A 204,891-nucleotide genomic window follows, 5' to 3' on the forward strand; every position below is an offset into this window, starting at 1 on the left:
CCTTGATGACAGCTTTGTACACTCTTGGCATTCTCTCAACCATCTTCATGAGGTCGTCACCTGGAATGCATTTAAATGAACAGGTATGCCTTATTAAAAGTTCATTTGTGGAATTTCTTTCCTTCTTAATGCGTTTAAGCCAATCAGTTGTGTTGTGACAAGGTAGGGTTGGTATACAGAAGATAGCCCTATTTGGTAAAAGACCAAGTCCATATTATGGCAAGAACAGCTCAAATAAGCAAAGAGAAACGACAGTACATCATTACTTTAACATGAAGGTCAGTCAATCTGGAAAATTTCAAGAACTTTTAAAGTTTCTTCAAGTGCAGTCGCAAAAACCATCAAGCATTATGATGAAAGGACACCAATAATAAGAAGAGACTTGCTTGGGTCAAGAAAGAAACACAAGCAATGGACATTAGACCAGAGTCCAAATTTTATATTTTTGGTTCCAACCGCCGTGTCTTTGTGAGATGCAGAGTAGGTGAACAGATGATGCATGTGTGGTTCCCACCATGAAACACAGACGAGGAGGTCGCAGGGTAGCCTAGTGGTTAGAGTGTTGGACTAGTAACTGAAAGGTTGCAAGTTCAAATCCCTGAGCTGACAAGGTACAAATCTGTTGTTCTGCCCCTGAACAGGCAGTTAACCCACTGTTCCTAGGCCATTATTGAAAATAAGAATTTGTTCTTTGCCTAGTTAAATAAAAGTTTGCTGGTGACACTGTCAGTGAATTCAAGGCACACGTAACCAGCATTCTGCATATCCCATCTGATTTGTGCTTAACAATTTGTTTTTCAACAGGACATGGCCCAAAACACACTTCCAGGCTGTGTAAGGGCTATTTGACCAAGGAGAGTAATGGAGTGTTGCATCAGATGATCTGGCCTCCACAATCACCCAACCTCAAACCAATTGAAATGGTTTGGGATGAGTTGGACCTCAGAGTGAAGGAAAAGCAGCCAACAAATGCTCAGCATATGTGGGAACTCCTTCAAAGCTGTTGGAAAAGCATTCCACGTGACTACCTCATAAAGCTGGTTGAGAGAATGCCAAGAGCTGTCATCAAGGCAAAGGGTGGTTACTTTGAAGAATCTCAAATATAAAATATATTTTGATTTGTTTAAAACTATTTTGGTTACTACATGATTCCATGTGTTATTTCATAGTGTTGATGTCTTCACTATTATTCTACAATGTAGAAAATAGTACAAATAAAGGAAAACCATTGAATGAGTAGGTGTGTCCAAACTTTTGACTGGTTCTGCATGTAGTAGATCAAATGTGTTTTGAACTGCAACTGGCACCTACCCCCCTAGGCACTTCACCTCTGTAGATTGTTATTTTTCTGCTGCTCTTTAATTATTTGTTACTTTTAGGTATTTTTCTTAAAACTGCATTGTTCGTTAAGGGCTTGTAAGTAAGCATTTCACTGTAAGGTCTACCTACACCTGTTGTATTTGGCGCATGTGACAAATAAAATGTGATTTGATTTGATTCACTATTGACATGTCTCCACCTGTTCTTTTAAATGCCCACTGATACACTGCACTTCTATTCTTCCACCACTAGATTGCAACATAACACAGTCACCTGCAGAGGGATTCCTCCAGCTGATACAGTATGTTGTTCTACTGAGGTCTCTTTGTGTTGTCATCACCACAGATCATACAGAGTTTCCTATGTCCCAGGCATGTCAAATGAGTCAAATTTGACCCTTTAAAACCTGTTTTCTGTTTATTTAATTGAATGTCCCACCCATCCAGACACTGTAGGACAGGTTAAATATAGAGAATGGATCAGGGACCAGAGTGGAGACAGACATGCCTTAGTTGCATAACAGGTTATCTGTCAGTAGCATTTTATCTGTCCCTTGTTTTGGAATCACACATGCATGCGCACACACACATGCACAACCATGAATATTGTTTCAATTATGAACATCAAGAGCAAGCGGCTTATAGGTCAACAAGTTTGAGTGCAGTAATGAAATACATTACATGACCAAAAGTATGTGGACATCTCCTTCCAATATTATGCGTATTAATATGGAGTTGGTCCCCCCTTTTCTGCTAAAACAGCCTCCACTCTTCTGGGAAGGCTTTCCACTAGCAGTTGGAACATTGCTGCAGGGACTTGCTTCCATTCAGCCTCAAGACCATTAGTGTGGTCGGGCACTGTTGTTGGGCGATTAGGCCTTGCTCGCAGTCGACATTCCAACTCATCCCAAAGGTGTTGGATGGGGTTGAGGTCAGTGCTCTGTGCAGGCCAGTCAAGTTGTTCCACATCGATCTCGACAAACCATTTATGTATGGACCTCACTTTGCGCACGGGGCATTGTCATGCTGAAACCTGAAAGGGCCTTCCCAAACTGTTGCCACAAAGTTGGAAACACAGAATCATCAAGAATGCCATTGTATGCTGTAGCGTCAAGATTTCCCTTCACTGGAACTAAGGGGCCTAGCCCAAACCATGAAAAACAGCCCCAGACCATTATTCCTCCTCCACCAAACTTTACAGTTGGCACTATGCATTGGGGCAGGTAGCATTCTCCTGGCATCCGCCAAATCCAGATTAGTCCGTCGGACTGCCAGATGCTCCAGTCCAATGGTGGTGAGCGTTACACCACTCCAGCCAACGCTTGGCATTGCACATGGTGACTTTAGGCTTGTATGCGGCTGCTCGGCCATGCAAACCCATTTTGTGAAGGTCCCGATGAACAGTTATTGTGCTGACGTTGCTTCCAGAGGCAGTTTGGAACTCGGTAGTGAGTGTTGCTTCAGCACTCGGCAGTCCTGTTCTGTGAGCTTGTGTGGCCTACCACTTCACGGCTGAGCCGTTGTTGCTCCTAGACGGTTCCATTTCACAATAACAGCACTTACAGTTGACCGGGGCAGCTCTAGCAGGGAATGAATTTGATGACCTGACTTGTTGGAAATGTGGCATCCTATGAAGGTGCCACGTTGAAAGTCACCAAGCTCTTCAGTAAATCCGTGTTTGTCTATGGAGATTGCATAGGTGTGTGCTTGATTGTATACATGTGGCTGAAATAGCCAAATCCACTTGAATGGGTGTCCACATACTTTTGTATATAAAGTGTAGCAAGGAAGCCACCCTTTGTCATTTTGCAATGGTAGGATTTATTGTCTTTCTGAATGTATTGTTGCTCTGAGTGGATCTATGACCATTTTTCCTCTGTGAGCAATACATGGTTAACAATATTACTCAAAATTATCAATAGTGAGCACTGAGTAACGAATACAACATCTCTAATCTCATTATAGGCCTTGTGAGAGCTGGTGGCCTGGATTCGTGTTGTCGTTATTGACCGATTCACTGTATTCACTTTCAAAGACTATGCACAGTTCAAACAAAAAATCTCAAATTTGAATTGTCAAAGTGCTACGATATTATCACTCTTTTAATCTGACTATGCTGCGTTCTCGTGCTATTAGAGTTCCCAGGCGACCCTCCAAATCAGAGTATAAATGGGAAACTCGGAGAAAATTTTCTCCTGAGTTTACGACGTTGTGACGTTTCACCACTGACCTTTTGCATTGCCAACTAAAAGATGACAACTCCAATATTGGTACAAATGTAGCTACTTTGACCATATTGTCAATGTTCAACAATTTAAACAAGCCAACTACCTTTATTATAAACAGCGTTAGCTAGTTTATCGGGCCAGCTAAAATGTGCTAATCATATTGGTTGAAGAACTGTTCAGACCAAAAAGCACATGAATAAAACGAAGTCGTATTTCACAACTACGAAATATAAAACCCAGAGGAGCACATCAACGCAGCACTAATCTGTATATGAACATGTCAGGCACCGAGAACAAAATGTTCACATACAAAATACACGTGCCACGTGCAGACGTGAACGCGCAGCCAATCCACCAATCAAATCAGAGCAGTGGTCGTCCCGCTACAATGTATCAATCCTGGCCTGGGCTGAGGTACACTACATAGAGTTATAATGTTAATTTCAACCATGTTTAGTGCATGATATTTGTTGTCATCTTGACACATTGTCAAACTGTAACCAAAAAGTTTCTAGATCACGGTTGCTATCGCAGCAGGTTCACAGGAAAGACCGTACAGGAAAGACTGGTACAGGAAAGTGGTCTGGCTGTTGTTGGGACACGTGACTGAGAAAAGACTGCGCTGATCTGTTTTGACCCGGGGACATTGTTAGAGAGAGGGAAAGAGAGCACACCAACGAGTTTATTGCTAAGAAAAAGCACACAATATAATTTTGTTGCGAACGGTATGCGCCTGTACTGTGTAATTGAGTTGGACGAAGTTCGCTAGTCAGAGAACCGTTGTTTTGGAAGAAGGAAAAAAGCTCGCTAGCCACTGCGACAAGTTGGAAAATAAATGGTCAGCTTGTTTTCTGACAAACTTTTGATTTGAGAGAAAGCTAGTCAACAATAACTAGGTAATTGACACGGGTCGTGTCTACTTTACCTCACTATGTTTCAAGACGACAAGTGGAACTGATGCTTCTGGACAACACGGCGTTTAGCTAACGTTGGCTGTTTTTCAGAATGATCGGTTGAACGAGGTCTGTCCTTTCCCGGAGCCCATTGTTATCGGAGGTGATCACTCTACCTGCGGGTGGGGTGTTTTGTTTGAGAAGGTCGGCATCAGATCATATGCCTGTGTGTTGTTTGTTTGGTCAGCTAGCTAAAGCCACGGTAGCTAAGCCAAATAGGTGAGGTTACAGTAGCACAGCAAGCTGAGAGAGATGCTTCGTGAAGGGACTACTGTCGTGGTGGTGGAATTTGAGACGTTTATTTTTGGGGGGTGGACAGTCAGATTGTCAGCTCAATGCCTTGTTGGCTAGCTAGGTGGTTGATGAAGCAATAACTCGGAGCTAATCTAATGTTTGACGGTCAGATTTAGCTAGCTAGCTCAACTGTTCGTTGGCCAGTTAACAGTGGATCTGACTCGATGGACCTGTACAGTAGCAGTTTGGTAACAAAGCGTTGCTTTGTCGGATAAATCAGGGGGCGATTGGCAGCATACAGGCTACCCAGCTGGTATTGTTGCTTAATGCAATAAGTCAGCAATCCTTTGGAAGATTTGGATCCACACAGTCAGACACAGCAGTATATTGCTGTCAGGGCTGTGTGGACGGGAGTCTTCAGACCGAAGACAGACAGGCTGCCAGATTCCCAGAGGGATCGAGATGACACTGGCTAACATGAAACCAGAGCGAGGTAAGCTGATCTACATGGATTTATTCCATGCCAACAGAAGCTATACTGTTCATGGTATTCGTCTGTGTGAGCCTTCACTACGGTGCCCATCATTGCAGTACTAAAAGGGTCATGAGGATCATATTGACATGATCCATCGTTGGCCTGTGTGTGTTGTTGGATCAGCAGAATGTAGCCAGCCAGGCAGTCCCCCGGAAGAGGGAGAGGTATCGGGCAGAGAGGGAGAATGATGTAACAGCTGGTTAACTTGCTTGCCTGCCTGTGTTGATAACAAAGTGAACCTGACCCAGGCAGGCCAGTGAGGCCACGGGAATTAGGACATTCTGACTGCCAAATTACACAATGGATAGGTGAACAAGATGGCTACAGATATCTGAGCAATGGTTCAATTATAACAACACAATGTCATCTTGTAATTTCTGTCAAAAAGCTGTTTTTGGGGGACAAAACGCAGCAGATCACACTGACGGGATGGAACAACTCACTGCATGATAAAACAGCTCCTTCTTTTGTGTGCCTGAGAGCTCTGCGTTATTCTGTCAGTCTCTGGTATGGGTATGCTGCAATGCTCAAAGCCCTTTGTTCGAACTGAACATCTTCACTGTGCCTCTGAATCATCACTATGAACAGAGACTTCGATCTGCTCTCTGCCTTCTGTACTGTTTGTGTGTTTACATGATGTATGATTAACATGAAGTCTGCAGGGCAGCCAGCTTTGTCTGTTTTCATATCAGGTTTATTCAACCGCAGCAGAAGTGGTCTGTAATGCCAGCTCTATTAGTAATACATGGACTGTATTGTATGCCTCCTGCCTGCCAGCCTAGTCTGCCTGCTTGGACATAGTCTAGTAATGTAGTGATTGCTTCAACATGCTTGTCATTAATCCAAGGTTGGTTATGATTCTTGTAGGGGCAACAACATAACAGCAGCTAGTTGGAGCTCAGAGCAGCTAGCTGATACTCTTTGGCCTTAACACATTCCTTCAATCAGAAGACATTTAGCTTCTGTTTGTATTAGTTACCACCAAACATAGAGACAGGCCTATTGATTGACTCCATCTACTGTTCTGAGGTCTGTATTAAGACAATATGGCTGTCTGTATCTACTGTTCTGAGTTCTGTAGTAAGAAAATAGGCCTGTCTTGTCTGTACTAGCTTGGTCTGTCTACTGTCTACTGTACTGGGACCTGTTGTCACTAGTCAGACAATAGGCAGGACCTGCAACTACTGCACAGAAGTTTGATGTGGTCACACAGCAACCACTGTCAGACAAAGGAAGCCCAACCAGAGATTGCTTTTCCTACTACACAACAAATCCCACACCATCAGTGTCCTACACACCCATCCTACTGACACTGTACTGTAACATGACTCTCTACCCAATGTCAGGGTGTAAACATGTCGTCCAACACCAAAAGGCTGAGATTTCACCCCTGCACACTGACTCTGGCTTTACCTTTAAAAACAACCCAGGGTTCATGGCTCTGACATATGGATGTGGTAAACACACACACTGTACATATAGTAATTAAATCACACACTTACTGTTCTACACACTGCAATTTTTATTTTTTTGCTTGGTCAATTGTAAACAACACACACTTTTACTGAGCTACAGAGACAGATCTGACTTTTCCTGCTGGATCTCAAGTTACTGTAGTTGGACTACATTTACATTTGAGTCATTTAGCAGACGCTCTTATCCAGAGCGACATACAGTAGTGAGCGCAGACATTTTCATATTTTTTTCTACTGGTCCCCCGTGGGAATCGAACACACAATGCCAGGGTTGTGTGTTCAAGTGCCATGCTTTACCAGCTGAGCCTTTCTTTCCCTTCCCCCTCATATAGATTCTGTGTTCTGCTGTGCTGTTGGCTCCCTGTGGGTCTGTCACGGTGGTTCTATTAATAATGTCTAATTGCAATAGAAGCTGCTCTGGAGCAGTTCCCATATGACAGGCCAGCCGATGCTCCCACTGTTCTATTGTTATTATGGGACATACTGTTCCTCTGGTTGAAAATGCAGACAGACAGACGGCCCTCCCTGTACTCCTCTGACACTCTCTCCTCCGTTTGTTCTGATCCCATTCTTCTCTCCTTTCTTGTCTTATCCTCTCCTCCTCCACCCATACCCACTCTCCTCCTCATCTCCCTGGCGAGGAAGGTGTTTACGGAGCATTCTAGCCTCTACGCTGAACTAGTGACAGGAGTTAGTTTCTCTAGGCTTTACCCCAGTGAGCTTACTCTGTCTTGGTTCACACACCCACAACGTAACAGAGAGAATGTTTAGAGAATGCGTTCTTGTTTTTTAATGCTTTTACTTGTTATACAAATTCTGATTCACAAGCACTTTTTCTTCAACTTTAGATTGCAACCATGTGTGTTTATTTTATTTATTTCACCTTTATTTAACCAGGTAGGCTAGTTGAGAACAAGTTCTCATTTGCAACTGCGACCTGGCCAAGATAAAGCATAGCAGTGTGAACAGACAACACAGAGTTACACATGGAGTAAACAATTAACAAGTCAATAACACAGTAGAAAAAAAAGAGTCTATATACATTGTGTGCAAAAGGCATGAGGAGGTAGGCGAATAATTACAATTTTGCAGATTAACACTGCAGTGATAAATTATCAGATGGTCATGTACAGTTAGATATTGGTGTGCAAAAGAGCAGAAAAGTAAATAAATATAAACAGTATGGGGATGAGGTAGGTAAAATTGGGTGGGCTATTTACCGATAGACTATGTACAGCTGCAGCGATCGGTTAGCTCCTCAGATAGCAGATGTTTGAAGTTGGTGAGGGAGATAAAAGTCTCCAACTTCAGCGATTTTTGCAATTCGTGTGTGAGAGGGAAAGGGAGCCATCACAATGCAGTGTTTAGCTCAGTGCTAAGTGAAGTCATCTGACTGACTTGTTGTTCAACATATAGGCTAGTGCTGTGGCTGTGGCCCCTGTGCTGGCTGAGAGAGACAAACCCAATCGGATGATTATTTGAATCAGCTGTGTAGTGTAAGGGCAAAAACCAAAACGTGCACCCCTTGGGGTCCCGAGGACCGAGTTTGGGAAACCCTGCCCTAATTCTAATCCTAATTGTAACCCTAAACCTAACCCCTAAACTTAAAATAGCCTTTGTCCTCCCACGAGGGACTGTTCCCCCCCTTGTTTTACTATCCTTGTGGGGACAACGATAGGAGAACCAACACACATATTGCACAGACACAGCTTTAACAGATCTCATAAAGAGCCATTGCAGAACAGTCACAGAAGAGCAAGGAAATGGTCGGATGTCACACACACACACTAAGTACATAGGCTACAACACACACATGATCTCACAATGAGTCATGGTCCTGGAGAGGAACGAATAAGGGAGGAGAGACAGGGGGGGACAAGAAGAATAGATGGGAAGGGGAAGAGAAGTACAGAAACTTCCTGGTCACTGAAGGCATATCGAAGCTTTCTTTACATAAGTGTCTAGTGGAACGTGCCTTTGAATCAGTGTTTTTTTGTTTGTTTGGAGGTGTTTCCTGTTGGAGGTCTATCAAGGCGTCTCGGGGGATGTCCACACCCCTCAGACAGATTACCCCCCCCCCCTTATAAACTGGGTGGTTCGAGCCCTGAATGCTGATTGGCTGAAAGCCGTGGTATACCATGCGTATGACAAAACATTTATTTTTACTGCTCTAATTATCAAATCAACTTTTATTTGTCACATGCGCCGAATACAACAGTCAACACCTTACAGTGAAATGCTTGCTTACAAGCCCTTAACCAACAATGCTTTAAGAAGTTAAGAAAAAATAAGTGTTAAGTAAAAAATACAAAATAAAAATAACAAATAATTAAACAGCAGCAGTAAAATAACAATACCTAGGCTGTATATATATTTTTTAGTTATTTAACCTTTTATTTAACGGAGCAAGTCAATCAAAAACTAATTCTTATATACAATGACGGCCTACCGGGGAACAGCAGGTTAACTGCCTTGTTCAGATTTTTACCTTGTCAGCTCAGGGATTCGATCTAGCAACCTTTTGGTTACTGGCTCAACGCTCTAACCACTAGACTACCTGCCCTCCCATATACAGGGAGTACCGGTACAGAGTCAATGTGCGGGGGCACTGGTTAGTCGAGGTAATTGAGGTAATATGAACATGTAGGTAGAGTTAAAGTGCCTGTGCATAGATTATAAACCGAGAGTAGCAGCAGCGTAAAATAAGGGTCTGGGTAGCCCTTTGATTAGCTGTTCAGGAGTCTTATGTCTGTTAATACCAATTACGTTGGTAACCAGTTTATAATAGCAATAAGGCACCTCGGGGGTTTGTGATATCTGGCCAATATACCATGGCTATGGACCATGTCCTAACACTCCGCTTTGCGGCGCGCATAAGAGCAGCCCTATTGTCCATATACCACACCCCCTCTGGCCTTATTGCTTAATTAGCCCCTCCCCCAAGGCCCGAACAGCCAGTAGAGCACAGAGTTGAGGGAACTCTCACCGACAGCCAAGCCCGACAGAACAATCAGACAGTCAATCTGACTATTATGCCAACCTTCTTGCAGTGATTCACCTACAACAGGTGTTTTGTTATTCACCATACACACAGGCGGGTACAAAAGGACAGGCGTAATGTTACTTCACTCACCAGACAGAATGACAGGCAGGTACAAAAGGACAGGCGTAATGTTACTTCACTCACCAGACAGAATGACAGGCAGGTACAAAAGGACAGGCGTAATGTTACTTCACTAACCAGACAGAATGACAGGCAGGTACAAAAGGACAGGCGTAATGTTACTTCACTAACCAGACAGAATGACAGGCAGGTACAAAAGGACAGGCGTAATGTTACTTCACTAACCAGACAGAATGACAGGCAGGTACAAAAGGACAGGCGTAATGTTACTTCACTAACCAGACAGAATGACAGGCAGGTACAAAAGGACAGGCGTAATGTTACTTCACAAACCAGACAGAATGACAGGCAGGTACAAAAGGACAGGCGTAATGTTACTTCACTAACCAGACAGAATGACAGGCAGGTACAGCGACAGGTGTTTTTGTTCTCACAGAAAGGGTCAGTCACGTCCGTTCACTGGGATGTAGGACTCTGTTGTGTTTTTACGTGCTGGATGTGTCACGCTGACTGTCTTTGTAGATCCCTGGGCTCCAAAACATGCCTATTGTTATTATTTTGTCAACAATAATAAACCTGTTATTATTAAAGGTGCGGTATGTAACCAACATAGAAGTGCTCTGACAGGTTCCTGTGTTGGCCGGTTTTGTAGTTCAGTTCCAGTTCAGCGTGTGATTCGGCTCCAACCAGTCCTCCCAGTAATGCTCTTATGTAAGTGTGGTGGTCTTATCTGCTGGCCTGACACACACACACACACGTGTGTACACACATACAGGCTCACGCTCACACACACAAGCTTAGTGGTCGCTCGGGCTCATGCCTGACACACACACACTCAGGCTCAGTGGTTGCTCTTGCTCAGAACCAGCATGGGACGTAAGTCTGTTGACCCGACCGGTTCTGTGTTAGTGACATCATCAGCTTCTCCCTCATGGTTGCGCTCAGCCAACCGGCAGCCAGCTCAGCAGGAACAGTAGGAACCATCTGGCCCGCTCAGTTTCCTCCTGGCAGGGGGAAGGATTAGCAGAGCGCACCACTCTCTATGCCTTCCCTGGCCCATATATGATGCTCTGTGATATGGGCTGCATGTCAACATTCTATATTAGCTTCCTCTCCTCTCCTGTGATATGGGCTGCATGTCAATAGTTTACATTGGCTTCCTCTCATCTTCTCTCTCCTTCCTCACTGAATGAAAAAGACCTGTGTTCAGAATCAGATCAGTGCAGATCAAGAAGAGGGGACAAGATGAGGAAACCACTTTAGAGGAGACGACTAGAGGAAAGTAACAGTAACAGACAATTGACAATTTCACACACACCCCATAGTTGGAGCTGAGTAGAGTCCCCTTGCTGGGTCAGATTCCTCTTGGCCAACAACAACACACCTCCCTCCAAAAGTCAGCCAACATCTTTACTGTTCTAAACATGGCCGCCCACCACCACGCATGGTTGCCTTCTCTCACTCACATGCTGTTGCTATATCTGAGATGAACTCCCACATGGTTAGTCAGCTTGCTGCTTGTTCTGTTGCTTTATTTTAGTAACAAGGTCAACTCCTAACCAGATGATTGGTCTGCCTGTGCTGTGCCCCTGTTTAAAGGCATCTGGAAAGAGAGCTGTCTATTGACACAATATGTAGGTTTGAATACATTGTGGAGTATAGATGACTATCAGTGGCCTGTATCTAACGCTGGCCTCTACACGATAACCAGCAACAGAGGAATTGGTTAAAGCACAACTAGTTTGGCAAGTGGCCGCCAGTCTAGATAGATATCAATCAAAAGTTTTTATAGAGCCCTTTTTACAACAGCAGTTGTCACAAAGTGCTTATACAGAAACCGAGCCGAATGCCCCAGAGTACAAGCAATGCGGATGTAGAGGCACGGTGGCTAGGAAAAACTATCTAGAAAGGCAGAAACCAGGCTCTGACGGGTGTCCAGTCCTCTTCTGGCTGTGCCGGGTGGAGATTCTAGGAGTGCATGGCCATTAAGGCGAGATCGTTCTTCAAGATGTTTCCAACGTTCATAGAAGACCAGCAAGGTCAAATAATAATGACAATGGTTATAGAGGGTGCAAGAGGTCAACACCTCGGGAGTTAATGTCAGTTGGCTTTTCATAGCCAGATAGATAGAGGGTTCGACATGTCAGTCGTCTGACCTCTATCTATTGCAGAGAAGAACCACTAGGTCAGTCAGTCCTACAGAGATATATTAGGCCATGGCTGGCCAGCTCCAGCTCAGTTCAGCACTTTAAAAAGTCTGACTGCCACACTTCCCATGGCTTTTGGAGCGTTGTTGACGTTGCTCAATTTGTCCTCTGTGTCAGAAATGTAATCTCCTGAGCGCTGTAGGTCAGAGGGGTGTGTTTGTGGGTTCGCATATGCATGCGCACGTTCAACCAAGGCCAGATAGACCCGGCTCAGCCAGCAGGAGAGACCAGCTGAGTGTGCAAAACACACACACACACAATCTGAATTCTCTAACATGTGGCTGTTTGCGGGGGCTGTAAACTCCTCAAAGCCGAGGTTAAAGGGCAGAGCACAGACTATCAGTCTAAAGACTATAGAGTAAAGTGTAGTTGTGCTCAGAGTCCGCTGTTGAGGCCATAGTGGGTACACAGCGGCGAGTACTACCCTGCTGTCCTACCCTGTGCTGTGCTAGTTACGCAATCAGGATTAGTGGGACAAAGAGTGGGCTTCTGCAGAGAGAGAGCACTGGCTCTGGATGCCTTTACACCCAGGCTAGTGAGGGCATGATCAGGGCTAGTCTGGTCAGGGTCACCTGTAATGGTAAACATCTAGGCCTTCAGAGCTGACCCCAGTCCACACAGGACCATGATTAAAAGCTTTAGCTAGGCTGAATGCTCTCGTTAGACTCGTCACTAGTGGTAGTGTTTTAAATTAGCAGTTGGGCTCAAGTAAAAGCTTAATCTGGTGTGTGTGTGAAAGCCCTTCTGTTGCAGCAGCTAGTAATGAGGGTTTGAGATGTGTGTGTCTGTTGGGCCTGGTGTGTATGAGAGGTCCAGACAATAGCAGCCGGAGGAGCTGAGTTCACAGCAGCAGAAAGAGAGAACTGTACCCAACCCTCTAAGCCAATCAGAAGGCATCTGTGTGTTGCTATGTGTGCTGTGAATCTGCCCCTTTGTGTAAAGAAGGGGGGGGGGGGGGGTAGATAAAGGGAACAAAGACAGAGAGCTCTCAGGAAACTGTAAATTGAACATGGCTAAACTTCAAACTCTATTCTCTTTATTGTTCCTACATGTTGGCCTGCCCTGAAATCACATCACATGGAACAGGCAACTGCATCTTTGTAACACTTTTCTGTTTGCTTGCTGCTACAGTGTAGGCTAGTTAGTGTTTTTGTAACTTAAATCAGAGCTCCTGTAGAGTGGGCTGGACTGCTGTCTGTTTCAGTCACTGAGGCACAGATTCGGCCTCATGGAGAACAAAGAGTCTGTAAGAACACACAGACACACACACAGTGACAGGCAGTCATGTCATAGATGAGTCACACACATGTGACTCACGTGCCACTGGAAACACACACACGCTCACACACAGACCCAACTCATTCCAGCACACAATGAATCCCTGTGACAGGACATTAACATGATCTGTGTGTTGCCATGGCAACCCTTTGTCCCCATGCAAAATAGATGTGCACTATGACCAGAGGAGGAGAGGAACCTCAGGGCTGTATGTGTTCGCTGGTGTGTGTTAAGGTGTGTTAGCTGGTGGTGTGTGTGTGTTTTCATTGCGTGCCGCCACTGCTAATCATTGCCGACCACTCCCAAAAAATATGATTACTTATTATTATGAAGTTATATATTTTTTATCTTTGAGAACTATCACCAAAATAAAAATGATTTATGTCATGGCATGGGGCTCCCTAATTTGAGTCACTCAGATGGCATAAGCCATGGCAAAATTTGTAGAATTGCAGAAAATGACATTTAAAACAGAAGAAGTTGGTCTCTTATGCCAAGAGGAGGCCTTTAAAGATGTTGGTAGGAGGCTGCACAATTGGCAACGCCCACTACGACGCCCCCATCCCCCGCTAACAAAACAATCCTAGGGGAAACCTGTAGGTAGTGGTATTTGTGTTACGGTGTTCGCATGCTTCCCAGACGAACAGTTCAGAAAAGTTTGTGCATATAATATGACAACATTTTGTGATGTTTTTGTTCGTTTTGAACTTTTTTCCGGTTGTTCGGACAAACATTTTTTTCTAGAGGCAAGCTGAAGTTCGGCGCCGAAGTCTACTCCACTTCGTCAGGGATTGGTCAACAGTAGGGATTCTTCAATAAATCTTTGTTGATTTTTCAATGAGACTCGTTTTCATTGAGAATACTGCACCAAACATTTTAGTTAGATGTAAAATCATCACAATGAATGACACATTTCTAGAGTTATTTTAGATTCATTCTAACTATTTTGAGGATTTGGGGGTATGGTTAATGCTGGTTGGTGTTAATGCTGGTTGGTGTTAGTGGGGGGTATGGTTAGGGTTGGTTGGTGTTAGTGGGGGGTATGGTTAATGCTGGTTGGTGTTAATGCTGGTTGGTGTTAGTGGGGGGTATGGTTAGGGTTGGTTGGTGTTAGTGGGGGGTATGGTTAATGCTGGTTGGTGTTAGTGGGGGGTATGGTTAATGCTGGTTGGTGTTAGTGGGGGGTATGGTTAATGCTGGTTGGTGTTAGTGGGGGGTATGGTTAATGCTGGTTGGTGTTAGTGGGGGGTATGGTTAATGCTGGTTGGTGTTAGTGGGGGGTATGGTTAATGCTGGTTGGTGTTAGTGGGGGGTATGGTTAATGCTGGTTGGTGTTAATGCTGGTTGGTGTTAGTGGGGGGTATGGTTAATGCTGGTTGGTGTTAGTGGGGGGTATGGTTAATGCTGGTTGGTGTTAGTAGGGGGTATGGTTAATGCTGGTTGGTGTTAGTGGGGGTATGGTTAATGCTGGTTGGTGTTAGTGGGGGGTATGGTTAATGCTGGTTGGTGTTAGTGGGGGGTATGGTTAATGCTGGTTGGTGTTAGTAGGGGGTATGGTTAATGCTGGTTGGTGTTAGTGGGGGTATGGTTAATGCTGGTTGGTGTTAGTGGGGGGTATGGTTAATGCTGGTTGGTGTTAGTGGGGGGTATGGTTAATGCTGGTTGGTGTTAGTGGGGGTATGGTTAATGCTGGTTGGTGTTGAGTAGTTGTAGTGTAGTTATATTTATCCCAGAGGGGCCTGCCCTGCTGTAACGGTAATCAGAATTACCATGGAGAAGCTGTCTAATCTCACACTACTGCCTACCACAACTAATATATCCACTCACTGTGTGTTTAATGTTTCATGAATTAAGTGTGTGTGTGTGTGTGTGTGTGTGTGTGTGTGTGTACTAGGCCAGCTGATCAGTGGGCTCCGTTCCAGCTCCTCTCCAGGACAGCAGCAGTAGTTCTATTAATAAGACCTGCGTGCTGCTCTGCAGTCAGTCCGCTCTTTATAAACCTCTCCTCTTACATAATACACACTCGCTGTACACATTCACACACGATACACACACTAAAAACAGAAAGCTGACACCAGAGCAGCCATGTCCCATATTTCTCTGGCCTATCCCACTGGAACGGAGGATCTCTCTCTCTTTCCCTTCTTATTCTCCCTCCTTTGTTTCCCTCTCTCTTTCCCTCCTGCCAGAGCTTTACATTTAGCCTACTCCACTTGGAGGGAGCAGAGGGTTAGCAGAGCAGATCACTGTATAGGAAGTCCTTCAGGCTGCTCCTCTCCCTTCTCACTCTCACCTGTCCTATAGCCATTAACCAGTCAAAGCTGGGTTTCTCTCCCCGACCCCCTCTCCAACTCCCTACAGCTGACTGCAGCCCCCTCCCCTGATCCATGTTCTCTGTGCTGTTTCTGTCTCGCTCCCACTCTGTGTCTGTGTTGACTGTTCTCTCTCCGTGTGCAGAGAGCAGCTCTGAGCACGTGGGAGGAGTTCCCTGGAAGAATGTGTGTGACTGCCTGACACACACACAAACAAACACAATCCCACAAATACACACACACACACACACACACACACACACACACACACACACACACACACACACACACACACACACAGAGACAAACTAGACACACAGCGACCCCCAGAGCCAGCTGAGAGGCTCTTTGTTAGAGCTGGGTTGTAGGGAGGACAGGGCTCTGTTTGAACATAACCTCTCTGACTGTCAAGCTTGTGTTTCTGTTGCTCCACCCTAACCCAACCCTGACCGGACAGACACTACAGCAGAACACACTGTTCTTTTTCTGTCTGAGTGTTGTTCTGTGCTCAGCTGACGTGGAGATTCTAAAATGATCCCCAGAACAGGAATAGTGTTGTCCTTCCTCCCTTTCTGTCTGTGTTTAGTGGTTAGTCTGGGCCAGGGTGTTGTAGCATGTTGTCTCCTACTCTACAAGAGAACAGGAGCCTGCTGCCATTTGATTTGTCTGAGTTCCATGCCTTATCCCATTCTACACTGTCTATGATCTCTGAATGCGTGTTCTTGCTTGAATTGTGTAACTTGAAATGTATCCCCGTCAGAATGTATCTGACCAGTGTTTGTCTTTTCCCCTTCTTCCAGACGTGGTGGTGGAGGAGTTCTTTGAGTACGATGCTGAGGACTTCCTGGTGTTCCTGACCCTGTTGATCACTGAGGGACGGACCCCAGAATGTTCTGTGAAGGGTCGCACAGAGGGGCTGCACTGCCCCCCTGCAAAGTCCGCCCTGCCGCCCCTACACAGGCACGAGTGCAGTGACAAACTGCCACAGGTAATGTCCACAAACATACACACACAGATAACACACACTTCCCCAGGTAACACACACACACACTTACCCTCCCCTGTCTGTGTGTGTTCAAGTGTGTGCAGGCGCGGCGTGTGCGCTCGGAGGTGTGTGTGTTGTGGAGGAACAGTATTCCCATCATGGTGGAGGTGATGCTGCTGCCAGACTGTTGCTATGGAGATGAGAGTCCCCCCAGTGACCCCATCAGTGACCCAGCGATCAAACAAGATGCTCTGCTACTGGAGCGATGGACTCTGCAGCCTGTACCACGACAGTATGTACACACACACACACACACACACACACACACACCCTGCAGCCTGTACCACGACAGTATGTACACGCACACACACACACACACCCTGCAGCCTGTACCACGACAGTATGTACACGCACACACACACACACCCTGCAGCCTGTACCACGACAGTATGTACACGCACACACACACCCTGCAGCCTGTACCACGACAGTATGTACACACACACACACACACACACACACACACACACACACACACACACCCTGCAGCCTGTACCATGACAGTATGTACACACACACACACCCTGCAGCCTGTACCACGACAGTACGTACACACACACACACACACACACACTGCAGCCTGTACCACGACAATACACACACACACACACACGCCCTGCAGCCTGTACCACAACAGTATGTGTACACACACACACACACACACACACACACCCTGCAGCCTGTACCACAACAGTATGCAAACACACCCCCTGCAGCCTGTACCACGACAGTACGTACACACACACACACACACACACACACACCCTGCAGCCTGTATCACGACAGTATGCACACACACACCCTGCAGCCTGTACCACGACAGTATGCACACACACCCCCTGCAGCCTGTACCACGACAGTATGCACACACACCCCCTGCAGCCTGTACCACGACAGTATGCACACACACCCCCTGCAGCCTGTACCACAACAGTATGCACACACACACACACACACACACACACACACACACACCCCTGCAGCCTGTACCACGACAGTATGTACACACACACACACCCTGCAGCCTGTACCACAACAGTATGTACACACACACCCCCCCACCTACAGCCTGTACCACGACAGTACGTACACACACACGCACGCACACACACACACACACACACACACACACTGCAGCCTGTACCACGACAGTATGTACACACACCCCCTGCAGCCTGTACCACGACAGTACGTACACACACACACACACACTGCAGCCTGTACCACGACAATACACACACACACACACACACACACACCCTGCAGCCTGTACCACGATAGTATGCAAACACACCCCCTGCAGCCTGTACCACGACAGTACGTACACACACACACACACCCTGCAGCCTGTACCACGACAGTATGCACACACACCCCCTGCAGCCTGTACCACGACAGTATGCACACACACCCCCTGCAGCCTGTACCACGACAGTATGCACACACACACCCTGCAGCCTGTACCACGACAGTATGCACACACACCCCCTGCAGCCTGTACCACGACAGTATGCACACACACCCCCTGCAGCCTGTACCACGACAGTGTGCACACACACCCCCTGCAGCCTGTACCACGACAGTATGCACACACACCCCCTGCAGCCTGTACCACGACAGTATGCACACACACACCCTGCAGCCTGTACCACGACAGTATGCACACACACCCCCTGCAGCCTGTACCACGACAGTATGCACACACACCCCCTGCAGCCTGTACCACGACAGTGTGCACACACACCCCCTGCAGCCTGTACCACGACAGTATGCACACACACCCCCTGCAGCCTGTACCACGACAGTATGCACACACACCCTGCAGCCTGTACCACGACAGTATGTATTAGAGGTCGACCGATTAATTGGAATGGCCGATTAATTAGGGCCGATTTCATAACAATTGGAAATCGGTATATATTTTTTTACACCTTTATTTAACTAGGAAAGTCAGTTAAGAACACATTCTTATTTTCAATGACTAGGAACGGTGGGTTAACTGCCTTGTTCAGGGGCAGAACGACAGATTTTTACATTGTCAGTTCGGGGATTCGTTTTTGCAACCTTCCGGTTACTAGTCCAACGCTCTAACCAACCTACCTTACATTGCACTCCACGAGGAGCCTGCGTGGCAGGCTGACTACCTGTTACGCGAGGGCAGCAAGAAGCCAAGGTAGCTAGCTAGCATTAAACGTATCTTATAAAAAACAATCAATCTTAACATAATCACTAGTTAACTACACATGGTTGATGATATTACTAATTTATCTAGCTTGTCCTGGGTTGCATATAATCGATGCGGTGCATGTTAATTTCTCTTTGAATCACAGCCAACTTCAACAAACGAGTGATGATTTAACAAGTGCAGGACACTGTCGTTGCACCAATGTACCTAACCATAAACATCAATGTCTTTCTTTAAAATCAATACACAAGTGTATATTTTTAAACCTGCATATTTAGTTAATATTGCCTGCTAACATGAATTTCTTATAACTAGGGAAATTGTCACTTCTCTTGCGTTCCGTGCAAGCAGTCAGGGTATATGCAGCAGTTTGGGCCGCCAGGCTCATTGCGAACTGTGTGAAGTCCATTTACTCCTAACAAAGGCCGTAATTAATTTGCCAGAATTTGACATAATTATGACACAACATTGAAGGTTGTACAATGTAACAGCAATATTTAGACTTATGGATGCCACCCGTTAGATAAAATACGGAACGGTTCCGTATTTCACTTAAAGAATAAACGTTTTATTTTCGAAATAATAGTTCCCGCCGGATTTGACCATATTAATGACCAAAGGCTCGTATTTCTGTGTGTTATTATGCTATAATTATATTTGATATTTGATAGAGCAGTCTGACTGAGCAGCAGCAGGCTCGTAAACATTAATTCAAACAGCACTTTCGTGCATTTGCCAGCAGCTCGTCGCAATGTTTCAAGCATTGCGCTGTTTATGACTTCAAGCTTATCAACTCCCAAGATTAGGCTGGTGTAACCGATGTGAAATGGCTATCTAGTTAGCGGGGTGCGCGCTAATAGCATTTCAAACGCCACTCTCTCTGAGACTTGGAGTAGTTGTTCCCCTTGCTCTGCAAGGGCCTAGGCTTTTGTGGAGCGATGGGTAACAATGCTTCGAGGGTGGCTGTTGTCGATGTGTTCCTGGTTCGAGCCTAGGTAGGGGCAGGGAGAGGGACAGAAGCTATACTGTTACACTGCAATACGAAAGTGCCTATAAGAACATCCAATAGTCAAAGGTATATGAAATACAAATGGTATAGAGAGAAATAGTCCTATAATTCCTATAATAACCTCAACCTAAAACTTCTTACCTGGTAATATTGAAGACTCATGTTAAAAGGAACCACCAACTTTCATATGTTCTCATGTTCTGAGCAAGGAACTGAAACGTTAGCTTTTTTACATGGCACATATTGCACTTTTACTTTCTTCTCCAACACTTTGTTTTTGCATTATTTAAACCAAATTGAACTTGTTTCATTATTTATTTGAGGCTAAATTGATTTGATTGATGTAATATATTTAAATAAAAGTGTTCATTCAGTATTGTTATAATTGTCATTATTACAAATAAATAAATACATAAAAAAAATAAAAAAATCGGCCGATTAATCGGTATCGGCTTTTTAGGTCCTACAATAATTGGTATCGGCATTGAAAAATCATAATCGGTCGACCTCTAGTACACACACACTGCAGCTTGTACCACGACAGTATGTACACACACACACACTACAGCCTGTACCACGACAGTATGTACACACAATGCAGCCTGTACCACGACAGTATGTACACACACACCCTGCAGCCTGTACCACGACAGTATGCACACACACACACACACACACACACACACACACACACAAACACACTACAGCCTGTACCACGACAGTATGTACACACACAATGCAGCCTGTACCACAACAGTATGTACACACACACACTGCAGCCTGTACCACGACAGTATGTACACACACACCCTGCAGCCTGTACCACGACAGTATGTACACACACTGCAGCATGTACCACGACAGTATGCACACACGACACATACTTTTTGTCAGGACTAGGTTGAGCTAGTGGCACATGCAAAAACTGGAATATTCCACTTTGCCGCCGTATCAAATAGAAAACATGTATATACACTACCGTTCAAAAGTTTGGGGTCACTTAGAAATGTCCTTGTTTTTGAAAGAAAAACACATTTTTTGTCCATTTAAAATAACTTCAAGTTGATCAGAAATACAGTGTAGACATTGTTAATGTTGTAAATGACTATTGGAAATGACAGATTTTTAAAAATGGAATATCTACATAGGTGTACAGAGGCCCATTATCAGCAACCATCACTCCTGTGTTCCAATGGCACGTTGTGTTACCTAATCCAAGTTTATCATTTTAAAATGCTAATTGATCATTAGAAAATAACTTTGCAATTATATTAGCACAGCTGACAACTGTTCTGATTAAAGAAGCAATAAAACTGTACTTCTTAAGACTAGATGAGTATCTCGAGCATCAGCATTTGTGGTTTCGATTACAGGCTCAAAATGGCCAGAAATAAGAACTTTCTTCTGAAACTCGTCAGTCTATTCTTGTTCTGAGAAATCAAGGCTATTTGATGCAAGAAATTGCCAAGAAACTGAAGATCTGGTACAACGCTGTGTGGTACAATGCTGTGTACTACTCCCTTCACACTACTCCCTTCGCAAACTGGCTCTAACCAGAATAGAATGAGGAGTTGGAGGACCCGGTGCACAACTGAGCAAGAGGACAAGTACATTAGAGTGTCTAGTTTGAGAAACAGACACCTCACAAGTCCTCAACTGGCAGCTTCATTAAATAGTAGCCGCAAAACACCAGTCTCAACATAAACAGTGAAGAGGCGACTACGGGATGCTGCCTTCTAGGCAGAGTTCCTCTGCCCAGTGTCTGTGTTTTTGCCCATCTTAATCTTTTCTTTTTATTGGCCAGTCTGAGATATATATTTTTCTTTGCAACTCTGCCTAGAAGGCCAGCATCTCGGAGTTGCCTCTTCACTGTTGACGTTGAGACTGGTGTTGTGCACCAGGGCCTCCCACTCTTTCTATATTGTATATTTTTAAGACTGACCATGAAAACAATTGGCATTGGCATCGTTGCTAATGCTAATTTCCTTAGCCATTGCTAGCTAAAGCAAAGGCCTGATTCTCTCTCCTCCCCCCTGTCTCTCTCTAGGAGCGGTGATAGGTTTATAGAGGAGAAGACTCTGCTGTTGGCTGTTCGTTCCTACGTCTTCTTCTCCCAGCTCAGTGCCTGGCTCAGTGCTTCTCACGGCATTGTACCCCGAAACATCTTGTATAGGTAATACACACACACACCTTCCTCTACAGGTAACACACACAAGAATACACAAAGAACCTCTTAACGACTTCCCCATTATTTTTCTATATTGTTACTGAATGTTGATCATAAAATACTTTCCAAAGTGAACTAAATAATTTGATGTGATCACAAGTTATAAGCCTGCGTGTTTCTGTCCCACAGGATCAGTGCAGCAGATGAGGAGTGTGTCTGTCAGTTCTCCCAGCCCCCAGCGGAGCACCTGTTCCCTGTCCCTAACGTGTCTCAGAGTGTTGCCCTGAGGCTCAGGGTCCAGTCACTCCCTCGTCAGCCCACCTACCCCACCCTGGCCTGTAGCATACACACCGGCCTGACCCTGGCCCCACTCTACAGCAAGACCCCCAGCCTTAAGCCCAACCTCAGCCCTAACCTCTACAGCAGGACACCTAGCCTTAACCCAGGCCTGAACCCTAACCCGCCTCTGTACGAGAGGAGCCACAACTCTAAAGAGAGCCACAACAGAGCGGCTCTGCCTTTCTCTGGCCTCCCCTTCCCCAGTCCTCCCAGTCTCCCCCTGCCCAGTAAGAGAGGCCCGGACCCCACAGACATCCATGGTCATTCTAGCCAGAATGGATCAGACCTCCCCCGGGTCAATAAGGGGCAGACATCATCCCCCTACCACCTCCCCATCTCCCCACGGCCCTCCCCCCGCCCCCACAGGAAGCTGTCCTCCACTCTGCCCCTCCCCCCCGGGGGAAAGACTGTCAGGTGGCTCTATTCCCTCACCTCAGACCCCTCCGATGACATCACACACACCACCGAGGATTATGGGAAGGCTGTCAACGGGGCCGAGAGCTCCAAGGGGCGTGGCTCCGAAGCCCCCCGGGCCTTTAAGACTTATTCTTTGGCAGAGCCCCCGCGGTGCCCCTCCCCCAGACCCTCCTCTGAGACCAATCCTCTGATTGGCTCGCTGCTCCAGGAGAGACAGGAAGTCATTGCCCGCATCGCTCAGCGCCTCAACTTCTGCGACCCGACCGCCCCCCATCTCCCCCCTGCCCTCTTCACCCCCGACACCCCCACCAAGACCCCTGTCCGGAGCAGTTACCTTGGCAACACCACGCTCAGCAAGACCAAAGAGCCAGAGGGAGCTCCACCCACTGAGGACACCCCGCCCTCCCCTTTCGACACGCCCATTGGCGACGCAGCGGCTATTATCAGGGAGACGCTGTCCCCGAAACCTGTTGCCTGCCGCAGACTGAGACTCCCAGAGGACAGAGATGGAGAGAGACTCAGAGACAGAGTCAGGGAGACACTGAGAGACCTGGAGACACAGAGAGACAGAGAGGCATTGAGAGACCGACAGCGAGAGCGAGACAGTAGTCTCTTGTCTCATGCTGTTCAGGACATTACCAGACTGATTCAGGACAGACTGTCTGTCCCCTCTCTGTCCCCAACACACAGCCGCAGCAGCAGCCCGTTACACAAACCACATACACACAGCACACACACGCTGTGCACTGACACACACACCACACACAGAGGCAACAGTCATAGCATTGGCCACTGCAACGGCTACACACCCAGCCATGACACACACACTCCCTCACACACACCTGCTAGCACAGACAGAGCTGGTGCTCCTCCAGAGACAGACGGTCCAATCAGAGCCCAGAACGGCTGTTCAACACTTGAAGATCCTCAAGTCAGCCCCCGACTCCAAATCCTGCTCCAGTCTTCTTCTCTAGTCATCCCACGGCCTCTACCCCAGCCACAGTCGTCTCCTCTAGTCATCCCACGGCCTCTACCCCAGCCACAGTCTCAGGCCTCTCCACTACTCAGCCCCAAGAGTCCCAGGGCCAAGACCCCAAAGAGTTTACACCCCAACCGCCCCCAAGAGGAGCCCAGACCCTCCTCTCCTAAAGATAACATCCTGAGGACCATCCAGACCCTAACAGTGACCCAGACCACCACCCTGACCCAGACCACTGCACAGACCTTGACCACCAAGCTCACCCACACCCAGACCACTGCTCTCATCCAGAACCACATGAAACCTCTGACTCAGTCTCACAACCAGACCCAGACAGTCTCTCAAACTCCACCCTCACGGACTCAGGGCAGCCCTCGAACCCAGTCCTCTAGTCTCCAGGATGAGAACCAGCCCCCCCCAGGTTCCAAGTCCTCCAGCCCCCCCGGTCCTGCTACCACACCCCCTGGCACAGAGCCCAACACTGTCCTGGTGAGTGTCCCTATAGACAAGCACACCTGATTAGAAAATCACCTCACACTGCAGTACATGTTGAATATCATCCGTGTGGCTTATTTTGTCCAACACAAAGAAACTTCAATTTAAAAACCTGCCTATGTGAAAGAGGATATTACCACTTTTGGAAAATGTTGATTAACAGTACAAAGAGATTTTGAGAAAGGATCTTTGACATAGTGTATTTGGCATTTGTCTAAAATGGTTGTTGAGAATTGCTGTATTAAAGCCAGTGTGTGTTTTTTTTCTTCCACGTAGCGTTCTCCCTCGCCCCTGAGACCTTGTAACAGTCGGAGGAAACACAACCGTCACTCTCTGGACTCCACCCTCACCAAGGCCTTCCACCCCTGTACCGGCCTGCCCCTGCTCTCCAGCCCTGTAAGACACACACACACACACACACTCACTGTCAGTCAGGGTGTGGAGCCATATGACTCATCTTCTCCTCAATAGTATGAATACTCTGACTAAACTCCTGTTGATGCTGACTAGGTTGTTCATAACAATGGAATCATTTTAAAGTTGTGTGTGTGTTTCATGTGGTGCTTGTTTTTGTTATTATTATTATTATTAAATACTTGTGTGTGCTGTCATGCTGAAGTGTTTAAATTGGGTTTTTTGATGTATATGTTGCCAATAAAGTTTTGTGTACAGTTGTGTGTGTTGTATTATTAAATGTGTGTGTTGTTTCTCTCAGGTTCCTCAGAGGAGAACTCAGACTGGTTACTTTGACCTGGACTCTTCTCTGACCAGCTGTAAAGGACTGCCCTGGACCGCAGGGAAGAGGTACTGATCTCTAACTCACACACACATCATACACACATTTAGACTGGGATATATGTTCCGGGTACCCCCAAACAACAACATTGACGTACGTATACGCTGACTCGGTGAGCGAGTTTATTAGCAAGTGCATCGGTGATGTTGTACCCACTGTGAGTATTAAAACCTTCCCTAACCAGAAACCGTGGATTGAAACTAAAAACTAAAAGCGCGAACCACCGCTTTTAATCATGGCAAGACGACTGGAAACATGACCTAATACAAACAGTGTAGTTATTCCCTCTGCAAGGCAATCAAACAAACAAGCAAAGCGTCAGTATAGAGACAGTAGAGTCGCAATTCAACGGCTCAGACACAAGACGTATGTGGCAGGGTCTATAGTCAATCATGGATTACAAAAAGAAAACCAGCCCGTCGCGGACAACGATGTCTTGTGCCCAGACAAATTAAACAACTTCTTTTCTCGCTTTGAGGACAATACAGTGAGTAAAACATTTAAACGTGTTAACCCTCGCAAGGCTGCAGGCCCAGACGGCATCCCTAGCCACATCCACCGAGCATGCGCAGACCAGCTGGCTGGTGTGTTTACAGACATATTCAATCAATCCCTATCCCAGTCTGCTGTTCCCACATGCTTCAAGAGGGCCACCGGTGTTTCTGTTCCCAAGAAAGCGAAGGTAACTGAGCTAAACGACTACGGCCCCATAGCACTCACTTCTGTCATCATGAAGTGCTTTGAGAGACTAGTCAAGGACCATATCACGTCCACTCTAACTGATACCCTAGATCCACTCCAATTTGCTTACCTCCCCAATAGGTCCACTGACGACGCAATCCCCATCACACTGCACACTGCCCTATCCTATCTGGACAAGAGGAATACATATGTAAGAATGCTGTTCATTGACTACAGCTCAGCATTCAACACCATAGTGCCCTCCGAACTCGTAATTAAGCTCGAGACCTTAGGTCTCGACCCCGCCCTGTACACCTGGGTCCTGGACTTTCTGACGGGCCGCCCCCAGGTGGTGAGGGTAGGAAACAACATCTCCACCCCGCTGATCCTCAACACTGGGGCTCCACGAGGGTGCGTTCTCAGCCCTCTCCTGTTCACCCATGACTGCGTGGCCATGCACGCCTCCAACTCAATCATCAAGTTTGCAGACGACACTACAGTGGTAGGCTTTATTACCAACAACGACGAGGCGGCCTACAGGGAGGAGGTGAGGGCCCTCAGAGTGTGGTGTCAGGAAAATAACCTCTCACTCAACGTCAACAAAACAAAGGAGATGATCGTGGACTTCAGGAAACAGCAATGTTTACATATCCTACATTACTCATCTTATGTATACACTGTACTCTATACCATCTACTGCATCTTGCCTATGCCGCACGGCCATCGCTCATCCAAATGTACATATTCTTATTCCATCCCTTTACATTTGTGTGTATAAGGTCGGCACTGTCGGAACTAGAAGCACAAGCATTTCGCTACACTCACGTTAACATCTGCTAACCATGTGTATGTGACCAATAAAGTCTGATTTGATTTAGACTCATCATGTACACACCATAGATCCATGGTCAGATTTAGGTTCTTAATAACCTTGTCCTCAAACTCAATTGCTACCACTTAGAGGTTCAATAGAGAGCAAGCCGACTGGTAGGTGAGATTATGTTCTTACTAGACATCAGTGTTCAGTCAGTCCAGGCCTGTACTGTACTGTAGCCCTGTCCTGTCCTCTCACACTGCCACCTGCTGTTCTGGCGGCTGTATTGCTAGTACTGTTGCTACTGGCCTGACACTGAGGCTCAACTCAAAATGGCAGCTGTACACAGCTCTACAGTCAGAGGCCCTGCTCTGCTCTGATCTGGCCGCTGGGTTACTGTGTGGATTAGGGATTAGAGGTCCGTTTGACCGGGGATGATGCTTCTACATACATAGCTGATTAAGGTTTGATAGTGTTTGAATATACAGTATTAGTCATGTAGAATCATAAATTCAGATTTAGACTGCATGACAGCAATTCATGCTTGGGTTTAGCTTCCTTGGCACTGTTTCCAAATAGTAATATTTTAGCATTTGTGGCACAAATCCCATTCAAGTCATGGGACTGATATTAGCATATTTCGTGCATGTCCAAATCATCCGAGGGTTGCAGGGTCTGCAAGCCATCTCTAATTCTCATTATTTAACTAATGAATAAATCGGCCAATGTGTGTGTGAACCCGTTTTTAACCCTCTGTGTGTTCTGTTGTGAAGAGTGTGTGTGAAGAGAGTGGAGGAGTCAGAAGAACCTCAGCCGCTGTTCAGTGCCAGTGCTCCACCTGCCAGCCTCAGTCTACTGGGCAACTTTGAGGTACCTCACACTCACTCACTCACTCACGTCACATAAGTGTACATGTATTGTACCTAAAGCATGTGTGTGTTACAGGAGTGTGTGTTGAACTACCGCCTGGAGCCGTTGGGGTCGGTGGAGGGTTTCACGGCCGAGGTGGGTGCTTCCGGAACCTTCTGCCCCAGTCACATGACCTTCCCCGTTGACGTTTCCTTCTACAGCATCTCTGACGACAACGCACCCTCGCCATACATGGTGAGACACACCTACAGTACATACACAGACATATTATATATATCCCCCACACACTTTATATGCACTGAACAAAAATATAAATGCAACAATTTCAAAGATTTTACTGTGCTACAGTTCATATAAGGTAATCAGTCAATTGAAATAAATGAATTAGGCCCTACACTATGGTTTTCACATGACTGAAAAAGCAGTCAGTATCTGGTGTGACCACCATTTGCCTCATGCAGCGCGGCACATCTTCACATAGAGTTGATCAGGCTGTTGATTGTGGCCTGTGGAATGTTGTCCCACTCCTCTACAATGGTTGTGCAAAGTTGCTGGATATTGGCGGGAACTGGAACACGCTTTTGTACACGTTGATCCAGAGCATCCCAAACATGCTCGATGGGTGACATGTCTGGTGAGTATGCAGGCCATGGAAGAACTGGGACATTTTCAGCTTCCAGGAGTTGTGTACAGATCCTTGCAACATGGGGCCGTGCATTATCATGCTGAAACATGAGATGATGTTATGTGTGTGTGTGTATATATATTATTTTATATTTATATATATTATATTTATATTATATTTATATATATTATATTAATATATATTATATTTATATATATATTATATGTATATATATATATATATATATATATTATATTTATATATATATTATATTTATATATATATATATTATATTTATATATATATATATATATATAATATTTATATATATTATATATATATATATATATTTATATAATATATATACATATTATATGATATATATATATATAATATTTATATATATATAATATATATATATATATATATATATAATATTTATATATATATAATATTTATATATATTATATATATATATATATATTTATATAATATATATACATATTATATGATATATATATATATTATTTATATATATTATTTATATATATTATATTTATATATATATTATTTATATATATTATATTTATATATATATTATATTTATATATATATATATTATATTTATATATTTATATATATAAATATTATATTTATATATATATTATGTATGTATTTATGTATGTATATGCACACACACACTTACTGCTCACAGTGCAGATCAATATTAATAGTGTGTGTGTTGTTTTTGCTACAGGGAGTTATCAACCTGGAGACTCTGGGTAAACGGGGCTACCGTGTCCCTCCATCAGGAACCATTCAAGTGGTGAGGACAGATTTTCACTCTGTTGATTATACACATTGAAGACTTTTGTTTAAATGTGTGTGCATGCGTGTCACTGTTGCTGACATAATAACTCCAGACAGAGAGAACAAAGGAAAGATAGGCCAGCTCCCGTTCCAGCAGAGAGTTAGGAGAGGGAGACCTTAAGTGGGGACAGAGAGAAATACACTACTGTAGTGTGTTAACCCCTTCTCTTTTCCTCTCCCGCCCACTCTTTCTCTCTCTCTCTCTCTTGCTCTCTCCCTCCCACTTTCTCTCTCTCTCTCTCTCTCTCTTTTGCTCTCTCCCGCCCACTTTCTCTTTCTCTCTCTCTCTTGCTCTCTCCCTCCCACTTTCTCTCTCTCTCTCTCCTGCCCTCTCTCCCTCTCTCTCCTGCCCTCTCTCCCTCTCTCCTGCCCTCTCTCTCTCCTGCCCTCTCTCTCTCTCCTGCCCTCTCTCTCTCGCACTCTCTCTCGCCCCCCCCTCCCCTTCTCTCCCAGACCTTATTTAACCCCAATAAGACGGTGGTGAAGATGTTTGTGGTGGTGTATGACCTGAGAGCCATGCCTGCCGGCCACCAGACCTTCCTCCGTCAGAGGACCTTTTCTGTCCCCGTTCGACGGGACAGCACACACTCACACAAACACGGCAGCCCAGACAACACACACACACCCGTCAGCAGCAGGAAAGCCCTCTCCCTCAGCCAGGAACGCATCCTGCGCTACCTCATTCACCTGAGGTAAGAAAGACGCCTGGCTCAGCTGACCTGTCAATCACATCTCACCTGTCAGTCAAATAGATGACCTGTTAGTCAAGACTGGACAGAAGACCAAACTGAACAGGAAAACATTGTACTGGCACTAATCTAGCTCTTTCTTCACCCCCCCAATCCAGGTTCCAGACCTCCAGGTCAGGTAAAATGTACCTCCACAGGGATATCAGACTGCTGTTCAGTAGGAAGTCTATGGAGGTAGACAGTGGAGCGGCCTACGAACTCAAGTCCTACACAGAGTCCCCAGCTGACCCAGCCTTCTCCCCGCGCTGCTGACACACACATACACACACCTATCTGCACTGACACACACACACACACACACACACTCCTCTATCTGCACTGACGCACACACTCCTCTAACTACACTGACGCATACACGCACACCCACAGAGCTGTCAGAGAGCTGGGCTCAGAGCGTTCTCATGTGGAACAGTCCAGACAGGCTCCGTCCGTCCCAGATACCTAAGGCCTGGAGATTTTGCTGACCATCTGACCATGAACAACTCCTGGCCCTACAGAACCCTGCTGTTTTCTGTGACGCTCAAACACGTATTTATACATGTAGAAAATGTATTAAAGACATGCTAAAACACACATCAAAAACACGTTAGCGACCATGGACCACTGACTGACCAGAACAAGCAATCAAGAGACTGAGAAAATTACAAGATGACATTGAAAAAGCGCACTGTGTATTTCCACGACTGGAAATCAAAAGGAGTAATATTCTGTTTTTTTTGTACTGTTACAAAAACAAATCTTTAAAGTGTTGCAATAGAGAGTAACATGTAGCTTTAGTGTTTACATCATTTTCTTTGTTTACCGTCAGTTATTTAATATTTAAATTAATATTTCAGTTACTGCTTATGTGACATCTATCATCCTCAGCATTATGATCAAGTGCAAAACTCTGTAAATCATAATGTGTATTTTTGACATGAACTCAGATCTGAAAATATATCTATATCTTAAAGCAATCTTGAAAGCTGCATTGTGTCTGTGTGTCTTTTATTTTGAGTGTTTTGGACAACTGAGGTCCATGTCATGTCGACTGATGTAAAACATATCATGTCCTTATACATCAAATCAAATGTATTTATATAGCCCTTCGTACATCAGCTGATATCTCAAAGTGCTGTACAGAAGAGAGACTAGTCAAGGACCATATCACCTCCACCCTACCTGATACCCTAGACCCACTCCAATTTGCTTACCGCCCAAATAGGTCCACAGAAGATGCAATCTCAACCACACTGCACACTGCCCTAACCCATCTGGACAAGAGGAATACCTATGTGAGAATGCTGTTCATCGACTACAGCTCGGCATTCAACACCATAGTACCCTCCAAGCTCGTCATCAAGCTCGAGACCCTGGGTCTCGACCCCGCCCTGTGCAACTGGATACTGGACTTCCTGACGGGCCGCCCCCAGGTGGTGAGGGTAGGCAACAACATCTCCTCCCCGCTGATCCTCAACACTGGGGCCCCACAAGGGTGCGTTCTGAGCCCTCTCCTGTACTCCCTGTTCACCCACGACTGCGTGGCCACGCACGCCTCCAACTCAATCATCAAGTTTGCGGACGACACAACAGTGGTAGGCTTGATTACCAACAACGACGAGACGGCCTACAGGGAGGAGGTGAGGGCCCTCAGAGTGTGGTGTCAGGAAAATAACCTCACACTCAACGTCAACAAAACTAAGGAGATGATTGTGGACTTCAGGAAACAGCAGAGGGAACACCCCCCTATCCACATCGATGGAACAGTAGTGGAGAGGGTAGCAAGTTTTAAGTTCCTCGGCATACACATCACAGACAAACTGAATTGATCCACTCACACAGACAGCATCGTGAAGAAGGCGCAGCAGCGCCTCTTCAACCTCAGGAGGCTGAAGAAATTCGGCTTGTCACCAAAAGCACTCACTAACTTCTACAGATGCACAATCGAGAGCATCCTGGCGGGCTGTATCACCGCCTGATATGGCAACTGCACCGCCCTCAACCGTAAGGCTCTCCAGAGGGTAGTGAGGTCTGCACAACGCATCACCGGGGGCAAACTACCTGCCCTCCAGGACACCTACACCACCCGATGTCACAGGAAGGCCATAAAGATCATCAAGGACATCAACCACCCGAGCCACTGCCTGTTCACCCCGCTATCATCCAGAAGGCGAGGTCAGTACAGGTGCATCAAAGCTGGGACCGAGAGACTGAAAAACAGCTTCTATCTCAAGGCCATCAGACTGTTAAACAGCCACCACTAACACTGAGTGGCTGCTGCCAACACACTGACACTGACTCAACTCCAGCCACTTTAATAATGGGAATTGATGGGAAATTATGTAAATATATCACTAGCCACTTTAAACAATGCTACCTTATATAATGTTACTTACCCTACATTATTCATCTCATATGCATACGTATATACTGTACTCTATATCATCGACTGTATCCTTATGTAATACATGTATCACTAGCCACTTTAAACTATGCCACTGTTTACATACTCATCTCATTTGTACATACTGTACTCGATACCATCTACTGTATCTTGCCTATGCTGCTCTGTACCATCACTCATTCATATATCCTTATGTACATATTCTTTATCCCCTTACACTGTGTACAAGACAGTAGTTTTGGAATTGTTAGATAGATTACTTGTTATTACTGCATTGTCGGAACTAGAAGCACAAGCATTTCGCTACACTCGCATTAATATCTGCTAACCATGTGTATGTGACAAATAAAATTTGATTTGATTTGATTTAGAAACCCAGCCTAAAACCCCAAACAGCAAGCAATGCAGGTGTAGAAGCACGGTGGCTAGGAAAAACTCCCTAGAAAGGCCACATATGATAAAGATGATATGAAAATGAGTCAATATTTCTACAGGGGTATAAAATGACTGTTTAAGTCCTCTGGTCATAGCAGGTTGGTCCTGGGGTCAGATGTACATGATCACGTGGCCTGTGGAGAAAACAAAGAATACACACTGAGGAACCACATTCAAATCCTTGTCAATTAAATAACACTTTTGTTCTGTCTGCAAATCACTAATATATGTATCCTGACCCTTCTTTCTTAGTGTAGGCCTACTGCTGCAGGCTTCAACTGCCAAGAGGTCATGGCACAGGTGGTGGCCATGCTCCATAACCACAGAGTCACTGGTTCAGCTCTGGCAGTTCCCCCACAATCACTGGCCTTCAATATAACCTATGGATCATGGTCCATCAAAGGAAGAATGTGTATAATTTAGCTTATTTCATGACATTGGACTTGATGACCAAAGCCTTCTGATGCAGTCCATTATCATTACAGCAAAAAAACGACATTTACCATCATGCAATATACTGGGAAACACCACTTCAAATTTGATGTCAAAAACTTTTGTAGTGGGAATGTCGGTTGCATGAATTAAGTCGAGTAAAGTTGATGCTCAACAAAAGGCTCTACATTTGTCTTGCTCAAATATCAAGCGACAGTTTTTAGAGGAAGATGGGTGAGCGCGCCTCTGCTAAAGAATGACGTCAGATCGGGCAGACATATTTGTGCGGGCTGATAGTTAACGGTCGGACGGATTCGTATGGGGAGAGGAAGCCAGGGCAAGGATTTAGTTCAGATTGTGTTTACTTTTCGACTTTGCCAGGGATCGAGGTTACACTGAAATGTCGGAGGAAATTGAGGGGACAAAGACGACGGAGGAGACGGTGGTGAATGACCAGAATGTACGTTTATTTGCCTTAAACACAACCACTTGCTAACCAACGACAGTCAAGCTGCACTGCAATGCACACTATCATATGATATGGCAGGTTTTTAGCTAACGTTAGCTACTGTAACGTCGTTAGCGTTAATCTTTTCTAACTAGCAATCGTGATTATCAACAACAATATCAGTTTGCTTAATAAATGCCAGTTGGTATCTAATCAAGCTGTTTTCCATAACTATTTGCAGTCGTAGCTAGCAGGGCTTTTCGATATTAAGCTAAGGTCGGATTTCATCTAGCTAACGCGGTAGCTAGCTTCGACAGTTAACGTTAGCATTGTGGGCAGCTAACGTTAACTAATCAAGTCATGGTTATTTGTTAAGTACAAGCAGAACAAATACCCCAATTATTGTGTTTCCTAAAGTAATAACCAACGTTAGTTAATTGACTTGCTTGTTGGATATTGACCTAACGAGTTAACGTTAAATATGTCGGTTTGTGTCTATTTTAGCAGCTTGCTAACAAACATCATTGGCACATTAGCCAGCTAGTTTTGACCACATTAACCAACACGTTATATAACTTACTACCTACCACCATCAAAGCCATCTAACGTTAGGGAAGTTATGTTGCTTTCAGTGGCTTGACTACTAAAGAAGGCAGCCTGGCTGTGTGTCAACAGTGACTCGCCCCTCGCTGTACTGAAGGCCAGTGTTTGTTTTGTCCTGTCCTTAGCTAGGTAGCTAGCTAGCTAAACTCAGCAAAAAAAAGAAATGTCCTCTCACTGTCAACTGCGTTTATTTTCAGCAAACTTAACATGTGTAAATATTTGTATGAGCATAACAAGATTCAACAACTGATACATAAACTGAACAAGTTCCACAGGCATGTGACTAACAGAAGTGGAATAATGTGTCCCTGAACAAAGGGGGGGTCAAAAGTAACAGTCAGTATCTGGTGTAGCTGCATTAAGTAATGCAGTGCATCTCCTCCTCATGGACTGCACCAGATTTGCCAGTTCTTGCTGTGAGATGTTACCCCACTCTTCCACCAAGGCACCTGCAAGTTCCTGGACATTTCTGGGGGGGAATGGCCCTCACCCTCTGATCCAACAGGTCCCAGACTTGCCCAATGGGATTGAGATCCGGGCTCTTCGCTGGCCATGGCAGAACACTGATATTCATGTCTTGAAGGAAACCACGCACAGAACGAGCAGTATGGCTGGTGGCATTGTCATGCTGGAGGGTCATGTCAGGATGAGCCTGCAGGAAGGGTCCCACATGAGGGAGGAGGATGTCTTCCCTGTAACGCACAGCGTTGAGATTGCCTGCAATGACAACAAGCTCAGTCCGATGATGCTGTGACACACCGCCCCAGACCATAACGGACCCTCCACCTCGATCCCTCGCCAGAGTACAGGCCTTAGTGTAATGCTCAGTCCTTCGATGATAAACCCAAATCTGACCATCGCCCCTGATGAGACGAAACCGCGACTCGTCAGTGATGAGCACTTTTTGCCAGTCCTGTCTGGTCCAGCGACAGTGGGTTTGTGCCGATAGGCGACGTTGTTGCCGGTGAAGACCTGCCATACTACAGGCCTACAAGTCCAGCATCTCTCAGTGTATTGCGGACAGTCTGAGCACTGATGGAGGGGTTGTGCATTCCTGGTGTAACTCAGGCAGTTGTTGTTGCCATCCTGTACCTGTCCCGCAGGTGTTGTTACACGTGGTCTGCCACTGTGAGGACGATCAGCTGTCCGTCCTGTCTCCCTGTAGCGCTGTCTTAGGCGTCTCCGAGTATGGACATGGCAATTTATTGCCCTGGCCACATCTGCAATCCTCATGCCTCCTTGCAGCTTGCCTAAGGTACATTCACGCAGATGAGCAGGGACCCTGGGCATCTTTCTTTTGGTGTTTTTCAGAGTCCGTAGAAAGGCCTCTTTAGTGTCCTAAGTTTTCATAACTGTGACCTTGATTGTCTACCGTCTGTAAGCTGTCAGTGTCTTAAAGACCATTCCACAGCTCCATGTTCATTAATTATTTATGGTTTATTGAACAAGCATGGGAAACAGTGTTTAAACCCTTTACAATGACGATCTGTGAAGTTATTTGGATTTTTATGAATTACCTTTGAAACACAGGGTCCTGAAAAAGGGACGTTTCTTTTTTTTGCAGAGTTTGTCGATTAGATGACAACCTGACGTCTCTGTGACTATCTGTGAGAACATTAGGAACACCTTACAAAAATTGAGTCGCACCCCCTTTTGCCCTCAGAACAGGCTCAATTTGCCCGGGGTATGGACTACAAGGTGTGGAAAGCGTTCCACAGGGATGCTGGCCCATGTTGACTCCAATGCTTCCCACAGTTGTCAAGTTGGCTGGATGTCCTTTGTGTGGTGGACCATTCTTAATTCACATGGGCAAACAGTTGAGTGTGAAAACCCAGCAGCGTTGCAGTTTTTAGCACAATTTAACCAGGCGCTCTAGACTAGAGCATCCATAGGATCTGTGCAGCAGGCTGAAAGCTTGACTTCCCTACCAGTAGTAACAGCCCTGCTCCCTCCACATGTGTTGTCCATGTGGGTGGCGTATGTGTTGTGCAGGTGTTTTCAGGAGCTGATGTGACAGACCACAGTGTGTTTGCTTAGCATAGCTTTGGGTACGCTGTCCGTACAACGGCTCGAACCCTAGGCACAATGCCTCGCAAACACGTGACCGCCCGCTTGACAATGCCTTTAGCCAGCTGCGCCACAGAAAAGCTTTCAATTGTTGTTTGTGTTTCAGGAGATGGACGACAAGGTGACCAGTCCAGAGAAGGTTGAGGAGGCCAAGTTGAAGGCTCGCTACCCAAACCTGGGGCACAAACCTGGAGGCTCCGACCTGCTACGCAAACGCCTGACCAAGGGGGTGAGTCCACAGCCCTACCTACTGCCCTACCTTCTCTCCTAACTTATCCCCACAAGCCCACAGTTGTTTCTCTCTCAGCATCAATTAGACTATGTATTTAAAAAAAGTTACAGCTTGTTTTAAGTTGAACATTCTCTCTCTGCAGCAAAAGTATTTTGACTCTGGGGACTACAACATGGCCAAGGCCAAGGTGAAGAACAAGCAGCTTCCTGCAGCTGCGTCAGAGAAGAGCGGAGGAGGAGAGATCACAGGAGACCATATCCCCACACCTCAGGACCTGCCTCAGAGGAAACCTTCCCTGGTGGCCAGCAAACTGGCCGGCTGATACACACTGTCCTGTCTCTAACCCTGTCAATACTCCTAACAATCACCCTGCTACACCTGTTCCTGTCTCACTACCTCCCCCCATCTACTTCTGCCCCAGCCCCAGAGAGACCCTTCCCTGGTGGTCAGCAAACTGGCCGGCTGATACACACTGTCCTGTCTCTAACCCTGTCAATACTCCTAACAATCACCCTGCTACACCTGTTCCTGTCTCACTACCTCCCCCCATCTACTTCTGCCCCAGCCCCAGAGAGACCCTTCCCTGGTGGCCAGCAAACTGTCCGGCTGATACACACTGTCCTGTCTCTAACCCTGTCAATACTCCTAACAATCACCCTGCTACACCTGTTCCTGTCTCACTACCTCCCCCCCATCTACTTCTGCCCCAGCCCCAGAGAGACCCTTCCCTGGTGGCCAGCAAACTGGCACACACCTCTAACCGCCTGTCTCTGGTTCTGTCCCTCATCCTCTTCACCCAGTCCTCTGCTTCCCCTCACCTTCCACTCTGTTATGGCTCCCTCTTCTTCCTGCTCTTCCTCCCCTCTGTTCTTGTTTATTTTCTATTCTCATGTAAAAATACACTGAAAGCAAGGATGAGGATGTGTAGAAGGGAGAGAGAGGGAGGACTGGGATGACTCCACTACAGGAGGAGACTTTAAAGATGACCACAACTCTGTGTCCCAGATGACACCCTATCCCCTATATAGCCCTGTGGGCCCTGGTCAAAAGTACAGTGTACAAAACATTAGGAACACCATTCCTAATATTGAGTTGCACCCCCTTTTGCCCTCAGAACAGCCTCAATTCGTTGGGGCATGGACTCTACAAGGTGTCGAAAGCATTCCACAGGGATGCTGGCTCATGTTGACTCCAATGCTTCTCACAGTTGTCAAGTTGGCTGGATATCTTTTGGGTGGTGAACCATTATTGAGACGCACAGGAAACTGTTGAACGTGACAAATCCAGCAGTGTTGCAGTTCTTGACGCACTCAAACTGGCACCTACTACCATATCCCAATCAAAGGCACCTAAATCTGTCACCCTCTGAATGGCACACATACACAATCTGTCTCAAGGCTCTACAATCCTTCTTTAACCGGACTCTAATCATTCATCAATACTGATTTGAATTGGATTTAACAAGTGACATCAATAAGGAATCATAGCATTCACCTGGTCAGTCTATGTCATGGAAAGAGCAGGTGTTCATAATGTTTTGTACACTTGTGTATTTAGGGAATAGGGTGCCATTTTGGATACACACCTGGAGAGTCTGTAACATAGGAGGGAGGAGGGCCCAGACTGGAGCCACAGAGAGTCTGAAATGGCACACTATTCCCTATGCAGTACACTACTATCAACCAGTGCCCTATGTGGCTGCCCTTTGAGCATCTGGCCCAAAACGGTTACATTACATAGGGCATAGTGATCCGTTTTGGACAGGCAGACGGTCTCTGGTCTAGAGGATTGAATGTCGTCTCAAGTCCTGTTAGCTGATTGTGTAAATATTTCTAGTTGTGTTGGAGAGGAGTGAGGCTGAAGTCAGCCTTTTAGAATGTTTTAACGTAGAATATTATGATTTACCAAACACGTTGGTGTTATGTTGTCATCTAAATTATGCTCTAATGTGCTTGAGTGATTGAATATAACCTTGATAATGACTGACCAGAACCTCTCACTGCTGCTGTTCTGTTTTAAAGGCTACATATTTGTCACAAATGGCAACCTATTCATTACATAGTGCACCACTTTTAAACAGGGTCCAATGGGCTCTGGTGGTGAGAAGTAGTGCATTTTATAGGGAATCTCCAATCATACCCTTCTTTCTGTGTAGTGCACTACATTACACCCACTGCCACATAGGACTCTAGTCAAGAGTAGTGCACTATTGGCGAGTTTCCAATGAGGATTTACCCCAGTGTTTTACCAAAATACTCAAGAGTTTTCTGTTTCCGTCTACCCGGGTCGGCACCCGTGTCCCACTGTGCCATGGCTCCAGTGGACCTGTTCTGACTTGGAGCCGAGCCCAGGCCATGGCTAACTATGAACTTTAACACCTTCTCACAAAGCTACTGTCAAGGATGATGTGGAGGTTGTTAATTCTGCCTGCCCCAAGTCTTTAGCATCAACCTCCTGATAACACTAGAGCTTCCATTAAAACACTGATGACCCACTAGTGTGAGTAAGTCTCAATGGAAAAGCACCAACATGTATGGCCCCATAAAACCTCCTGACCAGGAAAAACTCTTGACCCTATTTGTAACCTCTGGTTTCAGACCGGAGGGAGGGGTGAATGTCACAGGTTTTTGGTGGCCCCTTTAATTGGGGAGGATGTGCTCGTGGTAATGGCTGGAGTGGAATGGTATCAAACACATGGTTTTCATGTGTTTGATGCCGTTCCCTTTACTCTGTTCCATCCATTATGAGCCGTCCTCCCCTCAGCAGCCTCCAGTGGTGAATGTAGATGTAACAGCTGGATGATGTGACTGGGGTGCTAAAGACATCTTCATTTAGCTCCAAATGTTTTGGCCTCACACACACTCATTCATCTCTCACACACAGATACACTCCTCTACACCCCAACTCTCTCACATACACACACTCACTCCCACTCTCCTTATTTCTCTCACACACATACTCTCCCTCATACACACCTACCCCTTTGGCCAACATATCTTTACAGATCTCAGTCACACCCTATTCCCTATATAGTGCTCTACTGTATATATGCACAGGCCAATCCACTAGTGGGGGTGTGGTCATCAAGGGTCTGAAGCTGAAGGACTGAATAGTTAAGGTGTGTGTATATGACTGCCCCCATCCACAACCCCCCCTGTCACTTTGTGCCATTTTGTTTTGTAAATAAAATAGTTTTGCACAAATGGCTGTTGGGTGTTTGATGACTGACTCCATGTATTGACAGATCATACAATCATCTATGAAGGATTGTATACAAAATAATTCTGTATGAAAATGTAGAGGACAGTTAGTTTTAGATGAGGGATAACACCATCTGAGCTGAAGCACCAAGATAAATCTTGATCAAAATGTATATAAATAATCTGGATTTGTCTCCCTTTTAAAACACACAAGCTCTGGCTGAAGACCGACAGACCCTAGTGTAAGAAGATTGTTGCAGCTTTATGTCGCATCTGGGACAAAGAGGGCTAAATTATCAGGCCTATGTCACATGGCAACCAGGGCTGTATTCATTAGTCGGATTCTGTTGCAAAACGTTTAGTCTGTTGCAATCCAAACGGAAAACGTTTGGCATCGAACATGAGTTTCTGCTGAACAAATTCAGGTAGGTTCCTCCCCGTTTCGTTATGTTTGCTTCCGTTTGCTCATATAGTAAACAGACTAAACGTTTTGCAACGGAATCTGACTAATATCTGACAAGCAGGCTTCTAACCAGCAGAACTAAAGCGATGTCGCCTCTTGGCCACAGCGGAGCGCTGTTTAGCTATGTTTCCGAGCCCATGGCAACAACCGCGTTTTACTGAATCATTTTATCCATCATCAATTCCCACAATGCTCCGAGAGATGCCAAAATATTGAGGTTTTCTAGGTATGATGGCGCTAGGTGTACACTAAAAAGAGAGTAACCTAAAACCTGGAGGGACTTTTATTAACTGCGAGGAAAACACGTAGCGGCGAACTACTGATGTTCAAATCTAGCTGCTGAGATTCATGGAAAAAGGACACGACAGCTCCACCAGTATGGCAGCGTCAGAGCTGTACACAAAGGTAATAGAACCAACGTAATCGGTGTTTGCTTTGCCTTGTGCGTTTATAGCGTTTCTGCAGCGCTTTCTTTAATGAGAACAAAGCAAAGAGCTTGTTTGTAATCATTCATTCGTTGGTGGCGGGAATGAATGAGAGAGAAGTCTTTATACCAAACATCGAGATTGACAGGTCACAAAGCCTCGAACAACGCACAGGAGGTGATTATCAAACCAGTGCGTGGTTTTTGGAACGTATGAAAAGTGTTTGAAGCAGGGTCCTACAGCCTGGGGCAATACACTGTACATATAGGTTGACATGCAGTAGCCTATGACTGAGTGAAGGCGCCTTCTATATTTAGCTCTCTGCTGGGTTAAAATGGGTGCAGCAGAGGCAGCTCAGCTGACAAAGCGCCGAGGCTATGGGTTCTGCGATTCGGCCTCTCTCTGCCCTTCATAGCCCCCCGCTCAGAATGACCGTCAATTTAAATGTTTTATTATTCGGCTTAATGTCAGATCGGGGTTGATGCACTTTTAAAAATACCATTTTTATTTTAGTATACATTTAGCATCGCACTGGCAACGATGGATAATGGTGTTTTTTGACCTACATAAATCATGTTATTTTGTCAAACTGCAGTCAAACTACAGTGATGTTTGTTATTGTGTTTTATAAAGGCCGTTTATTTGATCTCGAGTCTGGGATTCGGTTTGGGTACCGAGGAGAGAGGAATGATGCTGAGACCAGTGGTGACGTCACGGGCCCCGTTTACGTCACTGCGATTTGTTTTGAGATTTTTGTCCCCCTTTTTGCATCCATGACCATGTTCAGAATGCAAACGTAGATAGAAATATCACATATAGAGCTGACGTTATTTCGTATTCTACAAGTCAGCCATGCATGTTTGTTTTACATCATATATTTCTAGCTGAAAGTTCCAAACTTTGCATCCAGCTGAAGAAGGTTACTTATGTAACCACGGTTATGTGAACTATATGGATCACTCCAATATATTGGTATCACTCTGCGGCGTAGGGATACATCCGAGGTGAGGATTTACAGATTTACTCCTGTGTACACCTGTGTCATGGCTGGGGTCCGCCCCTATATATAGTCCCCATGGCTGCTACACACGTTCTCTCCATCATTTTTGAGGCGCCTCTAGCACCATAGAGGATTTGAGTGATCCATGTAGCTCACATAACCGTGGTTACATACGTAACCTTCGTTATGTTTCACTATATTGGATCACTACAATATATTGGTATACCCGTACCAGATTAGTCGGTGCTAGAGGGACCTGGCCAGCCAGCGGCAAAGTCCCAGCGCGAGACCGAAACACAGGGGCCGTCAATGTGGAGGGGGGTCCCGGCACAGTCCCCGAACGGGGAGGCGATGCCCAGGACCGCTGAACCAACTGTAGAGGGAGGTGCCACATTTACCCGATAGTACCTAGCAAAGGTGCAAGAGGAAGCCCAGCTGGGCGCAGCACAGATATCAGCGAGGGGCACTCCTCTCAGTAGAGCCCAGGACGCAGCCACACCTCGTGTTGAATGTGCCACCACAGATCCCAGCACTGGCCTGCCAGCCAGGCGATATGTTGTCGTAATCGTGTCCACGATCCAGTGACACAAAGAGCTGGTCTGTTGTTCTCACAGGGCACAGCATGCCGGAGGGAGGTCCAGACTCCCCCGCCACTGCCGGGAGCGTCGTAAGGAGACAGGATAAAAAGGGATGTTCACATGCCTGTCTGACAGAACCTTCGGGAGGAATGAAGGGCTGGGGTGGAGAGGGTCCATCCGGTAGCACTCAGAACTTACAGAAAGAGCATGGAGCTCACCCACCCTCTTCATGGAAGTAATCGGTACCAAGAGAACCCCCTTCATAGAGAGGTGTTTCAGGGAGGCAGACTCCAACTGTTCGAAAGGTGGCTTTGCTAAAGCTGCCAAGACCACATCTAGATCCCAGCTTGCTGTTGAGCAGGTCCTAGCTGGACTCAGGCAACAACCCCCTTCATAAACCTGGAGACCAAGGGATGGCGCCCCACTGGCTTGTCCATCCACCCCGCATGACAAGCAGATATACACCCTCTCAGTGTAGAGGCCGCCAAGCCCTCATCCAAGCGAGACTGCATGTATTGGAAGACATACTGCACCCCGCATGACTCGGGCACAACCTCAATACCAGTGTACCGAGAGCAGAACAACCGCCAGCGCAACTGGTATGCCGTGGTTATAACCAGCGCCCTTGCCCTCTGCATGGTGTTCATTACACCCTCCTGTAGTCCTAACATAGACCATTGGAGCCGTTCAGTGGCCAAGCCCACAGACTGAGGAGGTGTGGCCTCATGTCACAGAGTCCCCCCAACCTGAGACGGCAGGTCCGATCTCAGGGGAAGTTGCCAAGGTGTCCCAGACAACAGGGACAGGAGAAGGCTGAACCAGGGTCGTCTGGGCCAGTATGGGGCCACCAGAAGCAGACGATGCTCTGCCATCCTGGTCCTGTCCAGCACAGCCTGGATCAGGGGAAAAGGGGGGAATGCATAAGCTCCAGCCCTGGCCAATCGTGAGCCAGAGCATTCAAGCCCAGAGGCCCTGGTGGCTCCGACACGGAGTACCACAGTACCTCAGTGTGCATTGTCCAGAGAGGCAAACAAGTCCACCTGCACCCTCCCAAACTTGTCAGTATGTGCCTGCTGCTCCAAGGGGTAGCCAACAGCCGCTGGCCGACCTGCCCTTGGTCACACACCCCCAGCCAATCTGGGAGGCGTCTGTGCTGACCAGCTCCCGGCGGCATATCCTCAGCATCTCCACCCCATCTGAGAGAAAGGAGTGACATCGCCACCTCAACAGTACCCTGAGGCACTGTGCGGTCACCCGCAGCTGGCGGTGACGGTGACACTTTGGGCGCAGCTGGTGGGAGTGGAACCACTGTTGAAGAGGCCGGAGATGGAGCAAGCCCAGGGGAATCAACAACAAGACCGCCGTCAGCAAGCCCAACAGGCGTTGGCAGGTTAGGGCGGATACCACCCGCCCCTGCAGAAAGTAATCGAGGCAAGTTAAGATCGCCTGAACCCCTCTGGTGGGCAGGCGTGCTCTCATGAGGACTGAGTCCAGTTCCATGCCAATGAAGGCCATCCTCTGGCTGGGTGTCAGACGACTCGTTGTTTACAGTAATGCCCAGCCCACCGATTATGATTTTTCCATACCGATACCGATTATTGGAGGACCAAAAAAGCCGATAACGATTAATCGGACGATTGAGATTTTATTTTTATTTGTAATAATGACAATTACAACAATACTGAATGAACACTTATTTAACTTAATACATCAATAAAATAAATTTAGCTTCAAGTAAATAATGAAACATGTTCAATTTGGTTGAAATAATGCAAAACCAAAGTGTTTGTAGTTATTATAGGACTATTTCCCTCTAAACCATTTGTATTTCATTAACCTTTGACTATTGGATGTTCATATAGCCACTTTAGTATTGCCAGTGTAACAGTATAGCTTCCGTCCCTCTCCTCGCTCCTCCCTGGGCTCGAACCAGCAACACAACGACAACAGCCGCCATCGAATCAGCATTACCCATGCAGAGCAAGGGGAACAACTACTAGAAGGCTCAAAGCGAGTGACGTTTGAAACGCTATTAGCGCGCGCTAACTAGCTAGCCATTTCACTTCGGTTACACCAGCCTCATCTCGGGAGTTGATATGCTTGAAGTCATAAACAGTGCAATGCTTGACGCACAAGGAGGAGCTGTTGGCAAATCGCACGAAAGTGCTGTTTGAATGAATGTTTACTCGCATGCTTCTGCCTACCACCGCTCAGTCAGATACTTAGATACTTGTATGCTTGTATGCTCAGTCAGATTATATGCAACGCAGGACACGCTAGATAATATCTAGTAATATCATCAACCATGTGTAGTTAACTAGTGATTTTGATTGATTGTTTTTTATAAGATAAGTTTAATGCTAGCTAGCAACTTACCTTGGCTTACTGCTTTCGCGAAACAGGCAGTCTCCTTGTGGAGTGCAACGAGAGAGAGGCAGGTCGTTATTGCGTTGGACTAGTTAACTGTAAGGTTGCAAGATTGGATCCCCCGAGCTGACAAGGTGAAAATCTGTCGTTCTGCCCCTGAACAAGGCAGTTAACCCACTGTTCCTAGGCTGTCATTGAAAATAAGAATGTGTTCTTAATTGACTTGTCTAGTTAAAGAAATGTATAAAAAAAAAAATAATTGGCGCCCAAAAATACAGATTTCCGATTGTCATGAAAACTTGAAATCGGCCATTCCGATTAATCGGTCGACCTCTAGTCAGGAGCAAGTCTCTGTCTGACAGGACCTGGGTCCTGGTCGGGGCACAATCAGCCAATCGTCCAGGTAATTGAGGATCAACAATTTTCGGTACATGAGAAGTTGTGAAAGTGTGGGGTGCCAAGGAGAGGCCAAAGGGGAGAACCATGAATTCGTAAGCCCTCCCTTCGAAAGCGAATCGGAGGTACTGCCAATGAGCTGGGATAAACAGGAACATGGAAGTACGCATCCATCAGGTCCAGCGTCACAAACCACTGGTCCCTGGACACTGCCTGCAACACGCGGGCTGAGGACCTCATGTGGAATCTCAGTACCTTCAAATACCCATTGAGGTTGCAGAGGTCCAGAATCGGTCAACACCCTCCATCTCTTTTTGGGACCACAAAATAAGTGGTGTAGAATAGAGGTCGGAATCGGAATGGCCGATTAATTAGGGCCGATTTCAAGTTTTCATAGCAATTGGAAATCGGGATTTTTGGACACTGATTTGGCCGATTTTTGTCTAATTACATTTATAAAAAATTTTTTTTACACCTTTTATTTAATCTTTATTTAACTTGGCAAGTAAAGAACACATTCTTATTTTCAATGACTAGGAACGGTGGGTTAACTGCCTTGTTCAGGGGCAGAACGACAGATTTTTACCTTGTCAGCTCTGGGATTCAATCTTGCAACCTTGCAGTTAACTAGTCCAACGCTCTAACCACCTGCCTCTCATTGCACTCCACGATGAGCCTGCCTGTTACGTGAATGCAGTAAGCCAAGGTAAGTTGCTAACTAGCATTAAACTTATCTTATAAAAAACCAATCAATCATAATCACTAGTTAACTACACATGGTTGATGATATTACTAGTTTATCTAGCGTGTCCTGCGTTGCATATAATCGATGCGGTGCATATCGTTGCTCCAATGTGTACCTAACCATAAACATCAATGCCTTTCTTAAAATGAATACACAGAAGTATATATTTTAAAACCTGCATATTTAGCTAAAAGAAATCCAGATTCGCAGGCAATATTAACCAGGTGAAATTGTGTCACTTCTCTTGCGTTCATTGCACGCAGAGTCAGTGTATATGCAACAGTTTGGGCCGCCTAATTTGCCAGAATTTTACGTAATTATGACATAACATTGAAGGTTGTGCAATGTAACAGCAATATTTAGACTTATGGATGCCACCCGTTAGATAAAATATGGAACGGTTCTGTATTTCACTGAAAGAATAAACGTCTTGTTTTCGAGATGATAGTTTCTGGATTCGACCATATTAATGACCTAAAGCTCGTATTTCTGTGTTTTATTATGTTATAACTAAGTCTATGATTTGATAGAGCAGTCTGACTGAGCGATGGTAGGCACCAGCAGGCTCGTAAGCATTCATTCAAACAGCACTTTCGTGCGTTTGCCAGCAGCTGTTTATGACTTCAAGCCTATCGACTCCCGAGATTAGGCTGGTGTAACCGATGTGAAATGGCTAGCTAGTTAGCGGGGTGCACGCTAATAGCGTTTCAAACGTCACTCGCTCTGAGACTTGGAGTGGTTGTTTCCCTTGCTCTGCATGGGTAACGCTGCCTCGAGGGTGGCTGTTGCCGATGTGTTCCTGTTTCGAGCCCAGGTAGGAGCGAGGAGAGGGATGGAAGCTATACTGTTACACTGGCAATACTAATGTGACTATAAGAACATCCAATAGTCAAAGGTTAATGAAATACAAATGGTATAGAGAGAAATAGTCCTATAATTCCTATAATAACTACAACCTAAAATGTCTTACCTGGGAATATTGAAGACTCATGTTAAAAGGAACCACCAGCTTTCATATGTTCTCATGTTCTGAGAAAGGAACTTAAAGTTTAGCTTTCTTACATGGCACATATTGCACTTTTACTTTCTTCTCCAACACTTTGTTTTTGCATTACTTTAACCAAATTGAACATATTTCATTATTTATTTGAGACTAAATTGATTTTATTGATGTATTATATTAAGTTAAAATAGGTGTTCATTCAGTATTGTTGTAATTGTCATTATTACAAATACATTTTATTTTATATCGGCCGATTTAATCGGTAGCGGCTTTTTTTTGGTCCTACAATAATCGGTATCAGTGTTGAAAAATCAAAATCGGTCGACCTCTAGTGTAGAACCCGCCTAGCCGTTCTGATGTCTCAGTCCTGCGGGCAACACCCTTGTCCAGGAGTGAGGAAATCTCCAGCCGCAGGGTTTGCTTTAGAGGGTCAACATCCGCGGTGACACGAAGGCCCCTGAAGAATGGAGGCCGGCACCGGAATTGGAGTCAGTACCCCTCGAGCATTGAGGACAACACCCATCGGGACTCCAAACACTCCTCCCACTTTGCCCTTTGAGACCGGGAGAAGCAGCCGGGTAAGGGTGTGTCAGGGGACCTGCCGGGCCTCTCCTCTTTTTTTAAATTTATTTTAATTTTATTTCACCTTTTATTTAACCAGGTAGTCCAGTTGAGAACAAGTTCTCATTTACAACTGCGACCTGACCAAGATAAAGCAAAGCAGTGCGACATAAACACCACAGTTACACATGGAATAAACAAACGTACAGTCAGTAACACAATAGAAAAGTCTATATACAGTGTGTGCAAATTAGTAAAGGCAGTAAATAGGCCGTAGTGGCGAAATAATTGCAATTTAGCAGTTTAACACTGGATTGAGATGTGCAGATGATGAATGTGCAAGTAGAGATACTGGGGTGCAAAGGAGCAAAGATACTAATATTATGGGGATGAGGTAGTTGGGTGGGCTATTTACAGATTAGTTATGTACAGGTGCAATGGTCTGTAAGCTGCTCTGACAGCTGATGCTTAAAGTTAGTGAGGGAGATATGAGTGTCATGCTTTAGTGGTTTGTGCAATTTGTTCCAGTCATTGGCAGCAGAGAACTGTAAGGAAAGGTGGCCAAAGGAGGAATTGGCTTTGGGGGTGACCAGTGAAATATACCTGCTGGAGCGTGTGCTACGGGTGGGTGCTGCTATGGTGACCAGTGAGCTGAAATAAGGCGGGGCTTTACCTAGCAAAGACTTATAGATGACCTGGAGCCAGTGGGTTTGACGACGAATATGAAGCGAGAGCATACAGGTCACAGTGGTGGGTGGTATATGGGACTTTGGTGACAAAATGGATGGCACTGTGATAGACTGCATCCAGTTTGCTGAGTAGAGTGTTGGAGGCTATTTTGTAAATGACATCGCCGAAGTCCAGGATCGGCAGGATAGTCAGTTTTACGAGGGTCTGTTTGGCAGCATGAGTGAAGGAGGATTTGTTGCGTAATAGGTTTTTAGATTTTATTTTGGAGATGCTTAATGTGAGTCTGGAAGGAGAGTTTACAGTCTAACTACACACCTAGGCATTTGTAGTTGTCCACATATTCTAAGTCAGAACCGTCCAGAGTAGTCATGCTAGATGGGCGGGCAGGTGCGGGCAGCGATCGGTTGAAGAGCATGCATTATGTTTTACTTCCGTTTAAGAGCAGTTGGAGGCCACAGAAGGAGAGTTGTATGGCATTGAAGCTCGTCTGGAGGTTAGTTAACACAGTGTCCAATGAAGGGCCCCGAGCGCATAGGTCCCCCAGGCACGTCCCTATGGTGGTGACGGTTGACACCATCACACCTGTCACAAAGGGAAGCCATAAGCTCAGCCAAGCCAACAAGGCCACGGAGCAGGGGTCCGACGCCCTGGGAGAGCCATGTCATGACCAGCTTGGAGGAATAGGAACCCGGTGAGGGATAAATGACCCAGTACCTCTGCAAACACATGGGAAGACCCCTGTGGGAGAAACAGGAAGACAAAAAAAACAGCAACCAGGTAATGGATTTGAATTATGTGTTTTTTTGGTTTTGTTTTACGCCAACTGCGATTAAAAAAAAAAAAAATGTAATATCCAAGCAGAAAACAAAACATTATGGGCTAACTCCGTTAAGGAACTCCCAAGTTAATGTCTCAACGTAGTGGCAGCCCACCACCATACTCTTACATTCTGCAGAAGAAAGAACAAGAAAACCCTGTAAGGTAATTGGCAGAGAACCCGTGTAGGGTAATTAGCAGAGAACCTGCGCCTATAGCGCGGGGACAGCATTTTAAAGCAATTCACAACACACAGAACAAGCCAGTCGGCAAGTTGTGTAAGTTTGTGGCAGCAAGAGCCACCAAGATATTAATGGATGCACACAGACTCGTAGTGTAAAGCTAACAAAACAAGCACGACAAACCACTCCAGGCTGCAAACAGCCAGTGAGTATACTTCCACGCAAGATATTACACTTACCAAGCGAACTTTAGAAAGTTTCTACCTCAAACCATACGGACATCCCCTGAGAAAATGAAAGAGAATGTGTGTCGCGGCCATGGGCTCTATATATAGGGGTGGACCCCAGCCGTGACACAGGTGTAAACGGGGAGTAAATCTGTAAATCCTCACCTCGGATGTATCCCTCCGCCGCGGAGTAATACCAATGTATTGGAGTGATCCAATACAGTGAAACATAACACGGCCCAAGCGCAAGACAGCTGGGCCAGGGGAATGCTGAGAGATAAAGACGTATCACTGCCTGATCAAGACAGATAGGCCAGGGGAATGCTGAGAGATAAAGACGTATCACTGCCTGATCAAGACAGATAGGCCAGGGGAATGCTGAGAGATAAAGACGTATCACTGCCTGATCAAGACAGCTAGGCCAGGGGAATGCTGAGAGATAAAGACGTATCACTGCCTGATCAAGACAGCTAGGCCAGGGGAATGCTGAGAGATAAAGACGTATCACTGCCTGATCAAGACAGATAGGCCAGGGGAATGCTGAGATATAAAGACGTATCACTGCCTGATCAAGACAGCTAGGCCAGGGGAATGCTGAGAGATAAAGACGTATCACTGCCTGATCAAGACAGCTAGGCCAGGGGAATGCTGAGAGTTAAAGACGTATCACTGCCTGATCAAGACAGCTAGGCCAGGGGAATGCTGAGAGATAAAGACGTATCACTGCCTGATCAAGACAGCTAGGCCAGGGGAATGCTGAGAGATAAAGACGTATCACTGCCTGATCAAGACAGCTAGGCCAGGGGAATGCTGAGAGTTAAAGACGTATCACTGCCTGATCAAGACAGATAGGCCAGGGGAATGCTGAGAGATAAAGACGTATCACTGCCTGATCAAGACAGCTAGGCCAGGGGAATGCTGAGAGATAAAGACGTATCACTGCCTGATCAAGACAGCTAGGCCAGGGGAATGCTGAGAGATAAAGACGTATCACTGCCTGATCAAGACAGATAGGCCAGGGGAATGCTGAGATATAAAGACGTATCACTGCCTGATCAAGACAGCTAGGCCAGGGGAATGCTGAGAGATAAAGACGTATCACTGCCTGATCAAGACAGCTAGGCCAGGGGAATGCTGAGAGTTAAAGACGTATCACTGCCTGATCAAGACAGCTAGGCCAGGGGAATGCTGAGAGATAAAGACGTATCACTGCCTGATCAAGACAGCTAGGCCAGGGGAATGCTGAGAGATAAAGACGTATCACTGCCTGATCAAGACAGCTAGGCCAGGGGAATGCTGAGAGTTAAAGACGTATCACTGCCTGATCAAGACAGATAGGCCAGGGGAATGCTGAGAGATAAAGACGTATCACTGCCTGATCAAGACAGCTAGGCCAGGGGAATGCTGAGAGATAAAGACGTATCACTGCCTGATCAAGACAGCTAGGCCAGGGGAATGCTGAGAGTTAAAGACGTATCACTGCCTGATCAAGACAGATAGGCCAGGGGAATGCTGAGAGATAAAGACGTATCACTGCCTGATCAAGACAGCTAGGCCAGGGGAATGCTGAGAGATAAAGACGTATCACTGCCTGATCAAGACAGCTAGGCCAGGGGAATGCTGAGAGATAAAGACGTATCACTGCCTGATCAAGACAGATAGGCCAGGGGAATGCTGAGAGATAAAGACGTATCACTGCCTGATCAAGACAGCTAGGCCAGGGGAATGCTGAGAGTTAAAGACGTATCACTGCCTGATCAAGACAGCTAGGCCAGGGGAATGCTGAGAGTTAAAGACGTACCACTGCCTGATCAAGACAGATAGGCCAGGGGAATGCTGAGAGATAAAGACGTATCACTGCCTGATCAAGACAGCCCAAATAGAGGGATGCAATTTGAGTTTAGTATAATTAGAATAAAGAAATGAATGACAACAGCCTAGAATAACAAGACCCAACAAAGAAAAGAATACTTCTTTGTTGTTGTTATTGTTTTTGACCAACGTGAGGAGGATAATTCAGATGAGGGCAGAGAGTCTGGGTGTGTGAGAAAGAGAGATGAGTTGCCCATCCCCCCCCACAAGGCCAGCTGCTGTATTCAGAATGAACAGAGAGTGGTGTGAATGACTGATACCCTGAAGTGTCCGAGTCCTCAGGGTTACTACTATCACATCCATCCACACACCAGAAGGAGTGTGTGGATATATTAGAAACATATAGAAAGATTGTGTTAGACAGACCGACAGTGTGTTTCCGTCTGTCTGCAGACATGACTGTCCAGACTTAGGATGCATTCACCGCTGCACAAATTAAGTCTTTCCATGAAAACTGAAATTTCTGTGCATTGCTAATGCCTTTTAGTCTAAGGGTGTGTCAAATCAGAGGTTTTCCCTGAGGGTGTGTGTGCTTTTTATTTGTGTGTACAGAGGTCTAGGGAACACTCTTCTTTTTGTGTCTCTAACCAATAAACGGTTAGTTCAGAAGGTCCTCCGCTGCATACGCAACACACACACACACACACACACACACACACACACACACCAGTGTTTCCCACAAGTACATAGATTAGCCAGCCAAATAGAAAAGGTAGCCAGCCAGGCGCCCCTGGTTCGGGGGTGCTTGCCCCCAAGGGTTCAATTTATTATTATTTTTTGCCTAAGGAGCTCTATTCTGGTGGCCTCTCGTACCTTCCAATACCATGATTCCATCCGAAATGCACAGCGAAATTATGAAATACTTTATCGAGTTTACCTTCCAGATTGGAAACATTTGTTGTGATATTGTGTAGAGAGAAATGTAGATTTTTGGGTGTAGTTACCCTTTAATTTAAGTGCACACCTAGGAAGAGGCTGTTGTTTAGCGGTACATGTAATGGGAGTTTGCAGAACAAATACCCACTGGATTGATACAAACAATCATGTTATCATTCTGCCAGGTAGGCAGAGGCTACTTTGTAGTTAACATTTAATTGATAAGGTTTTTGGGAAAGCCTTTCCATCTACCAGAAGACTGTTCTCATTAACAGCATATAGAAAGTGGAAGATGCACGCACCTCACACTCAGACAGGAGCATTCTCTTTGCCTCTACAGAAAGTTGCAGGAAATAGGAATCACTGATACCTTCTGTTCATGTCTTAAGATAAACTTGGGCAAATTATGAATTTAATATTTATTTAGTTGATTCCCTACTAAGGTCAATACATTTTTTAATATGGTTGAATTCTGTTTTAATGCCTGGATTCCATGAGGGCCCTAATTATCATATGTGGATCAGAATGAGGCTCTCCACTACCTATTGTTCCTGCAGTGATTCACCATCTTCGTTGAATGTTTTCATAATTTATCTGAAGATAATCAAACAGCTTAGGCCTACAGTAGCCTATACAGTCAGTGTCTTCAGAAAGTATTCATATTCCTAGACTTATTCCACAATAGTTTGTGTTACAGCCTGAATTCAAAATGGATTAAACAGATTTGTTTCTCTCACCCATCTGCACATAATATCCCATAATGACAAAGTGAAAACCGATTATTTATTTTTTGACATTTTTGCTCATTTATTGAAAATGAAATATAGAAATATCTCATTTACATAAGTATTCACACCCCTGCGTCAATACTTTGTTGAAGCACCTTTGGCAGCGATTGCATCTGAGTCTTTCTGGGTAAATCTCTAAGAGCTTTCCACACCTGGATTGTGAAACATTTGCACATTATTCTTTCCAAAATTCTTCAAGCTCTGTGAAATTGGTTGTTGATCATTGCCAGACAACCATTTTCAGGTCTTGCCATAGATTTTCAAGCAGATTTATGTCAAAACTGTAACTCGACCACTCAGGAACATTCACTGTCTTCTTAGGAACTCCAGTGTATATTTGGCCTTGTGTTTTAAGTTCTTGTCCTGCTGAAGGGTGAATTCATCTCCCAGTGTCTGGTGGAAAGCAGACTGAATCAGGTTTTCCTTTAGGATTTTTCCTGTGCTTAGCTCCATTTATTTGTATTCTCAAAAAGTTCCCAGTCCTTAACAATTACATGTATACCCATAACATGATGTAGCCAAGACTGTGCAAGAAAATATGGAGAATGGTACTCGGTAATGTGTTGTATTGGATTTGCCCCAAACATAACACTTTGTATTCAGGACAAAAAGTGAACTGCTTTATTTTCAGTATTACTTTAGTGCCTTGTTACAAACAGGATGCATGTTTTGGAATATGTTTTATTCTGTACAGGCTTCCTTTTTTCACTCTGTCAATTAGGTTAGTATTGTGGAGTAACTACAATGTTGTTGATCCATCCTCATTGTTCTGCTATCACAGCCATTAAACTCTGTACTGCTTTAAAGTCACCATTGGCCTCCTGGTGAAATCCCTGAGCGGTTTTCTTCCTCTCCGGCAACTGAGTTAGGAAGGACGTCTGTATCTTTGTAGTAACTGGGTGTATTGATACACCATCCAAAGTGTAATTATTAACTTTACCATGCTCAAAGGGATATTCAATGTCTGCTTTTAAAAAAAAACTTTTACCCATCTAGAGTTGAAGTCTGAAGTTTACATACACTTAGGTTGGAGTCATTAAAACTCGTTTTTCAACCACTCCACAAATTTCTTGTTAACAAACTATAGTTTTGGCAAGTTGGTTAGGACATCTACTTTGTGCATGACACAAGTAATTGTTCCAACAATTGTTTACAGACAGATTATTTCACTTATAATTGACTGTATCACAATTCCAGTGGGTCAGAAGTTTACATACACTAAATTGACTGTGCCTTTAAACAGCTTGGAAAATGTCATGGCTTTAGAAGCTTCTGATAGACGAATTGACATAATTTCAGTCAATTGGAGGTATACCTGTAGATGTATTTCAAGGCCTACCTTTAAACTCAGTGCCTCTTTGCTTGACATCATGGGAAAATCAAAAGAAATCAGCCAAGACCTCAGAAAAGCAATTGTAGACCTCCACAAGTCTGGTTCATCGGGAGCAATTTCCAAACGCCTGAATGTCACAGTGTAGCTCCCGTCCCTCTCCTCGCCCTTACCTGGGCTCGAACCAGGGACCCTCTGCACACACAGACAACAGCCACCCTCGAAGCATCGTTACCCATCACTCCACAAAAGCCGCAGCCCTTGCAGAGCAAGGGGAACAACTACTTCAAGGTCTCAGAGCGAGTGACGTCACCGATTTCAAACGCTATTACAAACAATAATACGCAAGTATAAACATGCAGCCGTCATTCCGCTCAGGAAGGAGACGCGTTCTGTCTCCTAGAGATGAACGTACTTTGGTGCGATAAGTGCAATTCAATCCCAGAACAACAGCAAAGGACTTTGTGAAGATGCTGGAGGAAATATATTACTAAGGATCTATATCCATAGTAAAACAAGTCCTCTATCGACATAACCTGAAAGGCCGCTCAGCAAGAAAGAAGCCACTGCTCCAAAACCACCATTAAAAAAGCCAGACTACGGTTTGCAACTGCACATGGGGACAAAGATCGTACTTTTTTGAGAAATGTCCTCTGGTCTGATGAAACAAAAATAGAACTGTTTGTCCATAATGACCATCATTATGTTTGTAGGAAAAAGGGGGTGGCTTGCAAGCCAAAGAACACCATCCCAACTGTGAAGCACGGGGATGGCAGCATCATGTTGTGGGGTTGCTTTGCTGCAGGAGGGACTGGTGCACTTCACAAAATAGATGGTATCATGTGGAAGGAAAATTATGTGGATATATTGAAGCAACATCTCAAGACATTAGTCAGGAAGTTAAGGCTTGGTAGCAAATGGGTCTTCCAAATGGACAATGACCCCAAAGCATACTTCCAAAGTTGTGGCAAAATGGCTTCAGGACAACAAAGTCAAGGTATTGGAGTGGCCATCACAAAGCCCTGACCTCAATCGTATAGACAATTTGTGGGCAGAACTGAAAAAGTGTTTGCGAGCAATGAGGCCTACAAACCAGACTCAGTTACACCAGCTCTGTCAGGAGGAATGGGCCAAAATTCACCCAACTTATTGTGGGAAGCTTGTGGAAGGCTACCCGAAACATTTGACCCAAGATAAACTATTTAAAGGCAATGCTACCAAATACTAATTGAGTGTACGTATGTAAACTTCTGACCCACTGGGAATGTGATGAAAGAAATAAAAGCTGAAAGAAATAATTATCTCTACTATTATTCTGACATTTCACATTCTTAAAATAAAGTGGTGATCCTAATTGACCTAAAACAGGGAATTTTTTACTTGGATTAAATGTCAGGAATTGTGAAACTGAGATTAAATGTATTTGGCTGTATGTATTTTAAATGTATTTGGCCCTTCTTTGTGAGGCATTGGAAAACCTCCCTGGTCTTTGGTTGAATCTGTGTTTTGAAATTCACTGCTCAACTGAGGGACCTTACAGATAATTGTATATGTGGGATACAGATATGAGGTAGTCATTCAAAAATCATGTTAAACACTTATTGCACAGAATGAGTCCATGCAACTTATTATGTGACAAGTTTAGCACTTTTTTTTTGTCCTGAACTTTTATATAGGCTAGCCATAACAAAGTGGTTGAATACCTATTGACAGCTGTTTAATTTTTAATTAATTAGTAAAAATGTCCCCCAAAAATACTCCACTTTGACATTATGGGGCATTGTGTGTAGGCCAGTGCAAAACATCCTAAACTTAATCCATTTTAAATTGAGGCTGTAACACAACATTTCTGGGGGAAAGTCGAGGGGTGTGAATACTTTCCGAGGGCACTGTACAAGTTAGGGAGCCAAATGAACGGCTCTCTCACCGATGCGATTTGGTATGCTACACTGACTGACGAGAGTCACTCTCTTTAGTGTCACTGTCTGGTATCGTTACCATGTATATTACATGGGACGTACGAATTCACTTGCTTTCTCTCTCCTACATGTAAAGAAATCTGACTGCAACCAACCACAGCATGCATACATTGTACCGGCAGGCCGTGGGACAGACAGCAGACTGCGTTTCCTTGTCATCATTCGCTTTGTGACTGACAGGCACATCACGCTAGCAAATGGAAACTTTTAAATGAAAAGTAGCCTAGTTAATATGAAGTGCAAAATGTAGCCAGCTGAAAATGAGTTTGTAATCGGCTGATTAGCCGACTGCTGGCGCGAATGGAAAATACTGTGCGCACACACAGGGTGGTATTGTAAACTAGGTTTGTCTCCTGTCTGCTTCGGCCGTGGGAGAGTCAGAGGACCCAATATTCTAGTGGGAAGCGAAAGGAGGGAGAGAGGAGAAAGGCAGGTGAAGGTACAATGAAGAAATGCATAGCTCAGTAATTGGGACATGTTGGGATCAAACCCACAACCCAGCTGTTGCCAGTACCAATAACTATAATTCTGCTGTTGCCAGTACCAATAACTATAATTCTGCTGTTGCCAGTACCAATAACTATGATTCTGCTGTTGCCAGTACCAATAACTATAATTCTGCTGTTGCCAGTACCAATAACGATCATTCTGCTGTTGCCAGTACCAATAACTATAATTCTGCTGTTGCCAGTACCAATAACGATAATTCTGCTGTTGCCAGTACCAATAACTATAATTCTGCTGTTGTCAGTACCAATAACTATAATTCTGCTTTTGCCAGTACCAATAACTATAATTCTGCTGTTGCCAGTACCAATAACTATAATTCTGCTGTTGCCAGTACCAATAACGATAATTCTGCTGTTGCCAGTACCAATAACTATAATTCTGCTGTTGTCAGTACCAATAACTATAATTCTGCTTTTGCCAGTACCAATAACTATGATTCTGCTGTTGCCAGTACCAATAACTATAATTCTGCTGTTGCCAGTACCAATAACTATAATTCTGCTGTTGCCAGTACCAATAACTATAATTCTGCTGTTGCCAGTACCAATAACTATAATTCTGCTGTTTCCAGTACCAATAACTATAATTCTGCTGTTGCCAGTACCAATAACGATAATTCTGCTGTTGCCAGTACCAATAACTATAATTCTGCTGTTGCCAGTACCAATAACTATAATTCTGCTGTTGCCAGTACCAATAACTATAATTCTGCTGTTTCCAGTACCAATAACTATAATTCTGCTGTTGCCAGTACCAATAACTATAATTCTGCTGTTACCAGTACCAATAACTATAATTCTGCTGTTGCCAGTACCAATAACTATAATTCTGCTGTTGCCAGTACCAATAACTATAATTCTGCTGTTTCCAGTACCAATAACTATAATTCTGCTGTTGCCAGTACCAATAAGGATAATTCTGCTGTTGCCAGTACCAATAACTATAATTCTGCTGTTGCCAGTACCAATAACTATAATTCTGCTGTTGCCAGTACCAATAACTATAATTCTGCTGTTTCCAGTACCAATAACGATAATTCTGCTGTTTCCAGTACCAATAACGATAATTCTGCTGTTGCCAGTACCAATAACTATAATTCTGCTGTTGCCAGTACCAATAACTATAATTCTGCTGTTGCCAGTACCAATAACTATAATTCTGCTGTTTCCAGTACCAATTACTATAATTCTGCTGTTGCCAGTACCAATAACTATAATTCTGCTGTTGCCAGTACCAATAACTATAATTATGCTGTTTCCAGTACCAATAACTATAATTCTGCTGTTGCCAGTACCAATAACTATAATTCTGCTGTTGCCAGTACCAATAACTATAATTCTGCTGTTGCCAGTACCAATAACTATAATTCTGCTGTTTCCAGTACCAATAACTATAATTCTGCTGTTTCCAGTACCAATAACGATAATTCTGCTGTTTCCAGCACCAATAACTATAATTCTGCTGTTTCCAGTACCAATAACGATAATTCTGCTGTTTCCAGCACCAATAACTATAATTCTGCTGTTTCCAGTACCAATAACTATAATTCTGCTGTTGCCAGTACCAATAACTATAATTCTGCTGTTGCCAGTACCAATAACTATAATTCTGCTGTTTCCAGTACCAATAACTATAATTCTGCTGTTTCCAGTACCAATAACGATAATTCTGCTGTTTCCAGCACCAATAACTATAATTCTGCTGTTTCCAGTACCAATAACGATAATTCTGCTGTTTCCAGCACCAATAACTATAATTCTGCTGTTTCCAGCACCAAACCCACAACTCAAAGGGTTAAGTTTAGGTCTAGCTTACAGCGTGACGTTATTCTGTTGGAATGAATGGCAGCTCCTTCCTTTTCACTATAGAAAAATGTCTTGTAATTTTAATGCTGTCAAAATGACATCTCTGCTGTCACGGGTTGGTGAACAGAGTGTATCTAGTCATCAGGCTGCAGTAGGCTCCAGTAGTCAGTCAGGTCTAGCCTAAAGGGCATTAGGGAGAGCACAGTCATTTAGTAGCTCAGAGAAGAATACAGCATCTCTCAGCTCAAAGCGTGTCCACAGTGCGATCTACATGACATCCTGCTGCTCCACTCTCAAATACAGTCAGTCAGTCAGTCAGTCAGTCAGTCAGTCAGTCAGTCATATGGACCAAAATTCATATCACAATAAATTGACTGAATTATCACCAGAACGACAAGTTTATAACATTATGTGCACCACAGTTATTTTTAAAAATATTTCCCTTAACTACTATTAGCAAACGTATTTAATTTCAAACTTCACACTTCTCTAATAGGTTATTTATCATAATGAACAATATAAGCCAAATGTCCACATAAGTGGTTGGTGTGGATAATTTTTGGTTCTTCGTCCCAGCTCGTGTGTGTGTGTGTGTTTGAGCGAGGTTTTGTCTGCCTCCATTCTCATGTGACGGAGGGGTGGTAGTCTGGGCTGGGAGGGCGGGAGCTGGGCTGTTTGACTGAAATCTGGGTTGTCCAATGACAGGGTTGGACCAGAGCAAAGTAGAAGGCAGAGGGAGAGAGACAGAGTCCTGATCGCTGTCAGACACAATGGGAATATTTCATCTGTCCGCAACGCTATAACCATCACTCTAATCGATTCACCTGCCTCTGCTGGCCAGGTGTGTGGCAGGGAGTGTGTTGCAAGGTGTGTGTGTGTGTGTGGGGCCGGGAGGTGAAGAGGAGGGGGGCAAAGTTTAAGATAAGGCTCTGGGATCTGCTGAGGCGTGAAGATGAACGAGAATCAGGAGTTGGATTATATGTTTGTCAAAGTAAGTTCACTTCCTTTCATTTGGCTTGGTTTGGTTATTTCTCTATTGTGTTGTAGTAGAACGTTTCAGGCCTGTGTGTGAGAGCGTGGACTGTCCAGTAGCTCTGTGAGTTGGAGACAACATGGAGGTCAGACACACCCTGGTCTGCACTGATCTGGTGTCCTAACTAGTGTCCTAACTCCCCTGTCTCTCCTGTACCAGGAAGGGTTGTTTGTCTGTTGAAGTCTGCATCCTAAATGGAACCCTGTATGGCACCCAAAGGGCTCTGATCAAAAGTAGTGTACTTTATAAGGAATAGGGTGCCATTTGGGATGCTACCACCATGAGTGTTCCAGTAGGCCTTGGTACTTCAGCCAACACAAGAACAACAGAGGGCTGCCCAACAAGACTGTTTGAGACAGTTAGGAGCACTATCTAGATTATCATACCTACATACCTTCCTTCTGTCATACCCCTTTATACGCTCTTATACAATGGGAACTCTCTACTGTACTGTCATAGTCAGGGCTACTGTGCTGTCGTAGTCAGGGCTACTGTGCTGTCATAGTCAGGGCTACTGTGCTGTCATAGTCAGGGCTACTGTGCTGTCGTAGTCAGGGCTACTGTGCTGTCGTAGTCAGGGCTACTGTGCTGTCATAATCAGGGCTACTGTGCTGTCGTAGTCAGGGCCGCTGTGCTGTCGTAGTCAGGGCCGCTGTGCTGTCGTAGTCAGGGCCGCTGTGCTGTCGTAGTCAGGGCCGCTGTGCTGTCGGAGTCAGGGCCGCTGTGCTGTCGGAGTCAGGGCCGCTGTGCTGTCGGAGTCAGGGCCGCTGTGCTGTCGGAGTCAGGGCCGCTGTGCTTTCATACTGTAGTTACTGTAAGACAGACACTCTGTGGGTTGACACTGTCGGTTTTGAGAGCAGAGATGAAGGGGGGATGGAGAGAGGAAGGGGGGGATGGAGAGATGAAGGGGGGATGGAGAGAGGAAGGGGGGGATGGAGAGAGGAAGGGGGGGATGGAGAGAGGAAGGGGGGATGGAGAGAGGAAGGGGGGGATGGAGAGAGGAAGGGGGGGATGGAGACAGGAAGGGGGGGATGGAGACAGGAAGGGGGGGATGGAGACAGGAAGGGGGGATGGAGACAGGAAGGGGGGGGTGGAGAGAGGAAAGTGGGATGGAGAGAGCGAGGGATCTGGGTAATGAGATGGGGAGGGAAAGAGGGCGAACGAGCGCTCAAGGTAGTGTTTCCCAGGAAATCAGGGATTTTCATCAACATCGGTTTTCCCCAAGATTCCTACATCTGCCCCTCTCCTCCCCCCTCCTCTCCTCCTCTTCCTCCTGTGTCTCTGCTGAGGTGTGTACTGGGGAGCATTAAACCAAAGATGTTTTAGAAACTCTGTGGTTAAACAGAAAAGCAGCAGTTTCTCACATGAGGCTCTGTCATGTGATGAACCGGGTCATGTGATGAGGGGGCCGCAGTTTCCGCGAGATTAGTTCTACTGCTCACAGTGTTGACTAGACTAATTACACACACACACACACACACACACACACACACACACACACACAAAGACATTGAAGAACATTATGAACTGGGTGGTTCGAGCCCTGAATTCTGATTGGCTTACAACTGTGGTATATCAGACCCTATACCATGGGTATGACAAAACCTTTTTTACTGCACTAATTACGTTGGTAACCAGTTTATAATAACAATACGGCACCTCGGGGGTTTGTGGTATATGGCCAATATAAAGGGCCAATATACAGTGGGGGGAAAAGTATTTAGTCAGCCACCAATTGTGCAAGTTCTCACACTTAAAAATATGAGAGAGGCCTGTAATTTTCATCATAGGTACACTTCAACAATGACAGACAAAATTAGAAAAAAAATCCAGAAAATCACATTGTAGGATTTTTTATGAATTTATTTGCAAATTATGGTGGAAAATAAATATTTGGTCACCTACAAACAAGCAAGATTTCTGACTCTCACAGACCTGTAACTTCTTCTTTAAGAGGCTCCTCTGTCCTCCACTCTTTACCTGTATTAATGGCACCTGTTTGAACTTGTTATCAGTATAAAAGACACCTGTCCACAGCCTCAAACAGTCACACTCCAAACTCTACTATGGCCAAGACCAAAGAGCTGTCAAAGGACACCAGAAATAAAATTGTAGACCTGCACCAGGCTGGGAAGACTGAACCTGCAATAGGTAAGCAGCTTGGTTTGAAGAAATCAACTGTGGGAGCAATTATTAGGAAATGGAAGACATACAAGACCACTGATAATCTCCCTCGATCTGGGACTCCACGCAAGATCTTACCCCGTGGGGTCAAAATTATCACAAGAACGGTGAGCAAAATTCCCAGAACCACACGGGGGGACCTAGTGAATGACCTGCAGAAAGCTGGGACCAAAGTAACAAAGCCTACCATCAGTAACACACTACGCCGCCAGGGACTCAAATCCTGCAGTGCCAGACGTGTCCCCCTGCTTAAGCCAGTACATGTCCAGGCCCATCTGAAGTTTGCTAGAGAGCATTTGGATGATCCAGAAGAAGATTGGGAGAATGTCATATGGTCAGATGAAACCAAAATATAACTTTTTGGTAAAAACTAAACTCGTCGTGTTTGGGGGACAACGAATGCTGAGTTGCATCCAAAGACCACCATACCTACTGTGAAGCATGGGGGTGGAAACATCATGCTTTGGGGCTGTTGTTCTGCAAAGGGACCAGGACGACTGATCCGTGTAAAGGAAAGAATGAATGGGGCCATGTATCGTGAGATTTTGAGTGAAAACCTCCTTCCGTCAGCAAGGGCATTGAAGATGAAACATGGCTGGGTCTTTCAGCATGACAATGATCCCAAACACACCGCCCGGGCAACGAAGGAGTGGCTTCGTAAGAAGCATTTCAAGGTCCTGGAGTGGCCTGGCCAGTCTCCAGATCTCAACCCCATAGAAAATCTTTGGAGGGAGTTGAAAGTCCGTGTTGCCCAGCAACAGCCCCAAAACATCACTGCTCTAGAGGAGATCTGCATGGAGGAATGGGCCAAAATACCAGCAACAGTGTGTGAAAACCTTGTGAAGACTTACAGAAAACGTTTGACCTCTGTCATTGCCAACAAAGGGTATATAACAAAGTATTGAGATAAACTTTTGTTATTGACCAAATACTTATTTTCCACCATATTTTGCAAATAAATTCATTAAAAATCCTACAATGTGATTTTCAGGATTTTTTTTCTCATTTTGTCCGTCATAGTTGAAGTGTACCTATGATGAAAATTACAGGCCTCTCCCATCTTTTTAAGTGGGAGAACTTGCACAATTGGTGGCTGACTAAATACTTTTTTGCCCCACTGTACCCTTGCTAAGGGCTGTGTCCTGGCACTCTACGTTGCGTCGTGCTCCTGAGTCGTGGTATATTGGCCATATACCAGAACTCCTCGGGCCTTATGGTTTAATTATAATTGGGTTGGCTCATAGGGCCATTGATGCTCTCCATTTGAGCAGAGAGAGGCCTGGCCAGGGGTGGAGGTTGTATTTACTGCTGCTCTACAGCCCTTCAGTGTTTCATCCTCCCCCTCAGCAGTAGTGAAGACACCATGCCTGCAGGGTGAGGGCCGGCTGCAGTTCAACTCTCCTCATCCTCCCCCTCAGCAGAAGTGAAGACACCATGCCTGCAGGGTGAGGGCCGGCTGCAGTTCAACTCTCCTCATCCTCCCCCTCAGCAGAAGTGAAGACACCAGGCCTGCAGGGTGAGGGCCGGCTGCAGTTCAACTCTCCTCATCCTCCCCCTCAGCAGTAGTGAAGACACCAGGCCTGCAGGGTGAGGGCCGGCTGCAGTTCAACTCTCCTCATCCTCCCCCTCAGCAGTAGTGAAGACACCAGGCCTGCAGGGTGAGGGCCGGCTGCAGTTCAACTCTCCTCATCCTCCCCCTCAGCAGTAGTGAAGACACCAGGCCTGCAGGGTGAGGGCCGGCTGCAGTTCAACTCTCCTCATCCTCCCCCTCAGCAGTAGTGAAGACACCAGGCCTGCAGGGTGAGGGCCGGCTGCAGTTCAACTCTCCTCATCCTCCCCCTCAGCAGAAGTCAAGACACCAGGCCTGCAGGGTGAGGGCCGGCTGCAGTTCAACTCTCCTCATCCTCCTCCTCTCCTCCATCTGCAGTCACAGTCAGTGATCTGTAATGCTGAGTTGTGAAAGCTACATGGTGGATGTCTGGCCTGTCCTGCTTTGTCAGATCAGGATAAATAAAGGAATGAAGGACAGAGGAAGAGAGAACAAGAGGGGAGAAGGAGAGGTGAAAGAGAGGGAGAGATCTGACTGATGAAGTGAAAGCTCAGTCTTAGAGGGTTAATCTGCTTCTAATAATCCTGTTGGCTGTGAACAAATGTATTAACACTTCTGCTGTTACTTTCTCCCCTCCTGTCCTCTCTTCTCCCTCTCCTGTCCTCTCTTCCCCCCTCCAAGTCCTCTCTTTTCCTCCTCCTGTCCTCTCTTTTCCCCCTCCTGTCCTCTCTTTCCCCCCTCCTGTCCTCTCTTTCCCCCCTCCTGTCCTCTCTTTCCCCCCTCCTGTCCTCTCTTCCCCCCCCCTGTCCTCTCTTCCCCCCCCTGTCCTCTCTCCCCCCTCCTGTCTTCTCTCCCCCCCCCCTCCTGTCCTCTCTTCTCCCCCCCCTGTCCTCTCTTCTTCTCCCCCCTCCTGTCCTCTCTTCTTCTCCCCCCTCCTGTCCTCTCTTCTCCTCCCCCCTCCTGTCCTCTCTTCTCCCCCCCCCCTCCTGTCCTCTCTTCTCCCCCCCTCCTGTCCTCTCTTCCCCCCCCCCCTCCTGTCCTCTCTTCTCCCCCCCCCCCTCCTGTCCTCTCTTCTCCCCCCCCCCCTCCTGTCCTCCCTTCTCCCCCCTCCTGTCCTCTCTTCCCCCCCCTCCTGTCCTCTCTTCCCCCCCCCCCCTCCTGTCCTCTCTTCTCCCCCTCCTGTCCTCTTTCCCCCCCTCCCCCTATCCTCTCTCCTCTCTTCTGGGTCTGCCTCACTAGCTCCTAGCCCCTAGTACACTGTACCAGTAGCATCTCTCAGAGCCTTTCAGTATTCACTGCTGTGAAAGGACTGGTATAACCTGTGTGTGTGTGTGTGTGTGTGTGTGTGTGTGTGTGTGTGTGTGTGTGTGTGTGTGTGTGTGTGTGTGTGTGTGTGTGTGTGTGTGTGTGTGTGTGTGTGTGTGTGTGTGTGTGTGTGTGTGTGTGTGTGTGTGTGTGTGTGTGAGAGAGTGGAGGTGTAGTTCTCTGTGTAAGGATTAGATTAGAGGTAAATCCAGAGTTAATACAGTGTTGATCTTTAGTCTCTTAGTCAGTCCTGGATTAAAGGGTCGGCCTGAGTCACTCCTGTCTTTCCCTGCTACCAAACACGTATACACTACTCTAATACAACTAACCACTGGGGTGGGAGTTCGCCTATAGGTTAGACCTATAGGTTCAAATCCCAGGTCAGAAGGTTGCTGGTGTTCTTACTGGTTGCTCTGGGCCCCTGAGGAAGGCACTGAAGCACTAAACATCTCCAGGAGTAGACCTGCAGTGTGTAACAGTTTGTCAGGTTCATATTGAACGCTTGCCTCAAGCATATGTTAGCTCTACAGTAGCCCACTGAGCTAAAGCCTCAAGCAAGGTTACATCACACTCTGCTGCTTGCTGCAGACCCCTCTGTCCTCTCCCCCTCGTACACACATCTCTGTAGCTCTTCCTCTCACCCTCTTACACACATCTCTAGCTCTTCCTCTCCCCCCCTTACACACATCTCTGTAGCTCTTCCTCTCCCCCCCTTACACACATCTCTGTAGCTCTTCCTCTCCCCCTCTTACACACATCCCTGTAGCTCTTACTCTCCCCCTCTTACACACATCCCTGTAGCTCTTCCTCTCCCCCTCTTACACACATCCCTGTAGCTCCTCCTCTCCCCCTCTTACACACATCCCTGTAGCGCTTCCTCTCCCCCTCTTACACACATCTCTAGCTCTTCCTCTCCCCCTCTTACACACATCCCTGTAGCTCTTCCTCTCCCCCTCTTACACACATCTCTAGCTCTTCCTCTCCCCCTCTTACACACATCCCTGTAGCTCTTCCTCTCCCCCTCTTACACACATCCCTGTAGCTCTTCCTCTCCCCCTCTTACACACATCCCTGTAGCTCTTCCTCTCCCCCTCTTACACACATCCCTGTAGCTCTTCCTCTCCCCCTCTGATCAGCTGTTCCAGGTCATGACCAGGCAAGCAGAGGGTGTGTGACAAGAAACGCCTTCACTCTGAGTCATGAGGGCTGATGTCACAAGGGAGATAATATCTCCTTCTCTTCCTGCATCCTCCTCCTTATCCCTCTCCTCCTCCCCTGTATAGTTGACCAGTCTAGCTGACCCCCACTAGCACCATGTAGCAGACAGTGTACCTATGACTCCTCTCTGTCCGTGTCTGTGTTTGTGTGTGCTTGGGGTAGAGTTGTACCCTTCATCTGTCCTCTACTGTAACCCTGGGGATCTGTCTATAAATACGACTCAACCCCCCCCCCCCCCCCCCCCTCCTCACAATGTGGATAGGAAATGGTTTACACGCTTCATTGCTGCAGAAAGTGTGTGTGTGATTAGGAGGATCAGGAAGTGTGCTCAGCGGTGTATGGTGATGCTACTCAGTGAGGTGTGTGTGTGAGGCTATTTTTACCTCCACCCTCCCGTCTCTTTCTCACTCTCTCCATCTCTCTCACACATTCTCTCACTCTTTCTCTCACTCCCTCACTCCTCCTTTCCATTGCTAGGAGCTGGGCTGTGAACCGCTCTCCTCCAGGAAGGAACATGAGAGAGCGACAGAATAGCCTCATTAACCCTGCTATAGGATGACTGATACTGTGTTCTGTCGAGTCAGCACTTTTCTCTGCTGACCTCTGTATATACACACACACACACACACACACACTGCTCTGACCTTTCAGTGTTAAACACTGGTGTGAAAGATTAATTTCAATTCATTGTGGAGCATCACAAGAATACCTTATCCACTACATAGTGATAAACCATGATGACATGACGATGACGTAGGTCTGAATATGTAAGCAACCTACTACAATGGTGATTATTGTCTGTCTGTCTGTCTGTGTGAGTAAATGGCTATGAGCTAGATCATTAGACTTTTCCACAGAATGTTCCTGGAAGGTTGGCTGAGGGTTGCTGGAAGGTTAGGGTGAGTCATGAGGATATGAGAGCATCCGATCCGAGTGCCAACAGTCTTAGTGCCAACACACACACTCACACACACATACACACTGAAGCTTGGTTTCAGTCTTCATGTAAATCCTTCCTACCAATGAGATTCTGACACGTTTTACAGACTGTTCTAAGAGCGTTAGTTGGCGTATCAAAGACAGGAACCAGTTGTGTATAGGATACAGTAGTATTCAGGTCAAGCAGGCCCATTTTCCCAAACAAGCAGTATCATGGGGCGGCAGGTAGCCTAGTGGTTAGAGCATTGGGCCAGTAACCAAAAGGTTGCTAGATTGAATCCATGAGCTGACAAGGTAAAAATCTGTCATTCTGACCCTGAACAAGGCAGTTAACCCACTAGGCCGCCATTGTAAATAAGAATTTGTTCTTAACTAAACATTGTTGCACTATGGAATGAGACCCAGACCGGCCTGCTGTGTGTGTGCCTCTGAAAGGTCTGTGTATACAGGTCTGCTGGTGGTAATAATGGGCCAGGATAAACCAGGATAAACCAGGATAAGCTTTGTGTAGCGCTGATCATCATTGAGCTGCTTAGTGAGATGTAAAGATTACTGATTGGCCATCTGATTGACCTTTCTAATGGCAGCTGTTAAAGCTCTCCTCCGTGTGTGTTACGGATGTGGTTCTGTGAACTGCACTCTTGTGAGCCTGAGGCCTGAAGACTTCTGTTAGCTGCCCGTGCTATAACCTGACGACTTAACTTCCTGAGCTAATGCCGTGGCTTTAGCTCAGCGGACCAGCACAGTCTAGTGGAAGGCTGAAGACCCGGGATCAAACCCAGTCAGTTTTACAGTGTTTTTGTTTCTGTGTTTTTCACGTCTTTGATCAGCTGACAGATGGTTAGATGGTGAAATGATATCCAACCAACCATGGAGATACAACAGCCTCAGTCAGCACTGTACCAATCTGATACAGCAGCAGGTTCTCTCTGCAGTAGACATTGAGTCTGGGGACAGTACTGGACTGATATAGGCCTTATGTAGCTTTCTGACTTGGAGAACACACTCTGTAGTATGTTTTTATGTCATGTAGAACCTTTCTCTCCCTTCTCACTCTCCTTATTTCTCCTCTCCTCTCTCTCAGTTTGCTCGGGTGTGGATCCCTGATGCAGATGAGGTGTGGAAGTCAGCAGAGCTCACTAAGAACTACAAACATGGAGATTCCACCCTACACCTCACACTGGAGGATGGAATGGTGAGTACTGGAGGAGAGGAGGAGGAGATGGTGGTGTAGGGTTGGGTGGTTGCATAACATCCTCTCATTTGTAATGAGATGCGCAGTACACACACACACACACACACACACACAGCGAATCTATCTCATTATTGGGTATTGGAGTAGTTGCAAAGGGCTGTTGTCTTCACACTGCAATATATCACCATACATATCATAAAAACATGTCCATGTGTCGATGTCAACCAAGTCCAATAAACCGTTCAGAAGGAAATGGGGGCAGAAACCTGACCCATTTGGTGGCATATTTTGATACATGTGTGAGGCTTATGTTCACCAACTGTCTGTTTTTTATGTCACTGAGTTACATAAAACCAGGTCCCTACTCAGCACACACACCACAGGAGGCTGGTGAGGGGGGGATGAATTACAATAATGGCTGGAATGGACTAAATGGAATGGTATAAAGCACAATGAAACAATGTTTGAAACCGTTCCATTTATTCTGTTCCAGCCATTACTATGAGCCCGTACTCCCCAATTAAGCTGCCACCAGCCGCCTGTGATACACACATATATTGTGTGTGATAACGTCTCTGTTTAATCTGTGCTGTCCAGGACATTGAGCACAAGCTGGATGATAAGACAAAGAACCTTCCTCACCTCCGGAACCCTGACATCCTGGTGGGGGAGAATGACCTCACAGCTCTTAGCTACCTCCACGAGCCGGCCGTCCTGCACAACCTTAAAGTCCGCTTCACCGACTCCAAACTCATCTACACATACTGTGGTATGCCCACACAGACACACAAGGGTCTCTCACACACACACACACACACACACACACACACACACCAACTCCTCCTCTCTTCCTGTAGGTATTGTGCTGGTGGCCATTAATCCCTATGAGAACCTTCCCATCTACGGTAGTGACATCATCAATGCGTACAGTGGCCAGAACATGGGAGATATGGACCCTCACATCTTCGCTGTGGCTGAGGAGGCTTACAAACAGATGGCCAGGTGGGTGTGTGTGGTGTGCGTGCGTGCGAGTGTTACCTGCTCAAAGGTAGTATACACAGATTTCCCATGTTTCAAACAATGTCAGACGGACATTCCAATGGAAGCATAGTACAGTGTGTGTATTTACGGTCTTGTTATTTATTTCACTTAGGCAAGTCAGTTAAGAACAAATTCTTATTTACAATGACGGCCTACCAAAAGGCAAAAGGCCTCCTGCGGGGACGGGGTCTGGGATTAAAAATACAATATATATATATATATAGAAATATAGGACAAAACCAACATCATGACAAGAGAGACAACACTACATAAAGAGAGACCTAAGACAACAACATAGCAAGGCAGCAACACATAACACAGCATGGTAGCAACATAACATGGTAGCAGCACAAAACATGGTACAAACATTATTGGGCACAGACAACAGCACAAAGGGCAAGAAGGTAGAGACAACAATACATCACGTAAAGCAGCCACAACTGTCAGTAAGAGTGTCCATGATGGAGTCTGTGAATTAATAGATTGAGATAAAACTGTCCAGTTTGAGTGTTTGTTGCAGCTCGTTCCAGTCGCTAGCTGCAGTGAACTGAAAGGACGAGCGTCCCAGGGATGTGTGTGCTTTGGGGACCTTTAACAGAATGTGACTGGCAGAATGGGTGTTGTATGTGGAGGATGAGGGATGCAGTAGATATCTCAGATAGGGGGGAGTGAGGCCTAAGAGGGTTTTATAAATAAGCATCAACCAGTGGGTCTTGCGACGGGTAAACAGATCAAATCAAAGTTTATTTGTCACGTGCGCCGAATACAACAGGTGTAGACCTTAATTAATTAAAGGGAAATGCTTACTTACAGGCTCTAACCAATAGTGCAAAAAAAGGTATTAGGTGAACAATAAGTAAGTAAAGAAATTAAACAACAGTAAAAAGACAGGCTAAATACAGTAGCGAGGCTATAAAAGTAGCGAGGCTACATACAGACACCGGTTAGTCAGGCTGATTGAGGTAGTATGTACATGAATGTATAGTTAAAGTGACTATGCATATACGATAAACAGAGAGTAGCAACAGCGTAAAAAGAGGGGTTAGGGGGGGGGGACACAATGCAAATAGTCCGGGTAACCATTTGATTACCTGTTGAGGAGTCTTATGGCTTGCGGTTAAAAACTGTTGAGAAGCCTTTTTGTCCTAGACTTGGCACTCCGGTCCTGCTTGCCATGCGGTAGTAGAGAGAACAGTCTATGACTGGGGTGGCTGGGGACTTTGACAATTTTTAGGGCCTTCCTCTGACACCGCCTGGTGTAGAAGTCCTGGATGGCAGGCAGCTTAGCCCCAGTGACTGGGTACTGGGCCATACGCACTACCCTCTGTAGTGCCTTGCGGTCGGAGGCCGAGCAATTGCCGTACCAGGCATTGATGCAACCAGTCACGACGCTCTCAATGTTGCAGTTGTAGAACCTTTTGAGGATCTCAGGACCCATGCCAATCTTTTTAGTTTCCTGAGGGGGAATAGGCTTTGTCGTGCCCTCTTCACGACCGTCTTGGTGTGTTTGAACCATTCTTGTTTGTTGGTGAACTTGAAGGAACTTGAAGCTCTCAACCTACTACAGCCCCTGCTCCACTACAGCCACCCCCCCCCCCCCCCCCCCCCCCCCCCGTCTTACCGGAGTGTGCTGTTCTATCTTGCTGGTGCAGTGTATATCCCGCTAGCTGAATATCCATGTCGTCATTCAGCCACGATTCCATGAAACATAACATGTTGCAGTTTTTGATGCCCCGTTGGTAGGATATTCGCGATTGTACCTTGTCTAGTTTATTGTCCAATGATTGCACGTTGGCTAGTAATATTGACGGTAATGGCAGCTTTCCCACTCACCTCCTGAGGGTCCTCACGATGCTTCCCGCTCTGTGTCTTCTATACCTGCATCTCCTCCTCTTGCAAATAACTGAGATGTTGCCCCTGTCGGGTGTTTGGAGAATGTCGTGTGCTTCCTGCTTGTTGAAGGAAAAAATCTTTGTCTAATCCGAGGTGAGTGATCGATGTCCTGATATCCAGAAGCTCTTTTTTTTGCCATAGGTTACGGTTGCAGAAACATTATGTACAAAATAAGTTAAGTTGGTTGGGCGCCCGTAAAACTGCTGCCATTTCTTCCTGCACCATTTTACTTAGTTTACAGATGACCAGTTTACAGAGGAGTATAGAGTGCAGTGATGTGTCCTATAAGGAGCATTGGTGGCAAATCTGATGGCCGAATGGTAAAGAACATCTAGCCGCTCGAGAGCACCCTTACCTTACCTGCAATTGTTCCCGAATGAGTGAGCGTTCATGTGCAAAGGATTAGCATTTCAATTGTTATAATTATTAACTCTGTAGTGACTTCTTAGTCGACCCCCACTTCCCTTTTGTCTAACACGCCGCCATGCCGGTTTAGCCCACTAGGGCACATTCACCTATCATTTCTTGTAACCATATTTACTTTGTTTGTTTGTATGTGCACTTCTGTGATTGTTTAGTTAGTTAATAAATAAATTATTTAAGACAATTGATGTATGGATGACTCATAGTGAAGACTGGGTTCGTGCAGATAACCAACAATTTACGATGTTTGGAATGAGACTAACATGAGGTAAAGTAAATCATTCATTAATCAGAAGACTATTGATCAGATATGAAAATATCGGCATTGATCTTTTCGTTTGACGGAATGAGCACACAGAGCACTCACTCACACACACACACACTCTGCAGCATAGTGACCTATGGTCCCAGTTGGCATCTATACAGCATGTTGTCTGCTACAGTGACCTCACACCGTTTTCAGAACCATAATGGAACTAAGTAATGACTTTCTGTTTTTATCTTCTATGATTTTTGTTATGTGTGTATTGTTGTATTGGCATGACTGAGCCAAATAAGCTGCCACATGGCAGACTCTTGCTTCCCTCACCGTCTCAGTCTTTCCTTCTCTCCTGTATTAGAGATGAGAGGAACCAGTCTATAATCGTAAGCGGTGAGTCGGGAGCAGGGAAGACTGTCTCAGCTAAATACGCCATGCGCTACTTTGCTACGGTCAGTGGAGCAGCCACAGAGGCCAACGTAGAGGAGAAGGTCCTCGCATCCAACCCCATCATGGAGGTATGACTCCTCTCCCTTCCCCTCGCCTCTCTTCTCCCTCTCCTCGCTCCAGTCCTCTGCAAAGCCTGCTTCATGGTGTGTTCATGTGGAGTCTGGGAGGGTTAGTTCTCTCCCCTGTGTCCATATGGCCTCTCCCCATCTCCTCTATTTCTCTCCTCCCTTCCCTCTCCCCATCTCCTCTATTTCTCTCCTCTCCTCCCTTTCTTCTCCCCCATCTCCTCTATTTCTCTCCTCTCCTCCCTTTCTTCTCCCCCATCTCCTCTATTTCTCTCCTCTCCTCCCTTTCTTCTCCCCCATCTCCTCTATTTCTCTCCTCTCCTCCCTTCCCTCTCCCCATCTCCTCTATTTCTCTCCTCTACTCCCTTCCCTCTCCCCATCTCCTCTATTTCTCTCCTCCCTTCCCTCTCCCCCATCTCCTCTATTTCTCTCCTCCCTTCCCTCTACCCCATCTCCTCTATTTCTCTCCTCTCCTCCCTTTCTTCTCCCCCATCTCCTCTATTTCTCTCCTCCCCTCTCCCCATCTCCTCTATTTCTCTCCTCTCCTCTCCCCATCTCCTCTATTTCTCTCCTCTACTCCCTTCCCTCTCCCCATCTCCTCTATTTCTCTCCTCCCTTCCCTCTCCCCCATCTCCTCTATTTCTCTCCTCTCCTCCCTTCTCCCCCATCTCCTCTATTTCTCTCCTCCCCTCTCCCCATCTCCTCTATTTCTCTCCTCCCTTCCCTCTCCCCATCTCTATTTATTTCCTCTCCTCCCTTCCCTCTCCCCTTGGTGTAAGGATGAAATCACTCCTCTCACAGACCTGTCAGCCAATCAGTGGCCAAGCCTTCTTCATGCTGTGTGTGTGTGTGTGTTGATGTAAGGACACATTACCATACTAGCCTGTGCAGCTGAAAGCCTCCTTGTCTTTAGGGAACAGTAGCCGTGTGTTTTCTCTTAGCTCCGCTAGAGGAGACTTTTCTCCTTACACACACTTTAACCCCTATATAGTCTCTGTCTCTCTGTCTGTCTCTCTCTGCCTGTCTGTCTCTCTCTCTGTCTCTCTGTCTGTCTCTCTCTGCCTGTCTGTGTCTCTCTGTCTTTCTGTCTCTGTGTGTGTGTGTCTGTCTGTCTGTCTCTGTCTGTGTGTCTCTGTCTGTGTCTGTCTGTCTCTGATTGTGTGTGTGTCTCTGTCTGTCTCTCTCTGTCTGTGTGTCTCTGTCTCTGTCTGTCTCTCTGTCTCTCTCTGTCTGTGTGTCTCTGTCTGTGTCTGTCTGTGGCAGACCTGATTTCCACTGCAGTCAGTCAGACGGTGATATTGGCTTTAAGCATGTTAAGTCCCTGTGCTGGCGTTGTGTGATCTGATTATCTGGGCAGCGCGACTGCAATAAAGACATCCTGGAACACCACCACTGACAACTGTGCTTTGACTGCAGGACTCTATTCCACATGATGCACAGCAGCAGCAGCACAGTATCTGTCTCCCCCTGTCCCTCCCCTCCCTGCTGGACAGTTTTAGTTCTACACCATCACCTGGCCCAGCTGGCCTGAAATACACACTGAATACTAATGTCAAACCACTGCCTTGTTGTAAAGGGGAGTGATATGCTGATGTTGCTGACCTAATCTATATTTATCGCTCTCTCTCTCCCTCCCTCATGTGTGTGTGTGTGTGTCTGTCTGTCTGTATGTGTGTCTGTGTCCGTGTGTGTGTGTGTGTCCGTCCGTGTGTGTCTCCAGGCGATAGGAAACGCTAAGACGACTCGTAACGACAACAGCAGTCGTTTTGGGAAGTACATTGAGATCGGCTTCGACAAACGCTACCGTATCATTGGAGCTAACATGAGGACATATCTACTGGAGAAGTCTAGAGTGGTGTTTCAGGTGATGTACCACCAACACACAGTAGGACCAGAAAGTCTGGCGCTGTAGTCTAGGTCAGGGGTAATGGGTAGGACCTGCAGTTGTTTTGGTCAGGTCATGTGGTTAGGAAAAGTCAATGACCTATCTACAGGTTATACTGGGAGCCTCAACACACTGCCTCTCTTTCCACAGCACTGTGTGTAGTGTGGGATGCAATCCATACAGTGCTGTGTGTGTGTGTGTGTGTGTGTGTGTGTGTGTGTGTGTGTGTGTGTGTGTGTGTGTGTAACCAGTGTAGGCAGTGAGTGTCTCTCTCAAGAAGTTCAATATTTAGCAGTGACTTCCTCCTCCACCCAGTTCAGGAAAACACAGCCAGACCACACACACCAGTCATCTGTTCACATTCCTTTCTCTTTACCTCTGCTGAGTCCACCTGTCTCCTCCTTTCTCTCTCTGTCCCTCACTCACTCACACATATTCATATATATATATATATATGTCCTTCTGTCTGTGTCTTTCCTCCTCTTCTACCCAGGTCAGGAAACACAGGAGACCAAACACATTCCTTTACTCCTGTTCTGTCCTTCCTTCCGTGTTCTGTTCTGTCCTTCCTTCCGTGTTCTGTTCTGTCCTTCCTTCCGTGTTCTGTTCTGTCCTTCCTTCCGTGTTCTGTTCTGTCCTTCCTTCCGTGTTCTGTTCTGTCCTTCCTTCCGTGTCCTGTTCTGTCCTTCCTTCCGTGTTCTGTTCTGTCCTTCCTTCCGTGTTCTGTTCTGTCCTTCCTTCCGTGTTCTGTTCTGTCCTTCCTTCCGTGTCCAGCTCATTGCTGATAAGAGCCTATTGAATAGTCGTCCTTCCTTTTTCCATCTCCCTCTAGCTCTCGTTCTCTCTCGTTCTTTCCCTCTTTCTCTTTTTTCTCTGTGTGGATCTGATCCAGGTCACACTGCTGAGACGAATCAGGAATGTGCACAACTTAGAAAGTGTGCACACACACACACACACACACACACACACACACACAGAGAGATACACAAAAACACACAGGCGTATTGAGATGAGGATAGTGGAGTACAGCATGTCTTCCCAGACTTGAGGAAGCTGCTGTGAGTCCTGTACTGCAACACACATTCCCCACATACCTTTCTGCAACAGCACCTGGGTGTGTGTGTCTTAGTCTGTGGTGGAAATGTTGCAACATTAAAACTACACCAGATTCAAAACAGTATGACAGTGTTCTCTTGTATGTACACAACACTGGAATCTCCTGGCTGTATAGAACATACACTACCTGAAACTGCCTGACTGTGTGTGTGTCTGTCTCTGTCTGTGCAGGCGGACGAGGAGAGGAACTATCATATCTTCTACCAGCTGTGTGCGTCATCCCATCTACCAGAGTTCAAGAATCTGAAGCTAGGTAAGACACAAACACTCTCCATTGGATGGTTGGACGGTTCCTAAGCTATTTGTTCATTGATTAGCCTGACAACCCATCCACATGCATGGCTCCGCCCACTAGCGTTTCTTCTCCACCACGAGTCTGGATTTGCTTTCCTTCCTCAATACGTAGAATGTGAACACATTCTAACCGTTCTGATTGGTCCCGGAAACCAATGGGTTTAGCCCAGCGTTCATGAATCAGGTCATTGGCTTTGATACGATCCAATCGGTGATGAATTTGTTTTGTACAATGCCCTTCATTTTGAAGTCAGCACAAGCGACTTCTGGGATGGCAGTTTGACTGAATGGCATTGAGGAGTATACCACCTCAGTCATCGGCTTCATCAATAAGTGCATCGACGACGTCGTCCCCACAGTGACCGTACGTACATATCCCAACCAGAAGCCTTGGATTACAGGCAACATCCACATCGAGCTAAAGGCTAGAGCTGCCGCTTTCAAGGAGCGAGACACTAACTGGGCGCCTATAAGAAATCCCGCTATGCCCTCAGACGAACCATCAAACAAGCAAAGCATCAATACAGGACTAAGATTGAATCGTACTACACCGGCTCTGACGCTCGTCGGATGTGGCAGGGCTCGAAAACTATTACGGACTACAAAGGGAAACCCAGACGAGAGCCTACCAGACGAGCTAAATGCCTTTTTATGATTGCTTCGAGGCAAGCAACACTGAAACATGCACAAGAGCACCAGATGTCCTGGTTGACTGTGTGATAATGCTCTCGATGCCGATGTGAGCAAGACCTTTAAACAGGTCAACATTTACAAAGCTGCGGGGCCAGATTGATTACTAGGATTTGAACTCAAAGCATACACGGACCAACTGGCAAGTGTCTTCATTGACATGTTCAACCTCTCCCTGACCGAGTCTGTAATACCTACATGTTTAAAACAGACCACCATAATCCCTGTGCCCAAGGAAGCGAAGGTAACCTGCCTAAATGATTACCGCCCCGTAGCACTCATGTCGGTAGCCATGAAGTGCTTTGAAAAGCTGGTCACGGCTCACATCAACAGCATTCTCCCGGATACCCTAAACCCACTCCAATTTCCATACCGCCCCAACAGATCCACAGATGACGCAATCTCTATCGCACTCCACACTGCCCTTTCCCACCTGGACAAAAGGAACACCTACAGTGGGGCAAAAAAGTATTTAGTCAGCCACCAATTGTGCAAGTTCTCCCACTTAAAAAGATGAGAGAGGCCTGTAATTTCCATCATAGGTACACTTCAACTATGACAGACAAAATGAGAAAAAAAATCCAGAAAATCACATTTGTAGGATTTTTCATGAATTTATTTGCAAATTATGGTGGAAAATAAGTATTTGGTCAATAACAAAAGTTTATCTCAATACTTTGTTATATACCCTTTGTTGGCAATGACAGAGGTCAAACGTTTTCTGTAAGTCTTCACAAGGTTTTTACATACTGTTGCTGGTATTTTGGCCCATTCCTCCATGCAGATCTCCTCTAGAGCAGTGATGTTTTGGGGCTGTTGCTGGGCGACACGGACTTTCAACTCCCTCCAAAGATTTTCTATGGGGTTCAGATCTGGAGACTGGCTAGGCCACTCCAGGACCTTGAAATGCTTCTTACGAAGCCACTCCTTCGTAGACCGGGCGGTGTGTTAGGGATCATTGTCATGCTGAAATACCCAGCCACGTTTCATCTTCAGTGCCCTTGCTGATGGAAGGAGGTTTTCACTCAAAATCTCACGATACATGGCCCCATTCATTCTTTCCTTTACACGGATCAGTTGTCCTGGTCCCTTTGCAGAAAAACAGCCCCAAGGCATGATGTTTCCACCCCCATGCTTCACAGTAGGTATGGTGTTCTTTGGATGCAACTCAGCATTCTTTGTCCTCCAAACACGACGAGTTGAGTTTTTACCAAAAAGTTATATTTTGGTTTCATCTGACCATATGACATTCTCCCAATCTTCTTCTGGATCATCCAAATGCTCTCTAGCAAACTTCAGACGGGCCTGGACATGTACTGGCTTAAGCAGGGGGACACGTCTGGCACTGCAGGATTTGAGTCCCTGGCGGCGTAGTGTGTTACTGATGGTAGGCTTTGTTACTTTGCGCCCAGCTCTCTGCAGGTCATTCACTAGGTCCCCCCGTGTGGTTCTGTGATTTTTGCTCACCGTTCTTGTGATAATTTTGACCCCACGGGGTAAGATCTTGTGTGGAGTCCCAGATCGAGGGAGATTATCAGTGGTCTTGTATGTCTTCCATTTCCTAATAATTGCTCCCACAGTTGATTTCTTCAAACCAAGCTGCTTACCAATTGCAGGTTCAGTCTTCCCAGCCTGGTGCAGGTCTACAATTTTGTTTCTGGTGTCCTTTGACAGCTCTTTGGTCTTGGCCATAGTGGAGTTTGGAGTGTGACTGTTTGAGGTTGTGGACAGGTGTCTTTTATACTGATAACAAGTTCAAACAGGTGCCATTAATACAGGTAAAGAGTGGAGGACAGAGGAGCCTCTTAAAGAAGTTGTTACAGGTCTGTGAGAGTCAGAAATATTGCTTGTTTGTAGGTGACCAAATACTTATTTTCCACCATAATTTGCAAATAAATTCATTAAAAATCCTACAATGTGATTTTCTGGATTTTTTTTCCTAATTTTGTCTGTCATAGTTGAAGTGAACCTATGATGAAAATTACAGGCCTCATCTTTTTGCAAGTGTGAGAACTTGCACAATTGGTGGCTGACTAAATACTTTTTTGCCCCACTGTATGTGAGAATGCTGTTCATTGACTATAGCTCAGTGTTCAACACAATAGTGCCCACGAAGCTCATCACTAAGCTAAGTACCCTGGGACTAAACACCTCCCTCTGCAACTGGATCCTGGACTTCCTGACGGACCGCCCCCAGGTGGTGAGGGTAGGAAACAACATGTCTGCCGCACTGATCCTCAACACTGGGCCCCCTCAGGAGTGTATACGTAGTCCCCTCCTGTACTCCCCGTTCACCCACAACTGCGTGGCCAAACACGACTCCAACACCATCGTTAAGTTTGCTGACGACACAACAGTGGTAGGCCTGATCACCGACAACGATGAGACGGCCTATAGGGAGGAGGTCAGACCTGGCAGTCTGGTGCCAGGACAACAACCTCTCCCTCAATGTGAGCAAGACACAGGAGATGATCGTGGACTACAAGAAAAGGTGGGCCGAACAGGCCCCATTAACGGGGCTGTAGTAGAGTCGGTAGAAAGTTTCAAGTTTCCATCCCCAACAAACTATCTTGGTCCAAACACACCAAGGCAGTCGTGAAACGGGTATGACAAAACCTTTCCCCCGCCAGGAGACTGAAAAGAGTTTGCATGGGTCCCCAGATCCTCACAAGGTTCTACAGCTGCACCATCAAGAGCATCCTGTATGGTTGCATCACCGTATGGCAACTGCTCGGCATCTGATCTCGAGGCGCTACAGAGGGTAGTGCGTATGGCCCAGTACATCACTGGGGCCAAGTTTCCTGCAATCCAGGACCGATATCAAATCAAACCCAATTGTATTAGTCACATGCCCCAAATACAACAGGTGTAGACAGTGAAATGCTCACTTACGAGCCAATAACCAAAAATGCAGTTAAAAAAATACAGATAATAATAAGAGATAAAAGTAACAAGTAACTAAAGAGGAACAGTAAAGAATGACAATATATACAGGGGGGTGCCGGTACAGAGTCAATATATACAGGGGGGTGCCGGTACAGAGTTGATGTGGAGACTATATACAGGGGGGTGCCGGTACAGAGTCGATGTGGAGACTATATACAGGGGGGAGCCGGTACAGAGTCAATGTGGAGACTATATACAGGGGGGTGCCGGTACAGAGTCAATGTGGAGACTATATACAGGGGGGTGCCGGTACAGAGTCAATGTGGAGACTATATACAGGGGGGTGCCGGTACAGAGTCGATGTGGAGACTATATACAGGGGGGAGCCGGTACAGAGTCAATGTGGAGACTATATACAGTGGGGTGCCGGTACAGAGTCAATGTGGAGACTATATACAGGGGGGTGCCGGTACAGAGTCAGTGTGCGGGGGCACCGGTTAGTTGAGGTAGTATGTACATGTAGGTAGAGTTAATTAAGGTGACTCTACCTACATAGGCGGTGTCAGGTGAAAGCCCATAACATTGTTAAAGACTCCAGTCACCAAAGTCATAGACTTTCTCTCCTACCGCACGGCAAACAGTACCGGATCACCAAGTCTATGACCAAAAGGCTCCTTAACAGCTTCTACCCCCGAGCCATAAGACTGCTGAACAGTTAATCAAATGGCCACCGGTCTATTACATTGACCCCCCCCCATTTGTTTTGTACTTATACTCACTGTTTATTATCTATGCATAGTCACTTCCCCCCTACCTACATGTACAAGTTACCTCTAACCTGTACCTCCGCACACTGACTCGGTACAGGTACCCCTGTATAGAGCCTCGTTATTCTTGTGTTCATTTTTAATAATTTTTTACTTTAGTTTATTTGGTAAATATTTTCTAAACTCTTCTTGAACTGCATTGTTGGTTAAGGGTTTGTCAGTAAGCATTTCACGGTAAGGTCTACACTTGTTGTATTCAGCATTTCACGGTAAGGTCCACACTTGTTGTATTCAGCATTTCACGGTAAGGTCTACACTTGTTGTATTCAGCATTTCACTACGGTCTACACTTGTTGTATTCAGCATTTCACGGTAAGGTCTACACTTGTTGTATTCAGCATTTCACTACGGTCTACACTTGTTGTATTCAGCATTTCACGGTAAGGTCTACACTTGTTGTATTCAGCATTTCACGGTAAGGTCTACACTTGTTGTATTCAGCATTTCACGGTAAGGTCTACACTTGTTGTATTCAGCATTTCACGGTAAGGTCTACAGTTGTTGTATTCGGCGCATGTGACAAAAAAGGTTTGATTTGAAGCAATTGGCAGGGCAGTGGAATTAAATTCAGGATCAGTCGTCAGGCAATTTATTGAATTCAATAAATGACACATGGATCATTCAAAATGGCGCCCAGTCATTCTCCGTGATCATAGACAACCATATTAGATCATATAGGTGAGATGTGTAACAGGGGTAGAGGAAGTAGTACAGTGTATTTGTAAACAGAAATGTGAGGACAGACCTATTGAGTCATATTAACTGTGGGGTCATACTAACTACAGTAGAGCTCCTGTTAGATCAGAGGTCATGTTGTGGGTGTGAGGTGCCCAGCTGCCCGCAGAGATAGACTGAGGTAGAGATCATGTTAGCTCTCTCCCTGGGTGTGAGGCAGAAAGAGACTGTGTGTGTCATCTAACAAGGCTGTGTGTTGCTCCTCAAAATATTCCTTAATTCCACCTGTGAACACACACACACACACACACACTCACACTTCATCTGCTGTTAGACACACTTCATCTCTGCCACACACACAAACACACATTGCCCTAGTCTCGCTCAGCTGGCCTCTTGGCAGAGACACACCCCCAAAATGGAGGTGTTGTCAGGGTGATATCAGCCCTGAGTTGCCAGGTAACAGGCTATGGCTGCTTTAGTATAGAGAAGGCTTTGTCTTGTGCATGTGTGCACAGTTTATGTGTGCACGTATTAGTAAGAGTATTCAATGTGTCACACCCACATCAGGTCAGGATGTGGCCCTGTGTGATCCCAGTGACCCTAATGTAGCAGTACTCTCCTGGGAAGCTGCTCTAAACAGTTGAATAGAATACTTTCTATAGGCTACTAATTAACTGTGTGTGTGTGTGTCCGTCCATGCAGGTAGTGCTGATGTCTTCCACTGCACCAATCAGGGCCGGAACCCGGTCATCGATGGAGTCGACGATGCTAAAGAGATGTGCACAACACAACATGCCTTCTCACTGCTAGGTAATATATACACACACACCTGACATTCCTTCTCACTGCTAGGTAATATATACACACACACCTGACATTCCTTCTCACTGCTAGGTAATATATACACACACACCTGACATTCCTTCTCACTGCTAGGTAATATATACACACACACACACCTGACATTCCTTCTCACTGCTAGGTAATATATACACACACAACTAGGTTTAATTGTCACATACACTGGATAGGTGCAGTGAAACGTGCTGTTTTACAGGGTCAGCCATAGTAGTGTTGCGCCCCTGGAGCAAATGAGGGTTTAGTGCCTTGCTTAAGTGAACATAGACAGATTTTCACCTTGTCGACTTTCCCCTGTGTATTCAAACCAGCTACCTTTCGGGTACTGGCCCAATGCTCTAAGCGCTAAGCTACCCTACTGTCCTAGGTCACACACAAACACCACATTTACTCTCAGTCCCATTTGGTTTTTAGTGTAGGGTTGATTTTGATAGTATTGTTTTGTGTGTATTTGTGTTCAGGCATCAACGAGTTGAACCAGAAGGGGCTGTTCCAGGTCCTGGCTGCCATCTTACATCTGGGCAACGTGGAGATCAAGGACCGAGACTCTGACAGCAGCATCATACCTGTAAGGAGACACCTCAAACCTCTCTGACCTCTAACCTCTATTATTAAACCTCTGACCTCTCCTAATGATTGACTCTTTCTCAAATCGTCTTGACTCACTTCCTTGCATCCTCTATCCTCACCTCCTTCTCAAAACCCATTGGAGAAGAAGGTCTGAGGGGAGACCTTGGACCTTCTCCAAGATGGTTAAGAAGGTTCAAGTAGATGGAAAGAATAGCAGAAAGACGAGTTGAGCAATTGATTGACATGACCATGAATCCCTCTCTCTCAGCCCAATAACCGCCACCTGACGGTGTTCTGTGAGCTGATGGGCGTGACCTACCAGGACATGTCTCATTGGCTGTGCCACAAGAAGCTGAAGACAGCCCAGGAGACCTACATCAAGCCCATCCCTCGGCTGCAAGCCTCCAATGCCCGCGACGCGCTCGCCAAACACATCTACGCCAAAGTCTTCAACTGGATCGTGGACCATGTCAACAAATCTCTACGCGCCACCGTCAAACAGCACTCCTTCATAGGAGTCCTGGATATCTATGGGTGGGTTGTGTGGGGTGTGTGTGTGTGTGTGTGTGTGTGGGGTGTGTGTGTGTGTGTGTGTGCGTGCGTGAGACAGTCACTCTGACCTCTCCTCTGCTCTCCAGGTTTGAGACGTTTGAGATCAACAGTTTTGAACAGTTCTGTATCAACTATGCTAACGAGAAACTGCAACAGCAGTTTAACATGGTGAGAAAACTGTGTGTCCTGTCTGAAACTGAACTCCTGTGTTGCCGTTGTCTAAATAACCCTGTTGGTGTGTAAAAGTATTCCAAAATAACAATATAAATTTCTTTGATATCGTTTGGTTATTGATGCAGAGTAACAATGTGATCCTCTCTGTACATGCTGACCTTCCCTCTCCTCTCCTTTCCTCTGTCCTCTCCTTTCCTCTGTCCTCTCCTTTCCTCTGTCCTCTCCTTTCCTCTGTCCTCTCCTTTCCTCTGCCCTCTCCTCTCCTCTGCCCTCTCCTTTCCTCTGTCCTCTCCTTTCCTCTGCCCTCTCCTTTCCTCTGCCCTCTCCTTTCCTCTGCCCTTTCCTCTCCTCTGCCCTCTCCTTTCCTCTGTCCTCTCCTTTCCTCTGCCCTCTCCTTTCCTCTGCCCTTTCCTCTCCTCTCCCCTCCCCTCCCTTTTCCTCTCTCCTTTCCTCTGCCCTCTCCTTTCCTCTGCCCTCTCCTTTCCGCTGCCCTCTCCTTTCCTCTCCCCTCCTCTCCCCTTTCCTCTTTCCTCCCTTTTCCTCTCCTCTTTCCTTTCCTCTGCCCTCTCCTTTCCTCTGCCCTCTCCTTTCCTCTGCCCTCTCCTTTCCTCTGCCCTCTCCTTTCCTCTGCTCTCTCCTTTCCTCTGCTCTCTCCTTTCCTCTGCCCTCTCCTTTCCTCTGCCCTCTCCTTTCCTCTGCCCTCTCCTTTCCTCTGCCCTCTCCCCTCCCTTTTCCTCTCCCCTTTCCTGCCCTCTCCCCTCTCCTTTCCTCTGCCCTCCCCTCTCCTTTCCTCTGCCCTCTCCTTTCCTCTCCCCTCCTCTCCCCTTTCCTCTCTCCTCCCTTTTCCTCTCCTCTTTCCTTTCCTCTGCCCTCTCCTTTCCTCTGCCCTCTCCTTTCCTCTGCCCTCTCCTTTCCTCTGCCCTCTCCTCTCCTCTGCCCTTTCCTCTCCTCTGCCCTCTCCTTTCCTCTGTCCTCTCCTTTCCTCTGCCCTCTCCTTTCCTCTGCCCTTTCCTCTCCTCTCCCCTCCCCTCCCTTTTCCTCTCTCCTTTCCTCTGCCCTCTCCTTTCCTCTGCCCTCTCCTTTCCTCTGCCCTCTCCTTTCCTCTCCCCTCCTCTCCCCTTTCCTCTCTCCTCCCTTTTCCTCTCCTCTTTCCTTTCCTCTGCCCTCTCCTTTCCTCTGCCCTCTCCTTTCCTCTGCCCTCTCCTTTCCTCTGCCCTCTCCTTTCCTCTGCCCTCTCCTTTCCTTTGCCCTCTCCTTTCCTCTGCCCTCTCCTTTCCTCTGCCCTCTCCTTTCCTCTGCTCTCTCCATTCCTCTGCTCTCTCCTTTCCTCTGCCCTCTCCTTTCCTCTGCCCTCTCCTTTCCTCTGCCCTCTCCCCTCCCTTTTCCTCTCCCCTTTCCTGCCCTCTCCCCTCTCCTTTCCTCTGCCCTTTCCTCTCCTCTCCTCTCCCCTCCCTTTTCCTCTCCCCTTTCCTTTCCTCTGCCCTTTCCTTTCCTCTCCCCTTTCCCCTCCCCTCCCTTTTCCTCTCCTCTTTCCTTTCCTCTCCTCTTTCCTTTCCTCTGCCCTCCTTTCCTCTGCCCTCTCCTTTCCTCTGCCCTTTCCTCTCCCCTCCCTTTTCCTCTCCCCTTTCCTTTCCTCTGCCCTTTCCTCTCCTCTCCCCTTTCCTCTCCCCTCCCTTTTCCTCTTTCCTTTCCTCTGCCCTCCTTTCCTCTGCCCTCTCCTTTCCTCTGCCCTTTCCTCTCCCCTCCCTTTTCCTCTACCCTTTCCTCTCCCCTCCCCCTTCTCCTTTCTTCTCCCTCCCCCTTCTCCCATCCTCTCCCTTCCCCTCTCATTTCCTCTGCCCTCTCCTTTCCTCTGCCCTTTCCTCTCCCCTCCCTTTTCCTCTCCCCTTTATTTTCCTCTCCCCTCCCCCTTCTCCTTTCCTCTCCCCTCCCCTCCCCTTTCCTCTCCCCTCTCCCTCCCCCTTCTCCCATCCTCTCCCCTCCCCTTTCCTCTCCCCTCTCCCTTCCCCTCTCATTTTCTCTGCCCTCTCCTCTGCCCTCTTCCCTTTCCTTTCCCCTCTCTTCTCCCCTCCTTTCCACTCCCCTCTCTTCTCTCCTCCCCTCCTTTCCTCTCCTATCTACAGCATGTGTTCAAGCTGGAGCAGGAAGAGTATTTGAAGGAGCAGATTCCCTGGACTCTGATAGACTTCTATGATAACCAGCCATGTATCAACCTCATAGAGGCCAAGATGGGGGTACTCGACCTGCTGGATGAAGAGTGCAAGGTAGGCACACACACACACACACACATAATGCAGAGGCACACATACATGCATACATACACAAATACGTAATGCAGGGGCGTACACAGACACCCATAACACAGACACACACACATCCAGAGTAACTAGTGTGAACCAGTGTTCTGTGTGTCCAGATGCCTAAAGGTTCAGATGACTCGTGGGCCCAGAAGCTGTATAACACCCATCTGAAGACCTGCTCTCTGTTTGAGAAACCTCGCATGTCCAACAAAGCCTTCATCATACAGCACTTCGCTGACAAGGTACTGATCACTGTGTGTTGATGTCTTGGCTGACCCAGTACTGCTGAGTTCTGTTTTAGTCTCAGTGTCGGGTTACAGAGAGCGGGAAGTGAGCGGGTCACTCTATGAATAAAATGAATGCTGTTCTGATTGATAATCTGAGTCAAATTATTAATCAAAGTTGACAGTTCTGATTGATAATCTGAGTCAAAATTGACATTTTCTGATTGATAATCTGAGTCAAAATTGACATTTTCTGATTGATAATCTGAGTCAAAGTTGACAGTTCTGATTGATAATCTGAGTCAAAGTTGACAGTTCTGATTGATAATCTGAGTCAAAGTTGACAGTTCTGATTGATAATCTGAGTCAAAGTTGAAATTTTCTGAAAATCACTTTGGATTAAAGTGTCAGCAAAATGACTTTATTTTCTAACTGTTGTGTCCAGGTGCAGTACCAGTGTGATGGCTTTCTGGAGAAGAACAAGGACACAGTGAATGAAGAGCAGATCAATGTCCTGAAGGCCAGCAAGGTGTGTGTCCCTGCCAAACACACACACACACACTGCACATTCAATGTGTAACACACACACACTGCACGTTCAATGGGTAACACACACACACTGCACGTTCAATGGGTAACACACATATATTTGACGACTTTCTCATTAGTGCGTATGTTTGACAGTCTGTGTTGTCTCACTGAATGACCTCTGACAGGGAACCCAGTGAAGGTCAGGAGAAACAGCACCCTCTGCTGTCTATGTGTTGTAATGATGTGCACACAGTTGGAGACATTTTCTGTCCACCAAATAGGCCTTGCAGTGTGTGTGTGTGTGTGTGTGTGTGTGTGTGTGTGTGTGTGTATAAAGACTCACTCTGCCCGTTGTTCTGTTGTAGAGGCCAGCAGCAGCAGAGAGGGGTAAGGGTTAAAACACTCCTTTAACCCCTAACACCTTAAACACACACAGGTTTAACTACACTGGAACAATCATCCATGGCAATACTGTGTGCGTGTGTGTATGTTGCCATGGAAACCAGCTTGACTAACAAGTAATGGTGTAGAAGTGATAATGACTCTTTAATGAGAATGAAGCTATAGAAATCTAGCATTTCAACCCATCATCATGGTTCTGTGTGTGTTTGTGTCGATAATAAACACACATTCTTTCTGTGCCTACCATCAGCAAAGAGACGGCTCAGTCATGTGTTCTGCTGTCTGAGCCGTCAGACATTGTGCCGTGTCTGATCCCGTGTTATCATTACAAACAGCCTTGGTCAGCAGACACCATGACACCTACCCTGCCTGTTCTGATGGCCATTTGATTTGGATTTCTACTTTTATATCAATTATACTTTTAATATGTTTTAGATGTGTGTCATTATTTTCAATTCCTAGGTTTCTTTCATTTTTGTTGAATGTTTATTTTGTCGTTGTGTTTGTTTTCCATGTGTTTCCCATGTGTCTGTCCCATCATGACAACAACCGTTTAACAGCTAAAGGTAAACATGCTGCCCTCCTCATTTCTTTCTGTCTCAACCTTCTAACCCACACCATTCATTCTTCCTCACCGTGGTCTCACAATAGTTCAAATGGCACTGAAGTATGTGGGGAGGTGGTGAGGGTGGGGGGGGGTGGGGCTGAACGGACGCTGCAGAACTGGAGATGACCCAGGGTGGGGGGGGGGGGGGTGAGGCTGAACGGACGCTGCAGAACTGGAGATGACCCAGGGTGGGGGGGGGGGGGTGAGGCTGAACGGACGCTGCAGAACTGGAGGCTGCGCCGTGGCCCATCTTAACCAACCACAATACAGAGAACACAATAACCAATCGCTTTCTCCTTGAACCGTACCATGTACAATGTTCTTTGTTGTCACTTTAGATAGACAGGATGGTATGAATAAGCCAGATACCCATGTTAACAATGCAAACTATTAGCTTAGCAAGTTTGTGACGTAACTGTCTGTTGGCTGCTGTTACCTTTTTATTTATACAAGTCATGTACAGTGGGGCAAAAAAGTATTTAGGCAGCCACCAATTGTGCAAGTTCTCCCACTTAAAAAGATGAGAGAGGCCTGTAATTTTCATCATAGGTATCAACTTCAACTATGACAGACAAAATGAGAAAAAAAAATCCAGAAAATCACATTGTAGGATTTTTTATGAATTTATTTGCAAATTATGGTGGAAAATAAGTATTTGGTCACCTACAAACAAGCAAGATTTCTGGCTCTCACAGACCTGTAATTTCTTCTTTAAGAGGCTCCTCTGTCCTCCACTCGTTACCTGTATTAATGGCACCTGTTTGAACTTGTTATCAGTATAAAAGACACCTGTCCACAACCTCAAACAGTCACACTCCAAACTCCACTATGGCCAAGACCAAAGAGCTGTCAAAGGACACCAGAAACAAAATTGTAGACCTGCACCAGGCTGGGAAGACTGAATCTGCAATAGGTAAGCAGCTTGGTTTGAAGAAATCAACTGTGGGAGCAATTATTAGGAAATGGAAGACATACAAGACCACTGATAATCTCCCTCGATCTGGGGCTCCACGCAAGATCTCACCCCGTGGGGTCAAAATGATCACAAGAACGGTGAGCATAAATCCCAGAACCACCTGGGGGGACCTAGTGAATGACCTGTAGAGAGCTGGGAGCAAAGTAACAAAGCCTAACATCAGTAACACACTACGCCGCCAGGGACTCAAATCTTGCAGTGCCAGACGTGTCCCTCTGCTTAAGCCAGTACATGTCCAGGCCCGTCTGAAGTTTGCTAGAGAGCATTTGGATGATCCAGAAGAAGATTGGGAGAATGTCATATGGTCAGATGAAACCAAAATATAACTTTTTGGTAAAAACTCAACTCGTCGTGTTTGGAGGACAAAGAATGCTGAGTTGCATCCAAAGACCACCATACCTACTGTGAAGCATGGGGGTGGAAACATCATGCCTTGGGGCTGTTTTTCTGCAAATGGACCAGGACAACTGATCCGTGTAAAGGAAAGAATGAATGGGGCCATGTATCGTGAGATTTTGAGTGAAAACCTCCTTCCATCAGCAAGGGCATTGAATATGAAACGTGGCTGGGTCTTTCAGCATGACAATGATCCCAAACACACCGCCCAGGCAACGAAAGAGTGGCTTCGTAAGAAGCATTTCAAGGTCCTGGAGTGGCCTAGCCAGTCTCCAGATCTCAACCCCATAGAACATCTTTGGAGGGAGTTGAAAGTACATGTTGCCCAGCAACAGCCCCAAAACATCACTGCTCTAGAGGAGATCTGCATGGAGGAATGGGCCAAAATATCAGCAACAGTGTGTGAAAACCTTGTGAAGACTTAGAGAAAACGTTTGACCTCTGTCATTGCCAACAAAGGGTATATAACAAAGTATTGAGATAAATTTTGTTATTAACCAAATACTTATTTTCCACCATAATTTGCAAATAAATTCATAAAAAATCCTACAATGTGATTTTCTGGATTTTTTTTTCTTCTCATTTTGTCTGTCATAGTTGAAGTGTACCTATGATGATAAATTATAGGCCTCTCTCATCTTTTTAAGTGGGAGAACTTGCACAATTGGTGGCTGACTAAATACTTTTTTGCCCCACTGTATATATATGTGTGTCAATTAAGAACAGTGTTTTATTTGCAATAATGTGTGTGTGTAGTTGGACCTGCTAGTGGAGCTATTTCAGGATGAGGAGAAAGTGACCAGTCCAACAGGGACCGCTCCAGGAGGTCGAACACGACTCAGCGTCAAACCAAAAGAGGTCAGATCTGGAGCAAGCAGCAAGGAGCACAAGAAGACTGTTGGCTGCCAGGTAGACTGATCATAGACACACACACACATACGGACACTCAGAACAGGGTTGGGACTTGCCAACCAGAGTCAGAACAGCTGAGATGTAAAAGTGAAGGACTTGAATAATCTCCTCTCTTTACTCTTTCTCCTCTGTCTCTGTCCTCTCTTCTCCCACTCTCCTCTGTCTCTGTCCTCTCTCCTCTGTCTCTGTCCTCTCTTCTCCCTCTCTCCTCTGTCTCTGTCCTCTCTCCTCTGTCTCTGTCCTCTCTTCTCCCTCTCTCCTCTGTCTCTGTCCTCTCTCCTCTCTCTGTCCTCTCTTCTCCCTCTCTCCTCTGGCTCTGTCCTCTCTCCTCTGTCTCTGTCCTCTCTCCTCTGTCTCTGTCCTCTCTTCTCCCTCTCTCCTCTGTCTCTGTCCTCTCTCCTCTGTCTCTGTCCTCTCTCCTCTGTCTCTGTCCTCTCTCCTCTGTCTCTGTCCTCTCTCCTCTGTCTCTGTCCTCTCTCCTCTGTCTCTGTCCTCTCTCCTCCCTCTCTCTTCTCCCTCTCTCCTCTCTTCTCTCTCCTCTGTCTCTGTCCTCTCTTCTCCCTCTCTCCTCCTGTAGTTCCGGAACTCTCTGGCTATGTTGATGGAGACTCTGAATGCAACCACTCCTCACTATGTTCGCTGCATCAAGCCCAACGACCTCAAGTTCCCCTTCACGTAAGTATCTGCATGCTTCTCTATGGTTAAGTTGCCATAGTACCATCTGACTTGGCAAGATGATGTTAGGTGAATGGAATTGTGATGTCATGAGGCTGAATGGTTCTCTCCAGGTTTGGCTGGTATGGTTGGATTAACTATGTGAATGTTGTCTTTAGGTTTGACTCTAACATTAGTGGAATGTTGTCTTTTAAGTTTGACCCTAATGTTAGGTGTACGTTGTCTTTAGGTTGAGCTGAATGTTGTGCTTGGGTCTGACCCTAACGTTAGGTTAATGTTGTCTTTTAGGTTTGACCCTAAGCGAGCGGTGCAGCAGCTCAGAGCCTGTGGTGTTCTGGAGACCATCCGCATCTCAGCCGCAGGCTTCCCATCCAGATGGACCTACCAGGAGTTCTTCAGTCGTTACCGGGTTCTGATGAAGCAGAAGGACGTCCTGTCGGACAGGAGGCTGACCTGTAGGAACGTCCTGGAGAAACTGGTGCAGGTATGAGTGGTCAGGGGTTAGAGGTCAGGCCTGTTTGAGATCAACTACATTGCAATCACACATCACTTTCCGTCCCAACTATTTATGTCAGAGATGGTCAACTCCAGTCCTCGGGGGCCGGAGGGGGCGGAGGGGCCGGAGGGGTGAGAGACATTCTCCCCATCCCTAGCACACCCAACTGATTCAACTAATTGCATGATGAGACAGGTTTGGTAGCTGGGGAAAAAGTGTGACACCAATCAGGACCCCGACTGGAGTTGCCCATCCCTGATTTATGTGGTCAAAATGAGCAGTTCTGGACCTCACCTTGCTCAAACTGATCCCCTACAACATGATGTTTCTCTCTGTCTCTCTCCAGGACCAGGACAAGTACCAGTTTGGTAAGACTAAGATCTTCTTCAGGGCTGGTCAGGTTGCCTACCTGGAGAAGCTGAGGGCTGATAAGCTGAGGAAGGCGTGCGTCCGTATCCAGAAGACCATCCGCTGCTGGCTGGTACGCAAGAAGTACCTCCGAAAGAAGCATGCTGCCATCACCATCCAGAGATACACCCGCGGACACCAGGCCCGCTGGTCAGTGGAGCATACACCTGTCACTCAGCACCCTCTGGACAATCACCATGCAGATAAAAGTAGTTTAGACTGTATGGCTTCCTGAAAAGGAGCCAATCAGAATTGTCAGAATTGTTTAGAAATATCTATTTGTGATTTGATTGATTTGTTAATCGGATCAGTTGGAGGTTATTGGTGGGTAAATTATAGTAATTCAACAGCATTTTTCACCAATTACCCTGACTACACTCTCTCTCTCTCTCCCCTACCTCCTCTGTCTCCTCTGTTCCACTTCTCTCTCGCTCTCCTGCCTCCCCTCTCTATCTCTCCTGCCTCCTCTGTCCCCCTCTCTCACTCTCTCCTGCCTCCCCCTCTCTCTCCCCTGCCTCTCTCCTGCCTCCCCTCTCTCTCTCTCCTGCCTCCTCTGTCCCCCTCTCTCACTCTCTCCTGCCTCCCCTCCCTCTCTCCCCTGCCTCTCTCCCTCCCCTCTCTCTCTCCTGCCTCCTCTGTCCCCCTCTCTCACTCTCTCCCCTGCCTCTCTCCCTCCCCTCTCTATCTCTCCTGCCTCCTCTGTCCCACTTCTCTCACTCTCTCCTGCCTCCCCCTCTCTCTCCCCTGCCTCTCTCCTGCCTCCCCTCTCTCTCTCTCCTGCCTCCTCTGTCCCCCTCTCTCACTCTCTCCTGCCTCCCCTCTCTCTCTCCCCTGCCTTTCTCCCTCCCCTCTCTATCTCTCCTGCCTCCTCTGTCCCCCTCTCACTCTCTCCCCTGCCTCCCCTTTCTCTCTCCCCCTGCCTCTCTCCCTCCCCTCTCTCTCTCCTGCCTCCTCTGTCCCCCTCTCTCACTCTCTCCCCTGCCTCTCTCCCTCCCCTCTCTATCTCTCCTGCCTCCTCTGTCCCACTTCTCTCACTCTCTCCTGCCTCCCCTCTCGCTCTCCCCTGCCTCTCTCCTTCCTCTCTCTATCTCTCCTGCCTCCTCTGTCCCCCTCTCTCACTCTCTCCCCTGCCTCTCTCCCTCCCCTCTCTATCTCTCCTGCCTCCTCTGTCCCACTTCTCTCACTCTCTCCTGCCTCCCCTCTCGCTCTCCCCTGCCTCTCTCCCTCCTCTCTCTATCTCTCCTGCCTCCTCTGTCCCCCTCTCTCACTCTCTCCCCTGCCTCTCTCCCTCCCCTCTCTATCTCTCCTGCCTCCTCTGACCCACTTCTCTCGCTCTCCCCTGCCTCTCTCCCTCCCCTCTATCTCTCCTGCCTCCTCTGTCCCCCTCTCACTCTCTCCCCTGCCTCCCCTCTCTCTCTCCCCTGCCTCTCTCCCTCCCCCTGCCTCTCTCCCTCCCCTCTCTCTCCCCCCTGCCTCTCTCTCTCCACTGCCTCTCTCCACTGCCTCTCTCCCTCCCCCTGCCTCTCTCCCTCCCCCAGTCTGGTTAAGTACATGCGTCAGACCCTGGCAGCCATCACTATCCAGAAGTTCCAGAGGATGTGTGTCCAGAGGAAAGTGTACCTACAGAAGCAGGCTGCTGCTCTGGTCATGCAGACTATCCTCAGAGCGTACATGGCCCGACAGAAATACCAAGGGGTGAGAGATGCATACAGTATATACACACACACTACATGTTTCTTGTTTTACTCTCTTTGTGGGGGGACATTTGTGGAGATTAGGATAGAAGAACCAACACACACACCTAGCACTGCCAGCTAATAGCACAGCTGCCCTGCATGTCTGTCAGCAGTGTGGTTTATAAATAACCCCAGTTCAACGTTGGATGGACTTGGGTCACCCTCATACCTGGACCACTCCCAGTGAATTAGGGAGAAAACTAGGCTGGTGTCTCTCTGGTTACTGGGAGTTAGGTAGAGAACTAGGCTGGTGTCTCTGGTTACTGGGAGTTAGGGAGAGAACTAGACTGGTGTCTCTGGTTGCTTGGAGTTAGGGAGAGAACTAGACTGGTGTCTCTGGTTACTGGGAGTTAGGGAGAGAACTAGGCTGGTGTCTCTCTGGTTACTGGGAGTTAGGTAGAGAACTAGACTGGTGTCTCTGGTTACTTGGAGTTAGGGAGAGAACTAGACTGGTGTCTCTGGTTACTGGGAGTTAGGGAGAGAACTAGGCTGGTGTCTCTCTGGTTACTGGGAGTTAGGGAGAGAACTAGGCTGGTGTCTCTCTGGTTACTGAGAGTTAGGGAGAGAACTAGGCTGGTGTCTCTCTGGTTACTGGGAGTTAGGGAGAGAACTAGGCTGGTGTCTCTGGTTACTGGGTGTTAGGGAGAGAACTAGGTTGGTGTCTCTCTGGTTACTGGGAGTTAAGGAGATAACTAGGCTGGTGTCTCTGGTTACTGGGAGTTAGGGAGAGAACTATGCTGGTGTCTCTCTGGTTACTGGGAGTTCGAGAGAGAACTAGGCTGGTGTCTCTGGTTACTGGGTGTTAGGGAGAGAACTAGGCTGGTGTCTCTGGTTACTGGGAGTTAGGGAGAGAACTAGGCTGGTGTCTCTTTGGTCACTGGGGCCATGTTAGGGTCAGGTGACATGGCAGTAGTTAGGGACTGTCCCACTGACTGACACACACAGCTGACCTCTTTAACATGACCCTGCCAGGATATCTGTTTGTCTGTGCATCTGTTTGCCTCTCTCTCTCTCTCTCTCTCTCTCTCTCTCTCTCTCTCTCTCTCTCTCTCTCTCTCTCTCTCTCTCTCTCTCTCTCTCTCTCTCTCTCTCTCTCTCTCTCTCTCTCTCTCTCTCTCTCTCTCTCTCTCTCTCTCTCTCTGTGTCTCTCTCTCTCTCTCTCTCTCTCTCTCTGTGTCTCTCTCTCTCTCTCTCTGTGTCTCTGTCATCACTTGTCTGTTATATTAGGTAGAAGAGTAGACACTAGAGAGATCTCCTGTTGTTGTGGATTAACAGCAAGATGAAGCCCATGAGACCAATAAGAGCTCAGGAACACCAGAATTCTCACATTACATTCACAGGAACTAACTCTTTCTTTCTCCCTCTCTCTCCACAGTTGCTGCGTAACCACAAAGCTGTGTTCATCCAGAAACACGTGCGTGGCTGGCTGGCCAGACAGCGGTACAAGCGCTCCCTGCGAGCCATCGTCTATCTGCAGTGCTGCATCAGGAGGATGAAGGCCAAGAAAGAGCTGAAGAAGCTGAAAATCGAGGCCCGCTCCGTTGAACATTTCAAGAAACTTAACGTTGGCATGGAGAATAAGATCATGCAGCTGCAGAGGAAGTTAGACGAACAGGTGGGGCTCTGTACAAACCAGGCGGCCATTTTGGATCTTTGTGCTGCTGGATAACAAACTCTCTCCTCCAAGAGTGGCTGCTCGAATAGAACATGCATCTTCACACATTACATTAACATGATCTCTCTCTCTCCCAGGCTAAAGACAACCGTGTGACTAGCGAGCGGCTGAACTGTCTGGAGACGTCCCACGCGGTGGAGAGTGAGAAGCTGAAGGTAGAGGTGTCTAAGCTGAAGGGGATAGAAGAGGAAGCCAAGAACAACGCCAACCGTGTCACTTCCCTTCTGGAGCAGCTGGAGAGGCTGAGGAGGGAGCTGACCACCACCCAGAAAGAGAAGAAGACCATTGAGGACTGGGCTACCAAGTACAGGGATGAGATGGAAAAGGTGAGGGATGAGGAGGGTGGTGGGATAGAAAAGGGTTCACTCTAGTCATCTCTTCATCTTGTCTCCTCCAATCACTTCTCAGATATATTTCAGATAAATGGCTCCCTTTCATACATCGTTCCCATAGTGGCCCTATAGAAGTGTGACAAGTTTGTATAAGAATGTGTAATGTGTGTCGTGGTTCAATGGTTTAGGACCCAGGGGAATCTACTGCAGACTGGGCACATGGCGGGCTTGGAGGCCATTGCCTTGGTGCAGGTGAGACCGGTAGACTAGTGTAGTGTAGGTGAGACAGGTAGGCTAGTGTAGTGTGGGTGTGTAGGTGAGACAGGTAGACTAGTGTAGTGTAGGTGAGACAGGTAGGCTAGTGTAGTGTAGGTGAGACAGGTAGGCTAGTGTAGGTGAGACAGGTAGGCTAGTGTAGTGTAGGCTAGTGTAGTGTGGGTGTGTAGGTGAGACAGGTAGACTAGTGTAGTGTGCGTGTGTAGGTGAGACAGGTAGGCTAGTGTAGTATGGGTGTGTAGGTGAGACAGGTAGACTAGTGTAGGTGAGACAGGTAGGCTAGTGTGGGTTCTGTAGATGAACCAGGTAGGCTAGTGTGGTGTAGGTGAGACAGGTAGGCTATTGTAGTGGGTGTGTAGGTGAGACAGGCCTCAAACAATCGGAAAGGGAAAATGACTTTACCCCAGTCCTCAGCAGTTCAATCCCTGTACCTTTTGCAGAATATCAGTCTGCCCCTGATGTTTTTCCTGGAGAGAAGTGGCTTCTTTGCTGCCCTTCTTGACACCAGGCCATCCTCTAAAAGTCTTTGCCTCACTGTGCGTGCAGATGCACTCACACCTGCCTGCTGACATTCCTGAGCAAGCTCTGCACTGGTGGTGCCCCGATCCCGCAGCTGAATCAACTTTAGGAGATGGTCCTGTCGCTTGCTGGACTTTCTTGGGCGCCCTGAAGCCTTCTGCACAACAATTGAACCGCTCTCAAAGTTCTTGATGAGACAATGAGATAAATGGTTGATTTAGGTGCAATCTTACTGGCAGCAATATCCTTGCCTGTGAAGCCCTTTTTGTGCAAAGCAATGATGACGGCGCGTGTTTCCTTGCAAGTAACCATGGTTGACAGAGGAAGAACAATGATTACAAGCACCACCCTCCTTTTGAAGCTTCCAGTCTGTTATTCGAACTCAATCAGCATGACAGAGTGATCTCCAGCCTTGTCCTCGTCAACACTCACACCTGTGTTAACGAGAGAATCACTGACATGATGTCAGCTGGTCCTTTTGTGGCAGGGCTGAAATCTAGTGGAAATGTTTTTTGGGGGATTCAGTTCATTTGCATGGCAAAGAGGGACTTTGCAATTCATCTGATCACTATTCATAACATTCTGGAGAATATGCAAATTGCATCATACAAACTGAGGCAGCAGACTTTGTGAAAATTAATATTTGTGTCATTCTCAAAACTTTTGGCCACGACTGTGGTATGGGTGTGTAGGTGAGACAGGTAGGCTAATGTACCGTAGGTGAGACAGGTAGGCTAGTTTAGTGTGGGTGTGTAGGTGAGACAGGAAGGCTAGTGTACTGTGGGTGTGTAGGTCAGACAGGTAGACTCATGTGGTTGTGTAGTTAATAGCAGGTAGACTAGTGCTAGCTGTGCAGTACAGTAGAGCAGTCCTCCAGAAGCCCAGTGATATCAACTAAACCCCAATGTCCTTGCAGTCCAGACCTGAGTCAGATACAGAACATCTGTCAAATACTGAAGATGCACTTGATTTGTTTCACCCTGTACACTGGGACCAATGGAAATGTTCTGAAACGCCCCCAACTCTGCACACTGGTCCAGCAAATCAAGTGCACCTTTAAGTATTTGAAACTATTTGACCCAGATCTGCTAGTGTTCTCAAATCACATGATTGATGGATTACTGGACCAATAGGCTGTGGTAGACTTGATTGAAGTATTTTCTCCTGTGTGTGAAGATGGTAGCAGAGCTGAAGCAGCAGAATGGTCTGCTGAAGACCGAGAAAGACGACCTGAACCGAATGATCAAGGAACAGAGCCAGCAGATGACAGGTACCAACCATTCACTAGCTTTAGACCAATCATGTTCACTGTTACTATATTTAGACCAATCACATTCCGTGTAAATAGTTTTAGACCAATCACACTCATTGTTGAAGTTCCATACAGAGAATTGATGATACGCTCCCCACACGTGCTGAACTTCTTTCTCCTCTCTCTCTCCTTTCCCTTCTTCTCTCTGTGCTATCTCCTCCCACTTTCCCTTCTTCTCTCTGTGCTCTCTCCTCCCCACCTCCTCCCCCTTTCCCTTCTTCTCTCTGTGCTCTCTCCTCCCCACCTCCTCCCCCTTTCCCTTCTTCTCTCTGTGCTCTCTCCTCCCCACCTCCTCCCCCTCCCCCTTTCCCTTCTTCTCTCTGTGCTATGTCCTCCCCTTTCCCTTCTTCTCTCTGTGCTCTCTCCTCCCCATCTCCTCTACCTCCCCCTTTCCCTTCTTCTCTCTGTGCTCTCTCCTCCCCATCTCCTCCACCTCCCCCTTTCCCTTCTTCTCTCTGTGCTCTCTCCTCCCCATCTCCTCCACCTCCCCCTTTCCCTTCTTCTCTCTGTGCTCTCTCCTCCCCATCTCCTCCACCTCCCCCTTTCCCTTCTTCTCTCTGTGCTCTCTCCTCCCCACCTCCTCCCCCTTTCCCTTCTTCTCTCTGCGCTCTCTCCTCCCCACCTCCTCCCCACCTCCTCCCCCTTTCCCTTCTTCTCTCTGTGCTCTCTCCTCCCCACCTCCTCCCCCTTTCCCTTCTTCTCTCTGTGCTCTCTCCTCCCCACCTTCTCCCCCTTCTTCTCTCTGTGCTCTCTCCTCCCCACCTCCTCCCCACCTCCTCCCCCTTTCCTTTCTTCTCTCTGTGCTCTCTCCTCCCCCTTTCCCTTCTTCTCTCTGTGCTCTCTCCTCCCCACCTCCTCCCCCTCCCCCTTTCCCTTCTTCTCTCTGTGCTCTCTCCTCCCCCTTTCCCTTCTTCTCTCTGTGCTATCTCCTCCCCCTTTCCCTTCTTCTCTCTGTGCTATCTCCTCCCCCTTTCCCTTCTTCTCTCTGTGCTATCTCCTCCCCATCTCCTCCTCCTCCCCCTTTCCCTTCTTCTCTCTGCTCTCTCCTCCTCATCTCCTCCACCTCCCCCTTTCCCTTCTTCTCTCTGTGCTATCTCCTCCCCCTTTCCCTTCTTCTCTCTGCTCTCTCCTCCCCACCTCCTCCCCCTTTCCCTTCTTCTCTCTGTGCTCTCTCCTCCCCATCTCCTCTACCTCCCCCTTTCCCTTCTTCTCTCTCCTCCCCATCTCCTCTACCTCCCCCTTTCCCTTCTTCTCTCTGTGCTCTCTCCTCCCCACCTCCTCCCCCTTTCCCTTCTTCTCTCTGTGCTCTCTCCTCCCCACCTCCTCCCCCTTTCCCTTCTTCTCTCTGTGCTCTCTCCTCCCCACCTCCTCCCCCTTTCCCTTTTTCTCTCTGTGCTCTCTCCTCCCCACCTCCTCCCCCTTTCCCTTCTTCTCTCTGTGCTCTCTCCTCCCCACCTCCTCCACCTCCCCTTTCCCTTCCTCTCTCTGTGCTCTCTCCTCCCCATCTCCTCCACCTCCCCATTTCCCTTCTTCTCTCTGTGCTCTCTCCTCCCCATCTCCTCCACCTCCTCCCCCTTTCAGAGAAAATGACTCGTGCATTAGCGGAGGAGACTCAGCAGTTGGAGAGCGATCTGAACGAGGAGAGGTCTCGCTACCAGAACCTCCTAACAGAACACCTGAGACTGGAGGAACGCTACGACGACCTCAAGGAAGAAATCACTCTCTCTGTGGTAGGAGGCTAACGCATAGCATGTCAACAATTTCACACTCACAAACACTGGACCGAACCAGACCACTCACACTCACAAACACTGGACCGAACCAGACCACACACACTCACAAACACTGGACCGAACCAGACCACACACACTCACAAACACTGGACCGAACCAGACCACACACACTCACAAACACTGGTCCGAACCAGACCACACACACTCACAAACACTGGACCGAACCAGACCACACACACTCACAAACACTGGACCGAACCAGACCACACACACTCACAAACACTGGGCCGAACCAGACCACACACACTCACAAACACTGGACCGAACCAGACCACACACACACTCACAAACACTGGACCGAACCAGACCACACACACTTACACACACGCCACACTGCCCCACCATACTAAACGCACACACACCAAACAAACACACTGCACCACACCACACCACAAACACACACTAAAGTCCCCTTGCCCCTCCTTTCTCCAGAGCGTGCCCAAGCCCGGCCACAGGAGAACAGACTCCACCCACAGCAGCAACGGATCAGAGTGCACCTACAACTCAGAGTTCGCCGAATCAGAAGAAAGTTCCCGACATGGAGAAGTGAGTGGGACGGGACTTAGACAGAAACTTCCTCTCACCATTAGAAAATGTTACAAAAAACGTGTTAATGTTGCTTCAACCTGTTCTGTAGTTATTTGAACAGTTATTACAACTACAACCCTGCAGAATTGGTCGTCATTCAGTAAAACACTTTCTGTAATGTTTTAGTATTGTGAGCGGACCAAGTAATTGGGCGTCACTCTAAAGCGGGAAGGTGGAATAAACGAGTCAGGAGTAAGTTTTCTTGATTGAACACAGTTCTCTATTGAGGGCATTGGGTCAACACAAACACTCCAACATAATCAATGAAAATCTTCCAAGGAAAAAAACATACATCTTCTTCTCCAGATGAAACAAGAACATAATAGGAGTATCTTTAAACTACAACAAAAAGTCACGGGATTGTCACCGTCTTAGTGGTTCTTCCTGGATAGCTCCTCTCTCTCGGTGGCCATCTTCCAGAGATAGTTTCCCCCTCTCTGCTGGTTCCATTCTCTCTCTTATAGGGGAAGGAGAGTATGTCATTAGTACCGTCAGCTGTGCTTAATTGCCTCTGGTTACCTTGTCTCCCATGCCTTGTTGGGCTACTATCCATGAGCCCAGCCTGCCCTCTGGTGGTCCTTCCACAGTATTGACAGCTAATGTCTTTAATGCCCATGACGATGCCCCAAAGCTCCGCCTGTCAGTGTCATTTCTGTCTCTGACCTCACTTCCTGTTGTGACAGGATGTGACCCGGGGCATGGACACGTCTCTGACTCTGAAGCTGCAGAAGCGCGTAACCGAGCTGGAGCAGGAGAAATCCTCTCTCCGCAACGAGCTAGAAAACAAGGAGGAGCAGTTCCAGCGGGCTAGAGTCAGGGTACAGCCACAGTACTACACAATATTACTACAATACTATGCTATATTACTGTATTACAACCACAGTCTGTCTTATTTTACTGTCGGACCTCTCCGTCTGTCAGGATGATGAGGAGCATAAGAAATCACGTGGAGCAGAACTGGAGTACGAGTCTCTCAAGGTATTGTATAGATATCCAATCTACTCATATCTACGGTAGTGGGTAGGGGATAGGACTTAGGTGGGCAACAGCTCGTGACTCAAGGGCCCCGGGGGCCGCCAGTTGCTCATCACGGGGCTAGGGGTTGATTTGGGACTGGATTTGTCTGGGTGAGTGTGTTGTATACATAGATGGTTAGAGATCTCTAGATGGATATAACCCATTTTAGCATTGACATTACCGTCTCTATGGGTGTGTATTAACTCTGACTGCCGTCGGCGGCATCCATCTTTAATCCACAGCGCCAGGAGCTGGATTCCGAGAACAAGAAGTTGAAGCATGACCTGACCGCCATGAGGCAGAGCCTGCTGGGTAATGCAGGCGCTGGGGCGGGGGCACCAGGAAGTCCACCCTACAAAGTTCTCATGGACCAACTGAACTCCTCGTGCGAGGAGCTGGAGGTGCGGAAAGAGGAGGTGTTGATTCTACGATCTCAACTGGTCTCACAGAAGGAGGCCATGCAGCACAAGGTAGGAGACATGGAGGGACACACACACACACACACACACACACACATGCACACTGACCCATGCAGACACGCATATATGCACACAGTCTCACAGATATAGATATATACACATATATACACACACACGTGAAACCTTTTCATGTCTGTCCACTGCACTATCAATGCTTCTAACACTCCAGTCTCTTCTCTCCTTCTCTCCCTCTCTCTCTTCTCTCTCCTGCCATGCCTTCCTAAAGGATGAGAAGGTACTAGAACTCTGCTGACTGCATGTTCTGGGAATGACTAGCTTAAACACATACACACGTGCCACTGATTTATTTGCATGTAACACCACCATATGTATGGTCTTTAGATTCACAATACTGGATGGGTCAAGATTCACGTGGAATAATAGTGTCTTCTCTCTGTTTTCTGCCTGATGCTCTGTTGTGTCTTCTCTCTGTTCTCTGCCTGATGCTCTGTTGTGTCTTCTCTCTGTTCTCTGCCTGATGCTCTGTTGTGTCTTCTCTCTGTTCTCTGCCTGATGCTCTGTTGTGTCTTCTCTCTGTTCTCTGCCTGATGCTCTGTTGTGTCTTCTCTCTGTTCTCTGCCTGATGCTCTGTTGTGTCTTCTCTCTGTTCTCTGCCTGATGCTCTGTTGTGTCTTCTCTCTGTTCTCTGCCTGATGCTCTGTTGTGTCTTCTCTCTGTTCTCTGCCTGATGCTCTGTTGTGTCTTCTCTCTGTTCTCTGCCTGATGCTCTGTTGTGTCTTCTCTCTGTTCTCTGCCTGATGCTCTGTTGTGTCTTCTCTCTGTTCTCTGCCTGATGCTCTGTTGTGTCTTCTCTCTCTTCTCTGCCTGATGCTCTGTTGTGTCTTCTCTCTGTTCTCTGCCTGATGCTCTGTTGTGTCTTCTCTACATGTGAATGTGGTTATTTTCCTCTTTCTCTCTCATCCCCCTCCATGTCATCCCTCTCTCCAGGAGACGATGACAGAGCCAGTGCACTATGCAGAGGATGTCCATAAGATGAAGGACTCTGGTGCAATCACTCAGGCTTATCTAGGACTCAAAGAGACCAACAGGTACAACTCTCTTTCTCTCTCTCTTTTTCACTTTCCCTCCCCATCCCTCTATCTCCTTCTCTCTGTATCTCCTCAATCTCTCTCGCTTTCTCTCTCTCCCCTTCTCTTCGCTTTCCCTCTCCTTCTCGCTTTCTCTCTCCCTTTCTCTCTTTCGCTTTCTCTTTTGCTTTCTCTCCCCCCTATCTCCTTCTGTCTGTCACTCCCTTCTCTCTTTACCTTTCTCTCCCCTCTATCTCCTTCTGTCTGTCACCCCCTTCCCTCTTTACCTTTCCCTTCCTCCCCCCAGAGTTCCACAGAGGACTCATTACAGTACAAGCTCCCCACCAGTATGTCTGATGTACTCCATGAGTACACTCAGTGTGTGTGAGATCTGTATGTGTTTGAGAACTGTGTGTGTGAACTCCTCTCTCTGTTGTGCGCAGATCTCCCAGGTTCTTGCGTAAACCACTAGAAGCCAATGAGCTCCTAAATCGGCTCAGGTAACCAATCAGATGTGTCCTTTGCATCGTGAGGCGGAGCATGCGTGGTCATGCTGACCAATGGGGATTGAGCAAGACTGAGCGGAGGCTTTTTATTGGATAGGATAATATAGTTGATGATGGCTGGCTGATATTGAATCTATATTAATGATATATTATGTAGGTGATAAAACTAGATTTGCTTCAGTAGCAATGGGTCTGCTTGTTTTGCACGCCGGGCGATGCCTAACCTGTACTGTACTGTAAGTGGTGAAGGCGGCGTAAGCCGCCTGCTAATTGGTATGATGATGACGCTAAGCTAGGTTAGCCTGCGTAATATTGGTCATCGAACTAGCATGGTAATTAAGCTAAACTAGGTTAGCCTACATAGCATTGGTAATCTAACTAGCATGTTGAAGCTAAACTAGGTTAGCCTCCGTATGGGTTGAAGGTTAGGCATGAATGATGCACAGACTCTTAATTACTAATCAGCTCCTATGAAATGTCTTCTGCATGGAACCAAACCTGCATCTTTACCAACCGTGTGTTTCCCTGTGTTGTGTTTTGTTAGTTCCATCATGTTGCTACCACCCTGTGTGTTACGTTGCGTTAAGAATCCTTGTCATTTCAGATTTTGATCATTTTGCTTGTTCTCTACCAGGGGTTGGAACCAAAATTATTTTCCAATTGTTTTGTTCTGACTAGAACCATACATTTTTTTTCCCGACCAGCAAAAAAAAGTTCTGAACCGGTTCGAACCCCAAAAAAAGTTCTGAACCGGTTCGAAGCCAAAAAAAAGCAAAGATTAATATAATTCCTTTCTGTTCCTTTATAAACCTCTGAAATTGACTTTTTTTAAAACATTTAGCTCGACATTTAGTTACTTCACCAATCAGTGAGGATATAGCAGCTTGCTATGGAGCGGGCAAGCTGTTTACATGCATTGGACAGACGAATGTAGGGCGTTGGATGAGACTGACATTTTCCGTGTGGGGAGAGAGCGAGAGAGGGTGGAGGAGGGTTGGCTTGAAACGGTGGGCGTCTTGTTGTTATGACATGCATCATCTGAATTAGGCCCACAGAATTATACCTTCGGAAGAGCGGCTTTTATGAAGGAACTTTGAATGTCTTTGAACTTCAGAAAGGTGTCTTAACGCTGGGCCAGCTAGCTGGTATGTCCAGAGCGGCACCAGAATTCAAATAAAAACACCTTTTACCTTTTTGTACTTAGTAAATCCAATGTGAAATGTGATAACTATAGTATCCTTAATTAGCATTGAAAAGGGTAATCCATTCTTCTCTGATTGTAAATCTCTCTCCCTAATTTCTGAATCAGACTTGTAACGTCAGTAGGCTACTAGACTATGCTTCAGAGGGGAAGGGGCAGGTAGCCTACACACGCGCACACTGAAACACTTTTCTGTCAGGCGCACACTGGAACACTTTTCTGTCAGGCGCACACTGGAACACTTTTCTGTCAGGCGGACACTGGAACACTTTTCTGTCAGGCGGACACTGGAACACTTTTCTGTCAGGCGGACACTGGAACACTTTTCTGTCAGGCGGACACTGGAACACTTTTCTGTCAGGCGGACACTGGAACACTTTTCTGACAGGCGGACACTGGAACACTTTTCTGACAGGCGGACACTGGAACACTTTTCTGACAGGCGGACACTGGAACACTTTTCTGTCAGGCGGATACTGGAACACTTTTCTTAGTGACAGAGTGTGAGGCTTTGAATATGCACTTTGTTACGTTTTTTTGTGCGACTGACAAACAATGCATGGAAAATAAAATAACGTTATTAACCGGTTCCATGCTTTTAAAATAATGGTTCTGTTCCGGAACAGTATAGATCACTTTTGTTCTGATTCTGTTCCTTGAAATATGTATATTTTCCAGTTGTCGGTTCTGTTCCCTGAACTGGTTCCAACCCCTGTTCTAAACACACATAGATTCAGAATACTAAGCACAACAAGCTGACACACACATAGCATGAGACTGCATCACCCCACCTCCTCTAGTCCACCATCATCCCTCATCCTCTAGTCCACCACCACCCCAGCCCACAATCATCACCCCACCTCCTCTAGTCCACCTCCCCTAGTCCACCACCACCCCACCTCCTCTAGTCCACCACCACCCAGCTCCCCTAGTCCACCACCGCCCCAGCCCACAATCATCACCCCACCTCCTCTAGTCCACCTCCTCTAGTCCACCACCACCCCAGCTCCCCTAGTCCACCACCACCCCAGCCCACAATCATCACCTCATCTCCTCTAGTCCACCACCACCCCAGCCCACAATCATCACCCCACCTCCTCTAGTCCACCTCCTCTAGTCCACCACCACCCCACCTCCTCTAGTCCACCACCACCCCACCTCCTCTAGTCCACCACCACCCCAGCTCCCCTAGTCCACCACCACCAAAGCTCCCCTAGTCCACCACCACCCCAGCCCACAATCATCACCTCACCTCCTCTAGTCCACGACCACCCCATCTCCTCTAGTCCACCAACACCCCACCTCCTCTAGTCCACCTCCTCTAGTCCACCTCCTCTAGTCCACCACCACCCCACCTCCTCTAGTCCACCACCACCCCAGCTCCCCTAGTCCACCACCACCCCAGTCCACAATCATCACCCCACCTCCTCTAGTCCACAACCACTCCACCTCCCCTAGTCCACCACCTCCCCTATTCCCCCACCTCCTCTAGTCCACCACCACCCCACCTCCTCTAGTCCACCATCATCCCACCTCCTCTAGTCCACCACCACCCCACCTCCTCTAGTCCACCACCACCCCATCTCCTCTAGTCCACCACCATCCCTCCTCCTCTAGACCACCTCCTCTAGTCCACCACCACCCCACCTCCCCAAGACCACCAGCACCCCACCTCCTCTAGTCCACCACCACTCCACCTCCCCTAGTCCACCACCTCCCCTATTCCCCCACCTCCTCTAGTCCACCACCACCCCACCTCCTCTAGTCCACCACCACCCCATCTCCTCTAGTCCACCACCACCCCACCTCCTCTAGTCCACCACCACCCCACCTCCTCTAGTCCACCATCACCCCACCTCCTCTAGTCCACCACCACCCCACCTCCTCTAGTCCACCATCATCCCTCCTCCTCTTGTCCACCACCACCCCACCTCCTCTAGTCCACCACCGCCCCACCTCCTCTAGTCCACCATCATCCCAGCCCACAATCATCACCTCACCTCCTCTAGTCCACCACCACCCCAGCCCACAATCATCACCCCACCTCCTCTAGTCCACCACCACCCCACCTCCTCTAGTCCACCACCACCCCACCTCCTCTAGTCCACCACCACCCCAGCTCCCCTAGTCCACCACCACCCCAGCTCCCCTAGTCCACCACCACCCCAGCCCACAATCATCACCTCACCTCCTCTAGTCCACGACCACCCCATCTCCTCTAGTCCACCAACACCCCACCTCCTCTAGTCCACCACCACCCCAGCTCCCCTAGTCCACCACCACCAAAGCTCCCCTAGTCCACCACCACCCCAGCCCACAATCATCACCTCACCTCCTCTAGTCCACGACAACCCCATCTCCTCTAGTCCACCAACACCCCACCTCCTCTAGTCCACCTCCTCTAGTCCACCTCCTCTAGTCCACCACCACCCCACCTCCTCTAGTCCACCACCACCCCAGCTCCCCTAGTCCACCACCACCCCAGTCCACAATCATCACCCCACCTCCTCTAGTCCACAACCACTCCACCTCCCCTAGTCCACCACCTCCCCTATTCCCCCACCTCCTCTAGTCCACCACCACCCCACCTCCTCTAGTCCACCATCACCCCACCTCCTCTAGTCCACCACCACCCTACCTCCTCTAGTCCTCCATCATCCCACCTCCTCTAGTCCACCACCACCCCACCTCCTCTAGTCCACCACCACCCCATTTCCTCTAGTCCACCACCATCCCTCCTCCTCTAGACCACCTCCTCTAGTCCACCACCACCCCACCTCCCCAAGACCACCAGCACCCCACCTCCTCTAGTCCACCACCACTCCACCTCCCCTAGTCCACCACCTCCCCTATTCCCCCACCTCCTCTAGTCCACCACCACCCCACCTCCTCTAGTCCACCACCACCCCATCTCCTCTAGTCCACCACCACCCACCTCCTCTAGTCCACCATCACCCCACCTCCTCTAGTCCACCATCACCCCACCTCCTCTAGTCCACCACCACCCCACCTCCTCTAGTCCACCATCATCCCTCCTCCTCTTGTCCACCACCACCCCACCTCCTCTAGTCCACCACCGCCCCACCTCCTCTAGTCCACCATCATCCCAGCCCACAATCATCACCTCACCTCCTCTAGTCCACCACCACCCCAGCCCACAATCATCACCCCACCTCCTCTAGTCCACCACCACCCCACCTCCTCTAGTCCACCACCACCCCACCTCCTCTAGTCCACCACCACCCCATCTCCTCTAGTCCACCACCACCCCACCTCCTCTAGTCCACCATCACCCCACCTCCTCTAGTCCACCATCACCCCACCTCCTCTAGTCCACCACCACCCCACCTCCTCTAGTCCACCATCATCCCTCCTCCTCTTGTCCACCACCACCCCACCTCCTCTAGTCCACCACCGCCCCACCTCCTCTAGTCCACCATCATCCCAGCCCACAATCATCACCTCACCTCCTCTAGTCCACCACCACCCCAGCCCACAATCATCACCCCACCTCCTCTAGTCCACCACCACCCCACCTCCTCTAGTCCACCACCACCCCACCTCCTCTAGTCCACCACCACCCCAGCTCCCCTAGTCCACCACCACCCCAGCTCCCCTAGTCCACCACCACCCCAGCCCACAATCATCACCTCACCTCCTCTAGTCCACGACCACCCCATCTCCTCTAGTCCACCAACACCCCACCTCCTCTAGTCCACCACCACCCCAGCTCCCCTAGTCCACCACCACCAAAGCTCCCCTAGTCCACCACCACCCCAGCCCACAATCATCACCTCACCTCCTCTAGTCCACGACCACCCCATCTCCTCTAGTCCACCAACACCCCACCTCCTCTAGTCCACCTCCTCTAGTCCACCTCCTCTAGTCCACCACCACCCCACCTCCTCTAGTCCACCACCACCCCAGCTCCCCTAGTCCACCACCACCCCAGTCCACAATCATCACCCCACCTCCTCTAGTCCACAACCACTCCACCTCCCCTAGTCCACCACCTCCCCTATTCCCCCACCTCCTCTAGTCCACCACCACCCCACCTCCTCTAGTCCACCATCACCCCACCTCCTCTAGTCCACCACCACCCTACCTCCTCTAGTCCTCCATCATCCCACCTCCTCTAGTCCACCACCACCCCACCTCCTCTAGTCCACCACCACCCCATTTCCTCTAGTCCACCACCATCCCTCCTCCTCTAGACCACCTCCTCTAGTCCACCACCACCCCACCTCCCCAAGACCACCAGCACCCCACCTCCTCTAATCCACCACCACTCCACCTCCCCTAGTCCACCACCTCCCCTATTCCCCCACCTCCTCTAGTCCACCACCACCCCACCTCCTCTAGTCCACCACCACCCCATCTCCTCTAGTCCACCACCACCCCACCTCCTCTAGTCCACCATCACCCCACCTCCTCTAGTCCACCATCACCCCACCTCCTCTAGTCCACCACCACCCCACCTCCTCTAGTCCACCATCATCCCTCCTCCTCTTGTCCACCACCACCCCACCTCCTCTAGTCCACCACCGCCCCACCTCCTCTAGTCCACCATCATCCCAGCCCACAATCATCACCTCACCTCCTCTAGTCCACCACCACCCCAGCCCACAATCATCACCCCACCTCCTCTAGTCCACCACCACCCCACCTCCTCTAGTCCACCACCACCCCACCTCCTCTAGTCCACCACCACCCCAGCTCCCCTAGTCCACCACCACCCCAGCTCCCCTAGTCCACCACCACCCCAGCCCACAATCATCACCTCACCTCCTCTAGTCCACGACCACCCCATCTCCTCTAGTCCACCAACACCCCACCTCCTCTAGTCCACCTCATCTAGTCCACCTCCTCTAGTCCACCACCACCCCACCTCCTCTAGTCCACCACCACCCCAGCTCCACTAGTCCACCACCACCCCAGTCCACAATCATCACCCCACCTCCTCTAGTCCACAACCACTCCACCTCCCCTAGTCCACCACCTCCCCTATTCCCCCACCTCCTCTAGTCCACCACCACCCCACCTCCTCTAGTCCACCATCACCCCACCTCCTCTAGTCCACCACCACCCCACCTCCTCTAGTCCTCCATCATCCCACCTCCTCTAGTCCACCACCACCCCACCTCCTTTAGTCCACCACCACCCCATCTCCTCTAGTCCACCACCATCCCTCCTCCTCTAGACCACCTCCTCTAGTCCACCACCACCCCACCTCCCCAAGACCACCAGCACCCCACCTCCTCTAGTCCACCACCACTCCACCTCCCCTAGTCCACCACCTCCCCTATTCCCCCACCTCCTCTAGTCCACCACCACCCCACCTCCTCTAGTCCACCACCACCCCATCTCCTCTAGTCCACCACCACCCCACCTCCTCTAGTCCACCATCACCCCACCTCCTCTAGTCCACCATCACCCCACCTCCTCTAGTCCACCACCGCTCCACCTCCTCTAGTCCACCATCATCCCTCCTCCTCTAGTCCACCAAACCCACCTCCTCTAGTCAACCATCATCCCACCTCCTCTAGTCCACCATCATCCCTCCTCCTCTAGTCCACCACCACCCTGCCTCCTCTAGTCCACCACCACCCCTCCTCCTCTAGTCCACCACCACCCCTCCTCCTCTAGTCCACCACCACCCCACCTCCTCTAGTCCACCATCATCCCTCCTCCTCTAGTCCACCAAACCCACCTCCTCTAGTCCACCATCATCCCACCTCCTCTAGTCCACCATCATCCCTCCTCCTCTAGTCCACCACCACCCCACCTCCTCTAGTCCACCACCACCCCTCCTCCTCTAGTCCACCACCACCCCACCTCCTCTAGTCCACCACCACCCCTCCTCCTCTAGCTCACCATCATCCCTCCTCCTCTAGTCCACCATCACCCCACCTCCTCTAGTCCACCACCACCCCACCTCCTCTAGTCCACCATCACCCCACCTCCTCTAGTCCACCACCACCCCACCTCCTCTAGTCCACCATCATCCCACCTCCTCTAGTCCACCACCACCCCACCTCTAGTCCACCACCACCCCATCTCCTCTAGTCCACCACCATCCCTCCTCCTCTAGACCACCGCTCTAGTCCACCATCATCCCTCCTCCTCTTGTCCACCACCACCCCACCTCCTCTAGTCCACCACCCCACCTCTAGTCCACCACCACCCCATCTCCTCTAGTCCACCACCATCCCTCCTCCTCTAGTCCACCATCACCCCTCCTCCTCTTGTCCACCACCATCACACCTCCTCTAGTCCACCATTACCCCATCTCCTCTAGTCCACCACCATCCCATCTCCTCTAGTCCACCACCATCCCTCCTCCTCTAGTCCACCATCACCCCTCCTCCTCTTGTCCACCATCATCCCTCCTCCTCTAGTCCACCACCCCACCTCTAGTCCACCACCACCCCATCTCCGCTAGTCCACCATCATCCCTCCTCCTCTTGTCCACCACCATCCCTCCTCCTCTAGTCCACCGCTCTAGTCCACCACCATCCCTCCTCCTCTAGACCACCGCTCTAGTCCACCACCATCCCTCCTCCTCTAGACCACCGCTCTAGTCCACCACCCTCCCTCCTCCTCTAGACCACCGCTCTAGTCCACCATCACCCCTCCTCCTCTTGTCCACCACCGCCCCACCTCCTCTAGTCCACCACTGCCCCACCTCCTCTAGTCCACCATCATCCCTCCTCCTCTAGTCCACCATCATCCCACCTCCTCTAGTCCACCACCGCCCCACCTCCTCTAGTCCGCCATCATCCCTCCTCCTCTAGTCCACCATCATCCCACCTCCTCTAGTCCACCACCACCCCACCTCCTTTAGTCCACCACCACCCCTCCTCCTCTAGTCCACCACCACCCCTCCTCCTCTAGTCCACCACCACCTCACCTCCTCTAGTCCACCATCATCCCTCCTCCTCTAGTCCACCATCATCCCTCCTCCTCTAGTCCACCACCACCCCACCTCCTCTAGTCCACCACCACGCCACCTCCTCTAGTCCACCACCACCCCACCTCCTCTAGTCCACCACCACCCCACCTCCTCTAGTCCACCACCACCCCTCCTCCTCTAGTCCACCACCACCTCACCTTCTCTAGTCCACCACCACCCCTCCTCCTCTAGTCCACCATCATCCCTCCTCCTCTAGTCCACCACCACCCCACCTCCTCTAGTCCACCATCATCCCACCTCCTCTAGTCCACCACCACCCCACCACCTCTAGTCCACCACCACCCCACCACCTCTAGTCCACCACCACCCCACCTCCTCTAGTCCACCACCACCCCACCTCCTCTAGTCCACCACCACCCCACCTCCTCTAGTCCACCACCACCCCACCGACTCTAGTCCACCACCACGCCACCTCCTCTAGTCCACCACCACCCACCTCCTCTAGTCCACCACCACCCCACCACCTCTAGTCCACCACCACCCCACCTCCTCTAGTTCACCACCACTCCACCTCCTCTAGTCCACCACCACCCCTCCTCTTCTAGTCCACCACCACCCCTCCTCTTCTAGTCCACTATCACCCCACCTCCTTTAGTCCACCACCACCCCACCTCCTCTAGTCCACCATCACCCCACCTCCTCTAGTCCACCATCATCCCTCCTCCTCTAGTCCACCATCATCCCTCCTCCTCTAGACCACCATCATCCCTCCTCCTCTAGACCACCATCATCCCTCCTCCTCTAGACCACCATCATCCCTCCTCCTCTAGTCCACCATCATCCCTCCTCCTCTAGTCCACCATCATCCCTCCTCCTCTAGTCCACCATCATCCCTCCTCCTCTAGTCCACCATCATCCCTCCTCCTCTAGTCCACCACCACCCCACCTCCTCTAGTCCACCACCACCCCTCCTCCTCTAGTCCACCATCATCCCTCCTCCTCTAGTCCACCATCACCCCACCTCCTCTAGTCCACCACCACCCCACCTCCTCTAGTCCACCACCACCCCACCTCCTCTAGTTCACCACCACTCCACCTCCTCTAGTCCACCACCACCCCTCCTCTTCTAGTCCACCACCACCCCTCCTCTTCTAGTCCACCATCACCCCACCTCCTTTAGTCCACCACCACCCCACCTCCTCTAGTCCACCATCACCCCACCTCCTCTAGTCCACCATCATCCCTCCTCCTCTAGTCCACCATCATCCCTCCTCCTCTAGTCCACCATCATCCCTCCTCCTCTAGTCCACCATCATCCCTCCTCCTCTAGTCCACCATCATCCCTCCTCCTCTAGACCACCATCATCCCTCCTCCTCTAGACCACCATCATCCCTCCTCCTCTAGTCCACCATCATCCCTCCTCCTCTAGTCCACCATCATCCCTCCTCCTCTAGTCCACCATCATCCCTCCTCCTCTAGTCCACCACCACCCCATCTCCTCTAGTCCACCACCATCCCTCCTCCTCTAGACCACCGCTCTAGTCCACCATCATCCCTCCTCCTCTTGTCCACCACCACCCCACCTCCTCTAGTCCACCACCCCACCTCTAGTCCACCACCACCCCATCTCCTCTAGTCCACCACCATCCCTCCTCCTCTAGTCCACCATCACCCCTCCTCCTCTTGTCCACCACCATCCCACCTCCTCTAGTCCACCACCCCACCTCTAGTCCACCATCACCCCATCTCCTCTAGTCCACCACCATCCCTCCTCCTCTAGTCCACCATCATCCCTCCTCCTCTTGTCCACCATCATCCCTCCTCCTCTAGTCCACCACCCCACCTCTAGTCCACCACCACCCCATCGCCGCTAGTCCACCATCATCCCTCCTCCTCTAGTCCACCACCATCCCTCCTCCTCTAGTCCACCGCTCTAGTCCACCAAAATCCCTCCTCCTCTAGACCACCGCTCTAGTCCACCACCATCCCTCCTCCTCTAGACCACCGCTCTAGTCCACCATCATCTCTCCTCCTCTTGTCCACCACCACCCCACCTCCTCTAGTCCACCACCCCACCTCTAGTCCACCACCACCCCATCTCCTCTAGTCCACCACCATCCCTCCTCCTCTAGTCCACCATCACCCCTCCTCCTCTTGTCCACCACCATCCCACCTCCTCTAGTCCACCACCCCACCTCTAGTCCACCATCACCCCATCTCCTCTAGTCCACCACCATCCCTCCTCCTCTAGTCCACCATCATCCCTCCTCCTCTTGTCCACCATCATCCCTCCTCCTCTAGTCCACCACCCCACCTCTAGTCCACCACCACCCCATCTCCGCTAGTCCACCATCATCTCTCCTCCTCTAGTCCACCACCATCCCTCCTCCTCTAGTCCACCGCTCTAGTCCACCAAAATCCCTCCTCCTCTAGACCACCGCTCTAGTCCACCACCATCCCTCCTCCTCTAGACCACCGCTCTAGTCCACCACCCTCCCTCCTCCTCTAGACCACCGCTCTAGTCCACCATCACCCCTCCTCCTCTTGTCCACCACCGCCCCACCTCCTCTAGTCCACCACTGCCCCACCTCCTCTAGTCCACCATCATCCCTCCTCCTCTAGTCCACCATCATCCCACCTCCTCTAGTCCACCACCGCCCCACCTCCTCTAGTCCACCATCATCCCTCCTCCTCTAGTCCACCATCATCCCACCTCCTCTAGTCCACCACCACCCCACCTCCTTTAGTCCACCACCACCCCTCCTCCTCTAGTCCACCACCACCCCTCCTCCTCTAGTCCACCACCACCTCACCTCCTCTAGTCCACCATCATCCCTCCTCCTCTAGTCCACCATCATCCCTCCTCCTCTAGTCCACCACCACCCCACCTCCTCTAGTCCACCACCACGCCACCTCCTCTAGTCCACCACCACCCCACCTCCTCTAGTCCACCACCACCCCTCCTCCTCTAGTCCACCACCACCTCACCTTCTCTAGTCCACCACCACCCCTCCTCCTCTAGTCCACCAACATCCCTCCTCCTCTAGTCCACCATCATCCCTCCTCCTCTAGTCCACCACCACCCCACCTTCTCTAGTCCACCACCACCCCACCTCCTCTAGTCCACCATCATCCCACCTCCTTTAGTCCACCACCACCCCACCTCCTCTAGTCCACCACCACCCCACCTCCTCTAGTCCACCATCATCCCACCTCCTCTAGTCCACCACCACCCCACCACCTCTAGTCCACCACCACCCCACCTTCTCTAGTCCACCACCACCCCACCTCCTCTAGTCCACCATCATCCCACCTCCTCTAGTCCACCACCACCCCACCACCTCTAGTCCACCACCACCCCACCTCCTCTAATCCACCACCACCCCACCTCCTCTAGTCCACCACCACCCCACCACCTCTAGTCCACCACCACTCCACCTCCTCTTGTCCACCACCACCCCTCCTCTTCTAGTCCACCACCACCCCTCCTCTTCTAGTCCACCATCACCCCACCTCCTCTAGTCCACCACTGCCCCACCTCCTCTAGTCCACCATCATCCCTCCTCCTTCTAGTCCACCATCATCCCACCTCCTCTAGTCCACCACCACGCCACCTCCTCTAGTCCACCACCACGCCACCCCCTCTAGTCCACCACCACCCCTCCTCCTCTAGTCCACCACCACCTCACCTTCTCTAGTCCACCACCACCCCTCCTCCTCTAGTCCACCAACATCCCTCCTCCTCTAGTCCACCATCATCCCTCCTCCTCTAGTCCACCACCACCCCACCTTCTCTAGTCCACCACCACCCCACCTCCTCTAGTCCACCATCATCCCACCTCCTCTAGTCCACCACCACCCCACCACCTCTAGTCCACCACCACCCCACCTCCTCTAGTCCACCACCACCCCACCACCTCTAGTCCACCACCACTCCACCTCCTCTAGTCCACCACCACCCCTCCTCTTCTAGTCCACCACCACCCCTCCTCTTCTAGTCCACCATCACCCCACCTCCTTTAGTCCACCACCACCCCACCTCCTCTAGTCCACCATCATCCCACCTCCTCTAGTCCACCGTCATCCCTCCTCCTCTAGTCCACCATCACCCCATCTCCTCTAGTCCACCACCATCCCTCCTCCTCTAGTCCACCATCACCCCTCCTCCTCTTGTCCACCATCATCCCTCCTCCTCTAGTCCACCACCCCACCTCTAGTCCACCACCTCCCCATCTCCGCTAGTCCACCATCATCCCTCCTCCTCTTGTCCACCACCATCCCTCCTCCTCTAGACCACCGCTCTAGTCCACCACCATCCCTCCTCCTCTAGTCCACCGCTCTAGTCCACCAACATCCCTCCTCCTCTAGACCACCGCTCTAGTCCAACACCATCCCTCCTCCTCTAGTCCACCATCACCCCTCCTCCTCTTGTCCACCACCATCCCACCTCCTCTAGTCCACCACCCCACCTCTAGTCCACCATTACCCCATCTCCTCTAGTCCACCACCATCCCACCTCCTCTAGTCCACCACCGCCCCACCTCCTCTAGTCCACCATCATCCCTCCTCCTCTAGTCCACCATCATCCCACCTCCTCTAGTCCACCACCACCCCACCTCCTTTAGTCCACCACCACCCCTCCTCCTCTAGTCCACCACCACCCCTCCTCCTCTAGTCCACCACCACCTCACCTCCTCTAGTCCACCATCATCCCTCCTCCTCTAGTCCACCATCATCCCTCCTCCTCTAGTCCACCACCACCCCACCTCCTCTAGTCCACCACCACGCCACCTCCTCTAGTCCACCACCACGCCACCTCCTCTAGTCCACCACCACCCCACCTCCTCTAGTCCACCACCACCCCACCTCCTCTAGTCCACCACCACCCCTCCTCCTCTAGTCCACCACCACCTCACCTTCTCTAGTCCACCACCACCCCTCCTCCTCTAGTCCACCAACATCCCTCCTCCTCTAGTCCACCATCATCCCTCCTCCTCTAGTCCACCACCACCCCACCTTCTCTAGTCCACCACCACCCCACCTCCTCTAGTCCACCATCATCCCACCTCCTCTAGTCCACCACCACCCCACCACCTCTAGTCCACCACCACCCCACCTCCTCTAGTCCACCACCACCCCACCACCTCTAGTCCACCACCACTCCACCTCCTCTTGTCCACCACCACCCCTCCTCTTCTAGTCCACCACCACCCCTCCTCTTCTAGTCCACCATCACCCCACCTCCTCTAGTCCACCACTGCCCCACCTCCTCTAGTCCACCATCATCCCTCCTCCTCTAGTCCACCATCATCCCACCTCCTCTAGTCCACCACCACGCCACCTCCTCTAGTCCACCACCACGCCACCCCCTCTAGTCCACCACCACCCCACCTCCTCTAGTCCACCACCACCCCTCCTCCTCTAGTCCACCACCACCTCACCTTCTCTAGTCCACCACCACCCCTCCTCCTCTAGTCAACCAACATCCCTCCTCCTCTAGTCCACCATCATCCCTCCTCCTCTAGTCCACCACCACCCCACCTACTCTAGTCCACCACCACCCCACCTCCTCTAGTCCACCATCATCCCACCTCCTCTAGTCCACCACCACCCCACCACCTCTAGTCCACCACCACCCCACCTCCTCTAGTCCACCACCACCCCACCACCTCTAGTCCACCACCACTCCACCTCCTCTAGTCCACCACCACCCCTCCTCTTCTAGTCCACCACCACCCCTCCTCTTCTAGTCCACCATCACCCCACCTCCTTTAGTCCACCACCACCCCACCTCCTCTAGTCCACCATCATCCCACCTCCTCTAGTCCACCGTCATCCCTCCTCCTCTAGTCCACCATCACCCCATCTCCTCTAGTCCACCACCATCCCTCCTCCTCTAGTCCACCATCACCCCTCCTCCTCTTGTCCACCATCATCCCTCCTCCTCTAGTCCACCACCCCACCTCTAGTCCACCACCTCCCCATCTCCGCTAGTCCACCATCATCCCTCCTCCTCTTGTCCACCACCATCCCTCCTCCTCTAGACCACCGCTCTAGTCCACCACCATCCCTCCTCCTCTAGTCCACCGCTCTAGTCCACCAACATCCCTCCTCCTCTAGACCACCGCTCTAGTCCAGCACCATCCCTCCTCCTCTAGTCCACCATCACCCCTCCTCCTCTTGTCCACCACCATCCCACCTCCTCTAGTCCACCACCCCACCTCTAGTCCACCATTACCCCATCTCCTCTAGTCCACCACCATCCCTCCTCCTCTAGTCCACCATCACCCCTCCTCCTCTTGTCCACCATCATCCCTCCTCCTCTAGTCCACCACCCCACCTCTAGTCCACCACCACCCCATCTCCGCTAGTCCACCATCATCCCTCCTCCTCTTGTCCACCACCATCCCTCCTCCTCTAGTCCACCGCTCTAGTCCACCACCATCCCTCCTCCTCTAGACCACCGCTCTAGTCCACCACCCTCCCTCCTCCTCTAGACCACCGCTCTAGTCCACCATCACCCCTCCTCCTCTTGTCCACCACCGCCCCACCTCCTCTAGTCCACCACTGCCCCACCTCCTCTAGTCCACCATCATCCCTCCTCCTCTAGTCCACCATCATCCCACCTCCTCTAGTCCACCACCGCCCCACCTCCTCTAGTCCACCATCATCCCTCCTCCTCTAGTCCACCATCATCCCACCTCCTCTAGTCCACCACCACCCCACCTCCTTTACTCCACCACCACCCCGCCTCCTCTAGTCCACCACCACCCCTCCTCCTCTAGTCCACCACCACCTCACCTCCTCTAGTCCACCATCATCCCTCCTCCTCTAGTCCACCATCATCCCTCCTCCTCTAGTCCACCATCATCCCTCCTCCTCTAGTCCACCACCACCCCACCTCCTCTAGTCCACCACCACCGCACCTCCTCTAGTCCACCACCACCCCACCTCCTCTAGTCCACCACCACCCCTCCTCCTCTAGTCCACCACCACCTCACCTTCTCTAGTCCACCACCACCCCTCCTCCTCTAGTCCACCATCATCCCTCCTCCTCTAGTCCACCACCACCCCACCTCCTCTAGTCCACCATCATCCCACCTCCTCTAGTCCACCACCACCCCACCACCTCTAGTCCACCACCACCCCACCACCTCTAGTCCACCACCACCCCACCTCCTCTAGTCCACCACCACCCCACCTCCTCTAGTCCACCACCACCCCACCTCCTCTAGTCCACCACCACCCCACCTCCTCTAGTCCACCACCACGCCACCTCCTCTAGTCCACCACCACCCACCTCCTCTAGTCCACCACCACCCCACCACCTCTAGTCCACCACCCCCCCACCTCCTCTAGTCCACCACCACCCCACCTCCTCTAGTCCACCACCACCCCTCCTCTTCTAGTCCACCACCACCCCTCCTCTTCTAGTCCACTATCACCCCACCTCCTTTAGTCCACCACCACCCCACCTCCTCTAGTCCACCATCACCCCACCTCCTCTAGTCCACCATCATCCCTCCTCCTCTAGTCCACCATCATCCCTCCTCCTCTAGTCCACCATCATCCCTCCTCCTCTAGTCCACCATCATCCCTCCTCCTCTAGTCCACCATCATCCCTCCTCCTCTAGTCCACCATCATCCCTCCTCCTCTAGACCACCATCATCCCTCCTCCTCTAGACCACCATCATCCCTCCTCCTCTAGTCCACCATCATCCCTCCTCCTCTAGTCCACCATCATCCCTCCTCCTCTAGTCCACCATCATCCCTCCTCCTCTAGTCCACCATCATCCCTCCTCCTCTAGTCCACCATCATCCCTCCTCCTCTAGTCCACCACCACCCCACCTCCTCTAGTCCACCACCACCCCTCCTCCTCTAGTCCACCATCATCCCTCCTCCTCTAGTCCACCATCACCCCACCTCCTCTAGTCCACCACCACCCCACCTCCTCTAGTCCACCACCACCCCACCTCCTCTAGTCCACCACCACCCCACCTCCTCTAGTCCACCATCATCCCTCCTCCTCTAGTCCACCATCATCCCACCTCCTCTAGTCCACCACCACCCCACCTCCTTTAGTCCACCACCACCCCTCCTCCTCTAGTCCACCACCACCCCTCCTCCTCTAGTCCACCACCACCTCACCTCCTCTAGTCCACCATCATCCCTCCTCCTCTAGTCCACCATCATCCCTCCTCCTCTAGTCCACCACCACCCCACCTCCTCTAGTCCACCACCACGCCACCTCCTCTAGTCCACCACCACGCCACCTCCTCTAGTCCACCACCACCCCACCTCCTCTAGTCCACCACCACCCCTCCTCCTCTAGTCCACCACCACCTCACCTTCTCTAGTCCACCACCACCCCTCCTCCTCTAGTCCACCAACATCCCTCCTCCTCTAGTCCACCATCATCCCTCCTCCTCTAGTCCACCACCACCCCACCTTCTCTAGTCCACCACCACCCCACCTCCTCTAGTCCACCATCATCCCACCTCCTCTAGTCCACCACCACCCCACCACCTCTAGTCCACCACCACCCCACCTCCTCTAGTCCACCACCACCCCACCACCTCTAGTCCACCACCACTCCACCTCCTCTTGTCCACCACCACCCCTCCTCTTCTAGTCCACCACCACCCCTCCTCTTCTAGTCCACCATCACCCCACCTCCTCTAGTCCACCACTGCCCCACCTCCTCTAGTCCACCATCATCCCTCCTCCTCTAGTCCACCATCATCCCACCTCCTCTAGTCCACCACCACGCCACCTCCTCTAGTCCACCACCACGCCACCCCCTCTAGTCCACCACCACCCCACCTCCTCTAGTCCACCACCACCCCTCCTCCTCTAGTCCACCACCACCTCACCTTCTCTAGTCCACCACCACCCCTCCTCCTCTAGTCCACCAACATCCCTCCTCCTCTAGTCCACCATCATCCCTCCTCCTCTAGTCCACCACCACCCCACCTTCTCTAGTCCACCACCACCCCACCTCCTCTAGTCCACCATCATCCCACCTCCTCTAGTCCACCACCACCCCACCACCTCTAGTCCACCACCACCCCACCTCCTCTAGTCCACCACCACCCCACCTCCTCTAGTCCACCACCACTCCACCTCCTCTAGTCCACCACCACCCCTCCTCTTCTAGTCCACCACCACCCCTCCTCTTCTAGTCCACCACCACCCCTCCTCTTCTAGTCCACCATCACCCCACCTCCTCTAGTCCACCGTCATCCCTCCTCCTCTAGTCCACCATCACCCCATCTCCTCTAGTCCACCACCATCCCTCCTCCTCTAGTCCACCATCACCCCTCCTCCTCTTGTCCACCATCATCCCTCCTCCTCTAGTCCACCACCCCACTTCTAGTCCACCACCTCCCCATCTCCGCTAGTCCACCATCATCCCTCCTCCTCTTGTCCACCACCATCCCTCCTCCTCTAGTCCACCATCACCCCACCTCCTCTAGTCCACCACCACCCCACCTCCTCTAGTCCACCACCACCCCACCTCCTCTAGTTCACCACCACTCCACCTCCTCTAGTCCACCACCACCCCTCCTCTTCTAGTCCACCACCACCCCTCCTCTTCTAGTCCACCATCACCCCACCTCCTTTAGTCCACCACCACCCCACCTCCTCTAGTCCACCATCACCCCACCTCCTCTAGTCCACCATCATCCCTCCTCCTCTAGTCCACCATCACCCCTCCTCCTCTTGTCCACCATCATCCCTCCTCCTCTAGTCCACCACCACCCCACCTCCTCTAGTCCACCACCACCCCTCCTCCTCTAGTCCACCATCATCCCTCCTCCTCTAGTCCACCATCACCCCACCGCTCTAGTCCACCACCACCCCACCTCCTCTAGTCCACCGCTCTAGTCCACCAACATCCCTCCTCCTCTAGACCACCGCTCTAGTCCACCACCATCCCTCCTCCTCTAGTCCACCATCACCCCTCCTCCTCTTGTCCACCACCATCCCACCTCCTCTAGTCCACCACCCCACCTCTAGTCCACCATTACCCCATCTCCTCTAGTCCACCACCATCCCTCCTCCTCTAGTCCACCATCACCCCTCCTCCTCTTGTCCACCATCATCCCTCCTCCTCTAGTCCACCACCCCACCTCTAGTCCACCACCACCCCATCTCCGCTAGTCCACCATCATCCCTCCTCCTCTTGTCCACCACCATCCCTCCTCCTCTAGTCCACCGCTCTAGTCCACCACCATCCCTCCTCCTCTAGACCACCGCTCTAGTCCACCACCATCCCTCCTCCTCTAGACCACCGCTCTAGTCCACCACCCTCCCTCCTCCTCTAGACCACCGCTCTAGTCCACCATCACCCCTCCTCCTCTTGTCCACCACCGCCCCACCTCCTCTAGTCCACCACTGCCCCACCTCCTCTAGTCCACCATCATCCCTCCTCCTCTAGTCCACCATCATCCCACCTCCTCTAGTCCACCACCGCCCCACCTCCTCTAGTCCACCATCATCCCTCCTCCTCTAGTCCACCATCATCCCACCTCCTCTAGTCCACCACCACCCCACCTCCTTTAGTCCACCACCACCCCTCCTCCTCTAGTCCACCACCACCCCTCCTCCTCTAGTCCACCACCACCTCACCTCCTCTAGTCCACCATCATCCCTCCTCCTCTAGTCCACCATCATCCCTCCTCCTCTAGTCCACCACCACCCCACCTCCTCTAGTCCACCACCACGCCACCTCCTCTAGTCCACCACCACCCCACCTCCTCTAGTCCACCACCACCCCACCTCCTCTAGTCCACTTCCACCCCTCCTCCTCTAGTCCACCACCACCTCACCTTCTCTAGTCCACCACCACCCCTCCTCCTCTAGTCCACCATCATCCCTCCTCCTCTAGTCCACCACCACCCCACCTCCTCTAGTCCACCATCATCCCACCTCCTCTAGTCCACCACCACCCCACCACCTCTAGTCCACCACCACCCCACCACCTCTAGTCCACCACCACCCCACCTCCTCTAGTCCAACACCACCCACCTCCTCTAGTCCACCACCACCCCACCTCCTCTAGTCCACCACCACCCCACCTCCTCTAGTCCACCACCACGCCACCTCCTCTAGTCCACCACCACCCACCTCCTCTAGTCCACCACCACCCCACCACCTCTAGTTCACCACCACTCCACCTCCTCTAGTCCACCACCACCCCTCCTCTTCTAGTCCACCACCACCCCTCCTCTTCTAGTCCACTATCACCCCACCTCCTTTAGTCCACCACCACCCCACCTCCTCTAGTCCACCATCACCCCACCTCCTCTAGTCCACCATCATCCCTCCTCCTCTAGTCCACCATCATCCCTCCTCCTCTAGTCCACCATCATCCCTCCTCCTCTAGTCCACCATCATCCCTCCTCCTCTAGTCCACCATCATCCCTCCTCCTCTAGTCCACCATCATCCCTCCTCCTCTAGACCACCATCATCCCTCCTCCTCTAGACCACCATCATCCCTCCTCCTCTAGTCCACCATCATCCCTCCTCCTCTAGTCCACCATCATCCCTCCTCCTCTAGTCCACCATCATCCCTCCTCCTCTAGTCCACCATCATCCCTCCTCCTCTAGTCCACCACCACCCCACCTCCTCTAGTCCACCACCACCCCTCCTCCTCTAGTCCACCATCATCCCTCCTCCTCTAGTCCACCATCACCCCACCTCCTCTAGTCCACCACCACCCCACCTCCTCTAGTCCACCACCACCCCACCTCCTCTAGTTCACCACCACTCCACCTCCTCTAGTCCACCACCACCCCTCCTCTTCTAGTCCACCACCACCCCTCCTCTTCTAGTCCACCATCACCCCACCTCCTTTAGTCCACTTCCACCCCACCTCCTCTAGTCCACCATCACCCCACCTCCTCTAGTCCACCATCATCCCTCCTCCTCTAGTCCACCATCATCCCTCCTCCTCTAGTCCACCATCATCCCTCCTCCTCTAGTCCACCATCATCCCTCCTCCTCTAGTCCACCATCATCCCTCCTCCTCTAGTCCACCATCATCCCTCCTCCTCTAGACCACCATCATCCCTCCTCCTCTAGACCACCATCATCCCTCCTCCTCTAGTCCACCATCATCCCTCCTCCTCTAGTCCACCATCATCCCTCCTCCTCTAGTCCACCATCATCCCTCCTCCTCTAGTCCACCACCACCCCACCTCCTCTAGTCCACCACCACCCCTCCTCCTCTAGTCCACCATCATCCCTCCTCCTCTAATCCACCATCACCCCACCTCCTCTAGTCCACCACCACCCCACCTCCTCTAGTCCACCACCACCCCACCTCCTCTAGTCCACCATCACCCCACCTCCTCTAGTCCACCACCACCCCACCTCCTCTAGTCCACCATCATCCCACCTCCTCTAGTCCACCACCACCCCATCTCCTCTAGTCCACCACCATCCCTCCTCCTCTAGACCACCGCTCTAGTCCACCATCATCCCTCCTCCTCTTGTCCACCACCACCCCACCTCCTCTAGTCCACCACCCCACCTCTAGTCCACCACCACCCCATCTCCTCTAGTCCACCACCATCCCTCCTCCTCTAGTCCACCATCACCCCTCCTCCTCTTGTCCACCACCATCCCACCTCCTCTAGTCCACCACCCCACCTCTAGTCCACCATCACCCCATCTCCTCTAGTCCACCACCATCCCTCCTCCTCTAGTCCACCGCTCTAGTCCACCAACATCCCTCCTCCTCTAGACCACCGCTCTAGTCCAACACCATCCCTCCTCCTCTAGTCCACCATCACCCCTCCTCCTCTTGTCCACCACCATCCCACCTCCTCTAGTCCACCACCCCACCTCTAGTCCACCATTACCCCATCTCCTCTAGTCCACCACCATCCCTCCTCCTCTAGTCCACCATCACCCCTCCTCCTCTTGTCCACCATCATCCCTCCTCCTCTAGTCCACCACCCCACCTCTAGTCCACCACCACCCCATCTCCGCTAGTCCACCATCATCCCTCCTCCTCTTGTCCACCACCATCCCTCCTCCTCTAGTCCACCGCTCTAGTCCACCACCATCCCTCCTCCTCTAGACCACCGCTCTAGTCCACCACCCTCCCTCCTCCTCTAGACCACCGCTCTAGTCCACCATCACCCCTCCTCCTCTTGTCCACCACCGCCCCACCTCCTCTAGTCCACCACTGCCCCACCTCCTCTAGTCCACCATCATCCCTCCTCCTCTAGTCCACCATCATCCCACCTCCTCTAGTCCACCACCGCCCCACCTCCTCTAGTCCACCATCATCCCTCCTCCTCTAGTCCACCATCATCCCACCTCCTCTAGTCCACCACCACCCCACCTCCTTTACTCCACCACCACCCCTCCTCCTCTAGTCCACCACCACCCCTCCTCCTCTAGTCCACCACCACCTCACCTCCTCTAGTCCACCATCATCCCTCCTCCTCTAGTCCACCATCATCCCTCCTCCTCTAGTCCACCATCATCCCTCCTCCTCTAGTCCACCACCACCCCACCTCCTCTAGTCCACCACCACCCCACCTCCTCTAGTCCACCACCACCCCACCTCCTCTAGTCCACCACCACCCCTCCTCCTCTAGTCCACCACCACCTCACCTTCTCTAGTCCACCACCACCCCTCCTCCTCTAGTCCACCATCATCCCTCCTCCTCTAGTCCACCACCACCCCACCTCCTCTAGTCCACCATCATCCCACCTCCTCTAGTCCACCACCACCCCACCACCTCTAGTCCACCACCACCCCACCACCTCTAGTCCACCACCACCCCACCTCCTCTAGTCCACCACCACCCCACCTCCTCTAGTCCACCACCACCCCACCTCCTCTAGTCCACCACCACCCCACCTCCTCTAGTCCACCACCACGCCACCTCCTCTAGTCCACCACCACCCACCTCCTCTAGTCCACCACCACCCCACCACCTCTAGTCCACCACCACCCCACCTCCTCTAGTTCACCACCACTCCACCTCCTCTAGTCCACCACCACCCCTCCTCTTCTAGTCCACCACCACCCCTCCTCTTCTAGTCCACTATCACCCCACCTCCTTTAGTCCACCACCACCCCACCTCCTCTAGTCCACCATCACCCCACCTCCTCTAGTCCACCATCATCCCTCCTCCTCTAGTCCACCATCATCCCTCCTCCTCTAGTCCACCATCATCCCTCCTCCTCTAGTCCACCATCATCCCTCCTCCTCTAGTCCACCATCATCCCTCCTCCTCTAGTCCACCATCATCCCTCCTCCTCTAGACCACCATCATCCCTCCTCCTCTAGACCACCATCATCCCTCCTCCTCTAGTCCACCATCATCCCTCCTCCTCTAGTCCACCATCATCCCTCCTCCTCTAGTCCACCATCATCCCTCCTCCTCTAGTCCACCATCATCCCTCCTCCTCTAGTCCACCATCATCCCTCCTCCTCTAGTCCACCACCACCCCACCTCCTCTAGTCCACCACCACCCCTCCTCCTCTAGTCCACCATCATCCCTCCTCCTCTAGTCCACCATCACCCCACCTCCTCTAGTCCACCACCACCCCACCTCCTCTAGTCCACCACCACCCCACCTCCTCTAGTCCACCACCACCCCACCTCCTCTAGTCCACCATCATCCCTCCTCCTCTAGTCCACCATCATCCCACCTCCTCTAGTCCACCACCACCCCACCTCCTTTAGTCCACCACCACCCCTCCTCCTCTAGTCCACCACCACCCCTCCTCCTCTAGTCCACCACCACCTCACCTCCTCTAGTCCACCATCATCCCTCCTCCTCTAGTCCACCATCATCCCTCCTCCTCTAGTCCACCACCACCCCACCTCCTCTAGTCCACCACCACGCCACCTCCTCTAGTCCACCACCACGCCACCTCCTCTAGTCCACCACCACCCCACCTCCTCTAGTCCACCACCACCCCTCCTCCTCTAGTCCACCACCACCTCACCTTCTCTAGTCCACCACCACCCCTCCTCCTCTAGTCCACCAACATCCCTCCTCCTCTAGTCCACCATCATCCCTCCTCCTCTAGTCCACCACCACCCCACCTTCTCTAGTCCACCACCACCCCACCTCCTCTAGTCCACCATCATCCCACCTCCTCTAGTCCACCACCACCCCACCACCTCTAGTCCACCACCACCCCACCTCCTCTAGTCCACCACCACCCCACCACCTCTAGTCCACCACCACTCCACCTCCTCTTGTCCACCACCACCCCTCCTCTTCTAGTCCACCACCACCCCTCCTCTTCTAGTCCACCATCACCCCACCTCCTCTAGTCCACCACTGCCCCACCTCCTCTAGTCCACCATCATCCCTCCTCCTCTAGTCCACCATCATCCCACCTCCTCTAGTCCACCACCACGCCACCTCCTCTAGTCCACCACCACGCCACCCCCTCTAGTCCACCACCACCCCACCTCCTCTAGTCCACCACCACCCCTCCTCCTCTAGTCCACCACCACCTCACCTTCTCTAGTCCACCACCACCCCTCCTCCTCTAGTCCACCAACATCCCTCCTCCTCTAGTCCACCATCATCCCTCCTCCTCTAGTCCACCACCACCCCACCTTCTCTAGTCCACCACCACCCCACCTCCTCTAGTCCACCATCATCCCACCTCCTCTAGTCCACCACCACCCCACCACCTCTAGTCCACCACCACCCCACCTCCTCTAGTCCACCACCACCCCACCACCTCTAGTCCACCACCACTCCACCTCCTCTAGTCCACCACCACCCCTCCTCTTCTAGTCCACCACCACCCCTCCTCTTCTAGTCCACCATCACCCCACCTCCTTTAGTCCACCACCACCCCACCTCCTCTAGTCCACCATCATCCCACCTCCTCTAGTCCACCGTCATCCCTCCTCCTCTAGTCCACCATCACCCCATCTCCTCTAGTCCACCACCATCCCTCCTCCTCTAGTCCACCATCACCCCTCCTCCTCTTGTCCACCATCATCCCTCCTCCTCTAGTCCACCACCCCACTTCTAGTCCACCACCTCCCCATCTCCGCTAGTCCACCATCATCCCTCCTCCTCTTGTCCACCACCATCCCTCCTCCTCTAGTCCACCATCACCCCACCTCCTCTAGTCCACCACCACCCCACCTCCTCTAGTCCACCACCACCCCACCTCCTCTAGTTCACCACCACTCCACCTCCTCTAGTCCACCACCACCCCTCCTCTTCTAGTCCACCACCACCCCTCCTCTTCTAGTCCACCATCACCCCACCTCCTTTAGTCCACCACCACCCCACCTCCTCTAGTCCACCATCACCCCACCTCCTCTAGTCCACCATCATCCCTCCTCCTCTAGTCCACCATCACCCCTCCTCCTCTTGTCCACCATCATCCCTCCTCCTCTAGTCCACCATCATCCCACCTCCTCTAGTCCACCACCGCCCCACCTCCTCTAGTCCACCATCATCCCTCCTCCTCTAGTCCACCATCATCCCACCTCCTCTAGTCCACCACCACCCCACCTCCTTTAGTCCACCACCACCCCTCCTCCTCTAGTCCACCACCACCCCTCCTCCTCTAGTCCACCACCACCTCACCTCCTCTAGTCCACCATCATCCCTCCTCCTCTAGTCCACCATCATCCCTCCTCCTCTAGTCCACCACCACCCCACCTCCTCTAGTCCACCACCACGCCACCTCCTCTAGTCCACCACCACCCCACCTCCTCTAGTCCACCACCACCCCACCTCCTCTAGTCCACTTCCACCCCTCCTCCTCTAGTCCACCACCACCTCACCTTCTCTAGTCCACCACCACCCCTCCTCCTCTAGTCCACCATCATCCCTCCTCCTCTAGTCCACCACCACCCCACCTCCTCTAGTCCACCATCATCCCACCTCCTCTAGTCCACCACCACCCCACCACCTCTAGTCCACCACCACCCCACCACCTCTAGTCCACCACCACCCCACCTCCTCTAGTCCAACACCACCCACCTCCTCTAGTCCACCACCACCCCACCTCCTCTAGTCCACCACCACCCCACCTCCTCTAGTCCACCACCACGCCACCTCCTCTAGTCCACCACCACCCACCTCCTCTAGTCCACCACCACCCCACCACCTCTAGTTCACCACCACTCCACCTCCTCTAGTCCACCACCACCCCTCCTCTTCTAGTCCACCACCACCCCTCCTCTTCTAGTCCACTATCACCCCACCTCCTTTAGTCCACCACCACCCCACCTCCTCTAGTCCACCATCACCCCACCTCCTCTAGTCCACCATCATCCCTCCTCCTCTAGTCCACCATCATCCCTCCTCCTCTAGTCCACCATCATCCCTCCTCCTCTAGTCCACCATCATCCCTCCTCCTCTAGTCCACCATCATCCCTCCTCCTCTAGTCCACCATCATCCCTCCTCCTCTAGACCACCATCATCCCTCCTCCTCTAGACCACCATCATCCCTCCTCCTCTAGTCCACCATCATCCCTCCTCCTCTAGTCCACCATCATCCCTCCTCCTCTAGTCCACCATCATCCCTCCTCCTCTAGTCCACCATCATCCCTCCTCCTCTAGTCCACCACCACCCCACCTCCTCTAGTCCACCACCACCCCTCCTCCTCTAGTCCACCATCATCCCTCCTCCTCTAGTCCACCATCACCCCACCTCCTCTAGTCCACCACCACCCCACCTCCTCTAGTCCACCACCACCCCACCTCCTCTAGTTCACCACCACTCCACCTCCTCTAGTCCACCACCACCCCTCCTCTTCTAGTCCACCACCACCCCTCCTCTTCTAGTCCACCATCACCCCACCTCCTTTAGTCCACTTCCACCCCACCTCCTCTAGTCCACCATCACCCCACCTCCTCTAGTCCACCATCATCCCTCCTCCTCTAGTCCACCATCATCCCTCCTCCTCTAGTCCACCATCATCCCTCCTCCTCTAGTCCACCATCATCCCTCCTCCTCTAGTCCACCATCATCCCTCCTCCTCTAGTCCACCATCATCCCTCCTCCTCTAGACCACCATCATCCCTCCTCCTCTAGACCACCATCATCCCTCCTCCTCTAGTCCACCATCATCCCTCCTCCTCTAGTCCACCATCATCCCTCCTCCTCTAGTCCACCATCATCCCTCCTCCTCTAGTCCACCACCACCCCACCTCCTCTAGTCCACCACCACCCCTCCTCCTCTAGTCCACCATCATCCCTCCTCCTCTAATCCACCATCACCCCACCTCCTCTAGTCCACCACCACCCCACCTCCTCTAGTCCACCACCACCCCACCTCCTCTAGTCCACCATCACCCCACCTCCTCTAGTCCACCACCACCCCACCTCCTCTAGTCCACCATCATCCCACCTCCTCTAGTCCACCACCACCCCATCTCCTCTAGTCCACCACCATCCCTCCTCCTCTAGACCACCGCTCTAGTCCACCATCATCCCTCCTCCTCTTGTCCACCACCACCCCACCTCCTCTAGTCCACCACCCCACCTCTAGTCCACCACCACCCCATCTCCTCTAGTCCACCACCATCCCTCCTCCTCTAGTCCACCATCACCCCTCCTCCTCTTGTCCACCACCATCCCACCTCCTCTAGTCCACCACCCCACCTCTAGTCCACCATCACCCCATCTCCTCTAGTCCACCACCATCCCTCCTCCTCTAGTCCACCGCTCTAGTCCACCAACATCCCTCCTCCTCTAGACCACCGCTCTAGTCCAACACCATCCCTCCTCCTCTAGTCCACCATCACCCCTCCTCCTCTTGTCCACCACCATCCCACCTCCTCTAGTCCACCACCCCACCTCTAGTCCACCATTACCCCATCTCCTCTAGTCCACCACCATCCCTCCTCCTCTAGTCCACCATCACCCCTCCTCCTCTTGTCCACCATCATCCCTCCTCCTCTAGTCCACCACCCCACCTCTAGTCCACCACCACCCCATCTCCGCTAGTCCACCATCATCCCTCCTCCTCTTGTCCACCACCATCCCTCCTCCTCTAGTCCACCGCTCTAGTCCACCACCATCCCTCCTCCTCTAGACCACCGCTCTAGTCCACCACCCTCCCTCCTCCTCTAGACCACCGCTCTAGTCCACCATCACCCCTCCTCCTCTTGTCCACCACCGCCCCACCTCCTCTAGTCCACCACTGCCCCACCTCCTCTAGTCCACCATCATCCCTCCTCCTCTAGTCCACCATCATCCCACCTCCTCTAGTCCACCACCGCCCCACCTCCTCTAGTCCACCATCATCCCTCCTCCTCTAGTCCACCATCATCCCACCTCCTCTAGTCCACCACCACCCCACCTCCTTTACTCCACCACCACCCCTCCTCCTCTAGTCCACCACCACCCCTCCTCCTCTAGTCCACCACCACCTCACCTCCTCTAGTCCACCATCATCCCTCCTCCTCTAGTCCACCATCATCCCTCCTCCTCTAGTCCACCATCATCCCTCCTCCTCTAGTCCACCACCACCCCACCTCCTCTAGTCCACCACCACCCCACCTCCTCTAGTCCACCACCACCCCACCTCCTCTAGTCCACCACCACCCCTCCTCCTCTAGTCCACCACCACCTCACCTTCTCTAGTCCACCACCACCCCTCCTCCTCTAGTCCACCATCATCCCTCCTCCTCTAGTCCACCACCACCCCACCTCCTCTAGTCCACCATCATCCCACCTCCTCTAGTCCACCACCACCCCACCACCTCTAGTCCACCACCACCCCACCACCTCTAGTCCACCACCACCCCACCTCCTCTAGTCCACCACCACCCCACCTCCTCTAGTCCACCACCACCCCACCTCCTCTAGTCCACCACCACCCCACCTCCTCTAGTCCACCACCACGCCACCTCCTCTAGTCCACCACCACCCACCTCCTCTAGTCCACCACCACCCCACCACCTCTAGTCCACCACCACCCCACCTCCTCTAGTTCACCACCACTCCACCTCCTCTAGTCCACCACCACCCCTCCTCTTCTAGTCCACCACCACCCCTCCTCTTCTAGTCCACTATCACCCCACCTCCTTTAGTCCACCACCACCCCACCTCCTCTAGTCCACCATCACCCCACCTCCTCTAGTCCACCATCATCCCTCCTCCTCTAGTCCACCATCATCCCTCCTCCTCTAGTCCACCATCATCCCTCCTCCTCTAGTCCACCATCATCCCTCCTCCTCTAGTCCACCATCATCCCTCCTCCTCTAGTCCACCATCATCCCTCCTCCTCTAGACCACCATCATCCCTCCTCCTCTAGACCACCATCATCCCTCCTCCTCTAGTCCACCATCATCCCTCCTCCTCTAGTCCACCATCATCCCTCCTCCTCTAGTCCACCATCATCCCTCCTCCTCTAGTCCACCATCATCCCTCCTCCTCTAGTCCACCATCATCCCTCCTCCTCTAGTCCACCACCACCCCACCTCCTCTAGTCCACCACCACCCCTCCTCCTCTAGTCCACCATCATCCCTCCTCCTCTAGTCCACCATCACCCCACCTCCTCTAGTCCACCACCACCCCACCTCCTCTAGTCCACCACCACCCCACCTCCTCTAGTCCACCACCACCCCACCTCCTCTAGTCCACCATCATCCCTCCTCCTCTAGTCCACCATCATCCCACCTCCTCTAGTCCACCACCACCCCACCTCCTTTAGTCCACCACCACCCCTCCTCCTCTAGTCCACCACCACCCCTCCTCCTCTAGTCCACCACCACCTCACCTCCTCTAGTCCACCATCATCCCTCCTCCTCTAGTCCACCATCATCCCTCCTCCTCTAGTCCACCACCACCCCACCTCCTCTAGTCCACCACCACGCCACCTCCTCTAGTCCACCACCACGCCACCTCCTCTAGTCCACCACCACCCCACCTCCTCTAGTCCACCACCACCCCTCCTCCTCTAGTCCACCACCACCTCACCTTCTCTAGTCCACCACCACCCCTCCTCCTCTAGTCCACCAACATCCCTCCTCCTCTAGTCCACCATCATCCCTCCTCCTCTAGTCCACCACCACCCCACCTTCTCTAGTCCACCACCACCCCACCTCCTCTAGTCCACCATCATCCCACCTCCTCTAGTCCACCACCACCCCACCACCTCTAGTCCACCACCACCCCACCTCCTCTAGTCCACCACCACCCCACCACCTCTAGTCCACCACCACTCCACCTCCTCTTGTCCACCACCACCCCTCCTCTTCTAGTCCACCACCACCCCTCCTCTTCTAGTCCACCATCACCCCACCTCCTCTAGTCCACCACTGCCCCACCTCCTCTAGTCCACCATCATCCCTCCTCCTCTAGTCCACCATCATCCCACCTCCTCTAGTCCACCACCACGCCACCTCCTCTAGTCCACCACCACGCCACCCCCTCTAGTCCACCACCACCCCACCTCCTCTAGTCCACCACCACCCCTCCTCCTCTAGTCCACCACCACCTCACCTTCTCTAGTCCACCACCACCCCTCCTCCTCTAGTCCACCAACATCCCTCCTCCTCTAGTCCACCATCATCCCTCCTCCTCTAGTCCACCACCACCCCACCTTCTCTAGTCCACCACCACCCCACCTCCTCTAGTCCACCATCATCCCACCTCCTCTAGTCCACCACCACCCCACCACCTCTAGTCCACCACCACCCCACCTCCTCTAGTCCACCACCACCCCACCACCTCTAGTCCACCACCACTCCACCTCCTCTAGTCCACCACCACCCCTCCTCTTCTAGTCCACCACCACCCCTCCTCTTCTAGTCCACCATCACCCCACCTCCTTTAGTCCACCACCACCCCACCTCCTCTAGTCCACCATCATCCCACCTCCTCTAGTCCACCGTCATCCCTCCTCCTCTAGTCCACCATCACCCCATCTCCTCTAGTCCACCACCATCCCTCCTCCTCTAGTCCACCATCACCCCTCCTCCTCTTGTCCACCATCATCCCTCCTCCTCTAGTCCACCACCCCACTTCTAGTCCACCACCTCCCCATCTCCGCTAGTCCACCATCATCCCTCCTCCTCTTGTCCACCACCATCCCTCCTCCTCTAGTCCACCATCACCCCACCTCCTCTAGTCCACCACCACCCCACCTCCTCTAGTCCACCACCACCCCACCTCCTCTAGTTCACCACCACTCCACCTCCTCTAGTCCACCACCACCCCTCCTCTTCTAGTCCACCACCACCCCTCCTCTTCTAGTCCACCATCACCCCACCTCCTTTAGTCCACCACCACCCCACCTCCTCTAGTCCACCATCACCCCACCTCCTCTAGTCCACCATCATCCCTCCTCCTCTAGTCCACCATCACCCCTCCTCCTCTTGTCCACCATCATCCCTCCTCCTCTAGTCCACCACCACCCCACCTCCTCTAGTCCACCACCACCCCTCCTCCTCTAGTCCACCATCATCCCTCCTCCTCTAGTCCACCATCACCCCACCGCTCTAGTCCACCACCACCCCACCTCCTCTAGTCCACCGCTCTAGTCCACCAACATCCCTCCTCCTCTAGACCACCGCTCTAGTCCACCACCATCCCTCCTCCTCTAGTCCACCATCACCCCTCCTCCTCTTGTCCACCACCATCCCACCTCCTCTAGTCCACCACCCCACCTCTAGTCCACCATTACCCCATCTCCTCTAGTCCACCACCATCCCTCCTCCTCTAGTCCACCATCACCCCTCCTCCTCTTGTCCACCATCATCCCTCCTCCTCTAGTCCACCACCCCACCTCTAGTCCACCACCACCCCATCTCCGCTAGTCCACCATCATCCCTCCTCCTCTTGTCCACCACCATCCCTCCTCCTCTAGTCCACCGCTCTAGTCCACCACCATCCCTCCTCCTCTAGACCACCGCTCTAGTCCACCACCATCCCTCCTCCTCTAGACCACCGCTCTAGTCCACCACCCTCCCTCCTCCTCTAGACCACCGCTCTAGTCCACCATCACCCCTCCTCCTCTTGTCCACCACCGCCCCACCTCCTCTAGTCCACCACTGCCCCACCTCCTCTAGTCCACCATCATCCCTCCTCCTCTAGTCCACCATCATCCCACCTCCTCTAGTCCACCACCGCCCCACCTCCTCTAGTCCACCATCATCCCTCCTCCTCTAGTCCACCATCATCCCACCTCCTCTAGTCCACCACCACCCCACCTCCTTTAGTCCACCACCACCCCTCCTCCTCTAGTCCACCACCACCCCTCCTCCTCTAGTCCACCACCACCTCACCTCCTCTAGTCCACCATCATCCCTCCTCCTCTAGTCCACCATCATCCCTCCTCCTCTAGTCCACCACCACCCCACCTCCTCTAGTCCACCACCACGCCACCTCCTCTAGTCCACCACCACCCCACCTCCTCTAGTCCACCACCACCCCACCTCCTCTAGTCCACTTCCACCCCTCCTCCTCTAGTCCACCACCACCTCACCTTCTCTAGTCCACCACCACCCCTCCTCCTCTAGTCCACCATCATCCCTCCTCCTCTAGTCCACCACCACCCCACCTCCTCTAGTCCACCATCATCCCACCTCCTCTAGTCCACCACCACCCCACCACCTCTAGTCCACCACCACCCCACCACCTCTAGTCCACCACCACCCCACCTCCTCTAGTCCAACACCACCCACCTCCTCTAGTCCACCACCACCCCACCTCCTCTAGTCCACCACCACCCCACCTCCTCTAGTCCACCACCACGCCACCTCCTCTAGTCCACCACCACCCACCTCCTCTAGTCCACCACCACCCCACCACCTCTAGTTCACCACCACTCCACCTCCTCTAGTCCACCACCACCCCTCCTCTTCTAGTCCACCACCACCCCTCCTCTTCTAGTCCACTATCACCCCACCTCCTTTAGTCCACCACCACCCCACCTCCTCTAGTCCACCATCACCCCACCTCCTCTAGTCCACCATCATCCCTCCTCCTCTAGTCCACCATCATCCCTCCTCCTCTAGTCCACCATCATCCCTCCTCCTCTAGTCCACCATCATCCCTCCTCCTCTAGTCCACCATCATCCCTCCTCCTCTAGTCCACCATCATCCCTCCTCCTCTAGACCACCATCATCCCTCCTCCTCTAGACCACCATCATCCCTCCTCCTCTAGTCCACCATCATCCCTCCTCCTCTAGTCCACCATCATCCCTCCTCCTCTAGTCCACCATCATCCCTCCTCCTCTAGTCCACCATCATCCCTCCTCCTCTAGTCCACCATCATCCCTCCTCCTCTAGTCCACCACCACCCCACCTCCTCTAGTCCACCACCACCCCTCCTCCTCTAGTCCACCATCATCCCTCCTCCTCTAGTCCACCATCACCCCACCTCCTCTAGTCCACCACCACCCCACCTCCTCTAGTCCACCACCACCCCACCTCCTCTAGTTCACCACCACTCCACCTCCTCTAGTCCACCACCACCCCTCCTCTTCTAGTCCACCACCACCCCTCCTCTTCTAGTCCACCATCACCCCACCTCCTTTAGTCCACTTCCACCCCACCTCCTCTAGTCCACCATCACCCCACCTCCTCTAGTCCACCATCATCCCTCCTCCTCTAGTCCACCATCATCCCTCCTCCTCTAGTCCACCATCATCCCTCCTCCTCTAGTCCACCATCATCCCTCCTCCCTCTAGTCCACCATCATCCCTCCTCCTCTAGTCCACCATCATCCCTCCTCCTCTAGACCACCATCATCCCTCCTCCTCTAGACCACCATCATCCCTCCTCCTCTAGTCCACCATCATCCCTCCTCCTCTAGTCCACCATCATCCCTCCTCCTCTAGTCCACCATCATCCCTCCTCCTCTAGTCCACCACCACCCCACCTCCTCTAGTCCACCACCACCCCTCCTCCTCTAGTCCACCATCATCCCTCCTCCTCTAATCCACCATCACCCCACCTCCTCTAGTCCACCACCACCCCACCTCCTCTAGTCCACCACCACCCCACCTCCTCTAGTCCACCATCACCCCACCTCCTCTAGTCCACCACCACCCCACCTCCTCTAGTCCACCATCATCCCACCTCCTCTAGTCCACCACCACCCCATCTCCTCTAGTCCACCACCATCCCTCCTCCTCTAGACCACCGCTCTAGTCCACCATCATCCCTCCTCCTCTTGTCCACCACCACCCCACCTCCTCTAGTCCACCACCCCACCTCTAGTCCACCACCACCCCATCTCCTCTAGTCCACCACCATCCCTCCTCCTCTAGTCCACCATCACCCCTCCTCCTCTTGTCCACCACCATCCCACCTCCTCTAGTCCACCACCCCACCTCTAGTCCACCATCACCCCATCTCCTCTAGTCCACCACCATCCCTCCTCCTCTAGTCCACCATCATCCCTCCTCCTCTTGTCCACCATAATCCCTCCTCCTCTAGTCCACCACCCCATCTCTAGTCCACCACCGCCCCATCTCCGCTAGTCCACCATCATCCCTCCTCCTCTAGTCCACCACCATCCCTCCTCCTCTAGTCCACCGCTCTAGTCCACCAAAATCCCTCCTCCTCTAGACCACCGCTCTAGTCCACCACCATCCCTCCTCCTCTAGACCACCGCTCTAGTCCACCACCCTCCCTCCTCCTCTAGACCACCGCTCTAGTCCACCATCACCCCTCCTCCTCTTGTCCACCACCGCCCCACCTCCTCTAGTCCACCACTGCCCCACCTCCTCTAGTCCACCATCATCCCTCCTCCTCTAGTCCACCATCATCCCACCTCCTCTAGTCCACCACCGCCCACCTCCTCTAGTCCACCATCATCCCTCCTCCTCTAGTCCACCATCATCCCACCTCCTCTAGTCCACCACCACCCCACCTCCTATAGTCCACCACCACCCCTCCTCCTCTAGTCCACGAACACCCCTCCTCCTCTAGTCCACCACCACCTCACCTCCTCTAGTCCACCATCATCCCTCCTCCTCTAGTCCACCATCATCCCTCCTCCTCTAGTCCACCACCACCCCACCTCCTCTAGTCCACCACCACGCCACCTCCTCTAGTCCACCACCACGCCACCTCCTCTAGTCCACCACCACCCCACCTCCTCTAGTCCACCACCACCCCTCCTCCTCTAGTCCACCACCACCTCACCTTCTCTAGTCCACCACCACCCCTCCTCCTCTAGTCCACCAACATCCCTCCTCCTCTAGTCCACCATCATCCCTCCTCCTCTAGTCCACCACCACCCCACCTTCTCTAGTCCACCACCACCCCACCTCCTCTAGTCCACCATCATCCCACCTCCTCTAGTCCACCACCACCCCACCACCTCTAGTCCACCACCACCCCACCTCCTCTAGTCCACCACCACCCCACCACCTCTAGTCCACCACCACTCCACCTCCTCTTGTCCACCACCACCCCTCCTCTTCTAGTCCACCACCACCCCTCCTCTTCTAGTCCACCATCACCCCACCTCCTCTAGTCCACCACTGCCCCACCTCCTCTAGTCCACCATCATCCCTCCTCCTCTAGTCCACCATCATCCCACCTCCTCTAGTCCACCACCACACCACCTCCTCTAGTCCACCACCACGCCACCCCCTCTAGTCCACCACCACCCCACCTCCTCTAGTCCACCACCACCCCTCCTCCTCTAGTCCACCACCACCTCACCTTCTCTAGTCCACCACCACCCCTCCTCCTCTAGTCCACCAACATCCCTCCTCCTCTAGTCCACCATCATCCCTCCTCCTCTAGTCCACCACCACCCCACCTTCTCTAGTCCACCACCACCCCACCTCCTCTAGTCCACCATCATCCCACCTCCTCTAGTCCACCACCACCCCACCACCTCTAGTCCACCACCACCCCACCTCCTCTAGTCCACCCCTCCTCTTCTAGTCCACCACCACCCCTCCTCTTCTAGTCCACCATCACCCCACCTCCTTTAGTCCACCACCACCCCACCTCCTCTAGTCCACCATCATCCCACCTCCTCTAGTCCACCGTCATCCCTCCTCCTCTAGTCCACCATCATCCCTCCTCCTCTAGTCCACCATTATCCCTCCTCCTCTAGTCCACCATCATCCCTCCTCCTCTAGTCCACCATCATCCCTCCTCCTCTAGTCCACCATCATCCCTCCTCCTCTAGTCCACCACCACCCCTCCTCCTCTAGTCCACCATCATCCCTCCTCCTCTAGTCCACCATCACCCAACCTCCTCTAGTCCACCACCACCCCACCTCCTCTAGTCCACCACCACCCCACCTCATCTAGTCCACCACCACCCCACCTCCTCTAGTCCACCACCACCCCACCTCCTCTAGTCCACCATCATCCCACCTCCTCTAGTCCACCACCACCCCACCTCTAGTCCACCACCACCCCATCTCCTCTAGTCCACCACCATCCCTCCTCCTCTAGACCACCGCTCTAGTCCACCATCATCCCTCCTCCTCTTGTCCACCACCACCCCACCTCCTCTAGTCCACCACCCCACCTCTAGTCCACCACCACCCCATCTCCTCTAGTCCACCACCCCACCTCTAGTCCACCATCACCCCATCTCCTCTAGTCCACCACCATCCCTCCTCCTCTAGTCCACCATCACCCCTCCTCCTCTTGTCCACCATCATCCCTCCTCCTCTAGTCCACCACCCCACCTCTAGTCCACCACCACCCCATCTCCGCTAGTCCACCATCATCCCTCCTCCTCTTGTCCACCACCATCCCTCCTCCTCTAGACCACCGCTCTAGTCCACCACCATCCCTCCTCCTCTAGTCCACCGCTCTAGTCCACCAACATCCCTCCTCCTCTAGACCACCGCTCTAGTCCACCACCATCCCTCCTCCTCTAGTCCACCATCACCCCTCCTCCTCTTGTCCACCATCATCCCTCCTCCTCTAGTCCACCACCCCACCTCCTCTAGTCCACCACCACCCCACCTCCTTTAGTCCACCACCACCCCTCCTCCTTTAGTCCACCACCACCCCTCCTCCTCTAGTCCACCACCACCCCTCCTCCTCTAGTCCACCATCATCCCTCCTCCTCTAGTCCACCATCATCCCTCCTCCTCTAGTCCACCACCACCCCACCTCCTCTAGTCCACCACCACGCCACCTCCTCTAGTCCACCACCACCCCACCTCCTCTAGTCCACCACCACCCCACCTCCTCTAGTCCACCACCACCCCTCCTCCTCTAGTCCACCACCACCTCACCTTCTCTAGTCCACCACCACCCCTCCTCCTCTAGTCCACCACCATCCCTCCTCCTCTAGTCCACCATCATCCCTCCTCCTCTAGTCCACCACCACCCCACCTCCTCTAGTCCACCATCATCCCACCTCCTCTAGTCCACCACCACCCCACCACCTCTAGTCCACCACCACCCCACCTCCTCTAGTCCACCACCACCCCACCTCCTCTAGTCCACCACCACCCCACCTCCTCTAGTCCACCACCATCCCACCTCCTCTAGTCCACCACCACGCCACCTCCTCTAGTCCACCACCACCCCACCTCCTCTAGTCCACCACCACCCCACCACCTCTAGTCCACAACCACCCCACCTCCTCTAGTTCACCACCACTCCACCTCCTCTAGTCCACCACCACCCCTCCTCTTCTAGTCCACCAACACCCCTCCTCTTCTAGTCCACCATCACCCCACCTCCTTTAGTCCACCACCACCCCACCTCCTCTAGTCCACCATCACCCCACCTCCTCTAGTCCACCATCATCCCTCCTCCTCTAGTCCACCATCATCCCTCCTCCTCTAGTCCACCATCATCCCTCCTCCTCTAGTCCACCATCATCCCTCCTCCTCTAGTCCACCATCATCCCTCCTCCTCTAGTCCACCATCATCCCTCCTCCTCTAGTCCACCATCATCCCTCCTCCTCTAGTCCACCACCACCCCTCCTCCTCTAGTCCACCATCATCCCTCCTCCTCTAGTCCACCATCACCCAACCTCCTCTAGTCCACCACCACCCCACCTCCTCTAGTCCACCACCACCCCACCTCCTCTAGTCCACCACCACCCCACCTCCTCTAGTCCACCACCACCCCACCTCCTCTAGTCCACCACCACCCCACCTCCTCTAGTCCACCATCATCCCACCTCCTCTAGTCCACCACCACCCCACCTCTAGTCCACCACCACCCCATCTCCTCTAGTCCACCACCATCCCTCCTCCTCTAGACCACCGCTCTAGTCCACCATCATTCCTCCTCCTCTTGTCCACCACCACCCCACCTCCTCTAGTCCACCACCCCACCTCTAGTCCACCACCACCCCATCTCCTCTAGTCCACCACCCCACCTCTAGTCCACCATCACCCCATCTCCTCTAGTCCACCACCATCCCTCCTCCTCTTGTCCACCACCATCCCTCCTCCTCTAGACCACCGCTCTAGTCCACCACCATCCCTCCTCCTCTAGTCCACCGCTCTAGTCCACCAACATCCCTCCTCCTCTAGACCACCGCTCTAGTCCACCACCATCCCTCCTCCTCTAGACCACCGCTCTAGTCCACCACCCTCCCTCCTCCTCTAGACCACCGCTCTAGTCCACCATCACCCCTCCTCCTCTTGTCCACCACCGCCCCACCTCCTCTAGTCCACCACTGCCCCACCTCCTCTAGTCCACCATCATCCCTCCTCCTCTAGTCCACCATCGTCCCACCTCCTCTAGTCCACCACCGCCCCACCTCCTCTAGTCCACCATCATCCCACCTCCTCTAGTCCACCACCACCCCACCTCCTTTAGTCCACCACCACCCCTCCTCCTCTAGTCCACCACCACCCCTCCTCCTCTAGTCCACCATCATCCCTCCTCCTCTAGTCCACCATCATCCCTCCTCCTCTAGTCCACCACCACCCCACCTCCTCTAGTCCACCACCACGCCACCTCCTCTAGTCCACCACCACCCCACCTCCTCTAGTCCACCACCACCCCACCTCCTCTAGTCCACCACCACCCCTCCTCCTCTAGTCCACCACCACCTCACCTTCTCTAGTCCACCACCACCCCTCCTCCTCTAGTCCACCACCATCCCTCCTCCTCTAGTCCACCATCATCCCTCCTCCTCTAGTCCACCACCACCCCACCTCCTCTAGTCCACCATCATCCCACCTCCTCTAGTCCACCACCACCCCACCACCTCTAGTCCACCACCACCCCACCTCCTCTAGTCCACCACCACCCCACCTCCTCTAGTCCACCACCACCCCACCTCCTCTAGTCCACCACCACCCCACCTCCTCTAGTCCACCACCATCCCACCTCCTCTAGTCCACCACCACGCCACCTCCTCTAGTCCACCACCACCCCACCTCCTCTAGTCCACCACCACCCCACCACCTCTAGTCCACCACCACCCCACCTCCTCTAGTTCACCACCACTCCACCTCCTCTAGTCCACCACCACCCCTCCTCTTCTAGTCCACCAACACCCCTCCTCTTCTAGTCCACCATCACCCCACCTCCTTTAGTCCACCACCACCCCACCTCCTCTAGTCCACCATCACCCCACCTCCTCTAGTCCACCATCATCCCTCCTCCTCTAGTCCACCATCATCCCTCCTCCTCTAGTCAACCATCATCCCTCCTCCTCTAGTCCACCATCATCCCTCCTCCTCTAGTCCACCATCATCCCTCCTCCTCTAGTCCACCATCATCCCTCCTCCTCTAGTCCACCATCATCCCTCCTCCTCTAGTCCACCATCATCCCTCCTCCTCTAGTCCACCATCATCCCTCGTCCTCTAGTCCACCATCATCCCTCCTCCTCTAGACCACCATCATCCCTCCTCCTCTAGACCACCATCATCCCTCCTCCTCTAGTCCACCACCACCCCTCCTCTTCTAGTCCACCATCACCCCACTTCCTTTAGTCCACCACCACCCCACCTCCTCTAGTCCACCATCACCCCACCACCTCTAGTCCACCGTCATCCCTCCTCCTCTAGTCCACCGTCATCCCTCCTCCTCTAGTCCACCACCATCCCTCCTCCTCTAGTCCACCATCATCCCTCCTCCTCTAGTCCACCACCACCCCACCTCCTCTAGTCCACCATCATCCCACCTCCTCTAGTCCACCACCACCCCACCACCTCTAGTCCACCACCACCCCACCTCCTCTAGTCCACCACCACCCCACCTCCTCTAGTCCACCACCACCCCACCTCCTCTAGTCCACCACCACCCCACCTCCTCTAGTCCACCACCACCCCACCTCCTCTAGTCCACCACCATCCCACCTCCTCTAGTCCACCACCACGCCACCTCCTCTAGTCCACCACCACCCCACCTCCTCTAGTCCACCACCACCCCACCACCTCTAGTCCACCACCACCCCACCTCCTCTAGTTCACCACCACTCCACCTCCTCTAGTCCACCACCACCCCTCCTCTTCTAGTCCACCAACACCCCTCCTCTTCTAGTCCACCATCACCCCACCTCCTTTAGTCCACCACCACCCCACCTCCTCTAGTCCACCATCACCCCACCTCCTCTAGTCCACCATCATCCCTCCTCCTCTAGTCCACCATCATCCCTCCTCCTCTAGTCAACCATCATCCCTCCTCCTCTAGTCCACCATCATCCCTCCTCCTCTAGTCCACCATCATCCCTCCTCCTCTAGTCCACCATCATCCCTCCTCCTCTAGTCCACCATCATCCCTCCTCCTCTAGTCCACCATCATCCCTCCTCCTCTAGTCCACCATCATCCCTCCTCCTCTAGACCACCATCATCCCTCCTCCTCTAGTCCACCACCACCCCTCCTCTTCTAGTCCACCATCACCCCACTTCCTTTAGTCCACCACCACCCCACCTCCTCTAGTCCACCATCACCCCACCTCCTCTAGTCCACCGTCATCCCTCCTCCTCTAGTCCACCGTCATCCCTCCTCCTCTAGTCCACCATCATCCCTCCTCCTCTAGTCCACCATCATCCCTCCTCCTCTAGTCCACCATCATCCCTCCTCCTCTAGTCCACCACCACCCCACCTCCTCTAGTCCACCACCACGCCACCTCCTCTAGTCCACCACCACCCCACCTCCTCTAGTCCACCATCATCCCTCCTCCTCTAGTCCACCATCATCCCTCCTCCTCTAGTCCACCATCATCCCTCCTCCTCTAGTCCACCATCATCCCACCTCCTCTAGTCCACCATCACCCCACCTCCTCTAGTCCACCGTCATCCCTCCTCCTCTAGTCCACCGTCATCCCTCCTCCTCTAGTCCACCATCATCCCTCCTCCTCTAGTCCACCATCATCCCTCCTCCTCTAGTCCACCATCATCCCTCCTCCTCTAGTCCACCACCACCCCACCTCCTCTAGTCCACCACCACGCCACCTCCTCTAGTCCACCACCACCCCACCTCCTCTAGTCCACCATCATCCCTCCTCCTCTAGTCCACCATCATCCCTCCTCCTCTAGTCCACCATCATCCCTCCTCCTCTAGTCCACCATCATCCCTCCTCCTCTAGTCCACCATCATCCCTCCTCCTCTAGTCCACCATCATCCCTCCTCCTCTAGTCCACCATCATCCCTCCTCCTCTAGACCACCATCATCCCTCCTCCTCTAGTCCACCATCATCCCTCCTCCTCTAGTCCACCATCATCCCTCCTCCTCTAGTCCACCATCATCCCTCCTCCTCTAGTCCACCATCATCCCTCCTCCTCTAGTCCACCATCATCCCTCCTCCTCTAGACCACCATCATCCCTCCTCCTCAAGCCACCATCATCCCTCCTCCTCTAGTCCACCATCATCCCTCCTCCTCTAGACCACCATCATCCCTCCTCCTCTAGACCACCATCATCCCTCCTCCTCTAGTCCATCATCATCCCTCCTCCTCTAGTCCACCATCATCCCTCCTCCTCTAGACCACCATCATCCCTCCTCCTCTAGACCACCATCATCCCTCGTCCTCTAGTCCACCATCATCCCTCGTCCTCTAGTCCACCATCATCCCTCGTCCTCTAGTCCACCATCATCCCTCGTCCTCTAGTCCACCATCATCCCTCCTCCTCTAGTCCACCATCATCCCTCCTCCTCTAGTCCACCATCATCCCTCCTCCTCTAGACCACCACCACCCCTCCTCCTCTAGACCACCACCACCCCTCCTCCTCTAGTCCACCATCATCCCTCCTCCTCTAGTCCACCATCATCCCTCCTCCTCTAGTCCACCATCATCCCTCCTCCTCTAGTCCACCATCATCCCTCCTCCTCTAGACCACCATCATCCCTCCTCCTCTAGTCCACCATCATCCCTCCTCCTCTAGTCCACCATCATCCCTCCTCCTCTAGTCCACCATCATCCCTCCTCCTCTAGACCACCATCATCCCTCCTCCTCTAGACCACCATCATCCCTCCTCCTCTAGTCCACCATCATCTCTCCTCCTCTAGTCCACCATCATCCCTCCTCCTCTAGACCACCATCATCCCTCCTCCTCTAGTCCACCATCATCCCTCATCCCCCTCTTTGTTAATCCTTTTTTCTGTTCCCTTTCTTTCCTTTGTGTTTGTTTGTCAGATCCCCACTGCTGACTTCCATAGGCTGAATGAGGACGGAGAGCTGTGGCTGGTATATGAAGGGTTAGAGGAGACCAACAGGTTAACCGTGTGTGTGTGTGTGTGTGTGGACCAGGCGTGGTGTGAGGCTGTTTGCTCTTGCTCCCTCCATCCCATCTTTTCTCCTTCTTGCTTTCCCAACCTCCTATAGTAGTTGAAGAATTATTCTAATCTTCTCTCTCCATCCCCTCCTCTCAGACTGTTGGAGGGCCAGATGCAGCAGCAGCGGCGTAGCTATGACAACGAGGTGGAGGTGTTGCGAGGGGAGTTACAGAGTGTTAAAGAGGAGAATAACCGTCAACAACAGCTGCTGGCCCAGAACCTGCAGCTCCCACCAGAGGCACGCATAGAGGCTAGTCTACAGCATGAGATCACACGACTCACCAACGAAAACCTGGTACGTTACACGCTAACACACACACATAGTATACACACACACATACACGGAGTGTACAAAACATTAAGGACACCTGCTCTTTCCATGATAGACTGACCAGGTGAAAGCTATGATCCCTTATTGATGTCACTTGTTAAATCCACTTCAATCAGTATAGATGAACGGGAGGAGACAGGTTAAAGAAGGATTTAAACAATCGAGACATGGATTGTGTGTGTGTGCCATTCAGAGGGTGAACGGGTGAGACAAAATATTCAAGTGCCATTGAACGGGGTATGGTAGTAGGTGTCAGGTGCACCGGTTTGTGTCAAGAACTGCAACGCTGCTGGGTTTTTCACACTCAACCGTTTCCCGTGTGTATCAAGAATGGTCCACCACCCAAAAGGACATCCAGCCAACACAACACAACTCCCCGAGCTGACAAGGTACAAATCTGTCGTTCTGCCCCTGAACAGGCAGTTAACCCACCGTTCCTAGGCCGTCATTGAAAATAAGAATTTGTTCTTAACTGACTTGCCTAGTTAAATAAAGGTAAATAAATAAATAAAAACTCTGGGAAGCATTGGAGTTGACATGGGCCACCATCCCAGTGGAACGCTTTCCACACCTAACAAATGATGTCTGTTCTGAGGGGAAAAGGGGGGGGGTGCAACTCAATGTTAGGAAGGTGTCCTTAATGTTTTGTACACCCAGTGTATACACACGCTTACAAACATGCAAACGTGTACACACATGCAGTCACACACACATGCACCCACATTTTAAAACACACATTTTAATACTTTTACACAATGATTTAAGCATTCAAAAGGTCATAGATGAATGAAAAAACACACACATACTCAGACCAGATCACTGGCCCCACCAAGACAACCTGCTGCCATCAACCAGCACTTCCCTTATTGGTCGGTAGTGGTACTGTGATAGTTACTGTTTTACTGAGGGGGCGTGTGTGTCCGACACCACCCAGATGTGTGTGTCCTGTGAGAACACCCTCTGATGTGTGTGGATGTCACCTAACAGGAGATGCTGAGGACTGAGGATCCAACAGCATATCGCAGCGCCAAAGTCAACATATTACGACGGATGGTTGTATGTCGAGTCTAAGGACATTGTGTGTTTCTCTGCACGTGTGTGACCACTAACAGAGTTTGGTGTGTGTCAGATTTCTACTCTAACTCTGTTAACCCACAACAGACAAATCCAGCAGAGCACCTCTTCTCTCTAACTCACACAGGAGGTCAATGTGTTAAACCCAGCACCTCTTCTCTCTAACTCACGCAGGAGGTCAATGTGTTAAACCCAGCACCTCTTCTCTCTAACTCACGCAGGAGGTCAATGTGTTAAACCCAGCATCTCTTCTCTCTAACTCACACAGGAGGTCAATGTGTTAAACCCAGCACCTCTTCTCTCTAACTCACACAGGAGGTCAATGTGTTAAACCCAGCACCTCTTCTCTCTAACTCACACAGGAGGTCAATGTGTTAAACCCAGCACCTCTTCTCTCTGTTAACATACAGCCAGGCCTTGTTTCAAATTAGCACCCCCTCTCTCTCTAACCCCACAGAGGACCAAATAAGTACCCCCTATTTTAAATCAAGCCCCTCTCTCTCTCCAACCCACTGGGTAAGGGAGCCTGTTTTTTTGTCTGAACTTTGACCATTGTCAGCTTTCTGTTTGACCGCTGATCCCTTCGCTTTGATAAACTGATCGACTATTGCCAACCTCACCTCTCTTTCTCTCTCTCTCTCTTTCTCTCTCTCTCTCTTTCTCTCTCTCTCTCTCAGGACCTCATGGAACAGCTGGAGAAGCAGGATAAAACTATCCGTAAGCTTAAGAAACAGCTGAAGGTGTTCTCAAAGAAGATTGGAGAAATGGGAGGTAAGGAAGGAGATGTACCTGACCGTCTGTGTAGATGGGTGTCTGTGTGAACTGAATTTGTGTATATCTGACCGTGTGCTTGTGCGTGTGCGTGTGTGTGTGTGTAGCTGGCCATGTTGAGACTATATCTCCGGGTCAGATGGTTGAAGAGACGGTCCGTCCGGTGAACATTCCTCGTCGCGAGAAAGACTTCCAGGGAATGTTGGAGTACAAGAAGGAGGATGAGCTGAAACTGGTTAAGAACCTCATACTGGGTATGTAACCTCCACTCTGACCTATAACCCTGACCTCTAACCATTCTCAGTCTTGCACTCTCTTTTAACTCTCTCTCTCTCTCTCTCTCTCTCTACCTCTCTCTCTCTCTCAACACCTCTACCTCTCTCTCTCTCTACCCCTCTCTCTCCCTACCTCTCTCTCCCTACCTCTCTCTCTCTCTCTCCCTCTCTCTACCTCTCTCTCTCTACCTCTCTCTCTCTACCTCTCTCTCTCTACCTCTCTCTCTCTACCTCTCTCTCTCTACCTCTCTCTCTCTACCTCTCTCTCTCTACATTTCTTTCTCTACCTCTCTCTCTACCTCTCTATGAGTGATAGAGAGAAGTTTTTCTGTTCATACATAGATACAGGCATATACATAGATAATCCAATAGTCTATTGTAACAGTCAATTATCTGTAACAGAGTTGAAGCCTCGTGGTGTAGCGGTGAATCTGATCCCAGGCCTGCCAGCCTACATCCTCTTCATGTGTCTGAGGCATGCTGACTATGTCAACGATGACCAGAAGGTCAGGACGCTGCTCACATCCACCATCAACAGCATCAAGAAGATACTCAAGGTGCGTGGGGCTCTGGTTTAAAGTAGTGCACTATATAGGGTATAGGAAGGATGTAATGTGGGGCGCACACCCTATGATGTCAGTACAACTACATTAAGTTGCTCCTATACTTGTGTAGTAACACTGTAATTACACTAGTAACTATATTGTCATTTTATCTCTGTCAGAAACGGGGGGATGACTTTGAGACGATCTCCTTCTGGCTGTCCAACACCTGCCGCTTCCTACACTGTCTGAAACAGTACAGCGGAGATGAGGTGAGACCGGACCCAGCACACACACACACACAGACAGTCTGCAACGGTACAGCGGAGATGAGGTGAGACCGGACCCAGCACACACACACACACACACAGACAGTCTGAAACAGTACAGCGGAGATGAGGTGAGACCGGACCCAGCACACACACACACACACACACACACACAGACAGTCTGAAACAGTACAGCGGAGATGAGGTGAGACCGGACCCAGCACACACACAAATGCTTACAGAGCGAGACACACACACACACACACACACACACACACAGTCTGCAACGGTACAGCGGAGGTGAGGTACACCCCAAAACACAGACACACCCCAACCTGTGTGTTTGTATCTGTTTCTCTCTCCTCCTCCTCCTCTCTGCTCCTGCAGTCGTTTATGAAGCACAACACTCCTAAGCAGAATGATCACTGCCTGTCTAACTTTGACCTGGCTGAGTACCGTCAGGTCCTCAGTGACCTGGCCATTCAGATCTACCAGCAGCTCATCAAATGCATGGAGAACATCCTACAGCCCATGATTGGTGAGTACACCACGCTGTGTGTGTGTTTTTATTCAATTCAATTGAACCTTTATTTAACTAGGCAAGTCAGTTAAGAACAAATTCTTATTTACAATGACGGCCAAACTCGGACGACGCTGGGCCAATTGTTCGCCGCCCTGTGGGACAACCGGATGTGATACAGCCTGGATTCGAACCAGGGAATGTAGCGAAGCCTCATGCACTGAGATGCAGGGCCTTAGACCGCTGCGCCACTCTGTGGTGTGTGGGTGGGTGAACATCCAACCACTAACATGTTGAGTGTGTGTGTGTGTGTGTGTGTCCCAGTCTCTGGTATGTTGGAGCATGAGACCATCCAGGGTGTGTCGGGGGTTAAGCCGACCGGTCTGCGTAAACGGACATCGAGCATCGCTGACGAGGGAACCTACACGCTGGAATCCATCTTACGCCAGCTCAGCGCTTTCCACTCCACCATGTGTCAGCACGGCACCGACCCTGAACTCATCAAACAGGTCCGTGTGCTTGTGTCTGACCCTGACCCTTGGTTGTGTTCTGACCGTGACCCTTGGTTGTGTTCTGACCGTGACCCTTGGTTGTGTTCTGACCGTGACCCTTGGTTGTGTTCTGACCGTGACCCTTGGTTGTGTTCTGACCCTGACCCTTGGTTGTGTTCTGACCCTGACCCTTGGTTGTGTCCTGACCCTGACCCTTGGTTATGTTCTGACCCTGACCCATGGTTGTGTTCTGACCCTGACCCATGGTTGTGTTCTGACCCTGACCCTTGGTTGTGTTCTGACCCTGATCCGTGGTTGTGTTCTGACCCAGGCCCTTGGTTGTGTTCTGACCCAGACCCTTGGTTGTGTTCTGACCCAGACCCTTGGTTGTGTTCTGACCCTGACCCTTGGCTGTGTTCTGGTTCTGACCCATGGCTGTGTTCTGACCCTTGGCTGTGTTCTGACCCTTGGCTGTGTTCTGACCCTGACCCTTGGCTGTGTTCTGACCCTGACCTTTGGCTGTGTCCTGACCCTGACCCTTGGCTGTGTCCTGACCCTGACCCTTGGCTGTGTCCTGACCCTTGGCTGTGTTCTGACCCTTGGCTGTGTTCTGACCCCAGGTTGTGAAGCAGCAGTTCTACATCATTGGAGCTGTGACTCTCAACAATCTACTGCTGCGTAAAGACATGTGCTCCTGGAGCAAAGGCATGCAGATCAGGTCGGTTCAGAGAGGCTGTCATGTTTTATGTATAGACAGACTGTGTCTAATGTGTTTTATAGAGTGTGTGTGTAACGTATATAATGTGGTGTACCAGGTATAACGTGAGTCAGCTGGAGGAGTGGCTGCGTGACAAGTCTCTGATGCTGTGTGGAGCCAAGGAGACTCTGGAGCCTCTGATTCAGGCTGCTCAGCTGCTGCAAGTCAAGAAGAAGACGGACGAAGACGCCGAGGCCATCTGCTCCATGTGTAACAGCTTGTCCACATCTCAGGTATCCAATCACAGCTCACTATTCTGCTCATGTACTAAACCAATTAGAGCCCTCTCTACCACTCACGTACTGAACTAACCAATCACAGCCCTCTCTACCACTCACGTACTGAACTAGTCAATCACAGCCCTCTCTACCACTTAGGTCCTGAACTGACCAATCCCAGCCCTCGGGTACTCAATTTACCAGTCAAGCCCTATCACTGCGGAGAATGGGACAGGGGATCAGTTGAGTTAATAGTTCAAGGTTCAACGAATGAAGTTTGTCTCTGTGTTTCTGTGTTCCCAGATTGTGAAGGTGTTGAACCTGTACACTCCAGTCAACGAGTTTGAAGAGAGGGTGTCTGTTACCTTCATACGAACCATACAGGTAAGGTCTGTCTGTCTGTCTGTCTGTCTGTCTGTCTGTCTGTCTGTCTGTCTGTCTGTCTGTCTGTCTGTCACTAATGTATATATTTTCTCTCCCTGTCCTTCCCTTCCTCCCCCTAGACTCGTTTGCGGGACCGCTGTGAGACTCCTCAGCTGTTGATGGACACTAAGATCATCTACCCAGTCACCTTCCCTTTCAACCCCTCCTCTCTGGCCCTGGAGACTATCCAAATACCAGGCTCCCTCAACCTAGCCTTCCTTACCCGCGTCTAACACACACACACACACACACACATACATACACAACTAATAGATAGGCTATACATATGTACACATGCATACACAAAGCATTCTCTTCCTAACACATCCAAACACTTACATACAGTGCACACACACATACACACGCTCAGCTTCCACCCTAGTAGTCTTTATATCAGTAGTTGAAAGCCCATCCTCCTCCGCGTGTACAAATGCTCAACTCTAAGAGAATGCACCGCTACAGGCCACCTTTTCTCCTATCTTACCCCCTTTTACTAAGCTACACTCCCCACCTACAACCCCATTTCAGACCTAGTACCGTGTTCCCCCAGTCCTCTTTTCTCCTCTTTGTTCTCTTCTCAATAGTGTAGTGTTTTCTAGCAGTCCGGTTCTCCCATAGGAATGTATTACGGTACACTTAAGCTAGCTGTCCAGGGCTAGCATCACAGCTAGCTAGCTCCTTCAGCTAAGCTCAGCTAGCATCTGTTGTGTTATGATAGGATGCTAGCGCTTCCACAGTTATCTAGCTAGCATCAATTTTGAGTACATCGTTATCAACTCACCCACTGAACACATTCAAGCCAAGTGCAGTACCCATTGTCTGTACCATATTTTTATACATATATAAATACATATAAATATTAATATATATATATATATATATATATCACGCTAGGGTGTTTTATTTATTGCATTTATCTCACTCCCTTTCCTAAAATACGTTTTTCTTTGCAGACAGAAAACATGGATACCATAGACTTGTAGGCTTATCTCTCCAGCTTTCCAGACCAGAGAGAAGTATGGCCTTGGAAAGACCACTAGAGTCCTGTAGTATTAGAATTATGTCTACAGCAGATTATCTATGCAGTCTCATTTAATTAGCACTATTTAATGTAGCTTTTTATTTGTTTAGCTCATAATGTATTGTGCTTAAAGATCTCTCTGCCGTAGCTTTGTCCTGCTTTAACCTGCTTCTCTAGTAGATCTGCACTTTAGCACCACTGCACCAGAGGTTGAAATAGAGGATTAGACTGGACCAGAGGTTGAAATAGAGGATTAGACTGGACCAGAGGTTGAAATAGAGGATTAGACTGGACCAGAGGTTGAAATAGAGGATTAGACTGGACCAGAGGTTGAAATAGAGGATTAGACTGGAACAGAGGTTGAAATAGAGGATTAGACTGGACCAGGGGTTGAAATAGAGGATGAGACTGGAACAGGTTGAAATAGAGGATTAGACTGGAACAGAGGTTGAAATAGAGGATTAGACTGGACCAGGGGTTGAAATAGAGGATGAGACTGGAACAGGTTGAAATAGAGGATTAGACTGGAACAGGTTGAAATAGAGGATTAGACTGGAACAGGTTGAAATAGAGGATTAGACTGGAACAGGTTAAAATAGAGGATTAGACTGGAACAGGTTGAAATAGAGGATTAGACTGGACCAGAGGTTAAAATAGAGGATTAGACTGGACCAGAGGTTGAAATAGAGGATTAGACTGGACCAGAGGTTGAAATAGAGGATTAGACTGGACCAGAGGTTGAAATAGAGGATTAGACTGGAACAGAGGTTGAAATAGAGGATTAGACTGGACCAGGGGTTGAAATAGAGGATGAGACTGGAACAGGTTGAAATAGAGGATTAGACTGGAACAGGTTGAAATAGAGGATTAGATTGGAACAGAGGTTGAAATAGAGGATTAGACTGGAACAGGTTGAAATAGAAGATTAGACTGGACCAGGGGTTGAAATAGAGGATTAGACTGGACCAGGGGTTGAAATAGAGGATTAGACTGGACCGGAGGTTGAAATAGAGGATTAGACTGGACCAGAGGTTGAAATAGAGGATTAGACTGGACCAGAGGTTGAAATAGAGGATTAGACTGGACCAGAGGTTGAAATAGAGGATTAGACTGGACCAGAGGTTGAAATGGAGGATTAGACTGGAACAGAGGTTGAAATGGAGGATTAGACTGGAACAGAGGTTGAAATAGAGGATTAGACTGGAACAGAGGTTGAAATAGAGGATTAGATTGGAACAGAGGTTGAAATAGAGGATTAGACTGGAACAGAGGTTGAAATAGAGGATTAGACTGGAACAGAGGTTGAAATAGAGGATTAGACTGGAACAGAGGTTGAAATAGAGGATGAGACTGGAACAGAGGTTGAAATAGAGGATGAGACTGGAACAGGTTGAAATAGAGGATTAGACTGGAACAGGTTGAAATAGAGGATTAGACTGGAACAGAGGTTGAAATAGAGGATTAGACTGGTACAGGTTGAAATAGAGGATTAGACTGGAACAGAGGTTGAAATAGAGGATTAGACTGGAACAGAGGTTGAAATAGAGGATTAGACTGGAACAGAGGTTGAAATAGAGGATTAGACTGGACCAGAGGTTGAAATAGAGGATTAGACTGGAACAGAGGTTAAAATAGAGGATTAGACTGGAACAGAGGTTGAAATAGAGGATTAGACTGGAACAGAGGTTGAAATAGAGGATTAGATTGGAACAGAGGTTGAAATAGAGGATTAGACTGGAACAGAGGTTGAAATAGAGGATTAGACTGGAACAGAGGTTGAAATAGAGGATTAGACTGGAACAGAGGTTGAAATAGAGGATTAGACTGGAACAGAGGTTGAAATAGAGGATTAGATTGGAACAGAGGTTGAACTAGAGGATTAGACTGGACCAGAGGTTTAAATAGATAGAGGATTAGACGTGCAGTAGTTGGCTAGACTGGACGAGTAGTTTAGATGGGTATGGGTATAAAACTATCAGGTTTAGACGGCTTCAGTTACTGTACTTGCTTCTCCACTTTAACTAAGTAGTTTGGTTTCAAAACCCCTACAGAGGACTCACTATCTTTCTCACACACTAGTGACTGTTGTTAAAAACACTGGATCCTACATATCCATTACCACAGCGTTTCCCTGATTTTTAAAAATGGGGTCGAAAAAAAATACAATAAAACCGCGCTTTGTTCATAGAACCAGGGTTACGTCGGTAACCTCCGGTAGCCTTGGTAACCTCCGGTAGCCTCTAGATACAGTTGTAATAAACAGAGCAGTTTCTGTTTTCTTCCTACAAATGTGGCTCTATCTTTTAAAAGATACAACATATAATGAATGACCCCATCACTGAAAGATCAGACTCTCAGGAACACGGACGTGTCTTCTGTTTCCTTCTACAATGGCCACAAGCCTCATTAGAACAGAGTGGACAAGACCAGGAACTAAATCAGCTAAAACAATAAGTTTACATTAGCGTTGATTTCATCACTTTTTTCTACATGGTGGAGTCGTGATGTTTTATTATATCAAAATGGGGCTGCGGACCAAACAGTTGGAACTCCTGCAGTACCAACTACTACATATCTACATGTCCTCACCCCACCACTCTGTCTGCTCCACTCTCTGTACATTATGATGGACAAGATCTATAGGTATTCCTTTCAGTATTATAGCCTTGGAAAGGAGGTTGTGTGTTACTAAACCTGGTTACCACTGAGCCAGTCTGTTTTACTGTAGTTGCTCTCATAATCCATTGCATTTAGACTCAATATCAACCATGTCTTGAATGTTTTCCCCTACAGCCTGTATGATAATGCTGCCTTGCCAGCTTTACTCCAGAAACTAAATCACTTCTTTGTAGACAAACTATTACATGCCCTGGCTACAGTCTCTACCCTACCCTACTCTATACTTACCCCCTTCTTTCATTCCCTACTAACCTACTCTAACTCTTACCCCCTTCTTTCATTCCTTACTAAGCTACTCTAACAACTCCTTCACTGTCTCCCCTACCCCCCCTCTTCACTGTCTCCCCAACCCCCTCTTCACTATCTCCCCAACCCCCTCTTCACTGTCTCCCCTACCCCCTCTTCACTGTCTCCCCTACCCCCCCGCTTCACTGTCTCCCCTACCCCCCCTCTTCACTGTCTCCCCTACCCCCTCTTCACTGTCTCCCCTACCCCCTCTTCGCTGTCTCCCCTACCCCCTCTTCACTGTCTCCCCTACCCCCCCTCTTCACTGTCTCCCCTACCCCCTCTTCACTGTCTCCCCAACCCCTTCTTCACTGTCTCCCCAACCCCTTCTTCACTGTCTCCCCTAACCCCCTTCTTCACTGTCTCCCCTAACCGCCCTCTTCACTGTCTCCCCTACCCCCCCTCTTCACTGTCTCCCCTTCCCCCCCTTCACTGTCTCCCCAACATCAGCCAAGTCTGTTTTCATGGCTCTACTTTTAGAGAAAGCAACCTTGTTTTTACTCAGCACCAGATAGTGACCAGGAGAGGGCGACATTGGACACTAGGTAACATGACTGTGGCTTCTCTAAAACCAGACGTTCTGCCAGATGTTCTATAGAATCAAAGAAGATATACTAACATTCTATTCACTACCACTAAGGCCCTTCTAACCTCTCTGACTGGTCAAGCGCTGAGGGACAGAAAGGATAGAACTACATTTCTCATCATCGTTGCCTCTCTTCCTTACTTGTGCCATCAGTGTTCACCCATACCCTAACTGCTCATCAACCATCAACCTTATTGTTTAAACTTCAACCTTATTATTAACCGTGACCTTTATTTGCCTCCCAACCCTGACCCTTTGAATTTTGCTCCCTGGCCTATAGAGAGACACGACTCAGAAAAACATATTATTATTACTATCATTGATGTAGGACTCAAGTTCATGTTTAAACTTGTTTTGTGGTGCAATTTCATTAATAATCATATATTTATTATTGGGACCATCATGAGTGTATTGTATAAAAATTAAAAATGGCCTTTTTGTTACATTTTTGCAGCGTTGCATTTTAATGAAGGATTTTTAGGATGAAGTTTTAGGTTGTTCAACATGTGTTTAGTGATACCAGATCTAAAATGCATATCTGCATCTTGGACGATACTGGAATACTGCAGGTTTTACCCTTGTGAATGTTTTAGCTGTTATTGATCATACATATAGGATGACTTCATTGTTACTCATGTTTGGGACAAAGCCTTACATATGATTTTAAAAACACTATCATCTCCTGTCTTTGTCTGTGTCTGTCTGTTACACGACTACTGTTTTAAAAAGTAGCATTATTATTGAATGTTTTGACAAGTTGTCCTTAGATCTTATTTCAGAGGCTGGGATGGAAGGATTGTTTTGACAAGTTGTCCTTAGATCTTATTTCAGAGGCTGGGATGGAAGGATTGTTTTGACAAGTAGTCCTTAGATCTTATTTCAGAGGCTGGGATGGAAGGATTGTTTTGACAAGTTGTCCTTAGATCTTATTTCAGAGGCTGGGATGGAAGGATTGTTTTGCTTTCTGTCTAGTTGCACTTTTTGAAATATTTACTGAACAAGTTGAATAAACGCTGATAAAGTTAGCACTGTCTGCCCTTAATCTGATATTCTAATTTCTTTGATCATCATGTGGTTTATGCTCCTCCAGAGAGGTCATCTAGCTGTAGTCATTTACACAGTAGAAGGCTATAGTCTTACTGACTATCCCAAATGGTACCATATTCACTAGATAGTGCGCAGCTTTTGACCAGGGCCCATAGGGAATAGGGCGCCATTTGGTATGTACCCTTAGCCCATTTCTTATCCTTCTTCAAGCAGTGTAGATGGACCACTCTTCCCGCTCTCCCCTTCCCTTATAGTGTCCCAGTCTGTATATGATTAGCCTTCTTCAAGCAGTGTAGATGGACCACTCTTCCCGCTCTCCCCTTCCCTTATAGTGTCCCAGTCTGTATATGCCGTGTGCCTCAGACAGGCTTGTTCACGTAGACACTCTGTGGTACGACCGGTCTTCACCTCATTTCAGATATACATTTGAACATCTCCAGATGGTTCTTAAAATAGATACTTAAAATCTCCCTTTTTATGGTTTTGACAATTGAGGTCAATGCTAAAGTATCACATCAAGTCACGACATCATCACCAACCGACACATCTCATTGATCTAATGATCTTCAGACTTCATACAGTCCACCTGTGGTAGAGATGCTGAACTCTGCTCTCTCCTCTCCATCTCCTCGCTTCTATTCACTTCTTTGTCCTCTCTCCTCCCGTGTGTACAACGGGAGAACTGGACTGTGTGTATAATTCCTGGTAGCTGTACTTAGTGAATGTGTTCACCATTAAGAAACTTGGAATAAGTTTAAATTGTCAAACCCTGTAAAAGACAAATAAAGGAATTCAGCACTGAAAATATTTGTTTATTTTTTTGTCCCAAGCCAAAAGCAAGCTGTGGTCATGAATGGGTTATGAAAATAATAGCTGTTATTATATTACTGTATTATTTATAAACATTCTGCCATGGAATTTTAGCTTTAAGTTCATATTAAATACGTTAACTATTTCTGCCCTCAGACCGTCCAGTGGCTAGCTGACCTATAGCCTGAACAAGTAATACAGCCCTTATTAACAACAGATCTAGGATCAGATAACATTACCACCAACAATAACATTTACCATTAGTGGAGGTGAAACAATCTGACCTTGGACCAGTGATTAGGGACAGCTTCTATCCAGTCGTAATACTTTGGGCTTCATCCCAAATGGAACCATATTCTCTTTCTAGTGCACTACTTTTGACCAGGCCATCGGGTTCTGGACATAAGAAGTGCACTTTAAAGGGGATATAGTGCCATTTGGGGCGTGACCCTGGTGTGTACCTGAGGGTAATACTGTGGCGTGGTCAAAGCCCTTGGTAAGTAGCTTAGTGTTCCCTCTCTGTCCCTGCCCTCCAATCCTCTAACTAACGTTGGAAAACACTCCTCAGGATAGCATACCGTCTGACAGACAAACCAACTTCCCTCATTAGGTAAGAACTATATTATACGTTTGTTATGATGATGTCATGCAGTTGTGTTGGAAACAGTTGATCAGCAATTTTTTTCTATTTAAGGCATATCAGATCTGTAAGCATGTACAATATGAGATGGACTGATTTTAAATAATGACAACGTGTTGACTTAGTTATAATTCAATATACATGGCCTTCAGTAATGTATTTAGGATATTACTTTGAGAATTTGATAGACCACTGAAAAGCCATACATGGACTGTATAGGGCTTAGTGTTAGGTGGATCACTATCGGCACTGTAACATTAAAGCCTATTTCTCAGTCTCTATTTTAAGCATGTGGCTAGTACAGTACGGAACGGTGTACAGTAGTATAGGAAGTTTGTGGGTAGCATCCACTACCGTTGTGCCCTCGAGCAAGGCACTCGCTCCGGCATAACCCCCACATAGCTCCAGGGGTGCTGCATTGTGGTTGACCTTGTGCTCCTTGGAAGTGTCTGTATGTTGTTATGTGTTTCTGTGCTGTCCTGGGGGTTGGGAGCAGCGCATCCTGCATTCCTAAGGCTACTGATCAAAATAGTCACATGGCTAGCATATAACAAATATACTACATATCAACCTAGGATCAATGATTTAGCCAGCTAACTTACCTAAATATTTAGAAATATTCATGTTCGTTTTGTAAATGGGCATGGTCTACTACTCTAATTTACTCAACAACCAAAAACACAAAGTCCGATCATAAGTAAAAAATTGTATTAACCAGAAAACCAATAGTTATTTATCAAAGTTAGCTGGCTAACTTATTGACCCTGCTTTGTAGTATACCCCTCAGACCCATGGTTCAGACAATAGGCAGACAAGACCGGAGCAAAAATGGCAATTGTGGGAGGAGCACAAGGTCAACCTGGAGTTATGTAGGGGTAATATTCTAATAAAATAACATGTTTGTTGTCAGATGTAAACAACAGGTACAGACTAACAGTGAAATGCTTACTTTACGGGCCCTTCCCATATAGCAGCAAGCGCCCTGCTCAACGGCACAATGGCAGCTACTAACTTCCTAATAATATAGTTCTATTTCTACAATTGTGTGTTTATCTCTAGTACTGTGTATGTCTTACAGCCCACAATATACTATATACAGTGCCTTTGGAAAGTATTCAGACCCCTTGACTTTTTCCACATTTTGTTAGGTTACAGCCTAATTCTAAAATGTATTAAATAGTTTCTTCCCCTCATCAATCTACACACAATGCGCCATAATGACGTAGCAAAAACAGGTTATACATTTTTGCTAATTTATTAAAAAATATGAAATATTACATTTACATACAGTACCAGTCAAAAGTTTGGACACACCTACTCATTCCAGGGTTTTTCTGTATTTTTACTACTCAAATCAAATTTAATTTGTCGCATGCGCTGAATACAACAGGTAGACCTTTACAGTGAAATGCTTACTTACAAGCCCTTAACCAACAATGCTTTAAGAAGTTAAGAAGGCGGGGGGGGGGGGGGGGGGGGTGTTAAGGAAAAAAATAGAAAATAAAAGTAATAAATAATTAAACAGCAACAGTAAAATAAGTCAAATTGCGAGGGCGGCCTCCCGGGTGGCGCAGTGGTTAAGGGCGCTGTACTGCAGCACCAGCTGTGCCATCAGAGTCCCTGGGTTCGCGCCCAGGCTCTGTCGTAACCGGCCGCGACCAGGAGGTCCGTGGGGCGACGCACAATTGGCCTAGCGTCGTCCGGGTTAGGGAGGGATTGGTCGGTAGGGATCTCCTTGTCTCATTGCGCACCAGCGACTCCTGTGGCGGGCCGGGCGCAGTGCGCGCTAGCCAAGGTTGCCAGGTGCACTCCGACACATTGGTGCGGCTGGCTTCCGGGTTGGATGTGCGCTGTGTTAAGAAGCAGTACGGCTGGTTGGGTTGTGTATCGGAGGACGCATGACATTCAGCCTTCGTCTCTCCCGAGCCCGTACGGGAGTTGTAGCAATGAGACAAGATAGTAGCTACTACAACAATTGGATACCACGAAATTGGGGAGAAAAAGGGGTAAAAAAAATACAAATAATAATAATTGCGAGGGCACCGGTTAGTTGAGGTAATATGTAGGTAGAGTTAAAGTGACTATACATAGATGATAAATGATTAGCTGTTCAGGAGTCTTATGGCTTGGGGGTGGAAGCTGTTAAGAAGCCTTTTGGACCTCGACCTGGTGCTCCGGTACCTCTTGCCGTGCAGAAGCAGAGAGAACAGTCTATGGTTGGCTGGAGTCTGACAATTTTTCGGGCCTGACACCACCTGATATAGAGGTCCTGGATGGCAGGAAGCTTGGCCCCAGTGATGTACTGGGCCTTCCGCAATACCCTCTGTAGTGCCTTGCGTTTGGAGGCCGAGCAGTTGCCATACCAGGCAGTGATGCAACCAGGCAGGATGCTCTCGATGGTGCAGCTGTAGAACCTTTTGAATATCTGTGGACCCATGCCAAATCTTTTCAGTCTCCTGATGGGGAATAGGCTTTGTCGTGCCCTCTTCACAGCTGTCTTAGTGTGTTTGGTCCATGATAGTTTGTTGGTGATGTGGATACCAAGGAACTTGAAGCTCTCAACCTGTTCCACTACAGCCCCGTTGATGAGAATGGGGGCGTGTTCGGGTCCTCCTTTTTCTGTAGTCCACAATCATCTCCTTTGTCTTGATCACGTTGAGGGAGAGGTTGTTGTCCTGGCACCACACGATCAGGTCTCTGACCTCCTCCCTATAGACTGTCTCATCGTTGTCGGTGATCGGGCATACTACTGTGTCATCGGCAAACTTGATGATGGCGTTGGAGTCGTGCCTGGCCATGCAGTCATGAGTGCACAGGGAGTACTGGAGGGGATTGAGCATGCACTCCTGAGGGGCCCCTGTGTTGAGGATAAGCGTGGCGGATGTGTTGTTCCCTACCACCTGGGGGAGGCCCGTCAGGAAGTCCAGGATCCAGTTGCAGAGGGAGGTGTTTAGTTCCAGGGTCCTTAGCTTAGTGATGAGCTTTGAGGGCACTATGGTGTTGAACTCTAGTCAATGAACAGCATTCCCACATAGGTGTTCCTTTTATCCAGGTGGGAAATGGCAGTGTTGAGTGCAATAGAGATTGTATCATCTGTGGATCTGTTGGGGCGGTATGCAAATTGGAGTGGGTCTAGGGTTTCTGGGATAGTGGTGTTGATGTGGGCCAAGACCAGCCTTTCAAAGCACTTCATGGCGACAGACAGGTCGGTAGTCATTTACAGACAGGTTGGGTCGGTAGTCATTTAGGCAGGTTACTTTAGTGTTCTTGGGCACAGGGACTATGGTGGTCTGCTTGAAATATTGGTATTACAGACTCAGTCAGGGACAGGTTAAAAATGTCAGTGAAGACACTTTCCAGTTGGCCAATACTGTCATCAAGGCAACGGGTGGCTACTTTGAAGAATCTCAAATATAAAATATATTTTGATTTAACACTTTTGGTTACTACATGATTTCATATGTTATTTCTTAGTTTTAATGTCTTCACTAGTACTGATCTTCTACAATGTAGAAAATAGTACAAATAAATAAAACCCCTTGAATGAGTAGGTGTGTCCAAACGTTTGACTGGTACTGTAAGTATTCAGACCCTTCACTCAGTACTTTGTTGAAGCACCTTTGGCAGCGATTTCAGCCTCAAGTCTTCTTGTGTATGACGCTACAAGCTTGGCACACCTATATTTGGGGAGTTTCTCCCATTCTTCTCTGCAGGTTCTGTCAGGTTGGATGGGAAGCGTTGCTGCACAGCTATTTTCAGGTCTCTCCAGCGATGTTCGATCAGGTTTTAAGTCCAGGCTCTGGCTGGGTCACTCAAGTACATTCAGAGACTTGTCCCGAAGCCACTCCTGCGTTGTTATGGCTGTGTGCTTAGGGTTGTTGTACTGTTGGAAGGTGAACCTTCGCCCCAGTCTGAGGTCCTGAGAGTTCTGGAGCAGGTTTTTATCAAGGATCTCTCTGTACTTTGCTCCGTTCATCTTTGCCCCAATCCTGACTAGTCTCCCAGTCCCTGCCACTGAAAAACATCCCCACACCATGATTCTGCCACCACCATGCTTCACCGTAGGGATGATGCCAGGTTTCCTCCAGACGTTGGCATTCAGGCCAAAGAGTTCAATCTTGGTTTCTTCGGACCAGAGAATCTTGTTTCTCATGGTCTGAGAGTCCTTTAGGTGGCTTTTGGCAAACTACAAGTGGGCTGTCATGTGCCTTTTACTGAGGAGTGGCTTCCATCTGGCCACTCCACCATAAATCCCTGATTGGTGGAGTGCTACAGAGCTGGTTGTCCTTCTGGAAGGTTCTCCCATCTCCCCAGAGCAACTCGGAGTTCAGTCAGTGTGACCATTGTGTTCTTGGTCACCTCCCTGACCAAGGCCTTTCTCCCCCGATTACTCAGTTTGGCTGGGCGGACAGCTCTAGGAAGAGTCTTGGTGGTTCCAAACTTTTTTTCATTTAAGATTGATAGAGGCCACTGTGTTCTTGGGGACCTTCAATGCTGCAGAAATGTTTTGTACCCCTCCCCAGACCTGTGCCTCGATACAATCCTGTCTCGGAGCTCTACGGACAATTATTTCGACCTCATGGCTTGGTTATTGCTCTGACATACACTGTCAACTGCGGGACCTTATAAAGACAGGTGTGTGCCTTTCGAAGTCATGTCCAATCAATTTGAGTCTCGTAGAAAAGGGTCTGAATAAATAAGGTATTTTTTTTCACTTTGTCATTATGGGGTATTGTGTGTAGACTGCAGTGTTCTATTTCTACTGTGTGTAGACTGCAGTGTTCTATTTCTACTGTGTGTAATGTAGTGTTCTATTTCTACTGTGTGTAGACTGCAGTGTTCTATTTCTACTGTGTGCAGACTGCAGTGTTCTATTTCTACTGTGTGTAATGTAGTGTTCTATTTCTACTGTGTGTAATGTAGTGTTCTATTTCTACTGTGTGTAATGTAGTGTTCTATTTCTACTGTGTGTAATGTAGTGCTCTATTTCTACTGTGTGTAGACTGCAGTGTTCTATTTCTACTGTGTGTAATGTAGTGTTCTATTTCTACTGTGTGTAATGTAGTGTTCTATTTCTACTGTGTGTAATGCATATCTCCACCCTTATGTATATGTTACAGCCAACTATGTATTTATACAGTATTTGTCTGTATCAGATTGTGGTTATGTACAGTGCCTTGCGAAAGTATTCGGCCCCCTTGAACTTTGCGACCTTTTGCCACATTTCAGGCTTCAAACATAAAGATATAAAATTGTATTTTTTTGTGAAGAATCAACAACAAGTGGGACACAATCATGAAGTGGAACGACATTTATTGGATATTTCAAACTTTTTTAACAAATCAAAAATTGAAAAATTGGGCGTGCAAAATTATTCAGCCCCTTTACTTTCAGTGCAGCAAACTCCCTCCAGAAGTTCAGTGAGGATCTCTGAATGATCCAATGTTGACCTAAATGACTAATGATGATAAATACAATCCACCTGTGTGTAATCACGTCTTCGTATAAATGCACCTGCACTGTGATAGTCTCAGAGGTCCGTTAAAAGCGCAGAGTGCATCATGAAGAACAAGGAACACACCAGGCAGGTCCGAGATACTGTTGTGAAGATGTTTAAAGCTGGATTTGGATACAAAAAGATTTCCCAAGCTTTAAACATCCCAAGGAGCACTGTGCAAGCGATAATATTGAAATGGAAGGAGTATCAGACCACTGCAAATCTACCAAGACCTGGCCGTCCCTCTAAACTTTCAGCTCATACAAGGAGAAGACTGATCAGAGATGCAGCCAAGAGGCCCATGATCACTCTGGATGAACTGCAGAGATCTACAGCTGAGGTGGGAGACTCTGTCCATAGGACAACAATCAGTCGTATATTGCACAAATCTGGCCTTTATGGAAGAGTGGCAAGAAGAAAGCCATTTCTTAAAGATATCCATAAAAAGTGTTGTTTAAAGTTTGCCACAAGCCACCTGGGAGACACACCAAACATGTGGAAGAAGGTGCTCTGGTCAGATGAAACCAAAATGGAACTTTTTGGCAACAATGCAAAACGTTATGTTTGGCGTAAAAGCAACACAGCTCATCACCCTGAACACACCATCCCCACTGTCAAACATGGTGGTGGCAGCATCATGGTTTGGGCCTGCTTTTCTTCAGCAGGGACAGGGAAGATGGTTAAAATTGATGGGAAGATGGATGGAGCCAAATACAGGACCATTCTGGAAGAAAACCTGATGGAGTCTGCAAAAGACCTGAGACTGGGACGGAGATTTGTCTTCCAACAAGACAATGATCCAAAACATAAAGCAAAATCTACAATGGAATGGTTCAAAAATAAACATATCCAGGTGTTAGAATGGCCAAGTCAAAGTCCAGACCTGAATCCAATCGAGAATCTGTGGAAAGAACTGAAAACTGCTGTTCACAAATGCTCTCCATCCAACCTCACTGAGCTCGAGCTGTTTTGCAAGGAGGAATGGGAAAAAAATTCAGTCTCTCGATGTGCAAAACTGATAGAGACATACCCCAAGCGACTTACAGCTGTAATCGCAGCAAAAGGTGGCGCTACAAAGTATTAACTTAAGGGGGCTGAATAATTTTGCACGCCCAATTTTTCAGTTTTTGATTTGTTAAAAAAGTTTGAAATATCCAATAAATGTCGTTCCACTTCATGATTGTGTCCCACTTGTTGTTGATTCTTCACAAAAAAATACAGTTTTATATCTTTATGTTTGAAGCCTGAAATGTGGAAAAAGGTCGCAAAGTTCAAGGGGGCCGAATACTTTCGCAAGGCACTGTATCTGTTCTATTTCTGCAGTGCCTAATGAACTGCAATATACACCGTGTAGAAACAGATAAATAATGACCTGCAATATAGACACTGCAGAAATAGAACAGATAGATATTGCAAGTCATTCTATACAGTTAAAGTGGGAAGTTTACATACACCTTAGCCAAATACATTTAAACTCAGTTTTTCACAATTCCTGACATTTAATCCTAGTAAAAATTCCCTGTCTTAGGTCAGTTAGGATAACCACTTTATTTAAAGAATGTGAAATGTCAGAATAATAGTAGAGAGAATGATTTATTTAAACTTGTATTTCTTTCATCACATTCCCAGTGGGTCAGAAGTCAATTAGTATTTGGTAGCATTGCCTATAAATTGTTTCACTTGGGTCAAACGTTTTGGGTAGCCTTCCACAAGCTTCCCACACACGCTTTTTCAGTTCTGCCCACAAGTTTTCTATGGGATTGAGGTCAGGGCTTTGTGATGGCCACTCCAATACCTTGACTTTGTTGTCCTTAAGCCATTTTGCCACACCTTTGGAAGTATGCTTGGGGTCATTGTCCATTTGGAAGACCCATTTGCTACCAAGCTTTAACTTCCTGACTGATGTCTTGAGATGTTGCTTCAATATATCCACATAATTTTCCTTCCTTATATAGCCATCTATTTTGTTAAGTGCACCAGTCCCTCCTGCAGCAAAGCACCCCAACAACATGATGCTGCCACCCCCGTTCTTTGCGGTTGGGATGGTGTTTTCTATTTTTGTTTCATCAGACCAGAGGACATTTCTCCAAAAAGTGTGATCTTTGTCCACATGTGCAGTTGCAAACCGTAGTCTGGCTTTTTTATGGCATTTCTGGAGCAGTGGCTTCTTCCTTGCTGAGCGGCCTTTCAGGTTATGTCGATATAGGACTCATTTTACTGTGGATACAGATACTTTTGTACCTGTTTCTTCCAGCATCTTCACAGGGTCCTTTGCTGTTGTTCTGGGATTCGCACCAAAGTACGCTCTTCTCTAGGAGACAGAACCCGTCTCCTTCCTGAGTGGTATGACGGCTGTGTGTTCCCATGGTGTTTAGACTTGCGTACTATTGTTTGTACAGATGAACGTGGTACCTTCTGGCATTTGGAAATTGCTCCCAAGGATGAAGGTTGTGGAGGTTTACAATTTTATTTTTTGAGGTCTTGGCGGATTTCTTTTGATTTTCCAATGATGTCAAGCAAAGGGGCACTGAGTTTGAAGGTAGACCTTGAAATACATCCACAGGTACACCTCCAATTGACTCAAATTATGTCAATTAGCCTATCAGAAGCTTCTAAAACAATTACATAATTTTCTGGAATTTTCCAAGCTGTTTAAAGGCACAGTCAATGTAGTGTATGTAAACTTCGGACCCACTGGAATTGTGATACAGTGAATTATAAGTGAAATAATCTGTCTGCAAACAATTGTTGGAAAAATGACTTGTGTCATGCACAAGTAGATGTCCTAACCAACTTGCCAAAACTATAGTTTGTTAACAAGAAATGTGTGGAGTGGTTGAAAACGAGTTTTAATGACTCCAACCTAAGTGTATGTAAACTTCCGACTTCAACTGTATCTGTTCTATGTGTATATTGCAGCTCATTATTTATCTGTTCTATTTCTGCAGTGTCTATGTTGCAGTTCATTAGACACTATAGAAATAGAACAGATAGATAACGACCTGCAATATGGACACTGCAGAAATAGAACAGATAGATATTGCAGGTCATTATATATCTGTTCTATTTCTACACGGTGTATATTGCAGGTCCATATCCAGCTCTGCATGTCTATGATTCATTCCCCAGACTATCACTATCAGTGGCAGTTACCGATCCCCACCATTATACGGTGTAATAATGTACATCCAAGTGTGTGTGTGCATGCATCTCCTAAAATAGGCCTAATGCTCTCTCCTTCTCTGAGCAGGATCAGGCAGGAGGGAGATTCCCCACTGCTTATCGTCAACACAGCTGTCAGCACACACACACCTACACACACACTCTCACTCCCTCAATCCTCTCACTCTGTCTCTTATTCACTATCTCTCTCTAACTGACTCACACATACACACATTCTCTCCCTATCTCTCTAGCTCACGCTCTCTCTCTCTCTCTCTCACACTCACTCACTCACTCACACTCTCTCTCTAACACACACACACACATACACAAAATAGCAATGCTCCCTTCAGGTGAATCGATAACAGTGTGTATGTGTGTTATTTCTCATACCTGAATGTTGACACTGTGTTCCTTTTCTCCTCTATACAGGTCTGTGGTTAATCAGCTGCAGCCATGTGTGACCAGACGTTTTTGGCCATCACCTTCGGGCCGTGTGACAGCTGCTCAGAGAACCGCCCCTTGATGAATCTATACATCAAGACTGAACCCATCAACTACTGCTCACTATGCATGGAGATTGTACGTCTCTTTACCCATGACCTCTAACCTCTGACTCTAACCAATCTAACGGCTCCTTCCTGGACCAATACAATCCTTTAAGATCTTCACAAATTCCCAGGGAATAGGGATAGATTTGAGATTCTTGATGTATTTTTAGGGGGTTGGAGAGGACCCCATCTGAGAATGCAGCCTCCCTATCTGTCTGATATACAGTAGCAGCGAGCCTCTTTACACACACACACACACACACACACACACACACACACACACACACACACACACACACACACACACACACACACACACACACACACACACACACACACACACACACACACACACACACACACACACACCATTCCTGGATGAATTCCCCACCTCATTTTATCTGTACTCCCTTCTCTCTGGCAGCTCATCCACACTTACAGCAACCTTGTCTTTCACTTCTCTAAACAACAATAGGTGCAAAAACACCTTTCAAAGGAAAATAACATACATTTAAACAAGGAAACTGCAATGTGGTAAAATCAAATCTGAAATGTGATTTTTCTGTCAAGTATTTAAATGAACATTATTAGAGGAAAGTTAGGCTATATTTAGTACGATTACTACCAAAGACAGTCATAGTGGCTTCTCTGGAGCGAGATAAACAGAGCTATAGAAAGAGGGAGAGAGAGGTAGAGACTTGCCAGAGAGCGAGTGAGACAAGAGACAGGGAAGGAGGGAGAGAGAGCGGGGGAGAAGGAGCACATCAGCGCGGCAGCAGCATCAGGGGCATATTCATTAGTCCAAACAAAAACTAGAGTTCATATTGGAAAAATGCAGGTAGGTCTCTCCGTTTCGTTCCGTTTGCTTCCGTTTAAGAAACGTTTTGCAACAGAATCGGCGTAATGAATACGCACCAGCTGTAGGAAGGCAGAGCCGCCTTGACGGGCGCAGCCAGCGCGCGACTAAAAACATCTGCTCTTGCTGTTCCCTTTTCTGTCCTTTCCCCGTTCCCTTCTTTCGTTCCTCCTCTCTAAAGATGGCGTGCCAGGGCCTTGCGAGCGGCGAGACTCTGAAGTCGCTGAAGGCGGAGAGCGAGACGCTGAGGAAGAAGCTCGAGGAGGAGCGGAAGAAGCTGCACGATGTGGAGTGTGAGTTTAATGGGAGGGAGAGGGGCCTCGCGATGCACAAAATGTTTACTGTCTGTACCCTAAACATGAAAGTTATGCAGAAACTATTATTATATCCGTTATTATATCCTAATTGAATTTGATATTCATGCCAAAAATCATCTGATATGTAATTTCCAGAGATTTGCCCGTGGCCATGACAGCGCATTAGATAAACTACCAGAAGATAGTTAATAGAGAGCATTGCAGCAAAGTTTTCCTGCAACAGGGTGATCAAATAAATATCCTATCTATTCATTTACACGACAATTCATTGTCATTACTAGAGTTTTTAACAGCGTGTGTGTGTGTGTGTGTAGTGGAGAAGGTAGCTGAGAAGGCGGAAGCTCTTGGTGAGTTAAACATGAAGACTCGGAGGACACTGAAGGGCCATGGCAACAAGGTGCTCTGTATGGACTGGTGCAAAGACAAACGACGCATTGTCAGCTCCTCACAGGTATGCACACACACAAACTGCTCTCTTTTCCTCCCTCTCCACCCTATCCCCCTATCCTCCTTCTATTCAACTGTCATTAGTGTGTTTTGGTCACAACCCTGTCCATGGTGCTGAACTCCCTGACTCCACTTATATCAATTACTCCTCCTCTTCATTCCTCCCTTCTTCCCTTCTCTCCCCTCTCTCCTCCCTTCTTCATTCATTTTCCTTGTCTTCTGTCTACCAGGATGGGAAGGTCATCGTATGGGATGCTTTCACCACCAATAAGGTTAGTAAAAGCAGCCGGAGTGTGTGTGAGTGCACTAATGGCAGCCTAATTCAGTCCCATGGTGGAGCGGTCTTAACCAGGCTTATTTACGTTAATGTATATGCACACTGTGTTCTAGGAACATGCAGTGACCATGCCGACTACGTGGGTGATGGCGTGTGCCTACGCCCCCTCTGGCTGTGCCATCGCCTGTGGGTGAGTCTCACCCTAACCTCTGACCTTTAACCCCTTAGCCCCAAGAAAGGTATTGGCTTGATGCTGAAGTACTGGCTTGAGGGCTTGATGTTAAAGTAATGCCCTACAAATCTCTCTCTCTCGTCTGTCTGTCTGACAGGGGATTGGATAATAAGTGCTCAGTGTACCCTCTCTCATTGGACAAGGACGAGAACTTGGCGGCCAAGAAGAAGTCGGTTGCCATGCACACCAACTACCTGTCCGGCTGCACCTTCACCAACTCTGACATGCAAGTTAGGGACTAGACACACACATACATGCACACACACACACACACACACACACACAGACATAGACACACTCAGACAAACACAACACAATGAGGAGAGGGAAGGAAATTGAGATTTTCAGAACAAGGAGGAGTGAATGGATAGAGGGAGGTAGGAATAGAAGGAAGGAAATATTAGATGTTTAAGGCTGTTAATAATTCATCTCTGCTAGACAGGAGAGGAACTGTTGAGAATTATAGCCGGATGAGGAGAAGGTGATGAGAGAAAGCGTGAGAGAGAGGAGAGGAAACAGAGAAGTGGCCCATAGAGAGAGATGGCCGTCCATTGTGAGTGTATAAATAGACATTAAGAGGCCTTTATCTGTCAGAGCTGAAAACTCATACCTAAGGGCACACACACACAATCTACGTCTCCCTAATGCACTGGGGTCTGTTGGTGGGTGTTGAGCTGTGAAGACGTGTGTGTGTGTGTGTGTGTGTGTGTGTGTGTTGTGTGTTGTGTGTGTGTGGTGTGTGTGTGTGGAAAAAAGCACAGGGCTGTGGAGAGTCGAGACTACATTGCCCCAGTCAATCTCAGTTCAGTCTCACTTTCATATCATCATTGTCTGACGGGGATGTTTCATATCAACCGTTTGGTTCCTAGTGAATACACAGTTAGCACATTTGGTTCCTAGTGAATACACAGTTAGCACATTTGGTTCCTAGTGAATACACAGTTAGCACATTTGGTTCCTAGTGAATACACAGTTAGCACATTTGGTTCCTAGTGAATACACAGTTAGCACATTTGGTTCCTAGTGAATACACAGTTAGCACATTTGGTTCCTAGTGAATACACAGTTAGCACATTTGGTTCCTAGTGAATACACAGTTAGCACATTTGGTTCCTAGTGAATACACAGTTAGCACGTTTGGTTCCTAGTGAATACACAGTTAGCACATTTGGTTCCTAGTGAATACACAGTTAGCACATTTGGTTCCTAGTGAATACACAGTTAGCACATTTGGTTCCTTGAAAGTTGTAGGAATGTATGTTTTTGGCTTCACGTTGGTTGCGAGAACGAAGCCATACGTTTCCTGACCGGTAAAACAGATTTCTTTATTTAAATGTTCTGAGAACAGAAAATAACATTTAGCCTGTTCTGGGAATGTTTATTTTTAGGTTGTAGGGAGGTTGTGAGAACGTTTTACTCTGATTCCTTGAACCTTTTCTTAACACTGTGAGAATAGACATTATAGGTTATTTGGAGGTTTTAGAATAACTTCTTTAAAACTTTCACTGAATGTTTCTGCTAGCTTATTTTGGGTTAACTTTTTTGAAGTCCAAGCATGATTGAAAATGTAGAAATGAATTTCCTTAGTCATTAATCATGCAAACACATGCATTTTTTGTGTCACTGCATCAATGAGATTTGAATCTATAATCTAATGTTCTCTATCCATGGAATTAGTCCACTGCCCCACCAGGATGGAGCTAGCATGCCATGTTTTTTTACACATACAAAGCTGTTCATTTTGTCTATTCAAACAGACCCCATTTCAAAGGAAATAAGCACTCATTAAGATAAGGTGTGGCCAATTAATGGGGCCGGCCAACACACCTGAACACACTTAACAAGAGAGGATAGAGAGAGTTTTGTTGATGCTAAGAACAGAATGTATATGTTTTTAAATAACTAACTTAGAATGTTCTCTGAACATTACTAAAGTTTTCTTGTAGTTTTTATGGTAATTTTTCTTAACGTTCTCGGCTCAATTTGAGAACTTTACTTTAAATAGAACCATGAGGAAACCTGTAGGAAACGTTATGCTGAAGTACTGACATTCACACAGAAGAACGTTGGTTCTTAACGTTCTCTTAATTATTTGAGAACATTCCCAATGTCAAGAACATTACCAAAATTGAAATGCAATGTAACCATGTTTGAACTTTTAGGAAATGTTCTGTTAAAGTAATGAAATACCAATACAATTATGTTTTTTTGTCAAGTTCCTTAAATGTGTTGAGAATGTTCAAAGCCAAGCAACTATCCTGCACCATTCCCAGAAAGTTGTGGGAAGGTTGTATGCAAAACAACCATGGCACAACCACTCACTCACCAAGTTCTAGGAAACGTATGGTTCTCAGAACGTTGTGCGTTAGCTGGGTACACCCCAGTAGTTAACCAGCTCTGTGTAATGGCCGTAGATTAGTTATATTACCCCAAACTACAACAAAAGGGTAGTAGGATCACACATTCCCCCATGTTTAAGAATACATTGTTGTGTGTGTTTCAGTATTCTGATAAAGTGTGTGTGTTGCTGTGTGTGTTTCAGTATCCTGATAGTGTGTGTGTTGCTGTGTGTGTGTTTCAGTATCCTGATAAAGTGTGTGTGTTGCTGTGTGTGTGTGTGTGTGTGTTTCAGTATGCTGATAAAGTGTGTGTGTGTGTGTGTTTCAGTATGCTGATAAAGTGTGTGCGTTGCTGTGTGTGTGTGTTTCAGTATCCTGATAAAGTGTGTGTGTGTGTGTGTTTCAGTATGCTGATAAAGTGTGTGCGTTGCAGTGTGTGTGTGTGTGTTTCAGTATCCTGATAAAGTGTGTGTGTTGCTGTGTGTGTTTCAGTATCCTGATAGTGTGTGTGTTGCTGTGTGTGGGTTTCAGTATCCTGATAAAGTGTGTGTGTTGCTGTGTGTGTGTGTGTGTGTGTGTGTGTGTGTGTGTGTGTGTGTGTTTCAGTATGCTGATAAAGTGTGTGTGTGTGTGTTTCAGTATGCTGATAAAGTGTGTGCGTTGCTGTGTGTGTGTGTTTCAGTATCCTGATAAAGTGTGTGTGTGTGTTTCAGTATGCTGATAAAGTGTGTGCGTTGCAGTGTGTGTGTGTGTTTCAGTATCCTGATAAAGTGTGTGTGTGTGTGTTTCAGTATCCTGATAGTGTGTGTGTTGCTGTGTGTGGGTTTCAGTATCCTGATAAAGTGTGTGTGTGTGTGTGTTTCAGTATCCTGATAGTGTGTGTGTTGCTGTGTGTGTTTCAGTATCCTGATAAAGTGTGTTGCTGTGTGTGTGTTTCAGTATGCTGATAAAGTGTGTGTGTGTGTGTGTGTGTTTCAGTATCCTGATAAAGTGTATGTGTGTGTGTGTGTGTTTCAGTATCCTGATAAAGTGTGTGTGTTGCTGTGTGTGTTTCAGTATCCTGATAAAGTGTGTGTGTGTGTGTGTGTGTGTTTCAGTATCCTGATAAAGTGTGTGTGTGTGTAGATCTTGACATCCAGTGGGGACGGTACCAGTGCGCTGTGGGACGTGGAGAGTGGTCAGCTGCTGCAGAGTTTCCACGGTCACTCTGCTGATGTCCTCACTCTGGACCTCGCCCCCTCTGAGACTGGAAACACCTTCGTCTCCGGGGTCAGTGTGTGTGTGTGTGTGTGTGTGTGTGTGTGTGTGTGTGTCTCCTATCTATCTATCTATCTATCTCTCTGTCCCTCCCCTAACATGTATGTTTGTTCATTCCAGGGTTCTGATAAGAAGGCTAACGTTTGGGACTTGCGCTCAGGGCAGAACGTCCAGTCGTTTGATACCCACGACTCTGACATCAACTGTGTCAAGTAAGTAGCAGCATCCACATCAACCCTTTATACAGCTGGACTGTCTACAGATCCCCTATCCTTATAGTATCCACATAATCTCTATAGTACAGCATCCATCAACCCTAAACCTAACCCTTTACACAGCTTCACTGTCTACAGATCACCTATCCCTTATAGTATCCACATAATCTCTATAGTACAGCTAACAGCATCCATCAACCCTAAACCTAACCCTTTACACAGCTTCACTGTCTACAGATCCCCTATCCTTATAGTATCCACATAATCTCTACAGTACAGCTAACAGCATCCATCGACCCTAAACCTAACCCTTTACACAGCTTCACTGTCTACAGATCCCCTATCCTTATAGTATCCACATAATCTCTACAGTACAGCATCCATCAACCCTAAACCTAACCATTTACACAGCTTCACTGTCTACAGTTCCCCTATCCTTATAGTATCCACATAATCTCTACAGTACAGCATCCATCAACCCTAAACCTAACCCTTTACACAGCTTCACTGTCTACAGTTCCCCTATCCTTATAGTATCCACACAATCTCTACAGTACAGCATCCATCAACCCTAAACCTAACCCTTTACACAGCTTCACTGTCTACAGATCCCCTATCCTTATAGTATCCACACAATCTCTACAGTACAGCATCCATCAACCCTAAACCTAACCCTTTACACAGCTTCACTGTCTACAGATCACCTATCCTTATAGTATCCACATAATCTCTACAGTACAGCATCCATCGACCCTAAACCTAACCCTTTACACAGCTTCACTGTCTACAGTTCCCCTATCCTTATAGTATGCACACAATCTCTACAGTACAGCATCCATCAACCCTAAACCTAACCCTTTACACAGCTTCACTGTCTACAGATCACCTATCCTTATAGTATCCACATAATCTCTACAGTACAGCTAACAGCATCCATCGACCCTAAACCTAACCCTTTACACAGCTTCACTGTCTACAGATCCCCTATCCTTATAGTATCCACATAATCTCTACAGTACAGCTAACAGCATCCATCGACCCTAAACCTAACCCTTTACACAGCTTCACTGTCTACAGTTCCCCTATCCTTATAGTATCCACATAATCTCTACAGTACAGCTAACAGCATCCATCGACCCTAAACCTAACCCTTTACACAGCTTCACTGTCTACAGATCACCTATCCTTATAGTATCCACATAATCTCTACAGTACAGCTAACAGCATCCATCAACCCTAAACCTAACCCTTTACACAGCTTCACTGTCTACAGATCCCCTATCCTTATAGTATCCACATAATCTCTATAGTACAGCTAACAGCATCCATCGACCCTAAACCTAACCCTTTACACAGCTTCACTGTCTACAGATCCCCTATCCTTATAGTATCCACATAATCTCTACAGTACAGCTAACAGCATCCATCAACCCTAAACCTAACCCTTTACACAGCTTCACTGTCTATAGATCCCCTATCCCTTATAGTATCCACATAACACTGGGGCCCCACAAGGGTGCGTTCTGAGCCCTCTCCTGTACTCCCTGTTCACCCACGACTGCGTGGCCACGCACGCCTCCAACTCAATCATCAAGTTTGCGGACGACACAACAGTGGTAGGCTTGATTACCAACAACGACGAGACGGCCTACAGGGAGGAGGTGAGGGCCCTCGGAGTGTGGTGTCAGGAAAATAACCTCACACTCAACGTCAACAAAACTAAGGAGATGATTGTGGACTTCAGGAAACAGCAGAGGGAACACCCCCCTATCCGCATCGATGGAACAGTAGTGGAGAGGGTAGCAAGTTTTAAGTTCCTCGGCATACACATCACAGACAAACTGAATTGGTCCACTCACACAGACAGCATCGTGAAGAAGGCGCAGCAGCGCCTCTTCAACCTCAGGAGGCTGAAGAAATTCGGCTTGTCACCAAAAGCACTCACAAACTTCTACAGATGCACAATCGAGAGCATCCTGGCGGGCTGTATCACCGCCTGGTACGGCAACTGCTCCGCCCTCAACCGTAAGGCTCTCCAGAGGGTAGTGAGGTCTGCACAACGCATCACCGGGGGCAAACTACCTGCCCTCCAGGACACCTACACCACCCGATGTCACAGGAAGGCCATAAAGATCATCAAGGACATCAACCACCCGAGCCACTGCCTGTTCACCCCGCTATCATCCAGAAGGCGAGGTCAGTACAGGTGCATCAAAGCTGGGACCGAGAGACTGAAAAACAGCTTCTATCTCAAGGCTATCAGACTGTTAAACAGCCACCACTAACATTGAGTGGCTGCTGCCAACACACTGACACTGACTCAACTCCAGCCACTTTAATAATGGGAATTGATGGGAAATGATGTAAATATATCACTAGCCACTTTAAACAATGCTACCTAATATAATGTTTACATACCCTACATTATTCATCTCATAGGCATACGTATATACTGTACTCTATATCATCGACTGTATCCTTATGTAATACATGTATCACTAGCCACTTTAACTATGCCACTTTGTTTACATACTCATCTCATATGTATATACTGTACTCGATACAATCTACTGTATCTGCCTATGCTGCTCTGTACCATCACTCATTCATATATCCTTATGTACATATTCTTTATCCCCTCACACTGTGTACAAGACAGTAGTTTTGGAATTGTTAGTTAGATTACTTGTTGGTTATTACTGCATTGTCGGAACTAGAAGCACAAGCATTTCGCTACACTCGCATTAACATCTGCTAACCATGTGTATGTGACAAATAAAATTTGATTTGATTTGATTTAATCTCTACAGTACAGCTAACAGCATCCATCGACCCTAAACCTAACCCTTTACACAGCTTCACTGTCTACAGATCCCCTATCCTTATAGTAACCACATAATCTCTACAGTACAGCATCCATCGACCCTAAACCTAACCCTTTTTATTATTGTTTTCTATTTTACCTTTATTTAACTAGGCAAGTCAGTTAAGAACAAATTCTTATTTACAATGACGGCCTAGGAACAGTGGGTTAACTGCCTTGTTCAGGGGTAGAACGACAGATTTTTACCTTGTCAGCTCAGGGATTCGATCTAGCAACCTTTCGGTTACTGGCCCAATGCTCTAACCACTAGGCTTTCATACAGCTTAGTGCACACATCAACCTTTTTACTCCTCTCACACTCTCTCTTTCTCGCTATCGCTCTCCCTCTCTCTCGCTCTCTCTCTCCAGGTACTACCCCAGTGGCGATGCTTTTGCCTCTGCTTCTGACGACTCTACCGTGAGTTTATAACACACTTATAGCACACTTATACACCCTACTTAGTGCACTACTCTTGAACAAAGCCACAGAGTTGCAACCAAAAAGCTCTAATCAAAGGTAGTGCCCTATAAAGGGAATAGGGTGTCACTTGACAGATGATGGACCTTTGATGTGATTCTGTGGGTTGTGTGTGGCAGTCGGACACTCTGTCTCAATAACACCGTTCAGTTAACAGAATCTCTGGGAGAGAATTGATTATCTTAGTGTGATGTCACTGGTCAAAGACCGCTCTTTCACATCATACAGTCCATGTGTCAAAGCATCCCACTGTTTTACATTACTACACAGGTTTGTATTAAGGAGGAAAAATACAATACATTACGATATAACTTTATTGTACATCATGGGAAAATTACAATGTAACTTTGTCTCTCATTAGGAAATATGCTGGGCCTTTGAGTTCACAGCACAGACAGAAACAACAACTAGCATGTAATGGGTTAAATAAAAAATCAAATCAAAATGTCCCATTGATTGTCTGTGTGTTCCAGTGTCGTCTGTTTGATCTCAGGGCTGATCGGGAGGTGTCCATCTACTCCAAAGACAGCATAATGTTTGGAGCCGCCAGTGTCGACTTCTCTCTTAGTGGTAAGATGTGGACAATAGTCAGCAACCGTTTGACAGATAATACCTCTTTATTAGCTTCCTCTCAACAGAGACTAGAGTCAACTAAACATCTTTTGGTCCCCCGATCATGAAAACATTTACAATAATGCTGTTGGACATTTACTGGTGTTGTTGTGTTATTATTGGATGTTGTGCCAGGCAATCTTTCCTATCTTCACTTTGCCTCTTTCACTTTCTTTCTTACCGGGTGTGATGATGCAATAGATATACTGCCACGGCCTTTATAGCGGTCAAGGGATTTTATTTATCAAAAATCACTGAAACTGGAAACACTTATGTCCCTCACTAGCTTTAAGCACCAACTGTCAGAGCAGCTCACAGATTACTGCACCTGTACATAGCCCATCTATAATTTAGCCCAAACAACTACCTCTTTCCCTACTGTATTTATTTTATTTATTTTGCTCCTTTGCACACCAGTATTTTTATTTCTACTTTGCACATTCTTCCACTGCAGATCTCCCATTCCAGTGTTTTACTTGCTATATTGTATTTACTTTGCCACCATGGCCTTTTTTTGCCTTTACCTCCATTATCTCACCTCATTTGCTCACATCGTATATATATATATATATATATATATATATATATATATATATATATATATTGTTTATACTGTATTATTGACTGTATGTTTGTTTTACTCCATGTGTAACTCTGTGTCGTTGTATGTGTCGAACTGCTTTGCTTTATCGCAATTGTAAATGATAACTTGTTCTCAACTTGCCTGCCTGGTTAAATAAAGGTGAAATAAATTTGATCTTATCTGATTTTGTGTGTAGGCCGAGACTGGATTCTATCCCCAAAAATGTTATTCCTCTGTGTGTTATATAATTGTAGAGGTACAAAGTCTTTAGTATTAGTTTTTATATGGCTGTATAAAGATGACAGTTTATTATCAAACTTGTGATAGAGATCACACTTCAGCCAAGAGGGGAATTTAATGCAGTTAATATGTGGGAAAGGGAATTACCACTCTGCCATCTGGAGTTTTACTACATTTTTACCAAAACTGGATTCCATGTAACTTAGAGGTGATTGATTATTCATTATATCCACTCTATTAGCCTCTGTCAAATGCACTTTAAACTGTAATACATCTGTTCTGTGATGTCCTCCAGCATATTGGAGAATATTCTAGAATCTGACCCTTTCTACCCCTTTATCTCTGTATCCATCTTTCTTTCTCTCTCTCTCCACCCCTCCTCCAGGTCGTCTGTTGTTTGCTGGCTATAATGACTACACCATCAATGTGTGGGACGTCCTGAAGGGGACCAGAGTAGCCATCCTGTTTGGTCATGAGAACAGAGTCAGCTCACTCAGAGTCTCTCCTGATGGAACTGCTTTCTGCTCCGGGTCCTGGGACAACACTCTACGGGTGAGACGAGAGGGTAGGGGGGTCGGAAGGGAGCTGAAACAAGGAGGGACAACACCTTATTTAAGCAAAAAATATATATTTAACTAGGCAAGACAGTTAAGAACAAATTCTTATTTACAATGACGGCCTACCCCGGCCAACGCTGGGCTAATTGTGCGCCGCCCTTTGGGACTCCCAATCACAGCCGGATGTGATACAACATGGGCTAGAGAGAGGGGGAGAGGCTGAGAGTACCTATTTGTGGAAAACCCTGGTTCTGCAGAGTCATGCGTCAGACTATCCCCACAGTACATACTTCTGTTTTCCACTACAGGCACAGCCACAATATAGGATGTGGAAACCACCACTGAGAGATACTGTAGTAGTTGTTCTTCATTAATGTCTGTGGAAGTATAGTAACACAGCCATAGTCTTCCCTCTGGTGATCTCACTTACATCATTTTAGCAGACATGTTTATCCAGAGCGACTTAGTGGATGCATACATTTTCATACTCCCCCCCCCCCATACTGATTCCCCGTGGGAATTAAACCCACAACCCTGGCGTTGCAAGACCCTGGTGTTACAAGTGCCAATCTCTACCAACAGAGCCACACAGGGCCACTTCTCCTCCGAGTTGCTCTGCCTCATAATCTACACCGGTCTGACAAAGGGGGATTCTCCATCTCCCCAAAAATCTGATTTCTATCAAGGTTTCTTCCTTCCAGGGAGTTTTTCATTGTCACTATGCTGCTGCCTGCTCTTTGGGGTCTGCACCGGGTACCTGTAATATACTTTTTGACAAATGCTGTTGTTTAAATGTCTTATTGAATACAATCTGATGTTCTGTGCTCTTTCTCGAACAGATCTGGGCCTAGAGCTGCTGATGTCATCAGAGCGAGACTGAACCCCTGGAAGTCAGGGGTCAGAGGTTAAGGGTCAGGACCAGAGTCATGTGACCAGTCGACCCAGAGTGCCCATGGAGCACACCCTGCCGCATAAAGAGTCTGCCTATAGAAACTATATTCAGTTACACACAATAATAAACTATCTAGGTTTGACTCACAGAGACTATTTGTTTGACTGAAGTTGGACTATACCAAATGCTCATCAGGTCAATGAGGTCCTAAAGCTTTATTATGAGCAGTATTACAATTATTATTACTATTGTATTACTAAAGTCAGTTGAGCAGTTTTCCTCTACAGCAGGTCCTAGCCAATGCCATGCAGTACTGACTTTCCTGTATAGAAGCTGCCGTTTTTATGCTCCCTAGTCCCCCTTTAAACCTGCTTCCCAGTCTGTAGTTTACCAGTCAATTAGTCTGCCCAGGTTGTAACTTGCTCAGATCTAAAGCGCAATACTACTGTTATATAAAACCAGGCCATAGACTGTGGCTAGCCAGAGAGGGAGAAAGAGGGAGTGTTTGAAGTATTGTTCATTTGTAATCATAGTCTTCTTGTGAAATAAATACATTTTATTTAAATTATTGATTACTGGTGTCTTACAAGTTTGTTTTATCCTATGGTTATGATGGAAATGACGAAGAGGATGATGATATGGAGACAGGTAACGTTATTTCCATGACATCTGATTCTCTTCTAGCGGAACAATACAATTCAGGGAAATGCCATTTTTGTGACGTTGCTTAGTGAGTATAAAGTCTGGCGAGAGCCTGGTGAGGCGGAAATACGGTTGATGACAGCGATCCTCCTTCCGTCTGCACGTGGAGAAAGCTGTCTGATCGCTGGGAGGGTGAGCTTTTTGTTAACTTTTTCCTACCTAGAATATGCGATTTATTTTTCTTCAACTATTCTTGGATAAGCGTATCAAGCTTCGGTTTTACAGATTGAGTGAATGGATCGATGCGGTTTGAGCCACTGATGTTGTTCGCTGCCTTGGTTTCTCTGGTCCTTTGTGTCAATCAGTACTACACTAGTTAGCTTTCAGCTGCTAGCCAGAAATGTCTAACGTTCGCGAGAAGCCCTACTTACTCATATCCAAACCATGACTGGTTATCTATTTTCCAATGTTGATGGTGACAAGAAAATGTAAAACAATCCAACCACTTAACGTTAATTTAGCTAGCTAGATTGCGATTTGTGTGACTTGCCTTCGATTTGACAGTCAAGCTAGCTAGCAAGTACAAATATGTCAATGTTCAAGTCAATTCAGTTTTCTTTATACGGTACTGTAGCTAGCTAACGTATTAGCTCTAGCTACAACCCTTGTTTCTTTCATGCCTCGTCCTGAATTAATCCAGACTTAAAGGGCTCTTAAATTAGATTTGACTGGTTTGCTCACATAGCCAGTCATTTAGCTAGCTAGTTACAAAGCTACCTAGCCAACTGTGTACCGTTCTATTTACAGATTAGTTCAAGCTTGCTATGTGGGCTATGCAGCTCATTGGAAAACGTAGCTTTGCTTTCAGTTTTGAGTACAAGCCTCTACTTGGTATTGCACAGAGGATGTCACCTCTTTGGGATTAGATTGAGGTTGTTTCCAATAGACCATGTAGGGTGGGTTGTGGAGAGAAGCCTGCTGTATAATGTATTACCTTTTAGGCATAACAATATGAATATTGAGAATGTTTCCTCTATAGTCTAGCCCCTGCAGTGTGGGCTGTGAGAAATTAACTGCATGTGATAATGTATTGATAGTGTTTCCTGTATTTATCATGTCGTGCTGCCTGTGGAAAAAAACTGTGTAGCAGAGGCCCTTTCTGATATATAGGCTATAGATGATGTATTAACTGTATGTCTTCCTGTAGACCATGTCATGCGGGCTGTGGAAAGAAACCCTGGCAATAGCAGAGGACTACCTGTCTGTCTGCAGTATTATCCCTGCCAGTGGGTCCCGGAAAGCCCCGCCTGGTCCTCCTCCCAGCGACTCGGCTGCAGCCATGCGGCGCCAGGCCCGTGACATGGAGGCCAAGCACCGGGCCCGCTTCCATGCCCTGGCACACAGCTTCCTGTGCCAATGCGGGCCGGACACCTGCGCCTGTCTGAGAAGGGTGATGGAGGAGCTGGTGGGAGATGGACAGATGAACTGGGGGAGGGTGGTCTCTCTGTTCACCTTCACTGGTGTGCTGGTCAGAGAACTACAGGGAGAGGACACAGACCAGGGGCTGGGTAATGGCATGGAGCTGGGGGGGAAGGAGAGCTGCAGGGCACTGGCGGAGACCATAGCAGACTACCTAGGAGAGGAGAAGAGTGACTGGATGCTGGAGAACAAAGGCTGGGTAGGTTTGAGCAGTAAGCATCACACACATGCGCTTATGGACACATATGCACGCACACACACAGGATCATTGATTAAGCTGGTGGGAATTAGAGATGGGAATCTGGGCTCATGTCAGCAGCACTAGTTCTCTGTCAAGCTAAGAGAAACAGTTGGACAATGACACCTTCTATTGTCAATAATGTCTGTTTCAGACACCTTGTGGCTTCTTGCTATGTGGCTGCTGTGTTTGTGCTACCAACACAATGTTCTGGTCTAATCCAGAAATGACTGCTTAAAACACAGGATTTTTGTGGTACAAGAAATATGACAATATTGGGGGACAGTTTCCCAGACAGATTAAGTCTAGGGGCGGAAGGTAGCCTAGTGACAACTAGGTGAAAAATCTGTCGATGTCCCCTCGAGCAAGGCACTTAACCTTAATTCCTCCTGTAAATCGCTCTGGATAAGAGCGTCTACTAAATTACTGTAAAAGTGTCAATGTAGTTCTGGATTGAACCTCAATGGAGAATTCCCATTTGAAAATTGTGTCTGGGGCCCTAAATTTGCCTTTAAAAAAATATATATATTTTTTTAAACCCTTTCTCCCCAATTTCATGGTATTGTTTAGTAGCTTGTTGTCTCATCGCTACAACTCCCGTACGGGCTCGGGAGAGACGAAGGTTGAAACACAACCCAACCAAGCTCGCATCCAACCCAGAAGCCAATGTGTTGGAGGAAACACCATGCAACCTTGGTTAGTGCGCACTGCGCCCGGCCCGCCACAGGAGTCGCTGGTGCGCGATGAGACAAGGATATCCCTACCGACCAAGCCCTCCCTAAACCGGACGACGCTAGGCCAATTGTGCGTCGCCCCATGGGCGCGAACCCAGAGTCTCTGGTGTGACAGCTGGCGCTGCTGTACAGCGCCCTTAACCACTGCGCCACCCGGGAGGCCACCAAATTTGCCTTTTTAAGCTGTTGTGTCACAGTATATTTATAAATGTATAACACTTCAGTCAATACAGAGTGATTTTACTGTGGTGTGGACTATAAACCCTGGTTGTCTGAGAGGTCAAAGTTCTACCTGTCACTTTAAAGAGGGTTTGTCCAAGGTCAACACAGCCAGTATAGTCATATAAAGTGGATCAGGGGTAGTGGGGTTACTGGGGTACTCCAAAACAACATAGGACTGTAGTGCTGGGGTAGCAACAACACAGCTGCAGCTCAATTTGTTGACTGCTTTTGTGAATTAACCCCCCCCCCCCCCCCTCCCCTAGCCAGCTGGTCCCAACAGCCGTGTGTACCGTCTCTAACGTAACAGTCTAGTGACCTCCAACCACACAACAATCGTTAATACTCAAAAACTAGTCTGGATCAGAACAACAAATAGACTGATGAACACAACCAGCTGGGTCTGGATCAGAACAACAAATAGACTGATGAACACAACCAGCTGGGTCTGGATCAGAACAACAAATAGACTGATGAACACAACCAGCTGGGTCTGGATCAGAACAACGAATAGACTGATGAACACAACCACATTTTGAGATTTGCCTTACTAATCACGACACAGGTCTGTTATAGCAGGGACTGTCCGCAGGCAGTTGTTTCTCGGTCTGAAAACACGAGAGGAAATGGGGCTTTTTAAGCAGTATTGAACTAAGTTTCTTGACTTCCTTATTTTGATCTCTAGCCTGGTCCTTTGATACACCATCGTGACCTGAATAAGTGTTCAATAAAATATATGGATCTAATCTTCTCTTCTAGGAGGGCTTCTGTAAGTTCTTCCACACAGCAAGAGAGGTGAACCAGGACTCGTCCATGAAGACTGCCCTGTTTGCTGCTGCTGGCGTGGGCATCGCAGGGTTAACCTTCCTCCTGGTCCGCTAACACACAGCACAAGCCCTGCTGCATCATCAGTCTCATTTCAAAGTGATGGCCGTGTGGTAGGTCTTCAATAGGTTAAATGGTGTCACAACAGGGGCAAAACACTGTCTTGAAAATGAGGGGTGGGGGGAGAGACTAACTTAGGGCCAAAATATCTTTTTTTGAATAGTGGATGGGACATGTCCCCCTTCACCCCCTGGTGAGTTACGCCCATGTGTCACACTGAAGCAGGATTCCATTACATGGTTTAGTTTCATTCATCAACTGAATGTTTCCACATCTTTCAGTCTGCAGTAATACCTTCAACTATTACCAACTCTATGATTCAGTCATACCTAGAGATTGTACCACAACAAACTAAAGGCCTTCTGAAATGATGGAATATGTGAATATTATTAGTTTACATATCTTTCCGCTGTTATGTTATTAAAATATAGTATTTTGTCAAAGCGAGCGCACAGGGACCACATGTTGTGTTGACCACAACTGGACTACTATGGTTGGTTGCATTCTGTTTGACCGTGCAGCTACAAAGATGACCATTTAGATGTGGATGGCTGCATTCTGTTTGACCGTGCAGCTACAAAGATGACCATTTAGATGTGGATGGCTGCTTCTCAAATGGGGACTTCATCCCTATCTCAGGGCTATTCAAATCCAAGCCTGACGTTCTGAAGTAGTCCTGCTTTTCTGTTCTACCTGATCATTAATGGCACCCAACTGGTGTCTCAGGTCTAAAGCCGTTCCTGGTAAGAGGGGAGGAATGAAAATCAACAGTGGAACTGGCTTGTTGGTCCAGATTTCAATATCCCTGACCTATATAGAAATGGGGTGGCATTTGGGGACAAACCCCATCATTTTGTCCACTGCTTAGTGTCCTGACTTGTTTTTATGAATGTCCCTCTTGCCTTTCTACTTCAAGTAATGTGTGTGTGTGTGTGGCAAGAATATTTTTTAGTGTAATAAACATACATTAATATATTTATATGAAATAAAAATGTTAAGTTGCCATCTTTGCATTGCCCCTTGGCAGATTTCATTGTTATTTTGTAGTTTTTTACCTTTTGTTAGACATCCATTTCTGGTTTATAAAAACAGGGTTCTTCTACTCTAGGCCCGGAGGTCCACATTACTGCCCGATTCTTTTCTACCTGCTAATTGATTGGCCGGCCAGAGTACATGTGTCCCGTCTCTGAGATGATGAAAACCAGAAGTGTTCAGGTCCTCCAGGCCTGTAGTTAAATATCCTTGGTCTGTCTGTGTAGGTTTCTATCTGTGTCTGAGATGGTATGTAATGTTTTTCAGGGCTTTACAGACAGTGGTGCTACAGTGTGAGATGATTGACTAGACATGGTCTGCATTGCAAATGCACCCTGTTCCCTATAGTGCGTGACTTATTTATGTCTTTTTCTAAATAAAAAGTTTCAGTCATGGAGTTACAGTACTGTCTTTTGTTAAAGGTGAGTGTGAGAGACTGCAGGATGGTAAAGACACTGATAGTCCAGGAGTCCTTTTGGTTTCACTTTGACTTCAGAACTCTTTCTGACTTCTTGTTACGGCCACTAAGTGTTTATCAGCCTACACACTACCCCTCATCTCCCCCATCATGGTCTTGCAGGCCTCCGGCTCCACATCTCGTCTCTCCGATACTCTTCTCAGAATAAAAGCGCTGACTTGTATCCTGTTACACAACTGCAGCTACTGCTATTTTAGATGCAACTAATGGTACTTTAGTCACCGTCACATACAAGGCTGTGGTTACTGCTATTTTAGATGCAACTAATGGTACTTTAGTCACCGTCACATACAAGGCTGTGGTTACTGCTGTTCTCTACACACCCACCACAAGCCTTCTAAGAAACACAGCCATTGCTGTGAGAAACACAACTTTGTCTTTCACGGAGTCACATTTGTCTCAATAGTTTTTGCTAAATGTATTTCTGGTGAATTGTAAATCCAGTGTTTTCTCCTAGCCAGAGAATTCAGTCCTACGCTCAGTGACGCTACAGCAATGAGACTTGTCTGTCAGTGAGGGGGCTGGATTAGACCAGGGCCGTAACCATTCGGTCTTATCCTTGTCTACCAGGATGAGATGTACGGACAGAGACTGAAACCTCTTAACTAATGGCACTTTAGTCACCATCACATACAAAGCTGTGGTTACTGCTGTTCTCTACACGTAGCCACAGCAAACCTTCTAGGACGCTGCAGTTGTATCTTGTTACACAAGTCAGCACTTTTTATTCCAATTCTGAGAAGTGTATCGGAGAGACGAGATGTGGAGCATGAGGCCTGCCCCATCAAGATGAGATCAGATAGTGACTGAGACTCTGTTATTCAAGAGTGTCACTATCTCATCTTGATCATCGTTACTAGTTTCCGTTATGCCGGCTTTTAACGGTTTTGGCTTTCCATCTGATATACACTTTTATCATGTTTATTCTCACACACACCCCTGAGCCATGGGAAGAGCAGTATTATCTGCTGCTTCTCCAATCTGTTTATACTATCAGCACTGTCTGCTGACCCACACTGTACACACAAGCCTTGCTCTCTGACTAGCTGGCACTCACCCCAAGCAAACCTTGCAAATGGGTTTGACCCCCTTTCCCTGCTTCCCATACAATGTCTCTCTGCCCAGAGTAGATTTCTGGCTAAGAGTGACTGTTTAATGTCACCAAAAGTCTCAGGGATGGAGGAGGGGATCCAGAGTGAGTGATGAAGGTAAGCGTGTATAGCATTGTATATCTGAACCATCAAAGGGTCTGTATAGCCCTCGGCCTCTCAGACCCTCAGAACATGCAACACTGAGACTGACCTGATTTCCTACCATAGAACACATACAACATACTGAGAGCTGAGCTGATGTTGTCAATGTGTGACTGTTATATCCTGTTGACATGTTTTCTCCCAGTAGACTAACAGCAGCCCGTCACTGCTGTGGTTCATCATGGGGAACTGGCTAACATATTAATACCCAGTTATTATCACTAGTTCTATTGACACTGGCTGTTTAGATGATGGATTATAGAGATTACTGATGAAGGGGGACATCCTTACTGGCTCCCAGATGGGGCTCTCGGGACTGAATCTCAAAAACAAGCAAAGGGGGAGGGGGAATTGGTGAGAGACCAGGATGGAGAGAGTGTGAGGAATGGAGAGGCAGCGAGTCAGACAGAAGTCTGGGGGTTTGAGAAACATGTTAAACTCTCTGACCTCAATGACCTTAAACACCCAGTAGAATGATCACTGACCTTAGACACCCAGCAGAATGATCACTGAACTTAGACACCCAGCAGAATGATCACTGACCTTAGACACCCAGCAGAATGATCAATGACCTTAAACACCCAGTAGAATGATCACTGACCTTAGACACCCAGCAGAAGGATCACTGACCTTAGACACCCAGTAGAATGATCACTGACCTTAGGCACCCAGTAGAATGATCACTGACCTTAGGCACCCAGTAGAATGATCACTGACCTTAGACACCCAGCAGAAGGATCACTGACAGACACCCAGCAGAATGATCACTGACCGGCTGATGTCTGGGCTGGGGACTGATGCTAGTCATGCTGTGTTGGTATCCCTAAACTGGACAGGTGACAGTGAATGATATCTATAGACTGGAGAGGGGACAGTGAATGATATATATAGACTGGAGGGGGGACAGTGAATGATATCTATAGACTGGAGAGGGGACAGTGAATGATATCTATAGACTGGAGCGGGGACAGTGAATAATATATATAGACTGGAGAGGGGACAGTGAATGATATCTATAGACTGGAGCAGGGACAGTGAATGATATCTATAGACTGGAGAGGGGACAGTGAATGATATATATAGACTGGAGCATGGACAGTGAATAATATATATAGACTGGAGAGGGGACAGTGAATGATATATATATATAGACTGGAGAGGGGACAGTGAATGATATCTATAGACTGGAGCAGGGACAGTGAATGATATATATATAGACTGGAGCAGGGACAGTGAATGATATTTATAGACTGGAGCGGAGACAGTGAATGATATATATTGACTGGAGAGGGGACAGTGAATGATATCTATAGAGTGGAGCAGGGACAGTGAAGGATATCTATAGACTGGAGAGGGGACAGTGAATGATATCTATAGACTGGAGCATGGACAATGAATGATATCTATAGAGTAGAGAGGGGACAGTGAATGATATCTATAGACTGGAGCATGGACAGTGAATGATATCTATAGACTGGATAGGGGACAGTGAATGATATCTATAGACTGGAGAGGGGACAGTGAATGATACCTATAGACTGGAGCATGGACGGTGAATGATATCTATAGACTGGAGCGGGGACAGTGAATGATATCTATAGAGTAGAGAGGGGACAGTGAATGATATCTATAGACTGGAGCATGGACAGTGAATGATATCTATAGACTGGAGAGGGGACAGTGAATGATATCTATAGACTGGAGAGGGGACAGTGAATGATACCTATAGACTGGAGCATGGACGGTGAATGATATCTATAGACTGGAGCGGGGACAGTGAATGATATCTATAGACTGGAGAGGGGACAGTGAATGATATCTATAGACTGGAGAGGGGACAGTGAATGATATCTATAGACTGGAGCAGGGACAGTGAATGATATCTATAGACTGGAGAGGTGACAGTGAATGATATAGACTGGAGAGGGGACAGTGAATGATATCTATAGAACGTGCGTTGAAGATGTCGTTCCCATAGCAACGATTAAAACATTCCCAAACCAGAAACCGTGGATTGATGGCAGTATTCGTGTGAAACTGAAAGCGCGAACCACTGCTTTTAATCAGGGCAAGGTGACCGGAAACATGACCGAATACAAACAGTGTAGCTATTCCCTCCGCAAGGCAATCAAACAAGCTAAGCGTCAGTATAGAGACAAAGTAGAATCTCAATTCAACGGCTCAGACACGAGGTATGTGGCAGGGTCTACAGTCAATCACGGACTACAAAAAGAAAACCGGCCCGGTCACGGACCAGGATGTTTTACTCCCAGGCAGACTAAATAACTTTTTTGCCCGCTTTGAGGACAATACAGTGCCACTGACACGGCCCGCAACCAAAACATGCAGACTCTCCTTCACTGCAGCCGAAGTGAGGAAAACATTTAAACGTGTCAACCCTCGCAAGGCTGCAGGCCCAGACGGCATCCCCAGCCGCGTCCTCAGAGCATGCACAGACCAGCTGGCTGGTGTATTTACGGACATATTCAATCAATCCCTATCCCAGTCTGTTGTTCCCACATGCTTCAAGATGGCCACCGTTGTTCCTGTTCCCAAGAAAGCTAAGGTAACTGAGCTAAACGACTACCGCCCCGTAGCACTCACTTCCGTCATCATGAAGTGCTTTGAGAGACTAGTCAAGGACCATATCACCTCCACCCTACCTGACACCCTAGACCCACTCCAATTTGCTTACCGCCCAAATAGGTCCACAGACGATGCAATCTCAACCACACTGCACACTGCCCTAACCCATCTGGACAAGAGGAATACCTATGTGAGAATGCTGTTCGTCGACTACAGCTCGGCATTTAACACCATAGTGCCCTCCAAGCTCGTCATCAAGCTCGAGACTCTGGGTCTCGACCCCGCCCTGTGCAACTGGGTACTGGACTTCCTGACGGGCCGCCCCCAGGTGGTGAGAGTAGGCAACAACATTTCCACCCCGCTGATCCTCAACACTGGGGCCCCACAAGGGTGCGTTCTGAGCCCTCTCCTGTACTCCCTGTTCACCCACGACTGCGTGGCCACGCATGCCTCCAACTCAATCATCAAGTTTGCGGACGACACAACAGTGGTAGGCTTGATTACCAACAACTACGAGACGGCCTACAGGAAGGAGGTGAGGCCCTCGGAGTGTGGTGTCAGGAAAATAACCTCACACTCAACGTCAACAAATCTAAGGAGATGATTGTGGACTTCAGGAAACAGCAGAGGGAACACCCCCCTATCCACATCGATGGAACAGTAGTGGAGAGGGTAGTAAGTTTTAAGTTCCTCGGCGTACACATCACAGACAAACTGAATTGGTCCACCCACATAGACAGCATCGTGAAGAAGGCGCAGCAGCGCCTCTTCAACCTCAGGAGGCTGAAGAAATTCGTCTTGTCACCAAAAGCACTCACAAACTTCTACAGATGCACAATCGAGAGCATCCTGTCAGGCTGTATCACCGCCTGGTACGGCAACTGCTCCGCCCACAACCGTAAGGCTCTCCAGAGGGTAGTGAGGTCTGCACAACGCATCACCAGGGGCAAACTACCTGCCCTCCAGGACACCTACACCACCCGATGTCACAGGAAGGCCATAAAGATCATCAAGGACAACAACCACCCGAGCCACTGCCTGTTCACCCCGCTATCATCCAGAAGGCCTGGTCAGTACAGGTGCATCAAAGCTGGGACCGATAGACTGAAAAACAGCTTCTATCTCAAGGCCATCAGACTGTTAAACAGCCACCACTAACATTGAGTGGCTGCTGCCAACACACTGACTCAACTCCAGCCACTTTAATAATGGGAATTGATGGGAAATGATGTAAAATATATCACTAGCCACTTTAAACAATGCTACCTAATATAATGTTTACATACCCTACATTATTCATCTCATATGTATATACTGTACTCTATATCATCTACTGCATCTTTATGTAATACATGTATCACTAGCCACTTTAACTATGCCACTTTGTTTACATACTCATCTCATATGTATATACTGTACTCAATACCATCTACTGTATCTTGCCTATGCCGCTCTGTACCATCACTCATTCATATATCTTTATGTACATATTTTTTATCCCCTTACACTTGTAGGGGTAGTAGTTTTGGAATTGTTAGCTAGATTACTTGTTGGTTATTACTGCATTGTCGGAACTAGAAGCACAAGCATTTCGCTACACTCGCATTAACATCTGCTAACCATGTGTATGTGACAAATAAAATTGGATTTGATTTGATTTAGACTGAAGCAGTGAATGATATCTATAGACTGGACAGGGGACAGTGAATGATGTTCGCTCTAGTCTGGACAGTGGACAGTGAATAAAGTTCGCTCTAGACTGGACAGGTGACAGTGAATGATAGCGCTAGACTGGACAGGAGACAGTGAATGATGTTAGCGCTAGACTGGACAGGGGACAGTGAATGACGTTAGCGCTAGACAGGACAGGGGACAGTGATTGTCACTAGGCATGTCATGTAATGTCACTAGCCACTAGACTGTGGACAGGGGACAGTGAATGTCACTAGGCATGTCATGTAATGTGACTAGCCACTAGACTGTGGACGGGGAGTAGTGAATGTAACTAGACTGTGGACAGGGAGTAGTGAATGTCACTGGGCTGTGGATGGGGAGTAGTGAATGTCACTAGACTGTAGACGGGGAGTAGTGAATGTCACTAGACTGTGGACAGGGAGAAGTGCATGTCACTAGACTGTAGACAGAGAGTAGTGAATGTCACTAGACTGTAGACGGGGAGTAGTGAATGTCACTAGACTGTGGACGGAAAGCAGTGAATGTTACTAGACAGTGGATGGGGACAGTGAATGTTACTAGACTGTGGACGGGGACAGCGAATGTCACTAGACTGTGGACGGGGACAGTGAATGTCACTAGACTGTGGACGGGGAGTAGTGAATGTCACTAGACTGTGGACGGGGAGTAGTGAATGTCACTAGACTGTGGACAGGGGAGTAGTGAATGTCACTAGACTGTGGACGGGGACAGTGAATGTCAATTGACTGTGGACGGGAGTAGTGAATGTCACTAGACTGTGGACGGTGAGTAGTGAATGTCACTAGACTGTGGACAGGGGACAGTGAATGTCACTAGACTGTGGACGGGGAGTAGTGAATGTCACTAGACTGTGGACAGGGGAGTAGTGAATGTCACTAGACTGTGGACAGGGGAGTAGTGAATGTCACTAGACTGTGGACAGGGGAGTAGTGAATGTCACTAGACTGTGGACGGGGAATAGTGAATGTCACTAGACTGTGGACGGGGAGTAGTGAATGTCACTAGACTGTGGACAGGGGACAGTGAATGTCACTAGACTGTGGACGGGGAGTAGTGAATGGCACTAGACTGTGGACAGGGGAGTAGTGAATGTCACTAGACTGTGGACAGGGGACAGTGAATGTCACTAGACTGTGGACGGGGAGTAGTGAATGTCACTAGACTGTGGACAGGGGAGTAGTGAATGTCACTAGACTGTGGAAGGGGAGCAGTGAATGTTACTAGACTGTGGACGGGGAGTAGTGAATGTTACTAGACTGTGGACGGGGAGTAGTGAATGTCACTAGACTGTGGACGGGGAGTTGTGAATGTCACTTGACTGTGGACGGGGAGCAGTGAATGTTACTAGACTGTGGACGGGGAGTAGTGAATGTTACTAGACTGTGGACGGGGAGTAGTGAATGTCACTAGCCACTAGACTGTGGACGGGGAGTAGTGAATGTCACAAGACTGTGGACAGGGGACAGTGAATGTCACTAGACTGTGGACGGGGAGTAGTGAATGTCACTAGGCATGTTATGTAATGTTACCAGCCACTAGACTGTGGACAGGAAGTAGTGAATGTCACTAGGCATGTTATGTAATGTTACCAGCCACTAGACTGTGGACAGGAAGTAGTGAATGTCACTAGACTGTGGACGGGGAGTAGTGAATGTCACTAGCCACTAGACTGTGGACGGGGAGTAGTGAATGTCACAAGACTGTGGACAGGGGACAGTGAATGTCACTAGACTGTGGACGGGGAGTAGTGAATGTCACTAGACTGTGGACGGGGAGTAGTGAATGTCACTAGACTGTGGACAGGGGACAGTGAATGTTACTAGACTGTGAACGGGGAGTAGTGAATGTCACTAGACTGTGGACGGGGAGTAGTGAATGTCACTAGACTGTGGACGGGGAGTAGTGAATGTCACTAGACTGTGGACAGGGGACAGTGAATGTCACTAGACTGTGGACAGGGAGTTGTGAATGTCACTAGACTGTGGACGGGGAGCAGTGAATGTCACTAGACTGTGGACGGGGAGCAGTGAATGTTACTAGACTGTGGACGGGGAGTAGTGAATGTCACTAGCCACTAGACTGTGGACGGGGAGTAGTGAATGTCACTAGACTGTGGACGGGGAGTAGTGAATGTCACTAGACTGTGGACGGGGAGCAGTGAATGTTACTAGACTGTGGACGGGGAGTAGTGAATGTCACTAGCCACTAGACTGTGGACGGGGAGTAGTGAATGTCACTAGACTGTGGACGGGGAGTAGTGAATGTGACTAGACTGTGGACAGGGGAGTAGTGAATGTCAATAGACTGTGGACAGGGAGTAGTGCATGTCACTAGACTGTAGACAGGGAGTAGTGAATGTCACTAGACTGTAGACAGGGAGTAGTGAATGTCACTAGACTGTGGACAGGGAGTAGTGCATGTCACTAGACTGTAGACAGCGAGTAGTGAATGTCACTGGACTGTGGACGGGGAGTAGTGAGTGTCACTAGGTATGTCATGTAATGTCACTAGCCACTAGACTGTGGACAGGGAGTAGTGAATGTCACTAGGCATGTTATGTAATGTTACCAGCCACTAGACTGTGGACAGGAAGTAGTGAATGTTACTAGACTGTGGACGGGGAGTAGTGAATGTCACTAGACTGTGGACGGGGAGTAGTGAATGTCACTAGCCACAAGACTGTGGACGGGGAGTAGTGAATGTCACTAGACTGTGGACGGGGAGTAGTGAATGTCACTAGACTGTGGACGGGGAGTAGTGAATGTCACTAGACTGTGGACGGGGAGTAGTGAATGTCACTAGACTGTGGACGGGGAGCAGTGAATGTCACTAGACTGTGGACGGGGAGTAGTGAATGTCACTAGACTGTGGACGGGGAGTAGTGAATGTCACTAGACTGTGGACGGGGAGCAGTGAATGTCACTAGACTGTGGACGGGGAGTAGTGAATGTCACTAGACTGTGGACGGGGAGTAGTGAATGTCACTAGACTGTGGACGGGGAGTAGTGAATGTCACTAGACTGTGGACAGGGAGTAGTGCATGTCACTAGATTGTGGACAGGGAGTAGTGCATGTCACTGGACTGTGGACGGGGAGTAGTGAGTGTCACTAGGTATGTCATGTAATGTCACTAGCCACTAGACTGTGGACAGGGAGTAGTGAATGTCACTAGGCATGTTATGTAATGTTACCAGCCACTAGACTGTGGACAGGAAGTAGTGAATGTCGCTAGACTGTGGACGGGGAGTAGTGAATGTCACTAGACTGTGGACCGGGAGTAGTGAATGTCAATAGACTGTGGACAGGGGACAGTGAATGTCACTAGACTGTGGACGGGGAGTAGTGAATGTCACTAGACTGTGGACGGGGAGTAGTGAATGTCACTAGACTGTGGACGGGGAGCAGTGAATGTTACTAGACTGTGGACGGGGAGTAGTGAATGTCACTAGCCACTAGACTGTGGACGGGGAGTAGTGAATGTCACTAGACTGTGGACGGGGAGTAGTGAATGTGACTAGACTGTGGACAGTGGAGTAGTGAATGTCAATAGACTGTGGACAGGGAGTAGTGCATGTCACTAGACTGTAGACAGGGAGTAGTGAATGTCACTAGACTGTAGACAGGGAGTAGTGCATGTCACTAGACTGTAGACAGCGAGTAGTGAATGTCACTGGACTGTGGACGGGGAGTAGTGAGTGTCACTAGGTATGTCATGTAATGTCACTAGCCACTAGACTGTGGACAGGGAGTAGTGAATGTCACTAGGCATGTTATGTAATGTTACCAGCCACTAGACTGTGGACAGGAAGTAGTGAATGTTACTAGACTGTGGACGGGGAGTAGTGAATGTCACTAGACTGTGGACGGGGAGTAGTGAATGTCACTAGCCACTAGACTGTGGACGGGGAGTAGTGAATGTCACTAGACTGTGGACGGGGAGTAGTGAATGTCACTAGACTGTGGACGGGGAGTAGTGAATGTCACTAGACTGTGGACGGGGAGTAGTGAATGTCACTAGACTGTGGACGGGGAGCAGTGAATGTCACTAGACTGTGGACGGGGAGTAGTGAATGTCACTAGACTGTGGACGGGGAGTAGTGAATGTCACTAGACTGTGGACGGGGAGCAGTGAATGTCACTAGACTGTGGACGGGGAGTAGTGAATGTCACTAGACTGTGGACGGGGAGTAGTGAATGTCACTAGACTGTGGACGGGGAGTAGTGAATGTCACTAGACTGTGGACAGGGAGTAGTGCATGTCACTAGATTGTGGACAGGGAGTAGTGCATGTCACTGGACTGTGGACGGGGAGTAGTGAGTGTCACTAGGTATGTCATGTAATGTCACTAGCCACTAGACTGTGGACAGGGAGTAGTGAATGTCACTAGGCATGTTATGTAATGTTACCAGCCACTAGACTGTGGACAGGAAGTAGTGAATGTCACTAGACTGTGGACGGGGAGTAGTGAATGTCACTAGACTGTGGACCGGGAGTAGTGAATGTCAATAGACTGTGGACAGGGGACAGTGAATGTCACTAGACTGTGGACGGGGAGTAGTGAATGTCACTAGACTGTGGACGGGGAGTTGTGAATGTCACTAGACTGTGGACGGGGAGCAGTGAATGTTACTAGACTGTGGACGGGGAGTAGTGAATGTTACTAGACTGTGGACGGGGAGTAGTGAATGTCACTAGCCACTAGACTGTGGACGGGGAGTAGTGAATGTCACAAGACTGTGGACAGGCGACAGTGAATGTCACTAGACTGTGGACGGGGAGTAGTGAATGTCACTAGGCATGTTATGTAATGTTACCAGCCACTAGACTGTGGACAGGAAGTAGTGAATGTCACTAGGCATGTTATGTAATGTTACCAGCCACTAGACTGTGGACAGGAAGTAGTGAATGTCACTAGACTGTGGACGGGGAGTAGTGAATGTCACTAGCCACTAGACTGTGGACGGGGAGTAGTGAATGTCACAAGACTGTGGACTGGGGACAGTGAATGTCACTAGACTGTGGACGGGGAGTAGTGAATGTCACTAGACTGTGGACGGGGAGTAGTGAATGTCACTAGACTGTGGACAGGGGACAGTGAATGTTACTAGACTGAACGGGGAGTAGTGAATGTCACTAGACTGTGGACGGGGAGTAGTGAATGTCACTAGACTGTGGACGGGGAGTAGTGAATGTCACTAGACTGTGGACAGGGGACAGTGAATGTCACTAGACTGTGGACAGGGAGTTGTGAATGTCACTAGACTGTGGACGGGGAATAGTGAATGTCACTAGACTGTGGACGGGGAGTAGTGAATGTCACTAGACTGTGGACGGGGAGCAGTGAATGTTACTAGACTGTGGACGGGGAGTAGTGAATGTCACTAGCCACTAGACTGTGGACGGGGAATAGTGCATGTCACTAGACTGTAGACAGGGAGTAGTGAATGTCACTAGACTGTAGACAGGGAGTAGTGAATGTCACTAGACTGTGGACAGGGAGTAGTGCATGTCACTAGACTGTAGACAGCGAGTAGTGAATGTCACTGGACTGTGGACGGGGAGTAGTGAGTGTCACTAGGTATGTCATGTAATGTCACTAGACTGTGGACAGGGAGTAGTGAATGTCACTAGGCATGTTATGTAATGTTACCATCCACTAGACTGTGGACAGGAAGTAGTGAATGTTACTAGACTGTGGACGGGGAGTAGTGAATGTCACTAGACTGTGGACGGGGAGTAGTGAATGTCACTAGCCACTAGACTGTGGACGGGGAGTAGTGAATGTCACTAGACTGTGGACGGGGAGTAGTGAATGTCACTAGACTGTGGACGGGGAGTAGTGAATGTCACTAGACTGTGGACGGGGAGTAGTGAATGTCACTAGACTGTGGACGGGGAGCAGTGAATGTCACTAGACTGTGGACGGGGAGTAGTGAATGTCACTAGACTGTGGACGGGGAGTAGTGAATGTCACTAGACTGTGGACGGGGAGTAGTGAATGTCACTAGACTGTGGACGGGGAGTAGTGAATGTCACTAGCCACTAGACTGTGGACGGGGAGTAGTGAATGTCACTAGACTGTGGACGGGGAGTAGTGAATGTCACTAGACTGTGGACAGGGAGTAGTGCATGTCACTAGATTGTGGACAGGGATTAGTGCATGTCACTATACTGTAGACAGGGAGTAGTGAATGTCAATAGACTGTAGACAGGGAGTAGTGAATGTCACTAGACTGTGGACAGGGAGTAGTGCATGTCACTAGACTGTAGACAGGGAGTAGTGAATGTCACTGGACTGTGGACGGGGAGTAGTGAGTGTCACTAGTCATGTTATGTAATGTTACCAGCCACTAGACTGTGGACAGGAAGTAGTGAATGTCACTAGACTGTGGACGGGGAGTAGTGAATGTCACTAGACTGTGGACGGGGAGTAGTGAATGTCACTAGACTGTGGACGGGGAGTAGTGAATGTCACTAGACTGTGGACGGGGAGCAGTGAATGTTACTAGACTGTGGACGGGGACAGTGAATGTCACTAGACTGTGGACGGGGAGTAGTGAATGTCACTAGACTGTGGACGGGGAGTAGTGAATGTCACTAGCCAATAGACTGTGGACGGGGAGCAGTGAATGTTACTAGACTGTGGACGGGGACAGTGAATGTTACTAGACTGTGGACGGGGACAGTGAATGTCACTAGACTGTGGACGGGGAGTAGTGAATGTCACTAGACTGTGGACGGGGAGAAGTGAATGTCACTATACTGTGGACAGGGAGTAGTGAATGTCACTAGACTGTGGACAGGGAGTAGTGAATGTCACTAGACTTTTGACGGGGAGTAGTGAATGTCACTAGACTGTTGACGGGGAGTAGTGAATGTCACTAGACTGTTGACGGGGAGTAGTGAATGTCACTAGACTGTGGACGGGGAGTAGTGAATGTCACTAGACTGTGGACGGGGAGTAGTGAATGTCACTAGACTGTGGACGGGGAGTAGTGAATGTCACTAGACTGTGGACAGGGGACAGTGAATGTCACTAGACTGTGGACAGGGGACAGTGAATGTCACTAGACTGTGGACAGGGAGTTGTGAATGTCACTAGACTGTGGACGGGGAGTAGTGAATGTCACTAGGCTGTGGACAGGGGACAGTGAATGTCACTAGACTGTGGACGGGGAGTAGTGAATGTCACTAGACTGTGGACAGGGAGTAGTGAATGTCACTAGACTGTGGACAGGGGACAGTGAATGTCACTAGACTGTGGACAGGGAGTTGTGAATGTCACTAGACTGTGGGCAGGGACTAGTGAATGTCACTAGACTGTGGACGGGGAGTAGTGAATGTCACTAGGCTGTGGACGGGGAGTAGTGAATGTCACTAGGCTGTGGACGGGGACAGTGAATGTCACTAGACTGTGAACAGGGAGTAGTGAATGTCACTAGACTGTGAACAGGGAGTAGTGAATGTCACTAGACTGTGGACGGGGAGTAGTGAATGTCACTAGACTGTAGACAGGGAGTAGTGCATGTCACTAGACTGTAGACAGGGAGTAGTGAATGTCAGTAGACTGTGGACGGGGAGTAGTGAATGTCACTAGACTGTGGACGGGGAGTAGTGAATGTCACTAGACTGTGGGCGGGGAGTAGTGAATGTCACTAGACTGTGGACGGGGAGTAGTGAATGTCACTAGACTGTGGACGGTGAGTAGTGAATGTCACTAGACTGTGGAAGGGGACAGTGAATGTCACTAGACTGTGGACCGGGAGTAGTGAATGTCCCTAGACTGTGGACGGGGAGTAGTGAATGTCACTAGACTGTGGACGGGGAGTAGTGAATGTCCCTAGACTGTGGACAGGGAGTAGTGAATGTCACTAGACTGTGGATGGGGTGTAGTGAATGTCACTAGACTGTGGACGGGGACAGTGAATGTCACTAGACTGTGGACGGGGAGTTGTGAATGTCACTAGACTGTGGACGGGGAGTAGTGAATGTCACTAGACTGTGGACGGGGAGTAGTGAATGTCACTAGACTGTGGACGGTGAGTAGTGAATGTCACTAGACTGTGGACGGTGAGTAGTGAATGTCACTAGACTGTGGACGGTGAGTAGTGAATGTCACTAGACTGTGGACGGTGAGTAGTGAATGTCACTAGACTGTGGACGGGGAGTAGTGAATGTCACTAGACTGTGGACGGGGACAGTGAATGTCACTAGACTGTGGACGGGGACAGTGAATGTCACTAGACTGTGGACCGGGAGTAGTGAATGTCACTAGACTGTGGACGGGGAGTAGTGAATGTCACTAGACTGTAGACAGGGAGTAGTGAATGTCACTAGACTGTAGACGGGGAGTAGTGAATGTCACTAGACTGTGGACAGGTAGTAGTGCATGTCACTAGACTGTAGACAGGGAGTAGTGAATGTCACTGGACTGTGGACGGGGAGTAGTTAGTGTCACTAGGTATGTCATGTAATGTCACTAGCCACTAGACTGTGGACAGGGAGTAGTGAATGTCACTAGGCATGTTATGTAATGTTACCAGCCACTAGACTGTGGACAGGAAGTAGTGAATGTCACTAGACTGTGGACGGGGAGTAGTGAATGTCACTAGACTGTGGACGGGGAGTAGTGAATGTCACTAGACTGTGGACGGGGAGTAGTGAATGTCACTAGACTGTGGACGGGAAGTAGTGAATGTCACTAGACTGTGGACGGGGAGCAGTGAATGTTACTAGACTGTGGACGGGGACAGTGAATGTCACTAGACTGTGGACGGGGAGTAGTGAATGTCACTAGACTGTGGACGGGGAGTAGTGAATGTCACTAGCCAATAGACTGTGGACGGGGAGCAGTGAATGTTACTAGACTGTGGACGGGGACAGTGAATGTAACTAGACTGTGGACGGGGACAGTGAATGTCGCTAGACTGTGGACGGGGAGTAGTGAATGTCACTAGACTGTGGACGGGGAGTAGTGAATGTCACTAGACTGTGGACGGGGAGTAGTGAATGTCACTAGACTGTGAACAGGGAGTAGTGAATGTCACTAGACTGTGGACGGGGAGTAGTGAATGTCACTAGACTGTAGACAGGGAGTAGTGCATGTCACTAGACTGTAGACAGGGAGTAGTGAATGTCAGTAGACTGTGGACGGGGAGTAGTGAATGTCAGTAGACTGTGGACGGGGAGTAGTGAATGTCACTAGACTGTGGACGGGGAGTAGTGAATGTCACTAGACTGTGGACGGGGAGTAGTGAATGTCACTAGACTGTGGACGGTGAGTAGTGAATGTCACTAGACTGTGGAAGGGGACAGTGAATGTCACTAGACTGTGGACCGGGAGTAGTGAATGTCCCTAGACTGTGGACGGGGAGTAGTGAATGTCACTAGACTGTGGACGGGGACAGTGAATGTCACCTGACTGTGGACGGGGAGTAGTGAATGTCACTAGACTGTGGACGGGGAGTAGTGAATGTCCCTAGACTGTGGACAGGGAGTAGTGAATGTCACTAGACTGTGGATGGGGTGTAGTGAATGTCACTAGACTGTGGACGGGGACAGTGAATGTCACTAGACTGTGGACGGGGAGTTGTGAATGTCACTAGACTGTGGACGGGGAGTAGTGAATGTCACTAGACTGTGGACGGGGAGTAGTGAATGTCACTAGACTGTGGACGGGGAGTAGTGAATGTCACTAGACTGTGGACGGTGAGTAGTGAATGTCACTAGACTGTGGACGGTGAGTAGTGAATGTCACTAGACTGTGGACGGTGAGTAGTGAATGTCACTAGACTGTGGACGGGGAGTAGTGAATGTCACTAGACTGTGGACGGGGACAGTGAATGTCACTAGACTGTGGACGGGGACAGTGAATGTCACTAGACTGTGGACCGGGAGTAGTGAATGTCACTAGACTGTGGACGGGGAGTAGTGAATGTCACTAGACTGTAGACAGGGAGTAGTGAATGTCACTAGACTGTAGACGGGGAGTAGTGAATGTCACTAGACTGTGGACAGGTAGTAGTGCATGTCACTAGACTGTAGACAGGGAGTAGTGAATGTCACTGGACTGTGGACGGGGAGTAGTTAGTGTCACTAGGTATGTCATGTAATGTCACTAGCCACTAGACTGTGGACAGGGAGTAGTGAATGTCACTAGGCATGTTATGTAATGTTACCAGCCACTAGACTGTGGACAGGAAGTAGTGAATGTCACTAGACTGTGGACGGGGAGTAGTGAATGTCACTAGACTGTGGACGGGGAGTAGTGAATGTCACTAGACTGTGGACGGGGAGTAGTGAATGTCACTAGACTGTGGACGGGAAGTAGTGAATGTCACTAGACTGTGGACGGGGAGCAGTGAATGTTACTAGACTGTGGACGGGGACAGTGAATGTCACTAGACTGTGGACGGGGAGTAGTGAATGTCACTAGACTGTGGACGGGGAGTAGTGAATGTCACTAGCCAATAGACTGTGGACGGGGAGCAGTGAATGTTACTAGACTGTGGACGGGGACAGTGAATGTAACTAGACTGTGGACGGGGACAGTGAATGTCGCTAGACTGTGGACGGGGAGTAGTGAATGTCACTAGACTGTGGACGGGGAGTAGTGAATGTCACTAGACTGTGGAAAGGGGACAGTGAATGTCACTAGACTGGACGGGGAGTAGTGAATGTCACTAGACTGTTGACGGGGAGTAGTGAATGTCACTAGACTGTTGACGGGGAGTAGTGAATGTCACTAGACTGTGGACGGGGAGTAGTGAATGTCACTAGACTGTGGACGGGGAGTAGTGAATGTCACTAGACTGTGGACGGGGAGTAGTGAATGTCACTAGACTGTGGACAGGGGACAGTGAATGTCACTAGACTGTGGACAGGGAGTAGTGAATGTCACTAGACTGTGGACAGGGGACAGTGAATGTCACTAGACTGTGGACAGGGAGTTGTGAATGTCACTAGACTGTGGACGGGGAGTAGTGAATGTCACTAGGCTGTGGACAGGGGACAGTGAATGTCACTAGACTGTGGACGGGGAGTAGTGAATGTCACTAGACTGTGGACAGGGAGTAGTGAATGTCACTAGACTGTGGACAGGGGACAGTGAATGTCACTAGACTGTGGAAAGGGAGTTGTGAATGTCACTAGACTGTGGGCAGGGAGTAGTGAATGTCACTAGACTGTGAACAGGGAGTAGTGAATGTCACTAGACTGTGGACGGGGAGTAGTGAATGTCACTAGACTGTGGACAGGGGACAGTGAATGTCACTAGACTGTGGACAGGGAGTAGTGAATGTCACTAGACTGTGGACGGGGTGTAGTGAATGTCACTAGACTGTGGACGGGGACAGTGAATGTCACTAGACTGTGGACGGGGAGTAGTGAATGTCACTAGACTGTGGACGGGGAGTAGTGAATGTCACTAGACTGTGGACGGGGAGTAGTGAATGTCACTAGACTGTGGACGGGGAGTAGTGAATGTCACTAGACTGTTGACGGGGAGTAGTGAATGTCACTAGACTGTGGACGGGGAGTAGTGAATGTCACTAGACTGTGGACGGGGAGTAGTGAATGTCACTAGACTGTGGACGGGGAGTAGTGAATGTCACTAGACTGTGGACAGGGGACAGTGAATGTCACTAGACTGTGGACAGGGGACAGTGAATGTCACTAGACTGTGGACAGGGAGTTGTGAATGTCACTAGACTGTGGACGGGGAGTAGTGAATGTCACTAGGCTGTGGACAGGGGACAGTGAATGTCACTAGACTGTGGACGGGGAGTAGTGAATGTCACTAGACTGTGGACAGGGAGTAGTGAATGTCACTAGACTGTGGACAGGGGACAGTGAATGTCACTAGACTGTGGACAGGGAGTTGTGAATGTCACTAGACTGTGGGCAGGGACTAGTGAATGTCACTAGACTGTGGACGGGGAGTAGTGAATGTCACTAGGCTGTGGACGGGGAGTAGTGAATGTCACTAGGCTGTGGACGGGGACAGTGAATGTCACTAGACTGTGGACGGGGAGTAGTGAATGTCACTAGACTGTAGACAGGGAGTAGTGCATGTCACTAGACTGTAGACAGGGAGTAGTGAATGTCAGTAGACTGTGGACGGGGAGTAGTGAATGTCAGTAGACTGTGGACGGGGAGTAGTGAATGTCACTAGACTGTGGACGGGGAGTAGTGAATGTCACTAGACTGTGGACGGGGAGTAGTGAATGTCACTAGACTGTGGACAGGGAGTAGTGAATGTCACTAGACTGTGGACGGGGTGTAGTGAATGTCACTAGACTGTGGACGGGGACAGTGAATGTCACTAGACTGTGGACGGGGAGTTGTGAATGTCACTAGACTGTGGACGGGGAGTAGTGAATGTCACTAGACTGTGGACGGGGAGTAGTGAATGTCACTAGACTGTGGACGGGGAGTAGTGAATGTCACTAGACTGTGGACGGGGACAGTTAATGTCACTAGACTGTGGACGGTGAGTAGTGAATGTCACTAGACTGTGGACGGTGAGTAGTGAATGTCACTAGACTGTGGACGGGGAGTAGTGAATGTCACTAGACTGTGGACGGGGACAGTGAATGTCACTAGACTGTGGACCGGGAGTAGTGAATGTCACTAGACTGTGGACGGGGAGTAGTGAATGTCACTAGACTGTAGACAGGGAGTAGTGAATGTCACTAGACTGTAGACAGGGAGTAGTGAATGTCACTAGACTGTAGACGGGGAGTAGTGAATGTCACTAGACTGTGGACAGGTAGTAGTGCATGTCACTGGACTGTGGACGGGGAGTAGTGAGTGTCACTAGGTATGTCATGCAATGTCACTAGCCACTAGACTGTGGACAGGGAGTAGTGAATGTCACTAGACTGTGGACGGGGAGTAGTGAATGTCACTAGACTGTGGACGGGGAGTAGTGAATGTCACTAGACTGTGGACGGGGAGTAGTGAATGTCACTAGACTGTGGACGGGGAGTAGTGAATGTCACTAGCCAATAGACTGTGGACGGGGAGCAGTGAATGTTACTAGACTGTGGACGGGGACAGTGAATGTAACTAGACTGTGGACGGGGACAGTGAATGTCACTAGACTGTGGACTGGGAGTAGTGAATGTCACTAGACTGTGGACGGGGAGTAGTGAATGTCACTAGACTGTGGACAGGGAGTAGTGAATGTCACTAGACTGTGGACAGGGGACAGTGAATGTCACTAGACTGTTGACGGGGAGTAGTGAATGTCACTAGACTGTGGACGGGGAGTAGTGAATGTCACTAGACTGTGGACGGGGAGTAGTGAATGTCACTAGACTGTGGACGGGGAGTAGTGAATGTCACTAGACTGTGGACGGGGAGTAGTGAATGTCACTAGACTGTGGACAGGGAGTAGTGAATGTCACTAGACTGTGGACAGGGAGTAGTGAATGTCACTAGACTGTGGACAGGGAGTAGTGAATGTCACTAGACTGTGGACAGGGGACAGTGAATGTCACTAGACTGTGGACAGGGAGTTGTGAATGTCACTAGACTGTGGACGGGGAGTAGTGAATGTCACTAGGCTGTGGACAGGGGACAGTGAATGTCACTAGACTGTGGACGGGGAGTAGTGAATGTCACTAGACTGGACAGGGAGTAGTGAATGTCACTAGACTGTGGACAGGGGACAGTGAATGTCACTAGACTGTGGACAGGGAGTTGTGAATGTCACTAGACTGTGGGCAGGGAGTAGTGAATGTCACTAGACTGTGAACAGGGAGTAGTGAATGTCACTAGACTGTGGACGGGGAGTAGTGAATGTCACTAGACTGTGGACGGGGAGTAGTGAATGTCACTAGACTGTGGACAGGGGACAGTGAATGTCACTAGACTGTGGACAGGGAGTAGTTAATGTCACTAGACTGTGGACGGGGTGTAGTGAATGTCACTAGACTGTGGACGGGGACAGTGAATGTCACTAGACTGTGGACGGGGAGTTGTGAATGTCACTAGACTGTGGACGGGGAGTAGTGAATGTCACTAGACTGTGGACGGGGAGTAGTGAATGTCACTAGACTGTGGACGGGGAGTAGTGAATGTCACTAGACTGTGGACGGGGACAGTTAATATCACTAGACTGTGGACGGTGAGTAGTGAATGTCACTAGACTGTGGACGGGGACAGTGAATGTTACTAGACTGTGGACGGGGACAGTGAATGTCACTAGACTGTGGAACGGGAGTAGTGAATGTCACTAGACTGTGGACGGGGAGTAGTGAATGTCACTAGACTGTGGACGGGGACAGTGAATGTCACTAGACTGTGGACGGGGAGTAGTGAAAGTCACTAGACTGTGGACGGGGAGTAGTGAATGTCACTAGACTGTGGACGGGGAGTAGTGAATGTCACTAGACTGTGGACGGGGACAGTGAATGTCACTAGACTGTGGACGGGGAGTAGTGAATGTCACTAGACTGTGGACAGGGGACAGTGAATGATGTTTGCTTCCCTTGGACTTACTTCTTTCAGGGTTTTGTGCTGTGAGTTATACATCTGCTCTTACAGTAGCTGTGTTACATGTGGCAGGTGGGTGTGTACAGTGGGGCAAAAAAGTATTTAGTCAGCCACCAATTGCGCAAGTTCTCCCACTTAATAAGATGAGGCCTGTAATTTTCATCATAGGTACAATTCAACTATGACAGACAAAATGAGAAATCACATTGTAGGATTTTTTATGAATTTATTTGCAAATTATGGTGGAAAATAAGTATTTGGTCACCTACAAACAAGCAAGATTTCTGGCTCTCACAGACCTGTAACTTCTTCTTTAAGAGGCTACTCTGTCCTCCACTCGTTACCTGTATTAATGGCACCTGTTTGAACTTGTTATCAGTATAAAAGACACCTGTCCACAACCTCAAACAGTCACACTCCAAACTCCACTATGGCCAAGACCAAAGAGCTGTCAAAGGACACCAGAAACAAAATTGTAGACCTGCACCAGGCTGGGAAGACTGAATCTGCAATAGGTAAGCAGCTTGGTTTGAAGAAATCAACTGTGGGAACAATTATTAGGAAATGGAAGACATACAAGACCACTGATAATCTCCTTCAATCTGGGGCTCCACGCAAGATCTCACCCCGTGGGGTCAAAATGATCACAAGAACAGTGAGCAAAAATCCCAGAACCACACAGGGGGACCTAGTGAATGACCTGCAGAGAGCTGGGACCAAAGTAACAAAGCCTACCATCAGTAACACACTACGCCGCCAGGGACTCAAATCCTGCAGTGCCAGACGTGTCCCCCTGCTTAAGCCAGTACATGTCCAGGCCCATCTGAAGTTTGCTAGAGAGCATTTGGATGAGCCAGAAGAAGATTGGGAGAATGTCATATGGTCAGATGAAACCAAAATATAACTTTTTGGTAAAAACTCAACTCGTCGTGTTTGGAGGACAAAGAATGCTGAGTTGCATCCAAAGACCAGCATACCTACTGTGAAGCATGGGGGTGGAAACATCATGCTTTGGGGCTGTTTTTCTGAAAAGGGACCAGGACGACTGATCCGTGTAAAGGAAAGAATGAATGGGGCCATGTATTGTGAGATTTTGAGTGAAAACCTCCTTCCATCAGCAAGGGCATTGAAGATGAAACGTGGCTGGGTCTTTCAGCATGACAATGATCCCAAACACACCGCCCAGGCAACGAAGGAGTGGCTTCGTAAGAAGCATTTCAAGGTCCTGGAGTGGCCTAGCCAGTCTCCAGATCTCAACCCCATAGAACATCTTTGGAGGGAGTTGAAAGTACATGTTGCCCAGCAACAGCCCCAAAACATCACTGCTCTAGAGGAGATCTGCATGGAGGAATGGGCCAAAATATCAGCAACAGTGTGTGAAAACCTTGTGAAGACTTAGAGAAAACGTTTGACCTCTGTCATTGCCAACAAAGGGTATATGACAAAGTATTGAGAGAAAGTTTTGTTATTGACCAAATACTTATTTTCCACCATAATTTGCAAAGAAATTCATAAAAAATCCTACAATGTGATTTTCTGGATTTTTTTTTTCATTTTGTCTGTCATAATTGAAGTGTACCTATGATGAAAATTACAGGCTTCTCAACTTTTTAAGTGGGAGAACTTGCACAATTGGTGGCTGACTAAATACTTTTTTGCTCCACTGTATGTGTGTTCGTAATGTTGGTTTTGGTTTTAAATATCCTTAAGTATCAAATTAAATGTAATTGCTATAATATACTTAAGTATCAAAATAATTTAAAATTCCTTGTATTAAGCAAACAGCACACTCAACACTGACATAATTTACACACAAAGCATTTGTGTTTAGTGGGTCCGC

At 48.9% G+C, this 204,891-nt stretch overlaps 5 protein-coding genes across 7 annotated transcripts; all 5 read left to right on the forward strand.

The window, feature by feature from the left end:
• The first annotated feature begins 3,912 nt into the window (after window positions 1–3,912).
• LOC139411635 (atos homolog protein A-like) lies at window positions 3,913–30,674 on the forward strand. Of its 2 annotated transcripts, XM_071158231.1 has the most exons (12): window positions 3,913–5,227; window positions 16,466–16,653; window positions 16,746–16,942; window positions 21,952–22,077; window positions 22,261–24,295; window positions 24,578–24,697; window positions 25,017–25,105; window positions 27,366–27,462; window positions 27,538–27,696; window positions 28,845–28,913; window positions 29,411–29,649; window positions 29,805–30,674. In XM_071158231.1, the coding sequence occupies exons 1-12, from the start codon at window positions 5,197–5,199 to the stop codon at window positions 29,956–29,958; spliced, it is 3,504 nt and encodes a 1,167-aa protein (XP_071014332.1). In that variant the 5' UTR covers window positions 3,913–5,196; the 3' UTR covers window positions 29,959–30,674. The 2 variants fall into 2 exon arrangements, with proteins under 2 accessions (XP_071014332.1, XP_071014331.1); XM_071158230.1 differs by lacking the exon at window positions 3,913–5,227 and having other exon boundaries at window positions 16,293–16,653.
• A 2,531-nt stretch (window positions 30,675–33,205) lies between these two features.
• On the forward strand, window positions 33,206–39,509 carry LOC139411636 (cAMP-regulated phosphoprotein 19-like). The gene is made up of 3 exons (XM_071158232.1): window positions 33,206–33,416; window positions 36,181–36,303; window positions 36,449–39,509. The coding sequence occupies exons 1-3, from the start codon at window positions 33,357–33,359 to the stop codon at window positions 36,626–36,628; spliced, it is 363 nt and encodes a 120-aa protein (XP_071014333.1). The 5' UTR covers window positions 33,206–33,356; the 3' UTR covers window positions 36,629–39,509.
• A 19,499-nt stretch (window positions 39,510–59,008) lies between these two features.
• Window positions 59,009–149,196, forward strand: LOC139411637 (unconventional myosin-Va-like). The gene is made up of 41 exons (XM_071158233.1): window positions 59,009–59,110; window positions 67,432–67,542; window positions 68,140–68,311; window positions 68,400–68,544; window positions 71,520–71,676; window positions 73,394–73,537; window positions 74,846–74,927; window positions 80,752–80,859; window positions 81,369–81,475; window positions 81,746–82,011; window positions 82,116–82,197; window positions 84,327–84,467; window positions 84,620–84,745; window positions 85,173–85,256; window positions 88,396–88,548; window positions 89,129–89,226; window positions 89,515–89,710; window positions 90,069–90,280; window positions 91,669–91,825; window positions 93,242–93,481; window positions 93,619–93,867; window positions 95,845–95,938; window positions 97,562–97,710; window positions 98,206–98,319; window positions 99,045–99,179; window positions 99,283–99,339; window positions 99,621–99,848; window positions 100,806–100,906; window positions 101,329–101,385; window positions 143,272–143,470; window positions 144,494–144,562; window positions 145,258–145,351; window positions 145,459–145,605; window positions 146,029–146,183; window positions 146,351–146,440; window positions 146,825–146,975; window positions 147,282–147,466; window positions 148,069–148,166; window positions 148,264–148,438; window positions 148,727–148,807; window positions 148,927–149,196. Exons 1-41 carry the CDS (start codon window positions 59,072–59,074, stop codon window positions 149,077–149,079), a joined length of 5,601 nt encoding a protein of 1,866 aa, XP_071014334.1. The 5' UTR covers window positions 59,009–59,071; the 3' UTR covers window positions 149,080–149,196.
• Window positions 149,197–155,791: 6,595 nt separating this feature from the next.
• Window positions 155,792–177,857, forward strand: LOC139411638 (guanine nucleotide-binding protein subunit beta-5b). The gene is made up of 13 exons (XM_071158234.1): window positions 155,792–155,884; window positions 165,006–165,155; window positions 166,162–166,273; window positions 166,612–166,748; window positions 166,975–167,016; window positions 167,135–167,211; window positions 167,351–167,483; window positions 170,718–170,861; window positions 170,970–171,061; window positions 174,297–174,345; window positions 174,879–174,975; window positions 176,226–176,392; window positions 177,237–177,857. The coding sequence occupies exons 2-13, from the start codon at window positions 165,030–165,032 to the stop codon at window positions 177,246–177,248; spliced, it is 1,188 nt and encodes a 395-aa protein (XP_071014335.1). The 5' UTR covers window positions 155,792–155,884; window positions 165,006–165,029; the 3' UTR covers window positions 177,249–177,857.
• A 161-nt stretch (window positions 177,858–178,018) lies between these two features.
• Window positions 178,019–182,704, forward strand: LOC139411639 (anti-apoptotic protein NR13-like). 2 transcript variants are annotated; one of them, XR_011634617.1, is made up of 4 exons: window positions 178,019–178,123; window positions 179,139–179,609; window positions 181,361–181,539; window positions 182,579–182,704. XR_011634617.1 is itself a non-coding variant. In XM_071158235.1 (3 exons), the coding sequence occupies exons 1-3, from the start codon at window positions 178,067–178,069 to the stop codon at window positions 181,481–181,483; spliced, it is 651 nt and encodes a 216-aa protein (XP_071014336.1). In that variant the 5' UTR covers window positions 178,019–178,066; the 3' UTR covers window positions 181,484–181,700. The 2 variants fall into 2 exon arrangements, 1 of the variants encoding a protein (XP_071014336.1); XM_071158235.1 differs by lacking the exon at window positions 182,579–182,704 and having other exon boundaries at window positions 181,361–181,700.
• The last annotated feature ends 22,187 nt before the right edge of the window (window positions 182,705–204,891 follow it).

The sequence above is a fragment of the Oncorhynchus clarkii genome, chromosome 6 (genome assembly GCF_045791955.1).
Source record: "Oncorhynchus clarkii lewisi isolate Uvic-CL-2024 chromosome 6, UVic_Ocla_1.0, whole genome shotgun sequence".
NCBI lineage: Eukaryota > Metazoa > Chordata > Actinopteri > Salmoniformes > Salmonidae > Oncorhynchus > Oncorhynchus clarkii.

Coding starts and splice junctions, on each gene's coding strand:
- LOC139411635 (XM_071158230.1), top strand. CDS start 16,411: ATGTATCCCCGTCAGAATGTATCTGACCAGTGTTTGTCTTTTCCCCTT. Junction 16,654..16,745: donor GCAGTGACAAACTGCCACAG/GTAATGTCCACA, acceptor TGTGTGTTCAAG/TGTGTGCAGGCGCGGCGTGT. Junction 24,296..24,577: donor CAGAGCCCAACACTGTCCTG/GTGAGTGTCCCT, acceptor TCTTCCACGTAG/CGTTCTCCCTCGCCCCTGAG.
- LOC139411639 (XM_071158235.1), top strand. CDS start 178,067: ATGACAGCGATCCTCCTTCCGTCTGCACGTGGAGAAAGCTGTCTGATC. Junction 178,124..179,138: donor GCTGTCTGATCGCTGGGAGG/GTGAGCTTTTTG, acceptor GTCTTCCTGTAG/ACCATGTCATGCGGGCTGTG. Junction 179,610..181,360: donor TGCTGGAGAACAAAGGCTGG/GTAGGTTTGAGC, acceptor CTTCTCTTCTAG/GAGGGCTTCTGTAAGTTCTT.
- LOC139411636 (XM_071158232.1), top strand. CDS start 33,357: ATGTCGGAGGAAATTGAGGGGACAAAGACGACGGAGGAGACGGTGGTG. Junction 33,417..36,180: donor CGGTGGTGAATGACCAGAAT/GTACGTTTATTT, acceptor TTTGTGTTTCAG/GAGATGGACGACAAGGTGAC. Junction 36,304..36,448: donor GCAAACGCCTGACCAAGGGG/GTGAGTCCACAG, acceptor CTCTCTCTGCAG/CAAAAGTATTTTGACTCTGG.
- LOC139411637 (XM_071158233.1), top strand. CDS start 59,072: ATGAACGAGAATCAGGAGTTGGATTATATGTTTGTCAAA. Junction 89,227..89,514: donor GACCTCAAGTTCCCCTTCAC/GTAAGTATCTGC, acceptor GTTGTCTTTTAG/GTTTGACCCTAAGCGAGCGG. Junction 97,711..98,205: donor AAGAAATCACTCTCTCTGTG/GTAGGAGGCTAA, acceptor TCCTTTCTCCAG/AGCGTGCCCAAGCCCGGCCA.
- LOC139411638 (XM_071158234.1), top strand. CDS start 165,030: ATGTGTGACCAGACGTTTTTGGCCATCACCTTCGGGCCGTGTGACAGC. Junction 166,274..166,611: donor GAAGCTGCACGATGTGGAGT/GTGAGTTTAATG, acceptor GTGTGTGTGTAG/TGGAGAAGGTAGCTGAGAAG. Junction 167,017..167,134: donor ATGCTTTCACCACCAATAAG/GTTAGTAAAAGC, acceptor ACTGTGTTCTAG/GAACATGCAGTGACCATGCC.